The following is a 288,358-nucleotide window of genomic DNA, read 5'->3' as shown; positions in this document are numbered from 1 at the left end:
TTACACATGACAGAGGAAACATTGTTTTGCTAAGAAAACAGATCCAGGCTTCAATCTGTCCGTGAAGAGTTATAAACAGGGGAGAGACACGTGATGTAAACATTAGGGCTGGGACTCGGACTCTCCCTCTGGAAATGCACAGCCCCTTGCTGCAGCTAGCTGTGGGCGTCAGCTGGGCCCAGGAAGGGTCTGTTGTTACAATGCATGTAATGGCAGCAGGACTCCGGAGTCTGGGAATCTCTACGGTTGCCTGTTAGAGCCAGACCCAGGGTGTGATTCAGACATGAGACCGGGGATTGTTCACAGTAGCACAAGTGGGCAGACTGAGAGCACATGTGAGGAGGCTCCCGCAGCTGCTGGAGTGTGTGTGTGATGGGAAATATAAAGCAAGCTGAAATGAATTTAGTCAATGTACTGAAAACACAAACCATCTACTAAGGAAATCTCGCTCTTTAGCCAATGTAAATCTTTATGCCTAATTTACCGTTTAATGTTAACCATTAACCTTTCTCCTGTGCCTGCTTCCCAGCGGAGACCAGGGGTACACTGAGGAGGTTAGAGAATGAGGCTTTCAGGAAACGTTTGTGTGGGGAGAAGGATTTGGGAACAGGGTTTAAATAGACTGTTTTAAATAAATACAAGCAGCCAAGGCCTATTTTCCTGCTATTGCACGCTAACAGCAGAACGTGGGTGCACACCCCAGTGCACACCCTCCAACCAACTGCTTGAAACAACAGACCTGGCAGTTGCAGATGGTGGGGTGACTTGACCCCAGACAGAGATTTCCTCTCTCACATTCACTGTTGGCCTGATGGACTGGATGGAGCATGCACCATTTTCATTAGATGCACAGTCTTACCTCCCTGGGCAAGTTAACGGTGCTTGGCCAGCACTGCAGACACCATCAGGACAACACAGCCTTCTCCTGTAACCTGCTGAGGAAAACCGGTGTGACAGGGCAGCAATTCCTTGGTCGACGTCTGACATTAAACAGGGAAATCCCTGGGTTGGCCCCTGAAATGCAATCAGTGTGAAGTGGCATATTGTCAGCGGACGTTTTTGGCCACACACAAAGGATGTTTCAGAGGGAGAACCGACCCTCATGGAATGAGGCTGAGTGGGCCGGGGAGGTTGTGTCCCACACTGACTACAGAAATGCATGCAACCCGAAGGGTCTCTTCCCACAAAGAATACCGAGCAGTTGCAATAATAGTAAATGATTGTAGTTAGGGATGACACCAGTTAGGGGGTGACGCTCCTCCTCAGACACACACACTGAGCAGACAAGCGTTGTGAAGGAAACGCAGTGGGGGTTGCATGATGAAATAATGCTCTTCTGTACCCACGCTACCTCGCCTCTGAAGATGGCAGCTTATATGCAGGGGTCACTGGCTGCTGGAGCCACGTAAGCTCAGATCCAGGGGTCTGTTCTTGCCCCCCCCGCCCCCGGTTCCAACCTATCCTGATCAGCACAGACCCCACCTCTACACGATGCATGGAACATAACAGCTTTCAGTGCTGTGTCTCCACTGACAATCCAGACCCCACCCACACACCTGGTGCACCCTCAGGGCATCATGTACGCAAGTGGTCTCCTGGGCCTGGCAGAGACCCTGGGAAGGGGGGAATTCATCCTTTGTACTCAGCCACTTAGGGGGCTTTCCCCAAGGACGTAGCTTACCCGAGAGCCAGGCCTTACTGAGATCCTTAGGGGGCCGGGCTGGCTTTCTCCAACCAGGGGAAGAGAGAAAAGTGTGAGGTCTTTTTAAGTCAGACTTTGTGTTGTTTTCTGGTGGCTGGGAGTTTTGCGGGCAAGTGGGGACTAGTGGCTGGCAGGGGAGACTCCTGGGTTCCCTTTCCAGCTAGGGCAGGGAGTGTTGTCTGGAGAGCCCAGGTGGGAGAGTCAGGAATTCGCTCTGTTGCTGACTGGCCATGGGGAAAGTCACATGGCCACTCTGTTCCTTGGACTCCCCGTCTGTGCAACGGGGCGTGTAATGCATCCAGGACCCACAGGGGTGCTGGGAAGCCAAATTCAAGCGGTTTGTGAAGTGCTGGAAGCTACTGGGCTCACAGGCCCTAGCAAGGGAAACATTTGAACTTTCAGTTTATGCTTCCAATGCTAGCCCCTCTGTGCTGCCAAAGGGAAGTGTCGTGACGCCGCACAGTTAATGACTCTGGCAGTCTGGTGACGTTGGAGGGCTGCATTGCCCATCAGCATAACACACTGTTATTAAGCAATATTTCAGATTCATTCAGTGGTGTGCTGGCTGCCCTGCGAGGCTCAGTATCTCCCTGCCGCTCTGATCCTATTGTGAACGCCACAAAAGCTGTTTCCTGCTGCAGCTAATTACTCTACAAACCAGCGCGCCTTGTGTCATTGTTCACTGAATGACACGAGCACACTTACTGACAATTCCATTTCTTTTTGACTCTAAAGAGAAATCCTGTACAGCCCCCGTTCCGGGACCAAGACAAAATGCAATGATCTGGATGAGGTTGTTGCTGAAACCAGAACTAGGGATCTGGCTAGACGTGAAGAGGAAATACGTGTTAGAGCAGGTGTTTCTCAACCTTGGGGTGCTGCCGACTCCCTTTGGATTTAAAAGAACTCATGAGCTCAGGGCTCAGGCTTCAGCCCCACACAGCTCGGAGCTTCGGGCTTCAGCCCCTCATGGTTCAGGGCTTCAGGCTTCAGCCCCTCACGGTTTGGGGCTTTGGGCTTCAGCCCCACATGGCTCAGGGTTTCAGCCCTACACGGCTTGGGGCTGAAACATGTAAAATGGCTTCTCTGTGGTATGGGACCCCAGACAATTGCCCTAGTTCCTACCCCCCCACCCCAATGCTGGCCCTGCTTGTGACCCCCCTCTGGGGGTTGAGAAACGCTGTGTTAGAGGAGTCTGAGAGAGTGGGAGAGGGGTGGGAAGGATTTCTAGATGTGGAAGGTGTGGGTGTCAATTTGTAACAAGGGGTCAAATTTATCCCTGCTGTAACTCCCCAGAGGTCCCTGGAGTTACACCAGAAATCACTTTAGCGCACAGGCCCCCTTAGGTCAGCCTGGGATAACTTCTGGAGCTGAATACGCTGAAGGCGTGTTTAGCTCCGTGCTGCTCAGCAGCCAGGCGCAGGAGCTGTGCCCTCCTTGCTCTTTCCCTCTGGGTTGGCTACGGAGGCTTCTGGGGGGTGGATTTTTCCTCTTCTGGGCCCAAAAGTTTTACAAAACTTTTCTGTAAAGCTTAAGTTTGAAAAATCATTATGAAATCGCCTGGCTTGAGACAGCTGCTCAGGGCAGGAAGGTCTGGGTTTGCTCCTACATGACTGGACAGACCTGAGGCAGCCTGGTTATCATCATCTTCAGTCCCTTTTAGCTCAATAAACATGTGAATAATATCTACTATACATGACTTTGCGTAGAAGTGAGCTCAGGGCCGAGACTGGGAATGCTAAATACGCCAGGCTCCAGACTAGTTTGGATTCAATGAAAACAAAGCAATTGTCATTCAGAACAAACGTCTAGCATTTTGAACATCATAAACCTATCTAGCCCCACCCCCAAAAGAGTGTTTTCATTTCCACTGCCCAAGCTCCCTTCTGCAAAAGCCCAGGACTAGAGGATCTCCTAGCGTATTGTATGGGATAGTGTGAACAGGGTCTGAGAGCAAACCCAACAGATTCTGAGCTGATGCAGGCATAGCCAACTCCAGTGAAGTTCATTTAATTTCCCCGATTTCCCCAGGGCTGCATCTGACCCTTGGACATTATCTTCATTTTGTAAGAATCTCCCTTCAAGGTGGTGAACGTAGGAGCAGTTTGATCTTCTCGTTTAGCTACAGCACTGCTTTGGTCAAGAATTTTTTGGACCTACCTGTTAAATGTACCTTTCCCTCTTCTAGGAAACATTCCTCAGCATCCATTCAGGAAGAGGCAATATTCTAAAGGAATTGTGGCCAATGACTGTGACAGGAAATAAACCAACCTCTGTTCAGGAGGAACACAACAGCAAATGTCTTCTTACGAGTATCTGTACAAAGAATTGTCTCCAGTCCAGCTAATATCCCAGTGTGACATCACCCACAGCACTGCTTAGAAGCAGAGCGCTGACTTTCAGTAAATCAGATTGGAACTTTGCCAGTCATTACATATCTTTAATACGCCCATAAAACAAATGTAGTCTCTGGGGAACAGGGCACCGCTCCAATGGGCCTTCGCAAGATGCTGAGCTCAGCAAACAAAAGGCTGACAATTCCTGCGTGCTGCAAGCTTCTGAACGTGATGACCCCCGGATCTGTATTGTCCATGTGAGCTGAATGAGTTAACAGGACTGGGAGAGATTTAAAACGTAAGCGGCCCCCCAACAACCCAGATGTAGGTCAAACACCTTACTATAACTACTCTTATTGCAGAGTATTGACAGTCTCAATGTATAAGGCTGGGAATGTCAAAGGCACTGAAGGGCAGTTGAATTTCAGCATAGGGTGCTGCTGACAGCACAATTTACCGTCTGGCAAAACTTGGCTTCAGCACCCCCACTGAAAACCACAGTTCACGTATAGCAAGAACCTATAGAATTGGTCCAGCAGGAGGAGAACTATTCCCCTTAATTAACGTAACTGGACGCTAATTGCACTTGACAAAAGTCACCTAGAGGGCCCCTAGGTAGGGATATTTTAAAAAACGAGCTAGGAAATGCTGACGTTCTCTTGACTCCTTGCAGTGCAGATGTTGAGAGGACTGAGCACTGGACTGGGGCTCAGGAGATCCTGATTCAGTTCCTGGCTCAACCACAGACTCCCTGTGTGACCTTGGCCAAGTCATTTAATCTGCCCGGTGGCTCGGATCCCTTCTGTACCATGGGGCTAGTAGTGCCCCACCTCCCAGGGGTGCCGTGAGGACAACATCCAGTCATGACTGTGAGGTGCTCAGATATTACAGTGATGATGGCCATGCAGGTACCTCGCAGCGCAGGTCTCTAGTGCACATCGGTGGCTCTCCGTTTGTATGAAGAATGTCCACTGCCATCTGCGGCGCTAGGCTGACCATGGAAACGTGGACTCAGGAACTCTCCGCTACGAGATTGCTCACAAGTGGGGAAGGGTTGCGTGACTGGCTCTAGGACCCCACAGGGGCTTGGGGTCCACGCTCATCCCCAAGACACCAATGAGTCCTTAGGTACAATTAATGCTGCCTTTCTGAGAGGGTCGTTTGAAAGCTGGTTTAGAGTTTGCAGCCGGAATTCAGGTGTCTCTTATCATCTCCGTACACATGGTTGCCATTATTTTATGAAACATACGCAAGGACTGCCTCCCCCCACCGCAGGCCATCTGTCACCCCGGCCATCTGCCGTTCCTGGGAGCCCCACTGCCAGCAAGTGAGGGAACAAGGCTGGCATGGAGGGACTCTCCTGCTGGTGGGATGCCAAGTACTGAGCTGAGCAGCCACTCCTAGGCAATGAAATTAAATAGGGGGCTAAATGCGCCTCTAAAAGGCAGCTCCAAGCAGCAGTATACAAGGACTGAAGGCACTAGAGGAGAAACGTAGGGAGGTGGACTATTACTCGCGTTTACAAACTGGCTATAGTGTATTGCCCTTCCAGAAGGTGCCACACAGCCCTGGATGACCACAAGGGGTCAGGATCTTACCTACACGTCTCATCTGTAATACAGCACTCCCAGGAGAACAGCTCCCCCACCCCCCAATCTACAGCATCAACTTGTGGGATTCACGGGGAAGAAAGTCGTATGTCGGATCACCAGGCCCACTTCCTGCAGCACGGAGCTGCTCTCTGTCATCTCCTAGCCAAGTCTGACCAATGCCCGGACATGCCGAATGTGTATGTTGAAATGGGTCTCAGCGCCAGGCAGCTGCAGCTTACCACGTTGATACCTCTACACAAAGGGATTGACTTTTTAGAAGAAGATGCACATTAAAGAAAAAGCTTTTGCAATGACGCACTGAGACGTGTGTGTCTGGGATAAAGCAGGCTACAAACTGCCCCAACCTTGTTTTGCTGGCCTGCCCTTTTCTAAGTGAACTTAGAGGGATCCCTGGGTTTGCTTTTTATTTGGATGACATTTCATTTCCCGAGCTTGTCTGGGGAGCAGGCTAAGCGTTGATCCAAGGAGGATCGGGAGCCGGTGTGAAATGCCCACAAGCTTTATCTTGGCAGCAAGTTAAAAATAACAGAATGTAAGTGTTTGCATGTGACTGTTTCTCTGTGTGCATCTAACTCATGGAGTGAGCTTGGCAACTGTGCTGATTGGAATCATGGCCTGGGAGCTTCAGGCCCTGAATGCACTTCGAATGGGTTTGCGAGTTTGCGCTCTAAGTCCCGTTAGAGATGAATTGGTTGGGACTTTTCTTATTTTCTTTTCTTTTTACATTTAAAAGTGACTTTATTGCTGCTGAATGGAGCTGGGACGAGAGCCCTAATGGCAGGCGTCCTCTTTTCAACCGCAGAACACCAGCAGTGCAAGCTTCTTCCCTCAGTGCACATTCCCTCCTGCCCCGCCACCACCCCATCAGTCCTGCTGCAGAGCGACCTCCTCTCAGGGGGAGAGGGGAAGGGAGGCCCAGTGGCAACGGTGCTAGCCTGGGACTTGCAAGCAGACTAGCTGTGTGTGACCTTGGGCCAGTCATGTCATCTCTCTGTGCCTCAGCTCGCCATCTGTACAATGGGGACAGTAGCGCTGCCCGGCCTCACAGGAGTGCTGGGAGGAGAAATCCATGGAATGACTGGGAGGCGTTCAGACACCAGGGTCATGGGGGCAGAACTGCAGAGAGAGATGTTAGTCCTTGGCTTTTTTTGCCATCAAGGGCAAGAGTGTGCTGGTGATTTTTGGTAATGTAGACGCCTGGCCAGTAGAAACTAGATGGAGACCCATAAACCTCACTGTCAACTTGGGGTTTATCTAAACTGGGCTAATGCGTGTTTCTGCATTTCTGCTCTTTGTCCCTGGTAAAGGGCCCAGTGGATGGGAGCAAGTATCCTGGATAATCCACGTCTTTTTTCTCCTGTATTATTTTGCAAGAAATAAACCACAATCCTACCATTTCTCCCCAGCCATCCCTGCAGTTTTTCAGTGGCCCCAGTTAGTAGCTCACATTGCCACTTCATCCTCCACTGCCCTGGCTTCGGCACGTCTCCTGCAGTCCTGAGCACAGTTCCATGACATGCTGCCTCTCCAGGGGCTTCTGCGAAGGCTCTTGGCTAACACAGAACTGCTGTCTCTGGAAGCGTCACTTTCGGGAGTTTGCATAGCTGCTGTCCAAGCCCCTCTCAGCCTCTGTGATCAGCGTTAGCATCTCCAAAGACAGTGAAACTCTGGCAAATTAATTTCTAAATATTTTTGCTGACTACAGATTGGCTGGGGTTTAAGCCCTTGCATTTCAAATGAGTTTATTGAATTTCTGCCTATTTGCAGAGTGTCTTTACAGGCAGCATCAGTTGGTTGGGGATCAAATATGAGGCTGAAAGCACTGGGAGGGTTTTACATTCGCCTTGCAACTCAAACGATGACAGGTTGTTTATTTCAAATGCTTCAGGCACAATACAAATTGCCCCCAGTTCCGACAAGTCCTGGCAGAAGCCCATTGCTATTAGCATAGATTGTCGATGGCCCTTTAATAAACAAGCTGTTTGGGTGGTAGTTTGAGGTTTGTAAGTAGGAAGAAGATTGAAGGCAGCAATTCCTCTTGGTGGAAAAAGAAACGGAAAATTGCTGTTTTCCAGGCGACAGCAAGGTGCGTTTGTGTCAATTACCACAACGACGGGAAAACATCCAGTGTCAGGTTTGCCTCTCCAAGTCTTTGCTGGGCCTGTTCGGTTGGACTCTCTTTGGCATCCTAACAAATAACCCTGCCCTGGATGCCTGGGCATAGAACAGACGCCGGGACAGCTGAGAAGGCTCAGACAAACGATCCAACTGGTGCCTGCAGCTTGGAGTGACCTGGGGATGCTGGCATCAAACATTTCCCTCCAAGGTTGGAAAGTCTGTGAAAGAGAAGAGCACTGATCAGGAGCTCTGTTACTATGGCAACCCCGTTGGCAGGTGAACTAGTAATTAAAAGGACACACACCTGTCAAGAGAAGACATTCACCCAGGGAACCCAGCATGTCCGCTGCTTAAAAGCCAGGCCTCCACGTTGGCTTGCCGATCCCTTTCTGACTAAGTAACCAAGAGCTGACAGTGAAACCAGACAATCTGCAGAGTGGCATTGGCGTGGCAGGCCCAGAAATCACAGAGCGAGCGTGGAAGGCAGTGGACAATGCTAGGAATGAGCTGAGCAGTTCCATTTCTAAGCCTCTCTGTTCTCCTTTCTCTATAGTGCACATAGGATCCGATCATGCCGGCCCTTACATGTGAGAGCAAGCCTTGTTCACATGAATCTGGGCTACACAGGTGAGGGGGGGTTGTAGGACTGGCCCGTAATTTCCCAGGGGGCTGTGCACTCCGTGGGGAGTTATACATTCAAATCAAGAAGATCAGACTTCTCAGACATACAAGTGATTGCAAGACTGTACAGCTTATCCAGTTGTAGGGCCTGACCTCGTACTGTCCTGAGCACCTTCAGGAGAGGGGCTGAGTTCCCTTAACTCCAGTCCCTTGCGGGATCAGCCTTGCACCCCTTAAAATGTTCCTTCAGGTAGCAAAGCTCAGATAGACAATCCCACAGAGTCACTTCAATGCCATCCTTGTTTCTCTCCCAGAGGTCAAATGCATCCTGCGTACAAGCTCACAACAAAAGCAAGTGTTTGCCTGCTCCAAATACCTGTGTTTGCTGCTCAGTGACCCTCAATATTATGGATCTAGTTATGCCCTGAGTAACACATATTTCTCCCAAGCGTGCATCCATATCCGAAGGCAGAGTGGTCCCCAGAAATATCAGCCCATCAATCTATGAGCGATGGCAGCCGGTAGGAAAATAATAGCCTGTCAAATCAGCTCATTGTAAAATAGGACCTGGCTTGCCAAGGCTACAGTGGATTTAATTAAAGCCAATGGAGAAAAACAATAGGATGGGACAAATGATGACAGCAATGAATAAAACACATGGGACACATAATGAGGTGCCTGTCCCTGCCAAAACAAACCCCAGCCAATGAATCGTCCGCCTCCATACATGGTGTAAAACAGGACCAACTGCAGCGAAGTCAGTGGGGTTACACCAGTGTGAAACGGGCATTACTGCGGGGGAATCCTCACTGCGAAAGTGGTGCAAACTGGCTGCATCAGGCTGAGAAGCTGTCCCCTGGTGGAGATGAGAGGAGAAACAGGCTCTCTACCTGCTAGGGACCAGACATTCAGCGGTGATGAGCTCCCACAAATCCAAATGGAGCTAGGAATGCCTGGCACTTCTGCGACTCAGGCTCTGGCTTGAAACTCCAACCCCCCTGAGGGTCAGCATCCTGCCCAGCCATAACTCCAAGCAGACACACCCAGCCAGTTCCCAGACTCTCCCCATCACGTCTCTGCTCAGTCGTTATCCCCTTGTATTTACCATCTAGGCTCCCAGGGCAAGGCTTGCTTGTGTCCCAGTGCCAGCCAGGGTCCACAGCCAACCTGATTCCAGAGAATAAATCAAATGCCTACAACACGACCTACCAGCCAAGGGACTGGCAGGAAAGCTCCTGCCCCAGCTGACGAACGGGATGTAATTGGCATCCAGCATATTTGTATTTAATAACACCACATTAGCAAGGCTCTTTCCTCTTATTAGTGGTAAGTAAAATACACATCTTTGTAAGGGGCGTTATTTTTCTGTCTGTGGTTAGAGGGAAATTCTCCTCTCCTCCAAGAGCCATGCGGCAGAGCAGACATTTAAAATGCCTGAAGATCTAATATTTAAGCCTTACTTTGCCGGTGTTCCTCTACTACTGCAAATCTACTTGTATGGAACATACCACTTACGTAGCATCTGAGTGCCTCGCAACCCGTGATGGATTTGATCTCACCACCGCCACAAGGATGGGAAGTCTGCCCCATTTGGAATGGCAGGAAACGGAGGCACAGGGCAGATTATGTGACTTGCCCAAGGAGGCTGAGCTAAGAATTGAACCCGTGTTTATCCACTAGACCATCCTCCCTACCAAGGCATCCTCTGCATTTGGGATGTGGGAACTCCAGAAGGAGCCTCTCTTCTCAAAACACATCACTTATTCCACTTGCCTGGCCAGGGCACGAGGGATCCTACCCAGGGATGATTTACTAAGTGCAAGTTACAACTGACTTGGGAAGGAATAATTTATGTTCTCCCTGAGTCTCCTCAAACGTGAAGTCAAGAGGGAGCCGTCTGGCTTCATGGGTTTTTATGCATCTTTCAGCAGAATCAGAGCTCTGAACGCCGTGCCCAGCACCGGGGGACATTTCGGAGATTTGTGGCACATTTTGGGCCCATTGATGGATTAGAATCAGCCTCAGCAATTTGTTTTCATCACTCATTATTGCTGTAATAGCAATAATGTTCTGGATGATAACGTTTGGTTTCACTGATTGGGGATGGATGGTGGCGGAGAACAGAGCAGAATGGAAACGAACCTGTCAAACAGGATGGTAGGGAGTGAGTAAGGCTGGTCTGTGGTTAGGGATGGGACTCCGAGATCTGGATTCAATTCCTGGCTCTGCCCAGGCTCCCTGTGCAAACTTGGATAAGTCGTTGGCTCTCCCTGTGTGCCAGCTCCCCATCTGTAAAAAGGGGGGAGTGGCTCCTCCCTATCTCCCCGGCTGGGGCTTGGAGGATAAATTCAGTCCTGTTCGGCAGGTGCTCACCCCTATAGTGCAGGGGCTGTAAGAGTGAGGAGATTGCAGTGACAGGCTGCTCACAGTGTTATTGTCGCATGATGGGCCTTCCCTTAGTTGCACCAATTGATAGCAAAGCAGCTATGAATAGCCCTGAGCCTGCGCTGTCTTGCAGGCCGTCTCTGCTGCCCCACGGTGTAACATGCTTCTGGTGGGTAAATTACAGGAAGGGATGCGGATTCCTTTACAGGCCTGCATTGCACTGGGGATGAGTTCATGTATAAACACAGCCCTGGGTTCTCAGCTGTCTGCTGTTTCCCTCCAGAGGCCTCTCAGGGAGACGCCCTGCGTGCAGTGAAATACACAGCTTGCTGCGAGGGAAGGCGAGGGGATGGCGCTCAAATCCCTCTCCAGCTAGCTCGGTCTCTAGTGCAGGCAAGGGGCTATTCTGCTCAGGCCCTGCTCACCTGGCGGTACAGGTCTGACTCCCCACCCAGCCAGAGGGGAAGGAGCTGTTGAGCTCCATCCCAACAGCTCATCTCAAGCAGCTCAGAGAGGCCGCCTGGCGGGGCCATAGTCACTTGCAGCTGAGCCTTGTTACAAGAGGCTCGGCGGGTTTCGGGGAGAGACGCTGGGCTGGGCTGGGCCGGGCTGGGCTGGGCTGGGCTGGGCCGGGCTGGGCTGGGCTGGGCTGGCAGCTTGCTGGTGGGCAGGGCAGGCAGCAGCTCTGGTCTGGTTCCGTGTTCAGGGAGACAAGCTGCATGAAGGGAGTGTGGCCCCAGGCTCCCCATTTCAATGGATTGTTCCTTTGGTTTCCTCAGGGTCTCATGTACGTAACTCTGTAAGGCTACACGGGCCTCGTGAGCGTCCTGCTGAGCTGCACAGACCCCAGCCCATCGCTGGCCGTGGTGACCGCTGGGCCCAGCTCCAGTCAGATCCCAGCCCAGCGTTTAATGGTGGGGGGGAAGAGAGCGAGGGCCTGGTTCATTAGCAAAGCTGGGCTCCTTGGCTGCCTTGTAGGCTACTCCCCCCGCTGCTCTCCCTGCACTGATGCCCTTGGGGAGGAGAAGGAGGCTGCAGGATGAAATCCTTGGGGAGGTCTCTGAATGGCCCCTGGGGACAGACCCTTGTTCTTCTTGAGTAAACAGTTTGTTGCGGAATCATAATTGTTGTTTCCCCCCAAAAAGTCTCTCAAACAGAGCTCCTGGCACCCGGGTCTCTACTGCGAATGTCAATGGCGGGAGCCGGGGTTCCAGTAGCTCCCAGCTCACTACGGTAAGGGCCCAAGGGGCAACTGATTTGAACAGTTCACAGTGTCAGAGAAATTCCCTGATTCCTAAGCAAGGGGTTCTGGGCTCGTAACAACACAAAGGTCGAGGTTTGGGGCTGCCTCCATGCTGGACTGTGTTGCTCCTCCCTAGGCCTCAGTCAGATTTCCATCCTGAGCTGGGTTCTGGTTCAGCTCCCCCAGAGGCACCTACTTCCGAGCCCGCTTTCCAAAGGTGCAGCTCCTAGCACTGAGTCACCCTCGAAATGCTGGCCTGACCTTCCACGGAAGGCATTTTAACATGTGCGATAACCTCCAGTTCTCATGTCCATCTCTCCTTGTGCAGGGACTGCTGGGAGCTGCTCTTCCAATATTCTTGGCCGGGAGTCAGATTCCACGTTTGACGTAATACTTCAGCATGGTGCACATACTGGTTCTCTGGCATCTCTACCCTCATGGCCATCTGCTTGAGCGGCACCGTGCTCACTCCCTGCGCAATGGGCGAGTTTCCAACAGGCAGAGGTGCCAGCTAAAGCCGAGTTGTGAAGGCTGGTGGAGCAATGCAGAAAGGAAGCAGTGTGGGGCCAATGCAGCTGGTTCCCCTGACACCTTTACATTGCCCCTGGAATCGAGGCATGAGACTCTCAGAGCAGCCTCCTCTCACTCCATGTCCCCGTCATCTCTCCAACCTCCATCTCCAGTGTTCGGCAGGGTCAGGAAGCACCCGGCAGTGGTTCTGCTGCGTGACGTATATAACATTGGGCCTGATCCTGAAGTTTTAGGGAACTAAAGGAGCAGGATGGGGCTCTGGGTCCATGGGGATGTCGCTCTCTAAAGCAGTGTTTGTCCATCGCGGGGTGGATTTTCCCAGGGACAACAGAGATATTTTCCTTCCAACTTAATTTCCCACTGGTCTGAACAAAGGCTCGGCTGCCTCTTGCACATCTGTATACGACACCCCATAAATGCTTCCACTCCGGACTAAGCCATAACATTTAAGGGGCTGTACTGCCTTGCTCGAAAGCCTCTCCCGGCCACCCCAGCCTCTGGGGAGGAGGCTAAGGGTCATCCAAGAGTGGTCTGTATCCAAGAGCGGTCTGTGCCTTGGGGAGGCGGTGCTGGAAAGAAGACACTAAGGGTATGTGTACACAGCAACTAGACCCCTGCGGCTGGCCCGTGCCCGCTGGCTCGGGCTGGGGGGCTCGGGCTGAAAGGCAGTGTAATTGCAGTGGAGACGTGCAGGCTCGGACCGGAGTCCGGGTTCTAGGACCCTGCGGGATGGGAGGGTCCCAGAGTCAGGCTGCAGCCCCAGCCCCGAAGTCTACACAGCAGTGAGACAGCCCCACAGCCTGAGTGCCCTGAGCCTGCGTCGGCTGGCGGGTTTTTCTGTGCTGTGTAGACACACCCTATGCCTCTGCCCTAAGCTAGAAGACATGGGGGTTTTTCAGCAAGAACCTCTTTGAAGTGACTCATCCCCTTGGGGAGAGGGTCGGGGCCCCTTGGTTTCAAACAGGTGCCTGGTGACCAGGCATCCAGGTCACCCCCACCTCCCCTGCGCCTCCCAGCATTTGCAGCCAACTGACCAAAGAGAGACTGAATTTCCCCTTTCACTTCTGGAGCGGTTGGTCCCTCTGGGTCGGTGCAGAGGACAGTAGGAGGGTAGCGAGCACGGATGCTGCTCATGTTCATTGGCTAAATAGATGTTGGTTTGTAGCGCTACCTCCCCACCAGCCCTAAATTTACATATGCCCCCCACCCCCCAAATAAATGAGAAAGAAATATATTATGTGTACTACAGTAGTGCCTGATCCTGACGTTTTAGGGGCCTCCATTCATGGAGCAGGCCCCAGTGCGCCAGGTGCTGTACAGACACAGAACAAAGAGATGGCCCCACAGCGCGTACCTCCACTGAGCAAGGCGGGAGAGACAATGGGTGGATGCAGCAAACAGCCAGGGAGAAGACAAGGAAGTGACGAGATGAGACTGGTTAGCCGGAGCAGGAGGGAGACCATGCGCCCACCACTGCACACAGAGCTGTGGTGTTTATCAGGTAACCCAAGGAGGCGCAGGGCCCAGCGATGCAGCATGTCCATGGTAGCAGTAATTAGTGAAGCATTTTGCAGCATACACCAGGGATAGTCAGTTAGAAAAATAAATGATGAATGTAATCGTGTGTGTTAGCTGTCTAATTCCGTTCGCCAATGAATTGTTCCGAAGTGCAGCTGTAATTGTCAAAGCCTCCCCTTCGGTTCTAAAACGAGCCCCTGAGTTCTAAAACTCAGCAGGGGCTGCTCTAGCAAGGCACCGTTGCCTCCAGAAGACAAACGAGAGGGGAAGGGCACGCTGGAGACAGCAGCTTCTTCCAGAGGGATTGAGGCCCGGGGCCCTCTGCTCCCTGCTTCTGTGGGGAGGTGGCTCCCCTGTGTTCAGCCCAGGTTGGGCTGCTCCTGTCAGGGCCCCCCAAGAAGGAAAAGTGCTCAGGACTTTGGCATGTTTGGATGAGACTGGCCTGCTGTCAGGGCCGGCTCCAGCATTTCTGTCGCCCCAAGCAAACAATAAGCTGTGATCGGTGGCGGCAGTTCAGCGGCAGGACCTTCGCTCCTAGAGGGAGTGAGGGACCTGCCGCCCCCGAATTTCCGCAGGTGCCGCCCCTCTCCCTTGGCCGCCCCGAGCACCTGCTTGTTAAGCTGGTGCCTGCAGCCGGCCCTGCCCGCTGTTGCCATGCAATAGCGACAAAGGGGTAGAGAGATACTGACGGCTGAGAACAGGTTCCTGAGGCCAAGGACAGTTACAGTCACCACACAATAACAATAGCCAGACAGTGCAACGACCTGGGCCTCTACCAGCGGGCATTGGCGGCAGCTTTCAGAGGGAATCCAAATGATTCTGTTCCTATCTGCGATGTCTCTGTTGTCAGTGTTCGTTGTGCATGAAATTCACCCCCACGCACAGAGCTAGCGCCAGGCCTGGGTACCGCCGCCACCCTGTCACCCCCGTGCACAGAGCTAGCGCCCGGCCTGGGTACCCCCGCCTCCCCATCACCCCCACGCACAGAGCTAGCGCCCGGCCTGGGTACCGCCGCCTCCCCGTCACCCCCACGCACAGAGCTAGCGCCCGGCCTGGGTACCGCCGCCGCCCCGTCACCCCCACGCACAGAGCTAGCGCCCGGCCTGGGTACCGCCGCCTCCCCGTCACCCCCACGCACAGAGCTAGCGCCCGGCCTGGGTACCGCCGCCGCCCCGTCACCCCCACGCACAGAGCTAGCGCCAGGCCTGGGTACCGCCGCCGCCCCGTCACCCCCACGCACAGAGCTAGCGCCAGGCCTGGGCACCCCCGCCTCCCCATCACCCCCACGCACAGAGCTAGCGCCCGGCCTGGGTACCCCCGCCTCCCCATCACCCCCACGCACAGAGCTAGCGCCCGGCCTGGGTACCCCCGCCTCCCCATCACCCCCACGCACAGAGCTAGCGCCCGGCCTGGGTACCGCCGTCCCGTCACCCCCACGCACAGAGCTAGCGCCAGGCCTGGGCACCCCCGCCTCCCCGTCACCCCCACGCACAGAGCTAGCGCCCGGCCTGGGTACCCCCGCCGCCCCGTCACCCCCACGCACAGAGCTAGCGCCCGGCCTGGGTACCCCCGCCTCCCCATCACCCCCACGCACAGAGCTAGCGCCAGGCCTGGGTACCGCCGCCCCGTCACCCCCACGCACAGAGCTAGCGCCCGGCCTGGGTACCGCCGTCCCGTCACCCCCACGCACAGAGCTAGCGCCAGGCCTGGGTACCCCCGCCGCCCCGTCACCCCCACGCACAGAGCTAGCGCCAGGCCTGGGTACCGCCGCCTCCCCGTCACCCCCACGCACAGAGCTAGCGCCCGGCCTGGGTACCGCCGCCGCCCCGTCACCCCCACGCACAGAGCTAGCGCCCGGCCTGGGTACCGCCGCCGCCCCGTCACCCCCACGCACAGAGCTAGCGCCCGGCCTGGGTACCGCCGCCTCCCCGTCACCCCCACGCACAGAGCTAGCGCCAGGCCTGGGTACCGCCGCCGCCCCGTCACCCCCACGCACAGAGCTAGCGCCAGGCCTGGGTACCGCCGCCGCCCCGTCACCCCCACGCACAGAGCTAGCGCCCGGCCTGGGTACCGCCGCCGCCCCGTCACCCCCACGCACAGAGCTAGCGCCCGGCCTGGGTACCGCCGCCTCCCCATCACCCCCACGCACAGAGCTAGCGCCAGGCCTGGGTACCGCCGCCGCCCCGTCACCCCCACGCACAGAGCTAGCGCCCGGCCTGGGCACCCCCGCCTCCCCGTCACCCCCACGCACAGAGCTAGCGCCCGGCCTGGGTACCGCCGCCCCGTCACCCCCACGCACAGAGCTAGCGCCCGGCCTGGGTACCGCCGCCGTCCCATTTTATCCCAAGTTTTGTAGGAGAAAGGATTTGCCCCAATCTCCTTGGCCTAAATTCCTTCTTTTTCCTGCCTGCTATTGTGCTGGAATCCGTGCTCCTCCCCAGGGCTGGCTGCATTTCATTTTCTTATTGCTCTGGGATAATGGGCACATGGCCTAATTATTATGGCAAAATACCTTTGTCGTTTCTTTCTGTGAAAGCACCGAGGGGCCCTCTGGCATTGCTGCCCAATGGTTAGTTAGTCGTTCTCTTCTGGCTACACAATAGAAGTTGCCATGTTATTGTTAATAACAGTGATAACACGTTATAGGGCTTCAGTGCAGGTAGTAGAGTGCAATGTATTTTCAGGACATTGTGAATTGTGTCTGCTGGAAGAAACATGAGGTTTGGGGAAAGGGTGGAGAGATTCTGGGAACACCCAGCAAGATGCTCAGGAAGGTGGGATGAGTCTGTGCGAGTGTTCCTGGGGCCCGGCCAAAAATGCACTCAGCTCAATGGGCAATTCCTTCCATGCGAGGTGAGGCTGCTCGTGCCTTTCCCCTGCATCCCCTGGCCCAGCGGATCAGGGCAGGGATGCAGCATCCCAGGACGGTTCACAGTGAGACTTTACGTTCAGTGCTGAGAAACACAGAGCCGCATTTTATGCTTTGCAAGTGCGAGTGCTTACAACTGCATGAAATTACAGCCCGAACCGCTCAGCCTCATGGCAGATAAGGGAACCTATCCAGTGTGGCAGGGCGTTAGTGTACGGCGGGGATCAGAGGAGGGAGTCTGACATCTCTGAGACAATCAAATAGACTTTGGAATCAGTCTCCTTTGTGGGAACTAACTCAAAGGGACAGTGCCTGGAGGCCAAAATGTGACCTGTCTGATACTTCCTTGGCTCTTGGTGTGTGTGTGATTCCCAGTTACTGTCAGGTCTCACCTGGGCACTCAGAAACCATGGGGATGAACGTGGCTTAACAGTAGCCAGGACACATGCACCGAGAAGGGTACAAACCCCACGGTGAATTTGAGCGGAGGTTTCTCTAGCCAGCCCAGGCCAAAGCACTCCGGATCCCGCTGCAGCCAGCACTCCGCTCGCCAGATGTAACTGTTTACATTAATTAACATCAGGACGTTTCTTTCTGATGTTATGTTTTATGTTGTAAGCACCGTGTGTGCTCTCAGGGGAGGCGTTAGGCAGAGCTCTGCCCGACTCTGTTGCTAGCATTGTGGCCGGTTGGCTGTTCTCCTGTGTTGGCTGTGTTCTCCCGTTGAGTAAGGCAGGTATGCGATGCACTTGGCTGTTTGCAGGGTTCTGCACAGACATGACCCCTCCGAGAGCTACGGAGATGTATGCTCCCCACCATCTCCCTCCACAGCACTGGTGCCCCCCACCCACCCACTCTCCAGGCTGGTAGCTGTCACAAACAACACACCCCACGCAAGCTTCGGTTATGCTCTCAAACTGTCACTGCAAGGAGGAAATGAATTAATCCTTCAAAAACTCAGTGACTCCAGTGTACAATCCAAGCAGCTATTGCAGGAGCAGTGAAACCTCTGCCTGCAGGAGCGAGGGGGCCATTGGGAAGAGAGTCAAACAAGCCCTCGTAGGCCAGGGCCGGCTCTGGCTTTTTTGCAGCCCCAGGCAAAAAAGCCTCCTGCCCCCGCCCCAGCGCGGCAAGGGAGGGCGCCGAGCCTGGCCGTGGGCCGCTCTCCCCAACCGGCCGTAGTGCCGGGGGGGAGGGCGGTGAGCCCGCCACGGCTCCTCTGGCAGCCGGATCCCTGGGAGGAGGGCGGAGAGCCCGGCGGGGCTCTGCTCTCCCCGGCGGCTGGAGCCGGAGCACCGCACCGCGCCGCCCCCCTCCAGGTGCCGCCCCAAGCACAAGCTTGGTGGGCTGGAGTCTGGAGCCGGCCCTGTCGTCGGCTCACCTGGGGATTGGGGACTTGGCCCTCCCTCTGGGTTATACGCATGCTAGCAGCCAGGTGGGACAGAGACATGCTGCTCCAACCCATCTCACTCGGATCATTGCCAAGGACCATCAGTCAGCTGGGGAGAGGCTCGGGGGAGGCTGGGCATATGCAATATCGATGTGAACTGGAGCTAATGGTGGCAGAGGCGTGACTGGCAGGGGAGAAGATTGTCTGTGGGACACACACGGAGCAGCCTGGGAATCAGCTGCTGGAGAGGGGAAAATCATATTTTAAATGGGAAATCTGTCTGTTTCTTGGTACAGAGAGAGCCAGGCATGGAAATATGCCCAGTCCTGCTGCGTTGCAGCCGGCAACTACTGGAGAGGAGTGGACTTGGAGGGCGAAGCAACTCCTGCTTAAAATGGCACCAGGTCATTTTAATTACGTGTGTGTGTGTGTGTGTGCGCGTGCGGGCTAGTGTGTGTGTGTGTGTGTGTGTGTGTAAAATCCCCGACAGACGTGATTTGCAAAGCACTATACTAAACATAGAGGGGGATGGTGTGTCCACACAGACTCACACGATGCATGGAGCACAGGCGCACACAGACAGTCCATACACTGCATGTGCGCTAACAGGGAGATGCGTACACAAAGCATGTGGACACCCCACGCCAAGCAGAGCCATACACAGAGTGCAAGCATGCACCAGTGAATGGTGAGGGGGTGTCTACCCCACGCAGGCAGAGAAAGGGTTAATGTCACACCCGGAGGGTGGGCCAGGCCCAATGGAAGGAGAGCTGGGTAGTTACTAGAAAGAGAGGCGAGAACTCTGCCGTCACTCTCTGGGGTGGAGAGACCTGAGGGGAACCAGGAGATTCCGGCAGGAGCCGAAGAGCCCAGGACAGGCCTGGGGAAAAGGCTTGAGGAAAGGCTTGTGGTAGGAAGGAATCCAGGGAGGTAGCAGCCAGGGGTCTAGGGACCCTGGACGGGAGCCCAGTGTGGTGCTAGGGTCTGGGGGAATCTACCAGCCGCTGGGAAAAGTGGCATGGAAACACCCTGCCAGCAGAGGCGGAAGGACTGTGGAATTAGGAGCTGGGGCTTGAGGCGAAAGCCCTGGGAGGCGTCACCCTGCATGACCCCGCAGGGCCTGGGTAAGGGTGAAGCGTTTTCCGTATTTGAGTTTATTGCACTCAGTTTACCCTGGAAGGGATGGGACCGGTTGGAGGGCTGAGTCACAAAAAGAGGTGAACCACCGTGAGACCAGAGCAACTGTCGGGAGTGCTATGCAGGGGAGAACTGTTATGCCACATGGGTGCATTAGTGGCGAGCCCACTCTGCTGCATGCCCGCAGAGAGAGACGCAGGCCCTAGGCGTGTGCACGGAGAGACTGCCAGGATGCTGGCACACCCCCCAGAGCTGCACTCTCATGCATGATTTGAGGTCAGGAATAGTGCCTGAGGTTTACAAGACAGACAGATTGTTTTATAAGCCTTAGTGCCTGAAGCCAAAGGCTGAGGGGATATTGCACCAAGAAGGTAGTTTTTGTAACCCGTAGGCAATGATTTCTCCCTTGTGCTCGCTTCCTGTTTCAGACGCACAGTGGTGTGTACGGATATATATACGTGGTGTGTGCCTCTACGCACTCCCCCACCCCGAATACAGCTCTGTGCCTTCTCTGGCTGTAATCCACCAGGTACCATCAAACACTGACACCTATAGAGCTGTATCTTTGTAGATCCTTTCTAATCAGGGTGAAACCATCACCTTGGTGAGGCACATAGCTGGCTTCCCAATCACTTGTTAGGTTCACTCATCTAATAGTCAAAGAAGACAGTGGATGGCGTTTGCTGAGGGGTAGGAAGGGAATGTTGCAGAGCACAGCTAGACACTGTTCTAAATGCACAATCACAGCTCTGAAACAGTCACGTGGGGGCAGTGTCTCTGTTCCTCTTACACTCTGACAGACAACCTAGCTACATTGTTTTGTGACAGCGGCCCTGGAGTTGTGCGACCTTCCTAAAGGGCAGCTGCTCTGTGCCAGAACTTATTACACGAGGTTTAATTTCTCCTGAGACTCCACACCTCCTGGTTTTGATCTAGTTTGAAACATTCCCCATCTTGCAGAATTCTCTAGCTGGTGGAAGCCAAGAAGCCCTGGTGTTTGTGAAAATGCCTATAATGAACTGTCTTGAGTCTCAAGGAAAGTGCTGATTTGATCCAGTTCTTAATCACACCAATCTGGCCCGTCCCTAGTAATATAGCGAGGTTCAGTTTAGTACAGCTGTCTAAGGTTTGCTACTGTCCGTGGGGCTTGCACAGGGACTCTGATTAGGCCTCATGCTTCAGAGCAGAAGCTGATGACGACAAAAGATGGGTCAAGAACACGCCCATGATATCACAGCGTGTGTGTGTGTGTGTGCAGGGCCGCTTTAGGTTGATTCCCCGGAATCGGGCCCCACGCTTAAGAGGGCCCCGTGCCTGCGCCTAAGAGGACCCCGCGCCTTTTTAATTTTTTTTACTCACCCGGCGGCAGTCCACTCCGGCACTTCGGTGGTAGGGGGGTCCGCTCCATTCTTCGGCGGCATTTTGGCGGCGGGAGTCCTTCAGTGCCGTGGAAGATGCGGAGCAGACCCCCCACCGCCTAAGTGCTGCTGAAGACCTGGACCGCCGCTGGGTATTTGCATCGGGCCCCTCAGGTCCTAAAGCTGGCCCTGTGTGTGTGTGTGTGTGTGTGTGTATGCGAGGGATTATGGTTTCTTGGCCACTGTTGGAGAGAAGAGCTCAGATTGGATGGGCCATTGGTTTATTTCAGCATAGCAGTTAGCTTCTATATGACAACAACACACAGATGCTATGTTAATCCTCTCTCTATCATTTCTGATCACATAGAAAGGGCCCTGGGAGAAGAAAACAGGTACGGTGGTGATGCTTAGAGCTGGTAACATTATTTGTTGCAAATAATCATCCTGCTGAATTTTGCGGTTCCTTCTGTTTGCAGATTAATAGCTCCCGATTCTATGAAATGGTTCATTGTTCACAATTTTTCGATGAAGCATTTGTCTCAACAAACCCCCTTGAGAACTCTCCCCACGTTACCCACGACTTGTTCCATATGATTGGTCATCTATGTCACGTGGTATTGTTTCTGTCTCCTAAGATTCCAACAGGAGAAGATCTTTGTCCTGGTCGCACACTTCCCATGAATATCAACACTCATGTTGGACAAATCCAGGGTGTACATAGGAAGCAGCACCTGTCAGGGCAGGGAGAGGAAATCAGCTTGCGTAAATGCTCTCACAGCGTCGTTTGCACTAGGATTCGCAGTGGTTTTGCTTTCTATTGTTTATTAGTATTTTGGTAGTGCCTTGCTGCCCCAGTCATGTCCTGAATAAAATCCATCCCAGGCCCATGGCCCACGTTTCACCGGAGCCTAGTCCTTCCTTGTGCTTTCCCCGCTTTGTTACCGTAGGTTTCTCCAGAAAAGGTCTCATCGTAATCTGTTGGATTTTGCTCTTATCTTTGCTTCAAGAAGTGGGTGTTGACTAGACTGGCAGATTAATGAGAGATGGGAAATATTCTCAATGAAGCAAATGACTACTCCTAAAAGAAATACCTGCATTCTTAACAGCTATTTTGACTGTGTGACCTCTAATCATTAACCGCCCAGAGATGGACTCCATGTTGCAGACATCAACCAGACCATGAATTCTGCCTATACTAAAATAACCCCTGTGTGTTGCATTGTCATAACAACGTGTGTTGATGTATCAGGCTAATTCTCTGCAGCTCCAGCCTTTGTGGGACGCAGGGTGTGGTGCTGCTGTGTAACCACCTTGCTGTCTGTTTTCACTGCGTTGTTCTGTGGCTCTCCTGCATTTCAGAGAAATTTCTCTTTTGGGACATTTTCCAGTGCGAAGAATAACCCAACAGGCCGAGGGGATTGGGCCAGGAACACTCTAGGGGTTGGGATTGTTTATGGAGAGACGGTGCAGCGGTAGCCTGACCTTTTCAGTAGTCAGTACTTAGCTTGGCTGGCAGAGGCTCCATTTCGCTGGACGCAGCCCTTTCCTGGAATGTATTTTCCATTTGCTTCCTTTTACAGTCAGCAATTAAGGCTGATTCGGGGGCTTGAATGAGCTGTCTCCATTCAGGGAAGAGTCCCGGGCAGCGCAGTGAAGACAACGCGCAGCAAAGGTCCAAACAAGCGAGCAATGCTAGGGTGCATAAGGAACAGGATGGCAAATAATACCCACACTATCCTAATGCACTTTTAGAAATGGATGTTCTGCCCTGGCGTGATATTGTGCCCTCTCACTATCCCCACACCTGGTGCACCTTGACTTCTCTCTCTCCCTGCTCTGTCACCACTTTGTTTTCTTTCCTCCCACTGGCTGAGTTATTTAATTGCACAGGGAATTGTTTGTTCAACTGCACCCCCCTCTTTTTCCCCAGACTCCTTACCAGGAGGCTGGCGTTCGAGTCACCCGGTCCTTTGAGCCCCGGGATTTGTCTCAGTCGGTTCAGAGCCTCATGTGTCAAGGAATTCCACAGGCTGATCAGACACTGTGACAAGGAAGCCGCTCTGGTTCTTACTGTAGCCCACAGATCTGTAAGATTCATGCATTTACTTCTGCAGACCAGCTTTCCGTCCCACCAAGCTATGCAGCTGGCGGGGAGGGCTGGCAGATGGCAGGATGTTTACTGATCAGGAAATTCTCACCACCTCCTTCCTGGTGCAGCGAGTGCTGGGATCAGCTGGTCTGTGTGGCATTTGGGAGGTCTAAATATGACATCAGAGCACAGGAAATCCAACAGGTAAATTTGTGTTTACTTATTAATGGACAAATAACCTTGGAGGTTAGGTCAATGTGGCACCACCTTTTTATGCACTGGCATTTCTTAGCATCCTGCCCTGGGAGCTGCAGTCAGTTTCAAATGTGGGCAGAGGGAGCAGGCTGGCGTTTCTATACCAAAGTTGTTGAGATCCCCTTGACTTGTCTTCGGGCAAGGAAAACCTTCCACAACACAAGTTTTTCGGTGTGATTTGATTATATTTAACAAAACACATCCAGCCACTCAGATTAATCACCAGCTGGGTTTGGAGAAGCGTTGCAGGGTCTGGAAGTGCCTCCAGGTTGTCTCACTTCTCCCTCTGCTCCCTCCCCAGTTCTATGGCCTCCAAACCCTTTCCTCTGAACACTGGTTTCTGATTGGCAGCTGCAGTCAACCCTGGAACGTGGGGCAAGCGGAATGAACTGTTCTGAATACTCTTGTCATTAAACAATATACGTGTGACTGTATAATGGAGCGATATCCTGGGGGAGCCCCAGGCATCTCTGCCGTGGGGCATCCCAAGACATCCAGGTATCCCTGAGCTTGGCCAGCCCCAATGGTAACTGGACAGGCTGGGTGTGCAGGTGCCTGTTCAGATGCTATCATTGGGATGAGAACAAGTGCCTTTCTGCCATAATACATATCCCACCTCCACAGAGCAGCATGTCAGGGAGGGCCTCAAAGCACTAGCAAAGCTGGCTGGATTGCTCTCTGACTCATCCTCCAGATCACAGGTTTATGGGAGAAGTCCTTCTCTGCACATCAGTGAGGTTATCTGCTACTGAGGACAAAACACGGGCACAGGTCCCTATCGGGCAGTCTAATACCTGTCATTCATCCTGCCTAGTATCCAGGAGTTTAATGGTTTGTTACTAATTTGTAAAAAGTAACAGATCCTCTGGCTGATTTTGACCATTGGACCATTAATGAATATGGGATGGTTATGATGGTACCTCTCCAGGCATATGTGAATGAGTCTCACTTGTCATGTAATTTTTCCATCAATGCTCCCTTCCTGCCCCATTACATCCCAGACATGTCTGCAGCTAGCGAGTTGCCTTGCATGCAGCTGGGCTGTGGTGGTATCTCCGTACGATGACCTCACAATCAGAGCATGCCCTCAGCTTCTCCAGGAGCCATTTCAGTGACAACCTAGTTACAGTTGGAGAAACATCCTTCTGAGGCAATGGAATTCACTGTGGGCAGATGGGTGACACCGGGAGGCTCAGAGGGGATAGGTCAGTGTTTCACAAAATACCGGAAAGAGCGTAACCTCAAAGACGAGATGGCCGAGGTCAGCTGGTGCATGGAGGGACGATGGTTCTGCCAAGACCATCACACTCTGAACAGTCATTCAAAATAAGCTGTGGCGCTTTGGAGATGGTCCCATGAGACTAGCTGAGGAATCTTTAAATATTCAGCAGGACTCACTTGCATAGTGAGTTGAGGAAAGCTAGCTGACGGGCTAGGGATTGGCACCTCTAATGTCTGCCAGTTATGCTTGTGCAGACTTCTAACACACAGTGGCAATAGTTCTGCCACGCTTTTATGAGGCATTAATGCAGTTTCCCTGTTGGAATTAAGTACTTGGCTTCTGCCCACATGGTTTTTCAACACAGGGATCTGGTTTATCGTCTCTTTAATTAGTGCAATTGTGCTATTAAAGCTTAAATAAAGTGCTCCTGGTTTAAAGGACTGTTCTTTGCAGTGCATTTAGGTTGGAATTAGGAGACCAGGTCTTGGCATTCTCTGTCCATGTGTGTCTTGGAGGCTGGGAGTCAGGAGTTCTAGTCCTGATTCTTCACATGACTTACCCTGGTTGGTTTGCTTTGGGCAAACCACGTAGGAACTCTGTGTCCACCTTTCCCACCTGTAAAATGGGGATAACACCACCGCCCTACCGTCCAGGGAGCCTGTAAGGAGGATGCGTGGATGGTGCTGAGAATCCTGCTGGTGATGGCATAAAGCTCTTAGGGCGGATTGTATCCATGGCAGGTTCATTTTCTGGTGAGTTTTTGTGTCCTGGAACTATCAGCATCTGAGATTAGTCCCACTGACAGAATTTTAATAAACACATTTACTTATTCTGCTTGCACTGAGACTGGACAGTAAAACCAGACTGATGTATCTAGTCCGTTTCACTTTCTTCTGATAATTAGTTTCATGTGTTGGTTCCCCTTGAATCGGCACTCAGCCTTCCAGCACTGGAAGAGGGGGTTTAAAAGCCCAGTTCCTCACTCTGCCATCTGTGGAATGGCATGATAACACTTACCATGTGTTCTACACACAAACACCTACCCAGGAGACAAGAGAACAGGAAATACCCCCAAAGGATGTCCAATCCATTCAGCCTTCTCCTGTTGGACACTGTCTCTTTGTTATTATAAATCCCATAGGACTAAAGCTCCCTGACTGTGTCCCTTTATCATACAGCTGAAATCTCTAGCAAGAAACTAGGCCAGATTCAGCCCTGAATAAACAAACTGACATTCAGCTGATACTGGACTCTGGCCTACTCTTTGTAGCTATTTCTTGGTATCTTTCCTTTAGCTCCCAGAGATCACTCTGCCACTTGCTGCCACTGCCCTGTTGCGAGTAGGACTCTCCACTGACCGCCAGCTCGCCGCTCGCTCTGTGTGCGAACACAAGCCGTTCAGGTGAACATTATATCACTGGGAGGAGGGAGGCAAGGAAGAAAGAGAGGGAATTTTGTCTAGTGTTGAGCACGGGGAAACATTTGGCATCTCCTTTCTTTCCCTGCAGAGTCTCTCTCAAAGATGCTCGTGAATGAGGGCCTAGTCGTTCACCTCATGCTGTACCTATATTTTACACAACCCAGGGATGGGTGGTCTCCTTAGGGTGTGGTGCACTGCCTATGATGGGTGCTTTGACTCACTGACTTCAGGATAGGCTCTGTTAAAGTCTGCGGCACCATTCGTTCAGAATCTCTAGTTGGAAGGGAGATGTTACCTCAGTGTCCAGCACCCAAAACATGTCCACAGACCTCAGATACCACTGGTCTTTTACTCCTGGGTTGGATCCCTGAATACCATGGAACACATGGTCTAATGATTTCAGGAGACATGGGCACAAGCCCAAACCCCACATTTTTAGGAGGGGATTTGAAGTCCAACCCAAGTTTGGAAGCTTTAGCCTTCCTCTATCATCCCATGCAATAACCAGAAGCCCTCTGCTGCAGCTGCCGATGAGAGGGAACAGTTACTCCGGCTTCTGATGCCCCTTAGCAATTATGCCGAGACCCTCAGCTCATTTCAAAAGCAGTAGGTAGGAATCAGCCAGGTACAGTTAGCGCTATTTCCTGAGTGGAACTGGAACCAGAAGTCATTGCCAGCTCCCTGAGCCAGCCAGCCCAACAGTGGATGCTCATAAAGAAAGAGTAGAATGGAAAGTAGGAGAAGGACTTCTCTGTTGAAGTGCTGCTTTGTCCTGCTGGCAGGGATTCCTGGCTTCTTTCTCTAAGTCAGAGCTCACCCCACGCTCCACAGAGAATAGTAATAAGACCACTCACCTCTTTCTAATACTTTCCCTCTGCAGATCTGAAAACACCTTACAAAGGTGGGAAGTATCACTAGCTCCATTTTACAGGAGAAACTGAGGCACGGGAGAGGGGAAGTGACAGAGGTAGGCATAGAACCGAGCTCTCTGGAGTGTCAGTTCAGTCTCTACCAGATCTTGTTGCCTCACATGAGGGTGATAGGCTCTCCAGGCTCATGGACACCAGTATGTAACTGGCTTGGTACTTTTGGCATGTACTGCATGTCATTTGCACAACATTCCCTTTATAGGAGTCAAACCTGTTGGAGAGGGACATGGGTAATGCAATGCGTGCTGTCCAGGGTGCTGACACCTTCTCTACACTGCAGGAGATCCCCACTGCATAGGGAATGTTACAAGTAAGAAAAATGCAGTGTGGAGCTGGTGTAGGAAATAACTGATGGATACCTTACAAAGCTGCAAGGACTGCTCCATGGGTGGCTTTCTCTATGGGAGGTAAAAGAGTGCACCTGTCACCCAGGGCAGCATGGCTTTGACACCAGCTCTTCCATGTGGGATGCCAAAACAGTTGCTAACACTGTTATGCCTAACAAAGAAGGAAGCCCGGAATCGGGATAATAGCAATTCAATGTGCTGTGCAAAGATGGATTTGGGGACAGCTCATAATGCAGAAAAGGATCTCACATGCAGTGAAATACTCCAGTATTGTCTTCTCCTCCCAGGTCAAAGTCAGGCCTCCCAAACAGCTGTGTCCAGTAAGGCAGCCAGCCACTCCCCTCCTTCATCATCACCAGACTTGCCAATGCTGCATCAGTTCCTTCTCTGGCCCCACTGCAGACATCTGTGGGTAGGCTCCACACTAACAACTCGCCCTTTCCGTCTGTCAGATGAACTAAGAGCACTGGGGTACCTTGTGACCAAGTGCTGGGTCAGTGTTCAAGGTCCGTCTGGCAGATACTGCCCCATCGCTTGAGGATGGGGCTGTATTACGCTGTCTGGAGTGACAATGTGTTTATGGTAACTGATGCTTTTGTGGCCATGTTTCTTGTTCTCTAAAGGTGTCTGTGATTTGACTTAGCTGTAGTGTCCATGGCAATGTAGTCTATGCATTTTCAGTGCATGTCTGGATCTTCACCAAGCATTCTCAGAACTATGATACTCGCATGAGGAAATAAGGAAACAAATCAACAGAGCCAGACGTGTACCCAGAAGCCTCCTGCTGCAAGACAAGCCCAAGAAAGAAACCAACAGAACTTCACTAGCCATCACCTACAGTCCTCAGCTTAAGCCTCTCCAACGCATCACCATCATCTACAACCCATCCTGGACAAAGATCCCTCACTTTCACAGACCTTGGGAGGCAGGCCAGTCCTTGCCCACAGACAACCCACCAACCTTAAGCATATTCTCACCAGCAACCACACACTGCACCATAACAACTCTAACTCAGGAACCAACCCATGCAACAAACCTTGATGCCAACTCTGCCCACATATCTACACCAGCGACACCATCACAGGACCTAACCAGATCATCACCGGTTCATTCATCTGCACGTCCACTAATGTAATATACGCTATCCTGTGCCAGCAATGCCCCTCTGCTATGTACATGGGCCAAACTGGACAGTCCCTACGTAAAAGGATAAATGGACACAAGTCAGATATTAGGAATGGCAATATACAAAAACCTGTAGGAGAACACTTCAACCTCCCTGGCCACACAATAGCAGATTTAAAGGTAGACATCCTGCAGCAAAAAAACTTCAGGACCAGACTTCAAAGAGAAACTGCTGAGCTCCAGTTCATTTGCAAATTTGACACCATCAGCTCATGATTAAACAAAGACTGTGAATGGCTAGCCAACTACAGAAGCAGTTTCTCCTCCCTTGGTGTTCACACCTCAGCTACTAGAAGAGGGCCTCATCCTCCCTGATTGAACTAACCTCGTTATCTCCAGACTGATTCTTGCCTGCATATTTATACCTGCCTCTGGAAATTTCCATTACATGCGTCTGACGAAGTGGGCATTCACCCACGGAAGCTCATGCTCCAATATATCTGTTAGTCTATAAGATGCCACGGGACTCTTTGTCGCTTTTTACAGATCCAGACTAACACGGCTCCCCCTCTGATACATAAAATAAAGAGACTCTCTCCCAGCGCTGAGCATTCCCAGGGACTGCTGAGAATCAGCTCGCTGACACTGGGACACCGCCAGGCCCGGCAGGCTCTGTGCTGATGATGCCAATTCTTGGGGCCTTGCTGGTTTACGTGCCGCACTCAGCAGGAGCAGTTCACTGCGTACTCCTCTTTCACAGCCAGGTTTCTAAGCAGCAATTTCCCTTTATCTGTTCCTTCCCATAGACTGACACCTGGGGTCCGGGGGGACAACACAGGCTTGGTGCAACCTGCTGGCTTCCAGGGAGTGATGCTAGGGAAGAATTGTCTAACTGCGTGTCTGCTCTTTGTGTGAGGTGCCAGCTTTATGAAACCGCTGCAGCACTTCCACAGCAATGACTGAAATGAAATCCCCGCCGAGGGCGGAGGGTCTATAGACATTGCTGGGCCGGCTCAGACACGGTCAGACCTGCCTGAATGATGCAGGGGGCTCCAGCAGAGAACAGAGCACTGGGGCTTTAGTTCTTTATTTACCTATCCATTATCCCCCTCATTCTTCAAGCGCCTTAGTGAGTGATAGAGAGAGAGCTGCAGACCCAGTGACACCGCTCTGCCCCGCTTCACGAGGCTAGACTGTGCCTGGTAAGCAAATGCAGAGCGTTCTCCTCCAGAGACAGAACGGCTCTCTCAGCTCCCAGGGCAGTTATGGCCCCTGGTTCCGAGAGAAAGTGGGGTGAGGGGAGAAAATTAAAACAGGAAACTAACGGAGCAGCTCGAACAACACCTGCCCGGGCCTCTCTTCCCCTGGCAATACAGTCAGGCCTTCCAGGGCGGGGCTGGATACTGTGCTCTGGTTTCATCAGTCTTTGCTCCCCCATCTCGATGGCAGCAGGACGGATCTCCCCACGCGATGGTGCACTGCCACACAGGGGCCCTTCTCTTGCTGGCTTTGTGTTCGACAGGCTGAGATGCAGAGTGCTGGAGCCACTGGAAATGTTAGGAGAATATGAGCCATGAATTTAGCTGTACGGGGGCAGGTACTTCGAAGCAGGAAGCGTTTGGCCGAGGGAAGCTGGCTTGCAGGTCTATGCACTGAGAGGCTGAGGATGATTTGTACTGTGATAGCAGCCAGCGGCCCCCCAGAATGGGGACCCCATTGTGCTGGGTGCTGCACAGACCCGCAGGGAGACTTTGGCAACCCTGTGATCTCATTTGTGTGATCTCAAGCTACAGACCTGGCCCAAGAGCCCTGGCTTCTGTGCAATCTGAGCATCTGCGGAGCCTCTTTAATAGCTTTCCATGACATTGTTTTGTTCCTCCTTTACCTGGGGAGTCAGCAAGTTTGTTCTTTCGCCACCTGAGTTCTAGCACACCCACACGGAGTGCACAAAGAATGCATTTGAACCAGACAAATTGGGCCTAGTTGATTGACTTCTGTTTTACCATAAACCCAAGGTGGGTTGTTGTGTTCCCTGATTCCCATCTAGAATTTAAATCCTCCAGCAATGGCCTGCCAGAAAGCTAGGCAAGGGGAGAACAGAGGGTTTCAACCACCCAGCAACTCAGCTCTCTGCCCCCGCTCACTTAGCTTTACATTGCTGGACCTATTTGTGATTCTTCTGTGGCAATTACAGTGTCCACATCGAAACAATGTGTAGATGGCCAATAAGGCAAGCGCAGAATAACCCAGCAAGATCAACACCAGCTTTTGGGAGATTCATTGCTGGGCAAAAGCTGCGACTTTGCCTGAAATACGGCCCCTCCAAAGCAGTAGGAGACACCATGATAACGCTTCTAATGTTTTAAAGAATGTAACTCCCTGCTGAGCATCACTTAACTTCACATTAACCTGCAGGTGAAATGAACGACTCTAATGACAGTCTCCTCACCTCTTGCAGGAATGCGTTATCCAGGAAAACTGCAATCTCCCCCACCCCCCAAGTGATCTTGTTTTACTTTGATGTCGATATATCTTTGTTCCAAGAGAACAGGCCCAAGTTGAAAATCAAATCTGAACTCCACATTCCCCCAGGAATTCCTTTTCTTCAGGCTTCGCTTGGTGTTATAATGATCCAATAAAGTCCAGGAGGATCCCAATATTTAGTAATTAATGCAATGATTGGGTGATCTGGACACTATTGCAACTGCCCTTCATGTGGAAAAGGAAAACACTTTCCTTCTGCCCTCCCTGCCTTATTTTCCCTAGTGCCCGGCTTTCTGATGATGTGCTCTTCTGCCACAACAGAAAACATGAAAACCGGAGAGACTCACAGTCAAGGATTTGTATTCAATATCGGTTCAGATTACGTTCGGTTTGCCTAATGTCTTAGCAATAAAGTTACTCCTCATTCTACAGCTGCAATTTATTCCAGCTCCTGCTCTGGTACAGAGTAAATACTAGTCCTACTGCAATGTGTGCCCTGTGAAGGGATCACATGCTTGTTACTTGCTGGATTTAAATGGAGCTTAGGAATTTCTGGCTTTGTACATCTGCTCCTGTGCTTCTTTACTCCTTGCCATGATACCCATTATTCAAATTACCCACAGTGGCCCTTTGCTTGGAGGTGCGGAGGGTGGGGTCTGCTCATAAGAATAGTTTTAAAGACAAACACAATGAAGTAAGACTAGAAAAGTGTTTTTTTTTTTTTTTGTTTGTTTTTTTTGAAGGGGATTGTGCTCAAGTAAGGTCAGCAAAATGGGAATGCTGCAAAGCAAAGTTCCTTCTGTTCTCACATAGGAGTCCAGGTTTGGACCCCCGGCCTGCCCTCCAAGTGTACTCTGTGACTTCAGGTTGGAGGGGCTCAGACAATTACTTGCGTCTTGCTGTCAGAGCTGTTCTTGTAAGTTGGCTCAAAATTTCCAAGAGAAACTCGGCTGAAATGCCGAGCTGGGCCTGGTTTGGGGTCAGACCCTCTCATGGCTGCCCTGAACCTGTGAAGAAGGTAGGAAGGGAAGAGGTGTGTGTGTGGAGGGGAGTTGCTCACACTTTGGCCCACGTTACCAAGCCTCAGGAAAATCTGGGCTGAACTACAAGGTTATAAACCAGGCAGGGTCCTGTATTTTTGGAGTGGACTAGCAGAGCCTGGGGAACTAGGGTATGTGAAGCATGCACACCCTTCCAATGCACTTAGGACTAGGCCCTGGTCTTTTACAGTTACCAGCCCACGCAGCCCTCAGAGCTGGTCTGGCTGGTTTGCAGCCCTGTGTTCCCGATGTTGGCAGTAGCCCGGACAGGCAGATCGACAGGCACTCCCAGGACCAGATTCTCCTGGCAGAAGGGACAGGTTCCATTCCAAGGGTCTTGCAGCCTCGGGCTGCTTTAATGCGGGCAGCTCAGAGCCAAGGACTGGAGCAGCATGGGGTGTCCTAGCCATGACCCCTTTCTTCTGGCCAGGCCCTCTGTGCTGGCAGGGAGGGCAGTGGCTTAGGTCACTGGGAGATCCTCAGGGACCAGACAGACCAGGAACTAAATTCTGCTAGTAAAGCTGCCATCCCACACTCCAGGTCTGAAGTCTGGACAGATCAGTTGGCAAGGAGGCACAAAAGTGCGGGTGCCTTTTTGGAACGATTTATTCGATCGGAGATGATGGGTCCATATTCTGTGGAGTCCATGTAATGGGTGCACAGTGTGATTTCCATGCGGGTGATGAGAGCACCAGTGCTGAACGCAATGTCTAGATTGAATATTATACAAGCAGCAGAGAATAAGTCTACGTATCGCATTTCAGTCAAAGGCCATTGGTTGCTTTGCCTGAGCACACGGGTTCTAACTTGAGATATAATTGGGACTCCCCTTGCTCCAGCACTCTGGAAATATCAGTCCCTAATGTCAGCTACCCCCTTCCCCAGACCAAGTAGTGTTATCTGCTCAGAGCCGTACATCTCCCAACTGACCAGACTAAGTCCAAGCCCCAACGGAACTTTGCCTCACGGAAGCGAAGGCAGCCATGTTGGATTTGCTCATGGGGTGAATAAATAAATATCTTCTAGTTTTTAATTAAAAACACAAGATTAAAAATGCATGAGACTATTATTCCAAGCGTGTAGCCAGTAGGCAGAGAAGGGATTCCAGCTGCATATGCAGATCGTCAAAAAGCTCACTCCGTACGCCAGGGCTGGGGAACGACATTGTGGGGTAGGGTTGATCTTTGTGTGAGGTTTGGGTCCTTGTCTCCTAAATGTGGGAAGGTGTTTGAAGTGCCCTGACTGACGGCCATCCTACAATTGCTCTCCGATAGCAAAGCCACAGCCCTCTCCTGCTCTGAGTCCAACAATCACAAGTGTCATGCAGAATAGCCCATGGCTGCCTCGGAGTGTGTGTGCACGCCCGGGAGAAAGCGACTTCCTCCGCCTTTCTGTCAGTGCCACAAGAGCGGGTCCTTGGCCCCTCCTCGTCTCCCTCCAAACTTTGTCACTGGGCAAGCTCCTCTATTCCTCTGGCTCTGACAACCTTCTCCAGTGAGTTCTCCTGCTCTCTGTCTGACAGTCACATGGACATCTCATAAGTGATCTCTCTCCTGCCATCCATCTCCAGCCTCTGACATCTCCACCTGCTGACATCCACCTCCTCATGGATGTGCTCTCCCACCTCCGGAACAAGTGGCTGATTCCGCATTGCCCATGGCTCACGTCAATATGTAGTCACGCAGTGCTGTCCCACGACACTGGTCTTCTGCATCTGCCACATCCAAACCGGCCGACGGTCCAGGATCCCATCCCCAGTAGCGGCCAATACCTGACGCCTCAGAAGAAGGTGTAAAACTCCCATGTTGCATCTTCTCATGAAGCACTCTGTACCGTGACGTGAGAGAGGGGATTCTTCCTGGCCTTTCATCTGGGTAACATTTTCGGGGACACTAGCAAACAGTTATTTTTATACAGCATCTCCACCCAAATGCTAGCCTCTCCTTGTGACTGTCATGGGGAGCTCAACCCTGGACCCAGGACATCACTCTCCAGAAGTTGTGGAGGTTTACACAAAATATTCTGCATCCCCCCTTTAGTATTTTGTTTCAATCTTCCATTTCCTGACAATGCATTTATTTGCACTGGCTGGGTTGCCGCTTTGCCTGCTTTCTCTGCCATCTAAGCTCTGTCACTCCCACGGTGACTTATCAGCTTTGATTAACAAGGGATTTTAATTCAAATGTGAAGTAAAGCAGTTTAAATCTCAAGAGCCCTGCTCTCTTAGCAGCACTTACTCTGTTCCAGAGACCAGTGCTGAGAGAGCCAGTTTGCTGTCTAACCTGATGGGTTTGTATTTCTTTTGGGCTGCACACTGCTGCTTTCCCTTGCTGCTCACATCTCCCCAGCCTTGCTATAGACCTAGCTGCCTTTGCACTTACACGTCTCTTCCCTGTGCAGAATCCTTAATAAAATAAAAGGCACTCAGCAAAGAACCCAGAAAGACTCGGATTATTGAGTGCATTCGCACCCAGCAGCAATTGGTTGGTAAATGTTTGTTTAACTTTTTGAGCAGCTACAGTCCATTCTAAGGCAGGGCAGGCAGCCCTAACAGACAGGGAAGAGGGGGGTTGATTTTGGTGGAGGTGCAAAAGGGTGAAATTGGGGTAAAGAACAGCCTAGCATTAGTGCTCAGTATGTGTTATGCTCCCCCTGTGCAGTCAGCGTCTATGCTCCACGGATGTGCCACCCTTTGGTTTAAATTGGGTTTTTATTGCATGGCCTCATGCCGTCCCTCCACCCGGGGTGAGTGTCATAAGGTCTGCATCCTCCGGGTGGGGGGAGGGCTCCTCAGAGGCAGGAAGGGAGCAATGCTACAACCCTAATGCTGACACCTGGAACTCATCACACTAGGTAAAGAAACATCCCAGGCACTGGCTCTGTCAGTGAGCGTTGGGGCTGTGCTGTTAATAGACCTTCAGACACCCAGCAAGGCCACACACGCCTATCCAGCACATGTCTCTGCCGGCATTGATTATTGGGCCTCTCTCCAGGAAATCCCTCGGACCCCGGTGTTGATTGCAGCAAACATTCTCCTTGGATTCCCCAGGACTTACCCAGGCTGATTCCTGCAGGCACCATTAAGGAAGAGTCTATCCTCTCCGTGGTGACTTGGCAGCACCAGTTTAGTATGCATCTTCAAAAGGGAAACAGGCTTAAAAATAGAAACTCCTGGAGTCTCCCAAGGAAACAAGCTCTGACAAGTGGAGGACTGAGCAAGTTGCTAATGATGTATACAGCTCCCTGGGGATGCCATCCCAGCCTGGGGTATCCCAGTTTGCATTGCAGAAACTGGCTTATCAGTCTTGTCAAAAGGAGAAAACAGCCTTAGTAGGTCTCTCTTGAGCCTCTCCCACTGTGTGGAGAAGTTTGATGGTTCCTACGAGTCATCGCCTTATAGGAACCGGAGCGTTCCCATCTGGGCAGGTCACAGTCCCCTCTTCGTGATGGCTGGTTTATAGAGACCTTAGGGATACTCGACCCAGAAAGGCATCTAGGGGAATAAATGTACAATGCCCCCAAAGTCACATCTTCCCTGGTAACCTCCATGCTCTGGTTATTATTTATCACTTCGCTTCCAATCACAATCAGGACCCCTTGTGCTGGGGCTCTACAACAGTAAGAGACAGTCCCTGCCCCAAAGATCTTACAGTCTAATTTAAGTCGAGATGCCACAAGGAAGAGAAGCCAGCAGCCCAAGGGAGAATGAGGGTGCGGTGGAATATACAGTTACACAGAGACCCTAGGAACAGCGACATTGTTCTGAGTCACATGTGACAACAGAGGCGCTAGAAAGTAACCTCCACGGGGCAATAGCTCACCATTACCCAGAATCCCTGAGGTGGGTTGAAGGGCTGGCTAGTGGCTGTCCAGTATAGGTTGGAGAAGGTGTCATGCACTTAAGGGGCAGCCTGGAAGCAAGGGCCTAGGCACTTGTGGGGGAAATGGACAGAAATGTGTTTTGTTTATGGTAAAACCAACCAACAGCTACAAGTGCATTTTTCATTGTGCGTTGTTGATTTTTCTGTTTAAAAAGTTTCAGTCATCCAGTCAGGCAGCAGGAATGCTACGATGTGATCTAGATAACCAATCAACACAAGACGGGTCATAAATCATGACAAGCCTAATTGAACAGTTCATGAGCCACCCGTGAGCTGGAAATTAGCTGCTGAAACAATGTAGTGAATACCAATAAATGTCAAAGCCATTCTGAGAAATCGGGATTGACTGGTGAATATTGTGCTAATCAACAAGGGACAAAACCCACCGAGTATTTGAAGTGAATAGTTCATTCAGCAATTGGAATGCTAGGCCCAGAGATAAAAAGGGAAACTCAGTCATTAAGGCAAGCACTGAGTGTACAGTGTGATCTCTATCTATTAGCATATGTGATAACCAACAACAGGGCAATGGTGCTAATAATGTCCCTGTGGGCTCTCCTTCCCTTAGGATGCACTGACTAAGTTGGAAGCTGGGGAATGAAGCTGTGTTGTTTGGAGTGTGCTTTGAGCTGTTAATGATACTGTAATTGACTGGAGACATTGTTATGGGTGACAGATAATTAGTGAAAATACCTCAGGCTCACAACTTCTGGGATGTCAAGTGACACTGGCTTTGCGCTACTGACAGGCTCCCAAGTGAAAATCAGAAGTAGTCAGAGTGAGGCCAGCCCAGCAGTCATGTGGTAACACAACGTGCTGTCACACTGGAGATGTGTCCGGCCAGCCAGCCAGCCAGGGGGGCTCCTAGCACTGCAGAGGCATTGGGTGGGCCAGGACCAGCTCCTAGCATTTCACAGGGACCCTCAGCAGCATTGCTGATGCATTAAGCAATCTCAAACCACGGCAGCGGGCACAGGAAAAATGCCTCACTGGATGGGTTGGGGTTTGGCTGGAAAGACATCTCAGCTGATGTGGGGTTGAAATATGTAAGAAAAGGGAAAATGGAGCAACATCAAGGTTCCCAGAGAGGTTAAAATGACCAGGAGGGAAATTATAGAGCCAGCCCTGAGCTCTCCGTCTAGGACAAAAGTGAAGATGAGGAAAATGCGGTAATCACAGTGCCTGTTCTGTCTGGTGCGATGGGCGCGAGCGACTGCCGCGCCCTGTCCAGACTAGATGCGGATTTTTTAGTGGTGGCTCGTGGGTGACTCGCATGGTGGTGCAGGACATGTATAAACGAAGGCATGTAACAGTACCCAGCAGCTCTCCCTGGACGGGGGCTCAGCTTTCCAAAGCCGGGGGCAATGCTGGGCTAGGTCACTGCAGGCCACTCCACTGGTCATTAGCCTTAGTCCCACACTAACTAGTTCCCATTAGTTAACCCAGCAGAGGTGAAGCAGGGCTTCATTCCACTCTATTATCTAGTGCACACGGACCTTCCGCTTTCCTATCGCAAACACTCCCCAGGGAAAGCGCAGCTCCGCGGGTTCCTGCTCTGATTCTTAGGGGGCCGTAGGCTGCACTGAGGTGGGTTTCTGTTAGCTTCCAAAGCCGTCTTCGTAGAACCTCTTTGCCAGTCCCATGTTTGCAGTCATGCCCTGTGCCCCTCCCAGTTTAACCACCTGATAACGGAACAGATCCTTCGACGCCTCTCACCCTAATCAGCCAGCAGTTCTCCCACTTGATCAGCCACACATGGATTTGAGACCCTGAATTCTCAACCAGGAGCATCCCTGGGAACTCACCACAAAGGCAGCATTCCCATTTAATGGACCCAACAGTAAATCTACTAGTGCCCACAGAAACATCTAGTGGCCTAGCTGCTTGCTGTTAAAATATCAATGCACTGAAAGCGTCTCTGGCACCGAGAAGCCACTCTAGCTCCAGCAGGTATTTTTGGCTTCCTGGTAACATTTGTATGCTGATGAAAAACATCCTTGGTAGCCCAAGAGTCACATGCTTGCTGTAACTCCCAGACTTTTCACCCACAGACCCCACTGCGGTCCAAAGGAGGGGGAGCCGTTATGACCTCCAGCCAGCTGCCCTGTCTGCTGGCCACGCTGCTTACCAAAACGAGCCCTTTCTGGAGCCACTGAACTCGGACAGCAATAACTACCCGAGCACGAGGCATTTCCTGGGAACCGGAGAACAGCTGAGAGCACCAAGCCCAAGGTACAAAGTGAGCATGAGATGAAAGCTGGAGTCTGGATCCGATTTCTGGGTGATGCTCTGCTCCCTCCATTAACCAGTCACGTTACTGGTGTTTAGAGTCTCAGCAGGATGGAATGGGCCGGGGAGTCTGAGCTCCCGTCCTTCCCCCGTGAGTGGTTTACCCCTACAGAGCACTAGATACACTGGCAGGGGGCCCAGGGTGCAGGGCGAGGAGCTTCTCTGTTCTGCTCTCATCCAGCCTTTACCAGCATGTACCTCACCTCCGAGGGAGCAGCCTGCATGGGCTAGAATCTGGAACGTTTGCTTCAGCAGATTGCAAATGCCCTGCTTAGGGGTGAGTGAGTGAGTGTTCTTACAGAGAAATGCCTCCCTGTTAGTCCTGTCCAGGCTTCCCTTTGACAGTATGCATGGAGGCGATGGATTTGATTGAGGAACGGAGCTGTCCATCCAGCAGTGCTGATTCTAATCCAGGGTGTCATGTTTACCCAGTGCTCTGGTGAAAAGGGCATAATGCTGACATTTCTGCTCTCCCACTGCCTTCTGCTGAGAGATCCCATATGCAGGATGTCATTTCAGGGTCTGTTTGGAGACAATGACCTTTACACAGAGCACAAAACCAGAGAAGCCCCAGCTAAGGTAAATGTCCTGGGTTTTAGCAGGGGAGGCTAGAAGTGCTCTAAGAGTGGATAGAAAACTCAGCCCTAATGTGTGTTTCCTTCACAATGAACTCTCTGGGGATTTAGCTGCCTTGGAGCAGAAACTTTGCACAGCAGAGTTTGCGGTACTTTTCCAAGCCAGGCATGCCCAGGAAGGGAGCTGTTTCTTGTGAACCGGTGGGCCCGGTGTCCGTGACCATGACCCTGGCCTGGCGAATGTGTTTGTCATGGTCACTGTGTGATGAATAGTTTTCTCAGACATATTTCTACCTGTGTGCTTTGCAAGCTGTTGAATTCAAGTGCTCCTTCAGCCATTCAATATTCAGAATCATCTGGTGCTCTTTTTGTTCCCTGGTTGGATGACTCCACCTTTACTAACAGGATCAGGACCTTCAAAAATCACTTCAAAACCAGCTTGATTGTTACAGACGCTGAGCTCCTGCAGCTGGTTGGCTTCTATTAGTGTTGGCACTGGCCTGTCCTCCGAGGCTGTGCAGAGAAGGACGCAGCTCCGTCCACCCAGCCCAGAGAAATCGCAATGAGCTTGTTTTCCAAATCCAAAGGAAATAGGGGACAAAGCTCACTTGCCTTGTGCCTTCAGGAGGTTGCACGGCCACCCGAATGCCGTGCTGTGCCTCACCTGCCCCCAGGATGGACCAGGGGAGGAGTGCGCCGAGAATTGCACCCGCGCTTGCGTAATCATCCCCATCTGGTGCCACGTCTCTCTTGGGATCCCAACAACGTTACCCCTCCCTCCGATGAATTCATGCGATACCTACCAGCTGACAGCTGCATCCCTTTTTGTCTTTCTGGACACAGCCATTGTCCCCCGCCCTTCCCTACTGGCGTTTGACTGTCTGGCACCGGGCGAATGCTGCCCCAAAGAGCATATGGTCCAAGTAGCCAAGGGAGCCCAGGCCTGAGGGGAAGGGCCCAGCCCGGTGAGCAGAGTGATGGGCGTTAACGAGGCATTGGGGCCACAGTTGTTTAATGCTTTGGCTGAGTTGTGCTGGGAGCTACAGACAAACAAGGGAGGGCGGAGGGGGGAAGAGGGGACAAGCAGGGGAGCACAGAGGGAGGCAGAAGTGGAGAGATGCTGAGGGGGGTGGGAGGGAGCCCAAGTGAGCTGTGAAGATCAGCTGGGCGCTGAGGATGCCGGTCCCTGCTGCAGCTGCTTGTCTCTGCTCCTGCCAGCTGGGTCCTCTCAGCAATTCACGTGCCTGGGAGGCAGGGTGTGGCCACCTGGCTCCACCTAGCTCCACTCTGCTGTCCACAAAGGGACCATGATGGCGTCATTGCAAGACACAGCAAAGGAATTAATGACCACGGAGGGGCTGAATCTGCCCTGCTCTGTGTGTGGTCCTATGGGCGCCCCAGTGTTACTCAGCGTGGTCAGAACTGGGCACACTGGGTTAATGTGGTACAGCGCAGCCCCGGGAGAACGGCACCTTCGGATTTGTACTGGAACCCACCGCACTGCCAGGAAAAGGCTGGAGACGGTTCTGGCACATCTGAGACTTGTTTAATACATTTCAGGAGCCGGTTCCTGACATTACAATTTCCCTGTACCAGGCACGTCAGGAATTTACATTGCATCTCTGTCAAGAACACCCCCCTAGCTACCTGCGTGCAAATGGGAGCTGCTCTCAGTAGCCAAGTCCATCGCTCAGTGATTCCACAAAGCTGTGCTCCTGTAATTACTGTGATTAAATAAAAAAGCAATTCCTTGAGCACCTCCCCACTACGCCTGTACTACAGCAGCACCCACACAACAAATTCATGTTTAAATAATCCCTTCTCTCCCTGGTAGCAGACTCCAGAAAAGAAACAGAGATTAAGCTGGGGAATGCTATTAATCTCATTACTTTTGTGTGAACCCCTCGGAGAGCAGGTCTAATGCAACGTGCAGGCGCCTCTGGGCTCTCGTCGGACTGCACCCCACTTGCTAAGAGATTTTCAGTCAAATCTGGACATTAAGGAACCCAGCAAATCTCTCTGCACGTGGTAAACTCGCCAGGGCTGGGACTTCATTTTAGCAGCGGGATTGTTATTGTAAAGAGCCTGGCACACTGGGATTATTACACCAAGAACAGCTAATAACCTCAGCGTGTTAGTGCCCCGAGGTCATAGTCTTAATTACTCCCTCCTGGCCCTCTGATCATCTTCTTGCTCTTTGCCCAGCCTCAGGTTGGAGACCTTTTAATCTTGATCTTTGAGCAGTGCACTGAGGTCTCTTTCAGCTGGAACTGTAGCTCTGTGTAACTGTGAACTTGCCCCAAGTCAGCTCGGTCAGCTACATCCTGGTGCGTGACACCGGGGGCAGAGTCTTCCCTCAGCGTTAGCTGGAGAAGAGACTTTAAGGACAAACTTCTAACTTCCCTACTGTGCAGCACATGGTGCAGTGAGCCCCAAGTGCCTCCAGCAGGCTTCCGAGGGACACGTGGCCCTGGCGTTGGGGAGTCAGCAGCTTTGATGGACTCATGACCACATGAAGCCGTTGCTTTGTCCCAGGGTAACAGCCCAGCTTGTGCTGCCCCATTGCTCCCCTCAGAACTCCATGAGCTTTAGGAGTCTGGGCCTAGCAGTGTCTGGGGATCTGGAGTTAGCCTCCTCTCCCACTCTCGCCCAGCTCAGACCCGCTCCACCCCCATGCCCTGTGACGGGTGCTTCACGGCAGCTGTAACTGGAGAGGAAACAGAAGTGACAACAGCAAAGGCAGGTTCCCCTGGAGCCAGAGCCCAGCAGCAGTGTCCTTGCCATGGGCGGCAGGAGTGTCAGGTCCCCTCTGTATCATCACAGTGCGAATCCATCCCCACTCCTCTGCTGGGTGCCTCTGGGCTGTCACTGCACATAACTGTTACCTCCTGCTTGACAGCTCGTTAATGACCAGGCTAGTCCACCCCAGTGGCAGCACTTGGGGGGTAGGAGCCCAGGTCAGTGTGGGGCAGCATTTGGCTGCAGCACTTGCAGATGGGACTGAGTCAAACAAGATGGTCTTCCTAATTCCCTTGGGAAGAGGAGGGATCAGATCTGCCCTTGGTTACACCCATGGCTGGCCTGGCATTGGTGTTTCTGAGAGCAGCCTGTGGCCCTAGGAGCCCTTTTAACAGCTAAGGCACCAAGTCTCTGGTTTGGTGCTTGTCTCTTACAATCCCTACGCTCTAGATCTGGGCCCGGTCTCAGCAGCACCAAGCTGCCTTCTCATCATGGAGGAGACAGACTGCTTAGAAAGCAATGCCAGGCTAATGGCAGGAGCGAGCCTAGTCCACTCCGAGTTGCTAGACATTTTGATCAGTGTCCCAGGAAGAATCAGGCCGGATTTGCCTGATAAATACAGCAAGGCTGGTTTGAGGTAGTTGTGTATAATCAGCTGATGGCTGTGTTCTGCTCTCCTTGTACAGCCAGGATGCAGCATGTCTGTGCATTAGGTGGTGGGAACTTTCCAGTTCAGCGCCTGGCCTTATTTAAAATCTGTCTGTGGATTATACTTTGTAACCTAGGGCTGTGTCCTTACTGGAACTGGGTGTGAGTCTCCCCAAGGTCCTGGTCTGAGTGACATTGACTCTGCTTAAATCTGGTGCATTACAACAAAAGCATTTTACTACAAATCATCCAAGTCATGGTAATGAACAGTAACCCGTGTTCCCAAACCAAAGCCTTCCATGACAACGTTGAGGGCCAGATTCTCATGTGGTGTAGCTGGATGTGGCTGGTGCCAGGACAGTTTACACCAGCTGTGGTGGTGACCTATAATTTCTGCATGGAATCGGTTAGTCCCATATGTGAACCTAGTTTCCTGTGCAGGGATTTAGCTGCATTTGCCATGCCAATTTCCAAGCCTGTCCGTCCTTGACATCAACCATCACCAGTTGAGCACAGGGTGGGGGGAAAGGGAGTGGCCCCGGGGGAGGATATTCTGTGTCTGCAAAGGGCTGCAGAGTTTGCCATAGTTTTATTAATACAGATCACAACTGTGTGTAATAACAGAGACGAGGAAACACCCCTTATAACTGGAAGAAGCAATTTCTATCCTTTCCCAGTCTCCTTGGTTACCAGCGACTCCAGCCCGACATTCAGTGCAAACTCCGTTTCTGAGAGGCCCGTGTACTCTAGTGGTCTGAGCGGAGGACGGGGGATCTGAAACTGGAAAGTTCTTGTTCCAGCTCTGATAGCGACCCCTCATATGACTTTGGGTGAGACACTTAAGCGCTCTGCCTCAGTTTGCCACTTTGCAAGGCACCTGTGAGGACTAGTGCTGATGTTTGTGAATCACTCTGTATGTGAAAGGTGCCATATAAATGCTAATTCTCCTCTCATGCTCGTTTTACCGGGGTGTAACCGCATTGAATTCAGTGACTTACTCCAGTGCAAGAGAGAGGAGAACTGGTGTACTTTGCGCACTCGGATTTAAATGGACCTGTTGTGCCAGGGGGTTGATGGAAGTCAGGTTTCAGCCTTACTCAGAGCTGATTCCCTGTGTCTGGTAGAATTCAAGCAGTGAGGCTCCATTGTACTTCACTCTGGAGTCTGACTTACTCTGCGCTGCCTGGAAAGTCACCATGAGTTATCGGCTGAGCTGCTCCCACCTGGAGCACTCAGCGTGGACAGGATGGTTACAACATTCCTGTCCTCGGAGCATTGCCCATGAGCAATCGCAGGCCTGATTAACGTGTGGGCGAATGGTGAAACTGCCCCTGGGGTCAGTCACACGTGACTCTGTCAATTGACACTGAATGCTGCGAACTGCCAACAAACCCACTCCAAGACCTTGCCTGTTCTTCACAGCTTGTGTGCTTGTCATTAGCCTTGTCTAGACAGGCTTCTAATAGCTTCACAATGCACAGCCTGTCTGATGGCCCCGCTAAGAGCCCCTGTGTTCACACCCCACACTACTGCAATAATATTTGTCTAAATTATCCCTTGTGAGGTGTCGTCTGAAAACTAATAACATATTGATCAATAATATCATTGTGGAATCTATGTGACAACGCTGACTGGGGAGTTATGGATGTCCTCTGATATTATGTGTTCACTTCCCCTCTGTTATAATCCAGTTAACCTTTGGGAAGCATCTTTTCACCTAAGAAGACAAAGAAACTGAGCACTTTGTCTTTGGGGAGAGATCCTGACCCAAGGGGTGGTCAGCCGTCTTGCTGGACAAAGGGTGTGGTAAGAATCTTACCCGATACCTAGACAGTAGCTTGTTAAAGTCTGAGCACGGTAAAGTGTTTTTCACGTCTGTGTCTTTGTAGCCATTTCAATCTTTACCTCATCTCACTTAAAACTGACCTCTTTGTAATTAAATACCCTTGTTTTACTTTACAGTGCTGTGTTCGAATCAAAGTGACTGTTAGCTCCAGTGAAAGTGATACATTGTGCACGTTGTCTCTTTAGAGGAGCAAATGAACTTTATTATTGCTCTGAATGGCCCATGGCAGGGCTGGACATTGCAGAGCACTGGGCTGGGGAGTGTTGGGGTCATCTTGTCAGTGTAACCGGACAGGTGGAACCAGGCAGTGACTGTGTTGTTGCAAGAGGCAAACTGCTTATGTCAGAGTACGGGGTCAGGGCTGCACACCATGCAGACAGAGCATGCTTGTCGCTGACTCTGAGCATCCTAGGCAGGGAGCTACAGCAACGGAGCAGGGTCACAAGGCAAGTGTGACACACCCACTTACCGGTCTGGATTGCATGATACCATGGTGTTCATCCAAAGACACGTAACCAAACATCACACACAGATGGGACCCATTGGCCAGTGCTCAGGGCTGGCAGTGAGAACCGAAACTGATAGCCATGGATCATCTGTCTTTCGCCCTGGGCAGGAGAAGCAAGTATGCCTGTAATACACAAAATCCAAGTGCACTAATTATCTGGCACAGTTTAAAACACTCATATAGATGCATTTACATGCAAGCTCACAGAGCCTGCGGCTGCATTGAGGGTAGGTAATGCACATTGGCACAGCTTGCTCAGACGCATCATGGGCTTCTGGAATACAAAGTCAGTGATATCTCTGTCTCCACACGGAAGTTAAAAATAAATCTGTTAAAGTTATACACAAAGGCTCCAAACCACCTGTAGCATCAGGGTCTAGTTCTTCTTAGTTCCTTTTTTATTTTGTGCCTTGCTTCCTTGGCCTCTTTGCCCCACCAGCAGATACAACAGCTCCAATAACCGTTAAAGAAAAGTGAAAAATTTGGATCTATTTTGAAACCATATGAGTTTCTTCAGCAGGAAGCAATAGGCTCCTTTTCCACATGCTGTTTATGGAGGATTCGCTCACTCCAGCTACAGTCTTTAGTTCTCACTAGGGAGCCATATAAGTGCATCAGATTCTTTGCAGTGGCGTGAATGGCGAATGCTACACCATTGTCGGACTTCACTAACAGCCTTCAGTTTCCATGGCAAGGGGTAACCGAAGCCCTCGTGAAGATCAAATGATGACTCTGCGTGAGTTTAAAAAGAGCAGAGAGAGTTTCCCCTCTGGTTCCCCAATTAACACAATGAGTTATTTAAAATCAGTCTCATTCTCCCTACCTGCTGCTTTTCAAGTGACTGCATTTCTGATTAGCAGCCCTGCCTTCCTCCCTTCCTCCCTCCCTTCCTCTCTTCCTCCCTCCCTTCCTTCCTTCCTTCTTCTCTGTCTTTCAATAGAGGTTAATGAAACGTATCTTTTCTGAGGTGTCCGGGTCTCCCTGCTGTGCTGCCCTGACTCTGTTACGATGCAGAGTTTCTATCACACTTCCCCACTAGCTTGTGAGCTGCTCAGCATGTGCCCACCATCTTTTAAGAGACAGGTAAAGTGTCATGCTCATATATGGGGCTGTCTGATACCTCCCAGAGAACACCCAACACTACCCGAGGCCAGTGTAATAAATATCTGATGTCCGGGTAAGAGACTAATCTTTATTTCCTGGCACCATTCAGCCAGTATTATTAATTCACAAACATTCAAAAATAGGAGTTAGGTCCCCAGAATCACGAGACTGGATTAAGAATCATGAGATTTTAAAAATTAATAAATGTCGGGTTCTTTTTATTGACTGCCTCATTTCTGAGCCTCTTGGGTTCATGTTTTCAAGCTTTAATCCACAACCACAAGCGCTAGGAATTTACTTTTTCTTTTAACTGAAAGGGGAGATTCTCCTATTATCAACAGACCCCAGGAGCTGGGGTTTTAAGAAAAACAGCAGTTAGTGGGAGACTCTCAATTAAATCACAAGTTTTAGCAAAATGGAACTTGACATAGGTCAGAATGACAAGAAGTCCCAGCACCGTCACAGGCAGAGGTGAGCATTCGCTGACTCCTGTCGCTAATGTTACATCCCTGGCGTCAAACATTGTGTTCTGTGGCTGTGCAGATCTGGAGGCAGCTACTGTTTTGAAGGAAATGCACTAAAACCAAGGGATGCCAGCAGTGGATGCTGGATTGCTTCAGGGAGTCTAACATTTCTCCAGTGAATTAGGAGATAGCAAAAGGGTCGAAGCCACCAAGAAAAGGTACAACGTGGGCTGTGGTAGGACAAGATGGGCATGTACATTGGTGTGACATGAGATAACTCAAGTCCGAGCTGCAGAGACCACCCCTAGTAGTTAAAGGGCAGGTCTCTTCCCTGGGCTGAGACCTTTTTAGCCTCTCTGCTGACACTGCCCACACAGGGGACCTAGGGGCGCTCCTGGTGGCTCTTGGCCATCGCTCCAAGGACTCGGCGGATGGGTAACTGACAGCATTGCACCAAGAATGATTTTCTTAGAGCATCAAGGCCAGCAGTGTTAAAAGGACAGATTCTTTGGGGAAGGAGGGAATAGGACTCTTTAAATCCTTCCCACGTGCCCCTGGTTCTATTTACCACCTATTTAGGAATAGACAGCGTTGCATGTTTGGTGGTTTCCTGGATAATGACTTATGCAGAAGAATCATAAGCACACTAGAAATGTCCCTTTGTTTGTTCATAGCCCCTTTGGGCCAACCACAATTGTCCATCTCAAGTGGCAGCAAAGAACCCCTTTGTGCGGGAGGGATTTAATTCTCCAAAGCAGAGAGCAAGGAGGAAGGCAAATGTGGCTTGCTGCTTTCCTTGTTTCTCTGCTTGGCTTCTCTGGCGTCTCTGAGGCTGCTGCACCTAGGGATGGTGAAATAAGGGATTCCAATCCTGGCACCCCTAGGGTCAGCCTGAGTCCTCTTACAGGCAGAAAAGCAACACGGCACCCACGGTTCTGAGTGGCAGTAGAGCGATAGCGGCCAGCCAGGGTGCCCTGTATGGTGGCAATCTCTCTGTAGCGCACATGTTCCCATGACCTGCCACCTCCCCCACCCCACTCAGAACTCTTATGTCCATCAGACAGCGATCAATAATAAGGTAGTCAAGCTATTTGGGGATCAGCCCACCAATCTCTGGTCTTAGATTTCTTCTTCCAAAGCAACTTTGCCAGCCCTGGCATGACCTTCCCTTTAGAAAACCCTAGAGAGCCTTCTTCTTTCTCCTCTTTCAGTCAGAACCCCTGCCGTGAAAAGAGAGACACATGCAGTCCCTGGGATTATACAAGGCTGAATGTACTGGGAGAAGAGGAAATACAATCTTCTACCCACAACAAACTGTAGAAGGAGGGAATTTGTAAAAAAGAGTGACTGCTGGGCTTGATTCACTCCCTGCACGGGCAGGGCAGCGGTGCCAGACATGCCCAGACGCACCCTGGTTGGTGCAAACAGAACTGAGCCACTTTGAATGATGAACATGGGCCAGGAACTGTGCATCTCCTCCATGTTAGCGTGTCCAGGACTCAAACCAGGGCCCATGTGATCAAAGATAGCAACTCTACAGAGGGAGAGAGAGGGAGCCTCTCTCTGGCCATTAAGTAGAGCCAGGCTAACGCTTGTCACATCTGGAAGTTGCTCCTACCTCACATGTACTGATGTGCAGAGGGATGACCTCAGTAACGTGTTCCTGGGAGAGTCTGCGGGGAACAGCTGAATCTCTCTGTTCCCCTCCATTTCTCCCAATCTACAAGGCACATCACTTTGCAACAGGCCCCCCCCCGATCACTCCCGAAGGCCCGGGTGGCCCTCTCGTGCAGCAGTAGTATGGACTGAAACAAAGAAGGCGTTATGTGGTGGAGCGTGAATATTTCACCTATTGCCCCTGAATGTCCATCTGTATTGCTGGCATTGTTGGGCAACATGCCACATGGGCCAGATCCTCAGCTGGTGTCAGTTGGCGCAGCTCCATTGAAACCATCATACCTATGCTGGTCTACACCACCTGAGAACCTGGCCTGATATGTTCCTATTCACTGGCACTCAACTGTTCTTACGTGGGCTACCCTGTTCCCCAAGCTATGCACTCGAGCTCGGCTTGGAAAATCCAGTGAGGAACCACATTTTAGGGATTTTGTTTAAAAGCCAAAAGTTCTTTGTTCCTCCTCTGGCGTTCCTGCGGACCATGCCCGCATGGCTGGGTTGAGGTTTAAGGTCATGTTTAGTGGCAGCAATAGCCCAATTCGGTCCTGTGAGAAGTTCCTCAGGGCCTTTGACAACAGAAGGGGAGGACTCGCAAAGCCAAGCTGGTCGCTCTGCACAGGTGTTATTAATGCCTTTTAACTGCTGTGAAACCCCCTTGGATTCGCAGCTTGTGACCTGGAGAACAGACTGTGATGTGCCACGCACACTATAGAAGCATAAGACTAGTGCATACTGGGCAGTGTTTTGTACACAGTGTGTCTCTGCCTCGCTCGCCATCCCGAGCCTCCGGAAGAACAGCCCTCCAATGTCTCACTTCTCCATTTGTTCCATTCATTATAATTGCCCTGTAATTCCACAGCAATCTCCCCCCTGGGCCACGTTATTCATCGGGAAGCAGGCAGGCTCTCAGAACCTGGACGAGCTGCTCTAGAAAATTACTGACAGAATGGATGAACTGGCTGCAGCTAGCAACCAAAGACAGAGAGAACAGCCCCCCGCCCAGCATTGCAGGCACTGGACTAAAGCAATTGGTTTGGTGACTAATTTGTTTCATTCTGCCCATATAGGGTGCCCATATGTCCCGTTTGGTCCAGGACAGTCCCTTTCTTAAGCCCTGTCCTGGCTGTTCCAACTTTTTTTGACAAAAGTGGGCATTCGTCAAAAAAGTGGGCTGTGGAGGAATGTGCAGGGGGGCGAGCGGGGATGCCAGCCTCGTGGGGGGGACGGGGAGGGGTAGGGCTCGGGTGAACGGCTAAGACCAGCCCCACATGGTGAGGGGGGTGGGGAAGGCTCAGGCTAGCCCCACAGGGTGTCCCATTTTCCCTTTGGGAACTAGGGTCATCCTATGCCCACGCAACCCCTGAGGTACCGCCATAGAGCAAGGACTAAGGTCACATGACCTACTGTGCTGCCTTGCGCTCAGTAGAACAAATGGATGTAGGCTGCACACCTGGGGCATGCGGACTGAGCCCTAGGCCCTTTGACAGCCCCGTGTAATGATTGTCTATTAAATATTCTGAAACAGACGGCCCCAGAGCCAAGCGACAAGAGCTGAATACTGCATTGAAGCCTGCCATCCAATTTAGACTTCCTTGTTGTCAATTTCCAATACATCAGCATGTATCCTCTAAGTAACCACTTAAAAGTCTGGCTACTTTCAGTGACTGGCAAACCTCAAAATGTTGCGGTTCGGATGAGCATCCTGTAGTTCAAACTCTTCTTCTGACCTCCCCTGAACTGCATGTGTTTTCCAAACCGTGCTGGGGCTGCTGAATGAAGAATCTTGCTTGTTACATTCCTGATACTAAGCATGGCATGGCTAGGAGGTGCAAGGGTTAGTCTCTGCATTACTAAAGGTAATGTAGGATCTGTGCACTTCTTAACCCTCCGCCCCCCATGAGGCAGGGCAGTGGAGTGATTGAACAGATGGGAAACTGAGGCACCATTCCCACTAAATCTCCTTTACTGGTTCCATCATCAGCCCAGCCTGGCCAAACCCCCTCCTGGGAGACACTTGGCAGAGGTGAGGAGGGAGTTTGTTTCGAGCTAGAGTGGCAGAGTGGCATCTTCCCACCCTTAGCCCTCTGCCCTTCATCGCTGGAGAAATAATTCTAATGAACAGTGAACCATAGGGGTTGTGAGTTATATCTTAAGGTCGACAGGCGAGAGACGCGTTAAAAATGCCACTCAGCATCAGTACAAAGGAGCAAGCAGAGATCATAGTGCATCAGACTCAAAGCTGGGTAGGCAAAGCGCAGCCAGCGTGTCCTGAGGAGACCTCTCCTGGCCCTCTTCTAGACTCTATAACTAGAGGTTATTGTGTGTAAGTTCCACATAAATACGGTATTTGCATTCGTAAATGGCCAACAAGCAAAACACCCCGTCACACACGCACTTACACCTGCAATTCCCCATCCTAGGAGACACCGGCTTGGCCTCAGTGACCCACCCATTCATGAACTCCAGAGTGGATTATTGCAACTCATTATAGCCATGAAAAACTGAAAATGCTATCAAATGCACCAGCCCATCTGCTTAGTAACACTCATCTGGCTGAACAGCTTCCCAGGGCTTCTCTCTGCATGAGCTCCCCTGAGAAAACAGAGTCCAATTCACAATCGCTGTCCTGATATGCAAAGACTTTCATGCACTGGCCCTGGCTATCTGAGCTTCTCCATTTGTGACCGTTAAACCCACTACAGCTATGTTCCATCAAAATGTAACTTTAGCCAGTAGGGGAAGGGTCATGAATGCAGAAGACAGAACTTTCACAAGAGCTGGACTGTGGAACTCACTGCCACAAGACAGCTACCATGTGCTGAACTAAATACAAAACTCATTGCTTTGAGTTAGCATTCCTGCACTGAATTGCTTCTTTGACCCACGCATACAAAATACTCACCAAAGGACATTTAGCAACTATTAAAAAGCCATTTCTCATACAGGCTGGTAAGGAAGCGAGAGAGGCAGATTACTTAGTATAAAGTGTGACCAGAATAATAGCAGCAAACTTAATTTATTACATTTATAAATAGTATCTAGCGGATTAATAAATGATGATTAGCTCTTATAAATGTTGCAGAGAGGAGTGGTACTGTATGTGTTTTCAGTGACTAAAAGCACAGCAGTAGAAGGTGTTATTGATGGTTATACACACCCTACGGCTGGAATCTAGAACAATAAATAGATGCTTTTATAAACAGTTTATAAACGGTCAACAAATAACTGGGTTAGTTATTAATGGAGCATGATCATTCTTCCTATTGTCAGTACTTGGAGGTGCTCAGATACAAGAGCACCGCCAGCTTTTTTACTGCCAGAGGCGGTGGAAGATCCTACCCCCAAAATACCGACGACGACCGGGGCGGCCGAAGATCCGGCCGCCGCGGTCACCGCCCCCCAAATGTTAGTGTCCTAGGCGACCGCCTAGGTCGCCTAATGGGTTGCGCCGGCTCTGCTCAGATAGTACAATAACAGGGCAATAGAGGACAGTTACAGGTGTGAGCAGAGAATCAGAGGGAATTCAGTTCTTTTGGAGAAATAAGGCACCAATTCCTGCTAGCTTTTCTTCTGGGGCTTTGCTCTCTATGGCGCTGACAATAATTTTGCTTTAATGGACTAGAGACTTGCTAGAAATACCCAATGCCTGTTTAGTGTGGATCCTGGATAATGATAGTTGCCAAGAGTGTATCACAGCAAATGACTTTCTGACGCTATTTCCCTAAACCAACGAAGTTGACAAAGATTGTCAGGAATCATTTTTCTAGGAAATCGTATAGAAAGAACATGCCAGGAAATTACAAAGAAGCCTGTGTGAGCATGTACGGTCACATATACGACAGGTATAGAAAGGGAGGTGAGATATGATAGCATCACATACATGAGATCAGAAGGCCCTGATTCTGTTCTTACCTCTACATCAGCTTTACAGCTGTGTAGCTGCAGTCCTTTGAGCAGAGCGGCTCCTTCCTGGTCTGCCCTCGCGTGAGTCAGCTGAGAATCAGGCCAGCTTTGGATTTTAAACTGAGCAAGTGAAGCAAATCTGAGAAAATTGAAATATTCTGTCTGTTGTGAAAGCCACGTAAACATGGCTCTATAATGGAGAAAGCATCTGAGCAAAACATTTTTATTTTATACTGTGAGATTAAAAGGGTTGTGTTAGAAAAGCAACGACACAATTTTATAATGGGAAGGCAAAAAAGGGGTTTAATTATTATTCCTGTCGCTAGCATGATATCTGAGAAGCTTCTACACTGTGTTAAATGACTTGTTTAATTTGGAATAGCAGGATGCAGGCTGAGAGAGGGAAGTATATGAATGCACCAGCCATCCAGTTACATCTTGTCCATCCCTAAAACAGGCTGGAAGGTGTGACGGCTTGAGTGATCTGTCTATGTCCAATGCATGAACTCAGATGGATATTATGTACTCTCTGTATGGATCTACATCAAACTACCAGCTTCATTTTGTTGTCTTAGCCCAGTTTTGATTAGAATCCTCTTCTATGGCTTCACATTGGCTCTGTAGCTTCTAAAATGAGCTGAAACACATTGGAGGTATCAGGAGAAATTCTTTCACCTACCAGAGGGCTAACAATGGAAGATCATTAAACCTTGATGATCATCCATTCACATGCAGGCACCCTTGGACAAAGAGCTAGCCAAGGGCAAACCAGTTATTCAAATTTGTACTCTAGGTGGGTGGTGACCTAACAGTAGATCATCTGATGAAGGTTTCAGAGTAGCAGCCGTGTTAGTCTGTATCCGCAAAAAGAAGAACAGGAGTACTTGTGGCACCTTAGAGACTAACAAATTTATTAGAGCAAGTGGGCTGTAGTCCACGAAAGCTTATGCTCTAATAAATTTGTTAGTCTCTAAGGTGCCACAAGTACTCCTGTTCTTCTTTCATCTGATGAAGGACTTTTATCACCTCTTAGGAGTTTGGGGCTGACCAGGGCAGTCTACTGCGGCGGGAACGGGAAGTCTATAAAGGGAAGCATCTCTCACTGATCATGGAGGCACGATACCAGAAGGCAAGTCTGTGCAGGAGGAGAAGCAGGAGAGGCAGGACCCTGAATTCACTAGAGGACCTGGCCAAAGCCCAAAGACTGCTCAGGAGTGGTGAGGAAACGGAGGCCGGGAACTGTGCACAGGTGTTTATTATGTTGCCTGGAGCTGAATAGCTCTTTTACTGTCTAGCGAGAAGAGCAATTGTTGTAGAAAGCCTTCTGCAAAGTCTGTGTCTGTTTGCTTCAAATATCAACTGTCCCCGAAGGGGGTAAGCTGTGACCCAGGGCGGAGCGCTGGAGAAGGGTGCACTTGCGCTACTGCAGAATCTGGTGGCGGGGTCAGCTCAGCCCGGGTTTGGGATGGTTTGTCTGCAGCATCTCACTGCTGAGCAGGACTGCCAGGCAGAGCGTCTATGCCCAGGGAGTGAGCCTTGGGGCCAAAGAAGGAGATAATGCTTTGAGCCTACCCAGACTAGAGGGGAACTTCCACGCACAGAGGCCCAGTGCATGGGTCCAAACACAGACTTCCGTGGTGCACATGTGGCCCTGGCACAGGGGTGAGCCTCATCCTTAAATGAACAACAATGGGCTAAAAGGCCCTGGAGCTTGTTCAACTCTGGGTCTGGAGCAAGCACTGCCCCGTTCCTCCTTGCTTCTAGGCTTCGATCCCATGACCTTGCGGTACAATCCCAGAGCTACGTTCCCAGCCGTATCTGAGCACACTGGCACTGCGTCCGTCTCTAAACTACAGCTCACCCACCCCCAGCTCGGTTTCGTGAAGAGAAACCCCAGCAAAGGAGTTGAAAGGGGAGTTGTGCTGGCTGAGAGCTGCAGCATTGCTTTGAGAGCCGGCACCCGCTGTGTTACGTCTTCGCAGAATGCTGGCTGGGACCGCGGCGAGACCTCTGTTTGCAGGTGTAATTACATCAGACGTCGGAGTTGATTTGCAACCTGTTAAGGGTGCATTTATTGCTTGGTTGTGGTAAGGCCTAAGAGCCCCAGTCATGAACCAGCCCCCCCATTGTACTGGGACTGTACAAATATTTCATTGCTGCCCTAGCCCTCTATTTGTAACACACACAGACTAGATTGTATGCTGTGTGGGGCAGAGACTGCCTCCTCTCTGTGACTGTAGAGTGCCCAGTCCTGACTGGGACCGCTGGGCTCATATCAACAACAACAACAGCAACAGTGATGCACCACGTAGGCACCACATTCATGACTCAACTTGTTTCCAGTTTAGATATTGTCTCATCGTTCAGCTGTTGCATTCCTAATCGACTTGGAAATGAACCAATTCCCCTACTTCCAGAGCTCCCCTCGCCCTACTGCCCATGTTCTAAATGAATCCCACTACGCCAGCCAAGGGAAATGCCGATGGAGTCACTGTTTGCATAGCTGACAGAACGAAAAGGTCTAGTTGGTGATTACATCCCTGCCACTCCGGCAGCTGCCCTTCCACAGTCCTGCAGTGCCTACCCGCGGCCTGCCCGCTGTATTTGCCTTACCTCCCTGGTCAGCCTGAAAATAACAAACTGTCTCGCTACTGCAGGGATATGTGTGTGTGTGTGTGTGTGTGTGTGTGTGTGTGTGCACCACTCTCAGATCTGTGCCACAAATCAGTTTGCATCAGCTGCCACCCAGCTCTCCACTTCCTGTAAATGCCACTAAGGGACTGAGCCACAACCAGCAGCAGAAGCGACGTCTTTGGGCACATTGGCCCCTTCCTTAGAGGGCGCAGACCGGCTGACATGCAGCCTTTTTAAAAACATGAGACTCTCCGGACTCTGGGAGGGCCGGGTGTGTGGCTCTGGGAATGTGGCTCTGTGAGAGCCGGGACTGTTGCTTGGTCATATGGGAGAGACTCTCTGAGTGGAATCAGGATCGTGTTTGAGGGATTCGCACTAGGCGAAGTGCAGCCCTGGGGTAACTCCGGGGTAGCTCTGGATTCAGAGCTTGGGGTGAGAACTGAGAGAGAGCGAGAACGTTTTCGGAGGCTCAGGTTTGCCCACCAATCTCCTCCCCCACCCCCAGTGGGGTTTAGTTCCAGGGGCTCTGGCTTAACCCAGACTGACACCTGCTTGGCCAGTGTCCCCAGCTGCACGTTGCTCCCCTCCCTGCAGAGGTACGAGCAGCCAGCTCAGAAATACCAACCCACCCACCAGGTCGCTCCTAGGGCTCCCAAAGGCCCTGCCTGGCTTCTGGCCAGCACAACCCCCTTGTCTCCCTCCCCCTAGAGGTTAATTCCCGCCCCTCCCTGTTATTTTAAAGTGTTGAGCCTATAAAGTCTCAGCCGAACAGCTTCCAGCTGGGAGCACCTCCCTCAGCTGCCTTGGCCCCCTAGATGGGAATGAACTTTCCAACTACCAGGCGGCTGGCCGGCCCAGAGGGGCCTTGTGCTAGGGATAACCCTGGAGCTGGGTGTAACACGGCATAGCTACAGAACGTCTTTGTTTCACTGGTCATAAAAACAACCTCTGGCCTCTCAACCGAGGTCTGATTTTATTAGAGAGACCAGGTGAGTGTGGTAATAGCTGTTTCTGGACCAATTTCTGTTGGTGAGAGAGACATGCTGTCTCTCTTACCAACAGAAGCTGGTCCAATAAAAACTAATACCTCACCCACCTTGTCTCTCTACTATCCTGTGACTGTCGTGCCGACAATGACACAGATTTTACTAGAGGCAGACAAGGGGCCTAATACCACCCGAAGTCACTGCAGTTCTACAACGGTCTGACTGAAACAGAATGTTGTCCTTTAGGTGAGCAGCTTTCCGGGGCCTTTCAGCACGTGGGGCTTGATTTTTTGCAAGCGACTAGGGGACAGCGCCAGGCAGCAAAGAGGTTTTAAAATAACTTTTTTTGGAATTGCGCACCACTTTCTTTCAGGGTCATGCGCTCTAGGTGCAGATGAAAAAAGGGCCTGGTGGGGCTTTCTGCCATTTGTGGTATCTGCTCTCATCTTCGCTTCAGAGTCCCCTGAACATGTGGCCAATACAAGACACTGACGTGCCATGTGGACAATGCCAGATAGATTGTATCTCTCATGAGCTATTTGAACTAATTCAGATAATGTCAACTACGTTGATTGAACTTTAAGCATGGCTATTTCTGTTGTTGACCCTGCATGGATAATTTCCCCACGATGTCTTGTGCTGTTACTATTGGATTCAGTGAGCCAACACGTATATTGAGTAATGGTTTTTTATCCCTATGTGCATGTGAATGGATTATTGTAATGTAAACACAAGTTTACTCAACCTGGGACAGATATTATTCATATGATCTGCTAGTTGGTCAAAGCCTTTTGAAGCTATAGTAATGAACTAATGTCATAATTGTGAATTATGTGAAATTTAAACCTAGGGCTTGTACGTAAAAGATAAAATACCTCAGTGCTCCTGGGAGCTCAACGCTCTTTGCTTAGATGTTTTGGCTCCTCAATATATTCACTAACCGTAAGCAATCATCTTAAACGCTTTTCTTCCTTTTATGCCCATGTTTCATCCTTTTATAGCTCTATTAAAATGCTAGCTGTGCTTTCAATTAAGCAACTCCCTTTTGCAATTGTAAGCACATTTCATATGAATAAATAATTTAATTTGTGAGGTGTTTGGGGCTCCAAATTGCAACTGGCAATTTTAATTCACAAATGTTTCAAGGGTGCACAGCTCACAGCCCTGCTTGGAAGCAAGAGCTTATTAATGTGTCCTTTGCTCCCAGAGAGAGCTCAGAGTTTGCAATTTGCCTGGCTGCTGAACATCAGTTCTCAGTTCAGATTAGCATTGCCTCCCTGGTGGAGGATGAGACCCTGCCCTCCAGAGGAAAGTCACTAGTGATTTTGGCCAGCAGGGGGGCCAGTGTGACTCAAGATGATCAAACGGTCTGATGGAAACCATGACAATGATAAAGGAACTACATACAGCAGACTCTTTTCTCCTGAGCGCCTATTCAGTGCTCTCTAACCTCTGAGCCTTGCTTTAAAAAGTTGTGCTGGGCACTTGGTCTCTCTAACAGCACTTTCTCCAGCCGCCCTTAAATGGATGAGCTCGGTCTTATACCTGCCTTGACCCTCTTTGGGTTCCAGACAGGCTCCAACCTCACCTCCATGCCCCTTAGCTTCTTTTCTGCTGCATGTTAATTCTCCTGCTTTGTGATAGGCCAGCTCTCATGATGAAAGCCCTGTACAAATATTAGAACATAAGAACGGCCAGACTGGGTCAGACCAAAGGTCCATCCAGCCCAGTATCCTGTCTACTGACAGTGGCCAATGCCAGGTGCCCCAGAAGGAGTGAACCTAACAGGTAATGATCAAGTGATCTCTCTCTCCTGCCATCCATCTCCACCCTCTGACAAACAGAGGCTAGGGACACCATTCCTTACCCATCCTGGCTAATAGCCATTAATGGACTTAACCTCCATGAATTTATCTAGTTCTCTTCTAAACCCTGTTATAGTCCTAGCCTTCACAACATCCTCAGGCAAGGAGTTCCACAGGTTGACTGTGTGAAGAAGAATTTATTAATTAATTATCAAAGCTGCACAGCTTGCACACTGTGAAATTCACCATCATCCTTTCACTAAATTGCACATGAAAAATCTGTCTGTTTTATGCCATTTCTTAACCTCCAAATATTACTTTATTGGCACGTTCCATAAAGCACATATTCACGTGTTTTCAATGCAGGAGCTCTATTGGCTTGGATCCTGCCCACATTCGGGGCTACATCTGAGTTTTTAACAACATGAGAAGAGACCTTGAATGCTGAGCAGTTTTGAGGGGAACTTTGCACACTTCTGCTTCCGACCACCCGCTATCAGGGAGAGGTTGGACCTGCTGATGCACAGAGAGGAGAAAGTCCTGATTCTCCACTCGCTCACACTGGAGTGACCCCTTTCAGCTCAGAGAGACAGCCCCATTGTGACCAAGTCAGCTGCAGAGCTCAGCTCCTTATTCCCCATTGGACAGCCCTCCCTCCTTCTCCATGCAGGGTCAGCACTGGGAGGAAGCCTTCCACAAAGCAGAACTTGGTACCATTTAGCCCTTCCAGTTACACTACAACTTCACAGACATTCTAATGAATTAGATAAAGTATCAACGTTAGAACTGGAAAAACGCTACTAGAGCATCGACTCCATCTCCTTCCCACACCAGACTGTCCCTAGACACAGGCCACTGATATTCATTTGTTCCAAGGAAAGTGAGTTTGGATAGGAATCAGACTGGTCATGTCCGAGGTGTGTTGTACAGCACCTGACACAATGAGGCCTTTATCTTGAGAGGGGCTGTTGGGCACAGCTGCAGTATTAATATTAAATAATAATTACAAACACTGCAGTTCCTGAAGTCACTGCCCTGGCCAAGTTCCCCTGCTGGACATTAACCAGGCCACTGTGTTTGGACCCACAGGAGGGCCCCATGTCCCTTTCACCTCCCCTTGGTCACTGGGGAGGCTTCAGCCACTGTCTCTGACTCTGGCCTCTCAGGCACACTTTTTGGGCAAGCTCTCTGTCCGGCACCCCTTCTGGAAGTGGGACCCAGCGGACCCAGACACCTAGGACTAGTGCTGTGTCTCTCCCCCCCAGCCAAGACACCCAGTAGCTCTACCCTTGTTGGCAGTCTGGTTTATACTTGAGCAGGGCCGGTGCTACCATTAAGGCAAACTAGGCGGTTGCCTAGGGCGCCAAGATTTGGGGGTGCCAAAAAGCGGTGCCCCCAATTTTTTTTTACAGCGTTCCTGGGCTGGGCTGCCGGCAGTGCGCTGACACGTGCGGCTCAGACTACCTCTCCCAGCGCAGCGGCCGCTCCACTTCTCCTGCCTCCCCGGCTTGCAGCGCCAATCAGCTGTTTGGTGCCGCAAGCCTGGGAGGGGAGGAGAATTAGAGCGGGGGTGGCGTGTTCGAGGAGGAGGCGGAGCAGAGGTGAGCTGGGGTGGGGAGCTGCCGCATGGTTCCCCGGGCCGGGGGGGTGGGGAGCTGCCGCGGGTGGGGGTACCTCATGGCAGGGGGAGGGGAGCTGCCGCAGGGCTCCTCACCCCAGCTCACCTCTGCTATGCCCCCTCCCTGAACATGCCGTCGCTGCTTCACTTCTCCCGCCTCCCAGGCTTGCGGCACCAATCAGCTGTTTGGCGCCGCAAGCCTGGGAGGGGAGGAGAATTAGAGCGGGGGCAGCGTGCTTGGGGAGGAGGCAGAGCAGAGGTGAGCTGGGGTGTGGAGTTGCCGCACGGCTCCCCGGGGGGGTGGGAGGGGGGAGCTGCCGTGGGGAGGGGGCGGGGGGGCAGGGAGCTGCCGCAGGGCTTGGGGGGAGGGGCGCTAGGTGGAAGTTTCGCCTAGGGTGCGAAACTTCCTTGCATCGGCCCTGTACTTGAGGGATATGTGATCGTTGACATAAATAGACACGAACTTTGCAAAAGGATTTCCAAAACAATGACTATGTTAGAGGCAGAGCAATACAGGTCTAGGTACACAATAAACACCTGTATATGCCATTCCCTGCTTCTGTTGCCTCGTCACTCTGGAGCATTCATTAGGGTTTGGGTCAGCATCCTTTCAGGGTTCCAGGTCCCCTCTCCAAGACATCACTCCTCCAGGTCAGACTTCTCTTCTGAATCATGGCTCGCCTTTCAGCGGCAGCAGCCAGCGTCCTTTAGCTTAGGCCAGGGGTCGGCAATCTTTCAGAAGTGCTGTGCTGAGTCTTCATTTATTCACTCTAATTTAAGGTTTCGCGTGCCGGTGATACGTGTTAACGTTTTTAGAAGGTCTCTTTCTATAAGTCTATATTATATAACTAAACTATTGTAGGTAAAGTAAACAAGGTTTTAAAAATGTTTAAGAAGCGTCATTTAAAATTAAATTAAAATGCTGATCTTACGCCACTAGCCTGCTCAGCTCCTGCCAGCCTGGGGTTCTGTTCACCAAGGCCGGCAGTGGGCTGAGCAGGGCCTGCGGCCGGGACCCCAGACCTTGTGGGAGGGGGGTGTTTCAGGGGTCAGGGCAGAGGGCTGGGGGAGGGGGTTCAGGGCAGAGGGCTGGGGTGTGTGTGTGGGGGGGTTCAGAGATCAGGGCAGAGGGCTGGGGGTGTGTTGGGGTGTGGGGGTGCAGGACAGAAGGCTGAGTGTGGGGGGGTTCAGGGCAGAGAGATGGGGCTGTGGGGGTGCCGGGCAGAAGGCTGGGGTGTGTGTGGGGGGTTCAGGGATCAGCACAGAGGGCTGGGGTGTGTGAGGGTGTGTGGGGCAGAAGGCTGGGTGTGGGGGGGTTCAAGGGTCAGGTCAGAGGGCTGGGGTCTGTGGGGGGTGCAGGGCAGAAGGCTGGGGGTATGGGGGGTGCAGGGCAGAGGGATGGGTGTGTGTTGGGGTGGGGGGGTTCAGGGCAGAGGGATGGGGCTGTGGGGGTGCAGGGCAGAAGGCTGGGTGTGTGTTGGGGTGGGGGGGGTTCAGGGCAGAAGGCTGGAGGTATGGGGGTGTGCAAGGCAGAAGGCTGGGTGTGTGGGGGGTTCAGGACAGACAGATGGGGCTGTGGGGGTGCAGGGCAGAAGCCTGGGTGTGTGTTGGGGTGGGGGGGTTCAGGGCAAAGGGCTGGGGTGCTCGGCTCGTGGGGGTGCTCCCAGCACCCTGCCCTGAGTGGCTCATGGCAGGGGGCTGGAAGGGATATACGCTGTTCCACCCCCTTCCCCTAGGCTCCGGCCCTACCACTCTCTGCCTCCTCTATGGAGCTGTGTGCACGCTGCCGCTTTTCCCCATCCCCCTCGCTAGGGCCATCAGCTGATCGGCGCAAGGGACGGAGAGGAGGAGGGGCAGGAAAGCACCGCTGGGGGAAGAAGAGCGGGAGGGGGGAAGCTTGGCTGCCGCAGAACCAAGCTTCTGTCTCCTGCCCCCGCATGGGAGAGCGGTGGGCGGGGGGGCTGAGTGGGGCTGGGGGCCGGGACCGCGGCAGGGAGCTGCGTGCCACTCAAAATCAGCTCGCGTGCCGTGTTTGGCATGCATGCTGTAGGTTGCCGACCCCTGGCTTAGGCAGTCCCGCAGCCACCAGGTTCCCCTCTGACTCAGGAAACCTGCCCCTTTGAATCATGCCTCAACTTTGCAGTCTTCTGGGTGCTTTGAAATCCCTGTTCTGACCTTTCTGGCTCTTTCACTCCTTAGAACCCCCACTCTCTGCAGACAAGCTGGAGAAAACTGACTTCCCCTAGGATGCAGCCATGTGGTTGTTTTTGGTTGGGCAAGATCTATTCAGGTGTTGATGGTCTTTCAACCCTCCTGGCTAGCTAGCCTGTATACTTGTGCTATGGAGACAGGGCAGGGTGTCTGAGTGTCTGGTTTTGAACAGTAGAGGATTCATAATCTCAAACAGAATTCATACACTGTACCTACCTGGAGTCCCAAAATGGTCACTTGTGACATTTAGGAGTCTGAGCGCTTCACAAAATAAAATCTCTTTACGGTGTGTTGATTAGGACATAACCCCTCCCACCCCCCAGCTGAACCACTTTATTAATACGGGGTAAAATTAACTTCAACACAGAAGGTATCTGGCCTTTTTGCTGACCTGTACGCAGGGCTGAATTTCACCAGTCTTTCAAAACATGCTGAATTTCCCCACCTGGAATAAACTACAGGTCTTTCCTTCTTGGCTTTGATTAGAAAAAGCTTTTCTTTCATTTGGGTCAGTTTGGATGGCAATAAAACTCACATCCAGCTCAGGCCTCTGACCCAAGCCAGATGTTATGTTCCCAGTTGGATGAAATGGACGTATACTAAAAATCATGTTTTTTTATTAATTATTTTATATTCTGCATTTCAGGAAAAAGAAAACTGCCATTCACGTTATTGCTCCTATCCTGCAACAACCACCTGACTATCACTGCCGCTATGTCCCCATCCATTGACCAAGACACATGCATTGCGCCCAACACTTCAGTGCCCAATGGAGGGGAGCGTTAATATTCCCCAGGCATAGCATTTGCAGCATCAACAGTTTGCCCCAGTTTTAGCTCGTGCACTTGTTCAGCATAAGTGATGTCTGGGTGGACTGAATTTGTATCGTCAATGCCTAAGCTTTGCAATATGAATGCAAATGAACCTCTCACTAGTTATTCCCATTAAAAATAAATTCTGTTTTCACTAAAGTCTCCTAACACTGGTATGCTGCTCTCTGGAACAGTTCCTGCTGTAGAAACTTTTCACCCACCAGCTGGTTTGCAATGTGCTGCTGCTGCAAGCACTGGGTTCGTTCCCTGTAATTAAGCTCAAGCTATTCTGTCAGGATTTTAATTCAAAGCAATGGCTCGCTTTCAAGTCATCTGAGCAGCTCGCCTGTGACTAGTAGAGAAACAACATGTTTTCCGTAAGTACCGTGTCCGAAGTACGGAGGTTAGCATCGTTTTGCTGGGCTGCAAGTCACGCACAGCTTCAGCAGGGTCTCCAAAAGGGTCCCCATTTGATTTAATAAAGCAGGGACAAACCCTAGGGTCCTTACTTGGGGCTTTAACCAGGCGCTTGTATGAGTAAATAAACAATTCGTCCCTGTACACAGCTAGCCAGGGACTCATGACACTGATGGCCACCAGAAATAACCCGCACCCCAGCCAGACCAGCACAGCTGGGAGAGTCCTGCGGCTTGGGTTGGAATTAATTTGTTCCTCTCAGGGGAAGAGCCCAGGGGCCTTAGCTGTCAATACTGGCTAGTGCCAGAGGTACGTAGGTAGTTGAGTTTCAAGTAGTGATGAGCAGAGCTGGGGGAGCAATTCCCAGCAACCACGTCACTAGAGTCATTCCATTTTAGACCCTTTTCCCAGACAGTTGGGAACCCAAAGCCGCTTGTACAAATCTGTTCAGACTCACAGAGGACGTGTTGTGTCCAGAGGGCTGGTGGAACAATGTCAGGGCCGGCTCTGGCTTTTTGGCCGCCCCAAGCAAAAAAACAAAAAAAACCTGTGGGGCGGCCAGAGCCAGGGTGCAGGGGGACTCCCTGGCCTGCAGATATGCCCTGGAGCAGGGGGGAGAGAGAGAAGGGGGGCGGCCAGGGCTTCAGTGTGGCGCTGCCACGTGGCCCCACCCGCCGTACCCCTTGCTGGGAGGGCTCCGCACCACTCCGGTCGGCTGGGAGAGAAGGACGCAGGCTGCCCTGCCGGGCTTGCTGCAGGGCGCTCCCGTCCTTCGCGCCACTGCCCCTTACAAGGCGGCCGGAGCGGAACACCACCAAAAAAAAAAAAAAAGCGGCCCTAGGATTGGGCGGCATGTCGCCTCCTACAAGCTTGCGTGGCTGGTGCCTGGAGCCGGCCCTGAACAGTGTGTATTGTGAGGGTGCTGAGAACCACTGAACCAAACCGTGAACCCTGGGTATAATGGAATCCACTTCAAGCCAGGGGTTCAGCAGCACCCCCAGAACCCCTAGTTCCAGCACCTGTGCTTGGGAGTCACCCAGTTAATGTCATGTGCCTGAGCTGGCCAATCCCACAGCAGGAATGTGTGACACATCGGGCCTGATCCTGGCCCCGTAGAAGCCAGTGACATCACTAACGCCCACTGGCGTCAGTGGTGCTGGGTCCTCATCAGCCAAGCAGACCTAGGAGGGCTTTGCTGGAATGAAGAGCGAGTTTCTCCTTTGTGGTTTTAGCCCATCTTTACTAGTTTTCTAATCAATCTCACCTGTAAGGCCAGAAGCTGTTGCAGATGCTCTGCAGCGGATGGGCCGGGATGGGGGAAAAGGGGCAGACTACATCGGCGCAGCCTCAGAGCAGCGACCCAAACACCTTTTCAAGCGGCTGGGCTGGGCTCAGGGGCGAGCGCCCTCCCAACTGAAGCCCATTCGCGGTGCTTGAGGTAATCCCATGGCACTGCATGACATGTACGTAATATTAGCCACTCCAGCGCAGGGCATGTCTGTGGTGAGGCGTCCGATTGGCCGTACCGGGCGCTCTGAATGGGCATGAGAACGCCAGACAATGGTGCTGAGTCTGGGGGTGTCGGGGCTGGGAGAGTTATTGTGTGAGCGGAAAATACACCAGCGTTTCAAACAGAATAAAAACCAGCCTGACAGTTTTGGCCTATCAGAATGAAGTCTGTGACAGCCGGGCTTTAATCTGCTGCTAACATGGAGCTGACAGGTTAGTGAGCGGGAGCTGTACGAAAAGCATCAGTCTGCGCTTGACTCAGTCACCTCCAGCTCTGGCCCGTTGACAAACAAACCAGGATCCAGGCATCTGGAGCCCATAGGTGGGTGACCTCAAAGGGGTATTTGAAATGTCAGACTTTTGAGAGCGGAAATTGGGAAAAGACTCCAGAGCTAGACGGTTCAGGGCACTAGGCACGGTCTGGAGAACCAAGAACTTCTCCCCTTCCTCACTCAAGGCACACACCTGAGCTCACCTCCGCTACGTTACAGCATTCTGTCATGCCTTTCATCGCAGAACTGGCCAGCGGCATGTAAAGACTGGACTCCCAGCAGGAGGAGGGATCACAGTGGGGTGGGGGAGGCTCTCAGGGAACGGGGCGGAGGAGAAGACATCTATTGTTTGTTTCACCGTTAAAATGGGCTGTGTCCTGGGCCCAATCTGATTTTCTTTCTTCGTAGATCTTGTCTATAATGAGACCATTTGAGCCTTTGGTTGTGCTAAGGTAGAGATGCTGTGATGCACCCTGGATGAGAAGGTGACCTCCTGACCTTTTGCGGGGGGCGGGGCAGTCAGGGAGAAAAATGGGACCTAGCACAGGGCACTTGGTCGGGCCAACCATGAAGTACCACGCGGGCAGTGGGGCCGGGGAAGCCAGTGGAGCCTGTGGAGTGGTGTGAACAGGGTACATTTCTGCCTCATTCATAGTCACTGTGTAGATTCTCCCAGCATAAGGCTCGGCCTCCTCCCGGTGATGACTGCCCAGGGCCGACTCATGTAAAAGAGCAGATTTCCCACTGTGATACTGCTTTTACAGGCCAAGAACTAATTTCTTCTCCCCTGCAGCGCTCCACATCAGCTCAGCCTCGGCCCTTTCACGTACAGAGGGAATCCGCCACACCCGCGCCTGTTTGAAGGTTACCAAAACACCAATATACTGGATGTGGATTTAGCTGCTGTCAGGGAATTAGGCCAGTCACAATGGCGAACACTGAGAGTAGCATGAGGAGGGCTCCAGGCTTATTGAACCTCCTGCAGGGAGAATCATTTCAATTACATCACCCTTTGGAGAAAGAACTCCTCTAACTGGCAGAGAGGCTCCATGCACCACGGCAATTGCGTGTTCACTCACTGTATCCGATAGGCATGAAACTCAATCCCATCAAATAGAGGAAAGGAGGAGGAGGCCATGGGAAGCCCTGGCGTTGATTAGGTTTTAGCTCCTTGGAGATGGCAGAGGAAGGCCCTTCCCTACCCTGACCAGTGGTTTTCTGAGTTACGAGTGAACTCCAGGCTGCCCGTGGTTCCCATGCCCGCGTGCAGGACATATGGACATTGAGCAATGGATCAATCCCACCGAGGAGCGGCTGTGTGGCAATGTGTTTAATGCACCTTCCCACAGCGATACCTGCATCTCCTGATACAGACTCCAAACGGGGTGCGGGTCTGTGTGTGCATTTTGGAGGGGAGGGGCTGGGTTTGGAAAGGGGGCTTTCACGAAGAGGCCAAGGCTGGGAATGGCTGTGATATAAGCACCAGACAATGAGCTACTGCCCCGTTACACCTGGGAGCGGGGGGTTTGGCAGGCAGTTAGCCCTGCTTTGCTGCACGCATTGTGCAGCTCCGGTTGCAGCCGATCAGCTGATGGTGAGTGTCTGCAACACTTACAGCTCCCGCAAATGATGCTGGCTGCAGAGTCCTGCCAGCATGGGGATGTTAAGCCCCAACAAACCCTGGGTCCCACACTGCGCACCAGTTATTAGTGCAGCCTGCCGGGGCTGTCATTCAAATAGCTTTGCCTGCAGTTGGGGCTGTGCAGTCGTTCTTCTCAGAAGCGTGAGACCCTCCGTTTTCAGCAATACCGTCAGTGACCTCCTTCGTGAGCCCTGGTTTGCTCTGCGGCCAGCGAGCTGCCAATCACTCACACATTCAGCGTGCAGAAGAGCAGGGCTGCTGTAAACTTCAAGGAAAGGCTATGGGACTGACCAAGCCAGGGCTGTCCAAGGTACATACAAGTATCCTCTGGGTCTCCTACCCATCCCTGGGCATGCCATGTTCCTAGAGCTGCTGTGTTTCATTTTGCCCCTCTTGGAGCTTGCTGGCTCAGTACTCAGGATACGATGCTGAGACCAGACGTCCAACAGACAGTCTCCAATGTTGCTGGTTGACCCCCCATATGAAGTAGATGTACTGGTAACGCATTGACTTTCCACTGGCTTGCAAACACTACTTCTCTGCCTATTCTTGTATGCTCTGTCTCAGCCTGGGCGCTTTAAAATCCTAGTTAAAACAAAGACCCTCCCGTCCTACAAGCAAGGACCAATGTTAAGGGGGGCGGCATGATTTTAAAATACTGTTTCAATCAAGCCAGTGGCTGTGTTTCCATTGCCTGAAGCTGTCATACATACAATAGCCTCTCAAGCATGACAGCACGTTTGTCAGGAAGGCCAAGCTAAAGGGATCCATATAATTAAAATAGTTCTGCGGTGAGGTGTGGGTGAGCACCGGGGAGATAAAAAGAATCCACAGGTTTCTTTATGCCATTACTCAGCCTCTCCCTCTCTCACATACACACAGTTACGTGGTAGAAGTTTAGGCTGAAGTTTTCAAAGCCGGGTTCCTAAACGTCGGCACCCAAATCCATATTTCTCCCCACCAGCATCACACTTGCAAGCCGACATTCCAAGGGCCATGAAGTTAGCGCTCTGTCATACTTGGACAGCTGCGAATGTTTGGTGTGTTCACAGCAGTTTTCATTTATAAAACGAGATAGAGAATTATTGTAGCTATATTAATGTATGGCAGAGAGCAGTCGTGGTGCTGAATAAAACAGGTACGTGGGAAGAAAAGCCAAATGAATTCCTATATACAAAATCCATTATTGGGTGCAATATTAGTTAGGATTGATTTGGCCGTCACGTGTTCTGACTTTCTGAATGTCTTGCAAACTAAGGCGCTCGTTACAGAAATCATTGCCCTGATGGACGCTCTCAGAAGACGTAGCCATTGGAAAAGAAAGCACACTTTAATTAGAAACTTGGCAAACACCACCACTTGGCCTTTGCAGTCTGATATGGAGACATTCCCTTCTCAAACGTCTGCCTTACTCAAAGAGAGATGGTTTTAATGTTGCATCGTTGGCGGTTATAAAAGCACTGGAGACGCAAACTGATGCATGGAAGGAAATTCCTTATAGTAACTGGGCCTCCTCCAGCTTCCATTACAGTCAAAAGAAAAAAATCCCACTGACTTGCCTGGGAGCTGGTCAGACTCCAGGTTAGCAGGAACAGATTCCATCCCAACAGAGCCTTACAAAATGTGGGGAATCATAAAACCGGGAGGAAAGAATTGAAAAAGTGCCCACCGTGTGCTAAAGCTAGTCTGAGGCATTCTAAATATAGGTAGCAATAAAAGCCACTAAGCAGCTGATCTAATAACCAGTCGAAGGCAGTAACTCTTCTGGCAGCAGCTGTGAGCCTGGCCCTGCATGATGGTCTCCTGGAGGCTAATGTACCAAAAAAGCAATTTGACAACACAGCACCCGGCGGCACAGGATGGCTATTTCGGAACGCGCAGCATTCCAGCCCCAGCAAGCTATCGGCCTTGCTCACGCCCAGTGAGGTGCAGCGCTGAAGCCTGAATTCCGGAGCAGGCTGCTCCAGAAGTCACCCTCTCGCCAGCAGGCTACGCCTCCCACACTCGTCCAGCCGCTATGGCCTGTTTGTCGCTGCCTGTAAACATCTGAGCACCGTGGCTAAACGGCATCACTGGTAACATTACAAATTTAGCTTTGATTCCTAGCGGACTAGATCCTGCACCGTGCAGAGCCTCTGGTCTTGATCCAGAAAAACACTTAAGTACGTGCCTCGCAGTACGCATGTGACTAGCCCCGATGACGTCAGTGTTGCTATGCCGATTTGTCGCAGCCGAGGCCCTGCTTCACGCCAGCTTTTTACTAGCCACATGGGGTATTACTGGCCTGCTGTGATCATGTTGGTCAGTTCGGGAAAGGCAGATGGGAGCCCCACATGAGACTGAAAGATGGAGGTGATGGGACATTGCGTTCCACGACAAGGAAAGTTATGCTGTAACAGTGATACGGACAAACTACAAAATGTGGTGGTGGTGAATGCTAGCCACATCAGGCCATAAACTGCCACTGTCCTATATTTCCTACTGTGACTGAACCAGCCCAACACCTGTTTGCCTCCTGGGCATTAACGAGTCCGTAAAGTTAAAAAAGGGTGTTTGTATCATTGACACAATATGACGACAGTATTTATTCCTAGCCAGAGCTTAGTAACTGATCAACAGTCTTTGTCCGCTCCATAAGCCTAGCTCCCCTTATGGTCTGGGTGCTTCAAAGTGGACTGAGGCTGAAACGTGCTAGCATAAACCTCATTTTCCCCTGGGTGGTTGTTAGATGATGTGCAAAGCTTTTTCTCCTGATCAAGCAATTTCCTTTGTGTCCTGCAAAGCCAAAATACATAAATAAATTAAAATGTCTTCATATTAGGCTCAAATCTGCTTCTCCTTTGCAAATGTAAATATTTACATTTTATTGTGCAGCGAATCCATTGCAGCAGAATGATGTTGTATTGATTCCAAATAACAAGCTCAAAGGCTCAGGAATCATGCCTTGCTACTGCCACTAAAGAACAAACACTTTAGGAAGGTTTTGAGGTCATTTAGTTATTTGCACACAGCAATTTTGGATTAACATTAACTGTAAACTGAGGCTCTGTGTGGAGATTTTCTTTGACACACTAGCTTTGGTGATTATGCAAAGCAGGGTCACATCTCCTGTGGCTCAGCCAGTTTGCTCGAGGCGAAATGTGCTTCTAGCCAGGCAAAAATGGCAGGAACAAGAATGAGCCAAATGGCCGGCCTTGTCTTAACCCTGAGAAGGTGCTTAGTGTAGAGCTGCAGCGGGAGCCTGGAACAAACAGGGCATTGAACTAACACGCTGGCGACCCGGGCTGCTTTGCCACTGACTTGTGTGACCTCGAGCATGTCTCTGTTCCCCCCGGCTTCTGGCCCGTTTGTTTAGAGTGTAAATCCACGGGGCAAGGATTCATTCTCCCTTTGTTCGTACAGTGCTTGGCACCAGACAGCCGTGGGCTCAGTTGGTTGCTACCAGCAGCCATGGTAACACGAGTGAATGCTGCTGCTGGACAATTCCTCCACGTGAGCTTTCCGACATGTACCCAGGTCGCTTATGTGGCGACATACATGTGCCAGTCCTGTCGCTTTTTTGTGACCTTAATAATGTTCTTTTAAACACAAAGTGGGGCATTCACGTGTTAGGAAAAGCCAGAGGTAAGGTTGCCCGTGAAACGTCAGGTCCCCCCCACCCCATGCATATGCAGTATGAGACACACTGTGATTGCAGGCTCACACACTCGTTTTTACATAGGCTCCCTGCCTCAGTCAGTGCCAGCAATGGAGCACTGAGAGCCCAGGGGAGATACGCTCCCTGCTCTCAGTACCTGTGCCTGGTGCCATAGCATCCGCTGGGCACGAGGACAATTGCAGAGAAAGCCCTGCTCAGCCCCTGCAGCCCTGCCCTGGTGCATGTGTGTCCAGTCTGATACGGGACCTGCCAGTGCGGTCACTTGGCTCCGGGAGCTGGAACTTTAAGATAGACACTGATCATCATAAATCTAGTGATGGAGCGGGCAACATTCTGAGCTCTAATATTTGTGTGTGTCACTCCTCTGAGCGATCCCGTCATTCCCTCAGGTATGGCTGTGACATTACCGTAGCAAGGGAGGAGGAAACAAATTGGCTCCAGCTCTGTAGATCAGTGTGTAGCCTCCACGTCTATCACAGGTCTGACTCCCATCACCAGAACATCTGAGACCTCACAACATTCAATGTATTTATCCTCACACCACCCCGGGGGGACAGAGCAGCACAACTATCCCCATCGTACAGAGGCGAAATGTCTCCTGGTTGAGCGTAAGGGCACAGGCAGGAACATGCACACTCTGGGGATGAACGCCTGGCTGCACGGACATGCCGACAGGAGGGCTTTCCTCAGCCGTGGGCTGCTGCTCTGAGAAGGAGGTCTGCTGGCAAGAGCTGAGGGGCCACCAGCCCACAAAAGGGCAGCACATCTCTGCACACCAACTCAGGAACCTAGTGAGGAGGGTTTTAAACTAGGTTCAAAGGGGGTGGTAATAAAAGCCCATGGGTCAGTATATTAAAAAAAGTGACCTTACTTTAACAGAGGGCTGTATGTTGGGGTGCAAGGGATGGAAAATTACACCAGGATCACAGGAGCAACAGACGTGATAACAGTGGGGGAATCTGCTCAGTGTCTTAGATGCCTATATATAAATGCAAGGAGTACGGGGAATAAACCGTAAGAATTAGAATTATTAGGCCATAAGCTAAATTATGTCTTAATTGTCATCCCTGAGACAGGGTGGGATGAAGCTCCTGACTGGAATATCCGTATAGAGGGATATCACTTGCTCACCACGGACAGGCAAAGAAACAAGGAAGAAGGTGTTTATTACACACCAAGAATATATACACTTGTTCTGAGGCCCAGAAGGAGGTGTGAGGCAGGCCAATTGAAAGTCTCTGGGTGAAGATAAACAGGGAGCGGGGATGGGCAACATCAAGGGATAGACCACCTGGTCAGGATGGGGAGGTGGATGAGGTATTTCTAGAACACGTAACAGAAATACAAGATCTAATAGTAATGGGGGCCCTTAACTACCCAAACATCTGCTGTAATACAGCAAAACACAAAATGTCCAATAGGTTCTAGGAATGTATTGGGGACAATATTTTGCTTCTGAAGCGGGAGAACATAATCAGGGGCGCAGCCTTTTTAGATTTGGTTCTAACAGGGAGGAATAAATTGTTAATCTGAAGGTTGAAGGCAATTTGGGTGAAAGTGATCATGAAATGATCGATTTCACTAGTCTAAGGAAAAGCAGGAATGAGAGCAGCAGACTAGGGACAATGAACTTTAAAAAAGCAGACAAACTCAGATTTTCTTCCCATGGGACCTTATCTCCAGTTCTCTAAGAGATAAAGGAGTTCAGGATTGCTGGCAGTTTCTCAAGGAGACAATATTAAAAGCACAACTGCAGCTATTCTGGTGCGAAGGAAAGATAGGAAGAACAGTCAGAGGCCAATATGGCTCCATCAGGAGCTCTTTAATGATGTGAAAAAGGAATCCTACAAAAAGTGGAAACATAGACAAATGGCTAAGAAGGAACACGAAAGACTAGCACAAGAATATAGGGACAAAATCAGAAAGGCTAAGGAACAAAATGAGTTACACCTAGCAAGGGACAGAAAAGGCAATAAGAAGAGGTTCTTTACATACATTAGGAGCAAGAGAAAGGCAAAGGAAAATGTAGGTCCCCTGCTTAGGTGGGATGGAGAGCTAATAACTGATGACATCAAGAAGGCTCAGGTGTAATGCCTAGTTTGCTTTAGTTTTCACTAAAAAGGTCAATGGTTACCAGATACTTAATACAAGTACCATGAACAAGAAGGGGGAAAGGAACACAAGCCAAAACAGGGAAAGAAAAGGTTAAAAATATATAGATAAGTTGGATGTATTCAAGTCAGCAGGGTCTGACGGAATTAATCCTAGGTACTGAAGGCCGTAGCTGAAGCAATCTAATAACTGTTAGCAATTATCTTTGAGAACTCCTGGAGGACAGATGCAGTCCCAAAGGACTGGAGAAGAGCAAACGTAGCTTTAAAAAGAGAAACAAGAGGACCTAGAGAATTATAGACCAGGATACCAGGAAGGATACGGAACAAATTATTAAACAATCAATTGGTAAGTACCTAGAGGATAATAGAGTTATAAATGATAGCCAAAGCAGCTTAATTTCCTTCTTTGACAGAGTTACAGGCCTAGTGGATGGATGGGGAGAAGCAATCCACATATCTTGACTTTAGTAAGACTTTTTACACAAGCCCACATGACATTCTCATAAGCAAGCAAGGGAAATGTGGTGTAGATTAAATTACTACAAAGTGGATGCATAACTGGTTGAAAAGCTGTATGCAAAGTGTAGTTATCAATGGTTTGCTGTCAATTTGGGGGCTGGGGGTTGTAACTAGTGGGCTTCCACAGGGATCTGTCCGGGGTCTGGTACTATTCAATACTGTCATTAATGACTTGGATAATAGAGTGGAGCATATGCTTATAAAATTTGCAGAGGACACCAAGCTGGGAAGGGTTGCTAGCACCTTGGAGGAATTCAAAACAACCTTGACAAATTGGTCTGAAATCAACAAAATGAAATTCAAGTGCCAAGTACTGCACTTAGGAAGGAAAAATGAAATGGAGCACTACAAAATGGGAAATAACTGGCTAGGTCATAGTACTGCTGAAAAGGATCTGTGGGTTACAGAGCATCACAAACTGAATAAGCACCAACAACATGGTGTAGTTGCAAAGAAAGACTGATCTAATTCTGGGGTGTCTCACCAGGTGTATCATACATCCGACACAGGCAGTGTGCGTCCCACTCTCCTCGGCGCTGGTGAGGCCTCGGGTAGAGTTCTGTGTCCAGGACCGGGCATGACACTTTGAGAGAGATGTGGACAAACAGGAGAGAGGCCAGAGGAGAGCAACAAAAAGGTTCAAAGGTTTAGAAAACCTGACCTGTGTGGAAAGGTTAAAAAAAACTGGGCCTGGTTAGTCTTGAGAAAAGAAGCCACAGGAGGGAACCTGAGAACAGTCTTCAGATACGTTAAGGGCTGTTATAAAGAGGAGGGTGATCAGTTGTTCTCCATGTCCACTGAAGGTAGGACCGGAAGTGATGGGCTTAATCTGCAACAAGGGAGATTTAGATTAGATATTACGAAAACTTTCTAACCATAAGGGTGGCTAAGCACTAGAACAGGCTTCCAAGAGAGGTTGTGGAATCCCCGTCCCTGTCAGGGATGGGCTGTTTCCTTGGCCCTGCCTCAGCCCAGAGGGCTGGACGTGACGACCTCTCAAGGTCCCTTCCCGCCCGACATTTCTTTGATTCGCTGTGTGCCCAAGGTAACAGAGGAAGTCTGTGGCAGATCTGGGAATTACCCCTCCCAAATCTGAAGGTTGTGTCCTAACCACTGGTCCATCCTTCCTCTCAGACATAACTCGGCTCCCCCTTTATCCACCATCCCCTCCCACTGCATACATGCCTTATGTAGTCCTCACACCCACCGCCTGTGTCATTTGCACAGCACCCTTGGTGGTTTATGCAATACCCTGCATTGCCACAGAGGTAAGCCTGGTCTCATTAAAGTTTAATCAGATTGTATTAGTGTGCACAGCTAAAGGTTGTTGGATCAATCGATGTAATGAACTTCCCAGGGCAGCACTCATTTTGTGCATGTACATGAAAAGTCCTTGCAATAAACAGCTTGAGTGGCGTATTTTCCACTCTATTGCAAAAATATTCTGTCCACACTAGCACTATTTAGCCACGCGCCCTCCTAGCAACAGGCCAAGAAGACAGCTGTTCCCAGCAGCCCACTCCCCGGGCCGTTGTCTCAGCACGGTGCTCGAACCATGGAGCAGGACGCCCCCCGGCTGCACGGGGATCACGGAGCCTGTGGAGGCCAATCGTGGAAATGTGGCTGCAGGGAGCAGCTAACTAATGGCCAAAGAAACTGAAATGCAGGTTTTGCCCACCGTTCTACTAGCTCTTTTAACGGCTTTATTTCTCTGGGGGCTGCAGCAGTGCGGGCGGAGCCCACAGCCAGTGACTGGAGGGTTGGGTAGAAAGCGAATGCCGGAAAGCAGCTGCCGTCCAACCCTTTGCTGGGCAGCCGTCAGGGCACAGAACCATGTGCTTCCACCTAACTGTTCTTCTGTGGGGGCTTTAGTTAAGACGTTGCCTTTCACCAGTTTTATAATTACCATGGCCTTCACATCAGGGTCTCGGTGCAGGGGATATAATTGCATTGGCCTTTTGTGGCTGATTCCAGTGAGAAAGTGCTCCCAGGTCTCCTGCTTCGAATCAAAGAGAAAGGTGATCTGCTAATGGAAAGCTCCTGAGAGCAGAGAGAGCTGGGAAGCTAAGGTCCCTGCTCATAAGGAGAACACAGCTAAACTGACAAGCATTAGTGCTTGGCTTCCAGGGGAAATTGGGCTGCATGTGAGATGCTCTAGTATACTCGGGTCTTGACGGTCCTGTACTCTGAGACTCAGGCCTCCCAGCCAGTGCTGCTAACCGGGCTCTACGCTCCTGGGCCAGTGTAATGTGAGCAGGTATCACCCCAGACACCTCCTTATCAGCCTCTCCAGCTCTGATTTCTAGGAGCCTGTGATTGACTGATCGTACCACTGGCTGCCTTAATCCTTTCTCCCATCACCTTCCAGTAAGTGTTTCTCCCGGGGCTGCATATCCCACTCCTCCCTAACCTAGTCATCACCAGCCTCTTTGCGCATTAGAAGTGTTAATACGGCACACTCGTATCCTATGCATTAAGAGCAAAACCTCATTCCGGGTACAGATTAGTCAAGAACATTCATCCAGTCGTGTGGCGCAGCTCCCTGGAGATCTGGGATGAACTGGGACCTTTATTTCCTGTGTAGTCTTTCCATTAAAACATCTTTCACTTGTTTGTTCCCGGCGATTTAACATAACAGAGTACATTAATGTCCTTTTTGTATTAAAAAAACTGTTAACCAAAAATACAGCTCTGTTTGTAAGAAGATCACAAATAATATTCCATCAGCTCGGCTTGCCATGGGGCCTTCTTTGCTAGCTCACAGGAGACCATATTAGAACTCAGGAGACGTAACAAATCCAGTCAATAGTCCTGCTGGTAAAGTGCCTTTTATCTCCATTTTTTGGTGCCTGTGTACAGCTGACATCCTTCCAAAAAAGCCATTTGCTATTTCTTCCTCCCCACTCCCTTTTTCTCCCGAGGATGTGGCTTTCTACACTCCTGCACTGAAGCAGTGGGTTCCAAGGAAAGCAATGCAAATTCTGTCCTCTGGAATGTTTATACCTAGCCTGGACCAAACATTAGTGAATGTCCAGTAGCACCAATCCTGTTTTGTCCAGCAGATGGGCTGGCGGATATAATATTACAGCAGTCATTATTGTGACCAAAAATGGCTTTTCCAAACTATATGCAAATACTTGTGAAAAAAGTATTGTTTGAAAACATTGAATAATAGCATGGTTTTACTCTTTAAGAAGTGGGTTTTATTTTCCCGAGTCTTTACTCTGTTTTTTTTTTTAAGGTTTGTTCCTGCCTTGCAGTTAGACCAGCTGCCTCGTAGAGCAGGGGAAAGATGTGAAGGGGGGGAGGAGTCTGACGACTAGTATCCTTTTAGCAAAGCATGCTGGGAGTGGGAAGAGTCTGGGGCCTATATAACACAAGCTCTTCTATTTCTCAGTCACTGCTAGGATAGGCAACAGCAGAGAAAGATGTGCTGTAAGGACGAGAAGAGGAGAGACAGCACAGGAGTACCAGGAGCAGGTACTGTGCCTAGAACACTGGACATGTTATTATTCATCATCATTGCTTGTTTTCTATCCCCACAATTGTGTAGAACCAACTTCTATTGGCACTGGTGGATACCTGGACTGCCAGGTCTAGGCCGTTGAACTGATGGGGAACCGAGGCCCAGAGCGGCTAAGTCAGAGTCACACAGAAAGCCTGTAGCAGAGCAGAGATTCGTATTAATATTATTTATTTGTATTATTGTAGCCCCTAGGAACCCTAGTCACGAACCAGGACCCCCGCTGTGCTGGGAGGGGTCTGCTCACTGAAAGAGCCTATGGCTGCTGTAGAGGGAAAGACTTCAGATGCGCCGAGTACTATGTACTCATAGGGAACTGGGGTTGAATATGATTTGATGAGTCAGTGCCTGTAATGAACGACTCATCTCTGTCTTCCTTTTGCCAGCACTTCTTTGGAGGGCAGGACCTCTTGGTTCACTGGTAACAACACCCTTCTTTTGGGGGATCACCTGGCCTCTGCGCCTCACTTTCTATGTAGCCCTAAGACCCTGGTTCAGCGCACACATATCTACCTTCACGCACATGCCTTCATCTAGCCCTATTCAGCAAACCAGTGAAGCATATGCTTGACTTGGACATCAATGCACTGAACTTGAAGCATATGGTTTAAGGGCTTTGCTGAATGGGGCCCTAAATGCAGATGTCCTGGTGCCAGGGATCCTTCCAGCCTGGAGGGGTTAAAATAGGAAATATATATCCAAGGGGAATGAATCATTTCTCAGACCATGAGCACTTATAAGTTTTCTCTGTGTTTGATTCAAGATGACTGATGATAGTGTCGTCTGCCTGGCTTGACAAATTAAAGTAACTGTGGTGACAAGCTAAAGTAGTTTCTCACAGGGTCCTATGATGACAAAAAGCAGTGACGTGGGCAGTATATGACTATGCAGAGCCTCTTCTCAGCGTTCTTTATAAGGTTCATTATAACATGTTGGGATATTCCTTGTACATAATGTATGGGAGAAATGTGGGGGCCGGCCTGAGGCTCATCTTCTTTCAGTTGTGATGAAGGACTGAATAGGTGCTAAGATTGAACATGAGAATAGATTGGGCAAAGTGAGCCGTATATTTGGCCATTCGCCATGCTCTTACGTGAATGTTATGGTACCCTACATGAATGGGCCAATGGGTTCCAACCAATACTAATAATCTAATACTTTGAGATCTCTGCACTTTGATAGCACCTTTCATTCGATGCTCTGTGCAGACATTAACTAATTAGACATCACAGTACACCGTGTGATAGGTAAGAGAGATATTTTCCTTGCCCCTGAAATGCAGCAGCCTCTGGGGTGGAGTGGGGGAATTCAGTAGCAGGTAACAGTGCAGTGCAACACTAAGTGGAAATATAATACCTTATCCAACTGCAACTCCATGGGATAGTTTGTGAAGGCAGAATCACCAAGCCCTGCTCTTGACTGCAGCCATAATAAACATGTGGCAGAACTCAAAACGCAGGCAGGAAAGCTGTTTGATCCTTGGTGAATACATTGGAGACAGAAAAAACAACCAAACAAAAACCCATCATCATCATAATGGTGGGCTGGTCCACGCTGTACTGCCACCAAGGTCGTATGTTTGTCCTGCCATGGATCTCGCAGCCTCTCCTTTCAGAATGCTACCTCAATAACTCCCTAGAATGAGGTACTGCAGCCAACTCCATTGCTTCAGCCTCCGTTCTTCCTTTTGGGTGTATACAACCGTCCCTCGCACCAGGGAACTCTGTTGCATAGTCCAATATGTGCAGGCATGTGTGAAAGTGGGAGCAACTTAATCTAATTTGCACTGAAAAATTGCATGAGAACTTCCTCTCCTCATAAATTTTATGCAGATGCTGAATTTCATTAGGCAAAAGTCCCAGGCAAACACAGGGATCTTGACATGTTCAGTCTATTCTGTCCTGTTGTGTTTTTTTTTCCCAGAGAGCTATTAGCTATAAAAGCTGCACAAACGTTCAGGCTGGTTTGAAGGATAGGCTACAAAGATTTCTCTGTTCTGAAATGCACAATCTGTGATTTTTTTTGTAATATATGAATGAAGAGAAGAAGGAGGGACTGAGGTTTTTTAAAATCATATTTCATTTGCTTCTTTCTTTTCTTTATAGAGTGAGAACTGAAAAAAGACATGGTTCCATTTCAGAGATTGCAAAGGCTATAATGAGTGTGCAGTGTATTGTGGTGATCCATTTTGTCAATTTTAAGGGGAAAAGGATCTTAAAAAAAAGCCATGATTTCTTAATGGTATTGCACTGAGAACGCCAGAGGAATTTCATATGCCCATAAAAACCCTTTTAATGAAGAACTCCACAAGGAACACTTTGAATACATTTTGGCTTTGAAAGCAGGATTCTTTTTTTCCGAAGGTAACATACGTGCCCGATAAGCTGTTCCACAACCTGAAATCATCCTAATGGCAGAGGCAATGATACCTACTTACCCCAACTCCCAGGGGCGTGGTAAGAGCTTGTTAATGTTTGGAGAGCACTGTGAATGTGGAAAGTTCTCACTAGTAGTAATATCAGAGTATATAATAGCGCCTACACCCTGGCCGTGCTGGAGTTTAATGTTATTCTTACTGTTGATCCTTGGCTAAACACTGAAAATGTGCCTGGGTTTGAATAAGACAAAGGAAGAGATCTGGTTCCTGCCCTGCGGAGCTTCGATTCTAAACAAGGGATAATAGCGACTGTGAATGGAACAAGCAATGCTGCCAGGTGGCTTGGTTGCAATGTTCCTTTGCAGTCCTTGACCGTCCCGGGCAGCCTGTGCAAATCCCATGCATTTCAAATCAGATACTTCCACTAAAGGCAAAGTGTCCAACGAGGTCACCCTCTGAACTGAACTCCCTCCCACAACCATGGGATCGGGACTGGGAATCAAGCTGTGCCCAGAAACGAGCCGGGCCAGCTGCCAAAGTCATTAAAAAGCAGACTGCTAGAAAGTGACAGCATAGGATTGCTGTCCAGCTTGTGTCCAAAGTAGGTGCAGCGCCATGATGGGGGTGAGCTGGCAAGGAATGTTTCAGTATTGCACCATGAACCCCACACTGAGCATCCACTGGCCTTGGCCTGGAGGGGCTACTAGCACCTGCCTTTCACCAGGGAAACGTGCTTGTGCATCTATGTTCTTTGCTCTAACACATGAGTTTTGCTGGACTTTCCCTTTCACAGCTTCATGTACTACCCACAAGGCTGTGTGCAGAATGGCGAAGGGGGGAGTGTATTCCTACACCAGCTGCGGGATGCTCCCCGTATGGTTATTTGTTCAATCTGACTCTAATAATATTCTTACTTGATAAGTATAAAATCAGCCAGGCATTCATTCTCCACTAGAGAGCAAGACAGAAAGACACGATTCTTCTCCTATCAGTGGTGGTGACAAACTGACGTTCCCACAAATACCTCGGGGTGCATCATGAATGGGGCTGCTCTCACCGAGCGAGGAGGAGTTTGCCAAACAGCGGAATTGCCATCAAGACACAAGCCATGCTAGTCAGCGCATTCACAAAGCTTGTAGCACATAAAGCACAGGTTAAAATAAGCCTCAGGGTCCACTAAACCGCACAGTTAGAGATGAGCCCATGACACTTCAGCCCTTACAGATGAGCTTCTTTAGAGCCAATGGTAAATATCTCATTTAGATCATTTTTATAAGTGGAAAACCTACACAGTGGATTGGTTTTGCTTCCAATAACAGTGGGGCCATTAACCAGGTATGTTAAAATTGTGTGGTAGTAATCAGAGGTAATCTATGCCACTGCACAATTCTTCCATTATTTGCTTTAGAAAAATGCACCAGAACTCAGGAAAAGTTACCATGGGCCCAGACACAGGCATGAGGAAACATGAAAATATCAAGTGCTCTCTGCCGGCAGGGCGGTGGTGCTAAGGACTGCACAAAGCTGGCGAGGAGGTGGAAAAGTTTACCTACTTTTGTGTATATTGTAAACATCTTTGTGTAACTGCTTACATGAACCCTAAGATGAAAGTTTTGCAGTCGTCTGTGAAAAAGAAAATGCTTCTTGCTACAAAGGTTTAATTTAAACTAAAAATGCAGCAGAAAAGGAGTGTGAGGAATTCTAAAGGCTGAAATACTGAAAATTGCCTAAGTGCAAAATTTCTGGTCATGCCAAAAAGTATTTAGCAAATGAGTTATAACACCCACCTCATTCAACCTTACAAGAGCCAGTCAACGTGCCAGCAGATTGAAAAAGTGTCTTAGACATTGGCAGTGAAAGACATTTTCTGAAGAGCTTCACAGTTTTGCTACAAACACCTAGTAAAATAAACCCTGGAAGTTTTGCCCTTTCCTGGGAAGCTAGAATTTTGAGTGGGATTATTAGAATGCACAGATCCAATGACAAAGCAAAAATCTATTTGAAGTAAAAATTGCCAAGAACTTTGTTTATTAAGACTTAAGTGCAGATGACTCTAGGGAGTGTGTATACACTGAGAAATGTCTCCTAAACCTCCCCGCGGCAGTGGGCTGCACTTACGTAGTGGTGGACTTTTAAATACATCCATTTTGTTTTCAGCTGCCTGTTCTCACTGCAAGTAAAGGAAAGAAGAGAAGAGGCTTAAGTCAAAGAAGCAAATATTTTATTTTGTATAAAGCAAGCAGAGGTCAGAACACAGCTTCCCATGATAGTGTACATCAAATCTCTGTCTCTCATATCACTGTCTTTTGGTCAGAAAGCATAGCATGCTCCAGACAAGAAGGAACCAATGGTAGCCACCTATGTATCTATGTTCTAATAACCACGAAATTATGAATGCTTTAAATAAGGCCTCAACTTCTGGAAACTACAAAATGAAAAAGATGTATGAGGAGGCATGTTCAGTGACATGGTTCATACCGTGGAACTCAGGACCGAACAAGTCTCAAACTACCAGCTGAAATTCTAACTGCAGCTACTGATGCCACATTCTGTTCGGAGAGGCTGACTCCCGCCTGGGGCTGGCAATCCTGAGAGCCACTCACTGGTTATTCTACAGAGTTTCCTAATGCAAACAAACATCTGTCCTTTCTGTGCTAGCTCACAGCATCGAGGGCTTGTTCAGGTCAGTGACATTTCTCCTTTTGGGCACTCCTACTCTCATTTCCGAGCAAAGGGCATGCTTTTTCGGCTGGTTGATGTCACTGGGCTTTATAGTTTATACACGCCACTTACTTTATTAAAATGAGGTCTGGGGGAAAGTGGGACATCTTATTATGCAAATGCAGCTTCCCATAAAGAAATATTTTATTAAGGCGTCCTCTGCTCCGGTGTTGGTTTAGCAGATTTGGTCACAGCTTGACATCCAATAAGTTTGTCTAAAGGCTGCATTTTTACAAAACATTTTTCTAATCTATTTTAAACACAGTTCCGGTTATGATGCATTCATTAGGGAGTTTGCTTTCAAGCCTGGATTGTAGTAATAAATCTTAATTCTGGAAGCATCAAAGGCAGCAGGAGAATTGTATCCAACTGGTTGTCAGAATCAAACGCTGACTACAGGATGTGAGAGTGACTAGAAGCAAAACCTACCTTCTCTGGAGGGGAGAGTTTCGGGGCCCAGGCTCATCAATGTTTTAGATTAATAAACTGGTAGAGATGCGGTTTCAAAATGTTCCAGAGCCACTCGATGTAATTCAATGCGAGAAGAGCTAGGTGAGGCCATTCCAGTGAATAGGTAAGGGCAAGGGGCTAGGCGAGGCTCAAAGCAGTCTGTTCGGAAGAGACTCCCTTGTTCTCCCATCACTGACAGCAGTGCAAAGTGGGTGGAAAACGCAGCTAGCTCCAAATGGTGCTTCATGCCCACCGTGCGCTGGTGTCAATGGGGAATTGGGCTCCCTGCATCTAATGCTGTCAGAGCCGTCACTTCCTCCTCTGGCCAGGTTCTTAAACTGCTCGCTTGGGACCAGATCCTGCCTGGTCTGTATGCTGTACGCGGGTCAGGAAAAGGCAAGGAGCCTCCCTTTATCCCTTGTACAGCCTGCGTCAGGGCCAAGCACAATGGCACTCCATGTGCGCAGGGCAGCTGCACATCCTGCTCTCTCCACGCCCCGCAAATGGGGTTGCGGGAGGGGGGCCTTGGTCCCTCCCTTCTGCACACCGGCCCCGGGAGCAGCAGCAGCACGTGGGGGAGGCGTATGCTGTTTTGGGGCTACTTCTGCTCTGGCCAGAATGTAGCCCTAATTTGGTATGGAGGGACTGCCAAGGGATGATTATTCATTAGGTTAATACTATTTATCAATAAAGCCAAGTAAAAGGGTAGATTCTGGTCAGAGTTTGGCTTCTTAGCCAGGATTAGGCTATTCCAGACCAGAAGCCTCAGGAGAGAAGAATTTGCAGTGGAAATGCTGGCAGAGCTTCTAGCTCAGTGGCACAAAGAGCAAACCTATAACAGCCGGCCTAAGTGAACCGTACAGACGGGTCGTGGTGAGTATATCGGCAAGTTTACCTTAATCTTTTCCTAGATATTTCATCATAATGCTATTTACATCATCTTCTTTCCCTTCTGCCTCCCATCGCCTTTCATCTTTAGCACCTTCAATGATCAGTTTTCCGGCACATCCTTCACCTTCTGGTCTTTGAATCTTTGGTCGGCTCTTGACGCTGTCAGCACTTTTAAAAGAAACGATCGAGCCAGAGGATGAAGATGAGTCGGAAAGGTTTCCAGCATCCTCTTTGGCCTTTGAAATGGTCTTTATTGCAGACAAAAAAGTGCTGTCTGCCGAATTCTGGTCTTCAAAATGAACGCTCATTGGCCTCTGGCCTTCTCTCCTGTCTTTGACAGGTCTGGACAAACTGCTTGTTGACTGGGATTTTCGAATTGCTGGAAGGAAGTCATCAAAATCAACATTTGTTCTCCTTTCATAGTTGAGAGTTGGTATTTTCCAAGTGAACGGGTCGCTTTCCTTTCCTTCAGCCATAACATCACTGAATTCCTTACTCTGAAATACCAGAGAATCTTTCCCCAGATCAGCACTGGCTGTGTCATCTAATGATGGCTCAAGGTAACTTCTCCATGGCTTAAGTCTCGATGGATTGAACGCATCTGCGCCCACAGCTGGTGAACTCAGCGTCAAGCAGGAATTATCAATATTTTGTAAGAGTGAGTCACAGGAGCCAAACTTCGATATTCTTCGGAGAGCTGGGGAACGCGCCGGCTCTGTGTTCTCAGATGATATGCATTTTAAACTGGATGAACGCACTAGGCTAGCTCCTGCAGGCACTCCTTCACTTTCTGTATGTTCGTGGACTCCAAACTTTATTGGGAACTCATCATCCTCTTTGAAAGTCCTGCATCTTCTCAGGGAGGAGGCACCAGTTGTTTGGTAGATTGGCAGGGGAGAGGTGTCCTCTAACACTAATGTTCCCTGCACTTTCTCTGTTGCCCTTTTCCTCCTCAGCTCTTCAACATATTCAGAAAGTGCAGATGAAGAGCTTGGAAACGTCTCTTCTGCTGTAGGAGATGACCTCCTTTTCATCACAGATGGAGATATAGCTCCTAATTTATCCATAGCTTTTTTCTGACCTTCCATCTCCTTATCTGCAATTCTTCCAAATTCCCATCTTTGAGCGCCAACTAGATGGCTCACATCCTTGCCAAAATCTGCCTCACCCATAGGTCTTCCGTATTCCCCTCTCCGAGCACTCAGTGCAGAAGCTGGTCGGTTCATTTCTTGATCTTTGATTTCTTTGTTCATCCTAAGCAACAACAGAAAGAGATACATTTTAGTTTGTTACCTGACTTGATGTAGCCGCAACGTCAGTCAGAAAGGCCATGTCCTGGTACCCAGAAATCTGTTCTTACCTTCTAGTCTCACTTGAACCATTGCCTCTAAATAGGAATTGCTTATTGCAGGTAAATGAACTCTAACTGTTTCATTAAATGACACTTTTGAGCATAACTGAACTCAACGTAAATGTCTCTGAGTAAACTAGAGAAGCTAAAATGCATGACTCAAGGTATATCACATCACAGACACTGTACTTCATCAATCTGACATACCAAGACATGCCTCAAAATGGGTTGCTTTCTCAATAGATTTTATCAATACATGGGATTTATTTGATTTCTGTCACTACCCAAAGATGATACACTGAATCTTCATGAAGCTGAATTATAGCACACTATCCCAATGCTACTCCCTGGTATGTTTCTCCAGTGCTCCCTTTGGTAGGAGGAACTAATTATAAACTATAAGAGCAAAATAAATGCCTGACTGTGGGCTGGATATGAATAGCACACACCACGGGACAAACTCCTTCCATTCGGGGGTATTTCAGGATTTGCCTTTCTGAAAACAGCTTTTTAGAATGGAACACAGGCCAAAACCAAAACCTGCTCCCAGGAAATAGGAACCTAGCTGTGATGTCCAATTAGACTCCAATGAAAGAGCAAAGCAAGTGGAACTAGTTAACCTTGGCTTTATCGAACGTCATCTATTGCCCTTTTAAAATCAGTGCAATTTGGGGAGAATCCATTCACCAGCAAATGGAAGACTTGAGCAGCGCTGGCAGAAGGTGCTGCAGAGACCTGAGGGGCGGGGGTGGAGGGGGTATGGGAATTCCTTCTGCAAACAACCACAATGCTGATTTTTAATTAAAGGAGTGATGCAGGCTCTGCAAATTAATCCCTGTCACCCGATAGCTATTGTTGTCGGAGCTATTATTAATGGGATGGTGCTCTTAAAGCTTGTAGCTTTCACTAGAAAAGGAATTCAGTGTGTCTTTAGAATTCCCTACCATTCTCTTAACAAGGACATGTTCTCTTTTGGTAAACAGTATCACAAGTATTTGAATGGAACATTATTGTTGTTGACGCTGGAGCTTTTATTTTTTAAGGGCAGACATACTGAGCAGGAGGAAATGCAGTAACAAGGTGCCATGGCTCATTGAGAAAGGCTATTGGCAAAGTCAGTGGAGATTCTCCGTGCCTGCACTAGGGATGGCAGATGCCAACTCCTCTGAAAGGAGCGGCTCAAAAAACCAAGGCTTGACACTGACAGCCTGGCTAGCTGTCAACCAGCATTTCTGGTTAGGATCCTACGGAAGGTGAGAGCGAGAGAACTCCCTGGCAGCCCGGTGGCCACTACGTGTCTCTGACTCTGGGCCATTTGGGTACAGCCCTGAGTCCAGCGATCTCCTCTCAGTGATGAAAGAGGATCGAGTGCCCATGCGGATATTGTTATGTCTGCTCTTTCCTGGCTGAGTGTGGTGAGGAGGCGGTACGAGGAGGGAGCTTTTACTATAATGTGGTGCTCTGCGGAGACCCATCTTGCCTCCCTGCCGGTTCGATGGGTGTCTGGGGCTGTTGGAAGGGTGGGTGAGGAGGCTGATGAGGTGTGTAGATGAGTGAACTGCTGGCGGCTCAATCCAGATAAGAATGAGATGAGGCTGGTAGGCTGGGGGAAGTGACTGGATGATGAAGAACCTATTCTTGCCCTAGCTTTACCTGAGGGTTTGTGCCCACCCCTTGTGACTCGTGTTCCCAATCTGGGAGTCAGGTAGGATCCGCAGGTGCTCTTGGACCATGTTACAACACCACAGACCAGGAAAGCTTTATCCCATTTGTGCCTGGTGAGGTTATGAACCTTCCTTTTGGCTGTGGGATCTCACGGACGTGTAGGCTGTGAGGGTATGGCCCAGCCACCATTTCAAATTAGTTGTAAAAAAGTCCTTTTTGAGCTGGTGGGCCTTTGCCTTAGCAGAACAAGCTGTAGCATAACTCCAGAAATGCCCAGGATGCAAAACAACTACAGAAAGGCAATCAGTTTAAGAAGCAAGACCACCCCCCACCACCGCACACACTCCTTCCTCTCTTGTTTGCTGCAGAAAGACTGCAAAAATTGATTGCAATCATTGTTACCCTTTGTGCCACAAAACTCTGGGTGAAATTCTTCAAAAAAGATTGCACACATTCATCTGAAGGCCTGAAAACACATTTCCCCCCCTCCCCCCATTTAATTTTAACAATATCTGAAAGGGGGAGTTCGCTTTGTTTCTTGTATGCAGCACGACTGACAGTTTGAGGCGTTGTTGTATGTTTCTTCATGGTATATAATTTTGGATCAATAATGTCAAGTAACAATCTATAGGGTGCTCTCCCTCAGATTCTTGCCTGAGAAATTAGAAATGGAGTTTGTCAAAATGTATTTGCCCGTAAAGAATTTTTTCCAGTGTTTTGAAGCTGGAGACGCTGCTGTAAAGGAAGCCTAGAATTTTCTAACACAAACGTATATTTTGTACTGCGTCACTGCAGTCAGACATCATCAGTTGGGACCTATCATTTTCTATAATGAAAAAGCTTCTTGGTTTTGAATTTGTCTAACAACAAAAAGAAGAAAATGTGCGGATAATCGATTAAACCAGAGGAACCTAAATATAAATAAATACCCGTGTGTGATGGAAGGGCTGAGGTTTTCAAAACCACTAGTGGAGTTTTACCTTGACAATAATAAACCATCCTGACTAGGGGAGCATTCTAGTTGCTATGGTAACATTATGGTAGTGAATGATCGCAGAGACAATGCCGGGCAACTTGAGACCTGGCTCTACTGACCATAAAGCAATTTAAATGTTGAGATGAGTTGAAAACAAACTGGCATCCAAAAGCAACTGAAGAAGTGCCAGGATAAGGGAGCATTCGAGCTGCTTTCCTTATTGCGTGACATCAATAAACAAAATCCCGGGGTGGGGGAGGGCTGAGTCTCTGTACAACAACTGCTGCAGCAACAACTCCATGCAGTTGTGGGCCTGTGGTTTCCCAAAGCCAGCAACGTGAGACAAGGTGCACCGAGGTTCTGCAGCAGGGGGCCTGAGCAAACTGCGGAGTGAAGGGAGCGGCTCCTAAAATGGGAGCACCTGTCCAAATGCACTGGCCTCCCCACCCCTCCGACCGGTTCGTGAGCATCTCGTGGTCTCACTCCACCAGCTCTTTGGGTCAACGGACAGTCTCCTATTGACGTCGGTGAGCCATGGATTAGGCCCCAAGAACTCTTCCTGACCCCTGGGGCTAGCAGGTGATGGAGAGGGGTAGCCATGAGTCAGATAGAAACGCAGCTCTGCCTTCACCCGGAATGGTCCCAAGCTGCTGGACTTTCCCGCAGTAAACGAATTGAGCCATAATCACTTCAATGTTACTAGCATACAATACAAATCTGGGGAATGTGACGACTAAACTAGCATACTATTGCTGTAGCCCTGGCTTTCGTGCAGTTTTCACTTACAGCTGATTCATGGCAGGTCCCAAACCATTCACATCATCTCTTGGAATCCGAAATCGTATCCTCCAGAAAAGCTGGTGTAATCCTCCCAAGAGGATTTCCATGGGAATTGCCCCTGTCCATGTCTATGATTCCAAGCAACGTTGTAAATTGCAGAGCCACTGGATTTCATCATTTAAACAGCCGGCTTTTCATTCAGCAGCTACACTTTTCCTTCTGGTTTTCAAGGCTTAGATAAAACTGCACGAAAGAGGCAAGAAACTCTAACCGCCTGTGAACATCACCGGGTTAGAATCGGATAGTCACTGCTCCGTTCCATGCAGCAGACACATTGTCTTATGAAAGTGTTTGGAGCCTGAAACTTAATGAACCGCTCACTTGTTTATTGTTTTCGCTAGCTGTGATATTATAAAATTCAATCAAGAGGAACCATTCTGCTTTTAGACCTTGTCCAAAGAGCAACTGTGAGAGACCTTCTTATTTGGTTCATGTGCAACATTAGCTGCTGCTTTCCTTTTTTTTTTTTTTTTTTTAATTAAGGAGAAGAAATGAAATCATACCTAAGGTCCTACTTAACTTGCAATATTGTGGAAATTGTGGATTCTGCAATATTAGGCTTTCACCACAATTTTGTCAGCAGTAACCCTGTCGTGTGTGGGGCTGAAAGTGGGAACCCCGGCCACCCTAGAGCTGAGAGCCGTTGGCCCCTGCTCTCAGCCCTGGGCGGCCAACAGTGGAAAATCATGAAAAAGTAATAACAGACTTTATTGCTGCAAATAAAAAGGTCCATTATTACTTGCCTGCAATTTTCCATGGCTTGTCCGCCACTCACCCGCAATTTTTTGACAATCATCCTGCAATTCAAGTAGGGCCTTAATCATACCGAAAAAGCAGAGAATCCAGCTGTTAATGTCTCCCAATTAGGGTCACAGGGTTTAAGGCTAGAAGGAACTGCCAGATCATCTAGTCTAGCCTCCTGCATCTCACAGGCCACCACCACCACCCAGCATTCACGTACTAAACCCAGGAACCAAAATTAGACCGAAGTATTACAGACCAGATTAGATTTTTATGTGCCATGGGCAGAAAATAGGAGGTCTAGTGTCTGAGGCCCCTCTAATGGCAGGGAAATGATTAAGTGAGATAGACCCAGAGAAACCTGGCAAGTGACTTGCACCCACATGCTGCAGAGGAAAGCAAAAAATATATATATATCCAAAATAACCCCCAAGGTCACTGCCAGTTGACCTGGGACAAAATTTCTTTGTGACCCCACATGTGGCAAGCCAGCCAGCCAACCACCTAAGAGAGAGAATGCTCCGTGCCACCTCAGAGCCCTGGTCTGCCCTGCCCAATATCCCATCACCAGCTGTGGCCATCCCTGATGGGGGTCGGGGGGGAAGTCCCTTCCTGACCCCTGCAGATGGCCAGCTGAAACTCTGAAGCATGAGATTTTAGGAGCATAAAACAGAACCCGGAAGTGAACCCCGGGGCTGCTGAGCCCTGCCCCTTATCACAAGCAATCCCATCCTATCATCACACTAATAAAATAGTTCCAAATCCTACTAATCTGCACCCTTTGAGGAAAAACCTGTTGCTCTCTGTAGGCATTCCACAGAGCACAACGGATAGGGAAATCAATCAGAGCATTTGTTGCTCCACTAACCTTAACTGCCAATAATATAGAATATAAATATTTCTGCTCTAGGGTTTGTGTCATCTGAGGTTAAGCTAAAACCTACTAACATTCAGTGATAATCGCTACTTGACGCCATCCAGAGGGGTGATGGGATGAGTTAAGAGATCTGATGCTCAATCAGTTGCCATTGTACATCTTAATAAGCGTTGTGAGTGAAAGCAGCACAGAGCCTGTAAACGGGATTCAGGGGGTGCAGGGATAGAGAGCGAATTCCGAGTTCTGCATCTCCAAACGAAGACGGACTTGACGTCTCTGGGCTGCGATCTTCGTGATAGCAAGTGCTGTAGTCTAAGCTCGGCATAAGCCAAAACTGCCTGGAAAGAACAGTTTCAGCACTGTGCCCTAACGAGCAAGAGTGAAATCCACCTCTGCAGCCAATGCCCCACTTCAACCTTAAGCAGTGCCTAGGCCTCATGCCTGACCTGTTCTGCTGGGGTGAATTTCATTCCAGACTAGTAACAGCTGCCCGAAACCTGTGGAAAGTATTAGGCAACTAAGCTAGCCTTCCCCTCTGCCATTCTGTTATAGCCAGCAGTCAGCATCTGACCTATGGCTCCAGGCTTGTTTTCTGAGTTTGGACACAAGCAACAATGTAGTCACAACAGCCGTGTGAGTGAGAAGGGCAGAATTGCATCATTCTAGCCTTTTTAACAGCATTTCCACTCCTCCCAGAGCACAACAGGGCCCTGTTTCCTGTCTCTTCCCTGCTCCTTACCATGGGGCGGACATGCTCAGCTTCTTCCCGTTCCTCCAAAGCACTCTCAGAAAGGACTCTGGATTTCACACACACTAAAATGAAGGGAAATCATTCTCCTAGCACAGACAGGAACATGCCTCCCAAATTAACTGCTCTGTGTGGAAGAGGAGTGGTCTGTCTGTATTTCAGTGTCTGTCAGGTTATTGCACCCGGAGCAAACCTATGCACCCTGCTTCTGTACTGTTATCCGAGGGCAGCAACAGTCACCCTGTGTCTTGTCCTGCAGAACTTTATAACAACATGTGCCCTCAGACAACAGAAGTGAAGTAATCCTGTGCAAACACCTCCAAAGAAAACCCAGCTGCAAATACATGCAATGGGCTTTGGGAGGGTGTGACAGGCTATACTCTTATGTTCACCCTTTTTACAGGACTATGAGAAATTTTGTACAAAGCATGCCTTGTGATGTATCATTTGAAAACTCATAATCTGCTGAACATTACTGTCCTCATAAAATATGTGTATCAACACTGTATGTAAAGTTACAAGATTCTACTGTATAACATTGCTGTAGCATGCTCCAAGTTTAGAGGCACAAACCAGTTCCTCAGGAAAAAAAGATGAACTAACACCTAAGCTAGGTGTCAACAAAGCCAAGTAGACTATCACCTAGTTAAGTGGGCATTCTTTGAAAGGAAGAAGGGTATAAGCAAGAAATTTAAATATTGGCAAAGAAACAGCTGGAGGTCCTGTCCCACAGACCTCCTGTCACCTGAACTCCAGCTGGAGATAATCCTCAAAGAGGAGAAAAAGATATAAGAATAGAGAACACACAACAAAAATTACCTCTCTCTCCTCCCTTTCTCTCTGCTCATGCCATCAACAGCACCTGAAAGAACACTGAACTGACTGAGGGGTCCTGGTTTGGAGGCTTCCAGCCAGTAAAAGACTTCAAAGAGCATGTGATGAGGAAAACCTTTGCTTTGAATTCATTTGGCTTGCTAAATTAGGTATTACTTCACATTTTATCTTTTATTTTCTTTGTACCCCAATTCTGACTTTTATGCCTCATTACTTGTAATCACTTAAAATCTCTTTTGTAGTTAATAAACTTGTTTTAATGTTTATCTAAACAAGTGTGTTTGGACTGACGTGTTTGGGAATCTTCACTTGAGATAATAGGGTTTGTGCATCGCATTTTCCATTGATGAAATGATGGACTTTCTAGGAGCTTGTATTATCCAGAAGGAGAGTGCTGGACAGTACAAGACACACATTTCTGGGGGAAAGTCTAGGACTGGGAATTTGCTGGTATCATGTAATTCATGACTGACTGGTCAGAGCATTCATGTAATTCAGCTGGGAGTAATTTTCAAGCTAGAGGCTGTGTGTGAGCTGACCAGAAGTGGTTGCTCTCACAGTGAAGCAATGTAAAAGGCACCTTGCACCCTGGTAATGTCACAGGGAGGGAAAAGGAGAAACCAGAGTCACATCAGGAACCAGAGACATTGCAAGCAAACAGGTTAGACCAAGAGGAATCCAGTAAGGGAGCGAGAACGGGTAGCACCTGCTGCTCACAGATCAGTCCCTGGGGAGATTAGCACTGAGGACTGAGGATGTAGCTGGTTTAAGGATCACTGGGAAGAGAGAATGAACCAGACCTTGTACAGACTGGATTAACAAAGTCATGCCTTGCACTTCAGTCTATGCAGAGGGTACACTCTTCTCAAGGAGGGCTCAAGATTTATCATGCTGCATTTACGAGGAAACAAACATCGTCTCTTTCTTCTGCAAACCCTTGAGTCGGCCCATTGTGACACTTTTGACAAGTCACACTGTACTTGGAAATCAGTTTAAGCTGCAAGTGAGTTTCTAAAGTAATGAAACAGCAAGGACTATATTGAGAAAACACGTGTCATGTCTTCTCTGCACACAGTGCTGACCTATGTGGATTTTCTACCCAGCCAGTCTTTTCCGATGGGAAATGAACAGGTTGCTCGAGGTCTGCAAGCTTTTCTGCAAGGTGCTGTAGCAGTGCTCCTCACAGCATGGCATAGTCCTGGGGCTTTGTCCTCTCCTGATAACAGCGCTCTTGACATATGGCTCTACTTTTTCTCCCCCAGTTCCTGGGCACCTAAAAATAGCCAAGTGAGCAGATTCTGGCAGCTTGAAAAGTAAAAGCAAACACCACCCAGCCATCCTGCTAGGAGGCGGTGCCCAGCACTCCCAGCTCCCTGCACAGAACTCAGTGGAAATTACATTCTTTGTTTAAACCCATCGGCTTGTGCCACTTGCACAGCGCACCTTCCCCTGCTGTGACCGTCTGGCCTATTCATTCCTGCATGCAGGCCCTACAGCATGGGGTACAACTGGTCCTTCCCAAGGTTGGTGGAGTCTAGGCCGGCTGTCGTAAAGGGCTTACCCTTCCACCCTGCCTGCTTTGGCCCCCTTGCTCGAGCTCTGTGGTTTATCCTGAATCAGAGTGGTTTGGAGTTTCCCCTTCTTCAGCTCACGCTAGCTTGCCAGAGTCCTGTAGTGCAGAGGGGCCTGCCGTCTGTTCTCAGGCCGGCTCGCTTTTCAACCGGAGCCTAAAGATGTCTCTTGAGACGGCCGGTAACGAGAAGACAGAATGACCAAACGTCTCCCAACACGAGCGCTCCGAGAAGAACTGGGATTCCTGGACTGGATCGTGTGGGGTGAGCCCAAAGCTTGAGCTGTGGGGCAGGGGCAAAGCAGGGGCTCCCCCATGGAGCCTCCAAGCACAACCACTCACGGAGACCTATTGCTGCCTCAGGCTGATTCCTGGCTTTAGACAGGCCCTGTCAGCGAGCAGGTGACGTGACCCGGGGGCCGAGTGACAGCACTGGTGTGTAGGTGCCTGCAGAGTGACCGCGCCCACTGGCTGAAGAAAACACGGCCCCCGCTGGGGAGAACGAAACCTGCGTCGCGCACGGCTGTGAGTCACTGCTGAGGAACAGCACGGCTTTCATTCTTAGCGCTGCGTTTAACCTAACACAAGAGCACTTAACTGGGCTCAGCCTAGGGCTGAAGCCAAATGTGCAAAGAACAATGTACTGGGCTCTGCTCTAGGGTCCAAATTAACCCCTTCGGGTGCAGCTCCACACACCTCGCTGCAGACACAGGTCCTCAGAACAAGCGGCTCTAAACTAGATGGGATCCAGAGCCACCAACAGTCTCCCTTCCCTCTACTCCAGAAGAAGATCAAGGCCCCATTCATAAGACTCTACCCTGAAGCCCACGTATGAGAGAGAGCAACTGTCTGATGGCTAAATGCCTCTTCCCTGCCAGTGTCACTCCAAGGCCGGGAGCTGACATGACGGAGGTATATACACACTGCGAGCAGATCGAGTGCCCCTATTCAGCCTCTCTCACAGTACCAGAACAAAGGGATGTTCAGCAGAATTGAAAGGTGACTCAGATAACACTGTGTTGTATACGAAATGGTCTCTTTTATCAACCACTGGGACTCATTGCCACAAGATACCACTGAAACGGAGTAGTAGGATTCTGAATTGTAGAATGCCGTATAGACATATTTCAGAGTAGCTGCCGTGTTCGTCTGTATCCGCAAAAAGAACAGGAGTACTTGTGGCACCTTAGAGACTAACACATTTATTAGAGCATAAGCTTTCGTGGACTACAGCCCACTTCTTCGGAAAGCTTATGCTCTAATAAATGTGTTAGTCTCTAAGGTGCCACAAGTACTCCTGTTCTTTTTGCGTATAGACATAGACATTTATATGGATAATAAAATCATCCCCAGTTACAATAGCTAGAATAAAAAATGTATAACTATTATAAAATCTTATGCCTTATGGCACAAGCCAACCACTCCTTGTCTGGGGTCAGCAGAGCATTCTCCAGGGCAAATCCCAAAGTGGACAGATGTGCACTTTGTTATCTCCTACTGGCCAGGACGCCAACAAAGACGGATCATTTGCCCAGTTCGGAATGGCAATTCCTACGCTATGCAATTCTGGGTCCTAGTGCCCCATAGCAATGGGATTTTTTGACCACTCCATCTACTGTTTGTCAACAGAATTTCTGTGAATTGCTGACAAAATATGTCGTTAGACTTTTTCTTTTAGTGGGAAAAGCTGGAAGGGGGGGGGGGGGGAATAAACACAGAAACTGGAGCTGCCAGGGGCAGCATCTCCCCCGCCACTGAAACTGACAACAATCATTTCTGTTCTGCTGAGATCCTGAAAAAAAAAGACTTCATTAAAAACATGTACTGTTCAAACATTTATATTTATAGATGCACCCTGGAATAATCAATGTGCTTAAAAACTCCACGCTGGCAACAGCAACATCTGTGCCTCTTTTCCTGATGAATAAACATAGCTTCTGCAGGCTCAGAGGAACCATCCCACCTTGGGTATGGAAGAGCTAAAGTGACTTTTTACAACGGCCTCTGTGAAATGGTCTGTGCGCTCCTGCTCTCTAGGTGCACCTGGCTCATTTATAATGCAGCTCCTGCAGCAGCTCCTTCACACAAAGCCTTCAGTTTTGTAACCTCCTTGTGAGGAAGATCCTGAGCAGTGAGAAAGGCTCCAGTGATGGTCAGAGGATGGAGAACCTGCCTCAGGAGAGCAGACTTCAGGAGTTTGGCTTGTTTAGCCTAACCAACCAGCCAACGGCTGAGGGGAGATATGATTGCTCTCCACAAATACATCGAAGGACTAACCACCCGGGAGGGAGAGGAGTTATTTAAGTTAAGGGTCAATGCTGACACAAGAACAAAGGGATATAAACTGGCCACCAAGAAGTTCTTCTTCCAAGGAGAGAACTGGGGGCAAAAAAACCTAGACTGAAATGGATAAGTTTTTGGAGGGGATGGTATGATGAGGTTGCCTGCAATGGCATATGGCCCAACCGTGACTGCTATTAGCAAAACTCTCCAACAGCTAGAGATGGGACACTGGATGGGGAGGGCTCTGAGTTCCGACAGAGAATTTCCCCCCAGATGTCTGGAGGTGGGTTTCACCCACATGCTCAGGCTCTAACTAATCATCATATTTGGGGTAGGGAAGGAATTTTCCATCAGGTCAGATTGGCAGAGACCTGGAGGGAGGGGGGAAAGGTTCACCTTTCTCTGCAGTGTGGGACATGAGTCACTGCTGGTTTGAACTAGAGTAAGTGGTGGATTCTCTGTAACTTGAAGTCTTTAAATCACGCTGTGAGGATGTCGGTAACTCAGCCGGAGGTGAGGGGTCTATTACAGGAGTGGCTGGGTGAGGCTCTGCAGTTTGTGTTCTACAGGAGGTCAGACTGGATGATCAGGGTGGTCCCTTCTGGCCTTAAGGTCTGTAAATGGGCAAATGGGACTCGGAGAAGGACGTTCTGCCTGTGAGGTCATATCCAAACTGTGTTCTATGTGTTTAAAAACAAAGCAACCCATTGCAAACAGTGGCTTGGCTCCCAAGCAGCCAGGCTCCCAGGCTAGGTCTATCTGCTGTGCCAATTCAAGACAACGGAGGTGCACTAGGATCACCCTCACGATGCTCTGTGCTGTGACCTAGGACTTGGATATCACATTTTTGCTTATGAAACAATCATCTGTGTAGCGAGGCACAAGAGCGACACAAATCCAAAGCAAAGACACACAGAACAGTGATGCAATGGGGCTGCACTGCAGGGTACGAATGCCAAAGGAGCAAAGCCCTGTTAATTCAAAGCAGCATCTGCTGCCTGGGGCGTTAGCACAGGGCCTGATCGGTTTTGACATTAAAATGCAAATAATGAATGTGGTTTAGCACAACAGCAGCAAGGTCTTGTGCAGTAAGGAAACACTGCATGGCGGTGGCACCTTTCCTCCCAGCGCCCGGTACCCTGGGCTCCTTGCAGCCAACAGTCGTTCTCGCTCCCCGAGCAGGAAGCAAGGATTCTGGTCACACCCAGCAGCCACCTCCAGCCCAATCAGTCTCTCCACCATGGATGCCAGGAGCTCAACCCCATGAGCCACCTCTCACCAATTGTACAGATTGTCCTGCTGTGATAGTTGGAAGGTTAGATGATACTCACATGGACTAAAGAACGCCTCATTAACATTACTGCCCTTAAAACCCTGGCATTTCAGGCAAGAGTGCCTAGTAATGGAACAGCTCACAAGTATGCCCCTATCTATGAGAACTAGAAATGATGCTGCAGACATGGGGAAATGCAGACTATGGCATCAGATACGCCCTGCAGGGGGCAAAATCTCCCTGCCCCTAGTGCATTTTTAATGACTTGGATAATGGAGTGGAGAGCATGCTTATAAAATTTGCGGAGGACACCAAGCTGGGAAGGGTTGCAAGCACTTTGGAGAATTCAAACAACCTTGACAAACTGGAGAATTGGTCAGAATTCAACAAGATAAAATTCAATAAAGACAAATGCAAAGTAGTGCACTTAGGAAGGAACAATCAAATACACAGCTACAAAATGGGGAATAACTAGCGAGGTGGCAGTATTGCTAAAAGGAATCTGGGGATTATGGTAGATCACACATTGAATATGTGTCAGCAACGTGATGTAGATGCGAAAAAGGCTCATATCATTCTGGGGTATATTAACAGGAGTGTCGTATGTAAGACACAGGAGGTAATTATCCCACTCAGCACTGGTGAGGCCTCAGTTGAAGTTCTGTGTCCAGTTCTGGGTGCCCCACTTTAATAAAGATGTGGACAAACTGCTGAGGGTCCAGAGGAGAGCAACAACAATGATGAAATGACCGATGAGGAGAGGTTTTAAAAATAGGGCATATTCAGTCTTGAGACACAGAAGGGACCGGAGTACAGCCTTCCAATATGCTCAGGGCTGTTCTAAAGAGGACAGGGGTCAATTATTCTCCATGTCCACTGAAGACAGGACAAGAAGTCATGGGCTTAATCGGCAGATTAGGTTAAATAGTAGGAAAAACTTTCTAGCTCTCAGGGTAGTTAAACTCTGGAACAGGCTTCCAAGGGAGGGTGTGGGATCCCCGTCACTGGAAGTTTTTAAGAACAGGCTGGACGAATACCTGTCAGGGCTGGCCTAGGTATATTTGGTCCTGCCTCAGTGCTGGACTTAATGACCTCTCAAGGTCCCTTCCAGCTCAACAAGGACAAAGGTGTTAGATTAGAAGAGATTGACTCGCTGGAGTGTAATGAGTGTGGGCATTGGAGGAATTCAGCTGTCTTAGTAGTAAAGAGCCAGTACCCTTAAAGAATTAGCAGCCCACACGCACTGCAGTCAGTCAATTCATCCACTGAGTTAATCTAAACAGATTTTCAATTAGAAAGTGTGCGCCATCAGGGGGCGTGATGTAAACCTGGTCAGCATCGGCCTTGCTGCTCTGCATGCTGCAGGCATTTTTAGTTTGAGCACAGTGGCAGAATCAGCCTGTATTTTGCTCCCCAGTCCTGCATTATGACAAGTCTTCTCTAGGATGCTGGTTTCAGTTGCCAGAATTTTATCAAATTATAATGACATAAGTTAAAACTTTTGATCTGTCCATGTGCTGAATATCCCTGCAGGTCTACCACCATCTGCTGCACCTCTGAATTTATCTGTAAACAAACTGGTAGAAGCTGGAATTCAATCAAGACAGATTACCACCTCCTACTATACATTGATCCTTTATCATAGCTACTGTCAAGGAAATCTAACTGGCCTCTTTCATACTGTGACAGTGCTTACTATTATGTCGAGCAATCTAGTAATGTTTGTATCCGAGATTAGTATGTTGCACTGCATTTTATCCAGAGAAAGCAGAGGGGAAGCTGATATGCCTTTAGCAAGCAGTTACGAAGTGCTGCATGCCAAAGAGGTCCTGTCCTCCTGAATGAAATGTCCCTAGGTTCTTGTTGCCGTCCAGCACTGAGAAGTTCTGTGCTACGCTGACATTTCTCCGGCTCTGAAGCGGTTCTCTGTATTATCCGTTATCTTGATTTGATGTAGGGACTATTAAAAGAGGCTTCAACCCTGGCTCTCCAGCCACACACAGAGACTGAGACTAAATTTCATTTACAATTAATTACATTCTGAGAAAGCACTTTGCATACCAGAGGCTAATTTCTCCCTTGTAACAAATTTCTGATTACTGGGTTGATATACTGTCTCTAGGAACATTCCCACTAATAGTGATGTCATATCATCTTTATTTTCCCGCCAGGACCAAAGAACAGCCAGTTTGAAATTCTGTCTAGGATGCTGGAACCTCTACATTCACCAGAGATACCTTCCTTCCGGGATTCATATGGGCTCTGGGCCAAGCCTGACGCTGTAGAGCCAGTGACCCTACTCTGAAATGCACAGCCAGGTAGCAGCGCTGGGCTCAATTCCCACAATTCATTTCTCAGTGATCTGAAAACTGATTGGAAGCAAAGGGGAAAGTTTAGGAACAGGGGATGTGCTTCTGGATGGGACCTTCTTGGTCATCGAGTCCAGCCCCTTCTCTCACAGGCAGCCCTGTCAGTTTCATCCATAAATTTGTCAAGATCCATCTTAAAACCAGTTCGGTTGTTTTTCCTCACTCTTGCTTTGGGGAGGTTTTTCCAGAACAATGACCCCTTGGGTGGTTAGAAACCTCCTTCTCATTTCCAGTGACCTTCTTCGCGGTCAGTTTATCCCCCGTGGTTCTTGTGCTAACATTGTCCTATAGCGTAAATCGCTTGTCTCTCACCCTGCTGTTCACCTCCCCACCTTCCTAGGCTTATCTCCAAAATCCATGGAAAGGGAAATCTCCCCTCCGCACACCAGTGCTGCCTTCCCGAAAACCCACTGTCAGACTGAAAGCGTGGCAGCAAGGAGTGGCATTTTCAGAAGTACTCAGCACAGACCTAGCTGCACTGAAAGCAAAGGGAAACCTCCCTCTGACGGCGACAGAAGCAGAGCTAGGCCAATGGGAAGCACATCCCTGGATGTCTGTGTGTGTGCCTGATTCGCCTCACAAGAGACAAAGCCAGGATCACCTATCCCAGTTCAGGTGGGTGTTTGGAAATGTGCCAGAGAAGAGAGAGGATGAGCACGGAGACCCACATGTTAATGAGATGAGTATCTCATGAAGATGGACAATTCAGCACAGTTCTAGATATATTTCATTCAAAGCGTCCATATGCTGTGCATTCTGGGAGCTCGTTTAATAAAGAGTTGTGCAATGATCTTCTGCTCCTGTTTCCCGGCTTTGCTCCGCTACAGAATAAACACGATTGTGAACGCAGCGATGCCAAGGGCCTGCAATGAAACGCTGGCTTCCTTTGTAAAGGGAGTGACACAAGTGGCTGGACAGATGGCCTAAGAGTGCACTGGGCCCACCAGGGATTGGAATGGATGTACCATGATGACGAGCTTTCATGTCACAGCGGCTGCTTTAGAAGCATGCAAGCCAAGCATGGAAACTATGCGTAAAACGTCTGTTGAAAAAGCACCCCTCTCTGCAGTAAATCCCACGTCTCTCTGCAATATGGGGTTACCCATGTGAAATTCACACTCATCAAGAGATTTCACCCAAGATGCTCCTCACCACAGGCTATCTTATTACAGGGGAGTGCAGCCAGAGTTTGTCCGGCTGTTTATGGGAGTTGCAAAGCCAGGACTGAAAATGGAAGAGACGCCTGACTTGCTAACATCACTCGGACAAGTCTCATCCCCACTGCCAAGCTTTTTAGAGTGTCAATACACTGGTCACACAGGGCTGTCTCTCAGTACTGTCCCCCCAGGAATGCAGGCCAATGAACAGCTGTGGCCTTTGGCTTTGAGAAATAAATATAGCAAAGGCATTAATTCTCATTGTGGCCAGATTGAACAGCCATTGGGCATGTAACATTAAGGTCCAGAGGAGGAAGCAATAGGACGTTATCAAATCTAATTTAGCCCATTAACCTGGGATCACTGCCGTACCACATTTCAGCCTAAAAACAGTATGAGATTTGCAGAATCAATGAAAACAGTTTAATCCCACAATCTTTTTTTAATACAGTTATATAACATAAACGAGCCACCTTCTCTTAAGAGCCATGGAAGCCTAACAGATAAGCACACTAACTAATAAAATACAGAAGACACATTGTTAAGCCAAACATGTTTTAACTGAATAAAAGAAACATGTAAAAAAAGCCTGAATCCCGATTTCAATGGTTCAAGTGCACACTCATGAAGCACAGCTCATATTTAACTGCAGTTTTTAAAATTTTCCATTCTCATCATAATTTTTTGGCCATGAAAAGAAGAAATATCACCCCAAAAAATAAAATGCTCACCCAACCAAATCTACTACTGTACCCCTTTCAGGAGTCTGATTTATCTTGTGTACCCCCAAGTTTCACCTCAATTAAAAACTGCTTGGTTACAAAATCAGACATAAAAATCCAAAAGTGTCCCAGCAGACTGTTACTGAAAAATGGCTTGCTTTCTCATTTGTACCATATAATTATAAAATAAATAAATTGGAATATAAATATTGTATTTACATTTCAATGAATAGTATATAGAGCAGTATAAACCAGTCACTGTCTGTATGAAATTTTAGTTTGTACTGACTCCACTAGTCCTTTTTCTGTAGCCTGTTGTAAAAATAGGCAAATACCTAGAAGAGTTGGTGTACCCCCGGGAAGACCTCTGCGTACCCCCAGGGGTACATGTACCCCTGATTGAGAACCACTGAGTTAGAGGCAGGGCCGGCTCCAGGGTTTTGGCCACCCCAAGCAGCCAAACAAACAAACAAACAAAAAAAGCCGCGATGGTGATCTGCAGCGGCAATTCGGCGGGAGGTCCTTCGCTCCGAGCAGGAGTGAGGGACCGTCCGCCGAATTGCCGCCGAACAGCTGGACGTGCCGCCCCTCTCCGAAATGGCCGCCCCAAGCACCTGCTTGGTAAGCTGGTGCCTGGAGCCGGCCCTGGTTTAGAGGAACTTTGCATTACAGGGCACAAGTACTAGACAGATAGTCAGTTCCCATTCTGAAATGTTACCCTGTTCGTATGTAAATTCAAATCTTAAGACTGAAGTGTCATCAATAACTCACAGAGCTTGAAATAAATGTTTGACATGTTGGCCTTAGCCCTGTATTTCCTCATATTTTTCTGGTTTCAGCTACATTCTGAATGTCAGTTAAGCTCAGTGTGTGTGTTTCTCTGATTGTTTCAATTAGGGCTTTGGGCAGTGCTAGAAGAAGCGCAATTTGTAAGCATATTATAATTGCAAAGCAAAACATTGTAAACACCACGGAAAATGCTTTGCCTAAATTAGAGGCAAACTAAGACCTGATACAAAAAAAAATCTAAAAGCATTTGCAAGCCAAATAGAATTCTGTAGTGTGCAATCCACACCAAAGCAAATGACATACAACACTAATTAGTGAAGATTACACAGCAATTAACATGATTATGATTATGCTAGTTGAAATAATTTATACCATAATATCCCCACTTGCATTGCAATACAATGCATGTCCAGAGAAAAAAGAATATTGACCAAATTATGCTCTTGGTTCTGCATGTATGAAAACCAGTACAGCTCCAAGGAAGTAAGAGAGAAGAACTTGTCCAAATTTCCCTAAGAAATTTTCCTGTCATGCTATCAATGCAAGGCAATAAAGTTTTTAATAGAAATTATTTCCTTTTGATAATATAATGTTTTAAAATAAAATAAGTAACATGGCCATTTCCTGACTGCTCCAAGACCTCCAGTTCTAATATAATAAGAATATTCAAATACTGAAATCCAAACCTAGGTGATCTCCCTTTTTTGTGCATCTTCAAGCGGTTCTTTCCCTATGATAGTAAACATATAAATAAATTATAAAGTTCAAAGTAATTTATTATCTGGGATTAGGCTCTGACTATCATCAGATACGAACAGTGAGCCCCCACAAGATCTTAAGAACAATTGGATGTACCCTGATCTGTTTTCATGGACATGAAAGTGTGACACTGTCCTCTCAAGGCTCAAGAGCTACAATTGAGAGCTGTGCTGATGGCTTTATGTGGTCAGTGTAGCTGCCATATGTGCTACCACATCTGAGAGAGACTAAGCTTTGTTTCCAAGAACTCCCTTGGATGGCAGGGTCTAACAATAAATAAATTAAATAAATATAAATTAATGGAGATATCCCATCTCCTAGAACTGGAAGGAACCTTGAAAGGTCATCGAGTCCAGCCCCCTGCCTTCACTAGCAGGACCAAGTACTGATTTTGCCCCAGATCCCTAAGTGGCCCCCTCAAGGATTGAACTCACAACCCTGGGTTTAGCAGGCCAATGCTCAAACCACTGAGCTATCCCTCCCCCACCTATCCAATGCTAAGGAGGCACCAGGGGGAAAGAATAGCTAGGGATGTTCATCAGCCATCGACTTGGAATTGAAATCCTTGGATGCTTTGCATTCACAAGGGCAGCGTAGCTGCAGTGAATAGTGCCACAAGGTTCCCAAGATGAGATAGCATGTGCTAAGTGTCACAAATATATGTCTGTCTTCTACTCCTGCCGTCTTGTAAACTAGTAACAGCTCATTGAGATCATCTGGGGAAAGGGGAACTCTGCTTCAAGAGAGGAAACTGACAGCTTCCAAACAAGACCCTGCAGGAAGACTAGCACCAGAGGGACCAGAGCAAGTAGCTCTCATTTGTCAAGAAGAGTTGTCCTATGGCATGAAAAGAGACTGAGTGAAACTGTGTCTCTTACTCCTCCCCTTCGCTCCTGAAGGTAGCTTCACTCACCTATTGTAACAAGGTCTGCAGAAAGTCTTTGCAGATCCCATAATCACCAGTGCTGGGCGGCACTCATCTTTGGTATTTGCAGAGAGACATTTAAAGCTTGAGCAATGTAAATATTTACTACCAGGTTGCCGGCACAGATGCCAGTCGAGCCAAAATTACCATTGCAGACAAACGTAAACATTGTGCCATTTTGTCATCACTCCTCTTGGAAGAGTCTATACTAATATTGCAATGAGCATGCCTGAACACTCCTGCCCTCTACTGCATGAAACTAGAGCCACATGTCACAGGCCACACACTAGTAACAGCTGATGGAGCTGCTCCTTTTGCAGCAGGACAGTCAAAGTTCTGTCCCCACCATCACCATGAAGCTCCAAGTATGCATCATTGTGAGAACCATTACGTTTCTAGGGTGCAGTGGGCTTGTTACCAAATCAATGGGCCTAGAGAAAAGACAGACCCTTCATCCCACAGAAGGGTATCTGCAAGGAACCCAGAGTGTAAGAGATGACTGCTATAGTATAACTTCAGTCTAGTAGGGATGTGACGAATACCCAAAACCGTTATGATTTTTATGTGTGTGTCCAGTCACTCTGGGACTGTTCAGAATTGTTTGGATACTGACCCCTCCAAGTGAAGGCCCTCTGAATAGTCCCCTATCTCCTGCATACTGGGCTTAGAAGCTCTGTAGTTCAGCAATTTCAACCTTGTTACCCAAGGATGCAGTAAATTCACATAGTTTTGAATTCACTTTCTAATAAAAGGTTAACATGTTATTCCGACTGTGAGATGTCTCTGATTTACTGGGATTCAGAGTTGACAGCCATTTTTGTCCAAATACTTAATATCAGAGAATTACAGAAAAAGTTAATCAAATTCCTGATCTCTGTACACTGGGCTGAATATAATAGCCTTATATCACTCCCTTTTGGGAGCTGCTAGTTCGGGAAAGGAAAACTATCCCGCATATATTAGCAAGAAGTGAATGCTAGGTAGATTTGTTTCTCATTTCTGGGGGTTTATGTAAGCAAAATCTTAATAAAACTGAGATCAACTGAGACAAGACACATAGGCTCTTTCTCATTAACTCACTAGATTCATCATCTTCCGTTTGTTTTCATTTGATACAGCTTCCTGCCTAGTACTTCAGTCTTAGATTATCTGAGGCCATTTGCAGGTATAAGGTTAGGATTTGGACTTTGCCTTTCCATGGACTTTAGAACGACTCGAGATTGTGACATCTCTTCCAGCCTGAATGCAAAGGATTGCTTTGAAATTAGGTCATGGCTGGACCAACATGTTGCTTTTATTTCTCTCTCTATAGAGATAAATACTGTGCTGCCCACAGTCTCCAATGCGGCCCGTTTAGTATAAATCCAGCACAGTTCATCTCAATAATGTAGTTTAATCCATAATTTCTGATTTATTGCCATTCATTTGCAGTTACGCCTAAGTAATTTGGACCAAAGACCTAAGGCAGCCATAGGAATGAAGATCAAAGCATTCTTAAATACAATGCTAGAGTAGAATTCTGCACACTAAGCATGCTCTGCTCTCTGATGAAGGACTCGTGTCAATTACCTATGCCTAAGTCAAACCATTGCTTTTATTGGTTTTAAATTCCATTTCATACCAGCAATAGACAAGGCTCAGAAAGGCATTTTCAAACTACCACAAAAGGTATTTAAAATATTAGCTGCATGGGGACTTGCTCTTCAGAAAATTAATTCTGGTTTGTATTTATTTTACCATGTAAACCTGAATTCACAGGGCTCAGACCGCTGCACAATAAGAATGGAGTGTTTAACATTACAGGGAAGACACCAGTATTAATCTTGAAAAATCACATAAACTCCGTGTAGCTACATATCAGACGCTGCACACAACTACAGGGTGACTATACATCATGTAGGCACTAAACCCCACTTTGCAATGACTGCAGTCTGAAAGTCAGGTAATTTTGTATACAGAAATGAAAAAGATATGTGCACAATATAAGCAAAAACGACTTGGAGCTAGATTGTGCCAAGGATTGTGTGGGCATGAGACGTGCCGGGGGTAACCTCCTCCCTTGCCCCACTGCACACACAAATCTCTTATGTATAGTCTCCCTGGCCTTGGTTCTGGGTATGCTAGAGAAAGCAGGTGGGTGGTGAGTGGGTAGAGGCTTGGCTGGGTGCAGCTGATCTGGGGAGAGGAGTACTGCAAATAAATACTGGGAGAGATTCCCTTCCCTACGCAGCCCCTGGGCCAATGGAGCTATGCACCTTCTCCCACGCAGGGCTCCTGGCAAAGCAATGACTTAGACTTTGATCTGAGGACTTCTGAAAATCCAGCCCATGTAAGTGCTTCACATCTGAGATGTAAAGTCACTGTCTGTCTGAAGATCCCCATAATACCAGGGAGGAATTTCAAGTAAGATGCCCACCTTGTGTCTTCATTTCCAGGGCTATTTGGAGGGTTTCAGTCAAATCCTTAACACTTAGGTGCCCAATTCTGAACCCTTCCTCACGCAGAGTAGCATTTCCTCATGTCAGGATTCTCTCTGGTTTCAACTGGCCTGTTCCCAAGAATAAATTCTATCCCTGCAAGCAAAGGCTGCACACTTGGCTAATGTCGTTTTGTGTGTGTTTTATGTTCCGACCTTTTTCCGGGGCTAGTTTCCTCAGTTTCTAGTCCCTTACAGCTGTGAGCCAAGGTGAGCCACGTTAAGTATCTAGCCGTCTGGCTGCTTATATATGCCATTGTCCAACTTGCTTACAGCTTGTTTACATTTTCTTCAAGAATTAACATGTCAGACATTTATACACTTTAATATAAAATCTTCCCTCAGTGGTAAACATGTGAGCGTATGGCACACAAATCCACAGATAGACTGCATTATCTCTTTAAATCACCTCTAGAGAATACATCAAGGAATATTATCCTGCTTGAAGTGTGTTTTTGAAGTAGCGGCTTTCATCTAACATTCCACTGATCCTGGTTTGGAACCAACTACCTTCTTTGATTTGATGGTTTGACCTTAAATACCACACTCTCCCACTGAGCTTCCTTCTCCACAGGTTGAAAAGAATGTAGCCTGAAACATTTTCACAGTCTCTGGGCCAATGACTGTATAGTACCTGACCTGATTAGGTGGTCACTTTTCTACAGAGGTTTAAATAATGTATTAAAATTAATGACACAACAGTATTAACCTCTCAATTATGCCCCACAATGTAACTTTCCTGTTTCCACCTCTTTTCTCTACTCTTCAGCCTATAAAATTGCAACTACCTTAAATGATGGTGCGATCTGTCAAACCAAGACATATTTGTAAAATGCATACTTGACAAGACATTCTTCGTGATCTTTGGTACCCTTTTGCCATTGTGTGATAACTCCCCATTTTTAACATTCATGTGTAATAACATCTATGGGTGTCTCCTCTGTTCCCCTCCATGTACCTGCAAACTAGACAAGATTGGAAAAAAACTTTCCAAGAGTGCTTGCTGAAGGCTGCTTCTGAGTAGTTTAGCAGACTAAAATAGTTCATTAGTTGGTGTGTTATGCAAACATGCATATTGAACAAAATACAAAATTGTGTATATTTTAGTTAGACAGCAAGTATTTGAAAATGTAATCAAATATCTTTGCCAGATAGGCCACTTTGATGAATCCATCAGCAATGTTTGCAAATTGATTGATTTTTTCCCGCTACTGTTTTAAAAATACACTGGCTTGAAAGAAAAATAAATGTGAAATCAGTAGATGTCACCACCTGTGGTGATTGGGACTGATTCAAAAGGCAATCCTGGTGCCCAGTAATCATTGGTGCGGTTTTATTACTGAATAACAATTGACATGCAATAAGCCACTTGCAGCAGTTATGTTTAGGTTCTCACTTGGACCTGCAGTTGCTTTTACATTCAGATTAGAATCACATCTCCTGAGAGTTTGCCCTCCACTGTCCACACCGAATGGGCGACAATGATTCTGGCTGAGTTATTGGTGCATTGCTCAGGAAAAGGTCTGGTAGGCACTCTTGTGAAGCAGTCAAGAGATGGAAGGAGTTGTTCATTCCCTCTTTTCTCTCCATTAAATGGTGGGAACAGGCGTGAGAGGCTCTGTGAGCAGCAGTAGACAGCACTCCGACCGTAAGCCTTTTACCTTCCCACCACCAACTGGGGCATAGATGGAGTCATGCAGACAATAACTTAATGTACAATGGCACATAATTCAGTGCGTCATTTTTCTCTGCCTAGATGGGTGAGTTTGCATGTGTCTCCAGTTGTAGCTAAAGCTTTTGACAAGGCACATGATTGCTAAAGGGTAAACACAAGCCACTGGCATCACAGCACTAGTCTGACTAGCAAACAGAGACCCAAACATCTCTCCCTACTTCTTGCTTCACAGCTGTGGCTATATCGCCATCCCTGACGCCTCCACAAACAACAAGCTTTTCTGAAGCAAATTGTGAACACCTGCTGCACACTTTCCGATGGGGCAGAATGTTAGACCTGAGCCAGCCCATTAGGGGACTGCAGAACGTGTTGATGTCATCAGAATATCAGCACCTGGGCCAGGTGTCTTCAGTGTGCACTTGCTCTGAGAACCTCGAGCTCTGCTGAGCTCCAGTGGCATGACTGTGTCCATCAGAGGCGCTATCAACTCCATAAGAACAGGCAGCTTGCAGCCAAACTGAAGGTGCAGGGGCTCCCGAGCACGGCTGCTCATGTGAAGCCAGGGCTGAGATCAGTCACAGAAGCGGAGGCCATTTCTCTATAAGACATCATGCTTCTTCCTCCAAGGTTGCAACAAGTGCGATCACAGCTTCTCTCTTCTTCTAGCGCTTCCCTTGTTCACTAAGCCCCAAACGAGACAATAGACAGCTACCACTATTTGTGAGACCTAGCGGGAAAAGCCCAGTAGGAACCAATTAAATGGGCCTCTGCCAGATCCAGTAACAAAACCACGTATATACTAAAAAGTGACAAAGCGTCCTGTGGCACCTTATACACTAACAGACGTATTGGAGCATAAGCTTTCGTGGATGAATGCCCACTGCGTCAGACGCATGACATGTATTTACTATTTGTTCTTCTCTGTTGCTAAGTAGAACTTTTAAAGTTTTGTCAAAGAAGAAAAATAATAGCTTGTTTGTTCCAAAATGTGGTTAAAAAATGCCATGGTAGACATTTCTGTGGTTCTTGCTCAAAGTCTGTCTTGTTCTTGTTCATTTATCACAAGCACTGGGGCGCTATTTTGGATACAACTTGCTGCAATGTTAAGCCTGTCCGTGGCGTGGATTTACCTTCCAGCTACAGATAACATTTGTCTTTTTAGACAGCTGGTTCGTCCCATGTATTCTATTCAGTGTCTGCACCACACTCCAGTCCAGACCTAACAATACACACTGAGAACAGAGCGGCACTTTTGATTTTGAGTTTTCCCTCCTATATTCTCCTATGGGGCCCATCCTGTCTGTACACACTTCAAAGCTATTTTGCATTGACAGAAGGAACAGCAGTAGTCTGAGCTTGGCAAACCCCTCTCATTAGCATTCAGCAAAGTATACATGGTGTGTGACACATGAGATGTCCATGTGGCCTACCTTGTCCTGTCAAACAGAGAGAAATTTCAGTGGCAGCTGCCAGATATGGTTTCCATTGCCGACTTCATTCTGCTGCAAATCTGACCAAGTATCCAAAATGGAAGGGCTTGAAATAAGCGTGCCCTACATTGCAAAGGCTGTCAAACAGCCGCTGAACTGCTTCAAGAGTAGAAGAAAGATCTTGTGCTTAAAGCAGTAGACTGGGATTCAGGAGAGCTGGGTAAATCACTTAGACTCTCTGTGCCCCAGTTCCTCATCTGTAAAACAGAGACAATAATATTTCCCTCCCTGGCATGCTGGTGAAGTGCTAAGGAATGAGGTGAAATGCACCATGGAAGAAGTCTAAATTAAAAAATGTAGTTTGGTTTGTGCTGTGGGCCACAATTCCTGTTTTCCCTTTTGTGGAATTGATCGGTATTGTTACGTGCTTGGTGATCTGACCAAAAATGGCCTGTCCATCCACTGATTCACACACATTTTCTTCGTGCCACCATCTCCACCTGCACCAAGCTTCTGAGCACAGGCGCTATGGGTGAAATCCTGACCCCACTGACGTCTATGGGAAAAGTCCCATTAACCTCAGTGAGGCCAGGATTTCACCTGCAGGAGAGTAGCCACACAATTACTGTAAATAAACATCTAGGTGTGGGTCTATTACAGTGTCCAATACAAGCAATGTGAAATCCTCTCATGTTAGGTCATGGTCTTCCAACTCATTCGGAAATGCCTCTGTCTCTCTTTAATATCACCATTTTCAGTTGCTTCACATAACATTCCCATTGCTAATAGTGCTAAGGCAGCTACCAATTGCAATGGGAGCATCTATGTAGAGAAATCAGAGTTCTTCCTAACACAGTTGGTTCTCCGAGGTCTGCCAGGGGATACACCAGCTCACCTAGATATTTACCTAGTTTTACAACAGGCTACAAAAAGCACTAGCGAAGTCAGTACAAACTAACATTTCATACAGACGATGACTGGTTTATACTGCTCTATGTACTATACACTGAAATGTAAGTACAACATTTATATTCTAATCAATTTATTTTATAATTATATGGTAAAATGAGAAAGTAAGCAATTTTTCTGTAATACTGTGATGTGACACTTTTGTATTTTTATGTCTGATTTTATAAGCAAGTAGTTTTTAAGTGAGGTGAAACTTGGGAGTACAAGACAAATCAGACTCCTGAAAGAGGTACAGCCATCTGGAAAGGTTGAGAGCCATTGTCCTAACATGATACTGCAGTAATGAGGTGAGTACTAAAGATAAAGATGTGACTAAGACTGCGTGAAACAGGGAACTCTGAATACTAGTCTTAAGTTTTCCCAAACGTATTGTAACTCAAAGTTCTGGATATTGATCCGAACAGAAAGTCCAAAGCTTTTTAACGTTCACCAGTCAGTAGTTCTTACCCAGCTGAATGTAGTCTCTTATATTTAAAAGGGCAATGAACAATCATCAGAAATAAACATCAGATAGTAACCTACGTCACAACTAAATGTCATTGCTTTGGAGGTCTGGTCAAGTGAAGGGTACTGGTGTGGAAGAGATGATGTTACTTTGTACCTGCCTCTTTTATAATTCTAGGAGGGCAAGATGCAGAAGTGCAGCTTTACCCAGGAAATACTGTACCCTTAAAATACCATTAGCCTAATGGCGCCTTGCTGTCTTGTTGCAATCTGCCAAGTTTAAAAGCACGCAAAATCAGAAACCTGGATGGCTTTTTAAAAAGAAGTAACTGATTCCAAGCTGGCTGCTACAGCTCCTGAAGGCCCTAGGAGGGCTATCTATGTTTTCTTGGCTCCAGTGCCTTGTACATCCTCCTGTGTGTGGCACTTGGCATTTAGTGTTTAAAGTTTCTACAGAGGATGTTTGGTGTGAGCTCTCTGTTTCTCACAACTCAACTTGCAGCACATACCACCCATTACCAGTGATGGTTTTTTAGTCTAAGAAAGTTCTGGACAGCTCTTACCTCAGGCTCGGGGTGCTGCGGCTGCCCAGGGATTGCCTTGAGAAACTTCCAGCCACACTGGGACCTGAAGGTGATGACCAGCCCACTGAAGACCCCATCCAGGATTTGATGCTTTCTTCTGGCTCCAGACTTAGAGTGGAGCCTAAGCTAGACTGATTGTCCCTGTAAGCAGAACACACAACCATTTGACTTTGCATTCACTCTGGCATGCCCTCCTTCTCCAAAGACAGCAAAGAAAGCTGAGGTAAGCTGGCAAATCAGGTATTTGAAAACCTTATCCTGACTAGGCTATTTCACCTGGCTTCGCAGGTTCCCTGGACTGGAAACAACCACATGTCAGCCTCTCACTGTGTTGCCGAATTTGTGCTCCAGACCCAGGTCAAACCAAGCCATGCACATGAAAAATGAAGTGGGGGAAAGATGACTAAAACCTAGATGGGTTCTCTCAGGGTGGTAGTTTGGGGTGGCTTTTGTTTGTAGCTGCTTTCAACTACCTGAAGGGGGGTTCCAAAGAGGATGGAGCTCAGCTGTTCTCAATGGTGGCAGATGACAGAACAAGGAGTAATGGTCTCAAGTTGCAGTGGGGGAGGTCTAGGTTGGATATTAGGAAACACTATTTCACTAGGAGGGTGGTGAAACACTGGAATGGGTTACCTAGGGAGGTGGTAGAATCTCCTTCCTTGGAGGTTTTTAAGGCCCGGCTTGACAAAGCCTTGGCTGGGATGATTTAGTTGGGGATTGGTCCTGCTTTGAGCAGAGGTTGGATTAGATGACCTCCTGAGGTCCCTTCCAACCCTGATATTCTATGATTCTATGATTCTATGATCTGCATTGGTCCCTTCATCCCTAATCATTTTTTTTTTGCACCTTTAGATGACAGAATCTGGGTTCTGGTCTTTCACAACATCAGCACAGATTGGCTCAGAGTCTGCTTTCAGTGCACATGAAACAAACTTTTCTGCGCAACATGATTTTCATGCAATTGCCACTTCAGATGGCTGTTTCTCCTTATGCTGGTGAAAATGCTCTGTAACCCAGCCTGGTGGTGTGCAAACACAATCCCCATCTTATTTACTGTATGTTCAGCTGTGGGATGCTGGCTTTAATCGTAAAACACATTTGAACCAGTCCTCCTGGTCTGTATCAGAGGTGGACACAAACCTTTCAAAAGGGTTTCACACTATGTTAGGGGTTTGGTCCCTGTATTCATTGGTCATTAGTGTCCACTCCTGATATGGTGATAGGTTGATTCCCTTTAAGAGATTCACTCCCTTTAAAAGTACAAACCAGTTTAATATTCTCAAATCAGACCCGGCAAAGAAAAAAAAATGAGACCATCTATCTTGGATTATAGGCAGAATATCTAGGGAAAATGTGGAAGATCAATGTAGCTGCAGGCTATGTAAAGGCAATACATCTGAAATTCCATCTGAAACTAATCAAAGCACCTCTAATATGAACACAATCACATTTTCACTAGGTATTGACATCTCCTTGGAAAACGAGATTTTGACAACTATGAGTCAATATCACAAAAAAGGTGAAAAGCTTTAACCAGCCAGCAAAACTTAGGGTTCACTTACATATCTCCAGGGCCGGTGCTACCATTAAGGCAAACTAGGCGATTGCCTAGAGCGCCAAGATTTGGGGGCGCCAAAGAGCGGTGCCCCCACATTTTTTTTACAACGTTCCTATGCCCCCTCCCCGAGTGCATGGTCGCCACTCCACTTCTCCTGCCTCCCAGGCTTGCAGCGCCAATCAGCTGTTTGGCACCACAAGCCTGGGAGGGGAGAAGAAGTAGAGCGGGGGCGGCGTGCTTGGGGAGGAGGCGGAGCAGAGGTGAGCTGGGGTGGGGAGCTGCCGCACGGCTCCCTGGGAGGGGAGCTGCTATGTGGGGGAGTGCCTCAGGGCAGGGGGGGGAGCTCCTGCGGGGGGGGGGGAGGGCCTCATTGCAGAGCAGGGGTGGGGAGCTGCCACAGGGCGGGGGGGCGGTGCAAGGTGGAAGTTTCGTCTAGGGCACGTAACTTCCTTGCACTGGCCCTGCTTATCTCTTCTTAAACAGGCAGATTCCAGGGCCGTCTGGATACTGTAATGAATGAAGAAAAGATCATTGCACTTGGCGATGGATTGGGCTGTCTTTACTAAACCACAGTGGAAGTCAGAGGATCAGCTTCTGTTTGAGAAGATCAAAAACATTTCAGATTCATTGTAACACAACTTTCTCCTCCAGCTGTCATTACAAGGAGGAGCAGAGCTACCAGGGCCTTTTCCTATCTGTCCAAAATATGTCCTAAAAATCAGACACACCGGAGAAGAAAGGCATATGGGTGTGCGTGTGCACACACACACACACACACACACACACACACACACACACACAAAGGCCACCGTTGGGCACACTGGGGGAGAGGTATATTGGTAGAGTGATGTATGCCAGTCCAGAGCCCACTGATGGTAGTGCAAGTTGTGTCAGTTGGATGGCTAACTATCCTGTAACATGCTCAAACACAGCCCAGATCTGTAGGCTGACTAAAGGGCCTGATGTGACAAGTACATGTTATGCCTGCTGTGTACCACAATGCTATTTGCAGTTCTTCTGCATCACAGCGTATTGGGTTTCCTAGGATCTACTTAATGCAATATGTTTGGGGCTTGATGCTGCTCTCACGCCTGTGTGCATCCGAATTAACTCCACTGAAGTCCGAGGGGAGACACAACATCAGGCATTGAGCAGTTGTAAATCTGAGCCCCCTGCAATGCATCATAAACCTGGTTTGTTATAGATCTGGTAGCGTTCAATGAATCGTCCAGAAGGACTGAATTTACTAATTCAACTTAGTAACAGGTTGGGCTGGTTTTAGGATCCACTGGTTAGAAGTTAAAGACTGCAGGGAAATGAGAAAATCTGAAGCCATGGATGTAGAGGAGGGGTAAATAACTGTAAAAAGGGCAGAACACCATTTTCCTCAGCACAGCAGCCTGGAGAGTCCCTGCTGAGAAGTACTTCTCATCTCCAAGGAAAGCATGACTTGTATCTGAAATCACTTTTGATTAGAAAGGGCATTTTTGAGCTCTTGGGTTCCACCCTGTTCTACCCGGTTTAATAATTGGGGAAAGAACTGCATCTTTTCAAAGAATGGTATCAATATATGTATGTATATATACACACACATGCCCCGTTCTTTGAAAATATATAATCTTCATATAATATTGAATAAGTATATCTTTTCAAAGAATGGAGTGTGTGTGTGTGTGTGTGTGTGTGTGTGTGTGTGTGTGTGTGTGTGTAACCCTTCTCTCTCTTTGTCACAATGCCCTCTCAGCAATGAGGGAAAGGAGGGAACAACAATCATCAGAATGAAGCTAGTCCAAAAATGGGGAATGGAAATTAAATGGAAATTTTTTCTTGTCAAAATTTTTCAACCAGCTCTCCTGCAAAACGGATTCTCTCTCCTCACCCAACCTCGATTTTTAAGGCAAGTAAACGTCACAGGGCTGTCTGGTTTTTTTAATCAATAACGTTAGTTTATTGAGCATCTAGTTGTCAGAAGTCTGATAATTAGATGATCTGTGGAAACATTCTTCTCTCACATTAGCAGCTATGGCTGGGGCAGCCCAGCGCGTACCCCTTTAAGACTGAGGCTTTCCAGGAGACTTCCTCTTACAAAGAGAGAGGAGCCCTATATTCACGGCAGGGGGAGCCAGGAAGAGACAGAGCAGATTTATTTTCAGGAAGAACATCCTATTAGATCAGCTGCAAGAGCAATGGTCTTGTCTGGAGGCTGTCTGGGAAAGAGACACTCCGCAGCAGACAAAGAGACTAACAAGCAGTTAGAAAGACAGATGGCACTGGACTGATTTACCATTAAAGAACAAATATTTTAAGAGTTGTGTGAAGATGAGTAATAGAAGGGAGGTTTCAAACTAGCATTTCAGGTATTTGACTGTATATGTGAAAGTCATGGGGAAAAGAATGACTTTAGCTGAGTAAGAACAGGTCTCTCAAACACAGATCTGGGAAGAGCAGTTAGATAATTAGCACTGGAGACACAGCAGGGCATCATGGGTTTGGGGGCAAATTTCCCTGATCTGGAGATTATTCAGTCATTTGTTTTGTTTAGCACAAAATTCACTGCTGGAACTATTTTGCCTTTTAATTTGTCGGAGAATTTATTTTAAAATGTATCTGGTAACAGCCTTTTTAAAGGCTTGTTGTCAAGGTTTTTAGGTGGTAAATTTGACTTGCACTGGATTCATTTTGCCCAACAGTCTGAAAGCACAAGGTCACAAGCACTTCTCTGCAGGAAGGAAATGTGAAATGTGTTGGAGAATAAAGATTTCAATTCCAGCTGGTATTTCTGAGCCTCCTGCTGGGAACATGCATTTTTCTGAAACGTGAGATCATTTTGTGACACTGGCACTAAAACAATTATCCCATCCGAGACTGGAAATGCTTTCCCCAGTGGCTTTAAGATCTGATTAACAAACAGGAGGAAAACTTTAGAAATTAAGCATATAGTTTTAACTATTCAACACTGACGTTTTTATCATTAAGTTTAGCCCCCTTCAATCCTGGCCTAAATCCACTTCAGTTGTGACACAAAAGGAAGTTATCCAAAGGCTGAAGCACCAATGCGAAATTATGGCCTGGTTTTCCCATTGCCCTGTGCCTTGTGTAGCCATTTCCACTTGTGTTAAAACACTGCACCGCTGCATCGGGAGCATTCGACTCCTATTTTGCACTGGTTCAAATGACTGCACAAGGTGAAGAGCCATGGAGCAGCAGGCCCTCATGTTCTGAAAAGACACAACCACAGCTATATTCATGACACCAAAGACAGGGGGATTAACCCTCCCCCTGAGGGAAACTATGCATCTGGTGGAAAATGGAACCGTGATTTTTGGAACCCAAAATCTTTTTTCATTAATAAATGGTCTTTTTTTCTTAAATGAAAAATTGTGCATAGTAGGTGGCACTCACAAACTGTGCTGAGTGGGATGATTTACATGAACGTAGAAAATGGACCAATGATTTTTGTGACTAGACTATTTCCGTCACAATTAGAGACATCAGGCCCACGTGATCCCTAGTGTATCTGCACTAACTTTAGAATGCTTCCCCCAGGGATGAACCTGGCCTTCTTTGTTTTGGCTTATTTCTTTGGTTTTAGTCTAGATACCTTTCTGTATCACTTTCATCACTGGACTGCACCTCTTCGAGGGCGACCTGCAGATCCGCAATGCGTCTGATCGAGGTTTCCAGGTCAGCTTGCAAGGTCTGCCTCACTGCAGACAGCTCATCCACCTGCTTCTCCTAGGAAAAACATATATTAAGATTAGGTTTTGCTCAGGAAAGTTGCAGACATTCAGCCAGGGACCTAAATATCTGAGACGGCTAACAAACCATTCACTTACATGATGTATTTTCTTATAGAATGTATTTGTTATTATTCCAGTAGCACCTAGAAGTGCCAACCAAGATAATGGCCCCATTGTGCTAAGTCACGTGCAAACACATGATAAGAGACCGTCACCGCCTCGAAGAGCTTACCGTCTGAATAGACCAGATAAGCCAGACAAAGGGTGGAAGAAAGGAAACACTAGTATCTGATGTGCAGATGGGAAACTGAGGCATGGGGAGGTGAGGTGACTTCCCCAAGGTCGCCCAGGAAGTCGGTAGAAGACCCGGGGACTGTACCCAGATCTGCAGAGTCTAGTGATTTTAACTATTAGTCTATCTCCTCTTCCCCTCAAGAGCAGCAGTGTTATGGCAGAGGTTACAGTGCACCCCCAAATCCTGTAAGGAGACCCCCAAACACCTGAACATTTCCTCTCGTTTTGAATGCTAACAGAGCTACATCCTCTGATGGCTTTTGACCTTGGGTTCTGGCCTCATGTCCTTTTCTGGTTTTGCTGAAACAGCCTTTAGAACTGCATTAACCTACCATATTTCTATCCCCCCAAATAAAATGAAACAAATGCAGGATCCTCTCTACCTCCTGGGTGCAGCTGGCAGTTGTGCCTGCACTCTCTGTAGGGCGGTGTTACACTGATCTGGCCAGAGGGTAGATTCCATGATCTAGGATGCCTTTCCCATCTTTTCAGTCTTTGACCCATTGGATTTGGTTCCACCACAACTCTCTTAATGCTCAGGTTTTAAGATTCAGTTAAATTGTGCTTTATCCAGGCGAGATGTGAGGAAAGAAGGAGCTCATTCATAAGACTAATCTGGGAACAGACCTGCTGAGAGTGCAGGGGCCAAAAGGACATTTTTTTTTTGTATTTCTGGGTTGCTTATCCACTTACATAACATGGTACAAACTGCTGAAAGACAAAGCTCTTTTCTGAAACATTGCCAGCTTATAAGAAAATCAGAAGCTCAATTTAAACTGGGGGGGGGGGGGGGGGTTGGGGGTGAAGTGTCGCAATCCTGGATTCTATTGTTCACCGTCAACATCAGCAACAAGCTGCGGCTGAGATTTTCCCACCATAATTGCAATAATGGCTGCGTGAGCTGATGCTAATCACATGGGGATTTCACTCTTTTACCACTCGCAGTCTTAACTCTGCAGTTTTAATTTGCTTTTGGAGTCTTTTCAGCTCACAGCTAGAAAGCCATTCTTCAGCCCGCTTTCCTGAACCATCACATGACGGAGACAGAGCGCGCGAGCTGCAAATTTAACTTGATTGAAGGTGCCAGCTGTAAAATTGCCGTCTCTGTGGTGACAAGGTGAGAGATGATTTGTAGTGCAGGCAGCGACAGGCCTTAGTGCAGGAGCCAGCCGCCTGTCAGAGTAAATAATGAAAGCCTTGGTATCACAGAGTGAGCCGCCCTTAGGGAATAGCATTTCAGTTCATAAAACATGCAAAGAAATGTCTGAGATGGGACTGCACACAATCACAGTCGCTTTTGGGAATGCTCCGATACTTTTCGAGACTTTAACGCCACCCAGATCTTTTTCAAATCTAGCGTTTCCAGGCCTTTATTCCCTGCCTATTAGGGGGGAAATGTAAGTGGACATCTGACTGGTTCCCTTCATGGAACTCCCCAGCCTAGGAGTTAGAGTGGGAAAGGACATAGCAGGTCATTTTGTTCATCCTCGTGCCGATGCAGGCTATGAAAAGTGCTCCGTGACATGGCTTTCTGCTCTGGTCCTGTGGTGTTGTAGGCCACACAGTAGCAGACACTACACAACTGAGGTGGGAGATGCGGCCAAATGAAATAAAGCAAAATACTCTAGCCTGGGAACACAGGCAGGGAAGTGTTAAATCACATGGGGAGAAAACGCAGAGCTTTAGCGACCACATCCGTAATCAGCTATTTGTAAATTTAAAACCAGCAGTAAAACAACCTATTGATAAAAAAGCAAACCTTCAGATATACTGATAACAGCCCTAATTAAAATAATTCCTCCGCTCCGGGAAGATGTGACTCAATGAAATGGAGTTCACTGGCTGCGTTCTGGGTTTGCTGCATTCTATTATTATTTTCCTGACATACCGATGGGGGACTGCACTCCTCCCTCAACACAATGGAATGGAATCGCTTCTCCGAATCTGGGAATTCAGCCGCTTTCTTACTTAATGTGGTGAAAATAAAAAGCCTCGGAGTCTTCTACAGAGGTGAAATATTAACAAATAACGTAATCTCAGCAGCTTGCATTGTGAGGACGCTCGGCAGCTGCCGTACACATCAGCTTGTTTTACGTTGTGTTCACATGTTGTTATGAGTGTCTACCAAATTTTAAGGCTGCAATTTTCAATGCTGCTTCTAAGGGATCTGGACCCCCAGTTCCCATTAAAAGCAATGCCAACGGAGCGCTCAGAAAGGAAGCGAGACCGTTGAGTGAAATTCATCCGTATACCAAGGCCAGTACAAGGCGACTACCTAAGTCCCACTCAGAGGGTAGATTGAACCTTGGGTCGGCCTGGAGGATGGGGCAGCCCCTGGCAGAAGTAGTGGGACAAAACTCACCCCGAGTTACCGTCTTCCCCCTGCTCAGTTCGGTCTCTAGTACAGGGAAGTAAGTTGTGACACCCCTTTCTGGAGTACTGCTTACCTCCCTCCTCGCAGCTGGCTGGCTCTGCTGGTTGGCACACAAGAGGGCAAACCCATGGCTCTACCCCTCCTTACCCCATTCATTCCCCTACGGGATATCAGGTGCACAACCTCTTCTCTCTCCCACCCCATTAGTGAGCTGCATACCGAGTCATGGGTCCTATGCCCCCCTTGGGTTCCCTGCAAGACTGTGTAGGACCAGGACACAATCTTGCCTGGTGGGTGAGGTAGAACTTAAGTGGTGCCTAGGTCTTGTGCTGGCTCTCTACGTGGGGCTGAAATCGATCCTTCCCCTGACATCTTAGGCCCATATGCTCAAGTGTTTCCATTGCAGGGCTGGACAGCTGGGTTCTAAAGGACTCTGGGCCCATCCTACAAGGTGCTGAATGAACTCCACTCCCAGAGACTTCAGTGGAAGGGGAGGGTTCAGCACCTTGCTCTGGGGGTGATTTTAGGAAGGTCACTTTTACTGTTGGGGAAACCCAGAGAGGCCAACACAGCTGTGCGAGGAGGAATTCATGTTAGTAAAGAGCTCTGAGAGCCAGTGGCCGAAGGCAACAGAGATGTGCAAAGTTACCAATCATTTTGTGGGGAGTGGGGGTTAACATTGGATGGTATTGAGCAGGTGACTTAATACATTACACGGCCACTGTGCTAATGATATCAATGGGCTTGGGATTCTTTTTGCAGCTTCTGGCCAGACTGGTTAGTTAATGGTAGGCTGGAAAACAGAGATTTCTAATTAATGCTGGCAGCAGGGCTTAACAATACCGTTGTCCCTAAAACAGATGGGTTTACAGTTGAGAGCTGTCGAGTCATTGTTATTATTAGAGGCACTGGAACTGTTCCAATACTGCAAAAAAAAAATTCATGCAAATTTGTCACTTTTCATTAACCTTCAAGTAATTCACTTGTGCAAATCCATGTGAAAAGTAAATTTTAAGTCTGAATGCTCCAACTTTCACTGAAAGTTAATTCTGAATTGTACCTTCACTTATATAACTGTGTAGCAGGAACAGTTGGGGAACAGAACAAAACAACATGATTTATGGAATCTGTCACTCAGCGTGAACTGAGAATATTCAGTACTTTCCGAAGAATTAACAAAGGGATTTGAGAATTTCATGACCAGTCTGTAGGCAATTTGTAAATGGAAAAAAAGGAGAAATTTGTCAAGTAAATGATTGGCTCAGCTGGAGCAGAATCAAATAAGCATAAACAGAATGTCTGCTGTTTATGGACTGAGCAGAGGTCTAGGTTTGGTCTTATTTTATCCCAACTGAGTCACACGTCCTTACCTGGGGACAGTTGAATTTGTAAATAAACCATGTAAAAAAAAGATGATAGATTGGGGAAGGTTTCAGAGATTGTAACACTCATATCTTTCCATCCTACAAGTTAATAAGTTGTTAGTTTATCCCACTTTGTACATACATCGAGGGCCTGATCCTTCATTGAAGTCAATAGCAAATCCCCCATTACCGTCAATTGCCCAGAATCAAGACCTTTGCTTTTAGAGACAAGCTCTGGCAGAAGCAGACACAGCCAAATGCTGTATACTGCACATGGTGAGTATCTAGAGTACACTCTGCTCTCCAGCTGCACCCTGGGGAGTTCCATGCACAGAGCATGGAAGTGAGCTGGATGGAGGAAATAATAATAATTAATGGAGATATCCTATCTCCTAGAACTGGAAGGGACCTTGAAAGGTCATTGAGTCCAGCCCCCTGCCTTCACTAGCAGGACCAAGTACTGATTTTGCCCCAGATCCCCAAGTGGCCCCCTCAAGGATTGAACTCACAACCCTGGGTTTAGCAGGCCAATGCTCAAACCACTGAGCAATCCCTCCCCCTAAAGGAGAGGTCTGCAGAGTGGATTTGAGAGTAGTCCCTAATTTAGCAGGTCAAAGCTCAACATTGATGGTATAATTTCTCTCTCCAGTCCACGGGAATGGAGTTAAGTACATTCTAAAGGACAGAAGTTCCAGATGATTCAAGCAGGACAATCTTTCCTTTAGCCTCAGATGGATGATGCTATCCTAAAACTGCTGTTCATAGCATAGATTGGGTTTTCCTATTAGCATATGCCTGGGATTTCAGCGACTATCAGCATAATTGGTGCCTGCAGCAATTGTACCTATTTTGCCCTTCTACTTAAATTCAAACATGGCATGTCTGTACCACGCAGTTTTCTCGAGGAAAGGAATAATCATATCAACATAATTAAATTTCAAATGCAAAAATTATCTTCTTTGCATAAACTGACAATAAAGTTCCCAACATCAGAACACCATTATTCCAGATAGCAATTCGAAAGACACCTTGACACATGTTGTTTCAAATTTGATGTAAATGCAAGAAGCATTTCCCCCTCAATACACCAACCCCCATGAATTTTACAGACTCATTGAGAATGGCCTGGAGAGAGGTTCTGACTTTCCTATTGAGAGAAAACACAAAGAAATGCTCCGAGCGCCCACTTCTATTGCTCTGACAAATCCTTCGTGCTCAGGAAACAAAGGAAGAAAGATCCAAGGAGATGAGCAGCAGCAGCCGACTAGGAAATCCCCAGACCCTCCTGGCAGGAGAGGAGATGGCATAGGACCCTCTGTGCCAGCAGGGGTGATCCTCCTGGGGCCAGATCTGCTGGCCCCAAAGCTGGGTCTCACCAGCCGAGAGGTGTAAAGCAGCCACCCCATCCTCCTTTCTCCAGCATCATTCTTGAGGCTGTGTTTTGCTTGTGGCCTTTCTGCACCTCCAGACACATCTCAGCATGACTCATGCTTGTTGCATTCTCCACAGAGGAAGCGCTCTGGGAGCAAACAGCACCTGTCAACATGGCATCTAAGAGACACGGGGCTGGGGAGGAGAGCCTGCCCCGTAACATCTCAGTCAGTGAGACACAACAAACACCACCAGCTGGAGGTCAAGGCGGGACACAGAGCACACTACCAAAGAGACAACAAACCCCAACAACACCCCTCTCCTCAGCACAGCTTGGGCAGTTATGCAGGGCACCCAGTTACTTCTGAAACACCCCATCCAAGCGCTCAGCATGACACCCAGTTTTTCCCCAGTGACCTTAACTCTGCCCCCAGCAAAACATGCAATCCCTTCCCGGTGACCTTAGCTGTGCTCCAACAGTAAGGGAGCACCGCAAGCTTGGCTAGCTTGTGTGCGGGGGGTGTCTCTTTCTTACGTATCTCACCGTTCAAGCGTATTTAAACTGTCCTGTCAGCCCCTAAAAGCTCTGCACGCTGTGTGAGAAGTCGGGTGCGAAGCCGAAAGGAAGGATGCCAGCGAGGCTGTGCTGTGTGGATAGAATTGGGGTGATGCACAGTGGCCCACGGAAGACAGGCCGAGGTCTGACTGGACATGGACGGCAGTCACTGCCTCCAGGGCTCCTCGGTGAGCAGGGGGAAAAGCGGGCCCTGCCACGGCCCATGCAGCCCCTGCCCTAGGCATAGATCACCTCTCTGCTTTCCCAGGCTGCCAGGCCAGTCCCTTCCAACTGCAGTGAATTCACTTGAAAATAAAGCCCGGCAGACTGAGCATCAGTCTGAAGGAGGCCAGAGCCTGGGGCTGTTGTTCTACTTTTCTGGGTGCAGCCCTGGTGGAGGCACCTCCTTCCCGTCGAGCTGTCGGTTCCCTCCCTCTCTCACTCTCCCCAGTAGCTCTTTACTCCACCCCAGTACACACCCCCAGGGGTGGGCGAGGTCTCTGACACTTTCTCCAGGCTTCCTGGCTGATTTCGGGCCAGTGTCTCCGACGGGAGGATCAGTTCCATCCACTCGCCCAAACGCTTCATTTCAATACACACGTACCGAGCGTGAGACGTCAGTGCTCCCGCAGGACGGTCCTGGAGCGCACCGGATCTCAACCTACGGCCCGCAGGCCGCTCACAGCCCAATCGGCACCGAGCTGCGGCCCATGTGACACCCTCAGGGCCATTCAGGCAGTATTGGATGGTAAACAGGTTGAGAAGCACTGCTGTAGCGCTTTCAGGTCGGAAGCGCTATTCTCAATCCAAAGAACAATTTGGCTTGAGTGTAATTCAGCACAGCGCTTTACAAGGCAGCGCCCTCCAGAGCAGTGGCTCTCAACCTTTCCAGACGGCCGCCCCCCTTCCAGGAGTCTGATTTGTCGTGTGTACCCCCAGGTTCCACCTCACTTAAAAACCACCCGCTTACAAAATCAGACATAAAAATCCAAAAGTGTCCCAGCAGACTGTTACTGAAAAATGGCTGACTTTCTCAATTGTACCACATAATTATAAAAGAAATCAACTGGAATATAAATATTGCACTTGCATTTCAGTGTGTAGTATATACAGCAGTGTAAACCAGTCATTGTCTGTATGAAATGTTAGTTTGTACTGACTTCGCTAGTGCTTTTTATGTAGCCTGCTGTAAAACTAGGCAAACATCTAGATGAGTTGATGTACCCCCTGGCAGACCTCTGAGTACCTCGGGGTACGTGTAGCCCTGGTTGAGAACCACTTCTCCAGAGTGATGTAAGCTGGAAACTCTAATCACCCCCCTTTTCTGCAAGCAAGACTGATGAAGACTGATCTACCCTCTCCATTCGAAAACTCTGAGAGGCGACTCTGAGAACCTCGGGCTATTTAGAGTGCATGAATGTTGCTCTAATCAGCCGCTCCAGCTGCCTGCATGACCCCCAGTGGTTTGCGTTGCAATTCATTTACCTCAAGTCACACCAAGGAGCACAGATGGAATGAATATAATAGCTGAAAGGACCATTTGCTCTATTGTGTATCGCAACACTTATCAGACACAAGGAAATAACTCATGGGGCTCTGGGCTGGAAGGATTCTAGCGGTGGGATTGTTATTTCCATGCATTTCTCTATCAGCTCACCATGCCTGCCATGGAAAATGCTCTCTCCCTCTCTCTTTTCCACAGAAGCAGATTATCACCTGCCATGACATGAAGCTCCAGCCGCACGGAGCCCAGACACTACTGGAACCAGGCAACAGCTATTCACAGATCAGCCACACCCTGGGAAAGACTAACAAGGCTTTGCTGCTTTTCAGTGGTTTTGTTATTAGCTTAGCTGTTTCTGCCTTTGGCTGGGTTTCCCGTTTCACAGAGGGTTAGAAGGGGAGATGGCCAATCAGCTCCCGGCTAGTCCATCCTCTCATTCAGGACAGAACTGTCCCATGCAGCATCCTATCTGGTGCTAAAGGGTGACCAGTTTAGTTGAGAGGGCCACTGGAATCTCAGGAAGCAGGCAAGGCTGCTGGGATTGCAAAGGGGAGGTGGCTGAGCTAACAGGGGAAGCGGAGAGAAGGAGTTTGTTGAGGGTATATGGAGGACAGAATTGTCGCAGTAAAGCATAGGACAGGTGCTGGGTGTTCACTGACGAGGTGGCACTAACCAGTAGTGGGTTGGTCTATAGATGGCTTGAGATGCTAAAAGGATTCAGGAACCTTTCCATACTTGCAGCTTTTCTAAAGATCTGTCTCCTGTTTGTACTAATCTTATGTGTATCTACCCTGTAATTATTTAATCGCTAGTTACTCAGGATCGAAGAAGAACTGCCAGTTATTCCATGTGGAAATCACCCCGATTATTACTGTAATTCCTGCTAAAATATACTTTATTTGATAGATGTACCATCTATTTATGCAAAGTGGCCCAAATTGGATTTTCCTACCGACTGCGTGGGTGGATAAATTGCCTTAATGTACAGCACTGTCAAAAAAAAAACCTGTACAATACCGTACAGTCAATAGTTCAAAAGCATTTATTTTAGAAAGCTGAGGTTAATATTACCCGACTTGGAATATGAATTAAAGTCTTCCAAGATAATAGGGAAGAGAATTCAGGCTGCCATTGTTATTGTATAACAAAAGCCATATGTTGCAAAAATCTATTTGTCGCAGTGAGGAAACCTTGTCTTCAAAATCTATACAGAAAATTTTGCAATTCAACTGTTGTCACATGCTTAAAGTTCCCAGCCTTGACATTCTTCAAATAAAGAACAGGAGTACTCGTCTGGCTCTGTCAATCTGTTTTTTCACTTCAGCAGGTGGGTATTGTAGTTTTAAGAATGCTTGATAGAGATCTTGTAGATGCTTGTCTCTATCTGAGGGATTGGAGCAAATGCGGTTATATCTTAGAGGTTGGCTGTAGACAATGGATCGTGTGGTGTGTCCTGAATAGAAGCTGGAGGCATGTAGGTAAGTACATCAATGTAGTGCAAGTAGAGTAGGGGCGTTAGGGGACGAGAGCTAAGGAAGCGTTGTTCTAAGTCAGCCATAAAAATGTTGGCATACTGTGGGGCCATGCGGGTACCCATAGCAGTGCCGCTGACTTTAAGGTATATATTGTCCCCGAATGTGAAATAGTTGTGGGTGAGGACAAAGTCACAAAGTTCAGCCACCAGGTTAGCTGTGACATTATCAGGGATACTGTTCCTGATAGCTTGTAGTCCATCTTTGTGTGGAATATTGGTGTAGAGGGCTTCTACGTCCATAGTGGCTAGGATGGTGTTTTCTGGAAGATCACCGATGGATTGTAGTTTCCTCAGGAAGCTACATTGATGACATCTTCATCATCTGGACCCATGGAAAAGAAGCTCTTGAGGAATTTCACCATGATTTCAATAATTTCCATCCCACCATCAACCTCAGCCTAGATCAATCCACACAAGCGGTCCATTTCCTGGACACTACTGTGCTAATAAGCGATGGTCACATAAATACCACCCTATACCGGAAACCTACTGACCACTACCGCATTTGCTCCAATCCCTCAGATAGAGACAAGCATCTACAAGATCTCTATCAAGCATTCTTAAAACTACAATACCCACCTGCTGAAGTGAAAAAACAGATTGACAGAGCCAGACGAGTACCTAGAAGTCACCTCCTACAAGACAGGCCCAACAAAGAAAATAACAGAACACCACTAGCTGTCACCTTCAGCCCCCAACTAAAACCTCTCCAGCGCATCATCAGAGATCTACAACCTATCCTCAAAGATGATCCTTTACTCTCACAGATCTTGGGAGACAGACCTGTCCTCGCTTACAGACAACCCCCCAACCTAAAGCAAATACTCACCAGCAACCACACATCACTGAACAAAAACACTGACCCAGGAACCTATCCTTGTAACAAAGTCCGATGCCAACTCTGTCCACATATCTATTCAAGTGACATCATCATAGGACCTAATCACATCAGCCATACCATCAGGGGCTCGTTCATCTGCACATCTACCAATGTGATATATGCCATCATGTGCCAGCAATGCCCCTCTGCCATGTACATTGGCCAAACCGGACAGTCTCTCCGCAAAAGAATTAATGGACACAAATCTGACATCAGGAATCATAATACTCAAAAACCAGTGGGAGAACACTTTAACCTGTCTGGTCATTCAATGACAGACCTGTGGGTGGCTATTTTACAACAGAAAAACGTCAAAAACGGACTCCAAGGAGAGACTGCTGAGCTGGAATTGATATGCAAACTAGACACAATCAACTCAGGATTGAATAAGGACTGGGAATGGCTGAGTCATTACAAACATTGAATCTATCTCCCCTTGTGAGTATTCTCACACTTATTATCAAACTGTCTGTACTGGGCTAGCTTGATTATCACTTCAGAAGTTTTTTTTCTCTTACTTAATTGGCCTCTCAGAGTTGGTAAGACAACTCCCACCTGTTCATGCTCTCTGTATGTGTATATATATATGTCCTCAATATATGTTCCACTCTATATGCATCCGAAGAAGTGGGCTGTAGTCCACGAAAGCTTATGCTCTAATAAATTTGTTAGTCTCTAAGGTGCCACAAGTACTCCTGTTCTTTTTGCGGATACAGACTAACACGGCTGCTACTCTGAAACAATTCTTCAAATAAGATTTCATAGAAGACCATTTACTGCTGATCTAATTAAACATCAAACTTCTGGGAATATATGTCATCAGCAAAGCAAGGAACACTGTCCTTCTAATGCAATTGTCAATGCTGCTCAGTTATGAAAATGAGCCCAATGCTCTTCCCCTGAGATCGCCCTTTGCCTCAAATACTCCTTTGAACTTCCCCTTTCATATTGTCCTTTGTGGACACTGCGATTCCCAGACTGATCTGCCACACATCTTCCAGTGTGGCATAGAGAAAGAGAGACACTGTGCTGGGAAAATATTATTTCCGCTTTGTGAACACTCCAGAAAAAAAATAGCGAAGCTAGGTTCAATGAATCCAAGCCATGCAGCACACTCTGTTTAGCTTCAATAGAAACATTTTAAAGCAAACCAGTGATCCAACCAGAGATTACCTTCCATTTGGCAGCAAGCAGTGAAGTAAAAGAGTAAAAGACAAGTGCAGTGTACATACCAGGTAGTGAGAGAATGCAAGGACAATGGGGTTTTATTATGCATGCTAACATGCTTGAAACACTTAAAGTGTCAAACACTTTCCAGGCTGGAAGTTCTTACTGTCTGTAATTATTGATTGTGGGTCAGGTTATATTCTCAGTTACTCCAGTGTAAATCCAGAGTAGTAACTGCATTGCCTTTACTGGTGTCACAGAGATCAGAATCTGGCGCTTTTGCTCCAGAGTCTGCTAACATTATGCAGCATTACCTCCGGGGCCTAGAAGAGGACATGATTTAAAGCTGTGTGATAAGCCTCTTTCCAGGCTGTGCAATTTGTTAGAACGCCATGTGCTATTGACGTGGCCAAATGAAGGGGCCTTGGGTTTCTTTTTGCAATCACGACTCCAATCCAGCTGAGACAAGAGCTGAGCAGAATCTCCTCTACTTGTTGGAAATGGGAAGGCAAAGCAAGGCTAGCAGTGACCAAGGTGTCTGCAAATAAAAGGATGAGAACTGCTCAAACCCTCAGCTGCAATGGGTTGGAGGACCAGGAGAGCATGATCAGAGTGCAGTGACTAGTTCGTGGTGGATAATTTATACAATTGGCCTCATGTAATGGTTCGTGACCTATTGACAAGCACCTGACATGTTCTCAAGATCATTTGAAATTATTTCAACAAAATCTTCTTGGGGAGTGGACTGTCTGTTGGCAGTTCGTTCCAAATGATCCATATTTGAAATTCAAACTATGTTGTTCAGGTTTGATTGGATACATAGGTCACATGGTATTGTTTCTGTTCCTCCCACTGGAGGAGCATAACTTTTAGAGTCAGGTTTCTGGTGTGAATAGCAAAGACTGCAAATTCAGAATTTGCTTTCCACAAACAGTCTCCAATATTCACTTAAACACGTGTTCTTTCCATGAATATTCCTGCCAGTAAACACAGTGGCTATGTTGATTAATATACGCTGGCTAGCATACATACATATTATGCTAATAATACTACCCACAATATATATTCCAAGCATTTAAGCATACATGCTATTAAGCATTAATATAGCAGTTATATATCCCATACTGGTCTGTATCTTTATTATAATCATGTTCACTTATGCTAAGTATCCCATAATACCTTGCATTCGCTGAAGTAAGCTTTGTCTTAAGATAGGAAAACTGTCAGTATCAGGATACATAATTGTTTCCTCCTTACAACAGATAAGAAGTTACTCTCTCAAATCTATTTATCCTGGTACCAGCCTAGGAGCTGTCTTCACACCCCTTAGTGACTGGAATGCTTGTACCCAGAACAAAGATAAGGGTGCATCATTACCTGGTACACATGGGTTCAGAACAAAAGATAAATGGGCAGTACACCATGATACCGGTAACGAATAAGGTAAAAAACTGATTAACTGAATCTAGTTTCAGGTCACGAATATAGAACCTTTTACTGGTACACAAATAGGGTATATAAAGATGGCTTTAGTGATGTAACTTTGGGGATCACACCTTCTATGAAAGGTGAATGCACCATCACTCCACAGGATTGCTCTTCGTAGACTCGTACGAAGTCTTTTTCCTGTACCATATTAATAAACCTTATTGACATTGGTTATTTGGGCTAGAGTATATTTCATAATGGCCCAAAGTGTGGTCAAACAATTGACTATACAATTTATCAACAGCTGGAATAATCACAGAAAGAAAACACTATTGAGGCAAAACTCATACAAAACACATTCCTTTAAAAATGGATGGAACCATAAATAGGGAATGACAGAATTCTGCTGAGCCTGCAAATGGAGTTGCATGGCTCTGTCAAGGCATCGGGGAACTAGTAAGATATTTATTTACTGACACCTGACGGTAGTTTTGACAGACATGCAGGAGAAAATCCAAATCACAAGCCTACTCTGCATTTCCTTCGCTTGTCTTAGACTGAGTAACACCCATGCACTGTGGTCTTCAAGACCTGAATGTGAGATAGCATCCTCTTGGCACAGAAAGCCCCCTTTGGAAGTGGGAGTGGGAAGGCTGGGCCTACCATCCTGTCAAGCTCAAGCCTTGCGTAAAGTTGTTGCTAGACAGCGAGATGGTTTTTCTGTGGTGAGAACCACCCGTGGTGTTGGCTCATGTTTAGATTTGAGCCATGCTGACTGTGGCTCAACCTGCCAGACCCCAAATTCAGGAATGTTTGTATCAGGCGGACAGATCCTGCCCTCTGCCTCTGTGGAAAGAAGAGATGAAAATCTGATGGATCCAGGCAGAGACCGGCTGGAAGGGCTTGGAAACCTCCTGGGCCTGGGGATAGGAGGTAGGAGTTGGGGCCAGAGAGGCAGCCGCTCTCCATAGATTCAGCCTGCCGACACCCAGAGAAGGAGCTCACACTGACATTGGTGGCAATCCCAGGAAGTTAATGTTGGCCAGGCCCCCTCGGGCAGGGTGTGAGGGCAGCAGCCCAAGGAGACGATCGAAGGGAAGCTGCAAGTGCTGACTCACATGCCCCAGTTCTCTGCCAGGTCAGAGCTGGGCTGGAGTGCAGTGAAAAAGGGGAGCAGGTTCCAGCCTCCTTATTCAGAGCCACCCGGGCCAGCAGGAGGGGTCCTCGCTGAGACAGGCTGCTGACAGCAGGTCCCTTCTGCCGGGGGAGGATAGGTGGAGTGGGGCTCAGCGTTAGCATCCCCAAACTGTCCTGCACACACACACACACACACCCGCGTCCATGACACAGCCACTCTTACACCAGACTATGTCTGCTCCACACCACTGCAGATTCTCCCTACACAGGGGCACTTATCCACTGGGAGTCTCTGGCTGATTTAAGGCCACTTAGTGTTCCAAACGGGAGAATCCAGCCCACAGAGTTTCCAGTCTCCTGCATGGAAATAACCACCCAGGCAATGGCTAAGAACAACATCCTACCTGGCCATCCCACTTGCTGCCTCGTCAGCCTAAGCCAGCGCCAAGGCTCTGAAAAGGGATTTACAAGCCTTTCTTTCTTACAGCTCAAATGGTGTTTAATTGGCCTCAAAAGCATTTCAAGATAAGGCAAAGCAGAGATTAGCCAAAGTGAAAGAATTTAGTGTGACTTAGTCTATAATGGATTTGTGGTCAGAAGACTTGGAAAATTCATTACAGCTCCTTCATGTCTCTCTGTTGTTTTTGTGTGTATTCTGCTGTCGCAACATAAACTTTGTCAAATTTCCCATCCACCTTTAAGTGAAGTGTAATCTAATTAAAGATATTTGGATCGGCTCTATTTGAATAATTTAACGTACACCTGCAGCATTCATCAATCATTATTATTTTTAATTAAGTAATTAACTTTGAGGTTTTCAGCAAGTTTGAAGTGATGAAATTTCCAGTCTAACTCTCAGGCGAGACGAGATTAGTATCTGTTTCTAATCTTTCAAACACAGGCTTTATTTGTAATTGGTACTAGCAACTGCAAGTGCCGATTAATTGCTATAGAATTTTTTTTTCCCAATGACGAAACAAAACTGTACGTCTTATATGCGCTGGATCTAATTATGCTAAGGTAGATTGCCCAATGAAAGCTTTTCGTATCATGCTCTCTCATCTCAAAGTGGGGCTTAGAGAGATTGACTTTAGCTAAATTTAACCACAGATGATATCAAGCAAAGTCATTAGCTTTTAGGGAAAGGCACAACTCCAAAAGACCTGTGCTGGGAATGTTCAGGGATGGGGGCTGTAAGTTGGTCATCGGCTGTTCAAAGCATTTAGTTAAAATTCGGTTGATATCCTTTAATTTGCTTTATAGTGCAACCCCTTTGAGAATCCAGCAGCAGTCCATATACCTCACTAAGAGTATAAATACCTGTGTTTCTTCTATCAAGCTCCCAGCAAAGACTGAGAAACCATTAAGTCTTGCAAATGAAAACAGTTTGTAAACACCAAGGCTATAATGTGCTAAGCCGTTCTGGATAGCACGCTGATAACACTACTGTAATTAGGAAGGCTATCTTCTATCATGAGAACCATAAAAGGTGTTATTTACACTGTGACTGTAGCCTAAAATATCTTCCAGATGGGATTTTTTGAAGAAATACTTGAGATCTCACTTAAAATAGTTAACAGTGCTCAAAGTTTCACATCTATTAATAGAAGAAACATTTAGAAACGTTAAAGTAAACTTGTACATGCTTGGTTTTAAGATAAAGGTCAGATTCTCCTCTCTGCCACACTGGTATGAAGTGGGAGCGGCTGCATCTCGGAATCACATTAACTGAGATCAGAATCTGGCCACCTGTGTGCTGCTGAACTTGTTGAAAGCCAGGGGAAGGCTGGACAGTGACTGACATTGTTAACCAGGTCCAGAGGCTGAGAACTAATTATTACACCAGGAATCAGAATTACAACCTGGAAGCTTTAGCCTGAGTGCAGGTCTAGAGGGTTCTAACTTAGCAAGTCATTCTCCCGCCACAGCACACACGGAGTCTTGGAGAACACTCTCGCCAGCTGTCATTCTCCTTGATTCCCTGATCCTGGCCCAAGATATCCCTTATCCAGGGAGAATGGGAAGCTTGCCATCGCTCAGCACCATCCCTGACCCCTATCCCAGGCTCCCCTTTGAGGCCCCTCTGCGTGTGCTCCATGGAAGTCTGGGCCTGGGATGATGAAGCAGGGCAGGAGATTGCTAGCACTGCTGAGATCATCTGGGTACACCTCACCAAAGCAGTTCCCTGCCATTGCAGGGGCCTCAGGCACTGATGATATTGTCTGCCTGAGGCACACAATAGTGCAGTCTCCTAAGGGCTGTGATACTGTAGTCTAATTCAGGTTATTGGCTTCAATACAAGGGGGTAGGTGGGATTCAGTGGCCTGTGATGTGCAGGTCAGACTAGTTCTCCTGCAGATCACAGCTTACCTTATTCACATGGGCCGTGTTAGCAACACATCCAGCATGTGCAGAATGGTCCTGCTTAGGCCTGACTCTCAGCTGTGAAGAACTGGAGACTTTCCACTGAACTTCACAGATGCTACAGTTACACAAACACTTCCAGGATGCTTCTGTCTGATTGTACCATTACCCTTAGCTGCCAAACACATGTCAGGTTACAGAGACATTGTCTTGCATGAACTGTGAAAAGGGTGTTCCCTCTCTCATTGCCACCCCTCCCAAGCATAGGGGTACCCCCACGCTTCTGTGAAGAGGCAGGACCACGGTGAGTGGAGCCTCTCTCTGCAGGGGCACCATAAATGCTGGAGAAGCCCAGCCTGGGGAAAGAACGTGTGACCTGTTTTGTCTGTTATGCCTACCAAATTCATGGCCATGAAAAATGCGTCATGGACCGTGAAATCTGGTCTTTTGTGTGCTTTTACCCTATACTATCCAGATTTCATGGGGGAGACCAGCGTTTCTCAAATTGGGGGTCCTGACCCAAAAGAGGAGTCACAGGATTATTTTAGGGGTGTCGCGGTATTGCCACCCTTACTTCTGCGCTGCCTTCAGACTAGGCGGCTGGAGAGTGGCATCTCTTGACTGGGCGCCCAACTCTGCAGTTAGCAGCACAGAAGTAAAGGTGGCAATACCATACCATGCCCCCCTTACTTCTGCACTGCGGCAGCTCTGCCTTCAGAGCAGGGCTCCTGGCCAGCAGCCGCCACTCTCCAGCTGCCCAGCTCTGAAGGCAGCACCACCGCCAGGAGCAGTGCAGAAATAAGGGTAGCAGTACCACAACCTCCCCCCCACACACACAATACCCTTGCGACTCCCCCACAACTCCTTTTTGGATCAGGACCCCTACAATTACAACACCCTGACATTTCATATTTAAATAGCTGAAATCATGAAATTTATGATTTTAAAAATCCTATGACCATGACATTGACCAAAATGGACCATGAATTTGGTAAGGCCCTAGTTATGTCAGTTGGGCATGTTGTATGACTACTGATTGTTCCGTTAGAGAATTTCATTACACTGCATGGCCTTTGAGGGCATTTTAATGTGTGGAAAACTCCCACTGGTGCTGTTGACCTCTTTGCACTTCAAGCTGTAATCCCAGCCCTCAGGGAGTTTTTTTCCCTCTCTTAAAATACAAACAGCTGTAGATAGTTCAGTAAGTAACAATGTTAAGCACAACAGGTACCTCTACTGCAAGATAGCCACTCTGGTGTGCTTTCAACAAGTGCTTTAAATTTACTTTGTATTAACTTTGATATTTGTAGTGACAGTATGAATAATTAAAATGCAGATCTAGGAAACCTATAGTTATTAATTGGAATCTATGTCATGCATTTAGCCATCGCTGTGCCAGGAAATCTGCAGTTGCAAAGGGGAATGCCCTGCCAGAACTGCACAAACTAGCACTGAAAACTGCCGGGCCAGGACAAGGCACGCAATGGGGACTCCCCGCAGCAATTGCCAAGGACCCTGCCTTTTCAAAGATGGCTACTGACACCTGCAGCTACTCCTGGGATGCTTGGGCAGTGCGGGCCCCCTCGTCCCCCTCCAGAGCGGGGTAGCTGGGAATAGGCCTCCTGAAAATCCTCACGGACTCTCCAAGGCCCGTGACAAGCTTACAGCCTACCCCTACTCGTGCATACCCCTATATAACAGCCCCGCCGTGTAACCTGACCAGCATGCGCCTGGTAGCCTGCAATAACTAACAGATGTACCGGGGCAGGTCCTCAGCTGATGTAAACGGTCACAGCTCTATTGGGGCCTCAACTGCAGCTATGACAGTTTAACCCAGCTGAAGATCTGCCCCGTAACATTTAAGGCCCGAAGGAACCCTTATGATTATCTAGTCTGACCTCTCCTGTATAACACAGGCCAAAGAATTTCACCCTGTAATTCCCCTATCAAGCCCATAATGAACGAGTGTGCACATAAGATTAGAAGAGAGCTGGTTTTGCTTTTAAGCTCCCAGGGGTTTATTCGAAATAGTCGGCTAACTCAGGGTCATGTCAAAAAAGAGACGAGGATTTCAGTTCCCGCTGTAGCACAGAGAACAGGTGGCTGGGACTAAAGCTTTTAACCTCTGGGCGCTCAGCACTGCGCCGGAGAGAAGAGAAGCGAAGCAGCCAGCAGCCCTGAGCACGTCCTGCAGAGCCACATCTTTCAGGAGGAGGAGACATAGCTTCTGGGCAGATACTGTTTCCACACACAACAGAAGAGGAGAGCAAGATGCCCCGAGCACACGCCACTCACTCCACGAGGAAGCAAGCACCGAAAACTAACGTCAGAGTGGGCTCTGGTAAATAAGGCCCTCTCGTGTGGAGGATTAACAAAGCAAAGCCAATGTTATGGCTCCTGGCCCTTTGCCTTGGGGCCAACGAGTCCTTGCGCCTTGTTGGAATTTTCCACAATGGATAATGGAATAATGGATGCTCCTATCCCCCAAATGTCCAGGTTTGAGTCACTCACCAAGAGTCTGTGGATTCAGACTGAAATTCCAGCCCTCCGGCCCAGCTCAGATGCCAAGGTAGTATCTCCACTAAGCACAAGTCAGTACTGAGGGCACTGACACCAACCTGAACTCTGTAGTAAAGTGGTCACCATAGGGATAACTGGATTACCCAAAGTATTAGGGGATGGATTGATGTTCCACGCCTCCCTACTTCCTCTTTGTCAGTGGGAGCCATCCCCCCTCCCACGCCCCCAGCACATTCAATTTTATTTTGTTTTTTTATGATGTGGTTGGAATAAAGCAGCACGTTCCCAGCCCGCACTCCTGTGCACAGAGCATTATTTTTGTTCCACTGTACAGACCTTTTACAAAAAATCTCCATGAGGAAACAGTGAGTTTGGGCAAGTTTGCCACTGGTTTAAGTTAGTGGAATGGTGGAAAACAATTTCCCTTTAGATGTAAATTTTCATATGGCTTCACCACTGCTAGACGTGACCTATTAGCATTTTATGTATTCACAAATATCTGAGCATTGCAAATGCAATTCTTAGCACTCTTAGAAGGAACACTGAATTTTGAAAATCCACCTGTACAATAAATAAGTCTCTTCCATCCATTTCTCCAATTCACTTAGTGGAATGAGGGGCCAAACCCCACAGAGGACAAAGGAAGAATTGTGTTTATTTCATTTATTTATTTATTTTGGTAGGTGCAGACTAGGGCTGAAGTACTGTTAAGTGAATAATTCATGCAGTATTTATAATTTACGTTGGATTTAACAGGAGCAGAGCCATAAGTGGTTGTCTATTAACTATTTATGTTCTCACCACCAGTTGACAAGCATGGCTGTGCATTGAGATCACAGCTCTCCTGCAATGTTTTATTTTTTTAAACATTGGGGGGAGGGATAGCTCAGTGGTTTGAACATTGGCCTGCTAAACCCAGGGTTGTGAGTTCGGTCCTTAAGGGGGCCACTTGGGGATCTGGGGCAAAATCAGTACTTGGTCCTGCTAGTGAAGGCAGGGGGCTGGACTCGATGACCTTTCAAGGTCCCTTCCAGTTCTAGGAGAGGGATATCTCCATTAATTTAATTTATTTATTTATATTTAAACATTATTAAAAGTACACACAGTCCTAAGGAATGCCTTCACTTTCAGGGAATACTAGACTCTGCTGCTCAGTGATTGCTCAAAATACTCACTGGATTCCAACATAACTCACTAGAAGGTCTTCATCCAACCCCTCCACACACAATGGTCCATCCCCACCTCCACTGGATGAAGAGATTTTTTTGTGGCTCTTCTCACAAGCCTGGGCAATGGGCATTGGATGTGCCTGAATGTTTTCTGAAGGGCCTTACCTCCTAGCACAGCAGTGTTCCTTAACTGCTTTCCACTAGGCTCATGCATTTGGACAGCAGAGGTCAGACAAACGCAGATATCTTGGTATGTGGGTAAATTTAAATCAACCTACATGTCTTTAGCCTTTGCTTATGGCTCTGTTATTTTTACGGGGGTTTTGAATTGCCTCAGGTAGAGGCATAAACTAGGATTCTCGCCGATGCCTTAGGTTTTTCAAAACCCTAGCCCTAGAAATTGAAGTATCAGATGTTGTGTTACATCAGACCCATAAATGTCTCAATGAAGCATTCAAAAATTCTTTATGTTTATGCTTATATTTTCCAAATGCAATTAACAAAACCTGTGCACTCTTCTAAAAAACAACTTCCAAGGTTTCAAAAATGATGCATTTCTACCGAATGCCCTTCTGAATTAGTTAAACCACTAGAGTCTGCAAAAATGGCAAATACACATTCTTGGAATTAGCCAAGTATCCAATGCTCTTTAATTGTGAGTGCAGCCTAGAGCTGGTTCAGATTGAATTAAGGAATTGATCGGAACATTTGATAGATTTCCTTTCATTCCTGGGGGAGAGTGGGTCCTTTCTAGACAGAATTTTCTGGCCATCTATATAAAATTTGCATACAAACATACCTAAGACAAGGTGCGTTTCAGCCCCCCGCAACAAAAATCACTCAGACTAAAACACCTTTTCCTGGGTTTTGTACATTTAGAGCAGGTAAATTGTTCATCACAACTGATTAATGTGCTACTTGGATGGAGAAAGTCCTCTCTTTTGCGGGCTGTACAGTTCAGATGAATGGATGCAAAAGGGAAACTTGTGACATGAGTTAAGTCTCTTTCCATTCAAATTTCTCCCTTCCTCTCTCAATGCACTAAGACACACTGGCCATTGTGGATGGCTCCTAGTTGTGCCTCTGTTCAACATCATGAGATGGGGAAGGAGGGATAGGGCTGGGTGAATAGAAGAGTTTACTATTGATCATTCTGGATCAGTGGTTTGCAACCTTTTCCATACTGTAACCCCATGTTACAACTGAACACATGCTGGCAGAGTGACGAATGGAGCTCTACTCTTCTATGTAAGCAATTGCTCTGGTTGCCAGGGGTGCTATGCAGTGAGGAACAGGAGAGTAAGTGGGGTGCACAATTATGAATGGGAGAAGAGATGAGATGAGAGCGCATCCTCCCCTCGCATGGAGGAGAAGGGAACGCCACGCAACAAGTCACACCACGCAACAAGTCACACCCTATTACCGAAAGCCTGTCATAAAATATTACATCAATAATAATCACCCGTGAAGTAACATCCCCCAAATCCACCCCTTCCCTTGAAAATTAACACAGGAAAACATCCTCTATGATACTGCAAACACACGAAGGTTCAGGATCTCCAGGGTAAGGGCAGAAACACAACTACGCCCAGCTCCTTTGCCTGGTGGATGGCCGAGGGCACTGCACTCAGGACTACACACGTGCTGGCCTAAGGCTGCTCCTCCCATTTCTCAGTCCTCATCCAATAAACCACATTTTTAAAAAATGTCCTGTGAACTGGAAATTCTGAAAACTTTTCATTTTGGAATACACAGTGTTTCTGAAACAAAATGTGTTCCTGGGGCCCCGGCAGCTGCTGATGGAGATCGTCCGGATTCTGATCAGTTTCACCACTGCCAGCCGGGAAACAGACAAGAATCATTATCAATTTCAGTCAGCAGATGCCGGGGCTCCCAGAGCCCATGGCCTCAGGGCAGCTCCGCCACGCAGACTATCCCAGGACTTGCAGACTCTCAGGCCAGCAGGCCCCAGTCTCACAGCAGGGATGCTCTGGAGCTGCAGAACCTGGTAGCCCACCTGGAATCCTGCCTGCCAGTCAATGAAAGTTCATCAAAACTGGACATTTCCACAAAACGTTTTGGGTTTGACAAATCGGCATTGTCTGAAAAAACTCTGTGTTGGAAAATTCCCAACCAGCACTGGTCTGGCTAAAGTTCTCAGTATTTGTTGGAGCTGAGGAAGCAAAGCAATTCCTTTATTTGATAAAGCCAATCACTACAGGGACTGCTTAGCTGCACTGGCCAAGGCTACGTGAAGAGTGGGATGCTAGAGCGCCAGAATAACAGGCTCAGTTAAATGATTTGGGCATGAGAGGGGAGGGAAAGCAATATACCGCACCGCCAGAGAGCTGCGCTGATTGCTCGCAGCGCTCCGCTTGTCAAAACCAAACCTGATGTGGCTGACATTAGAGAAATCCAGGACAAGCAGTGGGAGGAAGTGGCCCGTAAAACATTACTTACCCTGCTTGAGGGCCAACTCTAACAATAAATTGGTTAGACCTATCTCGAAATATCGAGCACATAGAACATCAAGCAGAAAATTACCTGTTGTGCTGGGACCCTTGGGCCAATCTGCAGGTTATTGGGAGGCTTCCAAAGAAACAATGGTGTGCGACAGACAGCAATGGGCATTGCAAACTCTACAGGACCCTCCCAGCATGCTGGGACTGAGAGCAAACTGGCTAGGCTAGGCCAATTAGTTAGCACAACTCAGGACACAATTTATTTTCCAGCATCACAGCATCCTCCGGTGTATGTTGTTATGATATGCGCCAACTACTAGATTTCATAGCACAGCAGAGCAGCACCCACGAGAAAGGCTGCTGGATAGAAATTGGTTTATATCTAGAAGGCCCCAAGACATAGGGCAGGATGAATTAAACCTGCATCTGCCGTGGCAGCTCATGCATGTCTCTGCTTCCCATGCACCAGACTGTCCACGCATCTGGCAATTATGTTCTAACGAACCACTAAAAGGCAACACAGCTCCAGAATAAATCCAGTCAAGTATCTAAGCACCCGAGTGATGGAGATCTCGGAACAATGCAGAGCTGGGCAAGTGGTAACCAGACTTGATTATCTGAAAAAAAACGGGTCATATCCATGAGGCGTAAAGAGGTACTGATGCCACAATGCGCCCTTCCCAGCACCCCAGCCTAGGAGAGTCCATTGGCATCTGACACAAGGAAATACCCTCTCTTAAATGATAGCCCACTCCTCTTCTTACCAGCTCCATACGCCTGTGACTGGCTTCCAATTCTCTCTGCACCAGCTCATTCATATCTGCTTTCATCTCCTCCATACGCATCTGGTAATACTTGGTGTTCTCCTTCTCTCGAGCCTCCGACTCTGAGGCCTTCTCCAACTCCTCACCCATCTTTATTACACTGTCTCGCAACCGAAGGACAAGCATCTGGAGTGATAGGGAGGGGGACAAAAGGCAAAGGGGTTTTCTGAAATAAAAGATTACAAAGAGTTTTTTCCCCATTCTTTACTCTTTTATAGTGATGTACTTGTAGGAATGCTCTCCCTTCCTGACCCCTACAGAAGGTCAGCTGATGCCTTGAAGCATGAAGTTTATATATACTTATTATTGTATCAAACATTGCCACAAATGCTCATAATGGTCCTGATATTAAGCAGCTCGTGTTTGTCTAGTGATCCTGTGATGCAATGAATTCCATACAGGCTGACTGTGAACTCCACAAAGCACTGTTTCCTTTGGTTGGCTTTAAAATGATGGCTCTTTAATTTCATTGTATAGCCCAGAGGTTGGCAACCTTTCAGAAGGGGTGGGCTGAGTCTTCATTTGTTCACTCTGATTTAAGGTTTCGCGTGCCGGTCATACAGTTTAACGTTTTTAGACGGTCTCTTTCTAGAGGTTTATAATCTATAACTAAACTATTGTTGTATCTAAAGTAAATAAGGTTTTTAAAATGTTTAAGAAGCTTCATTTAAAATTCAATTAAAATGCAGAGCCCCCCGGACTGGTGGCCAGGACCCGGGCAGTGTGAGTGCCACTGAAAATCAGCTCGCGTGCCGCCTTCGGCACCCGTGCCATAGGGTGCCTACCCCTGGTATAACCCATTGCACTTATTGGGGTCAGTTTTAAGGCCCCTGAGAGCTTCGGCAGTGCTCCAATCACAATGCAGTAGCGGCACACAGTGGCCCTTCAGTGTCCCCATCATTCATTACCCATCGCCTAGAGCAGGGAAACAATTTGTGAGGCAAGCGCCGCATTGCATTACATTTCCTCTCTCCTTTCCCATCCTGCTGGTATATTTCCCTTTCCCCATGTTTAAAGCAGACACATTAGAACTCACCAGACTGAGACAAACACATGGTACTGTACAAATATTTTGATCTCTCAGCTATCCTTCATTTAAAACAACAGCTCACTTTAGCACTCCCAGCCTTCAGCTCCAGGATCAATCACAGCATCCTCGACAGGTCTAACTGAAAGCTGGCACTGCGCAGCAGAACTGGCAAACGCACAATGATGGAAGGCCTGATCTCTGCAGAGTCACTCCAGGAACTCTCAGTGGAGTCCAGGTCACAGAGCCTGTCCTAGCTACATCTCACCACAGAGCAGCGGATGGGCTCTGCTACTCCGGATTAGATAGGCAGGAACTGAAGGAAGGATGAAAGCCAGGCTTGTGGCAACGTGAGCAGAGAGGCTCCGATATGGAAGTGGCCTGTCATTTCCCAAGGCCTCTTGGTGTCTGTATCTCAGCTTAGGTGTCAGAGGACGGATGGGATCAAAGAGGAGGGGATGGGAGGTGAGCCGCACCCAGGGCACCCACAGAATGGCAATGACCTCACAGGAGGCTGCCAGAGAATGAGCTTTGGGGGTCACAGACACAAAGGGTTAAACAGCATGAGGGAAATCAAGAGCCACTAGTGCAGCCTGGGTAACTCTGAAATGCCTTTCCTTTAGAGACAGCTCTCCTGCGGGGCCGGGCCCAGCTGCTCAGGGCTGTCTATGTCGCCATCATTGTGAAGTGACCCCACTACATGTTCTTGGCCTCCCCTCAATTACTCACATGTAAGTGGGGGTGGGGATGGGTATTTATATTTTATCTCATGACATGAACGGAAATGAGCATAAACGACTATAGGCCAGGGTTGAAGCGCCTAGGTTGTTCGATGTGTACACTGATGGACCTACCATGCCTTGACTGATTTTAATGGGCTGGATTTTGGACTATGCCACGCAGCCCTGTGACACTGACTGAAAGGCACTTTGATCAATGTGCTGAGTCGTAAATAAATATATTGCTATACGCCTTGAGGCAGGGGCCGTATCTCCTTCCATGCTTGTCTAGCACTGAGCACGCTGCTGGCTTGCAGTAAATACAGCAATAAAATAAAGCAGGAATAATTAACCTCCCTGGTATGAAATACACAGACTGGTCAGAGCCCCAGATTCCAGAAGAGAAGGCTTGAGCTGACTCGGCCTCTCACCCATCCAAGGGCAATGCAAAGAGTTCCATGCTTTGGGGGCATTACAGATGTGACCACACAAGCTGCTCTCTGCTCTGGGTAGGAAAGATCCCAGGGTAATTTTCATAAGGCTAGGAGTCTGCTCTGGTTTCCAGAGCCTCTTGTCCTACTGTTTTGCAATGCGCTGTGAGCCACTTGGTCTCTTCCCTCCACACCAGAAGTAGCTGCATTGCCTTGGAGCACCCATGATTCAGGCCAATTTATCACCTGGACAGGATGGTTGACATTGCAGGAGAGGGATGGGAGGGGGCACTGCCAATGCACAAGCCTGTCCCAAAGGCAACCACTTTTTTCACAGGGATTTTCCCTTTGTGTGTTAGAGGCAAATAAGAGGCTAAGAAATACGCCGTACCTCGAACCGCTTGATCTGCACACTCTGAAACTCCAGCTTGTTTTCCAGATCGCAGATCAGCGCTTCCTGTCGACTGACGATTGAGCGTTCGACCATCGACTGCTCCACGTAAGCAATCCGGGCCTGAGCCACCTGCAGCTGTTTTAGAGAAGAGGGTGGGGGAAAGACAGGGGTCATGATTCGTCAGGCTTTTGGTTGGAAACTTCAGAACCAGCTCAAACACTCCTCAGCCCCTTTCAGCCCTCTTTTATTAATCCCGCTCTGCGCTATTGTCTACCCTGCAGACTTCTCATGGCTGCACCAAATCCACTGGGGATAGAGAGATTTCAACAGTCCCGTCTCAAAACACGCTGGAAGTGCTGTGCTGTACAGAAGATACTGCCGCCCCAGGAGGGTTGGCACCTGTCCAGGTTTTCCCAGGAACATCACTTTTTTGAGGTAACTGACCTGGGAAATCTGTAAGGCGCTCACTACACACTGCCAGCTGTCCAGTTTTATGGGCTCAGGATTATCGCTGATGTCCCGCTTTTTTGTACCTCGGAGGTGGCAGCGATACTCCCAAGCTTCCTGTGGTATTGTTTGTGTGAAGATTGTGCAAACAATTCATTGCATTCTCTGGTTTTACAAACAGAAAAATGTTGGCAATTTTTCACCCAGTTGGGTGTGGGGGGGGTTTCCTCTCAAATCTTTCGAGGACGGTTTATGTGTGAAATTGTGCACTTTGTCCCAGGGCGGGATTTTGGCTGGCCCCTGGAACTCCAGGGGCAGCTTTGGAAAGAAGATTAGACCAAGGCTCAGAAACAATGAGGGGAAAAACTAATCAGCCCTTTTCAAACCTCAGTAAAAGTTTGGTTCAAAATGTATTTTTGGCCCAGATGGGAAATATTTCTTATTTTCTCCAAACTGTCTTTCAAAACCTCCACTCTGTCGTATGGTGAGTGAGTCCAACTGCTGGTGCCTGGGATAGCAAAACACTTGGTCAATGGCACTTCTCGAGTGCTTAATATTAAAGACACACTGTACAGGCCTGGAGCCATGGTGCCATGAACAAGGAAGAACAGTCCCCAACTCAGGTTGTGGAAGGAGGTATATTCCCTCTGTCCGTGGTGTGGTGCACAGCACGATGCTGGCTTGTGGTCTTGCAGCGAGAACATCACAATGCAAGAAATTGCAACAGCGAAGAGAATGAGCAGTAAATTCTCCAGCTGTCAAAGAACCTTTTAAGTGTGAGTTTTCCCCAGTCCCAAGGAAAGTTCACCTGCAGGTTTCCATAGACGTCCTGAACATGCAGTTTGACCCAGTTTCCCAGCTTTGCCCTGAGGAAAGTCGATACTAAGCAGTGTTTACAGCAGTTAAAAGGAGGCTTTTACATGTGAGCTTGTTTTATTGCTCTTAGAGGAGTGGGACCATGGTATTGTACAGAGGAGATATTTCCTGACAATAAGCGAGTAAACATTTCACTTGAATTCACCCCAAGGACATGAGCTCACCAAAGAGCCTATATTTCAGTACTGACACTCAGAACTTCAGTGGATTCTTATACATGCCTCCGTATGGGAGTATTCCAGGGGATCTGAATATCTCACTAAGTTTTTGTGGATACAGACTAACACGGCTATCCTCTGATACTCACTAAGTCCTGTGATTGGCAATGAGATGCCAAAGGACAGAGTGATTCTTGAAGCCCTTCATTGCCTGTCTGCTCCAGGTCTGAGTTAGTGACTGGGCAGATCTACCTTATTGCCAGATATTTCAAGCCTTAAGGGGAAGGGGGAGGACTTACTTTCTCTTGAAGACTTTGTTTTTCTTTCTTCACTTCCTCCAGCTGCGTCTGTAGCTCTCGAATCTGAGTAATGTCCACTGCAGACTGTGAAAACAGAAACCCCAGCAATAGCGACAAAACAAAGAACCTGGAGCAGAACTGGACATGCACAAGGAAGTTCTGTTTTGAAGACTGGCAAGGGAAAGGCAATTTTTAGTACATCTGAACGGGCAGCTGCTCCTGTCCTGAATGAAGCAAGCATAAATCTACTGACCTCACCTGATTTCTCAGCTTCTGGGGACAACTCTTTGCAGAGCTGATCAGCCATGACATCACCAGGGTCATCCCCAAATGCTGATTCTGTAAGTCCTTAGTCTTGTTCCTCTCGCAAAGCTACTATGGACCTTTCACGGTCCAGGAAATTTCTGGAAAATACTGGACCTCTGGCCAAATGGGACCCCTACTGTACCTTTGAAGTCTCTGAACTTTTCTACGCTGAGACAGGTCAGATCTCTAGTGCTGTCACAATATGTTTAAGCTATTCAAATAAAATCCATACACACTCCCGGCACATAGCCAGTACCCTCAACACATCAGTGTCCTCTTCCAATCTCTCCCTGGTCAAAGGCTGAGGACCTCACAAAGGACCTCCAAACTCAGCTTGTCAACATTTTTCTTTGAAACTTTTTTTCTGCAATTTTTTTTATATGGAAATTTTTCCAAGAAAATTTTTCAGTGAAAATCATACAATTTCCAATGAAAATGGAAAACCACCTTTTCAGTTTTAAACTTTTTCAGTTTTAAACAACTTTGCAGTTTGGCTACTGAAAACTGGAGAAAAAAAATCAGTGTTGAGGTTTTCAATGGAAACCTGAATTTTTTTCATTTTGGTTGACATTTTTCTTGGGAAAAAAGTAATAAATTCATGACCAACAAACTCTGAGCCAGTTTGTTCTTCTAAGTAGCAACTTTTGGGATGGATTTGAGGTGTTACTTTGATTACTTGCGTAGACATCCAAGGTTTAACACTTGATAAATGATCCCTAGCTGCCATTTCTATTAAAAACAATGATTTCAGGAGAGTAATAAACTAGCTGGTGCAAACCATATTGGAATGATTCTCCGTGTGCGTGTGTCCGAGTATGCATGTTCAAACTGCTCATTAGAATTATTAGAATTAATTGTTTAAAAAGTATTAGCAATATGTCTATGCGATTCCAGCAGGTTACATGTTATCTTTCTAACCCTCCCCTGTGGTGTGAAGCCAGGATGCCCTCTGGATATCTTTCTGGCAATCCCTTTTTCACCCCATGTGCCTGTGTGTATTTCCTCCTCATCACACTCTTTACCTGTGCAATCAGAGCCTTGTGCTTTGTCATAAGTTCATTCAGATCCTCCTGGTCCTCATCAATGCGTTTCAGGAGATCAGCTTTCTCGTGTTGCAGCTGATATAGGTGCTCATCAACCTGCGGAGGACAACCAGGGTGCTGCTCACTCAGAGATTACAGTAAGGGGCTGACAAGTTCCAAGAACTGCCAGTGGTAGTGGTGGGGTTTTAGTGCTGTAATTCTCTGCCTCGCAGGCAGATGTGCTGTGTTCAGTGGTGGCACTTCACTAAAGGCCTTTTCCATTTCCACTCAAATTTTGAAAGTCCGTGCGCTTCTAATGTTGGCAGGGAGAGGCAAACAAGGCTTTATTGGTGTTCACCACATCTCTGCAGACAGCTTAGGGTATGTTGTGTGTTCTGGATAATTAGCGCCACTTTTACATGTCCCTGGAGACAGTAAAGGCCCCTGGGCTGGGTTCCCCCTGAAAGGTTGGACAATTTAAAGTAATTTACAAGCAAACAACATTGGCAAGTCCCAGCCCTGAGAGTATCAGAGTCTAAATAATAAAGTCCATAAAACATGTAAAACTATCCACAAAGCACCACAGTGCCCTGGGGGGCTGGGTGGGTAATAAGCAGTTTCAATCATGTCTGTTATTCAGGGCACGTACCAGGTTCTTGTTCCTGCTGATCGTCTCCAGCTCCACGTGCAGGTTCTCCAGCTCCAGAGACAGCGCCTGCTGGGACTTCTGGGCCTCTGCACATTGGGCTTTGCTCTCGTCCCACTGGGAAGAATTGAAGAAGACCATAATGACACCAGATCGCACTGACAGCCAGAAGTCATTTCACCGATCGGTCTTTCCCCTTTGCTGCACAACAACGGTTATTTACATTTTACTCCCAGAGCGTTTCCACCCATGGAATACATTGTAACTTGGCCGTTTAAAATGTATGTGGCTCCTGAGGCATTCGGTTTCTATTTTACACTAAAAACCTCCTTTCTCTTGGTTCTAGTGCCATGAAATATGACTCCAGACTAACATGTGCGATGCTACTCTCTCTCAGCGGTACCCGCTTGCTTCAGGTGTCATTCAATTCTCTTCATAAATAGAAATCCTTAAAATAAATCCCCATCTTGCTGAGTAGTGAAGCAAGCGCCTCATATTGAAATTCTACTGTCTGTCTCTGCAGTTGTGTAGTAAGGTAGAGCTGGGATCATTAATTTGCACAATTATGTGAATTACATGTAATTTGTGATTAGAGCAATTCATGATTTGGAGGATGCAAGTGGTCTTTTCATGTAGTGTAAATTGCATTTGCAAATACACATGACATATCACATTTACAAATGCTAATTTGCTCTTGATTTTTATTGCCCAGCTATTACAACCACAATGATCTTAAATGTGCTACAGACATCTGGAAGACATAATGTCATTCCAAAATCTTTCAAAAGACAACTGCAGGTTAGTGCAGGATGTATGACCAGCTCCCAGTACAGTAAGGGTAAAGTCCAGCTTCCTGGTCACCTTTTGTGTTTGGGTTTTCTTTCTCTCTCTTTTTCCCTTTTGTTTCTTTGCTTAGTTTGTTCAATATCTTCATTAATGATCTGAAGGACGGTGCGGACTGCACCCTCAGCAACTTTGCAAATTACACTAAACTGGGAGGAGTGGTAGATACGCTAGAGGGTAGGGATAGGATACAGAGGGACCTAGACAAATTAGAGGATTGGGCCAAAAGAAACCTGATGAGGTTCAACAAGGACAAGTGCAGAGTCCTGCACTTAGGATGGAAGAATCCCATTCACTGTTACAGACTAGGGACCGAATGGCTAGGAAGCAGTTCTGCAGAAAAGGACCTAGGGGTCACAGTGGACGAGAAGCTGGATATGAGTCAACTGTGTGCCCGTGTTGTCAAGAAGGCTAATGGCATTTTGAGCTGTATAAGTAGGGGCATTGCCAGCAGATCGAGGGTCGTGATCATTCCCTTCTATTCGACATTGGTGAGGCCTCACCTGGAGTACTATGTCCAGTTTTGGGCCCCACACTACAAGAAGGATGTGGAAAAATTGGAAAGAGTCCAGCAGAAGGCAACAAAAATGATTAGGGGACTGGAGCACATGACTTATGAGGAGAGGCTGAGGGAACTGGGATTGTTTAGTCTGCAGAAGAGAAGAATGAGGGGGGATTTGATAGATGCTTTCAATTACCTGAAAGGGGGTTCCAAAGAGGATGGATCTAGACTGTTCTCAGTGGTACCTGATGACAGAACAAGGAGTTATGGTCTCAAGTTGCAGTGGAGGAGGTTTAGGTTGGATATTAGGAAAAACTTTTTCACTAGGAGGGTGGTGAAGCACTGGAATGGGTTACCTAGGGAGGTGGTGGAATCTCCTTCCTTGGAGGTTTTTAAGGCCCAGCTTGACAAAGCCCTGGCTGGGATGATTTAGTTGGGAATTGGTCCTGCTTTGAGCAGGGGGTTGGACTAGATGACCTCCTGAGGTCCCTTCCAACCCTGATATTCTATGATTCTATGATCTGTATTGGTCCCTTCATCCCTAATCTTTTTTTTTTTTTTTTTTTTTGCACCTTTAGATGACAGAATCTGAGGTTTTTAAGGTCAGGCTTGACAAAGTCCTGGCTGAGATGATTTAGTTGGAAATTGGTCCTGCTTTGAGCGGGGGGTTGGACTAGATACCTCCTGAGGTCCCTTCCAACCCTGATATTCTATGATTCTAAAGAGATTGTCTCCTGCCGCATGCACCTTCCTGCCCATTGCTGCTTTCTCTGACTTGGCTCATCCTACCATTTGACACTGACATTGGCTGATTCTTCTGGAATTGTTTTTAGAAATACTAATGCCATGTTCAGTCAGTAGCACACTCTGGCTTGGATTTCAAAGGAGGTTGTCATTGACTTAACTCCACTTCCTTTAAAGTCAGTAGGAGTTTTACTACTGACTTCAATGTCAGCAGAGTTAATTCAATGCTGAGAGCTTTTGAAAAGCCGATCCTCTCTGTCCACATATACATGTGCTCATTGTTTTAGTTCAGCTGTCAAGAAATGGAGTTTGGCATGACCATACTTGTCTTCTGCAGCGAAGAGGAAGCTACTGTGTATCCATGTTTGATCCCACTCTCCTTCCATGGATCCAGTCAGAACCTAGCACCTGTTTTATGAAAACACATCGACAAATGTGGTATTGTGGGCAGAACCGCAGCAGCTAGGAACAACGAATGATACCACCACCCAACAGCGTAGGAAAGGAAGGGAAGAAAAAGAACGCCCCAATTCACACCACAGCTGAAACTGTAGAAGGGCTGAGTGTATTAGACGCATAGTCATGGCCCTACTCAGACGGATTAACACAAATATTATTGTAAAAAATACCATGGGATTTCTTATGGCAGCAGCAGTCTGGATCGCCTCCAAAAGGTGGTAGCTCCTGTATCAGTGTTCCCCTAGCGTCATTCAGAGGCCTGGCTTAGCACTGCTTCAGAGGTAAGAACACCACCGACTGAACTTCCCCCTTGTTTCTCCTGCTACAGACAGGCTTCCTTTGGCATTTCCTCTTTCTAGTACTGACGTGACACTGCTATGTTTAATGCATGAGAACTCATGTGCCAGGAGACAATGTTTTTATAATAGCTAAAGAAAGACAAACATCCTGATTTTTTCAAAACGCAAAAACGTTTTAATTTTTTTTCTTCTTTTAACACAAAAAGAAGAATTATGAAGTATTGGGACTACAGCTTTTCTCAGTTCATTTTGGTCAATAATCCTGGGTGATTGAGACATACTTGGAAAAGTGATTGAAGGCAGAAATAGGTAATTTGCTTCCTTGGGGCCTAATCTTCAGAGGAAATTGAATGCCAGTTGTTGTTCCCTCCCCTTAAAGTCTCTGGTTCTTTTTCTATAACTAGCACCAGCGTGATTTCTAACATGCTGCAACATAGTGAGATGAAAGGGCAGTTCATTGTCAGTAAGTGCTACTCCACTGTATGGGAGCACTCAGGGCACCAATCCTACAGTATGATTTTCATAGCAGCTTCTTGTCTTCCCAGGGGAGCAAGTCCACGTGATATTTGCACAGCGTGTGAAATGCATTCAGAAGAGTACCCACACACACTGGTATTTTTCTTGATTATGTCTACTGGGCCCCTCGAAATACCACGTCAAACCATTAAGATCTGCCTATGCCAGAGAAGTGTTGATTGAAGAGACCCCGGAGCTTTCAGAATGAATCTGAGGGATGCAAATGGCTTGAGGGGTCGCAGCAGCTGGGTGTCACAGTAATTCATAAACTCTGCAGGCCTGGATTTAAACTGCCTGTGAGATGCAAAGGAAATTAATGATGGAACTCACCTATCAGTTTATTCAGTTCATCCCCCTGCTGGAGGACTGTTCCTTCCGCCCATCATTCTGAACGCTTCAATGCCATGTTCAGTCTTGTTTTCAGCGTCCCAGGCGCTGAGATTCCACCAAAATTTCCACACTCAGAGGGGACTAACTGTCCTGATATTCATTCTACATTTTCATTCACTTAATTGCATTCCTCTCCTCCTATTTCTAACTCGGTCAACGTGAAAAAAACTCCTTGCAAACACAAGGTTGGTCTCCTACCACTTAAAGCCATAGCAAATCCAAAGGTATCCAGGATGTTGTGTTAATTTCTCTAATGGTGCTGCTACACCCCCAAAACCCAGTGAGCTTTCTCCTCGTAGAAATCAAAAAGCCTTCATCTCTTTCATTGCAATGGTGCCTCGAGACCCCAGTCAGGATCCAGGACTCTTTATACTAAGCCCTAGGAAGACACAGTCCCTACCCCAAGGAGACTGCAATGTAAGAAGGCAAGTGAGAGATGGAGGGTGGGGAAGAGGGGTAACATTTCCATACACATTTGCATTTTTGAATTATAGTTTGTATTAAAAAAAGCAACTGAGCAGAGAGGTGTGCTTGTGGCACAAAGCCATCTTCTTCCCCTCCACACATCCCATTTGCTGTTTTATCTATGCCTTGCATCTTGGCACTCACCTAGATTCACAGGTCCCTGGGGCAGTGAGTGTCTTTGCAGCTCTGATCCTTGACTGGGCACCAAGTCCTACTGCAAAACCAATAACAACTCTCAGCTTTCCCTGTCTGCCCCCGGAGCCATGATTGGTTGGTGCATTTCTAGTGGGCATCACTGCAGAGGTGGGTTTTGAGGAGGCATTTCAAGTAGGGGACCAGATGGTTCGCCAGATTTTGGTAGCGGCATTGCTGTTGCAGTCTTGATGGGGTACACTCAGCCCTGGAATTTCATCAAAGGATTTGGCCCGGCATTTTCCTGCCTTCAAAATCTCAATTTTTGGTGCTTCACGGTCACCAAATTTATATAAAATCAGTCATCTCCAGCTGATTCCTTCCTTCTGTGTGAAGTGGAGTAAATAGAGCTCAGCAAGTCTCCGTTCCCTATGGAAAGGGCTGGGCTGACACTTTTATGAAGTAACACAGCCCGCCGTGCTGGGACGCTGACCAAATCCTTCACAGTCGCAGCCATAACAACTTTATCATTCCAGTAAAATAAAAAAACTTCCTTGGGATTCCCTCCAGGCATGTACATCAGCTAGAAATACAACGGGAAATGAGCGGCCAAGGCATTTACCAGTTCAAGTCCTGTGAAACTCTTATTAAACCGATATTCCCGGGTCCAAAGTCAGCCCAATTTGATGAACTGTCTAGTGGTTATTGCTGAGGTAGTCTCACAGTGAGGCTCTGTGAATTTCCTTTCCCCCACAACTCAAGATAGTGTCTACATTTTACATACAGCTTGGGCAATACATTACTGAAATTACCTAAGTGAAGGACACTGGAAGGAGTTAAACATCATCCATTTCAGATTTCAATTCCTATTTGTACCAAAAAAAAAAAATTAAAGATCAGAAGGCTGGATGAAAGTAAGACAGGTTTTGTGTACTTGTGTTTGTGCTATAGAGATGTTGTTCTCTGAAAGGAATTCGTTTTCGCAGCTGCTTGGCTCTCCTTTGCACAAGTGAATGCGTACATACCCAGCCTGTTCCTCCTGGCGTTCCTTTAACGTCATTAGAACATATTCATGGCATAATAGGATATTCCATATTCTAATGAGTTTCAGTTCAGGGATGGAAGTACCGGGATGCCTCGGGTATAGCACTAATTGCTGTAGAAAATAGAAACATCTCAAATTGTGCCAAGGGTGACCCAGCATTGGGACGCGGGGGTCGCTCATTGGCTGCAGACCAAGTTCCTGTACTAGGGCTGCATGTGTATTACATTCCCTGTCCCTGTGCTGTGCGTCTGGAACTCGCCATGACAGCTCTTAGCCTGTACTGTGCAAAACACACCATTCCCACTTCATGCTTTATTCCCCTGCCTCTTAGTGTGCAGTTAAGCAAGCGGATGGGAACAGGAGATGATGCGACACCGTGGAGTCCTTAAGTTCCTAGGGAGGGCCAAAGAAACATTACATGGTAGATTTCGGAGGTATTCTTCCCCTCTCTCTAAAATCATGCTGTACGTGTGTCTTATTGCGCGCTGCACTCCTGACAGACTGATCCTCCTGCAGTGCCGGGTGTGCCCTGGAAGATCTCACAGGCAGAAGATGGCTCGACCCTGTGACAGCTTGCGATGTTCAAGCACAGTCTCAGTGCTTACCGATGCACATCAGTGCTTTTCGTGAAGTTACCCCGATTTCCATGGGAAACTCCTCAAACTCCATGAAGACATAGTGACTGTCCCTGATTTTTCTTATGGTATTAAAAATACATCAAGACATTGCCTTGGGCAGCATGATTTCCTGTGTTTGCTGGCCCATACAATGTCAGTGTTACTCTTTGCTGGCAACTGGGCTGCTGAGGTGTATTTCCTGGTCTTCTGCTCACTCTTACTAACTTGCTCCTTCACAGAGGCCTGGCTTTCCTTCATTGTTCTTCCTCCACAACCTCTTCTTGTCCCGTATTTCAGGCTCACTTGCTCATGCCCTACTACCCCACCTAAAGGAGGCAGTGGTGTTTCTAATGGCATTTCAGCCCTCATGGGTTCTGATTTGCTGGAAGTGTCCAACCCCAGGCAAATTAAATAGGTTAGAAATTCTCCAGAAGGCTTCCTTCCCATCTTTAATTCAGGTTATGAACACAGATTTCATTTTATCTGAACTCGACTGTCTCCACTGTCTTCCATTAAATACCCAGCTCCCTTGTTCTCTCCGTAATGGAATTTTCCCACTCGGGGAAAGTAAATTGAAATTCCCATCACAAATGCATTATGTATGAACTGATGAATAACATTAGTTTGCTATGCTAAGCCATCTGTTAAATACCTGTGTAAAATGGATGCTTCAGACTTATTAAGATACCAAACAACACTCCAAGACCATGCAGGTTTTGCTAAAATATTGCATTTATGTTCCAAGTTTTTGTTCTACCAGTGATTTGTGGAGCCGGTGGTAGAATTTATTAGATTTTGAAAGCCTTGTCAAGCATGACATTAGCAATCTGAGGAAAGGGGTAATCATGAGGCTGTTTTAAGACAGGCCTTGCCTCGCAGTGTTGTCAGCACGTTGAGGAGTCAATATTCACAGTATCAAGTCTCTCTCCCAAGAACATCAGTCTCCAGGGCAGGCACCAGCCTCTAAAATAAAGGCAAACACTGAAGAGGGGCCATGATGCAAAGCTATGCTAAGAGAACAGCTATGGCAGGAGGGCTGTATCTCCATCAATAGTGCAGAAAAGCATTCGGCAGGACACAGCCGGAAAGGTCTCTGCACATTCATGAGAATGGCTCCCAAGTACTTGAACTTCTGGATTTTCCTTGATTTCTGCTACGCTGGGATTCCCTTCCTTGTCATAATGAGGTCAGGATGCAACATTACTGGCCCCCCCATTCTGTTTTGCAAGTGCCGACCCCCACTGGAGGGTGAAGTTCTCTTGGCAGTGGGCGAAGGGTGTTTGGCACAGCCCAAGTTCTACTGCCAGTAGGAGGAGAGGTGGGAGCTACTGACTGGTACACTGTAAAAACTAGTTCAGCAGCACAAAAAAGACAGAACCACTGCATTAAGGACAGTATTAGAGCAGATGGCTATGTCCGGCTCTTCCTCTCTGGCCCAGAATAGCAAGGACCCCTTGACTGTGGTAGACACACTTCTCCCCAGCCTCTGCATAACTTCTACTGACCAACCTCCTTTCATAACACCGAATGGAACTTAGAAAACTCCATCCATCACAAACATTCCACCCCAAGTGGACACCACGGAGTCCTTCCATATCCAGTTTCACGCTTCGATCAGAAAACCATCTTCCACTGCTTCAGCAAAGGTAAGTCCTTTGCAAGTTTGAAGTAGCTCATGTACACGACTAGTTTACTCTTCGGCCCTCTCAGTTCCATTTGGAGACCGCTGAAGGTTCTCCCTGGGCACAGTGGGAGGTTAGCATGATGTCTTCATTGTCAGTCCAGCACACTGTCACATCATCCTGTCAAGCTAAAAGGTGCCTGGTTTGTGCCTGAGGATGCCCCGTAGAATTCTTACACAGGACTCTTCTCTTCCTTTCTCAGTGCTTTGTATTCCCACGGAGCCAAAGGTATTTTCACAGTTCAAAGGTACTTCACGTAATTATCTGTCAGTTGCCAGTGGCCATCAGAATATGAACAACGGTCTGTAGTTGATCCTGGGTGCAGACACTACTTCTGAATCGCAGAGTGAGTCCCCGGGGTTTGTTGAAGAGTTTATATAAAAATTTGCATTTCCTACGCCCTCAATAAATCCATAAATCCCAACCAGTCGCTACTGTATTGTTTAGCAGGCATGTTCTTTGTACTAAAAATCCGTTCATTCAGAAATACAGTTTTCTTACATGCCCTTAATGTCACTGCATCTTTTCTTACTTACTGGTGGTTTTAAATGTCATTACTTCAATTAAAGGATTTGGAAGGAATCCTGGGTTTAACCAGCTATATATGATATATTTATCTACTACATGAGAACTCCTCCAGCCAGGGTAATGTTGAATCGATTTATTTGAAGGGATGGGACAACAATTATGCACAAATAAAGAGTCAAGTGGCACATTTCAGTCCCTCTCGCAGTCAGCAATCTCCATTTTTGCCTGGTTATTTATTCCCTCCGCATGTGAAAGGATTCTGTGTAAGGGTCAGTTACTCAGGTTACTGTGATTCATTCTTCAAAATGCTATATATATAAGTCTTTGTCAAAATGGTGACAAATTGCCCAATTAAGAACACTGGAGGTGGGGGTGAGGGAAGCAAGTGAATGAGCATCATCAGTCTTCAGCACTGAAGGGGATATAAGAGCCTACTAGGGATTCAGTTTTAAATACGGAGTTACAACAAGGAAAACCCGTAGAAAAATAGCTTGTGAATGTCTGGGGGAAAGAACTTATTAGTTAAAAGAAAGGGATCCCTTGAGAATATTGAACAGTGAGTTTCCTGAGCAGAGCAGCTATATCTGACCTGCAGCCATTGATTCAAGAGGTTGTGGTTTCCTCCTAAGTGAACAATATCACGTACCGCGAGAGCTAACCCACAGGTGTCAACTCCTTACAAACTCCTTCCAGCTGCCACTCTGAAGTACTCCTTTTGGCGTGAAATCAACACCAGTCCTAATGAACAGCAGTACCAGGCTGTGCTGTGTAAGCCCAAGCACTTTGTACGACCAAGCAAGGAAACCGCACTGCCCCCTCTGCAATCAACAGGAATCCTGATTGCTTAAAGAAGGACAGATTAAACCACCAAGACAGCCTGCCTTCAGAAAGGACTGGGAGGTATGGAAAACAAAGACTGGATTCATTTATGATGCATCACGAGAAGGACAATACTCAAAGGAGGTTTACTTTGGTAACAGTCTGTGCAGGACAGACCCAGCCAATTTTGTGGGGAAAGCGCCTTATTCGATATTAACTGCTCTGTCCTCAATGCAATTGGTATCTCTCACTTCGGAGTATGGCTGCGTACTCAGTGCTGCCTGCTAAGTAAGATGTATCTGGCATTGACGATCCCTGATTAAGAGTGTAGGACTGTCACAGCAGAGGGTCAGGCATTTGTGCATTTTCCTAGGGTTCCTTGGCACATGCAGGGCTAGAACATGACAGCACATCCTTAAAGAGCCACAAGTCTCCTCCAGTTCTGTTTATTTATGCCTCAGCACCTTCTCCAACTGCCACATTCCCGGAGCTCCTACGTTACTTTTCATCTTTTATTCTGTTTTACGTGGAAATGAGCAGCTGGTTGAATATTTCTGGAACTAGCAGCCAGCCCTCTCCCCACCAATCCGAAAGAAACAGATGCATCTTGGGATCAGTAAATGATGTGAGAGAATTAATGTATGTCTGAGTGAGAGCAGCCGCATGTGTGCATACCGGGAAGAAAGCACACAGGCACTGAAGACTACTAGCTGCAGTTCAGGGCTGTGCTAATTTGATAGCCACCATTCGCCCCTGCGAGGTGGGACAGGGAGGGGGACGAGCAAAAAGAGGGCAGGATGACACTCCCCACTAAGGGAGGCTCTGATGTAGCATTAGGAGAAGCATACCATTACGGCTTGTTTTTTAATAGGGAAAAGCTGTGTTTTTCAGGGCAAATTTCATGAAACATTAAAAATCGTGAACACCCATATTTTAATGATCAGCATCAGCCAAGCATTAACCCCCCCACCACCCCGCCCCACCTCCAGCATCATTGGTCCATACAGACACGGGAAAGAAAGAGAATCTTGATGCACTGGATAGCAATTTTTTTTTTTACTGGTTTGTTACTACTGTGACCCGAGGTGCCTCAGGTTGCCCACCCTGAAAACGCCAAGGGCAGGGCAGGCTGCACAAAGGAGAGCAGGTTTTCCTAACACTGGTGGTTAACACTGTAGTTAGATTCACCAACCAGCCACAAACTATCGGCCACGTTGGCTTGTACGAGGCAGGGATTGGGCCTCCTGCCCCTCGCTGCAAGGCAGCCAGCACCCTTCTGGGGGCTGTACAATAACACGTGATGCTGACGGATAGTGTGCGGGCTGGACAGCAAGTGTAGCAGAGGCCAGTCACTCTGAGGAATGGTAACGCTGGGTGTCCCTAGGTTGATACTCTAACTAAGGGTGTTCTGGAGAATCAGGACTGGGATGAACGGGTGTGGAACCCATTGGCTCAGTATGTGTTATGTGTCCGCCCGCTCCAAAAGGCTCCTATCAGTAGCAGGTAATGGAGTCACGCCTTCACCGCAAGGGTAGAGGTTAGGCTCACAAAGCGGGAGGTCTCGTGTTCAATCCACACAGATGGACCCTGGTGAGGGATCCAGGAAGGCAGAGCTGAGCAGTACGCTCCATGGTGTGTTGTTTCCAAGACAAAAGGCACCAATCGTAAAGAGCAATTGCTATCAGGAAGACTAGAAAAGACACTGCACACGGGAGGGTGGGGTGAGTCCCGGGCCTGTCTCCCGGAGGTGGCTGAAGAAGCTTGGGGGATATTTGATCTTTAACCAGCAGACAGGCCTGAAGTGCTATAATCCCCTTTGCCAGCTAAAACAAGGACCTTCCAGGTCAAAAAGAAAAAGAGGTGCTGAATGATATGGGCTGAGCTTCCGTTTGCTTTTCTGATTCAGCATCAACTAGTGTGGGCTTTTCACTGTCTCAAGCCCCTGTGGGCGTCATTTCAAACTCCACCTGAGTCCTCCCAAACCCCACTATAAGTGAGGCACAGCTAGTACCGGCACCCATGGAGCAGGGTATATTGGGGGTACTGAGTACCACTAGAAATCAGTCAGCCGATGCTCACTCTGCTCCCTGCCGCTGACCAGAAATTAATGAGTTGCTTTATTAGAGACGTTTCTCTTCAGCAAACAGAGAATAGCTTTAAACCGAGATCCCCTTCCATTTCCCCCCCAGTGCCAGGTGGAAACAGCTGCAGCTCACAGATGTTATTTATGCAGAACTATTATCTCAATTATATATGTATGTTGTTGGAATTGCTTATGTCTCCAGATTAGTCTGTTTCCAGTGGAAATGTACAACGTGGATTAATTACTAAATGGCTTCTGAAGATTGGTGTCATTAAATCATCATTACTTTCTTGCCTCTCCTTTCCGCGTTGTGTTCTTGAATAGATATCAACGCAGCATTAACAAGCACAGCACAGGTGATAATTAGTGTGAGGTTCCACGCGCAAACGGCACAACTTGTTATACCTGCTTTGCTGGGCTTTGAGTGGAAGCCAACGCATTTCCAATGGCATTGCCATTGTCTCCAATGACAGCAAATGGCCAGGAAGCCCTTATCTTCTTACTGGGATAGTCAAACAGTCTAACAAGGGTCCTAAGGCTGTTCACACCAGCCCATTCACTCAGATCTGCCATTTTCTCAAGATGTCTCCCAACACCTTGCACTAACTGCTCCAGCCTCTTGGCATGGCAAGCGGCCACCTCTGAAAGAGCAGAACATGCAGGGCGCTTGCTCTGCACCTGCTCCTGGGGGCTTGGGTGCAGCTACACCAAGAGAGACAGATGCCCAAAGTCACACCCACATAAGCAGAGTGCTCCATGGGGTAGTGGGCTGCTCCACCAGGCTCTTCATTTTTTTTCTGGGGCAAGGAGCCTCCCCCCTCTGTCTCTCTCTCTTCATCAGCCACACACCCCAAAGGGCTCTGAGCTTCACATAACCAGGGGAGTGGCTAGGAACGAGCCTGGGGAAATGGGAGCAGCACCTCCAGAAGAACTTCCTCTCAAGGAGATTTGTGAGCATGGGGAAATAGTGTCCCAGGAGAAGTGGTGAAAACCCCATCACTTGGAACCTTTAAAAAGATACTGATGCAAACATTATCCAATGCGCTGTAGGAAACTGGCTGCAGCAGCTGGACTAGATGACCTAACAGGTCTTTTCCATTTCTATAACAATGAGATTCATTTCTCAAAAGCAGCAACCCCTATATCATTGCAGAGCTGCAACACACAGGCTGTGTGTGTCATATTCCCTTCCAGTGACTAATCTCCATAGAGGATAAGAACCTACTACTGCTGCCAGGTAACTCCTTGAATTCCTGTAGTCGAAGCTAATGCTTTCAGTGCTGGAGGTCCAGTGTTCAGACTCTGCTCACAGAGCTTGGGTGAGGTTTGTTAGAAAGACTCTTACCCATCCTTTCATTATCTTCTCCCTCACCACCATTTTCAATTCTTTGGAGCAGTCAAAAATGAATAAAGAAAGGTGTGTGTGTATATTTAACATCTGTTCTGCTCTAGGCTAGTTATGGAATACGAGATGTCTGTGCTTAAAACAGAAGCAAATTAAACTCTGATCCTTGCACAGATTATAATACAACACACAATACTTATAACCATTTCCATGACAACAGATATGAAAAGGGATTTCATTTGCAAGAAAGGTAGAAAACACATTGAGGAGAAGGTAATTAACATGGGCTGTAAAAAGAGAGACCAGAACATTTTATTTAACTGTAGTTGCCTTACTTAGATACCCATTGTTCCCAAGACAAGATTTCAGTCTGCACTGGAGAGGGGAGAAAAGCCTTTTACAGGGGTCTGAGATAAACTGTCTTTGTGCTCAGGCATGTGTGCAGAGGCTGCTGTTATCTTGCCGCACAATTAACAAGGAACGTTCTGTAAAAATGTCTTGCCTCATATAATCTTGCAGTTTCACTTTGGTTCAGGTAAATAAATCATGTCCCCAGGAAATGCTAGAAAGGCTTTGCTGTGTCAGGATAGCGCTGTTCATTAGACAGATGATGGACAGCCTAAAACAGCCATTAGCCTCCATCTTGTGCACGGTGAATGAAGTTTGCTGGAAGCTGTTCTTGGGCTGACTTCAATGAGTTTTCTATTTCTTCACAATTTTTTCCATAGTAGATGTGACTAGTAACTAGTAAGTGTCTAGAGACAGAGTGAATGACTGTGGAATTGACTAGATTCCTTCTGTACCTTGCAAATCCCACAGAACCAAATCCAGGTTCTGGGCATGAGCCGGAGCCCTTTGACAGTCATCCCACTGACTTCTACGGGCTTTGGATTGGGCCTCTCATGAGAACCATGAGTAGGAACCCTAAAATCAGAGGTGCCCCATTATTTAAAGTCACACTCATGCCTATTGATTTGAATGGTAAGTGCCCGCAGCATGGAACAGCTTGTATTATTTCAGATGAGAGAGAGAGAGAGAGATGGAAAAGGAGTTTCAAGCCCAGAGATTTTCTGAGGCTATGAGAGGCTTGTTTTACTGAGGGCTTTGAGGGGAGCTTATGAAAAACCTGTCACACAAAGAGGTGCCCTATCTTTTACGATGCTCACTTAGAGACCCAATGCCAGAGGGTACTTTAGTCTCAGCAGGGAGATCTCCCAGACAGTAAAAGGTACAGCACTTTAAAACTCAAGGATTTAGCTGGAGCTCACTCTGTGTCCTACATGCAAACACACTTCCCATCTTTCCTCTAGCGCTCCTGGCAGCAAAGAGAACCTGGGGAGACAGCAGCTACAATCCTAGCTGTGCTTTCCTGACTAAACTCCTAATAACAAAACATTACTTTCTGGAGCACATTTCCAGCTGTCTCAGTTTGAAAGCAGGGAGGCCAAGAATACACAGTCACAAGATTTTAGATACTAAGGAGAGCAGCAAAATATCAGAATGAATTTCTGTGGGAAAACAGCTGGGATAGAACTCCATTAATGACTCCACAAAAGTCTAGTCCTACTGGAGTTGAAGCTTGTTCTTTCCTAGCCCTGGTTAATGCATACCAAAATCATTACGGCAGGGCACTGGCCAATTGGTACGCATGTCTGTGCACGTTTACAGAAGAGGGGCCATGACGGCTTGGTCAGTTGGGTGTCGTGAGGTTATAATGTACTTGGGATAGGCCCGTACGAAGTCTCTGATTTCTGTGTGTGTAGGTGCTAGAGCGTTTCCAGCATCCCAGCATAACAAAGTGAGAGGTGCCAAATGAAAAGAAAAGAAAACCAACCGTGTCTATCAAGACTCTATCAATAACCAGAGCGTTACGGTCTCTGACCTGACTGCGAACTTTCTCGAGCTCCTCTTTGCTGACAGACGGACTGGGCTCTCCCGCTGTCACCAGCAGGAGCTGCACATCTGCAAGCAGAGCGTGTGTCCTCTTCAGGTCCCGCCGAAGCCGCTTCTCTACGTCAAAGTCCCGATGACCAATCTGGGGGCAGAAAGGTTTTCATTAGAGCCAGTCCTCCGGTCCGCAGGTGATTCCAACATTTCAGGGGGGTTATTCTGAATCAGATGAAAAGGAGACATTTCCAAATCTCCCAGGGAACCAAACCCCAGGAACATTTCAAACTGGGACTGTGGAAATGTTTCACTTCAACAAAACTTTGTCAAAATCAACTCGCCCTCCCAAAACGTTTCGAGTTTGATGCAATTACATTTCCCAATAGAAAACTGTTGCGTTAGAAAACTGCCGACCAGATCTAGTTTCTGTTAGCATCTTGTTCGTACAGAGATGCAGTCTGCCTCGATCTCCAGTGCAAGCAATAGATTTCAAAGGAGCAGCAAAGAGACTGTCTGTAGCGACCCAACAGATCAAACCAATAACTAACGTCAACGTCTAGGACCCAGGTGCTTTAAAGTTTCTTTATTCTGTGGTACTTCCTAGATGTAACACATGTGCACCGTGGTTACTGAGATCCACAGCGAGTCCAGATTTTATCCACCCGCTCGCCGCCCTTAAACGATTTAATCTTTACTGTTGACCCCACCCAGCAGTGACAGATGCCAGTGAAAGCTTTGTGGGTATCTTCCATCGGAACGTGCCAGGCTTTGCATGCTGAACTGCCCACCCGTCGAAAGATGGCTATAACCCTGGCCCTCACTTAGAGCTTGCAGATCTGAAACACCAGGTGCTGCTGTCCAATGCCCTGCTTCCTACACAGACAAACTTCTGAGTAAACCCTGCACCAGGAATGAGCTATCGCTCCTCTGCAGTAGGAAGAGTCCTACAGCAATATTCTCCCACTCTCAGTGCTAGAGAACATTGTTACCAAGGATACTAATACAGAAAAAACAGCATGGCTCGAGGAAGACCAAGACAGCAACGCAGCACAATATCAGTCTGGAATCATGGAGGATTGTAAAATCTATTTTTCATGGTCACTGTCATTACTGCAGATTTGACCATTTGGGCTTTACACCCGCGGAACGTGAACCAGCTGGGAGGTGAATTCCCCCCTACAAGCCAGGCTGCAAATCACCCATGCGGCCTCTCTGCAAGGCTTTGTGCTGGCATCAGGGGTGAAGTCCAACAATAGTGGGGGGAAAGTCCTGCAGATCCTCGTTTGAATGTTGAAATGGATTGGTCTTGCTCTGCCCCTTGCACACTGGCCTTCTGTTAATACTGGTGCAACTGAGAAATACTAACATGGAGACTCACGGAAATTGAATCTCTGATTTCTACAGGCCTTCACACCTAACACCTGGTTACTAGGGTTACACTCATCCAATCAGGGAACAGAACTACCCACTGTGCTTTATGACCCAATCATGGTTAAGCAACATCTCAAATTTCAAATACTGAACAGCTAAAATGTAAAAGTTATCACAAGTTATTGAAGAATGAAAAAAAATTCAAGAAAACATACAATTTTATCTGGGAAATTCCACATCAGAAAAAAAAAAAAAAAACAGGGAAAAACCCCACCAAATAAATATTCAGTGTGAATTATTCCCACAGCGCTAATGCAGAGCATCTGTTTTTATAGTGAAAGGACTCTTTGCAAATGACAGTTCTTCAGTTTGAATTGAGTCCCTTGCTCTCTAGGCAGAGGTTTGTGTTATTATGGGGGCTCCTCACCAGTTAATTTTGTGCCAGTGTATTACCGTGAAGCCCTTTAAAGAAGGGAAAGAGGAAGTGAGTTTAGAATATTCTACATCCAAATGAATTTGTGAGTATCCACGGACACAAGATAAGAGAATTAGAAAAAAACGAGCAAACAAGGACATGGTTTCAGTGTTTGATTTCATACTAATTGGAATATGACAGCACTTGCACTCTGTGCTTCTAAATATTCCTTTATGTATCTCCTCTGCTCTCAGATCTATTCTCCTATCATCTGTTCACTGGTTAAAATTCATTACACAGACTTGACCTTGGAACCTGTTTTAAAGCTGCTTGGCATTTTTCCGTAACCTGAAAACACTGGTGGTGTCTCCGCTTCCTTAATTGGCTTTCAGCTGTTTGATAAGAAGGTCTGCAGCAGACTGTCCACTGCAAATCAAAGTGTAGCGCTAATAACTCTAAAGCAGAGCAGATGTGCTCTTCTCCCATTCTCTCTCCCTACCCCTCCCCCAGAGGCAGGCTGTCTCCTGGATGCTGTACTGTACTGTTTGTCCTATCTCGCTGCTTGTCTGCCACAGCAGATTAATTCTGTGTCATAAATACAAATTGGGTTTATTGACTTTGCCATTTTCAGTGCACAGAGAATGCCAGTCTCTGCCTGCCCCCTCTGTCATCCCCGACAGGTACCTTTTCACTTGCAATCAGGGCCAGAAAAGCGGACTAATACCGTGTTTTTCATGCCCACGTTTGCGCTTCCTTTCCGCTAATCACAAAAGGAAATGAAGAATCACAACAGTGAACGTGGTCATTTGATGCAGGGCATGGAGAAAGAGATTATACAGTCCTGGCAATGCCTTGTGTGAGGTACCAGCATCCTTTGGTAAGGACAATCTGACACTACCTTCCTCCCATGCACTGAATTCTCTCTGCAGCTCATATGCTCTATTCATTCACCTGTGTTAATTTTTGTAAACTATCAGACAGAAGGAATGCGCTGAATTGACTGGTGGTAGTAATAACGATACCCTGCATTTATATAGCAGTGTTTATTCTGCCAGTTAACAAGTATTTTATTAACTGAAAGCCTATGGGAAGTTCTGGATAGGCCCCATTACACAATTTTACATCTATCCTGAAATCTCCCCACCATTACACAGTGTTGTTAGACTCCAAAATTCTTCAGCTTCTCTCCAAAATGTAATGAACATACGTAAGTGCCAGACCTCATGAACCCCAGCCCGCTCATTCCCGTGAGCAGGAGTTAGGCTAGCTAATGACCATAACTCCAGATAAGTAGCTCCCACTCTCCTCGCTGTGCCCTTGTTTTAAAGCTATTTTAATTGCAATATAATGCTGAGCTGTCCACAGGCAGTTTGAAAACATTCGCATAAAAGACTGAGCTCACTGGGCTACAGCCCTGAGTCTTGCTGTCTTTCCAAGCAGAAGCGATGAGACAGCATGTCTAAGTGTCCAGGGAGGCTGCTCTTCTGTCTGGCTGTTCCCCTGCACACCCAGGGTAATGAGAACTCCCGCTACAGGGCATGGGGCACGAGAGAGTTTCCAAACGTGGCTAGGTTTGTGGGTCACCTAATCGAAATGTCGTCTAATGAAGCTACGTTCAAGTTCCTTATCATATAATTTAACATGAAAGAGCTGTGTATGCTTTTCCCAGCACGCTCCCCAATCACTGCCCTACACACATTAAATGGTGACAAAAGATTTGTTCGAATGAATGTGGTAGGGACAGACATCTACAGTAAATAACAATCTGATAAACAGCTTCTCTGGGCAGAAGGAGTTGCTCCAGCATTTTGGTTTGTTTGCTTCTCCCACAAAAATAGTACAAGGAAAGCATTCCTTTCCAATGCTTAGTTATCCAGACACTTATCCTGGGAAAAACGATAAATCTGCACCTCCAAGATCCCCTTGTGGGACCAGCCCCACCTTTGTTCTGAGACTATATTGGGACCACCGCATTAGAACTGCTATGGCGAACGATACTGCTCTAATAGCCGGGACAATATTTGGTGGAAGAAGAGCTGGGATTTGCCCCTTGGCAGCATCTTTGATAGCAGGGGACTCACTGTGTTCTGGCTCTGGCTTCATTTGTTTTTTGTAACTTGTCCCATATTAATAAAAAAAGGCAATAGTGTTTTGGGTGGGGGCATCCCGAGTGCAAGATGGTAATGCCAAGGATTGGAGACACACACGTTGTCTGGCTGGCAGTTTCATAAGCCATCTCCCAGGAGCTGGTAAAATAAGGTGACTGATGGATTCCAGTTTCCTACCTGCTCACAGAGGGTCCCAATGAGCCCTTCCAGATCCTGCTTCTCGTGGAGCACCATCTGCTTCTCCTCAAATTCCTGCTCCAACTGCATCTCCAGCTGACGAAGCTGCACACAGGTGAAAAGCACACAGACAGCTCAGAATGCAATCTCCTGCCCCAGCAGAGGCCAGCAGAAGGCTGTGGGGGTTGCCTCCGACTTAATACCTACTTTGCTTGCATCTTCCAGCGGTCTCCAAACGGTTTGCACCTTTCCGTTTAAAAAGGCGAAGGCAATCACAGGCCTAGCCATTCATGTTACATGAAGTCCCTCATTTCTGATTGAAAATATAATAATATGGCCCAATGGTTTGGCCTGCCTGGGCGTGGCCAAAGCAGCAGCAAAGTAAGGGTCCCTGCTGGCACACACACAGTACCTTGGCAGCCAGCTGAACACTCCCATCGTTGCTAGTCGGGATTGGAGACTTGTTGTCCTTTAAAGACACTCTGGATATGTCAACACTGCAAAGAAACCCTGCAGCAGCAAGTCTCAGAGCCTGGGTCAATTGACTGGGGCTCACGGGGCTCGCGCTAAGGGGCCAAAATGATCAGTGTAGACATTCCCACCCACTGCTATTTTCAGCCCTGTAGCAAGAGCCCCACAAGCCTGAGTCCTTTGACGCGGGCTCTGTGACTCACTGCCATGGGGGTTTGGGGCTGTGTAGACGTACCTGCTGTGTATTGGCAAGATGACCCCAGTACCTTCTTGGCAACACAACCATGAGAGGGAGACTGGGAGGCCTCCTCCCAACCCACAAAGCTTTCCAGGGGCCACTTCCAGCTTGGTCCGTGGCACCACCCCGAGTGAATTTGAAGCGCATGGTCAGATGCACCTTTCACGTCTATAATTATTGTTGCCTCAACCCTCTTTTGCAAAGATCAGTGTCTGTTCTGCTTCCTCATCCTTTGGGAGAGGCAGATGGACCAGATGCTCCAGGTCTCATGGCTGCTCCGCACAGCTCTGGTTGGATCCTACCCTGAAAACAGGGGATTCCCCCTCAGGTGGCCTAGAGAAGCCACAGCAGCTCCTGAGAATTAGTGCGACTGTGGCCAGAGAAAAGAGGGCCATATTCCCTGCACAAGGACTCGCCATCTGACCTCGGGCCGAGTCACGTAACCTGCGTGTCTCTGTTTTCCCACCTGTGAAGAGGTCACAACAGTGAGCTCACAGAGGTGTTGTGAGGACTAACCAGGCCACGTTTGTGCAGCTGACGGAGGAGGGAGAGGCTTGAAGAAGTGGTAAGTGTTAGGGGAACCGAACTGAGCTCATTTATCTGGCCCCTCTCTAGGCACCACTTATCACCTCTTGTTGAGACAATGGAACAAGGTCCTGACGAGCAGTTCAGAGCTTTGCTGCGTGGCTGACAGAGGACCAGCTAGACCCTAAATGGGGTGGGGGAAATCAGAATGGATTTCATAGCATGGTTTTTGTTCCTTCAAGCCACTGGAAGGACCTGGCCTAGAGCAGCAAACCTGCCAAGAAGACTCCATCTCTGAACCTGTTAGTGGCTGGCATGGCTCATCAGAGCTCGCTCAAGTCATCCACCAGCCTCCTGCATCTCTGAAAAGCTGCTCATCAACTGTGTTTAAAAGGGAAAAGCGAGCAAGCGAGATACTAAATATTGATTCCCCTCTTGAGAGTCTCTGCCATTTACTCATTTAGAAAAGAAACATTCAATCTGTTTGGGGCAAGGGAAGCAAAAGAAGAAAAATATCTGTTCAGCTGAGAGCAGCCTTGGAACCTGTTCAAAATTTTTTCAGTGAAATTGACACTATCTTACCCCTTCATAGAGGGCAATTAACAAAACAAACACAGATAAAGCCTGGGAATTGTGACTACCGGATTTCCAAGTGGAATACAACATAATAATGCCCAGAAATTGAAAGCCATTGGGCCTAAGAATAAGTAGAAAGGAATAGAAAAAGAGGAGACGTGTGTAGAGAGAATCACAGAAGGTGTGATGAGCATGGCCAACAGTTGAACCTCCCTGTATTAATTTTCCTGGACAGAATGATGACGCTGTCCACGATTCTTCACCAGCACATTGTAATATGGAGGGTCTCTCTGCAGGACCATGGCCCTGACAATAATGGAGTCATACATGCGTCAGTGACCCAATCATCCTTCAGATGCGACTCCTCCACAAATGTCTGGCTGTGGCCGCTTGCGTTTGCGTCCCATTGTGTCCTGACACCCACACCCCTCTTTTTTGTTTTATACAAACGTACAGATAAATTCATCCTCAACAGAGATCATTTGCTCTTGACAACAGGGTGCTCAAGATGCATGGCTCACACTGTCTGCTTGAAAGCAGCATGTCAGCACGATGTTAAACACAGGGGTTTGCACCTTTCACAATACTGCACTTACATTACAAGCTATATTTGCCCAGTCCCATTTTCTGTCTAAATCAGGCCTCGCAATGCTGAGCAGTGCAATGTCTAAATACTTGTACAAATCTGGGCCTAATTCCTTAATTGTTCCCCAGTCAAAGCCACATGCAGAAGAGAATGCTAAATCCCCTCCCCAAAGGCAGGTTAATAACACATCCCACCGAAGTCTCTTGGGTCACACCCTTCAGCGAGTCCCATCCCAATTAACACTTTGCTGACATACCCTCCTCTGACAGGACTGGCGAACATCCTCGAGCTCCTCTTCCTTGTCTTCCAGCTCCTTCTGCTGCATCTGCTTCATCCGTTCTATTTCCAGTTCAAGCCGCATGTGGAGCTGAGGAGGCCCAAGACAAAGCTCTAGATCAGCCGGGGGAATTGTTACAAACTCTCCCAGCGCTTCCCCAGTTTACTGACCAGGAAGGAATTGCAGCCCATTTCCTTTGAAGATTTAAGAAGGATGCCAGGTGGGCAGCCCAGGCAGTGCAAATGCGTGGGAGGGGCACAACTACCTATCACATCCTAAAATATATCTCCGATCCCAGACCTCACTGCCAGGGGGACTTCGCAGGACAGAAACTGCCGGGAGCGCTACGTTTCCAAGCAGAAAGCTGATGAAGTTACCACCTGCATGCGTCAGCCTTTCACAGTGATGTGCTGCTATCACCTTGCGAGACGCAGCCATAACAATGCAAACCGCCTGTTACCCATCAATCGAATGGGTTTCTGAGCCTAGGGCTTGATAATGAAACAATGGAATCATATTAAAATAGTTAAACAAGGAGAAGAATCAATACACTGAACACTGAGTTTCTATAAGGTGAGAGGCTGCAGAAGACCCTATCAATCAATCTCAGGCTGGGGAGCTGATTCCTTGTTCTGCGCTTCTCAGGGTGGCTGGAGCCCACGGCACCGACCTTGGCCCTGCTGGATGGAATAGCGTCAGGAGGAAGAGATCTTACCTGTTCCAGCTGCTCGACAGCGTTTGCGTGGCGGCTCAGTTCTTTTTGTTGTTCAGCAGCACTGGACTCAAGCTCCCAAAGCTTCTTCCTTAGGGCAGCCACAGCACCCTCGTCCCCGGCCTCTGGGGAGCTGAGCTCCTGCACTCGGGTGGCCAGCACTGCAAGTCGCTGATTCAGATGAGAAGTTTCCAGGTCCTTTTGCTGTGCGGGGGTGAGGGGGAGAGAAAGTTCACAGCTGTAGAGGGTCCGAGTAGGCCCGTTAGCCCCGTCAGCAGTGCACCCATCTGCTTCCCCAAGAAAACCACCTCCTGGGGCTGGACTGAGAAACCAGAACATGTTGCGGGTGTGTGGATAATTTCAATTAAAATGTGACAAAAGAGCTTTCACTGAAATTTGGAAAATTTTCAACCTGGCTTGTTAGGAGCCTCTCGAAACTTCCCTTTTAGTGATACACAGCGAAGGAGGATACTGGGAAGGGAAGAGGCATTCTCTCTCTCATGCAGCATCTAAACAACCATAATGATAGCCGTTAACCTTACTTTGCAATCTGCTACAGATACCCTGGGGATTCAACTCGTGACAGTGGCCCCTGCAAGGGATGGGAGGTGGACTCTGAGCTTATCTGATGCAGCAGTCACTCAGTGAAAATACCTATCACTTCTTCAGACTGCTCCATTGGCCCTCAGGCATTGCAGGATCTACTTCTTATTTTAAGACACCCTCCACGAACCCGCGCACCTAACTCGGACCAGCTTATCTGAGCAGTCCTTTTGTCTCTTTCTCTCTGCTCCTCTCTAGCTCCCTCCGCCCACCCACCACTGACCTCTTCTCTTACTCCCACATGAGGTCACTGTTGCGGATGTGACAGCGCCTTCCTAGCAGCTCCTGCCATCTGGTGCTAACTTCTCTCCATTGCTGGCCCTGCATCTCATTTCGGCTCTCCATGAAAGCATGCCCTCTCTCCTTTGCCTAGTTCTCTTAATTCCCTTCTTCCTCTGCTGGTCTCTATTCTCTAACTGTCATTGTAGTTCTCAGCCCTGTAAGGATTTTTGGGACACGAGGGGTATGAAAGTTTCTCTAACAAAATAAAGTTGTGTTGCATTATCACAAGCTTTGATGGACCTGCCCCATTGATCAGCTGGCATTCTGAAGACCTCATTTACTGCAAAATTTTCCCAGCAGCTATCGTCTCTCTGAGACTCCAGATTAAGAGCTACGTCGTATCAACAAACACTATCAATACCCTGGACTAAAGCTAGAGATCTTTTTAGAGAGACCCCTATGATGGATCTGCTAAGGAAAGGATTACAGCTGCCATCAGCCCTCTCCCCACTGCATGCCCCTTTCCTCCTGGCCGGGTAAGGGCAAAGATCCTGAACCAGGTGGCGGCCGGGCTCTGTTTGGAAGTGGCAACCGCATGGCAAGCCAGGAGCTGCAGAGAAGCTAGAGACAAAGAAGATATTCTCCAGGAACTGAATGCAGAGCGGCTTGTGGAACCGGCTGTGACTGAGACGTTTCAGTTGGGGGCAAGTCTGCGTGGGGCTTATGGGGAAGCAGCAATGGCTGGGCAGGAAGCCAGGGCAGAGGCGCCCCAGTGAGTCTGTCCTGGGAAAGTGCAAGCTGCTATTTGCTTGAATAGACTGGCGAGGGTCCCCAGGCAGTCGTGATGAAGAGCTTTGAAGAGCCATCAGTTGGATGGCCCCCAGGACCCAAACAGGAAATACTATCATTCCCTTTGAACTTTGTCTACACCTCTTACCTAAGGTATCTGCAACCTTCCCCTTCCCTGTCAGCCCTAGCAAAATACCCTTCCCCTAGCCATGTGCCTGAGTGGTTATTGGGACCCACCAAGGCTAGCATCTACAAGGTCTAGCTGCTGAAGCACCTACAGGGCGTGCCTCCAAGTCAGGGTACACCTGGCACCCTAGGGGTTTGGGGTCCTCCATTACTGAGCAGCCCCAATATTTACACCCCAAGGGCAACTTCAGTTTGAAAATACCCTTCTTCTACTTCTCTCTTTTCACCAACAGGGGCTGATTTAACAGTCGGTTGCTCCCATTCTACGCAGTCTTCAAACTCGGAGTTACGCCAGCATAAAACTGGAACAGTGATGTGCTGATTCGGGTCCCGAGATCATTCCCACAATGCCTTGGGGCCCCAGTCCTGCCGCTTGTTACAGACAGACTTATGGACAGACCCCGAAACCTGGGCAGAGCTCTGTTTACTTCAGTGGGTTTCTGTGTAGCAGTTGGGTTCCTTGTCTGTCAGAGGAGCCTGATATGGGAGACCCCTATGCACCCTGCTATGTGCTAGAAGAAATCGCAGAATGAAGACGTCTCTAGCAGAGTGATTGGTGTCTAACTATCATGACTGTAATTACAATTATAAGAGCTTTGCTGGAAGATGCCAGTTCTGCGGAGCAGCCATACAAGCAAGGGCAAAGTGGGATATTTTCCTCTTACCTCTAACCTCCGCTGAAGTTTACCCAGCTCCCATCTGATGGTGGTGTTCTCCTGGGTCACTTTGTCACGAAGGCTCTTTTCAAACGCTGACTCTCCCAAGGCCTGGGCTAGCTGCATGTCAAACCTGCCACGTGTGACACATCCGCATTACTGCTCTACAGACAACAGCCCGGACAGGAACATGACTACCAGGGAGCATTAGCAGGGGAACAGCTCCAAAGGAGAGGGCAAGACAGTGGCAATTAACATCCACGTGGCCTTGGCCTTGCCAAGTGCTTCCGAGGTGAACTCAACTCATCAGGGGCCACATACTAGATCTAGAATCTGCAGAGTGCTGCAATCATTTGGTGAACGGTTAATTACTCCATTTAAGTGGTGGCCTCATGAAATTGAAGGCTCCTGAACAGCAGCTCTGCACATTTCGCCCTTTGCACATATACACCTAAAGCCGCACTCAGCAAAGAGCAGAACGTTAACAAGAGCGTTAAGTGGCCATTACTAACGTGAAATACTTGAAAACACTCAGACCGGCAGAGTAAGCCTGTGCCTGGAGCCTGCCCTGAACACACACAACATTGCGGCAGTTCAGAGGTCAGCCTCTTGCGCTGTCCCTAGGACTCCGCACTGCCCTCTCCATGCTACGAACCTTGAGCTTTCAGAGCACTAATTAGGAGATTAAACTTTCTTGACTTGTTAGTAGATATGGGTCTGACCCAAACCCCTCAGATCTAAACTCAGGATCTGAGGTCCATGGAGATAGTAAAATAAAGGATATTGGCAATGAAATGTTTTGAAAAGAACACAGAGGGAGCCGATAATTCTCTTTTTCTCTGTGCTGTGATGCAGAAGACTCAGTCTTGGTCTCTCACTTCCTTGGGAGGAGACAGCGCCCCACTTCCTTCACAAACACCTCTTTGGCCAAGCAATAAGTAGCAGCACTAAAGCGTTTTGCACCCATTTCTTGGCTAGAAAACGGTGGCAGTGGTGCAGGAGTTGGAACATGGGCTCCAGGGCTTCCTTCATCCCACTCAAGGACATACAGGATTTTGCTCCCAGCATGGGGGACTTACACTGTCAGGGGCAAACCCAGGGATCATCACTAATGGTAGATCTTTAATACATGCAGATCTCCAGGTCCTCGCCACTGCCTCTGAAATGCAAATTCTATTTGCTGCATCTCAAGAAGTAATCACCACCTTTGAGGAAAGGGGGTGCCCATCCTGCCTCACTTTCTCCGTGTCCTTTAAAACGCAATACGCAGCTCTCTCAGATTTTCCTTACAGAACAATGTTTATAATAGAAATGTGTTATAGTTACACGGCAACAGAACATATTGCCTGGCACAATATCCAACATTCAAAGCAGGGGAAAATAAACAGCCCCACCAGGAATGTCAGCCTCCAAAAGAAAAAACAGTGTTTGAGGCCTACTTTAGGATTCACAATTCGCTTGCTACATGCTATAGGGTGGTTGCCTGGTGCCCTTTAATGGAGATAGTATTTAAACTCTGGGTACCAGAGGAATCACAGCAGCAGCCTCTGCCTTCCATGGGGGTTCCCTTCAGAAGATGTTCCTGTTTTCGTGTGACTAGCAGCCTTTGGCTATAAACGAACTTACATGTTGTCGTCTCATTAGTATTCTTCTCAGAAAAGACAATGACTGCCTCACTGGGTCAACAGCTGTCATATTTTCAGAGATCAAAGTAACTCTTGCTTGGAAGGCTTTTTGTGTGAGGGCGTCTTGCTGTCCATTACCCACTTCTTAGGCTCCATCCCCATTTTTAGTGGCTGGATGGCTGGTCTTGCTTCTGCTTAACACCGATTGCTCTAGGAGCTGACCCCAGTATATAGATCAGAGAGCTGGGGTCCCCAGGAAGGGACAAGTGGTAGGTTGTTGAAATGTTCTGATCTCCTCAGGTTGTTGGCTAGCGCTGAGGTTGCTGGGAAGGTCTTGATCTCAGGATCTGGCACAAAGCCCCCCCACACACACACACTTTCTTATTGCTTCAATGGAGAAAACCATTGCACCCTGAGAAATGGGTCTCCTGTTCCCTCTAGCGGCAGGCTGGGCACACCCTGTCTGGCTGCTGAGAGGGAAGGGTCTGGATTCTGTGTGTGCTCGCAGCACAGGGCTGGTGAAGCAGACACGAGTCCCCAGATGAAGGGCTAATCTTTCCAACAGCAAACACAGTCAGAGAAGTTTAAAACAATGGTACAATGTAGGGCTTCTTCCAGGCTGGTGCAGCACTGGAAACCGAAATGTGGGACAACTGTCAGACAGGGAAGTGATGGTTCCAAAGGCCATGGACACAATACATTTCTAACCCTGCAGAATCACTTGGGGAGAAGCTTTTGGGGGTACCTCCGGGCATTGTGGAGCTCAAGGGGATAAGGTATCTCTAGGCCAGCTCTAAAGCCAGAGCTGCCTCTGATGGCAGACCCCAAAGCTAGGTCCCCACAATCTTACTTTTTCTGTTTCTTCTCCAGTTCATGATTGCGGCTCTGCAGACTTTCCATCAGGACCCGTGTGTCCTCCAGATCACAGGTCAAGTGTTTGCACTTCCTCTTCATCTGCTGTGCCACCTTCTTGGCACCCTCATAGGTGCTTTGCACCTCACCGAGCTGCAGGGCAAACAGCAATGAGAAATATCAAGCTGAAATTTCTGCTCAGTGATAACCGGGGGGTGAAATTCACCATTTAGGGGATTCCCAACCTGCAACCTGGCCTCAGTCCATCTGAGAGAGAGAGAAGCCTGAACCAAACACCCCAGTCCAAAAGCACCCAGGCTTTGGGGCAAGGCTGGATCCCTGCTCTGAACTTTGCAGCCAGTTCACCAACCTCTACGATGAGCTGAACTTGAACCCCAGAACAAAACACCCTCTAGATTTGGTGAGAAATTCAGAGCTGAAGCTGAACTTTGCAGCTCAGACCTACTTCTCCTGGCAAAGCTCTCCCAGGCTGAAATGCATCCTGTGCAGACACCAACATAAGGGCCACCTAGGTGCCACTTAAATCCAACAAGGCCAAGTCACCACCTCCCTGGGGGCTGAAGCGGGACTTATGTGGTGCTAGGCCTTGTGCTAGGGCTCTATCTAGGGACTCATTTCGCCGTCGGAGGTCCCTTTTCCAGCAGCAGTGATTCAGAATGATTTAACCCGTGCTACTCTGTGTCTATGGGGGTGAGTTCAGGATGGCATAAATGCCAGTTTGGACCCAGTCCCCTCATGGCTGCGATATTTAAGAACATTGACTCTCATCTTTGATGTGAAAGGGAGCCTTTTAACTTATTAAAGTGGAAAAACGTTTCTGCTAAGGATCCGCATTGGGCTCGGGAAGAAGAGAAACCCAGAGCGCTCACGAATGAAGAAGTGGAGTCATTAAAGAATAACTTTAAATAAGCAAAATGTTGAGTTAATGAAGCCTGTAATTCTGAACTATGTATCTGAAAGCAAATGGGCTGTTTTCTTTCACCCTCGCTCCTTAGAATTAGTTGCAATATTATAACTTTTTAATGTACCGTGAAGGTATTTATTTCTTTATTTTGCTCCTAATGCCAAGTGAACTGATTTTCTAAGCTGCTGTAAAGAGAGAACCACACTCTCAAAATGCCTCTGTGGCATTGTGAGCTCTTCCTAGAGCTAACATCTGCCCACGAGGCCTATGGCAACGAATATGCCTTGATCAAACATTGGAGAGGTGTGGACTTGGTTTTTAATGTAGTCTAGCACGTCAAATGTCATTCCAGTTACTAAGAAGATGTGGAGATGAAATGTATCAGCTCCTTGATGCAGCTCGAGACATGCGGCGGCTTGGTCACGGCTCAGGGCTGCATGAAGGAGAGGACTCTAGTTCCATTGCCCCAGGATGTTGCTATGTTCAGGTTTCAATTCTTTGCTTTACTTTCTTGACCAGCACAAGCCAAAACGTACAAAAGTGGACAGTGATTTTGGTTGTCTCCATTTTTGGGTGCTTCACTTGAGACACGGTCCAGGCTGTCTCCCACCCCCCAGGGCCTTCTCAGTGCTTCAAGACAAGCACCCACAAAATGGGACAAGCACCCACAAAACAACCTGTCATTTTTTAAAACCGGGGCCACATTTTCCCAACACAACTGGCACTCACTAGAAATTTAAGGCCCTGCAGGTGTGTACATGTATCTTTTTATGCATATTCGCACATTTGACCTGTGCTGAATTCTGATGTATTCTTTTGTAAATGCAACTTTACAAAATGGCTTTGTTTTTTTCTCAGATTAACAAAGACTTGGTGATTTTTCTCGGGCGGCAAGAGTGTGACTGGGGAGATGTTATTATTACATATCTAAGAGCACAATCCTACAAACCCTTACTGACAGAAGAAATCCTTGCTCACGCAACTAGAACCATGGAGTCAGATAGGCACAGAGGCGGCCCCAAAGCTCTGCAAACAAATTCTAGAGGCTGTGTCAACCCCCATCACTAGTGGCAATGGTTTTACCATGACAACAGATTTCTTCCAGCTCAGGACATTCAGGATGTGAACTTTCTCTCTCCCCTACCCCACCCGAGCAGCTCCCCACTCACGTACCCAACGGAACAGGAACAGCGCTGACCTCTCAGCACTTACCTTTCGCTCCAGCTCTTCCCTACAGTTCAGTTCAGACTCCAGCCTCTCTTCAAGCTGTGCAAGGCGCTTTCGGAGAAACGTGATTTCTGTCTGAGCACAGTCAAATCGCATCTGCCACTCCTCGTCTGTAAGCAGAAAGCGGGCCCAGGTAGCAGCCTGGAACCAGGCAGCAAGCACTCTAAGAAAGCGAATTCCCTTTTGACCTGAGTGAAGGGTTGTATTCAACAAGTCAGCTAGCCACATGCACCACCTCCAAGACAGTCTGACCTCGGAACCAATTGCAGGAGTGGGCTGATAAAGTTTGCGGATGATACGAAGGTGGGAGGCATTGCAAATTCGGAGGAGGACAGGGATATTCTGCAGGGAGACTTGAATGAGCTTGTGAATTGGAGTGTCAGAAATAGGATGAAACTTAATAGTGAAAAGTGTAAGGTGATGCATTTAGGGATGACTAACAACAATTTTAGTTACAAGCTGGGGACGCATCGGTTAGAAGTAACGGAAGAGGAGAAGGACCTAGGGGTCCTTGTAGACCGCAGGATGACTATGAGTCGACAATGTGACGTGGCGGTGAAAAAAGCCAATGCTGTCTTGGGATGCATTAGGCGAGGTATATCTAGTAGGGATAAGGAGGTGCTGTTTCCGTTGTATAAGGCGCTGGTGAGACCTCATTTGGAGTACTGTGTGCAGTTCTGGTCTCCCATGTTTAAAAAAGATGAACTCAAACTGGAACGGGTGCAGAGAAGGGCGACTAGGATGATCAGAGGAATGGAAAACCTGTCATATGAAAGGAGACTAGAGGAGCTCGGGTTGTTTAGTCTGACAAAACGAAGGCTGAGGGGGGATATGATTGCTCTCTTTAAATATATCAGAGGGATAAATACAAGGGAGGGAGAGGAATTATTCCAGCTTAGTACTAATGTGGACACGAGAACGAATGGATATAAACTGGCCGTGGGGAAGTTCAGGCTTGAAATTAGATGAAGGTTTCTGACCGTTAGAGGGGTGAAATATTGGAACGGCCTTCCGAGGGAAACGGTGGGGGCGACGGACCTGTCTGGTTTTAAGATTAAGTTAGATAAGTTTATGGAGGGAATGGTTTAATGGTAAAACATATTAGCCAAGGAAAACCAAGCAATGGTAGGTAAATAGTATAATGGCTAACAGGTGTCAGGCTGGAGACTCTTGCCTACATGCTCAGGGTCTTACTGATCGCCATATTTGGGGTCGGGAAGGAATTTTCCTCCAGGGTAGATTGGCTGAGCCTCTGGAGGTTTTTCGCCTTCCTCCGCAACATGGGGCAGGGATCACTAGCAGGAGGGTCTCTGCCAATTGAAGTCACTAAAACACAGGATTGGGGACTTCAACAGCAGAGTCAAGGGAAGGGGTAGGGATGGTTTTGTGGCCTGCAGCATGCAGGGGGTCAGACCAGATGATCATAATGGTCCCTTCTGACCTTAAAGTCTATGAGAACACTGGCACGATGCAGGTGCACTGCGCAGTGCTGACCCTTCAAGGACAGAAACACATCTCTCTCCTGGAGTTCATGTGGATCGCGAAACTCTCCGGGGATGCGACCCTGTAGTTAAACACCTGCAGCTGGCCTGTGTCAGCTGACTCAGGCTTGGGCTACAAGGCTGTACCATTGCGGTGTAGACATTGGGGCTCAGGTTGGAGCTCTGGCTCTGGGGCCCTTCCCCATCTCAGGATCCCAAAGCCCAGGGTCCAGCCTGAGCCCCCACCTCTACACCACAATTGTACAGCCCCATAGCCTGAGCCCTGCAAGCCCCAGTCAGCAGACACAGGCCAGCTGCGGGTGTTTATTGCGCTGTAGGTGTACCCTAGGGAGCTACGCCTTTCCCATCCAGTAACCTCAATTGTGCCCTCGCCACGTCACAAGGGATGCGACTGTCTGTAAAACCCTCTGGTTTAAATATTCCTGACACTTCTGGAGCGTGGAGTCTTCCGGGCAGCAGAGAGAAGCACCAACGGCTACTTGGGCCGACACACTTGGTCTCCATCCTCGCTCGTCCTACACTCCGAAGCCGTAGCAGCAGTGATGGAGAAAGGAGATGTCACTCCCGAGCTATGTCAGATCGGGCAATCTAGAGTGACAGATGGCGGCAAATATGCCGCTGGGTTAAAGGTGGTTGGTGGCAAAGTTCTAGGAAGGGAATAGCACTGGGGGTGTCCTGAAACTCCCAACAACCAGACAGATGCAAATGGGGCAAAACTGACAGGACACTGGTGGCCCCATTCAGACCTGGGTTACAGAGGTGCCATCCCCCCGAACACAACAGGGGTGCCGCCATTTACACCCGGTCTGAGTTTGTCTCTGAAGCACATCACTGTTCTGGACGGTTAGTGCTCCCTACCTCCAGCAGCGCCACTTATCCCAATTTCACGCAACTGAATTTGCTGCTGAGCTTCTTCCAACTGCTTGTCCACGGACTCCAATTTCTTCTGCACTTGGTCGTATTTACTCTGAAAGGAAGAAGTGGGTCAGCTCCTACCAGCTGCAAGCAAACTGCACAGACCAAATGGAACCAAAACTGTCTTCCCCAGCGCAGCCACACTTCCAGGTGTGATCCTGACAGGAAAGGTCCCACTAGTGCCTGCTTTTCCACTATCTCTGGCTTAATCAGAAATAAGAGAGTCCAACCCTGGCAGCTGGACTCACACTGTCAACAGTGAGTGAAACTAAGTATGAAACTGAAATAAATAATAATGATATCATATGCACTCATCCCTAGTGCCTTTCCTCCAGGATTTCCAAGTGTTTCACAGACAAGGGCAAGTGCTGTCTTCATGTTACAGGTGGGGAGCATGGGCCACAGAGAGGAGAAGTGACTTGACCAAGGTCCCAGTGAGTTAGTGGCATACAAAACTCAGGTCTCTTTCCTCTCAGGCTGTGCTCACACTAGGCCATTCACCCCTTGACTGGCAGCTGCCCAAAGAAGTGAAGGTTCCCAATGTTTCTCACAAGTCTCGGTACGCAATGCCCTGATAACCAGCCCCCAGAGTGCACTTCCCCATCAGTGCAGACTTGAGCCCCATGGCTGGGCACTCTCTGCACAGTCACAGCGCTACTGGTCCAAGTGAAAGGGGGCCGCGCTGCTCCGTGCCGGAGGTGCATGCTGGGCTGCCCTCAGCCAGGAGCCGCTCGGCTGGGGAGAGCACAAACATGCCACCTGGGCCATGGCCAAGCTCTTCACGCCTGACACTCACCTGCAGTTCTTTTATCTCTCGTGACCCCCGGAGCCGCTCAGCCCGTTCACCTTCTAGGACCTGGCAGGCCGCTTCGCCTTTGAACCGCTCGTCGGAGAGTTCGGTCGTCAAGTCTAAGATCTGGGGGAGCGTAACACAAAGTGAAGTCTGAGCTGGCCAAGCACATCAGCGCTCTTCTAGGGGAAGCCGACAGAGGAGCCTTGATTGGAACAAGAGTTGCTTTGGTCCCTCTCTGCCTATGCACGGAGCCCGGGCTGAGCTGGCGCTATCTGGGTAGCTGACATTGCTCAGTGCCTGAGGCTGGGGCTGCACAACTGACATGAGGAAGACAAGCTACTGACATGTACTAACGGATGATTTGGTTTCTGAAGCTGCCCCACTTGTTCTCTGCAGACAGGATCAATGCACAGTATTGACTGACTCTCATTCTCCTCCTGGAAACATGCTTGTTACCCGCTCTGGAAGCCTGGCTAGAACCTAAGGCTGCCTTGCGCTGACAAGCTGGAAAGTGCAGAAGCTCCCTGCGGTAATATTCATTTGTTTGTTTGCTGTACCACCTGCTGCCTCTTTTATTTGCTCATGCTCAGAACTCTGCTGACTGCACTAGGTTATTTTTTCACCTCTTGTCCTGAAAGACTCAGTAAGAGTTCAGTCTATCCTCCCACACCCACACACCCATACAAACCCACTGGGTCTAGCCCAGTTAATCCAACCTGTACTTTAGCGCCTTGGTCTCATGTTCTTAGCTCCCTTCCAGTCCCGCAGTTAGCTGTACTGCAGACTGTGTTATTTACATACAATGATTATTACAGGCGGGGCTGGGAACGCCACGTATTACTGTTGCCAGACACTTCCCTTCACAAGACCCTGTTTTCAGTTGCTTATAACTTTGCCAGACTACAACTGTTTGAGCTGAAATTTTCTATGCCATGTATCTGCCTCACGCTGAATTTTACTGGAATTTTTCAGCCAAAACAGTTCAGCCATTTCCAAGAACAAAGCTGGGGAAAATATGTTTTGCCCACATTAAAAAAAAATCTGGCGCCCTTCTCTTTGAGAGCTCTGGCATCCCCATACTTTGGAGCAGTGATGTGAAGTTTGGCAGGTGGGTGGATCTTGTATCCGGGAGGTGTCTTTGGCTATTCCTGTGGGAAAAGTAGGGGAGTGACGAGGGGAGACAGATCTGACAAGGATCTGGGTGTGGAGGGAGAACTGGGACTAGGACTGGCGAGGAGAGGAGAATGGGACTGGGATGACCATCCAGGGATGCGGAAGAGATGGGACAGGGACAGGTTGGAGGGGATGGGGCAGAAGGGTCAAACTTGGAAGTGAGTAGAAGAGTCTGTGCCCACTAGAGCACACTCCCTTTCACAGCCTGAATCAGAGATCCCTGAGTCTCACCATTCCTCTGCCATCAGCAATTATCTGTGAAACCCAATGGCAAAATGTCCCATCCCCTCTAGTGCTGGTCCACATAGAGGATGACAACTTACTACTGCTAATGCTTACTCTGTTAGTTCAAATGGCAGAGGTCTGTATGGAGGAGCTGATGGTTCCAACCCAGCTGATGATCCACATGGGTGCCAATATGATACCACCTGATGGAATTTTTATTTTTTCAGTTTGTTTTTTAAACCTAGAAAATTGCAACCTTAATAATGTTCTTTTAATGTAGGCTTATGCGTGCAACTAGTTATTTATATTACAGTAACCCTAAAATGTGCACGGCCCTACGCAGACAGAAAAAGACCGTACCGATTGCAAAAACAAAAAAAAAGCAGGTGCAAGGGATATGGCATACAAGCAATGTGATTGGTTTAATGACTGGCACATGGCCCATTAGTTCCACATCTTTTGTGCGTGTGTGTGTGTGTGTATAGGCCCACCATTCCCATAAGCCATTAATGACTAAATCAACACAGGGTGGATGGTTGTGATCAACAATCCAATTCAGCACCCAGGGGAAGGGAGGAAGGGAAGGAGCTGTCGATACAGGATTTCCCCCCAGGAAATGCACTTGGCTGCTCTTCCCCAGGGATTGTAGAGAAGAGGGGAAAGCATTGGCCGAGGTTCAGGTCGGAGCCTCCTCTGCTTTGCTCCTTGTGGCTGTGTTTCACACCCTTTGCACAGGTGTAGGTGCCAGGCACTGGAGGAAAAGGCCCTGCTTCTACCGAACAAGTTGCCATAAATTGGGCATCTCCTCTCTACTTCATTCAAACACCACTTTGGATTAATTAATTCATTAACATGATCATTACACTGGTGGGAGCCTGGGGACTCCAAATGAAACCTTCAGCCTGTTCCTAGGGGATCTGTGCAAATAACGACAGAAAAACATCTCTGCCGAGAGAGCGAAATCATTCTTTGCTGCTCACATGAAAACATCGTCATCCCTGAAGTGAACACTCATTATTTGCCTGATCAATTTACTGACACATCCTCAGCTGCTGAGCATGTGCAATACGTGTTACGTGCGTGCCCATGTGCACACGCTCCGTGACCTCAATCCTGAGCCCCAATGAAACCCTGGCTCCACGGAAGTCAATAGTCAAACTCTAACTGACTTCCGTGGAGCCAGGGTTTCTCCGGGACCTCGCTCCCCGGCTGGAGGAGAGCCATTAGCTGACTCTTATGTAACCCCTCTCCCCTGCAAAGGGTCATGCCGGGAATTCTGCCAGGAAGATGAGGACAGGCTGGAGGACACTTTGCGCTGGTTATCCCCCAGCTGGCCTTTGGGGCCACAGCCAGATAGGCCTCATATAGAGCAGTTCTGGGGCTGAACCAGCTCCAACTGCAAACGACACCCTCCCTTCCGCCCCTTGAGCTGTGCCCAGTGGATTCTCAGGACAGCTGAGGGCTGAGGCTACACATGGTCATGAGTTACACACTGGAAAGCAACTAGCTGTTGGAGCAAAATATTTTCATGCAATTTGCCCATTGCGGAAACCATCTGACATCGACGGGGTGCTGCGATTAGGGTTAATCAGGTTTCCGCACTGCTCTCACTGCTCAGGCTGACCAGGGTTAAATTCCAGTTGAAATAATCAGCATGTGGCTACAGGAATAAGACATTAACCGAGAGTGTGATTTCCCCTTTCTGCAATGTCTGTCTGACCAGGATCTAGCCCTGCAATCAGACCTGGCTGGCTGGTTCACCTGGAGGCAGCTGGAAGGCTCCAGAAGTAGACGTTCCAAACAGATCATTGACTCTTACAAACTGTCCAGAAAATCAGAAAAGATGGAAACATGCAGGTTTACAACGATTTTCCTTTCCCTATTTGACAGCCTCCCGGACAGCCTTTTAAGGCACGTTACAGCTTGCAGGAGGGCTGTACAAGCGGCTCCAGCAGTGGAACAAGCGTAGCTTCGGGAAGTGAATTCAATCTGGGACAACGCAGGATCTATAGATAGGCGGCTCAGAGACCTGGCGAGTAGCAAGGGCCAGGTGGTTATTCATCTCACATACTCCCAATGTGGAGCCAAGTCTGGGACCAGAGTGCAGACTCCTACATTCTGCCCAAGCCAAGCCCTATTTTGTCCTCAGTATATCTCCCAGCCCCTTCTTTCTGAAGGGGAATAACTCCGCCCCCAGCTGCTGTCTCCAGAATCCTGATATCTGCTCCAATGCTTCCGCCTTTTTAACATCCCCAGCTCCCAACGGGGTCACACTCTGTGCCCACAGATTGATGGGCTATTTCACTGCTTGCCTCCTCCTCTCCTTGTTAGCATTTGTTCCATTAAACTAAGATACTTCTGGTATCTGCAGACATAGGCGCTGGAACTGGGGGGGCTGCCGCAGCCCCTGCCTTGAAGTGGTTTCCTTCATATCCAGGGTTGACAGTTTGGTTCAATGGCTCTCAGCCCCCCCACTACACAATCTGTTCCAGCCTTGCTGTCTGCAGAGGTTGCTGAGACTGCAGTCTGGAGAGTGAGATGAGAACGTGTTACATTTGTGTACAATTTCTAGTCTGATCAGAGTCCTTGTCAGGAGGCTGGATTCCATCCGTGAGGCCATTTCTCAGCACCCGAATACCCCGTGTCTTTGGTGAGCTGTGACCACAGGGGACTGCTGCCACTTCCTCACTACCCTTCACTTACTTTGGTTGCGTAGCTGTTACCCTGCCCCTTGCAGCCAGTCAATGAGGTTGTAAACCAGTGGGGGATCTATGTGGGGGGAGCAGCGGGGAGACAAAGGGGCCGGAGCCAGAGATGTGTGAGCACTAGAGCAGACACGAGAGGAAATGCGAACAGAGCATTCAATGCTGAGAAGTAGATTTGTGATGGCATTTATTAAAGGGGCATCAAAGTGGCCCATGATGAAGGTGTTTTTGAGACACTGGCCCTATGAGGTGGATGATACCGGAGAACTCTGTTAACACTGGTCATGCTCATTGTGTCAGCCCCTAGGGTTCCAGCAGCACACGGCCCATCCCTCTTACATGAACTGGTTACCTGCCAGTTCCCTCTAATCTCATGGTCTGTCATCTGGCATCAGTACCAGTACCTCAAAATAACAGGGAGCCTTTAAGATTGCTCAGCAGGCAAGATAATGGCAGGCTAGGAGAGAAAACACCCATCCCCACTCAGATTTCCTAACAGAGAACAGCAAAAGCTGCCGGCTTCCCAAATGACCCATTTCATGCACCTGACCTGATAAAATTAATCAGTGGGTAATTTTCTTGGTAGATTAAATATAAAATCAACTCTTCAAGGATTGTTAACCCATGTTCAAAAACGACAACGTGAGGGTTTTCAGAACCCAGCTCTCCCGACTCCCGGTCGGGCTGGAGAGGAGTACAGGAGAGAGGAGCTGGATGTGGACAGGCATCACAGTATTCTCTCTAAACGATCTGCAAGGTACTGACAGGGAGACAACTGGCACGAGCCCAGACGTGTTTAATACACCAGCAGGTTTTAGACTTGTCTAACTCCTCACAGAGCCAGTACAATTCATCTTCAATCTTTTGGGACACACCTTAATTTGTAATTGTGATCTAATAAAACCGTATAGGAAAGAGGCACAAAGAGTTAATTTGTCAGGGTTTACCTTGCTTTCCAACAGTTCTGTGTTCTGCCGAAGTTCACTACGTGACTGCTCTGATTTTTCGAGCTTTCTTCTTAGTGCTGCAAGCTCCTCCTAAATAAAATTGCCAATCATAAACTTAGAGTTCTAGCCTCCTTTATTCATTTATAAATCTAGCTTTTCTGTTAAAAATAAGTGGGAGAGACATAATTACCTTATTAAGAAAATTTACTGGGCAAGTTTAAGGGCTGATCGCTGTTAATTGCTTGGAATGTGGTTTCTGACACTAATTTAAATGGAGGGAACATCAGCTTTGGTGTATGCACAGCACACATTTAATTAGAAAGAAGCAAACCTCAGACGCTTTGGATGAGCATCCAAGTGCCTGAATGCTGCTTATCTAATAAATATGCTTGAAACCCCGGCCAGCTATCAGGCAGGAACAGCTGCAAACACACACACACACACACACACTTGTGAGATCCCAGCATTTCCTCTTGTCAGTCAGTTTAACAATATTGCAAGAAGAGCTTTGCCTTGCAATGTCTTGACCGTTTGATGTCCGATGTTGAACAGAACCAGAGTGTGCAGAGACATGGTTAAATGCAGACACCAAAGGGCAGCAGGGCCTTTAGGAACCGCCAACAAGTTTTGAGGGATAAGCAAAGGCTTGGGTCAGTTTTCATTTTATCTGACCCAGCTCACACATCCCTAGTTCAAACCTATTAAGGGAGGAGACGGAACAGCCAAAGCCAAGGCAGATATGCTGAGGGCTTAGCACAAGCCACAAACTGTGAGAAAGATTGAAAGCTGGTTTTACCGGGGCAGTGAGTACCAGTTGAAATAGACTCACTGGGCCAAATGGAGCTATGGTTAGAGCAGGCATCACTCCACAGACATCAGAGAGCTGAGCCTGGTCTGTCAGGGGCAAATGTGGCCTGCTAGCCCTGTTCAGCACTGCAGAGCCCAGTGTTTGGCAGCCAGAAATCAGCTGCTGTATGTAGTCCCTCCATGGCCTAGGTGGTCTGCTTCTGGTGGTCCAGAAGGACAATATTTCAGTGGTTCCTTAGGAGCGTTTGGAGTTGGAAAGAGCATTGGGGGTGGGGGTGGGGTCCCAGGAAAATACATTTTCATGGTATGGAGTCTGGGCTCCATGTTAGATTGTTTAGGGCCCCTGGAAAAGGACCTCCATGAATGTGGCGCATGGAAAAGTCCCCCTCTTTAACTGCCCCTTCTCCAGGCAAGGTGAGGACTGCTTTCCACTTCTCCATTCAGATATGAGAGAGAGGGGCCTGGACCCTCTCATGTCCCAGTGATGGGGCCATGTCTAAACCAAAGCTAGAAGGGGCCTCTTGTCCAGAACCAGGACTGGGTCCAGTGCTTGTATTTGCACCTAAAAAGCTGGCCTCGCCTTTGTAATGGGCTTGAATTTAATTTCACAGACCGACTTGTCGCCTGTGTGTTTTGTTTTATTCTAAGGAGAGGGTCAGATTCCCACTTTCCCCATGTGTCCCTGAAAAGCCTTATTCTTATTTCTGTACCTCCGCTTCTCGGACAAGCTGAAAACACACTACCCGGCTCACACGGTGCAGGACTGGAAACAGGATTTAAAACTTGGGTATGACCAACAAAATGTGTCTTTCTTCTGGCAGTAAAACCTACTTCCTGTCTGGCTAGCATGCTGAGCATCCCACTCAGTGTCTTTGCTCTACTGTTACATACGTCTTTGACTCGGAGCTGGTCTTCCACTATGTTCACACTAAGCAATGGCCGAACACAGCTCATCAGCTGCCACCATGGCCAGTCCTTCACCACGTGGAACACCGCCAGATTCTTCTGGATGCACCGAATGGCTAAGCGCTGAATCTGAAATTAGAGCATCAAAAACAATGGCACTCGTCCAGCAATGACATCAGCCTCACTACATGATAGCGAGAGATGAGCAAGAGCTCCAGATGAGTGCTAAAACGGAGCACTTCACCAGAATCGAAACAGGGCATGGCAATGTGCTGCTTCCAGCAGAGACAAGGCCGAAGAGCTTGGTAGTAAAGAAGATATGAAAGAGGTTACCAACTAATATCAAAATGTGGCTTTGGGAACGAATTGTTCATTTCCCAAGCTGCACAGAACTGCATTGCTTGACTTCAGAAAGTCAATACACATGGCCCTGAGCTGTGGTTTGACTGGCCCGTGCCTACCTGCTTGGTTATGTTCCATGTGGCTTTGCAAGATTTAGCTTGAAAATTAGAAGGTGCAAATTAAAAATGAATCCTGCAAACTTTTTAAATACAGTGAGCTGTGTGTCTGTGTGTGCAAGCGTTTCGGGATGTTACACAAGACCCAGGAATTCTGAAATATCGGGGCCAGCACGGGATATCCTACTCGCGCTAACAGTTGCCCTGGGGCTGCTCATGGTGCTATTCAACAGGAGTACAGAGGTCCTAGTATGGCCCATGATTAATGGGCAGAGCTTTGTTCCATCTCCTATTCAATACGATCACATCAAGCTTTTCCAGACGTATTGACAATGTCCTGCCTGGGGAAATGAGGCCTCTCTCCTGCCTTGGGTGACCTTAGGGCAACAGGAGAGAATACAGGAACGCCCAGCCCATTCATGCAGCAGCAGAGCCACGGGTCACCTCCGGCCCAGCTGGGTTCTCCCAAAGACGTGGGCGACCCCTGTCGCATTGCCGAGGCAAAGGAGCACAGGAAGGCAGTTACCTTTAATCTCTTGAATTTCTGGCGGGAGAGGAAGCCCTTGCAAGCTGCCTGGAGCAGAATCATGTTCTGGGATATCAGCTTCTCTCGCTGCTTCTCCAGCCTGGAGACTACGCCCGGCTTCAGGAAAACCTGGGGGCAACGGATGGAAATCAATCACCACGGGAAATGTGGCCTCTCACCAGCATTTGTCCAGAAGGAAATAAGAGCTGCTCTTTTAACCGTGGCTTAGTGACCACCTCTGCTAAAGCCAAAAGGCCATATTCTGGCTTCTGATCTCTGCCCGCCAGCCTTCCGCTGAGATCAGCAGGAGCCCCACACGCATCTCCAGACGCTGGCCCTATGTCTGTAACAATGAATGGTCCATATTTGGAGGGTGGGAAGAGTCCCCCCTCTGCCCAGGGCTGCTGTGCCATGGTACTGCCGTCATTGTCCCCCCCAGCACAAGGGGGGGCGTCAGCAGTGAACCCCTCAGATCAGAGCATGCTGTAGCCATGCTCATGTCCTGATGGCCCCCCAGGGCCCAGCAAATCCTCACCCCAGATGGATGCTGTCTGAAGGAAGCACAAGCTATGTTTTTTCAGTAATTAAGAATGGGTTCCCATCCCCACCCCACTTCGAGGCACTATTCTTGCTCTCTCCAGACACAGCATCTCCACCACTGTCACTAGGGCAGTGAACCTGCCCTCCCAACTCTGGCTCCGGGAGCCTGACTGGACCCCATTGTATTCAACTTGCAGTTCACTCACCGTTTCTATTGTTTACTCCGTCCTCTCTTTTACAGGTTCATGCCCTAACTCCTATTCAAAGCTGCATGTTGTTGAGACATTGACCATGGAGCTTTGGTCATTACCTACTTTATGGGCAGATGACATTGGACTCTCTGTTGCAAAATGCATTTGCAATTGTGTATGCACGACGTGGTAACATAGGAAGACACGTACCAACGTAGGTCAGGAAGAAACCAAAGAAACGATGTCATTTACTTTACCTGAGCTTGTTACAAACATGCCTCAAACAACATAGATTGTGCTGATGTATTTGTATTTTGAAAGACCAATAGAAGGCTAAATTCAGAGATCCTGTTCCACTCCTTAGTCAAGCAAAACGCTCAGTGCTTTGACCAATGATTTAAATACTCCATATTACCCTTTTTATATTGAAAACGAATTATTAAAATAAAACTGTATTTGTGAGCCTTGTAATGTAATTGAAATCTATATTTTAAAAGAACCAAAAAGGTATCAGAGAGCATTTCCATGAAAACTGGCTTTCTTGAGATAATGCTCTGATTGCTTCACCCCTATTTGATTGTCTCATTAATGGCTATATTAACTTCACAATCCAGTACAAAATCAATGTTCAGAGTGATGACAATACTAACTCCTATATAACAAGATTTGACTGGTGCTGCTATCATGCTATTGATAAAATAAGAGGGATTCATAGAAGAGATAATTGCAAACTATTGTATGCAAGATGAAAGAAAGTTATTCTGCTCCCTAGAATAATTCAATGAATTCTTTTTTTCTCTGTAGCATCCCCGAGACAGAGGCAGCAGTGTATATATAATTCATTTCTCTTTGCAATTAGCTTTAAGTGTGAACATGTTACTGTGGCAACTATTCATCTGGAAATGTCCTGCTTGTAGGATCTTAATGGCTTGATGTATAGATCACATCGGGTAACATTTCCAGAAGTGACTGAGTGAGTTAGGAGCCTAAGTCTCATTGATTTCCATCGGGACTTAGGTTCCTAGGTTACAACATGGAAGCAAGAAAAGTGTCTTTCGCTGTGTTAGGTCACTAGGGGATAGGTTCTGAATCTAAAGTGCTCCTGGTCACAAGCCTGGATTTTACACAGTTACGACACAAGGACTGTGGACAACATACCTGACTGTGTCCCACTGCTACACTTTTCTTTTCCAGATCAAGTACCTGGAAGAGCTCTTCTATTGCCTGTAGAGAAAGAGTACATTAAGGACTGGACTGGTGAATTCATTGACCACAGAGACCTGGTTTGACTTGTATTGAAACAACAAGGGAATTGATATATACTATACTCTTCGGGCTGAATCAGACCTGAGTTACCCTCCACTAAAACTGACAGAAAGCTGCCATTTATAACAGGCCTACAGTGTAGTGCTGAGGGGAGGCGGGTGGCCAGATTAATGGTGTAGTCTACAGGGCGCACGGTTTTGGTGCATAAGCACTAGAGGACAACCACAGTGTCCCACATGAGGGATGCTGAGCACCCACAATCCTTTCTGAAATCTAGGGGTGCTTAGCTCCTTTTAGGATTGCCCCAAAAGGATGGGTCCCCTCCTGCTCGCCACAACGCAAACAGGCGTTTTGCCTTTGATTCAGGGGAGAGCAGAATCAACTCCTTAGTGGTTTGAGCCTGGAGATGCTCAGAGCCCTTTAGGACTGGTCCTTAGAAGTGAAGAGCTGAATGTTCCCCATCAAAGTACAGCACAACTGCACATAAGAGAAAGTGAGACCCAGAACTACAGCCCACTCTAGCCCTGGGCGACTTGAAATGATTCCATTAGACGCACCCCTGCCCCACCGTGCAAATACCAAAGAGGGAATTCTTCCATAGGTCTCTGGCAAGGATGCATTTTAAACAAGCTTTTATTTTAAAATTGAACCTGTCAGAAAAATAATTGTTAGTTCTTTGCAAAAAAAAGCCTAACGGTCTCACAGTGACTTAGCAGATGGATTTCATGCCCTCACCCCTGCTGGGCTTTGGCTTCACAGACTTGCAAAACGTTTATTAAAAATATTTCCAAAGCAATGCAAGCAGAAACGACCCCCGTACACAGTGCACAAGGTACGTGCCCTTTTCTTTCTCATTACCTTGCAGCTATGGCTACGCTGTGGAATCACAACCATGCTGTTATTACCGAGGAGAGCTGTGCCTCTGCAGTATAATGCATCAAACAATACATGTCCCTGTCCAGCTAAAAAATAAGCAGTTTGGTTTTAGGCGTTTTTACTCCCCACGTCTGCTCACATTACTTATTAATCATAAGGTACAAGAATTAGAAGAGCAGTAACTGAACTTATTTTAGGTTTAGGCTTCCACTATGAAAATCATGAACACGGCTGGTTGGAGAATTTTTACAAATCCAAGCTAGTCTTGTCAAAGAGAAGACGGTGTCTCATTACAGATGAAATGTATAGAAATTAATGCCATGCAAAGCTTGGTGGGCTGGGTTTATGAGATTTCAGGAAAAGCTCCCCCCACCTCCCATTTCCATTCAGTTTGGGGTTTAAACAAATCCCAAACCTCAATGCAGAACGCAGCCCAAACAACTGAGGTTTGTATGATTTCACCCCAAAACTCAAAGGGTTTGATTTTCAGCTGTGATGACCAACCTGGGCTCCCAGTGACTTCTAATGGATTTATGACTATTTCTAATAAACAGGGCCAAGTTTGTTCAGGCTCACGTACTTTAACAAATCCTGCAGTGAATCTAGCTCACAATTTGGGTTTGTAACAAACCCTCAACCCAGGAGGCTTCAGTGGTTTGGAATTTGGTGGTGAAAATGTCATTTGAATCCAGTAAGAACATGTTAGTGTGTCTCATGAGTTCTGCAAACATCCCAGTAACAGGGCACCCACAAGCCACTATTTCTGTACTGCCTTCTGTGATGTGCAGTCAGGAGATGAGGGATGTATCTCAGTACTTTATACTTCTTTTTAATCAGAAACCCTTCCCATATGGATGTTCCCTAAAAAGTGAAAGAAAGGCCCCCAACACTGCTCACAAAGGGCCATTATAGATGGGCTTTCCTGGATCGTGTCTCTGAGTTCCTTTGACATGAAATGAGAATTGATAACTGATTCCACTTCCACTCCCCGGACAGCAGAAAGACCAAAGCAAGAAAGGCGCCGCTGAAGCTGACTTCTGTAATACCGAGGCAAGGTAAGACGAGGCCATTCAGCAGCCTTGGAGGGAGAGAGCTATTTGAAAATATCAAGGGATGGAGTTCTGCACTGTCTTACAAGGTGTTTTCAGGTTTTTGTTGCTTTCTGCAGTACAAAAAGGCTTCTTGACATGCTGGCAATTGGAAAATGTGACATATTCTTCAGAGAGAAAGCAGGAGGACTTTCAGAGGCTAGATTGACAGCTTTTAATTATAGTCTTTAGAAGAACGCTCCAAGGACAGTTATCTCTTTGTTTACCGAAAACCTACACATTTAAGAAGAGCTGCAGGGAGTCTGAGGAGACAGCTCCATATTTCTCACAAATCCCATAAAAAGAGGAGGATGGAGGATTTTCTGGATAGTGCAGATCACAGCACCACTCAATAATACCCATGTTCACGAATAATCAAAAGCATGGAACTCAGATGCTCTGGTCTTTGAGTCAAGATAATAAACTAGTGAAAAACAAAGGGCCAAAAAAACATAGTACACATCCTGATGAGGATGAATATGATCTAAAAGAAGGGCTGCTTGAAAACCCCAGACCTCCGGGAGTTTTTACTATAAAACCTCCAATAAAACAACGTTCCACATAAAACCTTCCCAGAATAGTCTCCTTCCTTGTTTAAATTCAGACAGGCACTAGGGACACATTTGTATGAGAAATATTTAAAAGCCACAGCATTATATGTGACCTCTCCGGAGCACTCCATAGCCTTCTAGTATACAGGGCTGGCATTAAAGACTGGTTGAAGACAAAACAACATCACTGAGAATCTGGTTCCCAAATTATAAAACACACAAAAGTCACACCCTTGGCTCACTCCTTTGACATGCTCTGCAATCTGCAAGATCACAGAACAAAGCCAAGGTTTCATCAGTCATCCATGAAAACGTCAAAAGCCTATAAAAATGGCTATTGATTTAATTCAGGCACCATTATAACATTCTGAACTGAACTGAATCCAGCAGTAAAGTTATTTAAAAAGAACAAGAAGAGCAGAGAGAGAGTATAAAGGCTCAAGCAGAGGATTCAGGGGGCCTGGGGCAAAGCGGGGAAGCTGTGGTGCTTGTACTCACCCGGCGGCGGTCCAGGTCTTCGGCGGCGGCGGGGGGCCCTTCAGTCTCTCCACGTCTTCGGCAGCACTGAAGGGCCTTCCACCACCTAAGACCCGGACTGCTGCCGGGCTTGAGGGGCCCCTGTGGGGCCCGGGACCTGGGGCAAATTGCCCCACTTGCCCTCCCTCTGGGCGGCCCTGGGCTCAGGAGTTCGGCTCCAACACTACACCGATCGGTAATGATTCTGTGACTGCACAGTCTCTCATTCAGGTTGTGAGCGGAAGAGAGTATTGAAAGATCTGCCAGAGTGCTTATTGGAGAGCTACGAGAGAGCATTCCCAGATAAGCTACAGGGAACCTCAACTTGTTATGCTGGGTTTATCATGGGTGGAAGTTGCTCTTTGTCTATAGATCTCTCCATATTTTACTCCAGTCTTCCAGGGTCTAATTGACAATGAAAATACTCACATGGATTTCAATGGACATGGGATCAGAGCCTGACTTGCATACAAAGGACAAAACATAACTTTCTATGGAGCAGAAATGGTCCTTCAGAGATACAAGTGACCTTGAATTGAAACCATGAGCAGCAGCAGAAAAACCTGCCAACATGGGAACCGGAGAACCCACCGAGGTCAAAGGTCGAATCCGAACTGCTAATTTCCTTGAGGCACCACCAGAAGTCAATACAATTTGTGCTGCTAAATCAAGTAGGCAATTTTGAAAATCCCACCCAACATCCATGATGACATCACTAGTTAATCCTAACACCTTTCCTGCAGGTACTGCTCAGTATTTCAAAGAGCTTTCACAATTGTTACAGATATAAAAGCCTGGTTAATTCTCAGTGATACCCCTTTGCCTTCAGTCATAACATATCCTGTATTTTCAATACCTCTTCTCTAGCATAGCTGGCAAAAAATATTATCTTGCATCATTGAAGATTTCATATCAGTACTTAACTGACACATCTTCTGAGGCCTTGCAGATTTATGTGGGACTACTATATGTGCCATCATTTTTCATTCACATATAAAAAATGAGAGCATCTTATCGACCTAGCGTGTATGTGAGTGTTCACACAGGCCTGTGTGTGTGAGATCCTATATTTGTTAAGACAACGTGTCAAAGTCTAACAAATCCATTCCAGCATGGAGTTTTGTTGAAATCTGCATTGCTTTGATCTATCTGTATTGAGTTCTGTGAAGAGCTAAGCAGATTTGCCCATGAAAGCCTGACATAAGCTTTCTGGGGGGTGTCAGACCCACTATGTAATGCAATTAGATACCGTATTATTAATTTCTGAGTATGCAACAATGCAAATTCCCATGTGGAGCCAGGATGTATAAAATCTATGAAAAAAGAAAGAGTGCACGTTTTCCTTGGTGCTAGCTTCCGAGTGTTCTGGGTGATTCTCTGAAGTACACATCCTTGCTTCCTCTTCCTCGTTAGGCCCATTCTTAAACAGAATGAGGCCACATTGAAACGTGGCCATGAGATATCTGACTGAGGTCAGGCATGGAGGCCAGGACATGCTCAGCAAATGCAACCTCCTTACATTCCAAGCTGTTGGGGTTGGGGAGTGTGGGGGCAGGAGAGACTTTGTGTTTAGTGCTATGCTCACAAGTGAGTTTTAAATCCGTAAGTGATTATTAACTTTGGCCAAGCGTGAGAGTCAGAATGTCTAAGACTGCCAGCGCTTTGAGCCAGGGACTGTCTTGTCTTCTGTGTCTGCACAGCACGTAGTGCAACAGGGACCCAGCCTGGGCAACTCTTCTAGGAAGAGCAAGGAGTCCGGTGGCACCTTAAAGACTTAGAGATTTATTTGGGCATAAGGTCACTTAAGGTATGAAAGCTTATGCCCAAATGAATCTGTTAGTCTTTAAGGTGCCACCAGACTCCTTGTTGTTTTTGTGGATACAGACTAATACAGCTACCCCTTGATACTCTTCTAGGAGCTTCAGTACAACAAATACATACAGAACCAATAACAATAATCTTCATAACAGCAGGATGGGACAGTGAGGGACAGAGACTGCCTGGGGGGGAACTGTGCCTGGGAATTGATAACCTAGAGCTGAGTGAATACTGTACTATAGGTAGAGCTGGGCAAAGTTTTTTGTACAAAACATTTTTTCAGAGAAAAACATAGATTAGGTGATCCCCAAACGTTCTGCAAATTTATGTTGGTTTCACCTAATTGTTTCAGTAAATATAAATGCCAAAAAAATCAAAATGATTTTTTGGTTCAAAATTTCCTCATTTAAAAAACAATACACACGATTCAAAATGCTCCAAACCCAACCAAAATGTTTAATTCAACCCAAAACAGTTTTTTTTAAATTTCAACTCAACTTTTCCCCCCCCCCCAATTTTTTGGAATTGCCAATGCAATTTGGTTATTTGCCAAGCTCTAGTTACTGCATGGTGGGAGTGTTTTAGAGGTGGAATCAAAATACACATTTATACTGCAAAGGCCCAATGCTGCGCTCCCTAATCAACGATAAAACTCCCATTAACTTCAGTTTGTGAAGGATTGGGTCCTACAGAGAGAGTGTGTACACTGAACTCAAGACTAAAGAAAAACATCTCTTCTGCTCCAGTGGCTGAGTTAATGCAGCCCATTGCAGCTTAATGCAGACGTCCTATAACACAATGTCGTTACAGCCAGCACCAGGGAGGATGAATTTTCCCAATCCCCTGCTTACGCTCGGCTGACTCGTCCACCTCTGTCTTCTTACAGCATTTAATATCAATATTGACCATTTCCAGCCGTCAAACTTGTCTGATAAAATCCTGAGGTCCGAACTGACTTTGCACACTGACAGTTTGCACAACAGAGCACATCTATGTATAATTTATCTCCGATCGGCCTTTCCAGACTTTGAATATTTATCAGCTTTTTCATAACAAGTTACATTCCCTCGCCCCCCATTTTCACTCAAAATCTATGTGGGAGCAAATGAAATGTGCAAGCAAATAAACCAGTAGGTTTTATTCCTAAGCATCCTTCTCCTTTCACACTTCTTAGGGGAAGGGAAGGAGTAGGTTGGAGCTGGGATTTTCATAGGCTCCTAAGACAGTTTGGCTCCCAACTGTCACAGAATTTCAATGGGCTTTGAGCACATCCTTGGAAATCCCCATCCTCGACTGATAAGCTGCTCTGGCTATGCAGAGAGCTGCAGCTTCACTTTTCTGCTATGTTTATTGCACGTGACCTTGTTGCATCATTTTCCATCAGATCAGACCCTGGCCCCATCCCATAACACTCATGAAACTGATGAACCCCATGAGAAGTGTCTTGGTGAAGTCTTTGCTACACAAAAGGCAAGTGGGTGACTGACATGGCCATTAATGAGAAGAAATGGAGAGAGACGTTGATGATTAAATTATCCACCTTCCCTTCTATAAACGCTGCCTTATTTTCTTCTCAGACACCCCCAGCTGGGGGAATCTATGGGTGACTCCCCCTCTGTGTTGGGTGAAGGCAGAGGGAAAGGGAGCCAGTCACAGTGGCCAGGCCCAACCACTGCAGGGAGAATGGGAATCTGGGGTGATTTGTCACCACGCTAAAGAAATAGGCGGTGCTACCCTCAGTCAATACAACACTCCTGCACAGGCCAGGCTGGGGAGGTGGATGGAGGAAGCATCACCTCAATGAAGCTTGTGCAGCTGTAGTTTCTATGACTCTCTCAATATGATCTCAGAGGCAGTTGTGGGTCTCTTCACAGGTAAACAGAGCCCGCTCTTTGGCTGAGGGCTAACAAAACAAGTCCCTCTGCACTCAGGGGTTCCCTGACAGTGACCCTTTAAGCTTAGGTCTGGCAGACAAACTGCTGCTGCTGCTACTGGGAGCTTTGGTCTGCCCCCTCTGCCCGCTCCATGCTGAGGCTGTTTGCTGGTGAGCTGAGACCACCCACCCACCCACGCGCCCGTTTCACCTTCCACAGAGCGTATGGAACCTGCTGTACAAACTAAAGTTACACTGTAATGTAAGGGGACTGCAGCCCAGACCACTGCAGAATAGGGGACCAGCCAGCTCCCCACGAGCAGGACTTTTCAATCAGTTTACACTACTCTCTGGTATTTAAGGAGGAACAAAGCAAGTTTCATTTCCAAGTTGGTTTCTCCAAGGCCTCTCCACTGTGCAATAACGGGGGCAAATGCTGATAGCGTGACCAGGACTCAGATTGTCTATTGCATTTGTGAAAACCCAATTCTAGTGAGGAGAAGCACTGGGACTAGCCAGGATCCTTGCTGCTGTTCCAGTCAAGTTCAGACAGATGCTAAAGTACTCAGGTCACTACACCCTCATTAACCAAAGGGAAGGATGAAGCCAAGAAGGATGGAGCGCTGCCCTCCACGAGCCAGAGAGGGCAATTTAATCCCCATCTCTGCATTGCACCATGTGAAACATGCCAGAGCCTTGCACGGAGTATCTAGATCTCAGTGCACGAAAGCAGCATGAACTCAGGCGTTCTTCTCCCCATGATTAATCCTCAGCTGAGAGCCACAGGGGGCAATTAGAGCGTCTCAGGCGTCTGAGATGACTACTCTGGCTGAATCAATGGCTGGCTAAGAGGAAGCTAGCAGATGAATCTTGGTTCCTTTGCTACTGTGCCCACGGTTTGTCAAACTCAGCCACGCCCCAGTGACACCAGCAGCAGCCCATATGCAGCCTCTGCACGTTTTGTTTATGAATACTGGGCTCTGACGGCTCATTGTCTGAACAACCCACGGGCTGGGTCTGCAGATCCATGGGCCTATCGCTTCACTCGCAGTGTTGCCAGCTCTTGTGAGTTTATAGTCAGTCTCGCTGTATTTGGTGTTTTCTTAAAGCCCCAGCTCCCGCAGTCAAGTCCTTACTTGAGAATCTCAGCTTTCATCTGTGTAATAAAAGCAGCTCCCAGCCCTGGTGGCTGCAGAGAGAAGATTGAACACATTCGCGAGTACAGCTGAAAGGTTCAGAAGCCAGGAGAGAAATAACAAGAACCCCAAATAGACGCTTTTTTCAACCTTGTGAATGAATGTTTGCAGCTGGGAACGCTGCATGAGAGCGGATCTGGCTGCAGGTCACTCCCTCCCCAGCAACACACTGTGGGCAATCCACGCACCTTATTCTCATCTGGTATTTCATATGCCGATGTGTATTTCTTCATCACTGGCTGAGCCAGCACCTGGAAGCGGCGTCGGAACTGAGTCAGCACCATGCGATCCATGTAACCTGAGAGAGACAGAGAGGAGTAGGGTACACATTTCAGAGAGGGGTGCTGCACATTAGCTAATCAGTGAATCAGAATGGGGGGCGATTCCATCGATCTCTACAGAAAACAAAAAACTGGGCGCATATTCTCCTCCTCCTGGGGTGACAGGTTATGCTGGGGTGGCTGGTGGAGAACAACATAACTTTCTTTCTGTTTTACAAAAAGCAGAGGGGCGGGGGAGCACAGGGGTGAACATGCTAGTGCAAGGGATTGAAATGGTAAGAGAGAAAGCAAGGCCTGGGGATGCTCCCCATGAAGCAAGGCCGGATGACAAGAAGGGACATGGGCTTGCGAGCATGTTATGTTATCTCGGCACCACAACTTTTCAATGGAGTGACAGCGAAGATTGCTCACCTTCTATCTACAGATGGATAGACCTTATTGTCCATTTAAAAAGGCAGTGACAACCTTACTGCCAGCTATTAACGAGACCTGTATGGCCCCTATTGCTGGGGCATCTCTGCACCTCCCAATCTATCTGTGAGGTGGGAACGTATGATGCTAATCCCCCTTTTACAGGGAAATTGAGGCACAGAGAATATAAGTGGTTTCCCCAAAGTCACAGAGGAAGCCTTTGACAGAGCAGGGAAATAGCCCTGGGTCTCCTGAGTGCAAGGTCAGTGCCCTAAACTCTGGGTCATCCTTCCTCCTTAGTGCACAGAAGCCATAGCCTTGGAAAGGCAGGCCAGCCTTGTGGTTAACGTTCTGCACCGGGACTCAGGAGAGCTGCGTTTATTCTGAGCTCTGCCACAAATGATCTGCCCTCAGACAAGTCACTGAATCTCTCTGTGCCTCTGTCCCGCCACGCACTAGGTGGGGACTGATCAGAGCTTCTCTCTCCCCCGTTTTGTCAGTCTCGTCTGTTTGACTGTAAGCTCACAGGACCAGGGACTGTTTCTTTCTAGGTGTGTATACAACACCTAGCACAACCGGGCCCTGGTGTCATGTGGGACCTCTAGGTATTATCATAATACAAACCATCTTCACCCAACCAAATCTACACTCCATGGCTGGGCTAACATGACGAGGTGCCAATTTAAAATATATGCAAAAGCTTTTCACTGTGCTGTATTGGCCAAGAGAGAGAGTGTGTAACGGAGTCCCAGCTCCTGATCTGTCACCCAGCAGGTCAGCCTGCCATCTCGGCTGTGAATATGTCCCCGTGGCAGCTCCCGGCTCATTCTGCGTGATGTCAAAGACAGCAAAGCAGTAATCAGTAAGGCACCAAAGTAGGAATAATTTCTCTTTGTTCCTGATTGTCCCAAATGCTCACACTCGCTCTCACAAGTGCTTTCGAATCCAGTTATATTTATTATTAACAAGCAGGAGACAGGCATCCGCACAGCTTGCCGAGCCAGGCTTTATTCGGCATCAGAAACTCTCCACTTCGCCCAATAATTCTAACAAACACGTACCCGGAGCAGTGACTAATATCCTTCAAATCGTCTCTGGGTTCTGCTGTCCACACCTCTGTCGCTAAAGACACTGCAGTGGTTTGTAAGTCAATAACCCTGCCTGGCTCGTAGGGAGAGATGATTATCCCTGGATGCCTCATGTCTAGACCACTGCGAGGTTCCTCACCTGTGCCCAGCTCTCAAGGCCATGCACAAATGACGTCTAATGCAGCCCATGGCCCCCCACCTTGTGGGCACAGCAGGGCACCAAGAACATAGACGGTCTATGCTCTGTGCTCCCCACTGCCAGGCATTTCATTGCCAGGGGAAGCTCTACAATGCACTAAATAGCCTGGGCCCCCAACTGTCCCTGCCCATTTAGCCCCCACCATGGCAAATGCTCTTGGAGGGGGCACTTTGGCTGGTTAACGCTAGATGAGTCAGAAGAAGCAGGGGACTCACTCAGCAACAGTTACTTGCCCCTGGAATCCAGACCCACCGGAAGCCAGTCCAGGCACATTCTAGGTGAGATGAAAGATGCACCCAGATAAATAGAACGGTCACCAGAACAGAGTGGAAGTTGGTCTCAGCACCATGCAGCCTCAAAACTGGGACAATCTACACAGTTCCCGGCTCTTTAGCGGCTCCCCTTGGTAAACTGCCTTGCGTTGTGTGGGAAATGTTTGCAAGCCTTCTGGGTTGCAGTTCTTGCAGGCACAGGCCGGGGAGCAGAGCCAAGGGAGTGCCGGTTTGATGTGTGGATGGAATTGGCAGTTTTTGTGCCTTGGTTCTGACTGTTTACATGACAGGAGATCCAAGTGCTAGGGAATGTCAGGGATATCCAATTTTTCATGTAAAGGCTCAATAAGGAGAGCTCTGAACAGGCAGAGCCTGGCCTGATTTACGTTTCCCTTTGAAACATTTGTGTTGCCAACTGCTCAGCTGGGAGCATGTCATGCTCATCCATCTCAGCGGGGAACTAAGGGAAAGGCAGCCGTTAGCACTGACGAGGTTATGCACAATTCAGCGGGCACAGCTCCATGACTGTAAACTGGCAGAGGGGCCGGCAGCTCCTGAGTGGGCAGAACTGCAGTCGGGGGCGGTGGAGAGGTCCTGAAGAACCTCAGCCTGGGGTGAAGGAGCTAGAAGCCATGGTAAATCCACCTCTTTCCCATGGCCAAAGCAAAAGACCAGCGGGCAATCACTGCGCTGTGACAGACGAAGACAGGACGTGCTGAGAAGTGGCTAATCAGGAGATGGAGTCGGGAGCTAGTAGTTTAACAGCCCTCCATGTATTAGTAACTGCACACTTGAGCTGCTTTGCAGTACAGCGGCTAAGAGAGGGTGGGACAAACACATGCTAAAAAACGATAGTGCAGCGTAGGCTTGCCATACCGATCCTGTACAGGCGTAATGCATCTAACAGCTGGGCCCCAGACAACTGAACTCTCACGGTTGGTACGTCCAAAGTCAGCTCTACTTCTCCTGTGATGCAGGGCTGGGAGGGCTTCCCTTCTGCGCCATCTGCTCCCACTCTTGGAACAAGACAATGGACAAAGTGTATCTGGGATCGTTTTACCAGGTTTGCGAGAGCATCCTGTGGTATAAATAAAAGATAAATTAGATGTGTCTGAGTTGGGGACTGAAGTAAGAGAAGAACAGGAATTCCCTTTCCACCTCTTGATGGGTTTTTCAGCCACATACAAGGAGTTTCTTCAAATAACTAGGAATCAGAAACTGAACTGGCCAATGGAGAAAAATGGCACCAAATCAGTGTCACTGTTTGAGTGAACTGTCAGCTGTGTGGGGCAGGAGCTGTCAGTTACGGTGTTTGTACAATGCCCAGTGCAATAGAGACAACGAGCCAGCCGATGCATCAGGAGACTCTCATGACATAAGCAGCAATGGGCTCTATGGTATAAAGGCACTTTGACCCACCCCTTACGATACATGAGGGTATCAAGACAACTCTGTTACTCACCATCTGAAGTTTGATCTGAGCACACACAGATTTCTTCTTCACAGCTGCCAAGCTGCTGGTGAAGGTCTTCCTCACACAACCAGTACGTTGCAAAGCTTGCTGGGAATTTCCCTCTAGACCTGCCACTGATCGGCAAATCAGGGGCATTTTGGACCGAGGCAGAAACAGCTTCTTCAGAGCATCTCTGTCAGAAATGAAACAGTGAAATAAACCAGCCACAGTCACAAATGGGCTGATTGATAAGATCACAGAGATGCCACAATAATGGCCCAAAGGTGAATGAAAAACCTTTTCCTTTCAACTTACTGCAAAATGGAATAAAAACCATGATTGTGCACTGGCTAGCTCACTGCTAAGGAAAGTGTTTGGATACTGTAGCTTCCTTACCTATGGGGAAGCTGCCACATTGCGTCATCATTCTCTGAAATGCAGTATTTCCTGGAATGATGTGCCAAGAACCTGCGTTTCCTTCTGGATGTTTAACCAGGTATTGTATCCCAGCACATATGCTAGAGGCAAGCACTGGGACCAGGTACTGAAAGAACAGGGTCTCTCAACAGCAGACTTCCCCCTCCCCTTTTCTACTCCAGGTAAAGGGAGTGTGTCACAGGGCTCAATCGAACACGGCCTACCTAAGACAAACCTGGCTGTGAACAGAGACTCTCTGTCTCTCATCCATAGTGGATAATGGCCATTAACTTCCTCACTGAAATGAAACCCCAAACACAGTGAGCTGAAGGTGGCTTAATAGCGGGTTAAAGTTACTGCCTATGTAAGGACACGAATAACTATTTGATTATATATGTGCCAGGGTGCTAGAGGAAACAATACAAATCCCAGTGGTTTTGAGACAGAAGGAATGGTGTTAGTCATGTGACGCCTGGTGTCTGACACAGCCCCGTGTGTAGTAGCTGCTCCCGGTGCCCCTAGGAACCTTGGGATGTTCACACTCATCCATTCTCTACATTAGTGGGGACTGGTGCTGAATAGCGTTAGTGTCACCTTCGAATCAATCGCCCTTGGTCAGGGGCAGCCAGGGAGACCAAGATCCATTCCTGGAAAGGATGTTTGCACTTTGAAACGGCTGTTGAAGACACTAATGACCTGAGCTCACAGTGGGGGCTCAGGCTGGGACTTTCAAAGGGAGTCAGATGCCCAAGTCCCACTGAATTTCATTGTAATGCCGAAATCCCAGCCTGGGCATTCAGTTTGGGCCAAAGACCAATGGGAGTTTTGCCTGAGTGAGGACTGCAGGATCTTGAAATGTTCTGAATAATAAATATAACATATAAACTAGATCATATCATAGATAAACAAAATGATGTCGAAATGAAGCATTTCAATCTTATTGAAACAAAACGTTTCAACCTCATTGAAATGAAACAATTTGATAGCTTCCCTTTGAAAATGTAGGTGAAACTGAAACATTCCCATGAAACAAACCCATTTCATTGAATCAGCATGTTCTGATGGAAAACTTGTGACCAGCTCTATACATGTCTATTCATTCTGTATTGTGTCAACCAAATTAATGGGCCCAGCTGCTGATTAATCGTAGGTGTTTGATGTTATTGCAGACGACCAATGAGTGAACCTCAAATCATTCGGCCCCTGTTTCTCCAGCCTTACCCAAATGATCAGACTTTCTGCAAGACTCGGTCAAACAAATGCCATTTCTGCTGGCTTTGCAGCATTTTCATGTCTGATCCCAGCTGGACTCCAACAACAAAATACAATAGCAATAGTGCTGACGTTACATTCTGCTTTTCATGTTTGAAGCACTTGAGAAACCTGAAGGGACCAATTCTGCACCTATTATTCACACCAAATAGCGCTTGCCTGAGGAGTCCCATTGAAGATAATGGGTACTTCTCACTCTGATTAAGGGTTGCGGAATCAGGACCTGAACTCGTGAATACTCAAAGTACCCCAGGGAGCTAGGTAAGGGAGAGCGTTACCAGCCCCCGTTCACAGATGGGGACACTAAAACAGAGAAGTGAAGTGACTTGCCCACCATGGTCAAAGAGGAGTAAATATCACAGCCAAGATGATAACTCAGAAACTGCTGGCTGCCCCTCCAGTGCTCAGACCATGAGATCCTGCCCCTCTCTCCCCTAAATAATGTCAGGAAAGGCAACCAAACCTTCACAAACTTCTGCCAAGTTTGGCTCTGAGTTTGGGGTGAGGTTTCAGGAAGGGAGAGAGAGCTCTTGGATGACCCAAACCAGTTTGTGCATTGCTGCTACCAACTGCTGTGATTCGCTCTTGGGACTTGTGTAAATGACTGCTCGCCCTTCATAATTCTGGTTTCTTAGTAAAAATTCACACTTGATCCGTTATGAAACCATGGAACGGTTATTCCTGATGTGACGAAAGAGGAACTGAAATCTGTTCTCTATAGCATGAAGCAGCTGTGGAGACAGGTGGTTTAACTGTGGCAGACATTCCATTAAGCTATCCCCGACTTCAGGAAGGATTATGCAACTAGGGCAATTATTTTCCTTAACTTCTCTGGGACTGAGCTAGGCTGAAGCTGCTCTCAAAACAGCCAGTGAGGATGGCCTGCCAACCACTTTGGAGTATCGTTATAAATGCTACAAAAGGTATAATTTCCACTTTATGATCCCCAGTTGGTTCAAAAAATACCCATAAAAGTCTTAGGCTTAATAAAAGATGGGAGAAAAAACCACATTCAGAATTTCCTGCCTCCAAAATGGAATCGCTTTCCCCTCCATTAACTTTGCTTTAGCCCCAGGGAAAAGTTTTACAACTTCCAGTCCCAGTTAAAACACTTTGTTTCATTAAGGAGGGATGTTCTCCCCAGAGCAGTTCTCATTGGCGACGTTTCTTATTGCTAGTGCTGCAGTGACAGAGAGCGCGCTGCGGATGTACCCTGCTTCCTAGCTCTGATTTACCTTGTCACAAGATGCCCTGCTTCTCTACTGCACACTGCCCAGGACGTCTGCTCCTGATACTTACATTTGGGATTGCTGCAGGACTTGGATGGAGTTTTGGGCTGACAGGTTCAGCTTGGCTTTATTCATCCAGCCAGTGAGGTCGTAGCGAACGGGATCTTTGCCCAGCTGGTGGAAGATCTCAAACTGCAGCATCTGCTCACACTTGCGAAGGAAGCCTTCCTCTGGAATGTCGATACACCAGCAAGCAGAGGTTATTCAAGGTCAATGGGGTGAAGTCAGCAAAGCTGCACAAACAGGGGGCCTATTGTCCCGCTAATATGAATGGGGTTTCTATGGGCTGTGTCCACTAGCACAAATTTGAGGTAGCCCGGTATAGTAAGAGACTAGGCTTGTGAAGGGTGGCACTGACATAAGAACTAACGTATACTGCACCTCCTTTATGTACTGGAAGCTGTACCTGTCCAAGAGAAGCAGGGGCAGAGACTCTGTCTGCAGGTTGTACATTCCTGTATCCCTGACCTTGGAATGGAACCTCTGTCCTGCACCCCTCCCAACTCCTGTCCCAGCAGAGAAGGTAGCCAGATCAGTGAAGTGCAATGTCAGATGGATGCACGTTAAATTAAAATACTCAAACAGGTACCGCACTGGCCTTTCCCACGGTGCAATTCTGCTGGCTTCTGGAAAACGATGGAGCTAGAAAGCAGCTGTGAAGCCTGAAACAACTCAGCCACCTGTGCCATTCTCCATCCCTGCACGCTGCTGCCTTTCCTTAGGGCATAGCTGCCCAGACATAGCCCCTGCTGCCAATGCGGCCCCAACCAGCCCAGCAGACAGGGGGTGGAGATGCTCACAAGCCCGGTTCCAGGCACCAGCGCAGGAAGCAGGTGCTTGGGGCGGCACATCTGGGTCTTCAGCGGCAATTCGGCAGCGGGTCCCTCAGTCCCTCTCAGAGGGAAGGACCGGCCGCCGAATTGCCTCTGAAGAAGGAAGTGGCGCGGTAGAGCTGCCGCCGAAGTGCCGCCGATCGCGGCTTTTTCTTTTTTTTTTTTTTCTTCGCCACTTGGAGCGGCAAAAAAGCTGGAGCCGGCCCTGCTCACAGTCTCACCCTTGTTGCCTGGGCAGACTCCAGCTTCCTGTCTATTTATAAACGGTGCCTGTTGCACATATTATATAAAAGGTCTTTTCTCTGGGTCACTCAGGTTAGCAGCACTAAGGTTTCTTTAAGCCGTGCACACTGCAGAGACGACAGCGTTTATGGGCCTGCTCCTCAGTTCACGTGAACCAGCCCAGCTCCTCTGACTTCAATGCCAACTCACACCAGCTGCGGCTTGGGCTCTGTATGTTTAAGTTTGCTTCCTGGATTTTAAGTTGTTTTGGAGCTGGGTCTGAAACACTATTGGTCTTGTTCCCACCTTCAAAAGGTGCTGCTGTCAGAGGCGCACGCTGCAGCTAACCTAAGGAATCCAGCAGGCTGCTGTGCGGGAACTAAAACGATTTTCTCAGCAGTGTTGATATTTGTCACAAACTCTTCTACCACCGTTGACCTGGGCAGTTTCACAAGATGAGAATGTTGGGAATTTTTCAGTCTAGTTGTCCGGGTTAGCACTGTCAGACTGTTCCACACTGAATGACTGGGTGACTACAGCTGTCCTGAACACACGGCAATCCTTTCTATACTTGACCTACCCAGAAATAATTTGGGTATTGCGTCTGTAACTGGCTTTCCTTTAGATGCACCATCACTCGGACACCAACCTTAATCATTTCATTTGACTCTAGTCGGCTGCAGCTCCCCTGGACGTGAATGGCAAAGCAGCCGCTGATTGGAGTAAATGCACTTAGCTGGCACTGTACATCTGCTCACACAAAATTTCCTCTCCGGTTCCACTGCTGAGGATTTATTCAATGATGCAAAGATAAATACTGTACATGCATCGAAACCTGGAACTTCCATTAAAGCCCAGCCCAGCCCATGTCCCCTAGAGAGCACCAGGAATGCCCCTGCAGCCCGGCAAGCTGCCTGGTCAGCAGGGATGGAGAGATTGTTGGTTCCCACGAATGGATGAGATGTTAGGCCAGGCAGTACAGCATTAGGAAGTTATATGTTGAGTCCAAAATGCTACCTCAGTAGCTTCACAGGCTTTTAGGGCCACTTTGTCAGAGACTACGACGGGTGATCCCACAAAAATGCATGTGCACCCACAAAACCCAACCCCACATAAAGAGGTGCCTGCTTCTACTCACTAATGTGTGTGTTGTGAGCTCAGTGGGTCTATGTGCTTTTTTTGCGGCTCCCCCTTTACACCCTCCTTTGAAAATATGGACCTTTGGTTCACAGTTGCTATTCATTGTATTCAGGAGATGCAAAGGCAGAAAGCTATGGTTTGATCAAGTGCAGCAAGAGGCCCCTGAAGAGGTTATAGCACCAACTGGAGAAAGCCTAGAATGAGACTCCGAGGCCTCCGTTCCTCTCCGTGCCCTTTCACAGGGTACTTTCAAGGACTCATTCTGACACCAAATGCCCAAAGATCTGGCAGAAAGCTGAGAGGACAGGGGGAAGGGTGTACTGCACGTAACAGCCACTGAACCAGAGTGCCTCCCCATGGCTCAACGATGGCCTTCCCCAGATAAAATGCTGAGAGTCCCATTTGCTCGCAGTAGCCGACAGAGTCAGACCCAGGCTGAGCCCGGCCCTTTGCGGCCAAGAAACGATCCCCACCCCTGGTCCCCAAGCAGAGTGCAGCCCACTGAGGCATTTGATTTGCCAGATGATTTCTGAACCTTTCAGGCCCAAGGGAGGTGCCAATGGAGGGGCAGCGCCCATCGCCTCTGCAGATTTTACAAGCAGCGTCCCCTTGATCCTTACCCTCACTCTCTGTGCCCTTCTTGGCAAAGTACGAGCACAGGCGGTTGAGCACCACGCTGTCGCTGGAGCCCGGAATCAGAACCTCCTCGTCCAGAATCCAGAGCAAGCCCTTGGGCTCTTCCGCCCGGCCCCCCGGCGGCACCTGCAGCTGGTAAAATGATACAACCCATCAGAACATCTCCCACCTGGAGCGAAGAGGGCAGGGGAGGAGAGCGGAGATGCGAGCTCAGCTGACCCTGGTAAATGAGGCATTACATTGCCCTCTAGTGATGGCTCTTCGGTCACTTATGTAAAATGAGTTTGGATTCTGTATCCATATCCCCAAAAACTCAGCAGTAATGAGCTCCTCCGCTCAGTCTGTTTGCTGTCTCAGGCCAACAACTGACTGGACCAGCGGGACTGAGGTCCCTGTGAAGTTTGATCATAGTGTCCATCCAGGTGACGGCGCAGGAGCACGGACCAGGTCGTGTGTGTGGGGAAGCAGGCACTGCCGCCACCCATGCAGGATGTGCTTTAGGGACAACCGATATTTCATTCTCTGTAGCTGTTATTTGGGCCCTTCACTAGCACTAGCCCATAGCTTAAAAAAAGCAGCCGCAGGGAACATACCGTGAAACGTTAAGAACCTAACTGCAGCCTTTGCTCCAACGCCCCCCCCAGTCACCATTCCGTTCCTGTCACCCCAACGCCAGCGCACCTCACGTTAGCGCATTGCCTCAGGAAATCCTTTGTCCACTGCGAAAGGGAGACTAATCCTCGTGAAATGCAAGATCCATAACCAGCAGCATTCCCAGCGCTTGCTCCCTTCCCCGCCAGCGTGGAGATGGACAGACAGCAACCAGCTGTTGCTACTGCTCCCCGGCCGCGTTACCTGTGAGGAGTTCTGATCGATGACAGACACCGTGGCCGTCGGAGAGAGCTCTGGCAGATCAAAAGGCACCTCGACATTTTCCTGGAAAACATTAGTGAGAAGTTTGCTTCATTGGGGAGCTGACATTTGAAATCCAAGAGAAAATAAACTTGCAAGAAGAAAAACTGTGTCTGCTCCTTCCCCCCCCTTGCTGAGTGACAGCCTGAAGTCGGCTGATCAAAGCCCCTGTATCAGAAATCTTTGAACTGACTGCACTGGCAAAGCCGCAGTTGACAGGACTGGGTAATTCTGTCACCCGGAGGGTGCTCACAAGGCTTCTGCAGTGGTTTGGGTGCATGTCAGAGAAGCTGCGTAAATAAGGGTGTGATAATAAAGGAGGACTTCACAAGGAAGCATCTTGAAAACAATCAATTATTTAATTTGCAGCTTGCAGGCTTTTTATTGTTTTTATTCAGTTTTCCTCTCGAGCTGAGAATTCTAAGTCAACAAGCCCATGTTACCAGGCGCCTGTTTCTACAGCTGTTAACTTTCTCAGCCTCACTGCCCCACATAGACACGAGCCAGCCATTCATTACTGACAGCGTCTTCCTTGTGCTACATCGTTGGATTATGCCGCTCCCCAACGGGGATTTCAGCACTTCTGAAAAACATCATTTTACACACATGCTTTGACTTTGTGCAGCTAATGTAACCATTTCACGCTCAGGGCAGCCGTGAGTTAAGTGGCTCCTGGCCCCAGCAGCAGATGAATCAGGTGTTTTCCGCAGAATTCACAGTTTTAACGTCTTTCCATGCGAATTGAGTGAGGCAGCTGACTGCGGTTTCAGATACGGGACCTGCACCCACACATTGAGATGGAACCAGTTCAAATGCGGGGTCCCAGATTTAAATGGACACTAAAAGCATGGGTTGATATCAAGACAAAATGTGCCTGAGCATTGTGAGTGAGGCAAGTAACTTCAATATTAAAATGCAGATTAATTTTTGACTTGCTGCAATTGTTTGTGGATTTTACATCAACTTGTTTCCTAGATAATTGAACATTTTCTTTTCTTTTCTCTACCTGGCACACAGGGGTACAAAGACAAGTGCTCAGCTATGTCGCTAGCAGGGCCTCCTCAAGCCACCTCCAATGTGACAAAGCTACTCAAAGGGAAGTCCAAGCCAGTCCATCCCAAATGGGATTTCTATTGGGACCACAAGGAGCTGATGGGGAAGGAGTACCACACAAACAAGGTGGGAAGGGGACATTGCTTAAGACTTCAATCTCCATTCAGATTTTGGGATGCTTTAGCAGTACTTCTCTCATTAAAAGCCAGTATTTAAAAAGCCGTGGACACTCTGGCTGATATGCAGCAAGTGGAACAGCAGTTCAGATCCTAGAGAGGGTCAGAGCAGGGGCCTCACCTCCCTGTACCTCTCCAGCTCGGACATGAACGTTCTCTGGTAGAACAGTGCCTGCAGCTGCTCATGCACATAGTTGTGACAAAGTTCTTCAAAAGTAGCTGCTCGCTCCTTCTTCTGGTGTCGAGGGTTGTGGAAACCAGGGGTGTCCACCACCATGATGGAAGCCATGGAGAGGTGACTGGATGAAAAAGACCTGAGAAAACACAGTAAAAATAGTGTGGAAGCTTTAGACAAGAACATATCTGAGTCCTATTTGGTTAATTGAAATTATTTCCTTCCCCAACTGTAAATATTCTTTCCTCCTGTAACTATCATTCCAGGAGGCACTTTTAATCATTACAGTCCTATGACCCTAAGCAATAATAACACCACATTTAATATCTCAACAATGCCTAGTTGGTTGGCATATGTTTGTGTCTTTAAAACAGAGTGCTAATAACCACATAGCTACTGATATTTTCCTGTCCTTTAGAATTTGAACTTTATCCAAGTCCTCCTTGTTTTATTTATTACTGGTGACTGCTTCCAGCCTAGAACAGAAGATCTGGCATAGCTTGTTCCTGACCTGGACTAATAAACTTTTCACGGATGATGGGATGAGATGCCTCTTCTTAGGCAGCATACCTGAAATATGGAGTCCTCAGACCTAAGTCGTCTTAACTTTGGGTGGCAGGACTGGTCCTAAAGATGTTTAATTGAGCCACATTGACTACGTTACTGGCAGTTTTAAGTTCCAAAGTATCGACTGTAGGAAAATAAAAAGTGTGATATTGCTACTGTGGAAGAATGCTGGGGAAATGATTGAGGAAATGTATAACCACAAACGCGGAACGCAGCAAGTATGTTCTGAGGGAGAGACATACTGTAGGTCGCTGGGAGAGAAACCATCTTTCCAACAACTTCTTCCAAGTTTTGTTTCCATCCATGCCAAATACTTCAGATAAAAATAACTGTGGGAACATGACCTGGAGAAAGCTCTGTGGTTTTTTCAAATATCTATTTCTGAAAAGGTTGAGTTACTCTGCTCTCCTTCAGATGCATTGTTTTATGTCGTTTCCCATCTCGTCCTCCCGTGGCATGATACAACACGATTCGTAGAGCTGCACATTCTGCACATGGGTGAGATGTAAGAGCATGTACTTCTGTCAGATGGCAAATGCCAACTGAAGAAAATTGCTGAAAATAATTGGAGGGAAAAATGCTAGGCATTAGCATCCCGAAGTCTCCCTGAAAAATACAAGTTTGCAGGAAGAAACAAAAGTATTTTTAGAATTCACTTAAAGAATTTCCTATCAGCACCTTCCCCTAGCACCACTGACAAGTCCTGTGATTCTGAAATTATAGTACAAGTTGAAAGTGATTTAAATTCATGGTACCTCATCAACTCAGTGAGAGTCAGCACAATTTTTTTGACTGCATTGAAACATAAGTTTTCCACTGTGACATACTGTATCATTGTTGGAATGGCTTTACAGGCTTTGATGGGCTGGCTTGAAAAATAAAAACAAGTGAAACAAAGCTGGTGTTAAAGGGAACGGAGGAATACAAGACACATTCTCTGAGCTAATGAGTCATTATTCAGGATTTTAGACAGCCAGCAGCATTTTGCTCTTCCCTGAGATCTCAGAGAATCATCTTTGGACAGGCTGAAATAAATCAGAAGCAACAATCTGGAGTATTTCCAGTCACAGGATTGAATCTAGATTCTGGATTTGACAACTTGAGCTGTAAATCAGAATGAAAAACAAAGAGACTTCCGTGGCCTGATTCTTTTCTCTATTGTCTTGACTAGAGTTAGCCTTGATTTACACCAGGATAAGAAAGACAGGAACCAGTTCCCAGGATTCCTTCTTTTATAGCAGCTGCAGCATCGCTGCTGAGAAGCAAGTGGGAGATGGGATGGTGCAATTGGGGTTTCCAGGCCAGAAGGCAGCATTATAACTAACTGTTAGAAGCACCAGAAAGAGGCTGATTAAATGTCCAGTAATCATCAGCTGCTTTTGGAGTTGGATACAAACTCTATAATTCTTAAGAGCTAGCTCACAGCTCAGAGTCAAGCTTTTTATTAGAGAATGAATCCTACCAAGCAATCCGTATGGCTCAATCTTTGATTTCACAACCAGTTTATTACTCTGTACATACTGGTAACCTTGATTTCAATCCTGCAAAGTCACAACGATTATTAATAAGTAAACAAGCCAGTTCTCAACACCGCAGTGCTCCAGTGACTGTGTGGTCTACAGGGATATAAGGCGAGTGGAACTAACGAGGGGAACAGGCCCATCTGACTGTGGGGAATACTTCACCTCAGCAGAAAATGTGCTAATTGGATATTCCAGTTTCCGAGATGCACACTGGATATAAGAAACAGAACTGAATGTGTTTTTGTCATAGAAAAAACGAATCTGATTACCATCCTCTGGCTACCAAAATCCACATAAACATGACCATCAAAGAGGAGATTTCACATCCCCGGGATTAGGAAGGTTTGGAAGGCTTTGAACTAAAGGTAGGTATGAGTATGGGTAAACTGGTAAAATCTTAATTTTAATTTCATGTCACTTGTAAAATACTCAGTTCCGTAAGCCGTGGTTTGTGATATTGACAACTTGCACTTTCAGTTTTAATAAAATGAAATATTTTAAAATAGAAAGGATGCAATGTAGCTAAAAAGGGCAAACCATCTACAAAGTGGGACTCATAAGGGGGCTCCTGGAGGCAACACAAGAGCCTGAAGTCAAAGCTGATTTCCCGTAGTAGTAAGAAAAGGAGTTCTTTCCACCTAGGCCCATGAAGAATGCTTTGGAAAAGCAAGAAAAATCATGAAACTTCTCAGACTGACTCTGCGAAACTAGTAAGCACCAGTAAGTTGAAAAGAAGAGAGGTAGCACAGCAGCTAACAAAGCAGGGTCCTGGTCCGTGACTGGGGCTCCCACCAACCACCACAATGCAAAATACAAGTAATAAGAAGTGAGTGCTAGGCTGAGCAGCACAACTGGGAGCCTGGGGAGCAGAGGAAAGAACTCAAAAGAGTCCAAATAAGAATCAGAGAAACCTCTGAATGTTTGGGGCGCTTGCCTAACCTAGCAAAACATCCCTTCTACTCACTGTCTGGCCACAGCCCCGGCACTGCAGTTTGCTATCTGCTAAGGGCCACATGAGCTCTGTGTCGGATTTTTCAAGTGCTCTGTATCCACAGTTGAAACCAGATCTGCGAAAGCACTCGGCTCCCAGCACCTCCCAGTGGGACACTGATGGCCGGACTTTCCAACGCACTGAGCTCTTGGGAAAATCTGACTCCAATTCTGGGGGCTGAGTCCTTCTGAAAATTCTGGACTCGGGGTGGGATTTTTGAAAGCACTGACATGACCGAGGAGAAAGAGTTCCAATGACTTTTAGTAGGACTTATGCTCCTAGGAGGAGACGGGCAGATCCCTTTGCATGAGGGAGTGCGCCCGCCATTAGTTACCAGGGCTCACAATGCAGGGGTGATTTTAGACACCCAACTGTTGTTGGATGATCACAGCTCAGCCATAATTCAGACACTTTACCGTGTGCGTCTGGTCCGGAGATTGGCACCTCTCCTGTCGGAGGAGAGTCTGGCCAAAGCGGTGCTCAGCACAAGCCCTTCAGCTGGATCCCTCATGCTACACAGAGAACGGGCTGCCAGCCCTGCCTTCTCTGTCGGGGCCCCAGGACGCTGGGATTTGTCCCCCCTTGCCCCAGAGCCTTGGTGACCTGCCAAGCAGGCCGGAGGGGCCATCTGAGGACGGTTGAGAGTCAGGCCCTGGTCTGATGGGAGGGGGTGGAAAGTCGCTATTTATAGCTGGCTGGCTGAGCAGTGCCGATTCCAGCCTGAATGTTTGTCCTGTAATGTGGCTGGGGTATGGGGTTGTAATGCTAGTTAAGTGCCGTGATGCCCTGGTACCAGCTTTTATCATTGAAATCCAGACAAACAGATACAAAAATGACGAAGTCGCATGGTTATTTTTGAAAATCCGACCCAAGATATGGAGCGTCCTGCACACAAAGGAACCAAAACCGGCCGTGAGCAAGTAGCTGCTGCATTATGCTCCAGGAGCCTTTCCGCCTGCTTCTTCATCGCTGGGCGGCCAAACACGTCCCGTGGTGATGAGCAGAACGATCTATTGAGCACGCTGTAGTATCCTTTAAGAAGTTCATTCTTTGACTTTCTTCTGTTACAGAAATATTCTTCAGATAACCTTTCTGCAGCAACCGGGGACTACCTACCACGTGCATCTCTTCAGAGTGCGTTCGGCGAAGATTTCTCTTTATTAATGTCAGGGATGGGGAACATAAGGGACAAACATAATGGACATGAATCATTTCTATGTAGTTAAACATTGTTTATCAAGCATTCCGCTCTCTACTAGCCCCGGAGAGACTTATTTGTTTGTTCTCTTAATTGCCTGGCTTAGGAACACTCAATACCTGTTGATCAGAGAGACAACAGCAGCAAACAGTTCTTCATAGAGACCTGCAGCCATCCCCTCCACACATTCTACCCCCGTCATCTTGGGCCCTAGAGGATACAAAGAGGAAAGAGGACAGAAGAGCAAAGACACTGAATGATTTATTTTCAATCCTTTTTGATCTTCCGTAGACAGAATTGATAATAACTACATCACCTGCTCCTAATTCCTATGTCCAAGGCACTATATAAATCCATTTACACGAGGAATAAATATTTGCATGAGTGGCCCTGAACTGCTCCAATGTCTTACCTGATTTATATTTTGTAATAAAGGCTTTACAATATAGGGACTGATCTCTCAAACTCTTACTCACGCAAGTATATCCTACCAGAGTCAACAGACTGCACTCCAGTCAGTAAGGACTACTCATATGAGAACGGGCTGGTTCTTAATCTGCATGAAATCAGAGAGCGAGACACACACACACACACACACACACACACACACACACACACACACACACACTCTAAACCTGCCTTCCGGAATTAGCTCCATTCATTCTTCTGTTCATTCCAATTATGCACTGGTTCATTAATGCTACCAGACCATATATTTATGCTTGCTCTTCACTGAGCTAGCCCTGTAAATGCCATACAGCATGTTACCCACATTTTCTCTAGAAAGACGCAGGCTTTTGCAACAAATCTGCAGTGCTGCTTCATGCAGGAGCATGATGAAGAGAGGCTACCTTTACATACTGACTTTTGTTTTTTTGATAGCTCTTAAAACATTTTACATTCTTCCTTTAACCCTGGAACCTGAGCTGGTTGCTAGGAAACAAATAGCCTCCTAGCACCTTTCTCAAATATGACAGTCCTTTCCATGGCAGATGTCAGAGTCTGAGAACCGTGAACACTGGCTGCAAACACACAAAGGGGAAAAACAACTTTCAAAAGGAAAATATCACCAAAAGAAGGGAGAAAAATAAAACAGACACACTGAAATCAGAGGGATGCTGGCTGTGAATTACACTCAGTGCCCAGATGTCAGCGGGGAGCAACACATTCTTGGCTTCTCAGCCAAATGATTTCCACTTGCTACTTAAAAATACTTGACATTTACAATTCAAATAACTATTTGTTAGGACTGATGCTCCCCTCCTCCTCTGCTGCTTTTCAGCCTCCTTGCAGGAAATAGTTGGCAAGTGCATGTTCAATAGTTCTCCTGTTGGTTTCAGCACAATGCAAAATTGTTACAAAAATACACAAATTGCCCCGTGAGTGACAAAAGAAACGACAAAGGTGTGGCAGCTTGCTGGTCTTGGGAAAGGCATTAGCCTGTTTTGGAGTGTCACTGCCTCATTTGCCTGTTCTGTTCAGGTAGTGATGTTTCCTCTTGTGGCAGACAAAGAAAAGTGCGAATGACATGCCGATCATGCAGATGGCAAGGACATAGCCTAGTCCAAGGGATTCGAATGACTTTGGAGATGTTCAACACATCTGATAATGCAGATGGCGGAACAAATATCATCTAGCTCACCCTAATTTACAGGAGAAGTCGGGTGTGCCCATGCTAGCTATGCTCCAGCAGGATCTCGCTTGCAAAATGGAGCAGAGTCTCATTGGAACAGGGTCTCTCTGACAAATGTGTCTTCGCTTTGCAAATAGATTGATTTTTAGACCATGTTACTTGACTTTCCTTGCAGTGGGATTGTAGGATTAATTATCTTAAGATGCTCTGAAGAAGTGACATGTAGGATCAGTATTATAAACTGGGGACAATTACATTAATTATCTTTAAAAAATTCTCTAATATAACTATGTTTAAAGGATCACAGCACTGGTGAGAGATGGGTGAAGTATATCTCTCGAGAACACTCCGCAAATACTCTAACTATTCCTTGGTCAAGTCAAGAACAATACACAGGGCAATATTTCCACATCAATTATACTTAAAGGAAAGGGTGGAAAAGTCTGATACCAGCATTTCGTTCTTCATCTTTGCTCAGCCGACTTGTTCCAGATGTGACCTGTTCTATTATCTGTTTCAGATGGTGCTTGAAGACTGCTGTTGTGAGCTCCTCAAAATCGCAGCCCAGTACATCTGCAGCATTGTTAGCCCACTCAAATTTCATGAACTGCTTCCTGCCAACTGACAAGAGAGGAGAAAAGACAATAGAATCACACAAAACAAGCCAGAAGATCACAAACAGCTGCATCTGACTGCCTTCCATTCCCAACCCATGTCCACCCATAGGTACAGAAAGCAAACCTATCATTTACCATGGAAAGGGTGGAATGGGGTGGAAGAACATCCTGGGTCATCCTCCTGGTGAGACCTATTTACTCTTTCCCCACCAAGCAAAGAAGGATTTCACCCTTCCCTGAATACATAAATTGTTCCTCGCATTCAACTTTCAAACCCCTACCCCACTGCCTTCACTGACCTCAGAATAAGATGGACACGGTCACATGCTAAGGGAAGGTTCTGGAAAGAATTCATCCAGATGAAAACAGGCAAAAAAAAAAAAAATCCCGACCCTCTGACCTGAATATTTTCTGAGCATGGAATGAGAGCCTGCCTACCTCACATTCATGTTTTGAGATACATTATGGTGATGAATGCTCAGGTAAAGGCTATAAATAAATGTTCTTGTTTTCACCTTGAAACTGTGGTTACCATTAATAATTTTACGTTTTGCCTAATTGCCATTATCTTGTTATTCCCTGCACCCGGTGGAGAGAACACTACAAATACCACAGAAACATTAATTACTCACAAATAACAATGGTAAAGATTTTAGCGGTGACCAAGTAACAAAAGAAATGGGGCAGATGGTCGTAGGCTATAACAGTGGCACACTAAACAAAGATAGGGAAAAATCTGCAAATGCAAGGTCATGTGATCTGGAAATGATTTTTCGATAGAAAGTACTTTAAAATAAATTGCTGCTCAGGTGTAATATGGCAGAGCTAATTAGTTACAACATGATGGAACCCATTCATAAAGAATACAGAGTAGAATAAAACTGATTGCTATAATTAGGCTTAATTTCACCTCCACGGAGTGCTTTATATTGTAGAACCTGTATTTATAGTTGGAGCTGCAGCAAACCCACGCATATTTGAAATGCTGGAAAGAAGCACCACCTCCAGACTATGGCACATCCTGCAGTTTTCCCTGTAGCCTCACATCTAGCGGAGACACTGCTCTTTGATCTAATCCCAGTGCCTACAGAGGGGCATGTGTGCCAACTGCAAAGGGCAGCACCATTCAGTCTGGGAAGAATCACTGCTTGTGCGTTTGTGTTTTAAAAGGCTTAAGTAGGTCTCTGCGCTGGGGGCAAGTGTGGAGCTTGAAAAGGCTTGGGAGAGTGGGAGGAAAGGGAATTGGCGAGGAGCAAAGTGTGCCAGAACTTCCTCAGCTCAGCACAGCAGACAGGAATGCTAAAGAAAAGCAGGTATCAGAGGGGGAGCCGTGTTAGTCTGGATCTGTAAAAAGCAACAGAGAGTCCTGTGGCACCTTATAGACTAACAGATGTATTGGAGCATAAGCTTTCGTGGGTGAATGCCCACTTCATCGGACGCAAGACCCACGAAAGCTCATGCTCCAATATCTCTGCTAGTCTATAAGGTGCCACAGGCCCCTCCGTTGCTTTTTACAGAAAAGCAGGCTGCTTGTTATTCATATTTACGTGTCAGTGCTCAAGTTACTGTCCCAGCTCAGTGGCAAGGAACTGAGCTCCGGGAACAAACTGGGAGCACTGAGCTCTGCCACGGAGACTAGGGAGGAACGTGGCACTGGAATCAGCTAGAGAAGATACTGTAGCAAGCCAGTGGCAACCTAGGTTGCTTTCTGTCACTGTACCACACACTGTAGCTGCTTGGAATGTCACAGAGACAGCTGGGATTAGACTCAGGCCTCCCTCCACCATCCCAGGACCTGTTCCCTTTGAGTTACTGAAGAAGTTCCTTTATAAGATCAGTATACAATCTATGACACACAGCTGAGCAAGTCCAACTCTGTCCAGTAGAGGACAGTTGTGCATTTACCTTATACTGCAGTAGGCTATGCCAAATTCCTCCCTGGGGAAAGTCCAAGGAGAAACCAATAGAATTATACCAGGGAGGAACTGGGCCAGTCTTTAAAAAAATTATTAGATCAGTTTCTTCAGGAAGGATTGAGCAGGAGCCAATGGCTGGGAGAGGAAAAGAGGACCAAGCTGCCATGGCATCATAATCCAATGCCAGGACAGCGGCTGGCATCGCCGGACGTAGCCATCAGCCGGGCACATTCTAGAACATCAGTAAGACAATCTGTGCCAAGGATCATGGGCTCAAGCAAATCCAGTGACTAGCTCAGTCACCTGGCTACAATGGATGGTCAGGGCCAGAGTCTGCACTCAGTTGCCCTGGTGTAACTCAGAAGTCATGCCACTGATTTCAGCAGCGTTACTCTGGATTTACATCAGCATAACTAACTGGGAGAAGACTTTGACCCACAGTTGGTTATTAATTACAAGCTCATTTAAATGGTTTTAATTACTTAAAGCTTTTTCAAAGATTGTAATGAGCACTGAAGCGTGTTAAAGAAAAATGGTCACCTCTTGCAAAAAATAAAATCCAAGTTCCAGCTTCTCGGATGGCACTGAAAGCCGAGTCCCGCTGAGGATGTGACAAGCATCTCTCGGAAGGCAAACCAAGATGACCAGGTGAACAGGGCCCAAGAAGGCCTCTAAGCATCACGTCCAATGACACAATGCTAACGTTCCTGGGGAGAAGAGCCCTCAGCATTGATAATAAGCAAAACGTGTTTCCTGCTCTAAGTGCAGCCTTGACAGGAAGGTTTGGGAGAACTGGCAAAAGATGCTCTGACTCAGTGGGGTTTGTCTATTGCCACCCAGCCAGCTCCAGTTACAAGGCGGGTTTAAAAAACACACACACAGAGTAGGACTGCAGTTGTAAAAATAACAGGGGTGAGTGTGCTTCTGAATTCTGTTTTCCAGATAATTTAAGAGAAATCTGAACAATGGAAGTAGGATACTGGCTGGAAACCAAAGACCTTCCTCTATTTAAACTATGCCAGTCAGACGCAGACCAGCAAAACTGACAAAAATCCAAGTCAGACATTTTATGCATCTTTTTTTGTCTATTTTGTAAAGTTTTTAATGTCAAGGGTTAATATTACATTTTCCATTCTCCGGCCTCTTTAAAAAATCATTTTTCAGAAATACAGGTCTCTGCTCTGAAACGGTCTTGGAGATACACGCAGCCACAACAACCGGAAATCCGACCAGCCTTTGACTATTTTTGAAGTGCTGAGCACAGGTGCCCACAAACAGAAATAATACACGGCTGCCGGCTGAGCCTGGGTGCTGCTGACTCTCAGTAGCCCAGGAGATGGTGAGTTTCCCACGAACACTAGCTCTGTGTGAGTTAACAGACCTGGCAGATGCTAGAATGCATTCGCATTACTGCCATCATCGTTATTCCATATGAATCCTGACATCCCCTCATTCACTGGGACTCTGCATTACTTCTGTCCCCCACCCCCAGCTCTATTTTCAGGTCTTAAGTGGGACTTAATAGGGACACAGGGCTCGTGATGGCCCCTCTGCGCAGGAGCTAATTCCACCCAGAAAGCTTTCTGCTGGTGCATTGGAAGGGATCTGGAATACTAGATACCAAACCCTGCCACCTCTGATCTGGAGCTGAACTTGGAGGCCATCACTGCTAAAAATAAAATAAAATATATAAACTACATAAAAACTAGAATTTGCTTTTTAAAGTTCCCAGCTAGTTTACTAGCCACCAATTACTGTAGATCTTGTGCATTTATTAAGACAGCAACCGAAGTGTTCTCTATTTCTGATGTTAGCAGTTTTACTGAGGTGTCCCTCAGCTTTAGGCAATGCATTTAAAGCCAGTCCTTTGGGTTCTCATTCCAGGGCCCAGATGTTCACAGTGGCTAGGGGCTGGGATTGCAGTCCCATTGCGGAGTGACACCAATGGGTCCGTGTGCCAACCGAGAAGTTAATTAGCCCTTAAAGTCCTCCTTGTAACCAACCTCTCCAAGCAACCCCCATCCCCTTTTACTAAGAATCCCAAACCCCCACTTAGCTGCCAAGCATCTTGTCTTTCTTTGATCTGTCCCTGCCCCAGAGAGCTTACAATAGGAATATATGCTGAATATTGTCTATATTTAGAGCCCTATATCCATTATTTTTACCTCTGATCGCAATAACAATAATAAATAAATAAAATAATAAATAGTATAGCATTTTTCCTTAATCATTTGAAAATTTCCATTGGCATTAATGGAAGTTTGGGTTGAGTAAGGATTGCAGGATTTGGTCCTTAGTTAATGGCGCATTGTAATTACACACTTCTAGATGTAAGTGATTTCTCCGACTGGTCGTGCTCCTAATGGCTTTTTCCGATGGTTCACACGTCTATTAATTTAAAACCACTAATTTTCAAACCTAGCAAAGTCACCGTTTGCCTTCAGCACAGCCAGCTGCACACTACAGCCTCAATCCTGCAAAGACTCAGGCATGTCCTTTCTGCACTGCGAGTGGTCCCATTGATTTCAAGGAATCATAGAACAGAACCACAGAATCATAGAAACATAGGGCTGAAGAGCCTCGAGGGGTCATCTATTCCATCATCCTGCTTAAGCACACCATATAGACAGCAACTCAACAATACGTGTGCAGGTGGCTCAAACCTCCAAAGAGATTCTGCCTTTGGGCAGAGACTAAGCAAGGAAAATGTCAAGCCCAAAGGAAATTATTTTCCAAAAGTTCAGAGTGAGTGAAGACAGGGGGGTTGAATTGCAATTCTAACGATCTAGTAGTTGCTGCTAGCAAAGGCTAAAATAGCATTTTCTTGCATAGTTTAAGAGCTTCAGAAGACTGAACTAACAGATGTGTTTATGTAAGCTGATGAGCTCACGATCGATCCCTTCAAATTCAGGATTGTCTTATTCAAGCTCAACAATGATTGCAGTCCCCACAGCCCTGGAGGGCATAGTGCTGTGGTCTCCCACAGCAAATAAAGCTGACATATATTTTCAATGACAATTATTTATATGCAACAACAGTGATTCCATCTTAATGATTAAAATCCATAAGGAGGCAAAATGCAGACTACATCCTTTCAGAATTGACAAATATATATGCGTCTGTGACAGCAAGCTGGCAGGAAAACAGAGAAGATGCGCTGGAATGGACAGAAAAGGAAAGAGACGGACAAAGTCAAAACAACAAGGAGTCTGGTGGCACCTTAAAAACTAACAGATTTATTTGGGAATAAGCTTTCGTGGGTAAAAACCTCACTTCTTCGGATGCATAGAGTGAAAGTTACAGATACAGGCATTAACTTTCACTCTATGCATCCGAAGAAGTGAGGTTTTACTCATGAAAGCTTGTGCCCAAATAAATCTGTTAGTCTTTAAGGTGCCACCAGACTCCTTGTTGTTTTTGTAGATACAGACTAACACGGCTACCCCCTGATACAGGGACTTATCATTGCTGTAAAGGATATATTAGACTAGGCTTTTCCATAAACTGTGGCCAGAAAGTGAATGCAAAAGGAAAGGGAAGGAATGACTCAGACCAGGTAGAAGATAGAGTGTGGACAATTAGCAAAGCACAGTCAAGAGGATCTCTCCATTCTTCTCTGTGCACATTTCTTTCTCACTTATTTTTGATTCTGATAAAGCTCCAAACATCCAGGCATGCACTCTGAGTGTGGGGGCAGTGGCTAGACTCCGTTCAAGCTGTAGAATGTTAACTCTGCCCAGGGGATGCAGAACACAGAGGGCTGGATTCCCTTCGCAGCCAAACTAGGAAGGGGCACTTGCTAGGATCTGTGACAAGGACTTTCAGTGAGACTTAGGCTACGTCAGTTACGCAACACTGAATGGCAACACATCTAAATACCTTTAACTATCAGGCCTACATGCATCTGACGCGGTGGGTATTCACCCACGAAAGCTTATGCTCCAATAAGTCTGTTAGTCTATAACAGGGGTCGGCAATGTTCGGCACGCGGCTCGCCAGGGTAAGCACCCTAGCGGGCCGGGACAGTTTATTTACCTGCTGACGCGGCAGGTTTGGCTGATCGCGGCCCCCACTCGCCGCGGTTCGCCATCCCGGGCCAATGGGGGCGGCAGGAAGCGGCGCGGGCCGAGGGATGTGCTGGCCACGGTTTCCCGCCGCCTCCATTGGCCCGGGACAGCAAACCGTGGCGAGTGGGGGCTGCGATTGTCCTAACCTGCCGCGTCAGCAGGTAAATAAACTGGCCCGGCCCACTAGGGTGCTTACCCTGGCCAGCCGTGTGCCGAACGTTGCCGACACCTGGTCTATAAGGTGCCACAGGACTCTGTCGCTTTTTATCAGGCCTACGTGACTTCCTCAATTGAAGCGAGTCTTCTAACTCTACATGCAGTGCCTTAACCATAAGGCATCCTTCTTTCCATATTTCAGTTCCTCTTTCAAACATCCTTTCTAGCACTCACACCCTTGCATAACAACACTGAAAGGTACAAGACTTGCTTCCCAGGATGCCTGAGTTAACCAGACTTGAATGTCCTAGTAAGCATGAGAGAGCTGTTCACAAGCCAAGCACCAGATAAATCTCTCTTCAAATTGAAACCTGCAAACTCTGTGCAGTTCTGCTTAGCGTCCTCTTCTGGAAACGAAGGGGTAAATGGACAGATAAGCACAATGATGTACTGTATGCAGTGTTGTTGTAGCCGTGCTGGTCCCAGGACAGATAAGTACAATGTTTATCTTGACATGACATAAGATGGCTGCCTCACGTGAGATACTTTGGAAATATTTGGATTTCTTTCCAGGCCTGCTTTCTGCTGCTTCGTAAGTAAGATCTTGCAGCTACCTAAGAGGGAAAACTCTAAACCTTCTTAAAATGAGATAGAAGCTGTTGCTCTATAATGCACACATTGTTTGAGGTTAGGGAAATGTTACTAAGTTATTAATATACACCAGCTACTCTCTACTTCATGCTCAGATTCTCTCTCTGGAGACTGTTCTAAGAACATATCTGAATAAACGTTAAATAATTTCTGAGATACTCTTCATACTGCTATTACTTTTCACACTGAAAAATATTCCTTAAATGGCACATCAACTTTACTTGATTGACATATCCTGAATAAGCAAATTAACATTCACGAAAAAATCCTCATAGAAATCCTGATTTGTTTGGTACTTTTTTCCATGCATTGTGCCTATTGATTTGTTAAGCAATTTTCCTTTCTATTTTCAGCCTGCTCTGTGTAGTGCTAAGCAGGCTTTTTCCACTTCATAAATTATAAATAAAAACAGCAGTGTGCAGTCACCTTGGTATGTAATCCACCTATTGTACAACATCTGAACTTCAGCACGTAGAAGGTAATTATTTCAGCCTGTTTAATATTTAAGAGAGGCAATAGGAAGCGACACTGTCAGTATGATGCTTGTTTACATGCATGCGCACACACAGCGTGTACACCAGAGTGGTAAAATAGCAATTAAATTCTACCATATACCATAGAACAGGCCAAGTGACATTCCCATAGTATAGAATCGAGGTCCATGACTCACATTAGCTTTGTTTGTTTCTGTTGTTTGAAAAAGTTGTTATTATTATTATTAAATCCCAGGAATGGCACTTCTTTGGTTATGTAATAACAGCATAACCCAGTGGTCTCCAAGTAACCTAGAAGGCCATATGGCAAAGTTACGGGGAAAACCCAGATGATTCAGAGGTGACTGGACTTGGAGTTATTTTTTCTGCCTTATGCAAGTGGGACTTGTCTAATAAGATTCCATCACATTTAACCTTTCCTTAATGCTAAATCCCCATTGCATTGAGCTCTGGCATTAACAGCACATGGTGGAGCAGCAAAACGATGATGCTAATCTGGGCAGGTTTTGGGAGCACTGATAGAGTGGTGTTTCTATAGCACTGCGGCGAAGTCATTCCACGTATTCCTGGGAGAAGCTAAACCCAGTGGTACCATCCTTGTTACTCACAACCTTCTTCCTTCACTTCCCTGGAATCAGGTTGGCTCTGATTCTCGTCTCACAGCAGGAACCTGCCAGTTCATGCCGCTAGTGAGGGGTGAGTTACTCTTGAAGACAATGAAAATGGAACAAACGGTGACCAGTCCGGGGACAAGAGCAGGAATTTTGAGATGTAAATCCAAGAGAAACATATTAATAGAGAGTATCAGAGGGGTAGCCGTGTTAGTCTGGATCTGTAAAAGCAGCAAAGAGTCCTGTGGCACCTTATAGACTAACAGACATATAGGAGCATGAGCTTTCGTGGGTGAATGCCCACTTCTTCGGACATGCATCTGACGAAGTGGGTATTCACCCACGAAAGCTTATGCTCCTATACGTCTGTTAGTCTATAAGGTGCCACAGGACTCTCTGCTGATATTAATAGAGAGTGCACCTCAAGCATCTACCAGTCAGCCTGATTTAACACCCTACGCTGCTCAAACCGCCTGTGGAAACTCATGGAGCAGCACTGAAAGTTCAAAGGCAACGTCTGTTCCTTAGACAGGGCACTTGACGGATGAGAACAGCTGTCTTAAAGCCAATTGTTTCGCTGCTCCCACTGTCATGCATCCTCAGAAGCCTCTGCATACACTGAGTTCATCTTAACTCCATAGGCAGCCTGGCCGGGACGGGCTGGGGGGAATGGTGGGCAGCAATTGGGTATTTCAAGCTGTACCTGGTGTGCCTGTGATGGAAGTGGATAATTGCATCAGAAGGAAGTACGCAGAGCTGCATCACTTTGTTCAGTGGTGAAAACACCAGCCTTCCCAGCCACCTGCTTTATACCCCCTGCAGTTCCTGCAGTTCACCCCACCAACAATGTATTGACTTAATAATTGTTAATTAAGAGCCCTGAGACACCAGGAGTTAGTCACGAACATGCACGCCTCACATTTCCACTCTAATCAGTGCATGTGGGAAACAATTAAGGGAAATGAGAACGTGCTTGGGGAACCAAACACCTCGCTACCAGTCTATTAGAGGAAATTCAGCCTAATTAAGAGCAGAGACAGCAAGTGGGAGATGGGAATCCCACTGAGAACCAAGAAAGCAGGGAGAGCTCTGAGAAGCTGCTGCCCAGTGAAACATCCGCTTTGTGTACATAACTTTTCCTTAATTCCCCATACCTAGGGAAGGTCAGGCAGACCACTGTACTATTTCTCTTCTGCAGACTAAACAAACCCAGTTTTTTCAATCATCTTCCACGGGTCATGTTTTCTAGACCTTTCATCATTTTTGTTGCTCATCTCTGGACTTTTTCCAATTAGTCCACATTTTTCCTGAAAGATGGCACCCAGAACTGGACACAATACTCCAGTTGAGGCCATATCAGTGCAGAGTAGAGCGGAAGAATTACTTCTCATGCCTTGCTCACAACACTCCTGCTAATACATCCCAGAATGATGTTCCCTTTTCTTTGCAACAGTGTTACACTGTTGACTCATATTTAGCTTGTGATCCACTATGACCCCCAGATCCCTTTCCGCAGTACCCCTTCCTAGGTAGTCATTTCCCATTTTGTATGTGTGTAACTGATTGTTCCTTTTTAAGTAGAGAACGTTGCATTTGTCCTTATTGAATTTCACTTGCACTTGCAACCCCTCCTACCTTGGTATTGTCAGCAAACTTTATAAGTGTACTGTCTATACTATTATCAAATCATTGATGATGATATTGAATAGAACCAGATCCAGAATGGATCCGTGCAGGACCCCACTCGATATGCCCTTCAGCTTGACTATGAACCACTAATAACTACTGTTTTCCAACCATTTATGCACCCACCTTACAGCAGCTCCATCTAGGATGTATTTCCCTAGTTTGTTTATGAGACAGTCATGTGAGATAGCATCAAAAGCCTTACTAAAGTCAAGATATACCACATCTACCACTCCCCCCCCATCCACACAAGTACATAAAATTAAGACAAGAAGCAATGGGCTTAAATTGCAACAAGGGAGGTTTAGGTTGGACATTAGGAAAAACGTCCAGTCAGAGTGGTTAAGCACTGGAATAAATTGCCTAGGGAGGTTGTGGAATCTCCATCATTGGAGATTTTTAAGAGCAGGTTAGACAAACACCTGTCAGGGATGGTCTAGATAATTAGACCTGCCATGAGTGCAGGGGACTGGCCTAGATGACCTCTTGAGGTCCCTTCCAGTCCTATGATTCTATGATGTTATAGGGATGGGATGCAAATGGGCCACATACCCAGCTAGTGCAAATCAGCCACAACTCCACTGACATTAACAGGGCCAGATCCCCAGCTGGTGTAAATCACCACAGCCCTATTAAATTCAACGCCGATTTACGCCAGCTGGAGATCTGGCTCACTATGTGGACGAGGGAAAGCGAGGGCAGGAGACATATCTGAAAAGGAACGGCGAGGACCAGAGTCTCGATAAATGGAATTCTGGTCGCTGGGGCTTGGCTGTACCAGGCCAGCAAAAGCGTGTGCATATGCACCGCAGAAGCAGTATGACATTCCCAGCAGACACTGCTGCCTGCGTGAGTCACCCTCCCCACACCCAGCAGCCTTCCAGAGCCCTGCATCAGGGCACCTCGAGCACCATGCACTGCATGCTGGACTCTGAAGGCTTTTGATTAACTGGCCTATGGGCAGAAACGGTGTCTATTCCAATCAAGTTTCAGAGTTGGCTTAACTTGACTGAAACCCCCCTGAGCATCCAGCAAGGCTGCACCCATGGCCAGCTCAGACGATCTTAAAGGTGATAACTCATGTATGTGAGGCATTCAGGGGAGGAGTGTTCATGAAGCGAACTGGAGTGGAAAACACATAGTTTTGCCAGCATAGAAAGGGCCATCGTTTGTACATTTCCACCGGTTTCCTCTGCGATTGTTCATGGTTGCTGCATTTGTTGTGCTGGCTGCACTTAGATGCCATTGCAAAGAATGTTGCATAAAACAGTAACTGAACAGACAAGTAACACCAGAGTGTGGCAGGGGAGTGGTGGAGGTTTTATCAGCCCCTGTGTGGAATGAGCTGCTTCACTCACTCTCCCCTGGCCGGCCATTCATGCCAATAAACCTTCTGGTTCTGAGAGGGCTCAGAGGGTAACTGGGCAATCAGCCCTCTGCTTTTAGTGTCATGGGGGGCTGCTTTGCCACCTTCCCTAGAGGAGGATGCTGGGAGGAGCAGTGAGGGGACATGGCCGGGTCCAGCAGACTGTGTAACCCAGCGTCTAGTGAGCTTGGCACTTGGAGGGGGCTCAATCCAGATGAGACTCAGGTAACGGTGAGTTGGGAGAAGCAGCCAGAGCAGTCACCAGGCCTTATATCAGTGCCCCTGACACGGGGGTGGGACGGCCCTTGGCTTCGTGGCACAGGCGTGCAGCGTGGGGGACACTGTCAGACCCCGCACTGCTGCTGGAAGGCCAGGCAGCTTCTGTGCCCAAGAGCCCTTCACTCGGCAGTGCCGGTTAAGAATGGTGCGACCTTTTCTTGCTGATTCAGGGGGCTTGCCCCCTTGAGCTGGGATCTCTGTGCTGCACCTTGAGGGGGGCTTGCCCCCCTTGAGCTGGGATCTCTGTGCTGCACCCAGAAACGGAGGGCTGCAGCTGCTGCTCATTAAGTGGAGTTTCATACCAAAAGCGACTCCCGCCCGTGCTCCAGGACCTGCACAGGCTGCCATGAGGAAACCCAGGAGTTGGTTATATGAGAGACGCTTTCCTCCCTGTGCCATAATCCATGGATAGAGTCCACAGAGGGGCTTGAGATGGAGCATCCTCCACAGAGGAGAGAGGGAGGTGCTGGCCCAGCATTTACGGGGTGGGGTCCTTGACCCTGGAACCCACTCCACTCCCGTGGTCTGGGAGACGGACTCTGGTAGCTCACAGGCCAGACTGCAATGCCCATCTCAGGAACTTGGGGATGGAGCAGCGATAGGATGGCTCCTGGGGAGGGGTGGGTTTATTTTACTATTCTGCTTCTGTACTCACGGCTAGAGTGGGACCGGCAGTCCCCGGGGTCATTTCATTCTAAACAGCACAGGACATGAAGAGGGACCTGCAGCCTGTAAGGGGCACTCGCTATGTTTCAACCCCCCAGCTAACTAGTACAATGTCTCTCTCACTGTCCATCCCACTCATCTAGGCTGTAGGACGCCGCCGCGCTGTGAAAGGAGAGTTCAGCCACCGGGCCAAGCTGAGCCACTTTGTCACCTCAGCCCCTTTTCTCCACTGATTTTATAATAACGTTTCTGTTTGTTACTGAGAATGGGACTAACCCACATGCCCATTTCCATGGCGTTGGGCGGGCGGGGGAGGACCGGGAGGGTTGATCCCTGCTTGGATGTGTAATTTATTTGTCTTCCACTCAGTTCCGCAGCCTATTCTCTGTTGACCCCTTGGCTAATGTACGACCCATTAACGCGTATGGATAACAGTGGGAAGAGCCCTGTAATGGCCTGATTAAAGAAATCTGTCATTCCGGCTGCATTTCGCGGCCGGTTTGTAATGAAGATGTCAGAGCGCTGGACAGATAGTGCCAAGTCTCCGGGCGAGGAGAGACAGCTTGCCCCAGCTGAGGAGCCACGATAACAATAAAAAACAATCACAGGAAGGAGAAACAATGTCCATAGTAACAAGCCTCTGGAGTCAGACCCCTCCACACCGCCAGTGCCTTGGCAATAGTAACGGCCAGGCCGTGGGACTGAAGGGCAATGGATGAAGGAAAGGCAGCTAAAGTCTTTCAGAGACAAGGAGAAAGCCAAGGAAGCCGAGGGTCAGGAGTAGCGCTCACCACATGGGCTACAACAGCCCAGGAAATGAGAACGCATTCTGTGGGAATCCTCAGGCCTGGCCAAGCCGGGGCGACCAACGATGTCATTTGGACTGGGAAAAAATATTCGTGTCGGGCGACATTGTGGCAAAGTGACAGACCTTACGGGAGCTGGGCGATGCAGCTACACCAGCCCTACTGGGCCTCAGCTTCGGAGAAACACCCCTGCTGTTCCAGCCCGCAGAGAGGTGAGGGGAGCATCCGCTCTTCTTTCCCCTTCCCCGCCCCTTTCAGGAAGGAACAGCACAGTGCAGAGGACTCAAGGAAGAGCACAGAGCTGCATCGGCCACGGTGTGGCCACAGTCTGACCCACAGAGTATTCCATACCTGGGGGGGGGGGGCACTGCGAAGGTGGGGCTGCAGGTGGGGCTGTGGTCTGCCCCGCCCCTCCTTTTGCATGAGGTCTCAGCGGGGGAGATGCTTTAAGTCACAGCCAGAGACTTTCAAGAGCCATGCCAGCAGAGGTAGCTGAGGGCAGTGGGAGCTTCCAGCCGCATTCCCTTCCTGAACACTCTCTGGTTTGCAGCTTTGATCTGTTTCTCACCCAGAAGAGAATACATCTGGCGAGTACAGATCTGATCAGTAAACATCAGTCCAGGGCTTGAGTGAGCTCTAATCTAACAGAGCTATTTGCAAACCAGCAGATTTGTCAATTCTCCAATTGCTCCTGTACTTCTCTGCTTTTGTTCTCATGGCTCTGAAACACTAAGGTGCCCCCTTAGGAGAGGTTCAGGTATAACCAATACCTGCTCTCAGTGCAAATACAGCAGAGGAATGTGAGAGACCCACTACCTACAGCAATGCCGTGTGCTCCCCGCAGTGACACTGTCTCCAGATGCCCTCTCTCTGGATCATAGAATCATAGAATATCAGGGTTGGAAGGGACCTCAAGAGGTCATCTAGTCCAACTCCCTGCTCAAAGCAGGACCAATTCCCAGGATGGCAGGAAGGGCAGAATAAGGGCACTCAGGGTGGCAGGTTCAAATAAAACCCTTTGTCCAATCTATAGCTATTGTCTAACCGAGGTTTCTGGCCCATACTTGTATTTTGGCTTTTGTTTATATGGGTTTCTACCACCTGAGTTGGACTTTATGTTTCAAATGACTCAAAGCGCAAACTCCACCCAAGTCCTGGAGTTTTGCATGGTTCCCCCTCAATATCTTAAACAAACAACTCTACCTCTGCCACAGGTGGGAAAGGCAGTGCACATTTGACCTGGAATGAGGCCCAGGTTCACATACCTCAGCAAACCTTTCCACTAATCCAAGCTGAGATTCGGGATTGCCACGAAAAACCTAAAACCCAGTGAGTTTCCCTGCAACGCTCTTTGCTCCACACAGTTCTGCCAAGGTGCTAACAGGCCAGGCAGACCACATGGCTTTTGTGATACGGACAAATATCCATTAGAGTCAAGGGCTGAGAACATAAAACTCATGTCACTTGTGACTTAGTAACCGATCATTTGATGCCGGAGGAAAAGCTGCTGCCCACCCTGTCTCCAGGACTCTTCATGTGGCAATCACAACAAACCAGGTGTTTATCATCACTCGTCAGGGCAGCGCCAAGAGAGCTATTACATTCCGAAACACCCCACTGCAACCTCGACCTCTTGAGGCTTTGCTGGCTTTGTGCTGCCAGGGGACAAATCCTCTCTCCTGGCACATTCCCCCTGCCAAATTAAACCTGGCTCCAAGATGAACAAACAAATGGAAACTCAGAACCCCCTTCCTTTCAGCACTGCACTCGGCAGGTTTCCACAAATCCACTAAGATTGTTCTCAGGTGGTTTTTAAGGCCTTTCCCATGAAGCCTGAGTGGATTTGTTATTTCAGCGCATGCGACGTATAAGACAGGAATGATCTCACTGCATCCTGTCCCTTTAAAGAACATAAGGAAGAAAGCCCTGGTGCTGAAGAGAGGAATATGTTAGAACTTATGGAGAGATTCATAGATTCAAACAGCAGGCCTAGATGGAATTTATCAAAGCAGCACCTTCATGAATGATGCAAGGAAGCCGGGAGAACCCTTCCCCAGCCAGAGAGGTAGCTAGCCTTTTCACTGATGTTGCAATGGGGTGAGACACAGCAGAATATGATTTAGTTGAGCCAGATGTTAATGTTCTAGCATCACCATCAGGAGAGCGAGCTCTACAAAAACAAAAACAAAAAAAACCCACCTTCCCACAACTGAAGGCTGATGGATCTTGATGGTGATGAAAACGCTCCTGCCGGTCTATAAAGATTTTGACTTTGGTAAAAGAAAAAAAAAATCTCACTGTATCAGCTGCCTGACCCCACAAGACTTCTGCCCACTGGGGCTGCATCTGAGCCAAAATCAAACCAGCAAGACTGGGTGTGGTTGGACCTGAGGACCCTAATCTGCCTCTCCACTCCAGAACTGGTCTGATCTGGGCCCTACGCAACACCCCGGCGCTTGTGCAAGAAGCTCAGGGAGTCAGAGGAAGCTAGAGATTATTCATGGTTCCTAGCAAGTCAGCGGATCTCCTCTCCCTTTCCTCAAATTCAGCTGGCAGAGAAGGAGCCTGGCACTGGCTTTTCAGCAAACAGGATTAAAAATGTTTTTAAAGCAAGATTTTAAGCCTTAAGCATTTCTTTGAAAACATTGGGAGGGGAAGAATTGCCCCTGTGTAAAGCCTTATGAAGTTACACGCAAAACCCAGCCTCTCACACACTGGGCTCTTGCTTCCTTTGGCGATTCCCTCCCATGTCAGCCAGTGCCGGACTTTAGCCGGGACAACGATAAACGTTCTGAAACATGCTAAAGATGACACCAAAACATGCTGGATTTCTTCCCTTGCCACCCTCTTAGGGATACATCTGGTATTGCATTTATCACAAGAGGCAGCCTCTGAACCAGTGATAATTCAGGAGACTTCATCCTTTTAGCAACCCACAATAATGAACAATTTGGGTCAATGTGGGTTTTGAGCCTTGGTGGAATTAAGAAAGTGTCATTTCCACATCAATTATTGAAAGGTCGCTACATCTCCGCAGCCATAAAACAGCAGCTGTAATGCAGGTTTAAGGATTTTCTTACTACTAGTGAGGATGAGATAAATCAGACTGGGCCATTCCTGATTGGCATTCGTGCTCACAGGAAATTGGGTAATTAGCGCCTGCCTGATTCTGCGAGCTGCCCTCATTCTCACATTCTGATTGACATCCCCATTACCCTACTCATCTAAATGGCTCTGAGCGATTCTGGAAACTTTCCACTTTAAAAAGCTAAAAGAGGTATTCAGGTGGGGTTTCTATAGCTCATTTTCACTGCCAGTCACTTCTCCCTATAGGCATCTGAGAGATTATTTCACAACAATGGATCCAGGCACGGGGGCTCTGTATCATGCCTCCAGTGTGGCCTGGAGCAAGTCACATAATCTCTTTGTGCCTCAGTTTCCCATTTGTAAAATGGGGATAATAATCCTTCCCTGCCTCCAACAGGAGATGTTCAGATACTACAGCAATCAGACTAGGGCAATAAGTAAGTACCTAGGTAGCTAATCTAAAGCCTAGATTTCAATATAATCTAGGACTGTACCTCCAATAGATGTATTCAGGGGAACTAATCACAGGTTTCCTTTCCCTTCCCTGATGGAAATAGCACGAAAACAGTTGGGTTCAAGACCCAGACTGCTACTAAGATGCAAATACAATTCTGAGCCCTGAAGTCCCACTTCCACAGCACGTTGGTGGAGATCCCAACACCCCTGGATCAGACAAAGCAAGATTTTTCTAATTACGGGCACCTCCAATCTCAGTACCTGAAAACCACATTGGTTCCTCCCGATTTGCACATCCTCCTCTTCCTCCTCCTCCTCCTCCTGTCCAATAGATAGTTCTGGGAGCAGACTTTTACTGGCAATATTCTCTGTGATACACAAGAAGGTGTGGAAACCAGCTCACCCTTCCCCCACTGAGTTCTACAGGGCTGGTGGTAAAACTGTTTTCTCGTGAAACCATGCGGCTATGACCCAGAGTAACTGCAGAAAGCAGGCAAGGGCAGTAACAAAGTGGAAATGTTCATCACTTTTCCAGACAGAGCTGCACTTGACGTGCAGGATGGCATTGGACAGTTTCCAGCTCTCCCAGAACAAAGCGTGAAATACACTCTGTTAACTGACATGTGCCAGGCATGGATGTCTGGGGATGTTCTCAAAGCATTCATAGAAAGGAAGAGACCAAACAGCAGTCCATAATGCCTTGCTTACTTCAGTGGAGGGCAATTCTGTGCAGAATATACTCCTCTGAAAATAAACTGCTCCTATCAAAGTCTAAAAAGTAAACCTGTAGCAAAGTCCTGCCACGACAGGATGTTCCAGGCATAACAATCACTTTTCTTAATATTTTAAAAAAATGAACAAACACCCTGAAAAGACAGATGCAGAGACTCTCCTTCCAGGTGTTCAGTAATGTTCTGTCCCATGCAGAACTGTGCCAGCTCACTTGTCTAAAGGGGAGGTGGTGGGAGCAACCGGGGCAGCATTCTCAAACAGGATCAGTCTGCTGGAAAAACTTGGGTCATTTACTCCAGTCATTTCCATGCTGATCTTCAGCAATGGGCGCTCTGTGTCCTTACTAACCACAGGAAGACATTGATCCAGCTCCTTTCCTGGACACCCCTTCTGCATGCGTTTTGCTCCTTCTCCCGGGATCTGCAGGATTCCTTAGACTGAGCCCTGCCTCCCAGAGCTGCAGCCCCTTTCTCCCCAGCAGGTTCCCAATGCTTCCCTCCCAAGGGGACCCAGGCAGTCACTCCAGGGAAACGCCTCTTCCCTGCACCTTAATGACAGCTCCACTCTTTATAGAGAACTCCTGTCCCCGCCTTAACGGCTTTTAATGAATGAACAGGGTGGGCTGGCCCTAGGCCTCTGCCCATAAAGAACCAGAACACCCTGTTACAGATGCCAACCAAGGCCAGGGAATCTGGCAGAGAAACTGAAAATGGACTGGCTCTGCACAATGCCACCTAATAATCCCTGCCTCAGATCGGCTCCCTAATCCCTTTCTTCAGCTCCTGAAATTTAAATTCCATGCTTAGCAACCACAAAGGATGCAGCTTTAAGAGTGCTAGAGATGAGCACCCTCAGCACCCCAGGGAGATAGAGAGCGCCCAGGGTAGAGAACAATGCACATCCCCAGTATACTGCAGCAGGGACAGAAATACCTCAAGAAATATTTCCCCTCAGAGACAGCCCATGGAAACGCAGCCATGATTATTGATGCTAAGATGTGGGAAGCCCTAGCTTGGAGTACATCAGCGCTGTGATTTTTATACCAGTCAGCAAAACAGACAGACTGAGAATGGGCTGACTCCAGACCTCATAGAATCATAGAATCATAGAATATCAGAGTTGGAAGGGACCTCAAGAGGTCATCTAGTCCAACCCCCTGCTCAAAGCAGGACCAATTCCCAGCTAAATCATCCCAGCCAGGGCTTTGTCAAGCCGGGCCTTAAAAACCTCCAAGGAAGGAGACTCCACCACCTCCCTAGGTAACGCATTCCAGTGTTTCACCACCCTCCTAGTGAAATAGTTTTTCCTGATATCCAACCTGGACCTCCCCCACTGCAACTTGAGACCATTGCTCCTTGTTCTGTCATCTGCCACCACTGAGAACAGCCGAGCTCCATCCTCTTTGGAACCCCCCTTCAGGTAGTTGAAGGCTGCTATCAAATCCCCCCTCATTCTTCTCTTCTGGAGACTAAACAATCCCAGTTCTCTCAGCCTCTCCTCATAAGTCATGTGCTCCAGACCCCTAATCATTTTTGTTGCCCTCCGCTGGACTCTTTCCAATTTTTCCACATCCTTCTTGTAGTGTGGGGACCAAAACTGGACACAGTATTCCAGATGAGGCCTCACCAATGTCGAATAAAGGGGAACGATCACGTTCCTCGATCTGCTGGCAATGCCCCTACTTATACAGCCCAAAATGCCGTTAGCCTTCTTGGCAACAAGAGCACACTGTTGACTCATATCCAGCTTCTCGTCCACTGTGACCCCTAGGTCCTTTTCAGCAGAACTGCTACCTAGCCATTCGGTCCCTAGTCTGTAGCAGTGCATGGGATTCTTCCGTCCAACTGCACCTGAAACCTCCTTCCAGGTTAAAACACTAATGAATACAGGAAAACATGTAAGAGACTGGGACTCACAAAGGAGATTGAAAATGCTTAGGTGAATGGGCTCCCGGGAGGCCTGCTGGCCTCTGGATGTCATTCTCTTTTCCCACAAAGGGAATGTCACAACATTTCAAAGGCAACAAGAAGAGCTGACACCAAATGGCTCAGGCTTTTGAAATCCTACATTTTTTGTTGTCTTTAGAGCTACAAACTAGTTTCTCATTCTCAACCAGCAATAGATGCCACTTGTCTATTCCTGGGCAAACCGAATTTGTGACAATCTGCAAAGAAAATGCTGTACCTCGCATCCCCCTGGGTGAATACAGTGTGTGCCACAAGTTAAGTGCTTTTGTTTCGGAGATAAGGGAGGCTGCTGCTGCTGTTCCACAGGGCTGCAGTGTCTGGCTGCGCTGACGAACGTGAAGGAAAAAGGCAGGGATGAGCTCTCTTTGGTGACGTTTCCAAAAGCAAAGGGTTTTGAACACATAACTTCAAAGTTCATGAGAAGGGGGAGGGAAGAGATGGCTATCAGGGTGACAGGTTTAACCACATTAAAAGAGTGCCCCTCAGAGACTCCTCCTCCAACAGGCTTTGATCCATTTTTTATCCACATTTCCTTTCATTTCTCTCCTTTTGTTGACACATGACAGGGAATCGATACCAGAGTGAGTGGAGCTGAGACATGCTCTGGTTTTTAATCCTGTAGCTGAGTCACTTCTGTGAGCAGTCACAAGCCCTGTCTGGGCCCGTTATTAAATACTCCAATTCTTGCCCAAGTAGTTACAAGATTTTTCCAACTCAGGAGACCCTTGACCTTAAACTGACTCACAGGACAGGGGACAAAAGGCCCCTGCTGAAAGTTCAATACATTTGAGTAAATCAACTCCAGTTATGATAGGAGGGAATTTTTAAAGCCTTTCCCACCTTCATAAAGTAGATATACTGCTCTGCATATTCTGACACGGATGCGTAGTTGGCTCAAGAGCTGAGACCCTCAAGAACTGAAGTGGAAGACGAGGCCATTCTGAGTCTCCTGTGTTTGCATTAGGCGATTTTCAATTCCAAATTGAGAGCATTCTAAAAAAGTCAAGGTGAGTATCCCCCAAGACCCTGACAGTTGCAAACCTTCCCTTCCCCCTTCCCAAACAATAATCACTTGATTAAAAGAGGAAATGCACCCCTCCATACTCTACAGCTGTTACTGTGAATGGATGGGGAGCATTTTTTAAACATAACGTCTTCAGGAGCAGCCAATTAGATGAACAGTCAGAGGCCACCCACCATTTCTTTGGAAGACTCTAAAGGTGAAAGTGATATAAACCCTCAAGGTTCAGTGTATACTTCATCCACGAGCTCCCCAGGGTTAGGGAGAAGCTTCCTCTGAAGCAGAGACAAGATACAGTGCTAGATGGACCATTGGTCAACTCTAGTACAGTGAGACTGTAATGTTTCTATCAGTCTCCTACTCCCTGGGCAGTGCTGGCACCTATCTGCCTGCGTAGCTTTGTGCTTAAGTTCTTTCGTTTTTAAATGAGGGGTCACTGTTTCCAATTTTGCCTTTTGCTGGAAACTCTGAGGCTGGAGGAACCTAGTCCCAAAGGACCGGTAGAGCTCAAATCAATGTCAGACACGTGTCCTTGCTGACTAGACTTTGCTGCACTGTAGAGAAATAGAGCTAACAGATTTACCAAGTGGGAAAGGAGTGGGGAGAGGGAGAGAGAACACACTTCAGATGAAAAAGTTCATCCATTTAAAATAATTAATAAATGATGAATGGCATAAATTACCATGGGATGTGTTATGATATGTTGCAGAGACTTCTACTGATGCCTATGGCTGATTTTAAAGCAACCCATTATTAAGCCCCTATAAACTGAAGTGTGTAAATCATGTGTGCTGTCTCTAGAATAGGTTAGAACACAGCTTAAAGACTTCATTAGGGAAAAGACAATTTCTGTATTCAAGTAGTAATGATGTCTTTATAATCTTCCTTCAGACTGTTACCATTATAATTCAATTACACGAGACATTCTAGAGAAGCTAAAATAATTGCTAACTGTGCAGCTCCACACAACCACCATAAGATACTACAAACTAGGATGGATAATTCCTTCAGTGACCGTGCCTCTTCTCTACCTGGAGCACTGGTAAAATGCTAAGGAATGACAGACACGGCAATTTGGGGTGAGGCGGAACAACGAACTTCCTTGTCAAAGACAAGGGCCATCAATGTGAACAAGCTCAATAAAGACAATTCATTTCCATACACGTATACCGATCCTCCCAAACATGGCAGAACACCGGAAGGGAGACAGGAGGCAGTGGGATTAGTATAATGGGTGGGTCTGGCAAAACCCAGATGTGAGAAATAAATGGGATTTCTCTGGACCACTTGATGATACTGATGGTTGTGTTTGGTAGGGTGTATAAGGAACTAACACATTCCAGAGAATTCCTCCAGTAGCCTTAGAATCATAGAATATCAGGGTGGGAAGTGACCTCAGGAGGTCATCTAGTCCAACCCCATGCACAATCCCCAACTAAATCATCCCAGCCAGGGCTTTGTCAAGCCTGACCTTAAAAACCACTAAGGATGGAGATTCCACCACCTCCTTATAGGGTGACCAGACAGCAAATGTGAAAAATCGGGACAGAGGGTGGGGGGTAATAGGAGCCTATATAAGAAAAACACCCCAAAATTGGGACTATCCCTATAAAATCAGGACATCCGGTCACCCTACCTCCCTAGGTAACCCATTCCAGTGCTTCACCACCCTCCTAGTGAAAAAGTTTTTCCTATTATCCAACTTAAACTTCCCCCACTGCAACTTGAGACCATTACTCCTTGTTCTGTCATCAGGTACCACTGAGAACAGTCTAGATCCATCCTCTTTGGAACACCCTTTCAGGTAGTTGAAAGCACCTATCAAATCCCCCCTCATTCTTCTCTTCTGCAGACTAAATAATCCCAGTTCCCTCAGCCTCTCCTCATAAATCATGTGCTCCAGTCCCCTAATCATTTCTGTTGCCCTCCGCTGGACTCTTTCCAATTTTTCCACGTCCTTCTTGTAGTGTGGGGCCCAAAACTGGACACAATACTCTAGATGAGGCCTCACTAATGCCTTTCTTTGTGTCTTCCCCTCCCCTGCCCCACAATCAACATTCAGGTCCCAAATAATTAACAAGGAACTCCCACGAATGATGAACCAGTGGCAAAGGCTTCCTAGTAGGTGTTACTTCCTGAATGCTTAAGTCATGTGATGTGGCAAACTGCTGGAGATATATGGGTCAAGTCCTCAGCTGATGTAAATCTGTGTCACTCCATTGACCCCAGTATTGAACTTCAGTGGGGCTATTCTGATTCACAGCAGCTGAGAACTTGGGCTCTTCGTTCTGTGCATGTCACAAGTTTGTAATAGAAGGCAGCACATATTTCGTACTCCCATTGCTTTGGGAATGGCATGTTTCTGGTGAAAAGTAAAGTGTACTTTTGAACATGCCTAGGAAAGGGATGAATGATGGGAATAGAAGTAACTGTCTACGGTATAGCCTATATACTACAATCCAGAACATAAAGTCTCTAAACCCAGGACACAATATGATGGACTCTGTAGGCCTGACTCTTCACTCACACAAGTTGTACACCAGCATAATGCCATGGATTTAAACTGCGTGAGGGGAGAGTTGGGCCCTGTACCAAAACCTGCCGACTAACACCACAATGGGGCTGAGGGCACTGTTATCTAGGAGTTGCTATGGATATCTACAAGAGAAATGCCTTTGTTATCTAGTATCTGTAGCATTCAGTTTGTGTTGAGCTTATCACCCCGGCCAAGCCAGTAGCCCATTATTTCTTTACTTTGAGACAGTAACACCTGTTCAACCCCCTAGTAGCCAATGAAGTCAGGGAGATGGCAGGATGATCATGTAACCTGAGAGCTTCAGTCTGTCTCAGTTCAGGTGACAGAACTCCCACCTCCACTTTGCATTCCTGTCATTGTGACCTCAGCATTAAAAAGCAGGAAACCCACAGAAAGACCAGCACACAGAAGCAGAGGAGGAAATAACTGAAATCTAGTTAGACTTTAAAGCGTGGACAACGCAATCGAATTACAACTTTTTCTCTCAGGTCAAATTTTGTATCCATCTGGGCTGCCTTCCCCCTCCTCTTCCCCCTGCGCAAGTAAAAGCCTGGTAAGAGTTGTAGGAAAACAAGGAAGATGAGAGGTGCAAGCACTCCTTTACCTTTACATGCCCCTGCAGCTCCCAGGTGATAGATCCCTGCTAACACACGCCAAATCGCAGTTTGCTCATCCACCATGATTCCCAAAGTCCCCATAGCAGCTTGAAGCTGGGCAAATGCCACAGAAGCCTTCTGCTTCTCTTCAGTCTAAAAGGAGGGAAAAGAAACAACAAGAGAAACATAATTGTCTCTAAAGCTAGAGCAGGGGAGTCTTGAAAACACAAATACTCAGACTCAACCTTGGTGGGAAATTAAAAAGGGCACCAAGATGCCAAGAGAGGAAATGGTGGAAAATTACTAGCGATGCTCGAACATTTCCCAGCCAAACATTTTTCCTTCAGAAAATGTCCTAACTGAAGCTTTTCATGGGAACGTGATGTTTTGGAGAAAATTTTGTTCTGGGACAAAAAAAATTGAAAAAAAGCATTTTGATAAGGTTGTGAGATAGCATTTTGATTTTTCACTTTGAAATGACTTTCCATTTCAAAATGTATTTGATAAATATTATAAACTATAATATAAATATTTTAAAAGTTAGAATTAGAACAAAACGTTTCCATTTTATCTAAACAAAATGTATCAATTGATCCAAAAAGAAATTTGGGGGACATTTTGAATTGTTTTGATTTCATTCTGAATCCGAATGAAAACCAGTTTCAACGTGGAGATTCCGAGTTTTGACAAGCCCTAAAGATCACAATTAGCCTGGTGTGTGTAGAGATGCCATCCGAGTAAACCTGCCCTGGTGCCGAAGGAGCTCGCGCTGATTCTCCTTCCCAGGCTGAAGGAGGTCTCATGAACCCAGCACTTTGCCTGCTAATGCGAGTGCACATTCAGTCATGCCTTGGGCTGTCACGTCGCATTCGGTACAGGCAGGAACGGTGGCAACCCCAGGGCAATTCCTGCTGAGTTGGATTTTATTGTCATTTTGGTCTTCACCTCAGCCTGGCTCTGCTGCCAAACACAGTGCAAACTGGGCAGGAGAGTTTGACTGGAACTTTGCCGCAAGCACCAAGCTCAGCATGTTAGTGATTCCCCCTAGAGTATGAACATGTCTATGCAGATTCAAGCTGGCACCTCGAACACTAGGCCCTGGCAGCACTGGGCTGGCTGGCTTCACCGCTGCACTGTCAGTTTGCTAATGTTCAGAGCACGGGAAAGCACATGCAGCAGGTTTTGTGGGGAGGCATTGCCAAACATTCCCATCTGCCTCGGAGAAGGCTGTGCTGCACAGGTCAGTTCTGAATCTGAATTCTAGCCCCCCACCAAAGACCAGGACGGTCCTCAGCCGGGGTTTCCTGCAGTCCATCACAGCAGGAGAGTGAGAAAACAGGTACAAGTGTCAGATCCAGATCTGGACTCCAAAAGGCACTTCTGCTGCTCAGGGGAGTGGAGCTCTAGGGTCTTTATCCTTGCGCTTCTCTACTCAGTCCACTCATAGCTGTGCTAAGACAGTGCCTGGGACTGGCCAGATGCCTTTGAACCCAGCACCATTACCTCTTTAATACAGGAATCTTCATCACTGTTATTAGACCCTTCAGAATCCAACTACTCTCCTTATATGCAGCTAATCCTACCTACGCTCTTCACAGAGACAGAAAGTACAGTACCACTCTTTTTTTAAAGGCTCCTGGTTGCTGTACATGAATTAAAAAGCATAGATTTAATTTTGAGAGGTGCTAAGAACCCACTGAAGTCAATGAGAGGTGTGGGTATCCTTGAGGAAAAATCCTGAAGATGGGAAAATGATCACTTTGCTTTATCAGCGTGTTTCTTGGGCCACCCTGCAGAATGAGAGAATTCTATTCTAGGAATGTTTACAGAACACTACACAAACATTTCATTCACAGCAAGGCCGGCTGTAAATCCACCCCGCCATGCACTAACCAGCGACCCCTGCAGCTGTGCACTACCAGTTCCCTAGTGCGCTTCTCCCATTTCAAAGCCGGGTAGATCAGAGGGCACCACAGAACTTTTCATGTGGGGCTGCAGGGTCCCCAGGGACACTGCGTGGGGTAGGTTTACACCCCTGCTTGCTGTGAACTAAGGGTATGGCTATACTTGGAACTGAAGGGGCGATTCCCCGCTCAAGAAGACATAGTCACACTAAAAGTAGCGTGTAGCCGACATAGCATGAGCAGCAGGAAGGCCGAGCCACCCCGAGTCCCTGCCTGGGGTCTCAGACGGGTACGTCCTCATGGCAGCCAGCCCGTCCCACAGCTTGCATGGCCATGGCTACACTCTACTTGCTGTTGCTTTTTGTTGTCGTGCTCACAGAACTAAAAGTTAGTGATTGCTGAGAGGTACGCAATTGTGACTTGATTACGGTTGTGATGGGCAAACAAAATAACGTCCCAACCAGTAATATATATACTTGGGGCTAGATTCACAAGAGGGACTGAGCTGCCTAACTGCCCCCTTAGGTGTCACTGGCATTCACAAAACCACCTCTCAGCTGCCACCTAACCCTATAGGCACCTACATTCTCTAGGTGCTTAAGTTTCCACCAGTGAAATCTTGTAGGCACCTGTTTCTGCCAGTGGGCATGTGCAAAGGCACCTAAATTCTGACACCACTGACCTGCTCACCCACCTAGCGTGGGTCTAAGCCCCAGCCAGATTCACAAGTGAGGCGTTCTCCTAGCTATCTCATTGTGGGGCCGGGTGCCATATGCATGCTGCAAGCTCACCTAACCAGCACTCCTGGAGGAGGCTTCTCTTATACCCAATAGCCCAGTGGTGTAGGTACTCACCTGGGGTGAGGGTGGCGGGTTCAAATCCCCACTCTGCTTTATTCAAAGCAGAAACTTGCACCAGGTGGCTCACTTCCCGGCTGAGTGCCCTAACCTCTGGTCTGCTGGGTCTAAGGTGGCATCACCCCCACCGCCATCTGACCTGGCCGGGGCACCTATCTCCAGGCCTGGCTCACAATGATGGGACTTGAAGCAGAAATTGATTCAGGGAAGTTCAACAGCCTGTGATACACAGAAGGGCCGAGTGCATAATCACAGTGGTCCCTTCTGGCCTTAAAAGCTCTGAATCTATGAAAAAAATAATTGACTCTTCTCAGCACAGTATCTGCAACTGGGATTTGCAGAGAAGTGAAAATTAGTATGATTAGTTACACAATTATTATTAATTAAATATATGTGTTCCCCAATTCCAATGCTACAAAAATTATCATTTTAATGCACAATTAATCACAGATTTTAATTAAATGTTTTGTGTGATTGTATTAAACCCTGTATTTAGGAGGGTTGGTTACTGATTTAATGATTTAATCACCTGATTTATATTTTCATACAATTTATATAATTCTGTATGTTGCCACAGAAATTTGGACTCTAACCATCGGTCTTCTCTCTTCTTGCCAAATATTCCAGCCTGCTGTTAAATTAAGTCAGCTAAATTGCTTCAGCCTACCCAGCAGCCCGCACTACATCCTTATCCGTTCATTTCCAATAGACTATTTGCCCTGTAGATCAGTGTCAGTAATATTTCCATGATGGGATATTAACAAATAAGACAAACCTGAATTCCTTTCCCCTGCTCTAGGAGTTAAATCTAAGCAGGAGCGTTGTATGTCATGAACTGGGAAATGGACAAATGTCAGAGCCACAAGGGAAGTTACATTTTTATTTTTCTGATGTGATGAATGGCAAAAAATCAGGTGCCCCAAATCCGCACAGTGATGAAAAACAGAGACTGCCACAGAGGCACAACGGGAGCTGCATTCAATGCCCAGAACAGGGAGGAGGGACTGTTCGAATGTTCTCATCCTAACGCCGTCACCAGGTTATTCTGGCTCTTTCTCCAAATAATAGAATCTACTGAGGATATAAATCTTGGTTTCCAGTGAAAGACTGAGTGAGTAAGTTCCCAATGCAGATTAGAGAAGCATATAAATGAATGGTGGGCTGGCTCCTTGCAGAAATGAAACAAATAGAAGAGACACTATCTATACACACACTTCCAGGGAAAGTTCATTCCAAATATTAGCAGCGTAGGACCAGATCAAAATAATAAAATGGCACAAAATCTGAGCACCGGCATACGACGGGGCCAGCATTGCTGTATGGGGAACCATATTTTATATCCCTGGCTTCAGGACTGTCCACCGTCCAAGAAGTCAGCCATGCAGTCCTCAGGGACTGGCAGAGGCTGGGAAAGCCATTTAGAAGGGAAACAGGAACAACGTCCACCCCTCCTCTAGTCACTTCTTGCCCATGAGGTGGTGAGATCCCCTGATGGATGCAGCAGGCAGTGTTCGCGTGCAACTGAATGGCCACGCTCCAGCCCCTGCCATCCACAACAAAAAACTAAATCCCAATGACCCAGGAGAAGCACGGACTGGATTCCCTGTCCAATGGCAGCAGGCAAATGGGTTTCAAGTGGAAATTTTGGGAAAACAGGAGTCAGAGTTGGGCCGAGGGTCAATACCAGGTATCAGGGTCTGTGCTCAGGTTCCAGAGGTTGATCAGGGATCAGAATCCAAGTCAGAGCTCCATTAACAGAGAAGGGCCGTCATGGCAGCTAGCTAGGGAACCAAGTTATTGCCTACATACTTTCTGGTCCACCCCATGAGGTGATATAGGATCAAGGAGCCAATCAGGGATTGCTAAAGCAACTGTCAGTCAGCTCACCCAAGGTGGTGCAACCTCGTTGGATTATGGGTTGCAGGGAGTGACCAGGTTACAGGGGTGGCCATATGGGGCTGTTCATTGCCAGGGAGCCCTGCAGGCCTGGGTTTAAATCCCACCAATCCTTGCAGCAGCAGGAAGGCTGCCTGGGCTATCTTTTCCCCCATAGCAGGCGCCACACTGTCATCTTTGTTTCTTTTCAAGACAAGGAAAAGTAGAGCATCGGCCTCGCAAGCAGTGGTGAGGAGTCTTTGCAAGAGGAAATGTGTCAGACTAAGCCCATCGTAAGCAGAGCTGTGTACGGAGCGGGCAGGGGGAACTGATTTCACTGCTGTCTCCACGCATCACACCCACTGCAAGCAGATGGACCATCTTCACATTTCATCCCTGGGTGCTGGCCTACACAGAACGTCATTTCAGCCCTCAAGCCCACATAGGAGATCCTCGAAACTGTGTAAGTTTTCAGCATGGCAGTCGCTCTTTGCCATCGCCCCTTCCTTTGCTTGCCTATCACGGATTGTAGCCCCTCTAGCCTCGCCAGCTCATGAAGGCTCTGACCCCCGCTGCTGCACCCACGGTAGATGCTGCACCCCTGGGTGGGTTCAGACAGATCACTGCATGAGTGTGTTTTGTACAATGTCCAGAGCCTCACCGATTCATGTCAGTTCACCAAGCCGATGTCACGTACTCACAGCCTCTAATTACTATGAGCCAGAGTTTAAATACCTTTGAAAATCTGGTCTGACCGTTCGGTGATGGCTTTGAACCAGTGACCTACAGATGAAAAGTTCCATCTCTCCTTATCACTCCCTCACCCATCCAGTCACCCTGGGGGCTAGCCAGAAATAGACCTTCCACAAAGGGCTCTTCCTCTTCAGTTTCGGCTGGAATTCTCCATCATTTCCGCCTTGGCTGCAGGGGTGAATTCTGTTAATGGGCAAGATGAGCCCAAGCCCCAATAATCACCAGGGCTGAGGCTCCCTGTTTGTGCAGCACACAGCCCAATGGGCTCTGATCCCGGCTGGTGCCTTTCGCTGCCACCCCAGTGAGACTAATCACAAATGATGATCTGGACTTCAAACTCCTTAGTGCTGCAAACTGCTGGCTATTGGCTCAGATCCATAGCTAACGAAGGGCCCAGTCCTGCCTCCTTTACTCACCCGGAGGAGTACTTTGCTGCAGTAGTGTCCCACTGGTGCAAGGGCAGCAGCATCAGGACTAGACACCGAGGGCAAACAGTGTCAAGAAGCTCTCATTGAAGGCACTAAGCTCCTGCTTCCTCCGCTGCAGGGGTTCAAAGCACAAAGGCAGGCTGCCGGCAGCAGGGGAGCAGGCAATGGGAAGGATAGCAGCTTGCATATGCAGTCACAGACGCTAACCAGGAAAACTTCTGTGAGCTTCCTTTATTTCTATATGATGATCTACTAGAAAGCGCCTGCTACGGGCATCCGCAGCTTACACATCAGTGTATTAATTCCATTGTATCAGCCCCCAAAAAGCTTCCCATGGCACTGTAAGTATCATTCTCCACTCCCGCCCGCCCCCGCAAGGAAATCCTGGGAGCATAGCCATTGGCTGGCTGTCTCGTGTCAAACCCCAGAGAAGGGCAGGAGAGCAGATTTCTCCTTGCTGCCACCATCGCACAGCTGGTCGCAATCCTCCTTTGCTCCCGGCTTTATTAAGTTCCTGAACTCTTCTTTACTCTGGACTGTCAGGCCAAGTTCATCCCAGTGCAACTCTGCTGGAACCACCAGGAATTTGGCTGGTGCCTCTCTCCTGTTACAACCCCATCCCCACCCCCCGACGAGTCATGCAGATGCTTGTGATGTCACAGAACTTTTCCTTTTAAAGAGGATTTTCGATCCAGACACATGCAGCCCCGAGGCAAAACAAAACACTTGGGAGCGTCTACAGGGAGCGCCACTGCCTTGGCAGTGGATAGACTGTGTGATCTAACGGGTCTTTGCTGCTGCTATTGCCTATGATAAGGCTACTGATGAGAAAACCCATTTAAGGTCTGCAGTTTTTCCAAACACGTGGTTGGAGCTGGGCTGTCTTGGCTAGAGAGAAATCCATGATATGACAAAGGAGCTGGTAGAAGGAGAAGGAACAAGGCCTTGAAAGCAGAGGGAGAATATGAAATAGACAAATTACTGTGGGAGAAAACAACCTGAGCAAAGAGCATCACTGGGACTGGTATAAACACACAGCAGGATGAACAATAATTCAAGCACACGTTGAACCACTTGTGTGAATCATTCTGTGGATTAAATTAGTTTCAAGTTAAATTAATCCAAGTTCCTGTGACACTGGCTTTGCTTCCGACATGTGAATATTCACATGGGAACTTCATGAGAATAGCCATATCCCTGCAAATTCCATGCGAAGTAACACTTTGGAGGTGACCATCATTCAAATTATGATACAAAATGGGCAAAATTCTTCAGTGCTCTAGATGCAGCCTTTAAAGCTCTGCAGCTCTGATGGCAACGTGGCTCTGTGATGGTCAGACAGCAGGTTAGCCAAGATTTTCCAAAGCGATCTGTGATTGTGGAGACCCTCTTTGAGACATTCCAGGGGCCTGGTTTTCAAAACGCGCTATGCACCCACCCTCTGAAAACCAGGCCCACTGAAAAGTGTCTCAGACTGGCCATTCAAAAACGGAGATACCCCAAATCACCAGTCACTTTCGGGAATCTTGGCCATTGGCTTTCTCATTGTACAGACTATAAACTGCAGTAAATGCTTTAGTTAGAAAAAAGGGAGTGGCAGGGAGCTGTTGGTGGTTTTTTAAAATTGACTTTGGTTGTTTTATTACGAGATTCCTGTACTGTAGTGTCATTTCCCTTAAACCCAACCATGGTTTTCAGAAACAGACTCAATCTCCAGGGTTTTATGCAAGTCAATGCCTCTGGAATACCTGATGCCTCATTTCTCTTTCAATCTGCAGAGTTTAGCACAGCATGTTGCAATACTGCAGGTGGCAACTCATCCCGTCCTTTGGTGCGGTGGCGGGATGAATGGCACAGCTGGGGGTTCCTCTCCCAGTTAATATGGCTGCATGATTTATTCTCAATAGGCAAGAAACTTAGAGGACCTTCCCCTCATTCCCCGCTCAGCTCAGTCACTTAATAAGCCCTGCATACTCTGCAAACAGGCAGCTTTCCTCACCAGCTCAGAGAAACAAAAGCAAAATCAATCAGCTCTGGTTCTTCTCACTCCTTAGAGTGGCGTCATGGGCATGGCCAGCGCTGGGCTCGTCGGAAGCGAATCCCTTTTTTTCTAGGGGTTTATACCTTGGCCATGCTGCGAAGTGCTCCTCTGCAGCCAGTGAGTGGACGTTGATTCAAAGTGATTTTACTTTGTGAAAGCCGCCGTGAAACTAAGTGCCCTCTATACAGGTGACATTTTCCTGGGCTCCTTCTCCCACAGAACATAGGTCAACACAACCCCTCATGCTGGCTTGCTTGGTTGCCCTTGCATTGGCTGTGCTATCTAAAGCAGCTGTGAGCCCAGGCAGTGTTACAGCCCGACAGCACCAGTCCAGCTGGCCAACGGCAGCATTTCTGGTTCCCGGGACATTTCAATATTTACCTGGAGAAAATGCAAAGTTCCCTGAGTGCTTAATGCCATATGACCATGTGCAGCCGATCTCATTTTGTTTATATCAGTTATCACTCGCCCATGGAGCTGCACTGTAACTTTGCAGGGGTTGGGGTGAAGTTCGGGTTTGCTGTGACCTTTGAATTAGAACAGTTTGGGACGCAGGATCAAAACCAGGCAAGCCAGAAACAAGCCCTAGGGACTTAGCCAATCTTTACATTCACTTAATAAACCCATCTTATTGATTCAGGATAGAGTCATGTAGGGAAAGGTTTACAACCAGCCTTCAGCCGGCTCAGAGCGAACCCAATCGTAGGATACATCTCGGATTCCTCCTGACTTCATGGGGTATTTGATTCTTAGTCCCAAGGGATAGCTTGTGAATACTTGCTGGGCTTCCTCCCCTGAGCTGCAGTTTCTGCAGGACTCTCTGATAAGTAACATGGTGCCACATGCATGCTGTACGGTTCTAGTTCCATGTTTCAATTTCACACGTTAGTCTCTCTCCGTCTGCACCTCAAGAGCACAGCAAAAGCTTCGCTGTGTTTTGAATGTCACTGCAGTTCAGTCCCAGGGACAGGAGGATATGCTGGTGGAAAGGGATCGTCACAGATATATTTAATAAACACATAGCGGTATGATGTAGATGGACACGTACCTATACCCCACACATATACACATAGCTATAATCTCAGCAGGAACTGCCAGCCAGGGAACTAGTCTTCCCTTGTCCCTTGTTTTAGCAAATATTTTGGAAACTGATCACAACACACAATAAATCAACCAGCACTAATTGGTGCCCAATTCCAATCTCTTGACCAGCCTAATGGATCTTTCCCAAAGAAACAGTCAACTTTACATTGAGAACGAGCATGAAAGATTTCAGGCCAGAGGGTACGTGCCTGGCATAACAGCTTATAATGGAAGTGTCTTCCCAACCCTAACCACTGTGTCACTACCACAAAGCTGCACTGTCTAGAATGGCGCAATTTGTTTTCAGCTCACTCTGCTGCAGAATCTCAAAATAACCCTGCCCCGCCCTCGATTGCTAGGGGTGGGTGTGTGACAATGCGGTCCTGGCGGAACCCAACTGAGAGTGCCAACTCAGGACAAATTGCTCAAATAGGGCAGTTACAGCCCAAGGCTGGGGTTTTTTCCACCTCTAAGGCAAACCAAACCAGCCAGACAAAGAGGACTTCGGTCTCACCCCACTGGCTAACCGCAAGTCTCACAAGCAATCTCCTTAGACACTCCAGTTTCCCAGTACTCCCACCAGTGCCACTCGTTATGGGGCAAATGGTTATGAAAACCAATACCCCAGTAAAAGAGAAAGGTTCTCCTGATCCCAAAGGACCAAGCCCCAGACCCAGGTCAATATACAAATCAGATCTTACCCACAAATCACGCTGTTGCCAATCCTTTAGAATCTAAAATCTAAAGGTTTATTCATAAAAGGAAAAAGATAGAGATGAGAGTTAGAATTGGTTAAATGGAATCAATTACATACAGTAATGGCAAAGTTCTTGGTTCAGGCTTGCAGCAGTGATGGAATAAACTGCAGGTTCAAATCAAGTCTCTGGAATACATCCCCCGCTGGGATGGGTCCTCAGTCCTTTGTTCAAAGCTTCAGCTTGTAGCAAAGTTCCTCCAGAGGTATGAAGCAGGATTGAAGACAAGATGGAGATGAGGCATCAGCCTTATATAGTCTTTTCCAGGTGTAAGAACCCCTCTTTGTTCTTACTGTGGAAAATTACAGCAAAATGGAGTCTGGAGTCACATGGGCAAGTTCCTGCATACTTTGCTTTGTCTCAAGGCATATTTGCCTTCTCTCAATGGGTCCATTGTATAGCTGATGGTCCTTAATGGGCCATCAAGCAGGCTAGGCAGAGCTAACACCAGTTTGTCTGGGATGTCACCCAGCAGCATAGCATAAGTTTGAAATACAGACAGTATAGAGCCAATATTCATAACTTCGACTACAAAACTGATACACACCTATAGACAGCATAATCATAACCAGCAAACCATAACCTTGTCTTAGACACCCCATTTGACCCCCTTTATACAAGATTTGCGTGCCACTACAGGACCTTGGTTGCAACAATGATCTATATGGTCCCAGATTATATCAATAACGTCACACCCCCAACGCAAAATTGATGCAGGAAGGGATGACACAAACATCACTGACTGCATCCCAAGAGCTCCCCATCCTTGGGTTTATCTCACTACGGCTAGTATTGGGGTTAGAAGCCATATCAGAAATGGTTTATCAAAATTGTGTTCAACAACATGATTGAACCTCTTTACAAACTCAAGGTAAAACTTGGTTAGAACAATAGTGGATTGGATCTGCTCTTGCAGCATGGTTCCTGTATGTCTCATGTGACCTTGCCAAGAGCTAAAGAAAACAGCTACTTTATCCACATGAGCTCGGGCAAATGTTTGGAACCCAATTAACATCAAATAAATGCAGATATTAATGATGTTCATAGTACAGGAATCTTGGCATTTAGCCGTGAAAGCAATATGGTAGTGTGCCTTAGTTTCCCTTCTCATACAGCACATTAGGTCTGGAATGTCTTTTCTCCTGTGAAAAGTTCCAATACTGTTTATAGGCATCAACTGTGAAACATCAGTATAACAAGGCCTTTTAACATAAAGTGTGTTCTCATGTATTCCTTTTAACATGTTCAAGGGATTTTCCAACCGATTAGGAACATTGTACATTCTTACAGTTCTTGGTAATAGCAACACCTTAGTTACAAAATCACTATTAGCATTAACAACAAATCCATTGCAAGTGTCCATCTACATTTATGGTTGTCATGCCACACCTTTGGCTCAATGCCATTGGAGTTCGGACATTTTAGGGTTAACCTGTTGCTTCCCTTTGCAAAATGCAGTTTTCTCTTTCCTCCTTGTCCTGCAAGATCAAACCCTGATTTTTCTTGCTTACCAGAATTCACTGGCTGATGGGGTGGGCTCTCTGTGCTAACAGCTATTAGCAAGTCCTTCCCCTCCCAGCCAGACAAGTAATTTGCATTACCACAGACAGAAGCCAGTCCACCAGTTTTCATATCCTTAACTGCTATCATTTCCAAGACTGGACTCTGTCTTAAAGAGATACCACACAAATCCAAAGAGTTTGAGGGTGAGAGTTTGCCTGCTCTCCTCTGCATCCCCAAGCATTTAGCCATAAAACTGTTCTGCTTTGAAACACCAGTAACCAAATCTGTCCTCAGACCCTGAAGCACCGACTGCTCACTTAAAGAATTAGCATGGAGACAGTCCTGTTCCAACACCATTGTCTTCCCAACAAGCTGGCCACACACAGCCACTTGGTTATAGGGTTGCTCAACTTTCTTAACAGCTCTTACTCCATCTGAGACCTTCTCAAAGCTACCCACAGTGGATCTTTCGAAAGGAAAGTCAGTGGATCCATTCACAACAGAAAATTTCTGGCTCTTAGGAACTGAAACTTCCTTGATTAAATCACTCTCACATCCTTCAGTTACAGGGAACTGCTTGCACAGCTTACCATGAGGATTCCTTTCCCCAGGAGCTTTTCTAAGCAGCAAATCACCCCTCACAGAAATTTTGCCCTTACCCTCTTCACCTAGGGCTTGCTCTAAAGGAACACTTCCCTGAGCAATAACAGACTTTTTCTGGGTCTTACTTACATCCAGGATCACCTTTGGCCCATCAGGCAGATCTCTACACAATCCCCTTTCAGGCAAACCCATAGACTTCCTAGATAAAAGGTTAGAAACATTTCCCTTCCCTTTGCCACACACAAGTTCAGGAATTCTTTCCTTCTTGCTACAAGTTTCCACACCATCAGTTGGTAACACAACCAAATCACCTTCCTGCTCTCCTTGTGCCCTGGCTAGGGTATTACCCTGATTAGACAGAGTTGCTACACCCTTTACCAACCATACACTAGCAACAGGCAAAATATAAGCACCAGAATTGTCTGGTCTCTGGGATTTTGCTAAGACACTAACTGGATGCAACCTAGTTACGGTGCCATTCTCCCCAGCAGACACAGACTTAGGATCATTCCCTTCCTGGGCTTTAGTTGAATTCAGAACCAATTCTGAGATAACTGCACTATTCTCAACCATCACAGGCTGAAAGGCACCTTCTGTCTGCTCCACAGACAAAGAAGAGCTGGAGACACCCTTTCTACCAGACACACAGCTCGGGATTTCATTTCCCTTGTCCCAGCACACAGGGCTGTTCACAGACAACAGCTTGGAGACTGAGGTAGCTTCCTCCATAGGCAAGTCAATACCCCTGACAGATACAGGCACATTTCCTTCACTGTCACTATTCTCCACACAGGAAACAGGTAAGGTATAGGGACATTCATCTTCCACTATCCCTGCCTTCCCAAACTGCTGACTAGACAAAGCCATCAGCTCACAAGGCTGCCCAGGCTCCTCCAAACTTTTCCTGCCTTCCTCTCCTTTGTCCCAGCACACAGGGCTGATTACAGACAAAGACTGGGAGAGTGGGGCAGCTTCCTTACCAGGCACCTTGCCACTCCCAACAGATAAACTGCTCTTCTTACTACACTGAGCCACTGCCAGCAAATCACAGTTACCCTTTTCAGATTCACTTTTGCAAGCTGTACTAGCCACTAATGCATCACCCATCCAAAATCCACCCTTTCCTTCCTCAGTTAGGGCTTCCACCTGACCAGCCACTTTAATCTGCTCCAGAGAAACATTTTCCTGCCCAATAAGATTTTGCTGCTCTTGATTTAACTCCAGATTCACTTCTGAGACACTAGACCGACATTCAGAAACTTCATTTACAGACAAATAGCTCTTCTCAGACAAACTTTTGGAGCAACCCTCCCCAGGCAAATCATTGCCCACAATAGACACAGGTTTAAGATCATTCCTGTCCTGTGACTGACTACCTGGACTGAACAAAGCTTTAACATTTTCCCCAATCAAAAGATCCTTAGGCAATAACTTTTTTACACCAGCTATAACTTCATGCTTAGCACCATTCCATTCAAGGTGGATTCTGGCTAAAGGCACGCTTACAGTAAACTCATAGAGGACTACAACATTCACACTCTGATTTGGTAAATAATCTTCCTCTTTGACAAGATCTGCTTTAACCAGAGTGATGTTAGAAGCCATCATTTGCCCTAAACAGCTTTTACCATTGACTTTTACATTCTCTGTGAATTTTTCATTACCACTCCCATACAGAGCATTGGCACAAGTTATGGAGCCACTCTTTACTGAACACACAGTAAAAGCATTTACATAAAAGGTGGCAGAATTGGGGTACATTTGGTTACACCCAGACAACTGCTCAGAGTTATACAACATACCAACATTGTTATAAACCGGACTTTCAAGAGGATACAATTTCTGCTTTTCTTCCCTTGCTTTTTTGACAAATCTTTGCACTTTTGCCTCAGCTTCTAGTTCCTGCAATCGAATTTCTGCCAGTCTTTGTTCATGCTCAAGTTGAAGTTTACTTGCTGCCTTTTGCTTTTCAATTGCTTCTGCCTTCTGATCACTGGCCATTAACAGATCTCTCAGTTCTTGATTTGTAGCTTTCTTTCTAAAGCTTATCCCCTTTTCTGAACACAAATCTTTCAGGGCTTTTTTGTCAAGGCCCTCATATGCTCCTTGCTCACCCATTGCAACTGCTCTTTAACCAACCAAACTCTCAATCCCAAAATTCAAATTTGGATAACGTGGGGTTCTGATCCAAAGCTTAATTGACCTGGTTCTGTGGATCCAAGCACGACTACGCCACTGTGACAATGCGGTTCTGGCGGAACCCAACTGAGAGTGCCAACTCAGGACAAATTGCTCAAATAGGGCAGTTACAGCCCAAGGCTGGGGTTTTTTCCACCTCTAAGGCAAACCAAACCAGCCAGACAAAGAGGACTTCGGTCTCACCCCACTGGCTAACCGCAAGTCTCACAAGCAATCTCCTTAGACACTCCAGTTTCCCAGTACTCCCACCAGTGCCACTCGTTATGGGGCAAATGGTTATGAAAACCAATACCCCAGTAAAAGAGAAAGGTTCTCCTGATCCCAAAGGACCAAGCCCCAGACCCAGGTCAATATACAAATCAGATCTTACCCACAAATCACGCTGTTGCCAATCCTTTAGAATCTAAAATCTAAAGGTTTATTCATAAAAGGAAAAAGATAGAGATGAGAGTTAGAATTGGTTAAATGGAATCAATTACATACAGTAATGGCAAAGTTCTTGGTTCAGGCTTGCAGCAGTGATGGAATAAACTGCAGGTTCAAATCAAGTCTCTGGAATACATCCCCCGCTGGGATGGGTCCTCAGTCCTTTGTTCAAAGCTTCAGCTTGTAGCAAAGTTCCTCCAGAGGTATGAAGCAGGATTGAAGACAAGATGGAGATGAGGCATCAGCCTTATATAGTCTTTTCCAGGTGTAAGAACCCCTCTTTGTTCTTACTGTGGAAAATTACAGCAAAATGGAGTCTGGAGTCACATGGGCAAGTTCCTGCATACTTTGCTTTGTCTCAAGGCATATTTGCCTTCTCTCAATGGGTCCATTGTATAGCTGATGGTCCTTAATGGGCCATCAAGCAGGCTAGGCAGAGCTAACACCAGTTTGTCTGGGATGTCACCCAGCAGCATAGCATAAGTTTGAAATACAGACAGTATAGAGCCAATATTCATAACTTCGACTACAAAACTGATACACACCTATAGACAGCATAATCATAACCAGCAAACCATAACCTTGTCTTAGACACCCCATTTGACCCCCTTTATACAAGATTTGCGTGCCACTACAGGACCTTGGTTGCAACAATGATCTATATGGTCCCAGATTATATCAATAACGTCACAGGGTGTGAAGGTTTTTCCTTTTCGTTATTAGCCCCTGGGTCTGCCACGCGTAGTATGCAATCAGCATAAATCCATGTTGTTTACTTGATACCCCCCGGCAGTATTCACAGCCACCACAGAGAGAAATACGAAGCACCACTGAGGGAGACGTCCCGTCTGCTTCTCCTCCACAACCGCCCTAATCTGAAGAGGAGGCACAATATACGCCCAGGCTTGTGTATACGGTCTTGTAACACTAGCCAGAAATGCAGCTGGGCTTTGCTTCATCCACATTAGGAAACCAGCTCTCTCGCAGCATGCCCCATTGCCGAGCACAACCCAGCACATCCAACCACTGGGGTGACCGCTGGAAATCTGGAAGCCCTTGGTGCCTAGGAAGTCACCGCTCTGTCTGAGTCATGCCTTTGTATTGGTGGCTCAACCCCTGTGAAAGGAACAGGAACTGCCTGGGGAAATGGCTGTTGTGACTTTCCTGTTAATTTCTTTTCCACTCCCCTGGGCACTCTTGTTAACGCGTGATGCACCCAGGAGCTGAGCAGCTGGAAGAGGCCTCAGGGAGCAGTCTGAGTAGAACAAGGTGATATTGTTTCAGGAACAGATCCAGCTCCAAACCCAACCAGAGATCACACAGGCCATCTGGTGGTGCTAGGCAGTGGATGCTCAATCTAAGCCTAACATCTGAATCTGGCTTAAAAAGGGCCTTTTGCGATGTCGGGAAAGCTTCCCGACTGATGGAGAGGACGTGCATTTCTGTTTATCTTGCCACATTTGCCAGTTATCGGCGATCGCAGACCCCTGCACACGTGCACCTGGAATGGGCCAGAGATTAGAAAACCCATTCTGCAGTGCATGGAGTTCCCACTGCATGGTGAGCAGCCTGTCAGCAATCTGCAGATAAAAGCTCTCAAACAGGCACTGACACCACAGACCACAAGGCATCTGCAAATGCCACTGCAGTCCAGCAAACCACTAATCCCCAGACTGAATGTCCCAGATGGCACAAACTGGCAGAGAGGCTCATTAGAGCTCTGAAGGAGCCAATAGACTCCGCGGTCGCATTGCCCAGAGATTGTCGGAATCCTGCCAGGGAGATTTCTTGCATTTTCATTCTTTTCACTTTGCTGATTTGCTAAGACTAACAAATGTGCACGCTGAAGAGTACATTGATGGAATTGAGGCAACATTAACAGGCTGGCTTAAATATGCGCCATTTTCATTTTTCTATACTGACTGTTAATTAGGTCACTTTCCTTCATATATTCGCCACATTAACAGTGCTGGGGAGGAAGAAGTGAAGCCTAGAGAGATCAGTGAGTGGGAGAAAGGAATAAAAAATCCTCCACTTTGTACTGAAAGACTTCAGCTAGCACAGTGAAGAGCATCATATATCGGTTTTCTGACACAGGCGTCAACTAAAATGTAACTCAAGAAGCCCTTTGCCTGGTGCAGCATCTCAGAGATCGCAGCCTGAATTCCTGTTTAATCCCCTGGGCAGCAGAGCAACCACGAAGAAAGGAGAAAAGAAATACCCCAACCCTGCGTCCTTTCCTTGTCAATTTCAGAGTCACAAATGCAGGTGGATCCAGCCCTCCCCACCCACTGCTGCCAAAGATACAGTGCACCTGCAGAACTGGCCCATCACTCACATCTGCCACGTAATGCACCGTGGGGCTGGAAAAAACTGGGCCAGCAGCGCTATTGACTGGAATTGTCCACAGGGAGGATATCTGCAATTCTATCCAAACCTGGGCACTCCGGAACAGGAGGAAGGCATGATGAAAGAAGGTCATTACGCTGGGAAATAGGCAGCTTCCATTTTAACCCTTTGGTGAGACTGTGAAAACTGAGCTCATCGCCTGGTGCATTAGCAGTGATCAGTAACAGGCCAGGCCCTGCCAAACCTGGAAACTCCACCCAGCCTGTGGCCAAGGGATCAATTGCAGAGCAGCTAATTTATCTGGCCCTGGGATTTGATTAACAGCTACATAATGAAGACTGAAAATTGAATTGTACCAAAAGCTGATACAACTGTAAATTGCTGTGATTCATGCCAGTGCTTTGGTGCATTGGTAAAATGCCTAATCCCCGCAAACAGCTAAAACTGATAAGGAGCAGATGCTGAAAACCAAGTGTAGTTATAGCCCCTAAAAATATGATTCTGATGTTCTCCAAAGCCTGATCTCACCCATCTGAGAACTACTATCGCACGGAACTATCAGAATTATTTACACAGACAGAACAGTACATTCTGTCTGATTTCACTGAATCAGGGACAACAGAGGCAGACATGTTTCCTTAAAGGTGCCGCAGTGAGTGCTGAATTTTGAAAGACAAGGTTGAGACAAACTCTAATCCCGCAGGGTGCTAGACTGCTCCACTACAGACACCAAGAAACCAGTGGCCCACAATCGCCCAGTCTCTGCCTGCTAGCTCTGCTTCCCTCCACCAGCCCTCCCTCAGACCAGCTAGCAGCACCTCTCAGGTACCCACTGTACAGCTGCGCTGAGGAATTTCAGCTCCTTCACTTGCACTGGGTCCCACTGCCTCATCCCCCACCACCGCACCAGAGCTCAGCATAACCCCGCACAACACAAGGCCGTTCTGGATCCAATTGCGGTATCTAGTGCTGGGAGCCAAAGCGAGAAGTGTGTGTCAAAGTCAGTGTGTGCTAGGGTCAAGGGGACAGCTCCAGACTGGGGGGTCCCAATCACTGCAAGCCGGATGCCACGGCGCACTGCGTTACTACGGCTATTATTGCCAGTATTTACTATTGAGACTACCAGAGCGGCTAAGAGCCCTAGCCAAGGACCAGGTGCTGTCCAGACAGAGTGAACAGATGGTCCTGTCCCAAGGAGCTCACCAGAGGAGAGACGATAGATAAGCTACCGCTGGGGAGCGCTCAGACCCAATGACACAGTAGCCGTCAGCACGATACCCAGTGCTCTCAGCACACCCGGGACTAGCCATTGTCGGGTTTTTTGTAGACAGCCTGGCAAAGGAGAGTTTTATGGGGGGATTTGAACGAGGAGGAGAAGGTAGCTTAGCAGGGGATTATGGGAAGCTCCTCCGAAGTGCGAGGGGCCACGTAGAAGCAACCACAAAGCAACCTGTTGGGAAATGTACCAAGTGGGTGATGGAGGCTGGCACCGCTGGCTGGTCAGAGGTGGGAGTCGACGTTCTGGTGTCATCGTATGGGTCTGGGACAGGCCAAGAGCGAATCAGGCCACTGGAGACTCCATAGTCACCCCTCTCTCCCCACAGAGCGGTATGAAGAGATTGGATCTTGCAGTCCAGAAAACCATTTCCACACTAGTTGACAAATAAACTCAGTTCCTTCTGATGCACTCCCTGGCTCCTTGCCTGCCCTCCTGTGTGCCCTGAACTAATGACACACCACCCACTTTGCTATCCAACACTGAGAAGAAATGCAAAGTCCATCCGAATTGGGAGCCAGTGGGTGTGACGAAGGCATTTGTTCTTGAGCCTCCCAGGAGAGACAGATGTATTTTAGAGAAAATGTACCGTCCATCCATCCTGAGATGAACTGTCCAGTCAAGGAAGGAGGAACTGTGCAAATAATAGAGCTTTTTTGATCCCAGGATTTGGTTCAGACCCCTGCACCCTAACTCTGAAATCGAGAAGTAGAGCTGGTCCGAATTTTTCAATGAAATGTCTTTTCATCAGAAAATGTTGAGTCATTAAAAATGAAACTTGCGATGGAAAAGTGTCATTGTCAATGAAAATGTCACTGGGGAGGTTTCTCAGGTTCAGGATATTTCTGCTCAGAGAGAGAGAGAGAGAGAGTGAGAGAGAATGGCCAGTAGCCTTGAGGGTACTCCCCTGGGATGTGAGAGAGACAGCGAAAGTCCCAACTCTGAAGCAGGAGCACTCGCTCTCTGGTTTTTCACAAGCTCTAGTTTTTATACGAACGTGGAACAAAAACAAATGTGGAAACTTCAAAATTTTTTCACAAAACCAAATTCTTGTTTTCCAGTCAGTCCTACTCAGGAGCCACGTTAGGTTCAAAATGTCTCAGGAAAGTTCAGGGTCTGTGCATTCCATACATCACACGATGACCCCTACATTTCCTGTCTAGACCTCCAGGACAGTACGTGGGAAGAGTTTATCTCGGCTGTGCTGGTAATTTGGTCTCAGGGGTATTCCTCCGCTAATGCACAGCTCACAAATTCTCCATCTGCAGCATATTTCTAAAACCAGGGGAAGTGCTATTTGAAAGGTTCACTCCTAGGAACAACGCTCTTGTCACCTGGTGTGTAAGAACAAAGCCATGCACACCAGACAACGCTATGCAGAACAGTCCGGGGAAAAGCAATACAGGCAAAGCAGGAGGTAATGCAACTGGTTTTTATAGCCCTACCTTTGAACATGGCCCGATTCCAAAGGAGTTGCTCTCAGCTGTCTGGTGCAAGTGCAGCATCGTCCTGAAAGCAGTTATGAAGAATGAAAATTAAACCACACCTCAGAGCTACCTGATAGGTCTTATTGCCCTCCAGAGGGAGCCGGATCTGGTGCATGAGAACATTACCCAATGCAACAGCACTGAGTAGTGTTCAAAGCCACTGAGGGAGCATGGATAATCCAATCGCTCCGCTGAGAGAGAGAGAGCATGTCGCTCTCGAGGGAGGTGGACATATTAAACTCATGTTTTCAGGTATAAAGAACAGGAGTACTTGTGGCACCTTAGAGACTAACAAATTTATTAGAGCATAAGCTTTCGTGGACTACAGCCCACTTCTTCGGATGCATACAGAGTGGAAACATCCGAAGAAGTGGGCTGTAGTCCACGAAAGCTTATGCTCTAATAAATTTGTTAGTCTCTAAACCAGTACTCCTGTTCTTTTTGCGGATACAGACTAACACGGCTGCTACTCTGAAACCCGTTTTCAGGTATGTTTCCTAAAGGCTCATGCTATTGGAAATGCTTCTCTGTGCCCCTTTCGAGATCATCAAGCCCAAAGGAGTATTGTAAACTTCACTCTAGAAAGGCCTTCGCTGGCCAGAAGTTTCAACTCCTTTCACCAAAGCAGATTCTCTCCAATTCCCATCTGTGTTTTCTGATTTCTGCGTGCTAGTTCCCCTCTTGCAGTCCCATGCTGTGTGCACAAGACGTACAAATGTCCTTGGCACTTCCTTTCCCTCCCTTTGATAAGTAACTCATTGGGTTTGGAGGGGAGGTGATTAATAAAGGCTCCTAGCCATGAACCGGTTTATACCTCCAGTCCTACAGTTACCAACACCACAATACAATTCACACCCCGGTGAGCTATTCTGTTGTAGTGTGAATTCACTACCATGCTGTACGGTATCGCACAGGGTCAGGGTCGCAGTCACAACCCAGCTTTGCAGATACGAACCAGGGTGCCCACATGGTTCTGTGAAAGGGAGATTGGGAATTCCAGGAAGCTCATGGGCCAACTCAGACAAACAGAGCTCATGTTGGCCTCCTGGGTTCAAGGGTATTCGTTACTTGTATAGTGCCACTGGTGTGTATGGAGCGCTGCAGGTACAAGGGGAAATGGCCCTGCCAGTGGAGTTAACAGTCAGTGGGACTATTTCTGTAGTAGGGGCGAATTAACTTGGGTCGGATGCAGCCCAGAATTGTTAGGTGGGAGGTGAAATCATTCATATAAAATGAAAAGTGACCCAAACTGGCATCCAGAACTCAATTATTTGTGTGTGTGTGTTAAACTATTAACTGAATTTTTTGGAATTATTTTTCATTTTCTTCTGATTCGCTCAATTCTGGTTTTAGCCAAGATGCAAAAGCACCAGAAGTCTCCTGCCCAACCCTGTTCTCTGAAGATTTCTCGCCCAATTCCACACTCGAGCCTCTGAAAGTGATCACTCCACACCCCGGAACTTTGACGTTTGCCCACTTCCCCTAAGATGACACCCGAAACAAACTCACTATAATACAGTGCCCTGATTTCTGTTGCTTATGTGTCTTTGCTGTCCAATCTCATTCTATCAGACAACAGATTAACAAACAGGCCAAAACTAAAACCAAATTCTGTGCGGGGAAATCATTTCATAGCTATTCTGCTCCCTCTGCTGGGGGAAATCAGAGTTCCTCAGTATGGTTCCAGAGCCTGATTCACATCCCCTGACAATATCATGTTGATTTGTCTGATCCTACATCTCTTGTTTAAAGTCTCCCTTATTAGCCCGTAACAATACATCTATCTCTAACAATAGTCTTGTCAAGGGCAGTCCTGTCCAAAGACCTTTAGAACAAAGCCTCTGCCAGACTGATTTTTTTTTTCACCTTCTTTATCAGCACAGAAACATTGTGCTTAGTGCAAGGCCCCCTGGATGATCTGCACCATACGTTCCAAGTGTCTTTGTTCTGTATTCAGCCCTCATCACAGAGAACTGGACCACACTATGCACAAAGCAGCTCTTGAGTATAAATGGGGGCGGGGAGGAGAGGAGAGCCTGGAAGCAGATCCCAACGGTCTAACAGTTATCTAATAGAAAGCTGCGCAGATTGGCCAGCCGTGTCCAGTAGCAGCTCTGTGACTGAGGAGAAACATCTCACAATCAGTGGCCTCTCTTCTGAAGCCTATACACGTTTTGTGCCCTGGATGCGCCTATCGACCTAGATGGCGATACGCTTGATTTACACCTGTGTACACAAGAAGAGAATCTCTCTCACTGGTGTAACACTTCTTTGACCCATATTTCTAAGTGCGTCACTTTTGTCTAGCATCTCTCTCCACACACACACACACACATACACACACAGCTCCCTGCTGAAACCTCATCACATCTAGCTGCTGAAGGGTCTAATGTATCCACCCTTCTATGTGGGGGATACATCCGGTATTGAAATGGACCCTTTGTAATAATAAAGGGACACGGAAACCGCAATGCCCGTCACCCAGCCGAGAACTGATACATTCGAAGGCACTGGGTCACGGTACAGCTGACTAGTAATGAACGTCAGAGGAGCAAGTGAGGGGAAATGTGCTGTATGAAATACTGATCGGGTGGAAGATCTCAATCTATTGTGGGCTGAGGTCTGCAGTGGTGAGGTTATATTCGCAGACAGTACTGTACCTCCACAAGGGGTGATCCAAGTGACCAGCACACTGAAATTTTGTGGTTTGTAGCCTTTTTTAAAAACTTATACCTGAAAACCATTCTCTGGGTGTAATCAGAGTGGCATGCACAATTGGCTAGAAGAGTCTAAATGGACCTATACAGTGAAGATCTTCTCCTGACCTTCTATTTGCCTGTGCAACCTATATTTCAAAATCATAACTTCTGTACATTGTTACTAAACCGGCAGCTACTGGTTAGAGAACATGAGTTCGGCCTCTGTCTCCCACAGCCGTGGAAGGATTTTCCAGGCATTCCCCGAGGAATGGCTCCTGGACTCAACGTGTGCAATATTCCGGCAGGAGTTGGGAGGAAAGAACTGCTTTTCATTCCTCTCTCTGGAAAGGGACTGACTGTAAGAGAGAGCTGAACAATGACAAAGAAGCCGCCCTATTCATTGGGATTCAGCTGCCAGCGTGGAGAGAGGGAGCCCTTCTGGTTAGTCTGACCTCTGGGCCCCAGCGCTGCTTGTGGAGCTAGCAGGCCTCAGCCCTGACAGGACCCCAGCCCAGGGTCTCCTCCAGCAGTGTCTCTCTCACGCAGGTTTATTACCCCGCACAAGACATAGCAACAAAGCAGCTCCAAGACCCTGACGTCCCTTGGCTGGTGCTTTCCACCACATAATAGGGACTATTTGCCAGGAAGTGCTAACAGAGCCTATTTACTCAGAGAGGCACATCTTTCCCTGACTAGTAACCCAGCCAGAGAGACCAATAGCTCTCAGCACAAACAGAAACAGACAGGAGAGAGATTGCTAGAGTCCCTCATAGTCCATATGTGTTTCTCACAGGCTCCAGTCTCACCTGGAAGCCTCTGCACAGAGCCCAGTATCCCTCCCAACAGTCCCCTCCAATGCAAGAATTAACTAGCCCGTTCCTTGCCTGCTGTCCCCTCCCACTCATCGCTGCCTCCTCCTCACACCTCACTATACTGCTGCGCTTTCTCTGGAGGCCCCCATGCATTCCTCTGGGTTCATGATCAATCCCGTCCTCAGCAAAGCTCGTCCAGGAACTCACTTGGGGGCACACAGGATCATAGAAATGTGGGGCTAGAGGGGACCTCGAGAGGTCATCTAGTCCAGTCGCCTGCACTGAGGCAGGACCAAGTATTATCTAGCCCATCCCTGGCAGGGATTTGTCCAATCTGTTCTTAAAAACCTCCAGTAATGGGGATTCCACCACCTCCTTTGGAAGCCCGTTCCAGAGCTTGGCTACCCTGAGAGCTAGAAAGTTTGTCCTAAAATCAAACCTCAATCTCCCCGGCTGCCTGCGATGACCTTGCTGAGGTCGGTCCCATTGCTGTCCCTTGGTCTGTCTTCATGAACCCGTCCCCCGGGGAGGGGAGATATTAACACCTCACACTCCCTCACCCAATCTTGTTAGACCTGTCTGTGCTGGATGCGTCCCTTCTAGTGGCCCCATCACCACAGCATCTAGCCATGAGGGCCTGGCGGAAAGCTATCGCACACAGACACACGGGATTTCATCCCACACACACGGCCTCCGCTATACCTGTGAGCCATGTCCAGGCCTGCCAGCATCTGAGAAAAGACACTGAAGTTGCTCTCTCCTTCTGGTTGCTGTGCGACACGGACCCTTTCCAACAGCATCGTCTGGCAGAGGAAAGAAAGAGAAGCTCAGGACCCACTCCCCAGCCTGAAATCCCCACCCAGGGCCAGCCGAGCGCAGAGGCTGTGAAACCCAGACTGGCTGGGAATAGCCAAATGACCATCGTACGTTGTGACGGGCGGGCTTCTTTACGCCGAACGCCCATCGCTGGCCAGATCAGAGTCACCGAGGAGTGAGCCAGACCCACAAACCTGGGGATAGGACGATGCCACCTGGATTTTTTTACATATTTTGGATGTGGACAAAAGGTTAAAGCTTTTGAAACTGGATTATTTGAGAGACCAAACTTTTCCCTGGGTTACACCAGCCCAGCACCCCTGCGAAGTAAGAGATGTAACTGAGAGGAGGATTTAGCCCAAGGCATGAAGGGGTAAAACTTTCTACAGCATGTAAGGGACTTTCAATGGGACTTGGGCTTTACATCACCTAGGCGCTGTTGAAAACGCTAATGACCACTCTCAAATGATTCTTTCCTTTGTATCCCAGGGACAGGCAAACCATTCCCGGACTGGAAATGAGCCTGAACCAAACTCTTTGATCTTTATTATTTGTTATGGCTGAGTGCCCCTGCCTTTACAGCCGGCAGCTGAAGCGCCAACCTACTGCAAAGAGCCGATTCTCGTGATGGTTCCCCCAGAGCTGCAGGTGATTATCCGCTATGCAGTGCCATATAGCGGCGCATGTTCAGATGGCTCAGACACACCTCACTGCACATTCAGTGCTGAGCCGAGCCGAGCCAAGCCAATCCTGCCAGCAGCAAGGGGGGTGGAGCCTGGCAGCTTCGCCATCACTGCTTACTACAAAGACTCGCTCTTGAAACCGGGGACCCCCCTTGCTGCTCTCCCCTATGTGCTGGGAACAGCCTGCTCCACTCTGCCGTTAACATCCCAACCCACCCACGGTTCGCCCTGGCAATCTGACCTGTACAAGCAGGAAGCCAAGGGGGGTTATGCTGCTACATGGGACGCCTTGGTGAGTGGAAGGGAAAAGAAAGACAGAAACGCCTCCGTTGCCTGGAGCGTCTCTCCGAGCACACCATAGCTGGCCTCTTTCAAACGCAGGGATTCAGGGAACTTAATCTCGGAAGAAGAAGAATCGATGCAGCGGATTTCAGGGAGCATTAGAAATGGAAATAGCGAGAGAGCCAAAGTCAGCCTTGAGCTGCACCAGGGGCGTCTCTCCTAGTCTGCCCCTCCCCAGGCAGCTGCAGGGCTGGTGTCCGATGTGCTGCTCCGCAGAGAGGCCCAGCTAATGCACTCAGGGGACTGTTCCAGCCCCAAGGCAGGTCTGCTAGCTCCGAGGCCGGCCAGAGCAGTCGGCAGCATGTGCCAGTGACATGCAGGGAGTATATCTACGCTGCTCGATTCTTGGTCCCTGGGATTCCCACCCAAGTAACTCAGCTCCTGAGAGCAGGGGCAGGGCAGAGCTTTGCTTCCCTTAACTGCGCTGATAATGAAAGCAGAGAGAGGCTTCTATTTAATTTCACGGCCAATGTGTACAGTGCTGCTAATTAAATGCCAAATTATAGATTTACTTCTGCCTATTTCACACCAGCCCCATTCTGCTTGTCTCCCCAGGACGAGGTGGCTGGTTACTGGCCGCTGTGGAGCCCAGCGGCGTCACTAGAAAAGCTCCTGCTTAGCAGGAATTTGGATGACCTAAGTCTAATGCCGGACAGATGAGAGACTGGGGACACATGCAGGGCTGCAGCTACCATCGCTGTCCCTCCTGGCAGCAAATAGGTAGAGGCATTTTCCATCAAATACACAGAAACCAGCTGCCAGTCAGAGCTCAGGCCTCCCCCAGGTTCTGAGGGGCTTTGGTTTGTCTCAGAGCAGCAGAGAATCCAGAGCCCCGGACAGCTGGTGCGGATGTTACTTGTTGCCTATTTACTGAATGTCCCACCAGGATGTTCCTCATGGCAAGGGTGGCCTTGCGTTCAGATCCATTTTATATCAGCTTATTTTCTCCGGAGTTCCTATTCCGCAGGACAATGCAAACACGTTCTGGTTTGTTAACCGGGTCTGGCAACACTCCCTTGGCGTCGCCTGGCACCGGGCACTGGACTCAAAGCAGGGACTTGAATTCTAACCATGACCCCAGTGGCCTTGGGCGGGCTGCTCCCCTCTGCCTTGGTCTCCAGACAATGCTGACCCGCCTTGCAGGGGTTGCTAGGGTTAGACAGCTGACACTAGAAGAGTGCTCTGCAAGGACTCAGTCGGATGATGACTGAACCAACCATGGAGTGAAGGGGTCTGCGTGGAAGGCAGCTGAGCACCAACCTGACATGCAATAGACCCCAGAATTCTCATAGCCCATTAGACCCCAAGGAAGGGAGACGTTTTATAGAGATGCTTTACTGGGCAGCACTTGCATTCCCCTTTACCTCCTCTAAGCCTCCACCCATTTGCATCCCCAGCAGGACGCTCTGTGCATGTCCACAAGTGCTGGACGGCAGTGTGACCATGGGGATTACTGCGTGGTGCTGCTAGAGAGGGACCAACCCTACACCTGGCATACAAGGGCACCAAAGAATTGCAGTAGATCTCCTTTGGCCACTTGAGCTCTCCCATCTTGCCCGTGGAAGAGGCTGGCACTGTGCAGCACTTGACCTGGGTGCGGTGGCAGGGGTATGCAGAGTTACCTGGAGGTGAGCGGCTGTTATTCGGCCTGTGGCGTTGAAATCCAGCGACATGACCATGGAGAAGCGAGTGGAGGCGCCATTGTAACAGGTGGTCACTGTCCCAAAGGCTTTGAGGATTGTGAACATGGCCTGAATCTTCTCCACTGCAAAAATCAACACAAACAGTCTGGTTTGCAACAAGCTCTGTGACTGGCTGTAACAACACTGCACGCTTCCCCGGTTCGAATCCCAGGTCTCCATCTCCCTGGGCCCCAGTGCGACAGCTACACATAGCTGCTGCTATCCCGAAAGCATTCATGTTCTTCACTGAAAATCAGACCCTCCTCCAAGTCACAACTCCTAAGGCCATCTCTGGGCTGGGTCCTGCACTGATGGGCCCGCATGGCGCTGACTCTCTTAGCAGGGAAGGCTGTGATGACACAGTGGAGGCCGCTGGCTCAGTGGTGTGGTGTGGCTCATCATTCTGTTTATCCCTTGGGAGGGCCTTCATTTTTGCATGCAAGGTCATTGGGAGCTAACCCTGTGTAAACCTAGATGAGAAAATGTTTAATTTATTCGATTTTTTGAAAGTCTTCTGTAGGCGCCATCCAGGCTGTGGCCTCCTGCCCCAGCAATCAAACAATACAATGTAAATGTAGACCAGGGACTATCCATAAATGGAGACATCTCAGCCCACACCCTCCCCCACAGCCTTACCACAGGGAGGGGAAGAGGTGCTGGAAAGCCTAACAAACCCAGGCTCTGGGGAAACAGGGTGTGGGAGCAAGTTCTAAAATCATTCCAAAATGTTACTGCACCGGGAGCATTTGAGACAGGCACATTACACCAATAGAAGGGATAAATTGATACATATTCTTCCTTTCCCCTTTGTGCAACAAAAATAAAATAAAATGCAACCACACAGTGTCAGATTCTACAGTCATCACATTGCAGCTGCATGGACTTTACCGTCAACAGCCAGGAAAGCACCCAGAATCTCATGTATCAGAAGCACAGGGGCTCCTACCACCTGAGCTACAAGAGAACCTCTGCTAGTCAGAATGGTGCTAGGATTTAGCAGGAACAGGAACACAAAGGTTGTGGGATTCCACTCACATAACTGGAGAGGACAGTCCGGCCCTTTTCATTCCTACCTGTGATCAGTTCTGTGCACACATGGGAGAAGTTCCCCATAAACATCCACACAAAGCCACCTCCTTCATATCCTTCCTTGACACACTCCTCTGTCCTGAAATCTACAAAACCTTGGCGTTTACAGACCAATGTGGTTGTTACTGAAGTAATAAACTTGGTGATTGGTTCAGAATAACTAAGTGTCCTGATCTGGGAAATACTGTCCAAGGTAAAAGTAGACCTGAAAAATTAACACGAATGAGCTACTGCTCCCTGGACTCAATACAAAGGAATTATCCTTATTACATTCCATTCAAATAGTGGCTATCACATTTATCCAGTTGGAAAATATAGTTTGTTAGATTTCGGCTTTAAACAAATCTCATCAGCACCTCGGTACATTCATAAACCTGGCCCCTACTCACTCTCGCAGTATGCTGAGCCCGCGGCTTGCAATGCTGAGCCGGACTAAAATGAATGGTAATGATCTGTATTACGGCAGCCCCCAGCAGCCCCAGTTAGAGACCAGGCCCCACGGTGCTAAGCACTGTAGAAACACAGGACAAGGAGAGGCCCCTGCCCCCAACTGCTTACACAGAAATGTAGAAATGTCCCTCAGAGCTCACCAGGTCCAGGCCCTGGCATTGAGGCAGGATCAAGTAAATAGACCATCCCTGGTAGGGGTTTGTCCAACCTGGTCTTAAAAAACCTCCAGTGATGGGAATTCCATCGCCTCCTATAGAAGCCTGTTCCAGAGCTTAACTACTTTACAGCTAGAACGTTTTTCTACTAGCTAACTTCCATCTCCCTTGCTGCAGATTAAGCCCATGACTTCTAGTCCTACCTGCAGTGGACAGGGAGAACAACTGATCACCCTCCTCTGTATAACAGCCCTTAACATAGGTCAAGACTGTCCTGAGGTACCACTCACCCAGCCTTCCCTCCTAAGTCAGGGTTTCTAAACCTCATATCATTTTTGTTGCTCTCCTTTGAACTCTCTCCAATTTGTCCAAATCTTTCCTAAAGTGCGGCACCCAGAACTGGACACAGTGCTCCCGCTGAGGCCTCACCAGTGCCGAGCAGAGTGGGACAATGACCTCCTCTGTCTGACACACAATACTCCTGCAATACACCCCAGAATTATATTCGCCTTTCTCACAGCTGCAGTACATTGCCGACGCATACCCAGAGCCTTTTCAGCAGTGCTGCCCTCTAGCTAGGAATTCCCCATTTTGTAACCGTGCATTTCCTAAGTGAAGTACTTCGCACTTGTCTTTATTGAAGTTCATCTTGATTTCAGACCCAATTCTGTAAGTGGCCAATGTAGGTATCGGACAAGACACAACAGACAGACAGACAGAAGGGGAGCATGAGTGCAGAGGAGTAGCGTCTCATTGTTCTCCCCCAGCAATTCGTCTGTCTCCACCAGTTGTCTCTTCACTTATACTTGGATTGGAAGCTGTTTGGGGCAGGGACTGTCTCTTTGTTCTGTGTTTGTACAGTGCCTAGCACAGTGGAGTCTTGGTCCATCAGTGGGCTCCCTACGTGCAACTGCAATACCCAGAACAATAACGTGCAGACATAGCCACCCGCTGGCAGTACCTGAGACTCTGTTGTCCACGCTGCGGGCGACGCCCACCAGATATTCCAGAGCGCTCTGGCAGCAGGTTGTTTTCCCAGCACCGCTTCTCCCCAAGGGCACAATTGCCTGGTCCTGCCGGTGCATGAGCAGGCTCCAGTAGGCTCTCTGTGCCACGGAGCAGATGTGAGGGGGCATGTTGTCTCGTTTCCCTTTGAACACCTAGAGACAGAAGGGCCGCGTGAAAGAGCTGCTCTAATGATCTCGCTTAACACGGAGTCGCCTGGTGGGGTTCTCAGATATGAAAGACTTTGAAGGTTTTCACGTCAAGCCTGTCTGTTTCCATTCAGACTGCGCTTTGTAACCCCACTGGGCTTCCCTGCAGCAGGCCCTTTCACCGCTCCTTCCCTGAAGCGCCCTCCCATTGCCTTGAGCCTGGCTGATGCTCGCACTGGAGGGACGGACAGTTCCAGATCACAGGAAAGGAGCGTGCGAGCAGAGAGAGCCCGCTGTTAACGAGCCCATCTGTTAATGAACAGCTGTGCCTTTAACGGGATTCCTCCCCTCTCTGCCCCTTCATGTCACCCACTGGCCCAGTTTCCTAGAGCTCTGGGAAACTCAATTCCTGTTTTGCAGAATTTCCTCTCCGTTTTCAGTGCACACCTCTCCAAAATACATCGCTTTCTTTGCAATTCTAGCAAAACAGCTCTTTTCTCACTCAAAGCAGGCAAGCACACACTTCTAATGAGAATAACCTTCTCCCCTTGCATTCAAAAGGGTGAAAGAGAAAGGCCCGCTTCACTCAGCTTTTGCTTCGAAATGGGTCCGCTTTTGTTTGAAAAGTTCACGCGAATTGGGCTTAGTTTCACGTGCCTGATGCCAGGCAACCTTCCCACTTGATTTTTCGTACTGCTTTGCATTTCATTACGGACACGTCTCACCCCCCTCAGTTTGCTCTGCCCGGCCATACAGAAAGACCCAGGTTCTGATCCCACCACAAGGAGTGAGGATGCTCAGGTTGGTAAATCCCACGTGTGCTGATGAGAAAATGGAGCCCTGTGTGTTGTTTTCTGCCAATACAGGAGCTCCAGTCCTGCTGCCTCAGATAGGAGCTGGGCACAGTTCCCTCACACTCTGATGGTTCTGGGGCACCACCTATTGGACACTGATGGAAACCAAGGAATTCTCCTAGGAAAGTGTCCTAGGGAACCAGGATATTCACTGAAGATCACTTTCCAAACTAAACAAATAAAACCCTCTAAAGCGCTTCTAAAATAGCTTCCCTGTGAAATACGTGGCATAAACCGAGCACTCAATGGTGTGGGATTTGCAGCCATCCCAAATCCAAGCCAGGGAACCCGTCTACCACATCACACCATCATGTAGCCTCTGCATGAGACGGGTCACGCCCAACACTTACCTTTCCTGAGTAGTTAGTAGTGGCCCAGCTGGGCTTGAGTGCAATCAGGCAGGGCCCTGCATAAGTGTTGCAGAGCTGGGACTGGTACCGGTGCTGGAGTGTGTTAATGACACTCGATTCATTGAGACTGAGAAGTGCAGCAAGATCTTCCGTGTAATCCAGTTCGGAGGGATTGGTCTACAAAAAATAATGCACGAGAAGCCGCTTGAGGGCCCGGCTGTGCTGGAGAGACTCATCTCATTCCTTGCAGCGCACAGCTGATAACACTGATAACCTGGGAAACCTAACATTTCTCCAGCTCAATCGGGAGTTTCCTGTGATCACCCTTGGCATGGGGGGAGGGTGCCCAGCTAGAGACCTCACAAGATGTGACTCCCTGGGGCAGAGAAGTGGTCAGTTTTGGTGCTGCTAAATGTATATGTATACGGATATACCACCCAAAACGTGCTAGACACTTTCCAGACCAATCGGAGGCCACCGTCCCTTCCCCAAGAGCTCACATTTTAATAGGGTTGAGTACAATTAACCGTCAGCAGGAACCAAAAGCATTGGAGAGCTCGGTAGTGTCTTGCAAAGTAGGTCCAGGAATAGAGCCATGTGCCAGCCAGAGCAGTACTCCAGCTCTGCTGTTGCTAACTGCTGCCTGGTGTGCACCAGATCCCAAGCACTGCAGCCAGTCGCAACGGAGAGTCACTTACCAAACAGCCAAAAAGTCTCAACCACAAGGAGACTCTCCAGCCATCAGACAGGGCATCCAGTAGGGATGGGGGCCCGCGTTTATCAGCATAAGCTGGCGCAGCTCCATTGACTTCAGCAGAGCTGCCCCCACCTCGCAGGAGCAGTGAGGTTTGCCTTGGGGCAGAGAGACCATTCCGGATGGGATAGAGGAAGAGGCTTTTCAGGCAGGTTTGACAGCATCTGTGGGGTTTTATTTCTGGGTACTCACCCAGTGAATATCCTCCTCGTCCACCTCAGTGACAGTGTTGTCAGCTTCTAAGCGAATCCTCACCCTCCCAACCGGCAGCTCCGGGGTCCCCACATCCGGCTTCAGCACGGTAGCTGCAAGAGAAGCCCAAAGATGAGCTCTTTCCTAAATAAGGGGCAGCTAATTACAGAGGTAGCTGACCAGGCCTGCACAAGGTGTGGTTCTCGTTCAGAGAACTACAGAGGGGCCAGTTCTGATCTCGCCCCAGCACTGTACACTAGGGAACTTCTCGTGCGCACCAGCAAGGTCTACACAGTCCAAGCAGTGCACAATGCTCTAGTGGCTTTACAACGCACACCCCTATAGTGCACATAGCCCGCAGGGCTCTGTCTCCACTGCAAGTGTAGGTATGATGGCAGCACAGGTAGGCATGCACATTTAATCTAGCCAGCACGGGTAACCGTGTATAGAGATGTGGCGGAACAGGCTTCAGCACAGCCTAGCACCAGAGTACGTACTAAGGGTCCCGGCTGGCTTGTACTCCGGTTGCTAGTCCAGGCTGAAGCCTGTTCTGACAGTTCAGCACCACTATTGTCACCCATGCTAACTAGATTCACGTTAGCACAGATAAGTCTACCCCCGTTGCATTCGCACCTCCACTTGCAGAGGAGACGTGAGCCACAGTTCCCGTTATGTACACGTACTGCCAGAGCGAGGGAAAGGGGCCACAGGATAAACGAGAGATTCAGACTGGTTTATAAAACCAACTCTGAGCGTTAACAACAGTGTGCACAGAAAAGCATCATGGGAAATACCTTAAAGAATACGAAATGCTGCCTGTACTGGAAGAAGGTTACAGAGGAGGGCAATATGGGCTCCAATGTTTGTATGCCTTCAGTGAGAGCGACCAACAGGAAAGAGATCCCGTCAGGTATTAGGTTTGCTGTTGTACTTCAAGGGTGATATTTTGCCTCTCTCCCCACTAGCATCTGGAGGCTTAGTGGCACTTGCACCTTGCACGGCCCTTTACACACAATAATCCCATTTCACACTCTCCTGCCTGTGAGAAATCCAGACAAGATTCAACCCATTTCACAGATCAGGAGAAGCAAGTCATCCAAACCTAATGGATGAATCTCTGGACAGGCTGAGCTCCCACTAACCCTTCTGGGGCCATGCAAGCTGCAGGCATTTGGCACTTTAGAGACCAGACCAGGCAGGACTTGGCCAAGCCACACAGTGAGTCCTGACGGAGCCCGGAACAATACCAAAGAGCCTCACTCCCCGGCTGTTGTAACTGCCAGACTAGGAGGAGGTCACAGCTCTTAGAAGAGGCTCCTCTCCTGTCTGAGCTCAGCAATGGCAACACAGGGATAGCCAGACTGGATAGGACCTGAGATCCACCCAGTCCAGCACCCTGGCTGCAGGGGTGGCCAGTGCCAGTTGCTTCAGAGGAAGAAGTCCTGTAGTCTGTAGAGATGGGATTAGCTTCCCCAGGAGGGTTCCTCCTAGCCCCCAGTGGTGCATCCAAAGCCGGAGGGTTTATCTCCCTTCCAAACAACACCAAAGCAAGTTACTCAGCTTAGGTATCAGAGTGCAGATGGAGAAAATGAAAGTTACCGAGAGTGAATCCATCTTTCTGGACAAGCCAAACTTTCTCTGTTTCATACCACACGTCGTCATGAACCTGGAGACAGAAAGAGAGTCAGGTTCCTGCAGAAGGAGACACTGAAGCAGAGGCAGTTCTAATCTGATCTTTTAACAAAGTCTTTGACCTTTGATCTCACACACAGGGACCATTTGCTTTCCAGCCACAGGAATTAGCACTTTCCTGTTAAAGATCTTCATTTGCATTACACAAGGCTTCTTTCCCGTTTGCTGGGTTACTTAGTTACAGGGGTATAGAGAATGCAAATGTTTGCTATTACATTATAACTGGGTACAGATACATGAAAACAATGCATGCAACATCCCACCTGGTTTTCATGAAATTTAAACACTAAACACATTCTTACACATTTTAACGTCTGCATGCATTCTAATCAACTTGTCACTTTTAAGTCTACATAACACACCAAGTCTTCTGATCTGGGACCTTAAACAGCTTCGATTTTGTTTCAGTTCTCCTGTATCAAAAGGGTTTTTACTCTAATTCCACAGGGAAGGACTCTATACGCCATACTCTAGCTGAACAGCAGGACACGTGGACAGGGCACAAAATCACCTTGTCTGAGTCTGTGCTTTCCCCTGGCTCCTTGATTTCTCCAGGCTCCTTATTTTCCACTGGTTCCTCCTCGATTTCTCCAGGCTTCTTCTTGACCTCCCCTTGTTCCTCCTTATTTTCCACTGGTTCCTCCTCGATTTCTCCAGGCTTCTTCTTGACCTCCCCTTGTTCCTCCTTGATTTCCACTGGTTCTTCCTTGACCTTCCCTGGCTTCTCCTTGATCTCCCCTTGCCCCTTCTTGATTTCAGCCTTGATTTGGGGCTCCCGCTGCTTCTTCGTTACCACCTTCTCTTTCCCTGAACTTTCAGGACGTTTTCTCCTCAGTGCGTCGCCCTCCTTTGCAGGATCTTCACGGTGGCGCTGAAAATCCTTACCAGTTGTTGGAGCACCAGCCGGGGCATTTCCCCCTTTACTTTGTTCCTTAGAGCTCTGCTCAGGACATGGAGGTTTGGCAACCTTGGACTCATCTGGTGAGATTGTCGCCCCTGGTTTGGGAGTGTCTGCTGCCTTTTCAGGTGCCGGGGAGGTGGCTTTCGCGATGTTGCTCCTCTTCACGATTCTCTTGAAGGGAAGAGGCTTTCTCGGTGCAACTTCCGCTGTCACTTCCCCTTCGTGCTGCTCTCCATTCAGGCCGTTCTGCAGCAGTTGCCCTTCACTTGCCATTTCTCCTCCTACTTCAAGGATGTTCTCATCCTTTATCACAAACTGCTGCTCATGGTTGTTGTCGTGCTTCCCAGGAGGCTAGAAACAAAATCAAGATGAAGCTGAGCCTGTTAGCATTAAGCCTGGTGACGCTAGAGGAACAGCTCACTCGGTGAATTCATCAGCCTGGATTTGGCAGCCAACAGGCACCAGGGTCTCTGCAAAAACTTAGACCCAGCCTTATCTCAGGCACAGAGCTACAGGGGGGTTGGTGAGTTGCTCACCTCACCTGGGGGTCGAGGAGGGTTTGATTTTAGAGAGACTTGGAGCAACTAAAAGCAGCTTCCAATTTATAGGGATAAACGGCAGGGCCAGATCACAAATCGCAGGAACAGCAATATGCACAAGCAGCTATGTCCTTATGTCCCATTTTCAGCAGTGATGTGGGCTCCTAGGACCTTAATTCAGTGGGACCTAGGGCCAGATTTCCAAAGTTATTTAGGTTCCTAAATGAGCAGAGGGGCAGCTCATGGGATTTGGAAAAGCCCCCCGACTCCTGACTCCCATTGATTTCACTTTGAAGTTAGGTGCCAGGTGCTTTGGAAAACCCCACGATGCCCATCTACTCCTTCAGGTGCCAAATACCTGTGAAAACCTGGCCCTTCTGACAATGTTACCCAGGGCCTAATCCTGCAAGGTGCCGAGCAGAGCTGGTGGACAGTTTACGTCCAGCCCTGGTGCCAGCATCTCCGGTGGAGCTGAGCATGCTAAATGCCTGGCAGGACTGGACACCTAGGGCTCTCGCCCTGACACAGTGCTTGCTTTAACTCGAATGTGTGAGTTGGAGCCCAAACCCCTGAGGCTTAACTAGCACGGAAGCCTTGAGCTGCCCTCTGCAGAAAGGCCAGTCGCATCCCCGGCTGCACACAGCGTGAGAGAGGGGTCCGTTTCTCCTTCCAAGTGCTCCCTGTTAGCATGTCCAGTCTAGACACCTACACTGAGCTGCAAGGTCTAGCTCCAGTCCTCCGCCCATTGCTCCGCTTGTCCATGACTCCGGCAGTGGAGGCGATAGCGAGGGAATTAACGACAGCCGGGTGAGGAAGGCATTGTCACCTGGCCCTATCTAGCCATTACACTCTGGCACCGGATCCAGCTGGGGAAGACAGAATTCTTCCCCCGGAGAAGGTCTGTTGGCTCGGGGATGGAACTGCCATGGAACGGACTCTGCGCTTCCCTCGCCAGCTAGTCATGCCTTTGAACCTTTCGTTTTGGGCAGTGACCAAGGGATCAGGAGGCTCAACGTGCACCACAGAGAATTTTTCACTTTGCCTAATTTCTAGACAGGCTGTTAAGTGTGTCTGGGGTGGCTAATTGCACTAGCAAAGCCACACGTGCCTCAGATATACGTTAGTGGTGCTCAGTCTCTGCCCACGGAGTGTGCTGGCATTCGTTGGGACTAACTCCGTTTTCATCGCTACCCAGCAAACTCCAACCCGGAGCCAGGCAGTCCAGAAACTTCAAGGGAAATTCCAGGACAGCACGGCCTTCCGGTGACCACAGGCCACCTGGCATCTTCCCGAGGAACCTCCCCTTGGTAACATCATTTGAAGTGCTGCCTCCAGTGCACACGTCCCCGGGCTGCCTTCTGACTGACCTGCTCTGGCCTTGCCACCAGAGCACCTGTACAAACAGACTGCTTTGCACACTAGAAACGGCAGAGATTGCTTCGGATCTGGAGGGCGGTTTTATCAATGGGGCTGATCTTTTCCCACAGTCGCGGCTGCTCAGGACCCTGGGAATCTACCTGGGATCAAGGCAACTGGTCTGAACAGCAAGTCGGACCTCCTGGGGCAGGTCCCAAGGCTGGAAAGAGCATAAGTCAAGCCAGCATTTGGCTCCCACAGACTCCCCAGCCCAAATAGCTTTGATTAGATTCATAGATTGTAAGGCCAGAAGGGACCACTGTGACCTTCTAGTCTGACCTCCTGAATAGCCCAGGCCGCAGGAGTCCACTGAAACAGATCAGAACTTTCAGAAACACACCAATCCTGCTTTAAAAACTACCAGTGATGCAGAATCCATCATGGCCCTCGGTAAATGTTCCAGTGGTTAATTACCCTCCCTGTAAAAAATGTGTACAGTACTTAATTCCCAGTCTGAATTTGTCTGGCTTCAACTTCCAACCATTTAATCTTGTTAAACCTTTGGCTGCTAGACTGAAGAGCCCTTTAGCAAATTCCTGTTCTCCACATAGGTACTTACAGACTGTGATCACCCTTAACCTTCTCTTTGTTAAGCTACATAGACTTAAGGAGCTCAATGGATCACTGTATGGCATATTTTCCAACCCTTATATTTTTTGGCTCTTCTCTCAACTCTCTCCAACGTCTCCATTTATTACCCATTTGAAGACACTGCCCTGATTCTGATTCCTGCATCTCACGTGAAAAACTTTGCAGCTAGCACCAAAAACTCCAGTGACAGCAGCTGTTGTAGAAAGACACTGGGGACTTTGGGTTTGGCATTGCTCATGGATAGGGTGACCAGATGTCCTGTTTTTAAAGGGACAGTCCCGTTTTTGGGGACTTTTTCTTATATAGGCACCTATAACCCCCCCCCCCACCCCCTGTCCTGTTTTTTCACAGTTGCTGTCTGGTCAGCCTACTCATGGACCAACTACAAACCTTCTTTGAGGAGCCTTGCAAGCTTACCCACCGCTTTGATATTATTGTCTATTAACAATTAGCTTTGATAGCAAGATTAATTGCCAGTGTTTTCATCCAGGGAAAGGTGCCTCTGCAGTGAGGCTCTAGCACTTTTGATCTGTTAGAAGCACAATTGTGCAAACAAGAGTCAAACTAGCGGTTTCTCCCCTTTTGCTCCCGGCAGCCCTCACTAAACCCAAATCTTAGCACTCGTAATGTCATGGACAACAACATTCTGCCTTTCCAGCACAGGGGCATTTTCAGGATGTACTCATTATCCCAGATGCACAGATACTGGGGCCCTGTCAGCTTCTCAGTGGGGGATGAACCTGGGACATCCAGCACTAAAAGCACCAGCCATTACTAATTGAGCTAAAGGAACAACTCCTCTAACTGGCAGTTGTAGTAGTCTGGTATCCTCTGGCCCAGCAAACTGAGGGGGCCATGCTATGCACATGTGATGGTGGAGGTTACACCGACAATTGACCCCCAGGATACTGAACGCAGGGCACAATTTGTTTGGTACTTACGTCTTCTTTGGAGTTCAAGGTGCCTTTCTCTTTCCGTTTAGCTACCTTGGATTCTTTCTCTGTTTCCCGAACAAGCTGTTTGATGAACCCCCCAGGAATCACTGAGAAAAGCGGAGGTGGCGAGGAAGGGGGCGGACTCTGGTCCTCTTCCCTGATCTGTTTGCACAAGCAGAGGCTACATTATTCGATGGCACGCCTCGTGGGCCCTGGCAAAGGTCTGCTCTTCGGGCTCAGACAGCATCACAAACCCCTCGAAGAGCAGTTAGTCGGCATACATGACTCAACCAAGCTCATGTATGACAGGCCAAGTCCTGTACTCTGCCATAGCATCACACGGGAGTAGCAAAGTGAGAGAGACGTGGCAGGGGGCTTGCAGAGCTCTTTCCAACAATCGGACGTTCTCGTCGCTCATTATACCACCACCACGCATGATCTGGAACTGGACCCTCCCCTTGCTGAATTTATTCCCTCCCCAGGGCTGCATCTACTACAGGTACTTGCATGCTGGTTTGTTATTGTAGGGTTGCTTGAGAGTCTCGGGGTTGCACCTGCTGGGTTGTTGTGGGGTTGCCTATGAGCACACGGCTGTTGTCGTAGGGTCACTCATGAAGACAAGACTAGCAGCATCAATTTCTTTAAAAAAAAAAAAAACTAAACAAATTTAAGGGAAATACCCCACATAGAACTGCAGGGGAGATTTCCAAAGGACCAAGGGCAGTTAGATGACATCCCCCAATGCAACTCCCCCTTGCACCTCTGAAAATCACTGGGGACGTTGCCGGAGTGGTCTAATTTGGGGCCATCTAGCCTAGCCATCGCCCCATTAACTAGCTGTCCCTCCTTTGCTTACAAACATTTCCTACACGTTTCCCCACTTGTGCTGAACAAGACGTGCAGCTGGGTTTTTTTTACCTTCTGTTGATTAAAAGCCACTAGCTATTTAGCGGGACACAAAGAAGTGCTGGATGAGTTTTCATCTGTCCCCCTGTATACAGGCAGAAGCAGTCCAACCTTCTGAGGATACATATCCAGCACCTTTACAAGTGCCGGTGCAAGCCCATGGGGGGCTTTAAACTGGAATATTTTGGGGTCTCTCCCCACACACACAGCACATACTAATAATTAATGGGGGGTCCCTTGAGCTGCTTGGGGCCCTAAGCAATTGCTTCGTCTGTTTATGCCTAGTAGCGGCTCTACAGTGGTCTAGTGTCCCCTGGCAAAGCAGCCCCAAGGATAGCTGGCAGAAGCAGATCTAGGCCTCCATAAACCATTGTCCTCTCCTCCTCTTACAAGGGTGGACATGTTTAAGGGTCTCTTCCAAAGCTGACTGAAGTCAATGGAAAGACTTGCACTGCCCTCAACGGGCTTGGGATCTGGCCCCACGCACATCGCAAAGGACGTGGCTGTTGCAAAGAGGCACAGGAACATTCTCATTTTCAAACCTTGGAAAGCAAGGAAAGCTCGGACAGTTTAGGGCCTTTCAACCTTCTTACTTGTGTCCGAAAGAAGATTGGCACTTCAGACCCATGGTGTCCTCTCACACACACCTGCACATGGCTTTAACCTCAGGTGAGGATAGTTACTCTACTTTTCAAGCCTATGTTAACTCTCTTCTTCTACCTGGAATTTACTGGCAGGAGCCGTCTGCTCCCAAGGCAGTAGAGAAAGAGCTCACAACACAAAACACAACACACAAATGGCCCCCTATGTGCTAGAAGCTAGAATGCTCACAAAGGGCATTTGTGGAAGGCAGCAGGACATGCACAGGGGGCGACAAGCGAGCCATTGACTATGAGATGCCAAATCTAATGAGTAAAGTGAAACCAAAGGAATGGATCGTGCTGGCTTGCAAATGGTTAAAGCCGGGCGTGCTCCTTGCCCCCTGCTGGAAGCGTTGCTACTGTGCGATTGGGAACCCTTAGCTCCTTCCAATGATCTGCTCCCTCTAAGCGCCCGAGGCCCCGCACCCAGGAGAGACATGCCACATTCAGTGGGTGCCGGAGGGAACCCTGCCCCCGCAGCAGCACGAGTGTCGTCACTTTCCTTTTGCTCCCACAGTGCAAGGCGTGATGAGATGGCCATGCTTCTGCCGTGACAGTGCCTGAGGGCTGGAGAGCTTCGGGTGTGATACAAGGAATGATGCTTTATGGAGACAAATGACACATCGACCTGGGCCCCGGACCAGACACACACACATATGAGGGTGGGAGGAGAGAAAAAACAAAGATGTCGTTAGTCCATGAGCGAGAGATGTATGAAACACACAAGCTGCTCTGCCCCATCTCACCCTCCACACGGGGTCCACCCCAGCGGGCTGAGCAGGTCCCTCCTAGCTGGGGGTAAATAGCCTGGCAACCAGCGATGCAGCTCCGGAGATCCCGGGGAGTGGCAGTCCCTGGAAAGTCCGTGCACCGTCAGTTCAAATCAGAGGCAGCTACTAACCCTGCCGTGGGTGTAGAGGACTCAGGCAGATCCCACAAAGTTCCCGAGGTTAATCAGGGCCAGAGAGGGCTGTGAAGAACTCCACGGGCAACTTCACTGTCAACAATAGCAAAGCAATGCACGTGGGAGGGAAAACTTCAAACTTCTCATTCCCCTCACAGGGTCTAAATTAACCATGTCAACCAGGCCTCTGCTCAGTGTGCAGCTATGGCTAACACGCTAACAAGGTGGAGGAGGCCCAGGGAACAGGGCGGTGAATGATCTGGAGAACATTATACCAATATTATATTAGCCAATGGGGTGGCCCCCTCTGGGTGAGCAGCACTGGGCAGCCCAGCTCACAAAGGACATGGCAGAAATGGAGTGGGTTTGGGGGGGAGGGAGAACTTGGAAAAACTCTCTGAAGAGACACTGAAACCACTGTTACTTAGAGAGAAGATGGAGAAAAACGGGCATGACAAAAGTCTATAAATATTGACTGGTCCATAGAAGAGAGATCAGCAGCATCTGTTCTCCCTGCCTCATAACACACAAGCAAGGGGACAGCAGTGAAATTAAAATTCAAAACCGATAGAAGGAAATTCCTTTCCCACACAATGTGTAACTAAGCGGTGGAACTCTCTGCCACATGACACTGTTCAGAGCAAGAAGTCAATAAAGTTCAAAAAGAGCCTGGGCATTTCTGTTCAAATCAAGACTATGCAGAGTTATTTAACTAACATTAGCAATTTGGCAGGGACATTAAATCTGCTGCTTCAGGGCTCAGGGCAACCTCTAACAATCAGACACCTGGATGAAATCTAGTGCGGGGGCTGGGGGAGCAGATAATGCCACGTTGGCGATTGCAGGTTTCCTACACCTTCCTCAGAGGCAGCTGGGTCTGGGCACAGGCAGGGCAGGACACTGAGCTAGCCGGACCTTGTCTTTGATCCAGTCTGGCAATTATGATGTGGCTCTGACGAAAGCACTGCAGTGTGGAGTCCTTCAGGCTGGAGGGATTCAGACGGGGACTTTCTATCTCCAAGGCCTCACTCTAGGACGGGGGGGGGAGGAGCAACCTCTGGCTCCGGAGCCGCATGCGGCTCTTCGGAGTTAATATGCGGCTCCTTGGATAGGTACCGACTCCGGGCTGGAGCTACAGGCGCCAACTGTCCAATGTGCCGGGGGGTGCTCACTGCTCAGCCCCTGGCTCTGCCACAGGCCCTGCCCCCACGCCACCCCTTCCCACCCCCTCCCCTGAGCCTGCCGTGCCCTCGCTCCTCCCCCTCCCCCCCAGAACCTCCTGGACACCATGAAAGAGCTGATCGGGAGGTGCGGGGGGGGGGAGGCGCTGATCAGTGGGGCTGCTGGTGGGCGGGAGGCGCTGGGAGTGGGGTGGGGTAGCGGACGGGGGGCTGCTGACGTATTCCTGTGGCTCTTTGGCAATGTACATTGATAAATTCTGGCTCCTTCTCAGGCTCAGGTTGGCCACCCTAGTCTAGGACTATGACACTGTCAGTGCAGGGTTCTCTCCAGGGCTGTTTTCAAATGGCTCAAGGAACGGGTTTCCTTTCCAGTTCTGGAAAAGGGAAAGCCCCATCCCAACATGCACTAACATCCCACACGCCACCCTCCACCGCCTTGGCTTTACACTCCAGGGTGGGCACAGAGGCACTGACGAATCAATGCAGTAGCATCTCCCATGCGTTGGCCTCAATGAATGCACTGGAGAGACCCTAGGGAATCCCAGGTGCAGGTGAAATTCCTGCTTGGCTCAGAGAGACTTTTCCAGAAGAGTTTGTCCGTGTGAAAGCAGAATCCAATAGACGCGTTCATACAAATGCTCAGACACGTGTGCACACAGAATTTTTCCCTCGTATCAGACAGCCTCTCCGTAGAGCAAACCAAAGTAACTCTCTGCATCTTCAGGACACCTCTTAACTGAGGCTCTCCAAGTATATGTGAATTAAGCCTCACAACATACCTTGGCGGTGAAGCACTCGTGACTATTTGCCACCTTTCACAGCTGAGGAAAGTGCGGTAGAGCAGGGTGAGTCACCTGCCCCCGGGCCCCAGTGAGTCAGTGGCAGAACTGGGACCGGAGCCCAGGAGTCCAGGCCCGCAGACACCTGTTCTAACCACTTACACCAGCTGCAAAATGCTTATGAATTCCACTTTGACCACTCAGCTGTTTTAAGTCCCATTCTCCCTAACCACATCAACTGCATCCTAGGCTATTTTTTTATTCTCCTCCCTCTGGCATTTGGCCTGGCAGAGAGATTTCAGGGAGGAACCTTGAACCTATCAGCCAACGCTGACACGGGTGACACCAGCACTGCCTTAAGGGCCAGGTTTTTGCTGGGTGATCAACTTTCAGAAGAAAAACACAGTTCCAGAAATGTGGGTTTCTCCCACCTTTTTTGCCCCCAAGAGGCAAACACACACATGGGGGAAGGGGGCAGGAAGTGGCTTCTGATGGAGGCAATGCCACATCCAAAGCATGCTAATATTTGGGGTGGGGGTTGCAGATATTTCTGATACAGAAAAGTTCCCCGTTTTATTCCAGGGTCCAATTAAGCAACAGAAACGCTGCAATGGAGTTACTTCTTCTAAACCCAGGAGTTGCCTTTCACCCAGCTCTGGCGCCCAGCTGCCCTGTCCAAAAGGCACCACCAGCGCTGGGATGGCACATCCAGAGCCACCAGCTGCCCTGAAACAAACGGTTTTGATTTTCCCAACACAAAAAGAAAAACATTGGACAAAATCGAACATTTTCCTGTGGACCAATTTGATTTCGTGAAAACTGCATTTTCTGTCCAAAAATCATTCCTACGACATTCCCAACCAGCCCCGGCACAGAAGGGATCCCGAAGCACTTTACAAACTGCACGAAGGCTGTGCGGGGGCCTCTCCTCTCCAAAGCCTGCCAGGGTACAATGTTCTGGTGGGCAACCGCTGTGATAGAGAGTGCGTATGGACCCCGGGGGCTCTCCCTCAGCACAGGGCACGGACCTGCACTGAGCCATGCCAGAGGAGAAGGGAGTCTTTCCCCTTCACTGAGCCGGCCACCCGCTTCTATGCCCTTCAGGGTGTGCTGGTGCCTGGGGTAAAGCCCTTGGCTCGAGACTCCCTGCCCGGGCCCATGATGCCCTGGTGCTAAGAGGAACAGCCCACCTGCTTAACCGCTAGCTTTTAAATCAAACCAACACCGTGACATTGGCACTAATGCTGCACCACGAGGGGCCCCGGTGCTGGAGCCGGTGCATGCGAACTCCCGCCAGCGGGGCCGCAGGATGGGACAGTAGCTGCTTTCCCCCCTTACTCACAGCAACAAGCTAGAAGATGGGACGTTCCCACACCTGGCAGAGAGAACAGCCTGCAGGACCCATCCCGCCCACCATCCAGCCATAGCTCCAGCACGGGTATCGGCAGGGCGATGCCAGACTCAATGTGGTTCTTCCACAGGGACCGGGGGCTGGAGAGCGAAGCTTTGTCCTGGATGAGCCAGTGCCATTGAACACCGGCCAGCCCCAGAGAGCCGTTGAACTGCTTCACTCTGACATGGAAGGAGAATCCCTTTGCTTGGTGCCAATTCCTGATTCACCTCAGGCTGCTTCGTCAGAGACGCCCAGTGCGACGTCCCACGCTGGGCAGAGCTGGCATGGTAACGCCATTCCCCCCAAGGATTGCTGTGCAGGCTGTCAGGCCTTCCCCATCGTTCCCTCCCCAGCTGCAGGCTCCCGGCCCTCCGGGGATGGTTTTTAATCATTCGCTCCATTCCTAGAGCCAGCCACAGTCTGTGCGCAGACACCCAGCCTGCGAGGGGCCCGGGCTGCAGTCACAGCACCCCGCAATCGGCGGAGAAGGGGGACGATTAGCCCAGCCCCCAGGAGAGGCACTGACCTTTCCCCATTACATTTTGACGAGCTGAGCTCACTGCCTGTCCCTGCCACCTGGCGTCTCCGCAGCACGAATACCGAGGAGTGAAAGTCACTTTCCCGTGGGCCGGGAGGGGCCGGGGGGTCTCTTCCTGCTCTGTGAGCTTGGTTGCTATTTCTGCTGCTGCCGCGGTAGCCCCCAGGCCTGTCCGAAACAAGCCCAGTTGGGAGGCGCGATGGAGTCCTTGGGGGGCGCCCATCCTACCCCTGCTGGGTCACAGGCCAGTTCTAGAACCTTCCGCTGCTGCTACCGCGGGAGCCGCCTTGAGGCGGGCGGGGAGGGGAACACGGGCATAGGGAGGGCACAGGTGGCTGCCAGTGTCTAGGTTTTGTAGCACACACACACACAGAGACAGACACCCGCCAACACACACACACACACACACACACACAGGCACCCACCAACACACACAGGCATCCCCCACCCACCAACACACAGACACCCGCCAACACACAGAAACACACACACAGAGACAGACACCCGCACACACACACACACAGAGACAGGGCTGGCTCTAGGCACCAGCAAAACAAGCTGGTGCTTGGGGCAGCACATTTTTAGGGGCGGCATGGCCGGCGCCAGAATGCCGCCCCTAAAAATGTGCCCCAGCCACCCTAGCTCACCTCTGCTGCTGCCACGGTGCGCGAAACAGCTGATTCGCGCGCCGCTTCTCCCCCTCCCTCCTAGGCTTGAGAGCCTGGGAATTGGTCCTGCTTTGAGCAGGGGGTTGGACTAGATGACCTCTTGAGGTCCCTTCCAACTCTGATATTCTATGATTCTATGAGGAGGAGGCAGGGCTGAGGATTTGGGGAAGGGGCGGAGTTGAGGCGGGGTTAGGGGGTGGGGTAAGAAAAAAACGGGCACTGCACACCAGCATGGTCATCCTGGCTGTTCAAAGCAGACACCCCTGCCAGGAGGAGGGGCGACACCATCTCATCTGCCACCAGCTCCTGACCCTCCCTCCCTGCTCTCAACAGTGACAGTTCATCTCGAGGTTTGTCTCACGTTGAAGCCAGTGACAAGAGCTCCTTGTGACTGCATGGAGAGCCAGGTGAGGCCCCGTGAGCTCCCTGCCAGCAAAGGTCGGGCCTTGCCTCACAGGGTCCATTTTACACTGAACAGCGAGGGGGAGAACAGTGGAGATCTCTCTAGAACACTGGCTTTGAGGTTTTCCATGCGTCCTCCCAGGCCTGTCCACATGGAGGGGCTCCAACAATGTGTGGTACTAGCAGGGATGCTGTGAAGCTGGGGAGAACAGCTCCCCTTCCCCAGCATCCCTCACATGGACTCCTGCAGACCGGACTAACATTTCCCCCATCGCTGGCAGGAGTGGCACACCCAGCCGGGAGCTGCACAGGGGCGTTGGAGGTTAAGATGCTGTGCTGCTCACCCAATGCCTACTGCACTGGTAGCTTATTAATATGCAAATTGGGATGAATTGTCTCACAGATTTTTGAATGGGAGATGCCCCCAGACCTCATTGACAGACTGAAATCTGGGCATGACGGGGTCCCCAGTCAGAACTTTCCTTAACCCTTTTGTTGTGCAGGTTACTAGAACGTAACCCACAGGCAGACCAGACGCAGGCCTCGGGGGGATATTTCATTGCAGCAATTCATGTTACCGCTGAGCAAATGAAAATTCTTCCTCCCTTATCCTGCAAAGCACCACTGAGCTGTGAGCCTTGGTGAGGTTAGCTGCTAATCACTCTGCTGAGAGGCTGAACATGAGCGAGGGTTCGACACGATAAAGACTTTCCACCACTTTATGGCCAGACGTCTACTGGCGAAGTTAACACTTCATTCAGAAGCAAACAGCTCACAGAGGAAGTTGAGAAGCAGCTTCCAAAACTAACATATGAAACCCAGGTGCTACAGTCACTGCTACTGTCCTGCGGCTTCGGACTGCAAACCTTACGAGCAGTTATTACACCAGGCAGGGGTTTGGTCCCGGGTGCTTTACACTCAACTTCTTATTAAGAGCAGCCACACTGCAAAGTTCTCTCCAGAGCTACCGTCAAGGATAACTAGCAGAAGGACTGTTAAACCCTGTGCCTCAGGGCTCCAGCCAGTCTCTGGCTTTTGGAGACCTAATATGGGGGGCAAATGATCCCATAACTACTACTGCCAGGTTCTTACACCATCCTCTGAAGTAGCTGGTGCTGCCACGGCCAGAGACAGGCTACTGGGCTAGAAGGATCGCGGAGATGAGCAAGAGTTCGCAAAATGAGATTCTGGCCAGAAATCTGCGTTTCTGCTTTCCAGGGGCTCAGTCCCCCGCAGCGTTACTGCAATTGGCAGTTCTGGGAGGCGAGCAGGGCAGATTGTGGTGACAAATAACAAAATAACAGTCTTGGTGAATGAATCATGCAGTCTAAAAACCAAGAGAGTGACATACACTGTGCTGTCCTTACACACACACACACGCACATGCACCCTGCCCACAAACACCACCTCACCCACGCACCCCCCCACACACTCCACCACCCCCATGCACCCCCCCACACAAACACCCCCCCACACACACTCCACCTCCCCCACGCACCCCCCCCCACACTCCACCTCCCCCACACACACACACTCCACCTCCCCCACGCACCCCCCCCACACACACACACAAGTTCTGTTTGCTGGGAGAGAAAAAACAGCCAATGGATGCAGTCCCCCAAAGGCAAACCTGTTACTGTAGCCCTTCATAGCTAGCTAAAAATAGCCCCCCACTCGCTTCTGAAAGTCAAGAGCCCAGCAACAAGCACACTCGAAAAAGCCCATTTTGGATCCCAAAGCAACACGTCTCCTTCAGGACACAAACCAAACCAACCGCCCAAACAAGCCAAGCAGAGACTCTACCTTTTGTACAAGCGGCTCTGCGGGATTCAGGGAGTTAAAGTCCTAGACAGACGCCTGGCTCTATTAGCAGCTAAAAGATCCTACCAAGCAGAAAAAGCCAAGAGAGCAAGAGACCAGTGGAAAGGAGCCCCCCCCCCCCCGGCCGCCCCTCCCCTTCCCCCGCCCCCTGCGATAGCAGCAGCTGAGTTGGCACGTCATTGCTAAAAATAAAGCCCAGCTCCAGGTCTGGGTGAGGGGACTGGCCGCTCTGAGGCCCACGGCCAAACGGGCTGGCAGGCAGGAGAGCTTTGGGGAATTCTATAAGGGGGCAAGATGATGGAGGGGGACATCGTCCCCCACCTGCCACCCCCCCAAGTCCACCTTGCAACTCACACATGTTCTTCATCTGCACCGACCTGCCCGTGTATGCGCACAGCTGAACATAACCAGATATTTGGGGACTGAAGAAGGTCTGATGCAAAGGGAAGAAAGTTTCCATCAGCAGTTTAAGAATGTTCTTTGGTGAAACACGTCCCGATGGGAAAAGTCAGCAGGCGGGAGCTGCTCCAGCCATCCACGCCCAGGCAGCACATCCCGCTGCTGGCACTTGGCAGGTGCTGCCCACTGGCCCGCAGCTTGGAGGCCTTTGCACCACCCCTGCCCTGGCTCAAAAGGAGTCCGAGAAGCCCTGTTGCTAATAAGACACAGCAAAAGAACCGTTGTGGCAACTAGTTTCTGCACCATGGTGGTGATGCAGCACAGAGCCCAGGAAATGCCCAAGTCCCAAGGGCATCAGAAGCGGCATTTCCAACTAGTGCTGTCCTTATCTGCTCCACAGCCCGAGATACTCCCTGTCTGGCTGCAACTCCCTTGGCTCCCAGGCACGCATAGCAGCATTGCAGGCCCTTCGCTCTGCACCCAGCTCCTGCCAAACAGCCCTGCCAACTTCGCTGTAGCTGCCGGAGGGATTTCACTGAAATACGCCGTGGGAATGACTTGAAGCGTGTTTCTTCTCCACCCGGCAGGGAGCTGTACAATTCTGCCCAGAGCCTGCTGGCTTCAGAAGCACTCCAGCCACCCCAGCCAGAGCCCCAAGGAGGAGGTACAGCTGTTAAAGCCACTCAGGCAGCCAGAGCCTCTCACACCATCACTGGGCTCACGCACAGTCCCTGCAAAGGCAGCAGCAGGCTAAATGCAGGAGGGCTTTGTGCGGCTCGAACCTGGGTCTGAATGGGAATGGTCCAGGCCACTCCTGTCTACCAGCATTCCACTTCTAGTCAAGGTTCTCACCCCAAGAAAACTGCCCTCATTCCACGAGTGTGCCGCCCTTTCAATCCGATACCGCTGTCTGAGGGTAGCGAGGGTAATTATCCAGGGACATGGGGGACTCGCCATCACTGGAAATTTTAAAACCAAGATTGGATGTTGTCCTACAGCAGTGGTTCTCAACCTTTTTTCATTTGCGGGCCCCTACAAAATTTCAAATGAAGGTGTGTGCGGACCCCTTTGGAAATCGTAGACATAGTCTGCAAAGCCCCCAGGGTTCGGCGGACGACAGGCTGAAAACCACTCTCTAAAAATCTGCTCTAATTCAAACAGCAATTATTTGGGGAAGTCAAATGGTCTGTGTTATGCTGGAGGTCGGACTAGACAATCACAATTGCCCTTGCTGAAAGCAGAATCTATCAATAATCATTGTTTACCTTCAGGCTAAGGCAGAAAATCAATTAAGAGCAGAAGGCCACAGTAAGAAGGAAAGACAATTCAAACTAGGTTGGTAATTGAAGGTGTTTTTTACCAGTACGAAATAGGGCACATAACATAGTGCTAGGACTTGCATGTGCTGGTGAAACATCACCCAGATTGGAACTGATAGAATGGGAGGGGGGGGGGATTGGTCAAGTCCCTAAAAATAAAATAAAATAAAATAGAATGAAAACCAGAAAGCAATGCAGGGGAAAGCACTCACTGTGAGAGCATCTTTGGATCTGAAATCATCTATCTAGATTAGATGATCGATCACAAATGCACACAAATCACTTAAGCAGCCTCAGAAATGCAGCCAGCTCAGGGGTGGGATTCAAAAGTTGTTTAACAGCGCAGAGCAACAGTGCTCAAAACTGGGAAATGAAGAACACTACTCCGCTGAAACTGTAGGGGGCGTTCAAATTCACAATCTAAATTACTTAAATTATAGTACTAAAAAACCCACAAGTTTACATCTCACCCCTTGTGAAAGGGTGCATGGACCAGGATCACTGATGATTTCATGTGGCCAGGAGGACCTTAGATTCACTCATTCAAAAGGCAGCTCTAATGCCAAAGTGCTCCCCAACCTCACATTGAGGGATGAGTCCAAATGGAGTCTGTACTTAATCACCACCACTGCTTCCTGCAGCTCCTTCGGTTTCCCTTCCATACAAGTAGCACTGGTCATGCCTGACCGTGCTTAGTGCGTGAGATCTGATGAGATCACAGTCTCAGATGGGCAGATGACCTGTGTGCAACACTTAAAATAGCGCAGGTCCAGCTCTCTACAATGGAAAAAAAAAATGTGTCAACTGTAGTGCCAACATATCCAGCAGGCTTGATACAGCCAAAAAGTTTGGCCCTCCTCATTGTAGGACAGAGTAGAAAACCGTCCCTATCCCTGAGCTGTGACATGCAGCCGTCTGGGTTCTCTGCCGACGTCAGCTTCCCAGAGGAGTTTCTCTAACATGGCATAATTCTGAAGTGAATTAAAATAAATTGAATTAGTGCCACAAGTCTGAAGAACAGCGTCCACACAGGGAGGTTAACTCGTTATTTCAATATTCACACTTTCAATTCATTTGGATTCATTTTCCTGGGTGCCCCGGTGTTGGGTTTGAGGAGTGTTATGTGCCAGGCTCAGGAAGCCTCTTACTGAGCATAATAAACAACTTTATTTACCGCCTACATCCCGTATAGTCAGACATTGCTCCTACGTAGAACTCTCGTCCCAACGAGAGACCTGAACAACAGACGCTGCTATTTTTAAAGCCCACCATTCCAAGTCATTTAATGAACTGGGATCTCAGAGCCTGGCCAGTGGAGTCCCAGATTTTTTTGTTAAGGGAAAGCATTTTTGTGTGGCAGAACACCCAGCAGGGTTGGGATTTTTGGCTTCTGGACTCAGAGAGCTGCTATTAAATTTGTGCAACAAGAGGTCTCCAACTATCCATCTTTTCCCCATTCTCTCACGCAGTACCCAGCCCCTCGCTCTCTTCTGTTCCCCAAGAGATCAGTGATGGTTACATTTCCAGAATGCCGGTGCCAGAGAACTGTTAGTGAGAAGGGAAAACAGGAATATCAGACTTCAGTTCCCTCATGCAAGGCTGACAGTTATACAAAGTGTCTCACACACACTTGTTAAAAATACCTCCCGGTCCCACTTGAATAGTTCGAAGGCATGTGATTGCAGAGGTTTCTGATTAGGCTGATTTAGCATCGTGTGCATGCAGGGTGCCCCTCCTGTGTGATCTGGGATGTGTTTGGCATGTAGGAAATGTTTGTAACCATTGCCGAGGGAGGGCCAGTGGCTGGGCAGTTGGCGAGACGCAGAGGGAAAGGTGGGTAACATAAGCTTAGGTTGGTGAATGAGCCAAAGTAGAATTTAAAAGCTACTCGGCAGCGCTCAAGAGGACAGCCAAGCCTCGGCCTTTCTGCAAAGTGAGTGCAGCTGGTTTGCTCTCAGGAGCAAAGAATGGGCCACAGGGCTGCAGCGGAGTGCTCTAAACTGTTGCCTTGCCAGTGAATCCCAGCGCGCCAGCCTCAACAACAGCTGTTGATCACGTATCTGTCTAGGCATCGGTGGCAGAGTGACCCTTGCCTGGGGCACCCTCCAGCAGCAGTGTGACAGGTATGTCTGCCTCAGTTTCCCCTTCTGTTTTCCCATGAAAGGAACAGTCTGTCAGTGTCCAACACAAAGCCCCACCTCTGGGCATAATTTATGCATGCACACCAGAGCAATAGTTCCCTCACAATCCTTGCAGGAAAACCATTCTTAACAAACCCACTGTAAACATAAAAAGAGCAGCTTCCCCCTTCCCCACTTCATGGGCAACTCTTCCGGGTCACCCACCCAACAGTCAGAAGCAGCACGGTGTCGCCACTTCCTTCTGCCCCTGATCTAGGGCCTCAATCTCCAGGCCTCCCTGCCTGAGAGTGACCAGTCTCCACGCCGCTCTTCACTCGGGTTTTCGCCCAGAGGGCTCCCCACAGGTTCTGCTCCCCAGACCTCCACACCTGCGAGTCCTGCCCCTGCTCAGGGGATCGACCCTCCTGCAACAAACCTCTTGCTTCCGGGCTCGGCTTCCTCTGACCACACTGGATCTGCCCTTTTCCTAATGACTACTGCCCAGGGAGTCCCCAACTTTGGTCAGTTCTCACCAACACTCCTGTTACAGCTCCCATCCAACCTCAGCTCCCTCACCTCCGACTCCCACACAGCTCCTGCCAGCTCTTCCTTACTGCTCCCTGTGTCTCGGCCTCATTCCTGTGTCTGACTCCGCTACGAGTCTCCAGGTCTCCTTTCTTCTAGGGCCCAGATGGCCTCTCCTAAGCAGCCCCAGGTGCACTGGCCTCTTCCCTCTTAATGAGCCAGTGTCACCTTCTGACATTGTCTCTCTCACCCTGATCCTGGAAAAGTACTAAAAAGAACAAAACACCCTTAGCATAGAAAACAATGAGTCTGATTTTCTTTTGCTCTGCATTCGGGCCAGCACTTTCACCAGCGAATCAATGCATTCCGATCTGTCGGAAGAGACACCCCTTGCCCAAAGACAAGACAGACCAAGAGTGGAACGAAAGGCACAGCGAGATTCTGAGTCACCAAGCACGTCGGGGTGGAGGCAGGAACAGAGTGCAGCTCTCCTGAGTCCAAACTTCCAACCACTAGGCCACACTGCTTTGTTTATCACTTGCATAGCCGTTCTGACTGATTCAAGCTCTGTTGCCAACTCACATGTGGGGTAGAGATCTGTTCACACATTTATCTAGTATATTTTTGGGCTTACAAGCATAACAAAAAGCTATAATTCTTTTTAAAGCAGCAAACATCACTAGGATTGAGCTAAGTCATTGCATCTCATTCATTGCGGGGAAATAGATTTACTGGAGTAACAGGTGCCGCTAAAACTCTTCCCCACTAGATGGCTCTATGTGCTGCTTTCTTGGTCGACAGATAAAAAAGCCTCAGCAACTTTAGCTTAAAATACGATGAAACTGCATTAAATTGTAACGCCTGATGGTAAATGGGAATATTACAGGAGCACTATTAGCAGCAAAAAACAGAAGCACTGAAGAGAGATTGAGGGAGGTGCCATTTATAGCCATGGTTTGGATAGTTGGATCAGTACGTCTGCCTCCAAAGGATCACCAAGGTTTCTGTAGACGCAATTTCATGACGGAAATCGATGTATTAAAAGGGACATTGTCAGATTGAAATCTAGTGAACTTCAAAATATGATTTAAGAGCATTTTCAGTTGCTATTCCTGCAACAGCCTCATGCTGCCAAATTTTGTGGGTTTATAATCATATTTTCCTATTCACTAACATGTTTCTGTGTGCCCTATATAAGGTGAAAACAGGGAAAACTAGCTGGTTGACTGCACAAAGGGAACAGTGAAACTAACAGGCTGTAAAATGCCATCAAATGCACAAAGACAGAGAATTGTTTGAAAAATCCCATTTGATTTCAAAGAAAATTTCAAATGCAGCAAGTTTTTTTTTAGGAAGTTTCAGTATTTCCAATAGATTTAAAACTAAACCCTTTTTCCCCATCTTGTTTCATTTCAAATCACCATTTTTATTTGGTTTCTTTCTGAGAACCAAAACAAAAATTTCAATTCAAAATTAAGATATTTTCATTTTGATTTTTCCCCTTCCAAAAAAGTCTCTAAAATCGAAGTGTTTTCAAGAAATATAACTGCTTTTTATCACCAAAAACACCCCTGCAGTTAAAAAAATTTCATCCAGTTGTAGAAAACCCACTGCTGAAGCGAGAAATGGTCTCCTATCACTTTCAGTGTTCGCAACCAATGTTATAATCTTCCCTGGAGAATTGTAAAGCACCATGGACATTTACAGATCTCACAGGCATGACTAGCCGATGTTGGGCAGGAAGCACACACAGAATGGGACCCACTGTGTCAGTTGTAGCTTTCCTTCTAGCGTTTGTGGGAAGTGTGCCTGCAGTTTTTGACTAGCTACAGGGAATGAATGAATAAATAAAATAACCACTTAGCTGCAGGGGTAGCAGCGCATCACTAAAAACTACCCTGGGCCCTTAGACTGTAGAAGAATTGTTTGCGAAAATTGGAAGTGTGCCCTTGCTCAGGTAACTGCATGGTGCGTGGTAGAGTAACAGCCCCTTGCTACAAAATCTCTGGTGGCCCAATGGTGACAGAGCTCCCGCAGAAACAACGGCCCTGGTTAAACCCTCCCGCCCCCCGATGCACAGCATAGGCTCTTGTCCGCTACTAAATCTCCCTTGCTTTGCTCCCCACAGCAGGAAGATAATGCATGACACCGGCTTTGCCCAGGAAAACAGCTGCTTACAGTGCAGTCTCTCGCTGCATTTTGACAGATGACATCAGCTGGAAAGAACTCCCAACTCCTGGGGTGCAGCCAATCAGAGCCAGGAGAGAGCACGGCTCAATTTGCAACAGAACAAGGAGATTTTTTTTACCTTTGGAAGGAGTGGGATAAGCTGCATGAGACTTGC

General features: G+C 48.0%; 1 protein-coding gene across 5 annotated transcripts; it reads right to left on the bottom strand.

Moving 5' to 3' along the window:
* Positions 1–79,484: 79,484 nt before the first annotated feature.
* Positions 79,485–282,640, bottom strand: MYO18B (myosin XVIIIB). Of its 5 annotated transcripts, XM_054006610.1 has the most exons (44): positions 282,029–282,640; positions 281,634–281,713; positions 274,470–274,593; positions 272,425–272,582; positions 268,548–269,288; positions 267,944–268,010; positions 266,345–266,457; positions 265,399–265,575; positions 264,002–264,200; positions 261,287–261,429; positions 258,526–258,626; positions 254,271–254,334; positions 234,782–234,926; positions 211,514–211,684; positions 209,550–209,640; positions 205,098–205,290; positions 203,691–203,771; positions 202,820–202,967; positions 200,015–200,174; positions 197,036–197,219; positions 196,450–196,651; positions 193,511–193,620; positions 185,297–185,362; positions 183,408–183,536; positions 182,409–182,552; positions 180,711–180,800; positions 175,664–175,783; positions 174,811–174,919; positions 172,436–172,560; positions 170,297–170,451; positions 167,831–167,954; positions 165,369–165,569; positions 164,633–164,743; positions 161,981–162,085; positions 157,905–158,057; positions 143,557–143,670; positions 142,908–143,024; positions 141,580–141,663; positions 139,797–139,934; positions 137,169–137,354; positions 114,142–114,275; positions 108,962–109,123; positions 81,530–82,779; positions 79,485–79,633 (listed from the first exon to the last, which is right to left on the bottom strand). In XM_054006610.1, exons 3-43 carry the CDS (start codon positions 274,504–274,506, stop codon positions 81,531–81,533), a joined length of 7,101 nt encoding a protein of 2,366 aa, XP_053862585.1. In that variant the 5' UTR covers positions 274,507–274,593; positions 281,634–281,713; positions 282,029–282,640; the 3' UTR covers positions 79,485–79,633; position 81,530. The 5 variants fall into 5 exon arrangements, with proteins under 5 accessions (XP_053862585.1, XP_053862583.1, XP_053862587.1 ...); XM_054006608.1 differs by lacking the exon at positions 79,485–79,633 and having other exon boundaries at positions 79,668–82,779; XM_054006612.1 differs by lacking the exons at positions 79,485–79,633; positions 281,634–281,713 and having other exon boundaries at positions 79,668–82,779; positions 282,006–282,640.
* Between the last annotated feature and the right edge of the window lie 5,718 nt (positions 282,641–288,358).

This window comes from Malaclemys terrapin, chromosome 16 (genome assembly GCF_027887155.1).
Source record: "Malaclemys terrapin pileata isolate rMalTer1 chromosome 16, rMalTer1.hap1, whole genome shotgun sequence".
In the NCBI taxonomy this organism is placed as follows: Eukaryota; Metazoa; Chordata; order Testudines; family Emydidae; genus Malaclemys; species Malaclemys terrapin.
This window is presented reverse-complemented; position numbering and strand designations above follow the sequence as displayed.

Bases quoted from the DNA above. Each gene is read 5' to 3' on its own strand.
- MYO18B (XM_054006610.1), bottom strand. From the start codon at position 274,506: ATGGCCATCTCATCACGCCTTGCACTGTGGGAGCAAA. The intron at 264,201-265,398 runs GTAAGTGTTGGG...TTCTGTCTCTAG, and splicing joins CTACTAACTACTCAGGAAAG to GTGTTCAAAGGGAAACGAGA. The intron at 202,968-203,690 runs GTAACGCGGCCG...TCATTTTACCAG, and splicing joins TCGATCAGAACTCCTCACAG to CTGCAGGTGCCGCCGGGGGG.